Source organism: Protopterus annectens, chromosome 6.part0 (assembly GCF_019279795.1).
Source record: "Protopterus annectens isolate FY-2018-M chromosome 6.part0, PAN1.0, whole genome shotgun sequence".
Taxonomy (NCBI): Eukaryota; Metazoa; Chordata; order Ceratodontiformes; family Protopteridae; genus Protopterus; species Protopterus annectens.
Window position 1 is genome coordinate 41390872 of NC_056737.1, and position 288358 is coordinate 41679229.

The 288358-nt window shown below is 38.0% G+C and overlaps 1 long non-coding RNA gene across 1 annotated transcript; it reads right to left on the reverse strand.

Annotated features, from left to right (window-relative positions):
* Window positions 1-61149: 61149 nt before the first annotated feature.
* On the reverse strand, window positions 61150-215233 carry LOC122804148. Its single transcript, XR_006365190.1, has 3 exons — window positions 214441-215233; window positions 76051-76709; window positions 61150-62350 (listed from the first exon to the last, which is right to left on the reverse strand). It is a non-coding gene; the product is annotated as an uncharacterized LOC122804148 (long non-coding RNA).
* Between the last annotated feature and the right edge of the window lie 73125 nt (window positions 215234-288358).

Genomic DNA, 288358 nt, shown 5'->3' on the forward strand with positions numbered 1-288358 from the left:
GTAAAATGAGCTAAGGCTGTACTGTTGTTCCTATGGTGGAAGTAAGCAGGCAGCATTTTCTGAGCTGCTCTGGAGTGAATGAGTTAAAGTTGCTAAATAGAGGATCCACCTTCATTTCATCACAAAAGGCTAAGATTACTGACACACTACTTGATTTATGGTTGTTTCAACGGAAATTAAATCTTAAATCGTATAGTGACAAGGATGATGAGGATATATCCACACTTAGTACACTTGAAACACATAGATTCATTCCTAAAAAAGGAAGTGTCTTTAATCCAATTTTGAACAACACCCTATCCACTTTCCAGAGTGTCTTTGATCATGAAGTTAGATGTCTTTTACAGCAACCTAATGTATTTAAATGGTACAACCTTTCCCAGACAGAACAACTTGCCCTTACAGAGCTTAGTCAGGACAGAACTTTATGTATTATGAAAGCTGACAAAGGCACCGGACGAGTTTTAATGGAAACAGAGGACTATATCAACATTATAGAAAACAGGATAGTTGATAATCATTTTTAGAAAACTGTGTCTCTAAAAGAAGTTAACAAGCATTTTGCAGTTATTGACAGGATGCTAAAAACACTTGAGTTTATCTGCAAGTAAATAACCTGCGCCTTGGCAAGTTATTTGGCATTCCAAAAATCCACAAAGTCCCAGTGAATCCACTATTCAGATTAATTATTCAAATAAATGTACCAAGACAGAGAACATTTCATAATACCTAGACAGTGTTTATAATCCCATTCAATAAATATGATCACCTATTCTCAGATGTAGCTAAGGAATAGCTTATGGTTATCCTTAGCTAGGGATGCTAATTTTGATTCCTAGTTTGCTTTAGAGGACTTTACCGGATGTCTTATTTGCTTGCTCAAGCTGAGAAGGGTGTGCTTCCAATTCTGTGACTATTCCTTCATGTTTTTAGGCAGCAGTTTCTTCCTTTTATTCTATAACCTGTTTATGGCAAATGTCCACCATGCAGTCTGTTGTTTTCTAGAGAATGTTGCTTTGGTCCTATCAACCTAGGCAATGCAATTGCATTGGTGTTTATACAGAGCATTGGTGTATATCCCATTATAGGTGTGTGTGAGGGGTTGATGTAATCGGTACTTCGAATGAGACTGTTTTATGATCAGACTTCTCCAGGGAAGACCCACTCTTGCGGTGGTAAACTGATCTCCCATGTTATTGAGTACCAGATTGAGAATGTTTGGATCCCTTGTGAGGGGTTCCAAGGCACTGGAGTTAATGAAGTCCAAGAACCTTTGGGCGAGCGTGTTAGTGCACATACAGTTTACCCACTCTATGGATGGGTAGTTAAAGTCACCCATAACCAAAGTGTTTGCTTGCAATTTGAGTTACTCAAGTAGACCCAAGTAGGCAGTATGGATATCATGGTTCATTTGTTTTGAGATTGTTCAAAAAAAATCAAGATTTGCTGAATATTGATCTATAATTATAGACAAAATTAAGATAATTGTAGACATCAAAAATTGGCTGTTGATTTGTACTATAAATCAGTTTTCCAAATCCAGACCATATTTACACATTTAATAGTCTGATATTTAGGAGTGAAATGTCCTGATATATTGGTTAAGATGTGAGGGCCAGCTCTCATGATAAAACAATAGCAGAGGTTCACAAATCATATAGGATGTTTCTGGTGAGATAAATCAGGGCAGATTGGTAAGGAGGGAAAGATACTAACCAAGAGTCCTGGAGGGCTGGGGGTCTTCACCGTTACTATCCAATTCATTAGGCACTTACAACATTTTGCAATGAAGATTGTTTACAACTTAGTTATTCATGTAACATAATTTTTTTTTATTTTACAAGAAATGATTGCCTATAAGCAGATATCCACATTAGCTGGTATAATAATATTATATTGCCTGTGTAATATCTTTACAGGAAAGCTGTACTGAATTTCACATTGAGAGAATTTTATGAACATTTGTACACATATAATGATATTGTTTGCTTATGTTATTTATTCATCATCCTCAATTTTATTTGGCGTTGTAAAAGAATAAGAAAAAATTAAATTACAAGAAACAGCAGTGGAAGAAAATCTCATTATTCCAAGGATCAGCTTATGACTTTGTTGGCAACATTTGAGACCCATGTACCAATTGGAATACCAATACCAATTGTTTGAACATAGAAAAGAAGATTGCCAATTATCAAAAGATGTAATCTAATAATATGTAACAAATTATGACTTATATGACTTGGCTGCAAAAAGTACGTAATGTCTGAATGCATTTGTGAATGCCCATGGCTGGTTAAGATGGTTCGTATGTTTTGGTAAATAACTTTGCTAGGGAGTATATAATTGTGCCAACTGATACCTCATTTTGAAGACAGTTCCAGTACATACAACATGATACAAGAAACGTGTATGTAGGCTGTTCACATATACAGATATCACAGTTTGTTTAGGACTTCGGTTACGGAAATTATGATTTTTTTTACTATTTTGGCAAATAACTTTGCCAGGGAGCATGTAATTGTGCCAATGGATACCTCATTTTGAAGACAGTGTTAGCCCTTACAACATGATAAAATAACTGTGTCTTGTATGCTGTACACATACACAAATATCAAAGTCTGTTTAGGACTATGGTTATGAAAATTATAATTTTTTTTCATATTTTGGTAAATAACTTGCAAGGGAGGATGCAATTGTGGCAAGGGATACCTCATTTTGCAGTCAGTGTTAGTCCTTAAAACATGATAAAATAACTGATTCTGTATGCTGTACACATACACAGATGTCAAATTTTGTTTAGGACTATGGTTATGAAAATTATAATTGTTTTCATATTTTGGTAAATAACTTTGCAAGGCAGCATGTCAGTGTGCTAAGTAATACCTAATTTTGAAGACTGGATTAATAGTTACAGCATGGTAAAATACCTGTGCCTGTATGCTGTACGCATGTACACATATCAAAGTTTGTTTAGGACTTACTTTATGTAAATTATGATTTTTACAAATTTTGTTAGATAACTTTGGAAGGGAGGGTGCAATTGTGCCAAGGGATACCTCATTTTGCAGTCAGTGTTAGTCCTTACAACATGATCAAATAATTGTGTCTGTATGCTGTACGCATACACAGATATCAAAGTTTGTTTAGGACTATGGTTATGAAAATTATAATTTTTTTTCATATTTTGGTAAATAATTTTGCAAGGGAGCATGTCAATGTCCTACGTAATACCTCATTTTGAAGACTGTATTAATAGTTACATCATGGTAAAAGAACTGTGTCTGTTTGGTGTACACATGTACAGATATCAAAGTTTGTTTAGCGTTAACTTTATGTAAATTATGATTTTTACAAATTTTGGTATATAACTTTGCAAGGGAGTATATAATTGTGCCAAGGGATACCTCATTTTGCAGTCAGTGTTAGTCCTTACAACATAATAAAATAACTGTGTCTGTAAGCTGTGCACATACACAGATATCAAAGTTTGTTTAGGACTATGGTTATGAAAATTATGAATTGTTTTCATATTTTGGTAAATATCTTTGCAAGGGAGTATGTCAATGTTCCAAGTAGTACCTCATTTTGAAGATAGTATTACTCCTTACAACATGGTAAAAGAACTGTGTCTGCATGCTATACACATGCAGAGATATCACAGTTTGTTTAGCCTTGTAGGATTATGAAAATTATACATTTGCAATATTTCTCATTATTATGCCCATATCTATGCAAGGCAGCATGGTGGCAACACAAATGAGGCATCATTTTGAAGCTGACATTGAGCCACACAACTTGTACACTGATATGTAGTCTCTGTCTGTTACAGGTGATGAAATATGATACTTTGTTTATTTATCAATTATGAGAAATATGATATTAATCATATTTCTGTGAATATCTCTGTAACAGAGCATCACACATTAATGGTTAAGGTATCATTTTCAAGCTAACAGACATACAAATAAATTAATTACAAATTGTATGGATCTACATGGTACATTCAACAAGATATTGTGATTTGTTGTAAACAAATATGCACAATATGCACCTTTTCTTTCTGTGGTCCCGCCTACCTATTTCCTGCAACTCTCTTGTGTACTCTCGTCCTGCCTGTCATCCCCTGAGAGTTTATTTCTACCCCTTCCTGTAACTAAGTCTCCCCTTTTACTGCCTTACACTGCGTAGGCTTCTGGCTGCTGTCCGCTCTATCCTGGCGTACTAGATCTAGTAGGCTTTACATGCTTGAGTCACTGCTCGCAGTTCTTGAGGATTTTGTTGCCCTGTATACTGTAATTATTGACTGCAGTTTGCCGTTTTATCGTGGAATATATGCACTAAGCTTTATCAACACCACGCTATAGTGCTGGTTCTGTGTTTTATTCATGATTTGCTTTCCTAACGAAAGACTGTGTATTGAAGTGTATATATTTGACTGCTGAAAGGCTTGTTTCATATTTCATAGTTTTGAACCATTTGCTTACTGTATATTATACTGATTAGTATAACTATGTTATTACCTTCTTGCCTAAACACTTGCTAGTCGCTTACTGCAGGCTTCAACTAGCTTGTATTTTCTCTCTGTTCACAGTGTATGTTAATGGAGTTTTTAATGTATTTTTAAGTGCAGTTTTCTTTTAGGATACACTAACTGGCTATGTCGCTGTAGAGAACTGAGTAGCTACTCATAGTGTAACAGTCGTATTTCTTCTTCTGTTGCCTGGCGCTTTTACTTTGACTTGTTACTATATACTATATATATTACTATATACTTGTTGCTATATATATATAGCTTGTTTACTTTGACTCTTTACTATATACAGTATTTTACTGTAGCTTACTTTATTTCCTACACCACGCCACCCTCGCAGAGCCTAGCCACATGCTCAGCTGGCGTTCTTCACTCCCGATACCCATTCACCATCGCAAAGCCCTGTAACTACAGGAGTTGCATTTAGATACCTTGTTAACCACTTTACAAGTGGTTTTTCGAGCTGGAACTACCCTGAAATCTTTTCGCTCCTTAAGACCTCTATTATGTGGTAACTCTGCTTATCACTTAATTTGTGCTAAAAACACTACAGCAGTATAAACGGGGATTTAAGCTCTAGCAACAGCTTATCTCTTGGAGGGTTTTAAATACCCTCTTATCGTCTAGCTTACTTAAACCTCTAATTGTATGTTAATTACCACTCACCAGTTACTTGCGCTAATCCACTGTAGTAGTAGAAACAGGGAATTAAGCGACTTTAACAGCTTAACTCTTGATGGTTTTAAATTGCACCTGCAGATGCTAGATGTTAAAGGCTTTTAAGCGGTAGCTATTTATTTGCTGCTGATGCCCCTGTAAATCCCTTATTTTATCCTCTATGATCTATGCTAGTTTATTTTACAATATATTTTGTAATTATTTGCACTATCTACTACACTAATTTTTTATTTCTTTTCCTATTACTGACTTACTGAAACCTCAGAGTTTATTTTAATGATGAAAGATAACTGAGAAGCTGGTTTACAAATCTCATACAATTTACTCTCCAGCATATTGTTATTTTACATGTACTGACATCACTGTATTAATGCAATGAGCTAATGCTTATCAATAGGCTACCTTACTTCAACTATTAAATAGAGTATAAGTATTAGATTGGTAATTATTTTGTTCCTTCAACTGCTTTTTTGTTGGAACTTTTTTTCTCTCATGCTAATACCTGTGTTAACTCTGTTCTTTTTTTTCCTTCTTTTTATCTGCCTGCCTGTCCCCAAAGTTACCAGCTGAACTATACTGTTTCCAGTCTTCTTGTAAATCCTCCTGGTGCCGGAAGAACCTGCCAACCCTCTTGTGATTGATTGAAACTGCCTGTCCTATACTGTACCCTCTACCAAGGAAAGAAAGTAGGTTCTGGGCATAGATTTGTTTGCAAATTAGGCTCCTGTTCTGGTATTCCTATAAGGGTCTTATAGTTTGCCTGTGCATGAGTCTCTAGCAGCCAGTACCTGCCCTTCTTAGCCCCCCCTCTCCCACCCTTCGTATGCTCAACTCTCCTACTTTTTAATTATTTTCTCTTCTCCCTCACACCCCTCTTGGTCTTATTCTATATTTCTCTGTTTCTCTCTCTTTTTATCTGCGCTATCTTACAGGTAGCTCCCTCCCGTCTGTTTCTGTTGTTTTCTATGCTGTTCCCTTTTGGCTCCAACTAGCCCTTTCATCTGTTACAATAGTACTCTGTCTTCCCTATTCCTTTTAACCTCTATCCTAGCCTCACTCTCTGTCTGTCCCCTATCTCTCTGATTTGCTCTATTCCTTGTAAACTGCCTACTTTCCTTGTTAACTTAGACCTGCTCCTCCTCTAGTTTGACTGTATGTTCACATACTGATTTTAACCTGTCTGTGCTTTATCTTCTCCCTGGAACACTGGTCTCTACTTTACCTTCTTTTTCTCACTATGTACCTCTCTCACCTTACTTACCTGCATTTTTGATTGTCTCCTTTCCCATCTCTCCTTCAGCTGTTTCTTCCTGCTTCATTCACCCTGCGGGCTCACTCCGCTCCTCTCCCTACCCCCAATTCCCACCCACCCCCAGGGGTCCTACTCTTATACCTCTCTGAACACACCCCCTACTTCTTTCTTCCAATATCTTACCCTGCTTTATCCTGCTCCTCTGTTAACCACACCCCTTACCACCACCTCCCCTCATACCTCTTTCCTTCCAAAATCCCTCCCTTATATCTGACCTCACAGCTCTATACTTGTCGTCTACTTCATTTTTATTTTTTATTTTTCTCTTACACTACCCTTTTACACCCTCTTACTACCTCTTACTGACCCTCTTTCACTCCTCCCTCTCCTATTAGGTTTTATATCATTTCTCCTATCTTAGCCACTTCTAGTACCTTCCTTAACTCCTACTATAATACTCTCTAATTATGCCTCCCAACTTCCTTACTATGCCCACACTTACAGTTCCACTCCTTACCATCCTGTTCTCTGCATACCTTCTTACCTTCTTTGAAAGCCCTCTTTCTGCCCACTCCATCTACCCCAACAAACACACCTCAACTCTTATAAATACTTCTCCCATTTTACACTCCAACATTACCTTTAACCCCAACTATCTCTTACCTAAATACCACAGACTCTCCCACCTTAAGTATGTCTATCCTACCAATAAGAAACTACAAATCTTTCTAAAGAACTATTTAATAACCAAACCTAATCTTCTTACATTACAAGATGGAGACATCCACCCTAATCCTGGGCCAGCTTATCCCTCTCCCAAAACTAATAGACCTAAAAAAAAATGACTCCCTCCTTATAGGACACCTAAACATTCATAGTATAAATAACAAAATAGCTCAATTACATGCCCTCCTAGATATTCATTCATTTGATATTCTCTTCCTCTCAGAGACCTGGCTCAAACCAGAAACAAAAGACACTGAGATCACACCCCAAGGATATAGCATAATAAGACTTGACTGACCAAAACGTAAAGGTGGTGGAGTAGCAATTATTTTTAAGAATCAGCTTAATATCTCTACTCTTCCAGCTTATCCTACCCCAGATTGCAAAGTAGAAGCCATCATAACAAAACTCCAAATAAACACCAAGAAATCCCTTTACATTATCTGCATCTACTTACCACCAGGAAACAATATACCCATACTAGAACCCTTTCTCAGCTGGGTATCTACTACTTACCCCAAGAAACTATAATTCTAGGTGACATCAATGTTGACTGGAACACTATCAATGCAGATAATCCTTCCTCTCATATGAACCTATATGGTTTCACCCAGACTATTACTTCAACCACTAGAATCAACAAGCCTAGCAATAAAGAGAGTATTTTAGACTGGATACTCATAAACAAAGTCAAACAAGCCTACAAAGCAGGAACCCTGCCTGATGATATAAGTGATCATGCTTTGACCTTTATCACTAGAGAAAGAACTGATTTCCCAAACCTCCCTAACATTCAAAAAATACACTCTACTAAACATTTTAATATAGACCTATTTCAAAATGAACTCAGCAAATGCAACTGGAGCCCCTTAAAATCTCTTCCCCTTGAAAATGCAGTATCATACTTTAATACCACTTTTTTATCCATTCTCAACAAACATGCTCCTGAACGCACCATCAGAATGAAACCCAATATTGCCCATGGCTCTCTAAAGAAACTAAAAAGCTAATTCTCTCCAGAAATAAAGTCTGGGCCAAATGGAGAAGCCACAGAAATTCCCTTGACCTTCCTCATTTCCGCCAACTTAGAAACTCGACTAAAAAAGCAATAATTACTGACAAAAAAACCTTCTACTGCAAACTTCAACAAACTCATCATAACAATCCCAAACAGTTTTGGTCATCTATTAATAGACTCCTTTCCCCAGGAACATCCAAAACTCCCACCCCTCTTAATGCCAACCCAGACACTCCCCACGTCACTGCAAATGCTTTCAACTCTTTTTTTACTGACACTATTCTATCACTAGCTAGACAACTTAGCACTAATAACTCCTGCCCACCTATAAACCAAAGACACCCTTCAAATAACTTTAAAATACAACCTATTCCTACATCTTTCATCTCTAGACTTATTCACAAACTGAAGCCTTGTACCCCTTCTGCTGACAAGCTCCCTTCACTTTTTCTCCAAAAAGCTGCCAAAGAAATTGCATATCCAGTATCTATACTTATAAACAGGACAATCCAAGAGGGAACCATCCCAGACATCTGGAAAATATCCCATATTATCCCTTTACATAAAGGTGGAAATTCCATTGAGTACTCAAACTATAAACCAATTGCCCTCCTTTCTCCTTTAGCAAAAATAATGGAAAAATGTATTCACCAACAACTTTTACAGCATCTCTCTCAAAACAACATAATAGCAAACTGTCAACACAGTTTTAGACCACATCACAGTACTACCACTGCTCTCCTATCGTTTGTAGATACTATCAATAGGAACCGCAACGACAACCTTCTCTCTTCTGCTCTCTTCATTGACCTCTCTAAAGCTTTTGATATGGTCAACCACTCCATTTTAATTAACACTCTTACATCCCTCTCCTTTGATAATCTTGCCATTAACTGGTTTACATCCTACCTTAGCAATAGACAACAAGCAGTTCGTTGGGAAAACCAAATTTCCTCACTCACACCCGTTTCCATCACTGTACCTCAGGGCTCCATTCTAGGACCTCTACTCTTCTCCCTGTTCATCAATGATCTTCACTTAGCAATCCCTCAAGCAACCTGCATTCAATATGCAGATGACTCCACCCTTATCTGCTCTGCTTCATCTCCTAATGAACTTTCATCTATTACTCAAAATGTCTTCAGCACAGTAGAAACTTGGTTCACCAGACGCAACCTCCTCCTCAATGCCAAAAAAACTAAACTACTCCTTTTCTCTCCTAGCACTAGGTCCACTCTCTTGGACTTCACCATCTCCTCAAATAATGCCACTCTCATTACTCCTGATCCAACAACAAAATTATTAGGAATAACAATTGATAACAACCTCTCCTTTGATCAGCATATCAACAACACCATTAAAACAGTCAATAGAAAAATAGGAAGCCTATATAGAATTAAACCTTTCCTAACATCATCATCCAGAGCCAAGATTGCCCACTCCCATATTTTGTCAACTCTTCTTTACGCCTCACCAATTTTTACTAACCTTAGGAAAGCCAACCTTAACAAACTGGCTACTTGCTACAACAACATTGCCCATTTTGCCACTAGTAACCCTTTTAGAACTCATCACTGTATTAACCTGAAACGTCTAGGCTGGCTTGAACTACAAAACCTTCTGTTAATCCCTCAACTCGCTATTTCCCATAAAATTTTATACCAACCCAACAAAACCCCTATACTTTCTAAACTTTTAATCCCTTATAACAACCTAAACTCCCTTCGCTCTTCCAGTAAACTTATGGCTACTATAACAAAGACTAATAATTCTGCCGGTGACTCTCTATTCAATAATACTGTAGGAAGGAACTGGAATCTGCTTCCTAGCGATATAACACTTACCACATCTCTGCCTCTCTTTAAACATAAAATTAAAGATTACTTCCAAAGCCACTGGCTCTGTTCCTGTTCAAAACCTGACTAATCTTTTACCTCCTCTGCACTTTCCTACTACTCTGCACTTTCCTACTACTTTACTTTCCCTCTCTCTTTACTGAATCTGCTTCAGTCTACCTCCTTTTACAGTTTTTTGTTTCTTCTTTCCTCTATGCTAATCTCTCTCAACTTTCCCTTCTCTTTTCTTAAACTGCTTCCCTTCCTCCTCTCCTACTATAGTGCTTCTATTTCTCCTTTTGTTACTAAGATTAGTTCTATATAATATTATAAGTCAATTTTGCTCTCTGTTTTGTGCCTTGTTCTTGATGTTATTACAGCTAATTAATGTTATTCTTAGAAATGTGATTCTCTTCATGTATATATCTGTTATTGGGTACTATATTTTTTATTATTTGTCTTTTCATCTATGATGATTTGTCCATTTTCTTATTTATTGTAACTTTTTTGGTTAAAATTTGTGTGGAGCTTTTCTCCCCGGGCCTCTACTGAAAATGGAAATGTATCCAGCTAGACTAGCCCGGTCAACAAATGTAAAATAAAAATAAACAATATTAGCATTCCTTGGCAAATATTTAATAATGGCTTAGATATGCACAATCAACATTTATACTGTTGGAAAGGTCAGTGTCTGCTGAACAACTTTCACGTTTACATTTTTAGTCTAGCTCTTATGGTTAAAGAGTTATAAACATTTGTTTTCTGTATGGTATTACAAATGGATTTTCTGAAAATGAGCTAAGGCTGCACTGTTGCTCCCATGGTGGAAGTAAGCAGGCAGCATTTTCTGAGCTTCTCTGGAGTGAATGAGTTAAAGTTGCTAAATAGAGGATACACCTTCATTCCATCACAAAGGGCTAAGATTACTGACACGCTACTTGATTTATAGTTGTTTCTACGGAAATTAAATCTTAAATTGTTGCATAGTGACAAGGATGATGAGGATATATCCACACTTAGCACACTTGAAACAGATAGATTCATTCCTAAAAAAGGAAGTGTCTTTAATCCAATTTTGAACAACACCCTATCCACTTTCCAGAGTGTCTGTGAGCATGAAGTTAGATGTCTTTTACAGCAACCTAATGTATTTAAATGGTACAACCTTTCCCAGACAGAACAACTTGCCCTTACAGAGCTTAGTCAGGACAGAACTTTATGTATTATGAAAGCTGACAAAAGCACCAGACTAGTTTTAATGGAAACAGAGGACTATATCAACATTATAGAAAACATGATAGTTGATCATCATTTTTAGAAAACTGTATCTCTAAAAGAAGTTAACAAGCATTTTGCAGTTATTGACAGGATGCTAAAAACACTTCAGTTTGTATATCTGCAAGTAAATAACCTGTGCCTTGGCAAGTTATTTGGCATTCCAAAAATCCACAAAGTCCCAGTGAATTCACCATTCAGATTAATTATTTCAAATAAATGTACCAAGACAGAGAACATTTCAGAATACCTAGAAAGATCCCTTGGTACAGGCCAACAGATTTTACATTAAGGATTCTTGGGACTTTCTTAATGTGTTACATCATTCACAACTGGATTTGTCTAAATGTATTCTTGTGACTCTTGACATTGTAGCATTTTTCTTTATTACAAGTACAGAACAGTGACACTAAGGGCATGTTTACTTGCAACAAATGTATAGTATGTCAGTACATTTATACTGGCTCTGAGTTCAGGTTTCAGTAGGGGTACCCTCACCATCTTGTGTCCAGAGTGCAGGAGGAAGTTATTTATAAATGGGAGAGCTGTGTATATGTTCCATTATTGTCCAGTAACATCATTGTGTCTATGTCTGATACAAGTATGGTCTCTGATCACAACCAGTATTTTATTGCAAATGTCAGCGAATCTGGAGATGGTAATGAACAATGGGAAATGGTTAGTAACAGTCCGCTGAATGTCAACAATTCCAAGAGTGTGGTTTGTCCTTTTGTAACCACCTATAGTAGTAACAGCTATATCATTTCTGACATACTAAATAAAAATTGTAACATCATTAAAAATTATGTTGATATGGTGGACTTATTGGGGCAATGACCTAATATTGTATATAGAAGGGGTCCTGATATAAAAAACTTTTTGGAAAGAGAGAAACAGCTCGGTGAAAGTGGTAAAATGACCCCATGTGGTATGTGTAATCAGTGTTGTCATGTATTTTCTGGTTCACAAATTAAAGTAGCTAACAAGACATAAGGGGAAGGTACAGCTGGTACACACAGGCTGTGGTTTACATTACATTTTGCTTACAGTGTTCTGCTTTCTACGTGGGTAAAACCCAGCGCAAACTAGCTCAAAGAATTTATGAGCATTTTTATGAGGTTTCAACCAAGATAGAATCCAATGCACTATTTAGACATCTTAAGATATTTTCAGATCATGTTTTTAAATTTGTAGTGGTGAATCAGGTTAAAAGGGATTCTAGGGGAGTCCCTGGAAAGTATTTTTAGAACCAAAGGAAACCTGGTTGCAAGTGTTTTTAAATGCAAGCTTTCCCCCAGTTTAAATGGTGTAATTTACATTTACAGTTTACTAAAGTTAAAGGTTTATCACAGGTAATATTCCTGTCAGTTTAGGTAAAGGTTGTAACAGCAGAGAGATATATATGCATGTATATACATATATATTTTTTTCCAGAATAAAAATGGTTAAAATGCTTAGGGCATTATTCTAGTGTTTCATTGGTCTAAAGGTTTTGAATTTGCTGATGTCATGTATAAACTGAGTGTGTTTTTTAAAATACTTTTGTCTGAGGAAGTTTGGAGATTGTTCTAAACAAACGCGCTTACAATAAATGGTTTTATCTTGATTCAGCTTGTTTGACTGAGCTGGATTTTCCAGTACTGGTTTATTCCATTTTGTTTTCTTCTGCTGTGCTGCCTTTTTACTGAGGTTCCTGGTTTGTTGGTGTTTGTTTTATACAGGAACTAAAACAGACCTTTGCTAATTTCACGCCAGGCAAAAATCAGGGCTTTAGTGGCCTCATACCCAGTTTCAATAAAGGCTTAAAAGATAATCTGGCACCTATTTTATTCCAAGTATTTCGGGAAACAGTGTAGCAGGGTTGTCATGTTTCCTATATCAGGCAAATCCCTCAAACTATAGACCAGTATCATTGTTGTAATTAGGCTTACAAATATATGTAAACATTTAAGGTAATCATATAGAGAAGATATTTCCTTTATTAATATCCATTAATCATCAGGGGTTTATTAAAGGTTAACTTGACAGACTTGATTAAAGTTCCACTGAATGTACAAAATGAGTTGCATGTAAAGAATTGTCTGCTGCTGTCTATCAGCTTTGGCCGCAGTGGTGCAACAGTTAGCATGATCGCCTCACAGCAAGAGGTTCTCCAGTTTGATTCTCAGCTGGAGAGCCTTCTGTGCAGAGTCTGCATGTCCTCCGTGTGGTCGAGTGAGTTTTAAAGGCATGCATGTAGGTGCATGTGTGTGTGTGCCTTTTGTGAAGGTTGGGCGCCGAGCTGGAAATCTGACAGTATAAACTCCACTGCCAATCAATCTGTGGACTGGTGATCCAGTGTGGTGACCCCTAACTGGGAAAAGCAGAAAGATGTTGCTTTTGTCTATCAGCTTTCAAAAAGTGTTTGACAACATGGACTGAGAATTTTTCCAGAGATGTTCTGGAAGCACTGGGACTTCCAAATAATTGTATAAGGAAAGTGCAATTGCCATATGCAAATCCTTCAACTTGGTTTGTGTTACTAATCTGTTTTTACAAAATCTTGTAATATTACCACTGGCATCAGATAAGGATGCCCATTATCACTTTCCCATTTATTTTGATAGCATTTTCTCTTGATAATATTTTGTTGAAACATTTCATATAAGAGGAAATTCATGTAGTATTAGTATCAATTCTGCTACGTACATGATTTGTGGATGATTTTATCATCAGGCTTAATAAGCAAGCAGCTTCAATAGGTTGTATGAAAATGGGAGTTCCTGCATTTTTTTATGCTGCTCTGGCCTCTGGATGAATACTTCCACTGTAAGGATATTCTTATGCAGCCTTTTTAATGGAACCAAATCTACCCTTTCAATAGGTCTCATAATGTACTTATTTAGGGATTAACTTAGCTGTGCAACACAAAAACATCATGTATATCAGCTTTAAACCATTACTGGAAGACATTAAAAAATACAGTTATGAAGCCAAAGACCACAGCAAATGAATTCAACAATGGTAGAAACCACTGCAATTCACGGTTAAGCACTTTCGTCCAAACATAAACTTCTTCAGAACTATGAAAACTCCTCTAAACACTGAAATTAAGAGCTGAGAGAAGTAAAACACAGCCACAAGAACTGTCAATCAACAGACAGGCTGAACAAAGATCGGGAAATTCTTAAAGGTACACACACCAAAAACAAATCTAGAATGTCAAAATACTACAGAAAGCTATTAGACTTGTAAAATTTTACTCAAGCTATGTTGGCTTTTCTTTTAAGTTCACAAGCAATGGAAATATAGTCATTCAATCCATGTGCATTTACTACATCTAAAGCCAGCTGCCAATACATCTCATGGTATAGAAGTCTGTTTTCCCAATCTCCAACAAACGCATCTACTTCCAGCTGTTCAAGCTCCCAAAAAAGTGAACTTCTTGAAATTGGAGCATGTACAAGCATACCTAGTCAACACACTCTTCATATCCCTTTTGGATATACTATAATAGTGTTGGTATATCCTTTTGCTGAGTGCATTTTTAGTCTAATCAGTATAGGAGGCAGGGTAGAGTCTACATTTTGCCAAGTAGACTATCCTGTCTGATCGAAAATTGAGCTTATCACAGATGTAAATACCCCTAATTTTTTCCATTATATCAACTTAATAGCGGGTTTCAATATAAGTGCACTGATGGCAATATCCACATTTTGTCATAGTCCATGAGTTACTTTGTCCGGAAACAATCGGTTTCTCCAATAGCTGTTTTATGTTAGGCTTGTTCTTAAAGGTGAATGAAGGGAAATCAGGAAGATTTTGTTAAAGTCCGTCATCACAATGTAAGATGGCCAGTTTCGCTGCACCACTTTTTGGATGTTTTTAGAGTCCAATCTTCTTCTTCTTCTTCTTTCGGCTTTTCCCAGTTAGGGGTTGCCACAGCGGATCACCTCTCCGCTCATGATTGGCAGTGGAGTTTTATGGTGTTGAGTTATGTCTTTAGAGTCCAATGAGTAATTTAAAATCATATTGATGTGGCCGAGTATATCTTTACTTTTGTTTGTCTTGTCTTTTGACTTAATATTATCAAGGCCATACCTAATAATAGGTGCATATCTATTGTCTCTGTCTGCCCACACATCCTTCTGAAGATTATCAAGAAGAGTTTCAGGATACCCACTTTCCAAAAGCATATATTTGAGGTTGTCAAACTCTGTTAAACAGTTATTGTCATCAGATGTCAGCTGAGAAATTCTGATAAGTTGGCTTTTCACAATCCCCTTCTTTTGATGGAAAGGGCGACAGCTGGTGTACGACAAAAAAAGAATTACACAAAGTGGGCTTCCTGTAAATCTGTGTGCCCTTACCATTATATTGGTCTTTCCTAATTTCGATGTCCAAGTAGTGGATCTTAACTGGGTCAAAAAAGTGGCACTAGACTGCAATTCATCCATAAAAGCATCCAGTTGTGTCTCTGTACATGACCAAAGGATCAGTAAATTATCCAAATAGCGAAAATATCCTACACATTTTTTGAATAAAGGGAGACTGAACAAAGTCGTAAGTTCCCATCTCAGCAAGACGATGTTTGCAAAGGTGGGGGCACATGCAGCCCCCCCCCATAGCTACAACTTTCAGCTGTTTGTAAAATTCCCCATCAAAAGTCAAAAAGTTGTTGTTTAATAACAACGTCCATGAAATCACAAACCAGTGTGGTGTCTGAAAGTGTAAGAGAATTGTATTGTGTCACCATTTCACCAAACTATAGCACACCTTCTTCATGGGGAATCACAGTATATAACCTTTGGATGTCACAAATCACAAGAAGGCATTCACTCCACATTTCAGTTTTCTGATGTTTATCTAAAAGATCCCAGGAATCATGGACAATGTGTGGAAAACCGTGAACAAGATGTTTCAACTTGTATTCAATGAACTTAGTCACTGGCTCCGTGACAGTTTCCTTGAGTTGGGTGAGGCTGCAAGAAATGGGTGCTTAAAAAAAGTAACGGTAAGTGTTATTAAAGATGCTAGGTGATATATATGGGATGTTATTAATGGAAAAATCTGGGGAAGGAAGAGTGATAAGGTATGAGAAAGAGTGTGTGAATATGGTGAGCATGGAAACAAGCATATGTGTTATAAGTATGTAGCAGGTTTTATAGTATACGATTTAGGAGGGGAAATAGGTGGAGAGATAGGTAGGAACAGGGAAATGGACTGTTGTAGATTTAATAGGTGCAGGGAAAGGGGTGACTAAAGTGATTGGGGTTTGCTGGAGGAGGAGGTGGTATACTGGTGGATGGTTTGAGGCAATACAGGGCAGTAGAAGTGGTGTTAAGAGGGGAAGGAAAGTTGATGGGATGAAAGAGTGATGTAAGTCAGAAAGAGGTGGTGCTAAAGAATTGATAAGAATATAAATACAGTAGGATATGAAAGCTGAAAGTGAGTAAGGAAAGAGTCTCTTGTTACCAAGGAGTGGGTGGGTGAAAGTTTTAGTGGGTAGGAAAATAGGTAGTGAGACTTTGGTTAAGGATGGATTGAGCTTTTGACATGGGAGGAAAAAACTTGATGGGTGGTAGAAGTAGGAGGAGGTGAGGCAAAGTCCTCATAGGCTGAGTGAGTGGAGGAGGATCAGAGAAGAAAGGTGGGACTGAGGAAAGTTACTAAAACAGGAGATAATGAATACTTGAGTGCCACATATTGGTTTAGATGGCGTAGAGTGTGTTTTTAGGTTGCAAGTGAGACGATTGGGTTAGGTAAAAGAAAAAGTTTTAGATGAGACTGCATTGGGTGTGTCTAAATGTAGTGAAGGCTGGGCTGTGTGGGGATTAGGGGTAGGAGAATGAAGTGAACCCAAGCATAGTAGAATCCACCTCTTCAAAACTTTGTGCTACACAAACAGTCAGTGGTTTAAGGGGAAGGAAGGGAAAAAGCTGGGCAGAACCATAGGTAAATAGTCGACAGAGTGAGAAAAGGACTGCAGTGTTAGAGTAGGTAAGAGAAAACAAAAACAAATTGTAAGACTGTGTCAGATTTACAATTCAGTTATAAGAGAAGAAAGTGCAGGAGATGGAAATGTGAAGATGGTGGTAGAATTCTAGTCATTGTAAAGGGACAGGAGGAAACAAAGGAAGGAGTGAAAATTAAATGGAGTTTATGCTGAAAGAATGGGAATGCCACCTCTGGCCATGTTTGCAACAGCATTGCTAAGGATACAACTACGTGGAGCTGCCAGACATGCTTGCTAGACATTGTACTCTACCCATGAGACAGACAAAACATCTGAAAGGCAAACTTTACTTCTCAACCTCTTAGAGCAAGAAATCTGAACAGAGCCATTAATTATGAGGGGGCAAAGGCTCAAAATAGGCACCATGTTTTAAATATTGTTCTTACAAACCTACAAAGTTGATAGAGTAACATGTTTTGCATTATCATGACTTTTCTGAAGGGTATGAAGTCTGAAACTCAAATATATGTTATTTTCTGACATCGATATTTAATAATTTGCCATTGATTTGCCAGAAAAACATAATTTGATGAAAAACAGACCAAATAAATGAGGCACAAAGCTGGACATTCTGTGAAAATCTGTACAGTTGAGAGGAGGCTTTCATGTGGCAACTTGTGTCAGAAGTGGATCAGTTTCAGATGTCATTGGTGGTAGGAGAACACTGAACTCTTTAACGGCACTGGTGTTAAATTCTGTGTAGCCTTTTTTTAAGCCCTTAGCAGTTGCTGACAAAGATGTGGTAAGTTGTCTCACAAAACAAGATCAGCTTCAGGAGCTGTTAGTGGTAGGAGAGCACTGGGCTCCTTAACAACACTGGGGTTAAATTCCGTGTAGTCCTTTTGGGTCAGAGTATACCCTAAGAAGGTGATGGACAACAGCAGATGAGCTTCAGGGGTGTTTGTGCTAGGAGGGAACACTGGACTCAATGCACTGGTGTTAAATTCCATGTAACTCTCTTGCATGCAGGAGACACAGATGTGGCAAATTGTCTTGCAGCAGTGGATCACCTTCATGGGCTGTTAGTGGTAAAAGAACACTGGACTCCTTTAGTGCATTGGCATTAAATTCTGTATAGCCCTTTTGTGAAAGAGCTATTGGACACATCTGGAGATGTTAGAGAAGCAAGGTATCCAAGAAAACGAATTATCACTTTGTGGGTTAAATCTGATTTACCGGCATACCTTTTTGTCTTTATTAACTATTCTAAGCCAAATCTATTACAGCTAGCTGACAATCTGATGAAATTTAAGCACCATCTCCCCTGGGTGACCCCATCACACACACTGCTACATTTGTGGATAGCTTCCATGCTCATTTAAAAGCATGCATTGAAGCATTCTGTGCTCACCTAATACCATGCACTGAGGCTTCAGTCTCCTTCAGACAAAAATGCAATGCCAAGTTCAGGAATAATCTGCTATGGTGGACCCTAGTATAAACAAACTATACAATGCGGAGAAGAAATTATTGTAAGAATAAATTTAATATCCCCTTCTATATAAATGACATCAAAAAGATAATTAAAGAACTAAGCTGTGATGAATCAAATCCAGTAAAGGTAAATATAGATTAAAAGTTAAGGACAACAACAAAACCTTTTACAGCTGTGTGAGAAACTTTAGAAAGAATAACCTACAATGTACTGAGCTAATACACAACACCATATACTCAATCCCAGAAGACATAGCCAACGTGTCTGCAGATAAATTTAGATTAAACTTTACACCCTTATCTTACCCTAACTTCTCCACATGTTAACATGCCACACCCCCATCTCCAATCACTTTGGAGTAGGTCCATAGGTTTTCTTCCAAGGCCAAAACACTAGCTCCACGGGTTCAGAGACTGAGCCAGACTGCCTTCCTGTCAGCACTGAACACAACATTATAGACCCATTACTGAGCTAATTTAATATCAGTCTGGATTCATGCCAGACGTATGGAGAACTGCTGGTGCAATCCCACTTCACAAGTGGGGAACCACCACTGATCCCGGTGCTTATAAGTCTCGCCAACTTTATCTGTAAAGCAATAGAGGACATCATTATGGAACCTATTAATGATAGCAGTCTACAGTCCCTTGATCTAAACCAATTTGGATCTGTTCAAGGTAGATCCTTTCTCTTAAACTCGGTGAAATTTGAAAAAAATCACTGATACATCAGATACAGGGAAACCTGTTCACATTGCTTACTTTGACTTGGACAAGGTATTTGATACAATTTCATATTCTGGTATGATAAGCTAATCAAACAAAATTTAAACCTTATCTTAAACTGCTATCCAGTCTACTGACAACCCAGTCTATTAGCCGAGGGGGTCTACTGTCATCAAAAGGAGTAGCTATCAGTTGTGTCCTTCAGGGATCTGTCCTGGGGTCACTTCTCTTTTAGATTTACTTCTCTGATGTCAAGGCCAAAATCACTGGACTATAGCCGACTATGTTTGCAAATGACTGCAAACTCCCAGCTGCCATAAACTCTCCAGATGACATCCAGATTCTCCAAAAGGGAATAACACATGCAAACAATTAATGCCTGGACTATGACCTTAAGCTAAATTCTAAGAAATGTAGTATTGTGCACTTTTGCAAACATGAGCATGCATGCACCTACTATATAGATAACACCCCATTGAACATTGACATAAGTTTTAGGGACCTGGGCTCTTTCATTAACAATAAACTATCCTTTGATCACCATGTATTCACTGTGGTTAAGAAGACTTTTTATCATCCCCTCTACTCTACCTTCGTCAGACCAATAAGAGATTATAATGACCCTTTTGGTATGTGCTTGTCTAAATATTATGACTTAACTCAAAAAATACAGTACTTCCTTACCAAAATATTCAAGGGCATGTCTTCCTTGTGCTTAACAGACTATGGTAAACTGTGTTTCTCTTCTTTTACAGATGGGACCTCTGCCTTACTTACAAAGTCTCAAAGGATCCAGTCCTATGTGATCTCCAACAGATCTGCAAAACAGACAACATGCTAAACCTATGCTCAATATCTCTCAAAGAAACTCTTTTTATGGAATAGACTTTGCTTAGAGGGAAAACAAAGTAACTCCCTTGCTCTCTTAAACTGCAACCTGGATGAATAGATGGGAAACGGTAAATCCACACCTGGTCTGGCCCCTCAAACCCTCATTTTAAGGGAATGAAATGATAACGTAGTTATTTATGTTGTCCTGATGAATTGTGATCTTGAGGCTAGGCAACAAATGATCAACCTAACCAACAGCATACTATGAATCTATGAATCTCTGAATATCCATTCACCATCTTCACCTGCCTCTGGCCTGTAAAGCTTCACCACAGATGATTTGTAATTTTTTTTGTTTACTTTTGTAGTACTTTTGTAGAGCACTTCGCTAATCTGTCTTGAAAATCCACTTGCTATACTGCAGAAAACGCAGTAGTAAGATGAGCACCTCAATGCTGACAGTTCATATATCAAGCTATTACTAAGATTGTACTGCAGAAACAATTCTGGTTAAATATTTCAGAACTGCACAAGTAATACAGTGTGTTAATAGCCCTGCAGTGTGCAGTAGGATTTGTACCTGCCAAGTTCATACACTTGTAGGCCACAAAACAGTCTGTGTATGATGTAGGTCCTAAAACAGTTTGCACATGAACAGTCTGCACATGATATAGGCCACAAAAAAGTCTGTGCATGATGTAGGCCGCAATAATCTGCGTATGTGTGGAGCATTTCCATGACTCTTACACACCTGCAGGGTTTTGCACTCTGGTCTGTGGCCTATAGGGGCATGATGGCGTATTAGTGCAATGATTTGTGGCATGATGGGATATACAGTAAAAGTGCTGGCAGAGGTGTTCCCATTGCATATAGTACTGAGTCTCGGCCCCATTCCATGCATGTCTACTGAGGTTCCTCTTATGTGCATTGACAGTGGCTTATGTCATGCTGCCATTAATGCCTGTCAGTAAGCATCATGCGACTTTTGTGATGTGCATTGCCAAGAATCTACTACCATTTCCTTCCAGGTATCAATGTGGTAAATAGCTATGGCTTTTGGAAGGGGTGAATTTGGAATGGAACCCACTTGGTACAGAAAAGAGCAAAAATTTTTCTCCATCTACTACATCTGCCCCACTGGAAGTGACTGCTGGGGGACTTGTATGAGGGCCTCCAGTACAAGGAGGATGATTGGCACTGTCTTCTCTGATCACTGAGTGATCACTCGCTCTGCTGAGCAGCATCAGCATTCATACAGTGAGTTTGAGAGGGACCACCCTGATCTTCTCCATCAGTAGGAAGAAGAGTTTAGGGAGAGAGAATTTGAGTTCTACAGAAGCCATGATTACCTGATAAGTGATACATAAGTAGGCCTTACTGTATACCTATATGCAGTTACTGATTTCATGGGTAGACAATTTTTTATTTATTAGTTCAAGTTTTGCTTGAAAAAAGGGAAGGTAAATTTAAGAACAGACTTAAGCTGTGGGAAAATGAATGCAGATTGGATTGTGGGTTACGTTAATGGGTATAAATGTAACTGTAAATATTAAATGTGGCTGTGAGTTTAAAAATAAGTTAAAAATGTAAGGTTTATGTTGGCTGGGTGCTTGTTTACTGTGAGTTTAAAAATAAGTTAAAAATGTAAGGTTTATGTTGGCTGGGTGCTTGTTTACTTGTTCAGTTATATAGTTAAATTATTTTCAACATCTGTGGAGATACAGTAGAACTGGCTGATCTGCTAGTGAATAAAGGCATGCCTCTTCAAGTGTTGGAATATGCATATGGGATTGTTGCCATACATGTATATCTTTATCTCATCATCTTAGCTACCCTTGTTTGCAGTGCTGCTAATTAATTTCACCACTGGATACTGTTTTGTATTGTTTTGTGTGTCATAAAAGTTGGAATTGCAAAGTGTAACTGTTCCTCCTACTGCCAGTGACTGGATATCTTTAAACAAGCTGATCCTTTGTGTGGCACTATAATTCTGGGTGCTGGTTTCTGCTTTGCAATTAACATCATTCAGTGTATTGCACTAGTCAGCCTGGCAAGCACTGCTGGACTGCCCACTCCACCACCCTTGTGTCACTTGTGTCTGACTTAACTTGGGCATGCAAATGTCAGTCTGTCATGTAATGATGCACTTAGGTTAACAAAGGTTAGGGTGCAGTATTATGACAGGGGTTACATGTTCCATATATATTCATGTTGATATTCTGTGGTAGGTTATACATGGTCTATTACTAACTTATGCAATGCATCCCAGCACTTGCAACATGGTGTATGCTTCCTGCTCATAAGTTCCTCAGGGCTGTGCAGTTCAGTTGTTCAGTGAGGTTGTTTTTGCCTGGTTTCAATGTCCATTGCACTCACACTGGTTGAAATGCATGCACTGTGCCACTGTTATATACATCAGTGACTGGGCATCTCCCATCATATTCTGTCCAGTGGTGTATGTAGTTTAGTAATATGTGTGCTATTGCTTAGTTGATTGCATTTTATCCCCTACCATGGCCTACACTGCAGACTGCTGTAGCACAGCTTACTGATCATTACTTTTGCTTTTTTTATCTTGCTTTTTACTTAATTTTGTTATTTGTCCTTTCTTATCTGGTTTCTCTCTATTTATTCATATTTTTTACAGTGTCAGCCATGGAGCTGTTTGTGGTACAGCAGTGACACCATGTCTTACAACTGCCTAGCCATCTCCTGCTGGGTCCCAGTAGTGTCCAGGATAGCCTTGCTCCAGGTTAATGAAAGTCATCCTGCAGGGGCAACCAGGAGGTTTTGCTGGTATCTTCTTTAGCTGTTTCGTCAGTAGTGATTTAGTCTTCCCATTGGAGATCATCAGTGGGAGTCCTACTGGGTCACACAGCTGGAGGTGGAAAGACTGGTGAGTGCTGTGGTAGACTGGCATCTGGACACCAAGATTAGCACTCTGGAACAAATCCTTGTGCAACTGGTAGAGTCACACAGCTGTATGGCCCTGACCACTTAGCCACCAGTCATATTAAAACATTTAGAACCATTCCAATTAATGGACACTAAGCAGTTCTCTAGGTATTGTTTATATTGCAAATTACTCTAATTGCACATGTTTTTATGTAGGAATGCCAGCAAGGAAATACAGTAAAAGGATTAAAGAGCATGTTTATGCAATAAAAACTTAAAGTACAAATAATACTCTAAGTAAACTCATTCCAGTTAGTCCTTCATGTAATAATATTTTATTTTGGTGTATTAGTTCAAGTTTTGCCTTAAAGAAAGGGAAGCTTAATTTAAGAACAAACTTAAGATATAGGAAATTGAATGTCAGATTGGATTGTGGCTTACGTTAATGGATATAAATGAAACTATAAATATTAAATGTGGCTGTGAGTTATTTTAAAGTTAAATATGTAGGGTTTATGTTGACTGGGTGTTTATTTACTTGTTCAATTATATAAAAAATTAAATTTTAAATACCATACATTCTTTTAATGATTTCGGAATGTTTCTGACTACTTCTTGTGAATTTTATGCATTGATTACAAAGTGTTTTTAATGTAATTCATGATTTCATGGTCTATATTACAAGATCGAATGCTTAGGTGATCGAACACCTAAACATCAAACTTGTAATATCGAAAACAAAAAACAACGAACGGCTGATTTAATGCAGGGATAGATTTCCCTTGGCCATTCACCAGATTTTGCAATTTTGTCTACTGTAGAGTGATCTTGGAGTTAGTATATTTAGTGGGGGGGTGGGGGTGGGGGGGGCGAAGCCCCACACTTAGTTTGGGTGTAATTTTTTTTTCCAGTGACTGACAGATGTGTTTTCCTGCTCCGTTCAACATTTTTGGGTTCAATATTACAGGTTCGATGTTTAGGTGTTCGATCACCTAAGCATTCGATCTTGTAATATAGACACATGATTTCATCACATGAATATATTGTGGTTTGCTTGTTTTTAAATATATGGACTTGTAATATAATGTAATATAATGATTTATTCTGAAAATGTCCAGCTATAGTGTGGATGAAAGTGCTAAATAAATAATTTCCTCTATATTTGTTCTGTGGATCGTTTTTTGAATTTTATCTTTTAATACATCTACCATTCTTATTTAATCTCCTACACAAATTTTCTGATCTGTTGATAACCACAAGCATTCCCAGAGGTAGTTGTCTCTAAATGCTCTATATACCTGGATAAGATCAACTCTGAAATAATTATATGAGACACTATGCAGGTTCAGATAGTTTAATTTTTTATAACTTAAACTCTCACATCCATGGATAACCATTGTATATGTCTGCTGCATATTTCCAATGTACTAATGCTAGCCTTCAAATGAGGTTTCCATACTGTTATTTATCTAATTAGAGTGTAATGCAACTTATAAACAATTTATTTCAGATTTCCTTGACTTTGCAAATCATTTTATACAGATTAAAACTATAATACTTTTAAAAGAAAAATATCTAAATTATTAATCACAAAATTTACTATGAAGAAATCATACAAATACACAGACTAATATTAAATGAAGTACACTGAGCTAAACTTGTACAAAGGAAAGTATTTTGTAGAGAGTTATTCTAACTCACCTTACTAGTCGTGCAAGTCACACTAAGATTCTACACGTATCTTTGCGTTGTATGTGGTAGCTTATAATCATAACTGCTCTAGCTAGGTCCCTTGGGAGCTCTAAAATGTACCTGCCTGCAATCTATCCATTTCTACCAACAAACAATAAAAATCAAATGTTAAAACTAAAATGGAAATCAAATAAAGCTTCTTCTGCCAAACAGTTATGCAGTAAAGCACAGAACAAAACAAAACAGGATGATTTGAGATAAGGTTTGGAGAGCCTTGCTTACAGTATGTACTAAGTTATAGCTAGGTGGACCCCTTGGGAGGACTAGAATGTGCTTGTCTACTCTCTATCAATTTCTACCAAGAAACAGTAAAAATCAGGAGGTATAAAAATAAAATGTAAATCAGATAAAGCTTCTGCTGCTGAACACTTGTACAGGAATCCACAGATTTAACACAGGGCAGCTTGAGATAACATTTGGTCTGCTTTGCCTGCAAACTGTACCAAGCTAGACCCTAGCTAGGTATAAGCTAGACCCATTGGGAGTGCGCCTGCTCACAATCTAGCCTTTTCTGCAGCCAAACACTAAAAACTGATACTTTCTTCAACTGAACAAGTTGTCAAGGACTTGGCTAAAAAAAAAATGAGTATTTCTATTCTGAGAAACAGTTAAAACTCAGCAAAATGGCTCCCTCCACTGGCACATGATCAGAAATTAAGCAATTGCGGATACAATGTCTTCTCAATATGGTAAAGAAGAACTCAGCCTCTAGGTCTGATGACATAAATTGATATTTTATTACTACAGTTAGAATAGTGCAACTCCCTGCTGGACAGCCCTTTTCAAATGACCACTACAGAAGGGATATGTACCACCAGTATAGAAGTATGCTCATGTTGTACTCTTTTATAAAAATGGTGGAATGGATAAGGTGAAAGTTTGCAGGCCAATCAGTCTTTTTTAGCATCTTATGTGAAATAGTCAAGAGAAAACATAAGAAATTTCTTGAACATCAAAATAATCGACATATGTCAATATGGGTTCATGAAACCAAAATTTTGCGCAACCAACCTAACTGAACTTTATTCACTCTCCCAATGGGTCTAGCTTATACCTAGCTAGGGTCTAGCTTGGTACAGATTGCAGCTTTATCTGCTCACAATCTAGCCTTTTCTGCAGCTAAACACTAAAAACTGATACTTTCTTCAACTGAACAAGTTGTCAAGGACTTGGCTAAAAAGAAAATGAGTATTTCTAAAAAAAAAAAAAAAAAAAAAAAAAAAAAAAAAAAAAAAAAAATCCAAGTAACTTGCTATGGTATTTTAGTACTACATCACTAATGATTTTAATATTACTTGGATTAACAACCACAATAAAAAAAAAAAAAAAAAATACCATATATATATTTTTTGGTTTAACAAGTATGTATTATACATTGAACTTCATAACATCTAACTTTGTACTGAAAGCAGCTAATGCCTTCCTTTTACTTAGGTGTTTTACTTGTCTTCTTTTTACATTTGTATTACCTGTACTAAAATTACTGCATTCTTGCTTATTGCCTTTGTAAAAAGTGTTTATTCTTCATTCTTTAAGTTTATTATCTTGTTTGTATCCTTGGAGCTTTTCTCCTCGGGCCTCCACTGAAAATGGACATGAATCCAACTGGACTAGCCCGGTCAACAAATGTAAAATAAATAAATAAATAAATAAATAAGTCATTAAAGCGGCTGATATGGGTCTCCCACTTGCTATGGTATTTTAGTACTACATCACTAATGATTTTAATATTACTTGGATTAACAACCATTTGTGGAATAGTAAATCGGCATTAAGAGTAGAAGGAATTCTCTCTGGAGTATAAAATCAGTAGGGGCTACCAATGGGGTCAGTGCTGGGGCCTTTCTTATTAATCTTTATGTCAATGTTCCCAAATTGAATGCTTATGCTGGGTGTTTAAGTTTACAGATGACTCTAAAATAGAAAAGGCAGTAGCAAATGTGCAGAATCATACAGCCCTCCTATCTTAGACTGACAAAAAGTTGGTATGGGCTAATCAAACCAATGTGGAATTCAGTGTCAATAAGTTTAAACTACTACATGTGTGAAAAGTGGCATAAACTACCCTTATTCTGTAGGAGATGAGTCAATTTCTGATTGTGTTTCTTTGACTGACCTGTGTGTCAATTTACACTATAATCAGGAAGTGATTATACAAGCTAGAAAGGATACCAGAAATGCTTCTGATGCCTGCATTTAGCAGCCTTGTAAGATCAACACTGGAATATGAAGGAGCATTTTTTTCATTCAATGTTAATTTAGGAACACTTGCAATAGTACAAAGGTGGTATGCATTCACACACACATGATCTGTGAAGTATTTACTATATAGTTCATAAAATCAAACAAGGAACAAGAAATCATCATCACCAACCTCTTCTTCCCATTTTTACATGGGGTCAGGGTATTGCGTCAACTGTCGCCATCTTTCTCGATTCAATGCCACTCGCATTCCTTCTTCAGCAGTCATGCCTGGCTGCAAATCTTCTGTCACACAATCCATCCATCTCTTGGCTGGATGCCCTCATTTCCTCTTGCATTCTTTGTGTCTCTCCCATATATTCTTTACCAGATTGTCTTCTGCTTTCCTGGACATGCAAATCACTGCAATCTGTTTTTTTTTACCTTCTCTTTAATTGGTGTCTGGCCTTCTGCTGTGATTTCTTCATTTCTTTGTCTGTCCTACAGTGTGCCTACTACCACCTAACTGAGCAATAACAGGTCCACCTAATGAATGTGAGTAGTGAAAAGATAAGAGATAAAAGAGGGATGAAGATACTGAGACAGGAAATGCAACATGACTATGGAAGAAGTAGAAGTGAGTTAAGTTGTTGTTTGTCTTTTCGGCTTTTCCCGGTTAGGGGTCGCCACAGTGGAACTCCGGTCGGCTAATGATTGGCAGTTGATTTTTATGGTGCCGAGTTGCCAGCCCGACGCCCAACCTTCAGCGAAGGCACGCCCATTCACGCATGTCTTTCAGAGGCCACTCGACCGCGGGGAGGACATGCACTCTATACACAAGAATGAAACCAGGGCTTAATAACAACAGTTAGACCATTTAAAACAGCAAAAATGCAGTGCAACTATGTACTGGAATCACTAATATAGACTTAAATACCTTAGCTAAAGCAGATACAGACTGTTAAAAAGAATTTAAAATCAGATCAAGAAATGAAAACACTTACCTGTTTTTTCTGTCTTGTCAAACTATTATTATCATTTGCTCACTGTAATATTTTTGTCAGGAACCCCTGTGGACACTCCAGGTGTTGCATATGCCTAGGCATGTTTATACCAAAGTGGGCGCTGTACTTAGTGCTGATTAGTCTGATGAGGGCTGAGTGCAGCTGAACAATGACATTCTTCAACAGATGCAATACTCTTGGTTATAAGTTGCACAACATAGAATGATTTCCTTGCTACTGTAGACAGATGATGGTGAAAGGCCAGAGTACTGTCTACATTCATTTCCAAATCCCTGACCGACGGGTCTATTCTTAGAGTTGTATTACCAATGTGGTATTTTCCAGGGGTAGCTCTCTTCCCAAAGGATACCATTATGTATTTCTAGGCACCGAGTTTTAGACTGTGGCTCTAGAACCAGTTATTGATCTGTGTCAGGACTTCTTGGAGCATATCTGCATCTGTTGGGGATTCTTATGCCGGAGCCTAGTTTACAATCATCTGCAAGCTTGGTCAACAAGAGGTTCTTGATGTTGGTCTTAACTTCAGAGAAGTAGATGATCACCAAGCCTTGAAGAACTCACTAGTGACTGGCCTTTTTGTACCGTTAGTCTCCTTTATCCTAACATTTTGCGTCTTATCTTTGAGCCAGCTGGCTATCCAGTGGGTGATACTAGGGTTTATACCCAATTTAATGCGTTTTTCCTACAATGGAAGGATAGGATATTGTGCTGAATGCTTTGGCCATGTCAAGGTAGACTGTATGCACCATTCTGCCCTCATCCACTGCTTTGGTGGCCTTCCTAAAGAAGTCCACCAGTCTGAGTAAGCATGACCTGCCACTGATGAAACCAAATTGGGCTGAATCCCATGTCTGAAGGTTTCCTATGCCATTATCATTTCAATGATAATTCTTCCCATGGCTTTGCATATGAGACTAGTCAGGCTTATGGGTCTATAGTTATCCAGGTCTGTAGATGGTCTGCCTTTGTGCAGAGGGATGACAGTTGCAGTTCTCCATTTGCTTGAAACAGAGAGCTTGTCCAGAAACAGTAGGTAAATAGTGATGTTAGTGGTCCTGACAGGTCATGTTTCTTGCTATTAAAGATGCATCCAGAATATTGTCGGGGCCAATTGGTTCAATATTCTTGGTCTTAGACAGCATTTTGAAGACCTGTTCCCTATTAATAGTTCGGGAAAGTTATGGTTGAGGGTATTTCCTGAGAGGTGTTGGGGGGAGAGGGGAACTTCTGTGGAACATTTTACTGGGATTGGAATAGAACAGAAGAAAGATAGACTGAAAGATTAGTTCTACCACAGTGGTTGGGAAGCAAACTGAAAAAAGTTTACACTGTTTTTGATGGTGTAACACCTTTTCTATCCCATTCCAGAAGCAAGGCTGTTATCACTACAGCAGGTAAGTATCCTGAAATCACCACTGTGTGTTTGTGTGTGTGCGTATATGTGTATGTGTTTGTATGTGTGCCCATGTATGCATGTGTATATGTTAGTGTGTGCACGCAAGCATGTCCATGTGTGTGTGTGTGTGTGTGTGTGTGTGTGTGTGTGTGTGTGTGTGTGTGTGTGTGTGTGTGTGTGTGTATGTGTCCTTTTCTGTGTGTCTGCAAGCACACATACATGTTTGTAGGTGCCATGCTAACACCGTGAAAGTTACCTGTATGTGCACTGTGTTCAATTCAGAGACAGGAAGATGAGTTACTACATGATGTTCCTCCATGCAGCTTTATTATCTTACTAATAAAAAGTGTAGGATTCTGCCAAAAGGCAACAAACACTGCAAAACTTGTAAAAAAAATAAAAAAATATCACAAACCAGTAAATGAGTCACTGTTTAATATAAATCCATAAAATCAAACGACTGAGTGATTTCACCTTGGCATACAATAGGCTTCTTCAGAGTCAATTGAAAAAGGAAAAAACAGTCTTTTTATATCCAATACTAAAGTTTAAAACAACCAATCAGATCACTTATTACGTAAAAGAAAAAAATGATTAATTAAAACTGTGCCTTAAAGAAATATACATATTTTAACACTGCAGACTCAATAGGACTTGTGTAAAACATACCAATAACTTTGCCAGTAAACTCCCAAGCATACCCATCTCATTACACAGTAAAAACATTTTTTACAAAATGTCATACATTTATTTCTAAAGGAACTTGTTTTTAAACCATCTATATATTCATGCTCTTTGTTTTAGAACTGGGACTACAGAAATGTGGTCATTAAGACCTGGGGGAGAACTACAATTTAATCGACGTTGCCATTTCATTTCCTGAGATTCAACCTCAACCCTGTCATCACCATCTCTCTCATTTGAGAATACCTTATCTATAACAAAAAAGATGAATTTCTTAGAATTAACACTTCATAGTGTGAAGAAACAACACATTGTGAATATCTTTATTTTTAATAACCCTAAGGTGTTCTCCTATTCTATCTCTGAGCGCACGGATAGTTTTCCCAACTTAGAAACCTGGACAGGAGGTGCATCTAGCCAGGTAAAGTATCATAGTTGAATTACAATTAGCTTTCCATGGACATTTGATGGAGTATCCATAGCTGTTCACTGATACATAGGGCCCAGCATTAATAAATTTGCAAGCACCACACTTTGACACGACTGACCTATATACTTTCCTGTTGTAATTGGCTTGGTTAAAATGTCCTTTTAAGATATTTTTCATGTTCTTTCCTCTACTATAAACAATATGAGGTCCTATCCCTAGTTTGCGCTTTGTTTCTTGCTCCAAACATGTTTCCCAACATCTCTGAAGGATAGATACAAATTTGGGTGTCTGATCATTGTAGCATAATATTATTGCATTAGTTTCCTGTGTTTTGTTAGTAGCATTTGTAGTATCTGAAAGTCCACCCATCATTCTTAAGATAGGAATAAAGAAAGTGTCCCTCTTCTTTAAAATCTCACGTTTCATATTGAGCAACAACCTAAGCAGCTAGCCCCTCTCTTTAAACATATCTATCAGGGTACACAACTCACCCTTAAAAGTTGTGCCATCACTTATTGAACGCGACAACCTCACCATTTGCCCCTTGACTATACTTTTCATTTGATGCCTGGGATAACAACTGTCAAAATGGAGCAAAGTATTCAAGTATGTCTTCTTTCTATGTATGTTACTATTCAGCAAGTTGTTCTCATCTTTTGAAAGGTGTATATCCAAAATATCAATCTCATGAGCCTTCCACTGACAGTTAAATACAAGGAAAGAGGCAGTGGTGTTAAGATATTCAACAAATTCTAGAGCTTCACTTTCTTCACCTTGCCAAAGAATTAGAATGTCGTCCAAAAATCTGTTATATAATTTAATTTTCCTCATAAATGATGACCCAAAAATATACTTATTCTCCCACTCCAAGAGCACCAGGTTGGCAAAAACAGGAGCACACTTGAAACCATTGCCACACCTGCAATCTGATGAAATAGTTCTCCTTCAAACATTAAGTAGTTGTTTTTGAGAACTAATTTCATACGTTCTAGTAGAAAATTCACTTTCTCTCTGTCAATCATTTTGCTCTTTAATAAGCTTTCTTGAAACATTTCCAAGCCTTTGGAGTGAGGAATAACAGAAAATAAATTAACTACATCAGTAATTAGAAAGGACTAGTCACCTTCTTCTCTGAGCATTTTCAATCTATTCAGGCAATGCCATGAATCTTTAAGGATATGTTTGGCTTCCTTAACCACAAAACTAGAACCTCTGTCAACCCAAGCTGCCACGGGTTCAGTCTTTGAACCCCTGGCTGCTACTATACGTCTAAAGGGAGGGTTGATTGGATCCTTGTGTATCTTAGGAATGCTGACTATTTGAGGTATTACTGGTTTCTCAACAGTTAAATATTTAAATTCTGTTTGTGTGATGACCCTCCTGAAATAATGCATCTGATAGAAAAAAATCTGTCCTCATATACACCCTGTTGATTTCACTCCTAGAAACACCCTGTTGATTTCACTCCTAGAAACCCTATTATAGGTGGAGGCGTCATTTAGTATAGTAAACATCTTAGATGTGTAGTCTATCTGGTTCAAAATCAGAACCCCCCCCCCCAATCGGGTTTCATAATCCTATTTTTCTTGTTGTTAGCCAATTCAAACAAAGCCTTTCTTTCTTCAAAGTATAAATTCCCACCACTATGATTTTTTTCTAAAGTGACATTTTAAATTCTCTTTCGCACATTTTTTCAAAGCATGTTATGTCAGGATTGTTAGGGGGCAGAAACAAACTTTTACGTTGAAGGCTATAAACGTTAGAAATAGACCTGGTCTTGTTTTCAAAAAATATTCTTAGATTCAACTGTCTAGTGTACATTTTTAGACTTATTAAAATGTCAGCAATATCAGCATTAAAATCTGTAACAAAAGAAACTTATTTTCTTAACAAATCAAAGTGAACCTTTTGTATCTCTGCATTACTAAAGTTGTAAATAGTAACTCCATGGTTTTGAATAATCTCAACAGCTGTAAGATCACTAAATTCACAAACAGAATTATCACCAAATGAACTAAAACTGAAGTAAAAATTCATCATATCACTGTCTTCTAACCAATCAGGTAAATTCAATATGTTTGTAACATTTGCAACCTTTACAACATTTACAACCTTTAATTGTGTCTCTTTCTACTCCCTCCCCACTGTCTGTTGTTGTATCCATTGTTTTGCTGAGCCCTTGAACCCCTGTTGTTTTGGTTCCTTAAATGCTCGAATCTCTTCACTTGAACATCCTATTCTAAAAAAATATTAATTGTCATTATAATTAATGTCCTTCACGGTCTCCTCGTAACCTGAAGCCTCATGCAAATTATTGAGGTTGCTCGTAAAAAAATACCGTTTTTCTGTCATTAATCCCAATAGGGTATGCTTGGTTATTTTTATATTCAACAGTGTCTCTGTTGAGTTTATGTTCCTTAGTTGCTACATTGTTTTAAACAAACTGGTCTAAATTATGCAAAACTTTTTGATAGCTCTGGTTGTATTGCATAAACAAAAGGTCATTCACTATACTTTGATTTAACAAAGTTATTTCATTCTGTTAAGTACTTAACTTACTTTGGTTGTTTTTTAGAATGATTTTCATTATGTCAAAGCCTGCTTTGTCAAACAGGGCTATTAGTTCACAGTATTCTGTTGAACCACTCTCGATCCCAAGAGGTAATTTCCAAAGTCTCAAACCCTTTGGTACCTGTTTAAGAGCAAAAGATTTTGACAGAAAAACATTGTCAAACTGGAGTGACCTGTATTTCTTAAATAATTTTTCGACGTTGACAATTAGTTTTTTTTAACAAAGGCATGTTTTTTCTCTCATCACATTCAATTGAAAAATCTACTTCCAGTACTGAAAGTCATGTAGTAATGTCACATCCTTTCCGCTGATTGTGATTGGTTGTCATGGTAACATTGCTACTCTCCTCTAGAAGTGGGGTGTGTAAAGTGAAAAGTTCCACCTGCGAATTCGTAATCGTATAATTTCTTCCATTCCTGGCTTTCTCTTGAAGTAAAACTGTCGAGAGTTTCCACAAAGACAAAATTAATTCCTCAATAAGTGTTTCCATAAGGAAAAACAGAACTCAATATGGTCCGAGGCAGGATAAAAACCAAACAAAAAGTGTAGGATTCTGCCAAAATGCAACAAACACTGCAAAACTTGTAAAAAAATAAACATATCACAAACCACGAACTAGTAAACTAGTCGCTGTTTAATATAAATTCATAAAATCAAACGACTGAGCGCATTTGCCTTGACATACAATAGGCTTCTTCAGAGTCATTTGAAAAAGAAAAAAGCAGTCTTTTTATATCCAATACTAAAGTTTAAAACAACTAATCAAATCGCTTATTATGTAAAAGAAAAAAAATAATTAATTAAAACTGTGCCTTAAAGAAATATACATCTTTTAACACTGTAGACTCAATAGGACTTGTGTAAAACAAACCAATAACTTTGCCAGTAAACACCCAAGCATACCCATCTCATTATACAGTAAAACATTTTTTTTAAAAACTGTCATAGATTTATTTCTAGAGGAACTTGTTGTTAAACCATCTATATATTCATTGCTCTTTGTTTTAGAACAGGGACTACAGAAATGCAGTCATTAAGACCCGGAGGAGAACTAGAATTTAATCCAAGTTGCCATCTCATTTCCCGAGCTTCAACCTCAACCCTGTCATCACCACCTCTCTCATTTGGGAATACCCTATCTATAGCAAAAAAGATGAATTTCTTAAAATTAACATACTTCATAATGTGAAGAAACAACGCATTGTGAATATCTTTAATTTTAATAGCCCTAAAGTGTTCTCCTATTCTATCTCTGAGCCTACGGATAGTTTTCCCAATGTAGAAGCCTGGACAGGAGGTGCATGTAGCCAGGTAAACTATCATAGTTGAATTACAATTACATTTCCCTGGACATTTGAGGGAGTATCCATAGCTGTTCACTGATAAATAGGGACCAGCATTAATAAATTTGCAAGCACCACACTTTGACATGACTGACTTATATATCTTCCTGTTGTAATTGGCTTGGTTAAAATGTTCTTCTAAGATATTTTTCATGTTCTTTACTCTACTATAAACAATACGAGGTCCTATCCCTAGTTTACTCTTTGTTTCTTGCTCCAAACATGTTTCCCAACATCTCTGAAGGATAGATACAAATTTGGGTGTCTGATCATTGTAGCATAATATTATGGCATCAGTTTCCTGTGTTTTGTTAGTAGCATTTGTAGTATTTGAAAGTCCACCCATCATTCTTAAGATAGGAATAAAAAAAGTGTCCCACTTCTTTAAAATCTCACGTTTCATATTGAGCAACAACCTAAGCAGGTAGCCCCTCTGTTTAAACATACCTATCAGGGTATACAACTCACCCTTAAAAGTTGTGTTATCACTTATTAAATGCGACAACCTTACCATTTTCCCCTTGACTATACTTTTCATTTGATACCTGGGATGACAAAAGTCAAAATGGAGCAAAGTATTAAAGTATGTCTTCTTTCTACGTATGTTACTATTCAACAAGTTGTTCTCATCTTTTGAAAGGTGTATATCCAAAAAAATCAGTCTCATGAGCCTTACACTGACAGGTAAATACAAAGAAAGAGGTAGTGGATTTAAGATATTCAACAAACTGTAGAGCTTCACTTTCTTCACCTTGCCAAAGAATTAGAATTTCATCCAAAAATCTATTAAATAATTTAATTTTCCTCATAAATGATGACCCAAAAATATACTTATTCTCCCACTCCAAGAGCACCAGGTTGGTAAAAACAGGGGCACACTTGGCCCCCATTGCCACACCTGCAATCTGATGAAATAGTTCTCCTTCAAACGTAAAGTAGTTCATAGGTAGGTACTAGGCTATCAGCCCAAGGGCCTACGTAAGCCTAGCCAACAAGGTTCCCTGTCTTACGCCACCCAAGAAAGTTATTTTCCTGTGCCACTGTCGAGCAGAGACACAGAAGTGATCACCGAGGTGTATTTCCTATTTTCCATCCACTCATCAAGATTTTTCTTGAAGAGTGCTAATGAAGAACTTTGCTTGACATAGATGGTTAGCCTGTTCCAGAGTATGGTAAGTCTCTGGGACAGGAATCTATCCCTCCAGCATGTCCTGTTTATTGTGGTGACATGGTTTAGGTCCCTAGAGCATGTAGCTTGGAGGGATTGGGATTTCTTTAGGTGTAGCATGTCCAACAGCTCTGGGTTTGACATAGCTTTATATGTTAGGCAGAGATCACCTCGGAGTAGGCGATATGCTACGGAGTAAAGCTGGAGTTTTTTTGAGATGGTCAGTCTAGGGTATTTGTTTGAGGCCAGTAATCCTCTTTGTGAGGTACTTCTGTGGCCTTTCCAAGTGCTGCAGATGTCTTGTGAGGTACATTCCAAAAGGGGCGTTGTACTCTATAATGGGTCTAATGAGTGTTGAGTAGAGGGGAACAATGACCTCTTTTTTTCCTGGATGAGAACCCTTTTATAATGAGGTGTGCCACGTAGAAGGACTTCCTGACTACTGTGGCAATGTGACTATCAAAGGAGAGACTACTGTCCTCCTGGGTCCCAAGGTCTCTTATCACACGTTTGGTGTTAAGTAGATTGCTGCCTATGTGGTAGTTCATGAGTACAGAGTTTTTACCAAAGGGGGATGACACTGCACTTTTTGGCATTGAGCTAGAGGCCATGGTTCTGACACCAGGCATCTGTCTCAACGAGGCCCTTCTGTAGAATGTCCACATCATTTGGGGACTTGACTATGGCTCCTAGTTTGCAGTCATCTGTGAACTTTATTAGCCAGAGGCCTTCTGTGTTAACCTGTACTTCAGAGAAGTAGATACCAAACAGGAGAGGTCCCGGGACAGAACCCTGGGGTACTCCATGTGTTGGTTGCTAAAGCTTGACAATGTTTTTCTGTCAATATCTCTTGTTCTTAAACAGGTACCAAAGGGTTTGAAACTTTGGAAATTACCTCTTGGGACCGAGAGTGGTTCAACAGCATACCATGAACTAATAGCCCTGTTTGACAAAGCGGAGTTTGAGATGATGGAATTCATTCAAAAACAACTAAAGTAAGTTAAGTTGGAATTTACCTGATGGGTTGGAAGACAATGATATGATGAATTTTGACTTTGATTTTAGTTCATTTGGTTATAATTCTGTTTGTGAATTTAATGATCTTCCAGCTGTTGAGGTTATTCAAAACCATGGATTTGCTATTTACAACTTTAGTAATGTAGAGATACAAAAGGTTCACTTTGATTTGATAAGAAAAAGATTTTCCTTTGTTCCAGATTTTAACGCTGATATTACTGATATTTTAATAAGTCTAAAACTGTACACTAGACAGTTGAATCTAAAAATATTTTTTGAAAACAAGACCAGGTCTATTTCTCTTTATAGCCTTCAATGTAAAAGTTTGTTTCTGCCCCCTAACAATCCTGACATAACATGCTTTGAAAAAATGTGCGAAAGAGAATTTAAAAATGTCACTTTAGAAAAAAATCATAGTGGTGGGAATTTATCCTTTGAATAAAGAAAGGCTTTGTTTGAATTAGCTAACAACAAAAAAAATAGGATTATGAAACCCGATGGGGGGGGGGGGGGAGTTCTGATTATGAACCAGATAGACTACACATCTAAGATGTTTACTATACTAAATGACTCCTCCACCTATAACAGGGTTTCTAGGAGTGAAATCAACAGGACATATATGAGGATAGATTTTTTTTCTATCAGATGCATTATTTCAGGGTGTCATCACACAAACAGAAGTTAAATATTTGACTGGTGAGAAACCATTAATATCTCAAATATTTGACATTCTTAAGATACACAAAGATCTAGTCAACCCTCCCTTTAGATCTATAGTAGCAGCCAGGGGTTCAAAGACTGAACCGCTGACAGCTTGGGTTGACAGAGGTTCTAGTTTTGTGGTTAAGGAAGCTGAACATATCCTGTTTTTTTTCTTTTTCAAATGACTCTGAAGAAGCCTATTCTATGTCAAGGTGAAAGCGCTCAGTAGTTTGAGTTTTTGAATTTATATTAAACAGTGACTCATTTACTGGTTCATGGTTTGTGCTATTTTTTAGAAGTTTTGCAGCTTTATTATGTTATTGAATCACACTGTATTTCTGTCGCATGTTAGCCATATAATGTTGGCCGTGATACTTTTTACAAATCCCAGCCAATGTATTTTTTGCTTCATTTAGCTTGTAGTTTCAGTTGAATGCTGGTGGTAAAAGATATGGGTCTGTGCATATAGCAGGAACAATTTTCTCTATAAAAAGAAATGTTAAATTACATTTTATACTTCAATATCACTACAAGCTCTTACAGTTTGGGGAATCGAACCCACCATTCACAAGTAATTTTTGCTTCATTTAGCTTGTAGTTTCAGTTGAATGCTGGTGGTAAAAGATATGGGTTTGTGCATATAGCAGGAACAATTTTCTCTATAAAAAGAAATGTTAAATTACATTTTAAACTTCAATATCAGTACAAGCTCTTACAGTGTGGGGAATCGACCCCACCATTCACTAGTAATAGCAGTCAATAACTTTGATTTCACAGATCAGAGAAACAATAATTGGAGTAATTTGCTATGCAAGAGTGAAGCTACTATACTGCACTATTTTGGCATGATTATCTGTTTTATCTGGTAATTCTGCTATTTTTTTTCTTCATGGTATTGTAAGCGTGAGTTGCTATATTTTTCTTCATGATATTGTAAGCGCGAGTTGCTATGTTTGGGCTGAGGAAGCTGGAAAAGCAGCTAACTGGTTGCTTAGATTCTTGTTTTGGTAGAGAGCCTTACCTAATGAAAGGGAGGTGGATTTTGCCTCTTATTAAACATTTTGAATTTGGTTGTGTGGCCTTTTAATTCATTTGATATGTATCATAAGATTGGTAGATTTGTATAATACCTCTCAGTGCTGAAGATGGAACTCTAAGATGGATGTTGCCCGATTACACAATGCACGTTTGAGGAGCTGCTTCCAGTTATCTTGAAATGATGATTGAGAATGATTACTAACTTTCCGTGAATAACCTTCCCAGACATAGAATCATATGGTATAACAGTGAATTTTAAGGTTATTATTTATTGAACTGATAATTTGTATATAGCTTAATAAAAGTAATTTAGGTTATATGTAATATTGAATTTGTTAGCCAACAAATCATTAAATGTTATAAATAATAGAAGGCTGGCTAACAAATCATTAAATCTTATAAATAATAAAAGTTAGTTTTAAATAATTATATTTCTGCATACCTCTCAACTGTCCAAATTCTTACAGAATGTCCAGATTTTTTACTCATATTTTTGGTCTATTCATCATAAAATATGAAGTTTTCTTGGCAATGTATTGAGGATTGAAATTCATAAATAATGGCAAATATTTGAGTTTCAGACTGCATACCAGACTGCATACCTTTCAGAAAATGCATGCTAATACAAAACTTGTTATTCTAAAAACGTTCCAAGTTTATAAGAGCAATATTTAAAAGCTGTACCTTTGTCTTCCCCTTTATTTTAAGCTTTATCAAGATTTCTTGTATTTTTGAGGTTGAAATGTATGCATTTTCTTATTTCTAACTGAATGACTTGGAATTGTATTCACACTATCTGTAAAAATAAATCTTTAAAGTTGTTATGTATAAGTACCCAGTTTTGAAGCAGTGTGATATTTTATGCACTACTTATAGACTTGCACCTGACTACAATTTCAAATTCTAACTGAAAGTTCTTGGAGCAAATTAAATATCCTAATGTTTTAGAAATGGTAAATGTATAATATTTCTACTTCTTCACTTACACTTTCCCTATATATTTCTGTACTCCTTCCTCTATACTTACTTCTGTCGGTATATTTTTCTCTGATATAACGTTCCTTTTCTCTGTCTTGTTCAAATGATTCCATGCAACATATCTTAGATCACACTGCAAACATTATTATTCTTTGTTAACATTCACAAGTATGTCAACAGCATGTCTCTTTTTAACTTTATCTATAGTCTTGTTGTAAAAAATGTCATTTTATTGTTCTTGCATATTAATGAATTTGTCTGCACCACACATATTGCAATTATTTATAACCTTTACATGTTTTTCTTTGATGTGTGTTATTGGTTATCTTTTTCAAGGACTTTTACATTTTCTTTTCCTAGTCCCCCTCTGAAAATAGGCTTTACCCAGTAAGTTTAACCCTGTTAACAAAATATACATAACATTAAACAGTTAAGAACAGCGAGGAATAATTGTCATGGTCCCAGAGTATATTTTGCGTAGTATTCAGCACTCCATCACATTATTTAGGGAGAGGTGCCATTCTTGTAGCACCCTAGAGTCCCCTGCCATGTGGCAACTGTTCCTTCCTAATATCTAATGCATTACACTGGATTAGTTAGTGCCTATCTAACAGATGTGTGGTGATGTGCTCATGGCCATCAGCATTACAGAGCTGCTGGATCTTCTTGAATTCAATGTCATAAGAGTGTACCCCTGCAATACAAGCCTGAGGCTGTACACCAGGCTGCTACTAGGAATCCGAAGTTATACTGATGAACCTAATCATACATTTTTAAAAGAAATCCCATGGGAATGTTTGAAGAAAGGAGGGTGTCCAGCAAAGAACAGGAGATTTAGTTTAGAAGGAAGACATCAAGTTACCCCTGAAAATATGTAGTCCTGCCTATTGGTTCTTACTTGATTAACAAATAAATATACAAATAAAGAAAATAAATATAAAAAGTATCAATGTAAGGTGGGCTTCATTAACATTTTTTTCATATTAAAATCTCTGTAATGATGATTTGAATTATAAAAGTAGTATAGCATCACAGAATTGTGCTGTGCCTTACACACTAGATTTACAACTTTGTAGCACTGGGGTCAGATTATGGCATACATTCAGGCCATGTTGTACCAGTGTCTCCATCAACCCTCCCTTGCTCACTAGTTTGCGTTTCATACTAACCTGCACCAAGACACAAAGACCTATAGAAACCTTAACATTTATACTAGGTAATATTGTAAAGCCTTAACTTTATTATGTACACTTAATCCATGTAATTAGTTCATTTCACTGCTCCTTGAGCCCAGGTCGTGGCTGTAAAGGGTCAACAGACCATCTCACTTACCTGGTGAACAAATAATAAATAAAATAAGTAAATGAACCCAGTAGTATGCAATGTTACTGCATAATGCAGCATATTCAATAATCATAGCTGAATTTCTGAGTTATACTTAATATATACTGCTGCTTCAGCTATATATTATGTCAGGGGCCTTTCATTATGTCTCACATGGTGGGGTATGTATTTGTAAATGTTAATGCTGCACTAAATGCTAGAAATGCGTAATATATTGCAGGCCTCTAAAGTGCATTAAGAGACATTTTATGAAACACAAACTCAACAGATAAGAAAAGTCTCCCAAATACTCGACATCAGGTACAACTAGCGCTGGTCTCCTCCTTGCAGTAAACTCCAAGTTCAGTGTAAATCATGTTTCAGTTTTCAAAATGATAGAAATCTTGATGGCTATGTTCTTGAAGCAAATGCAAACAGCACATTATATTGGCATGCCATTGTATCATCATGGCATTATTATACAGGTTTCCGATGGACAATTACGACAGGTACAATTGCCAGAAGTAAATTCCTGGATAATGATTTGATGAAATCTCATATATGGAACCAGTAGAATCATTTTCATACTTTTGGGTGTAGATTGGTCTGTTATAATAACAGGCTGTGTAACAAACTAAATTACCCTTAACCTGTTTTGCTGTTAACTATTAATGAATCTACATCAGCCAAGGCTAATTGTCAGTCAAGAAATCAATTGAATTCTGAGTCAATCATTTTTATTTATAATGTGCTGCATCACAAAGCATTGTAGTTAGAACAAAAAGAAAAATAAACACAATAATAAATGCACACATTACAGTGATAGCAAATGCAATAAAATAACAACATGCCTGACCATCGCATAAATATATATGTAATCTAAACACAGCATTATAGCAGACTAAGGGAATTGCACATAATATACTTAAGAAAGAGATGCATTAAGGTAACTTTGCTTTATCACTCAAATTTAGAACATTTTTATTGCAAATCAGTTGCCAACGTTCATATGTATTACATAGCAGCCAAACAGAATTACACTAAATAATCTCACCCTATATGACTATTTTATTTAGAAGCACTATTTGTATTCTCCTGGGAAATGGTCTTTTCTTTTTTACATTTCCCTACCTCCTGTTGACCTTTGTCAAGTCAGCCTCATACTAAAATGCCCATTATTGTGTCTATTCATCTCCTACCTTAACTGATTTAAGCTGGTGGGTGTTGGGTGTTCCAGCTACAATCACAGTGCAGTAGGGGTGTGTGTGTTTTTAATGCCATCCCCTAGTTTGCTCCATTACCTGTGCAGAAGTCACATGAGAGAAGGAAGGTCCTGTTGTACATCTAACAGCACCTTCCCCTGTAGGTAGACAGCCAGCCGTTGGTCCTTGTGACCCACCATCCCCACCCCTTCAGCTTACAGGCCGCCAATTGAAAACAGGAGACCATCATCATCATCATCATCACAGATTTTGTTTTCCTTCTGCTCAGTGTAGTACTCTGTAATCACAGTTTGAAGGTATTTTTAGCCATGTACATTGCTTCATGTAGAATACAGTTTCATTAGTGTATGTCATCTTTCACACTCTTACTATATTACTGTTAATTGTTTTGACTTGTGCGAACGCCTTCTCCTAAAATCACCCAGCACGGATGTTCATTATGACTTCAGACTATGGGTTTCTTCTGTAGATTTCCATCTAATCATAAGCAGTGAAGTGTATTACACTCAGTAAGGTCAGTCCCACTGCATTGTCAAAATGTGATTTATTAGAAGTGTGCAGTTACATCACTTCTAGCACTGCTACATCAAATACAGAGTGCAACTCTTTGACTTCTTTGATGATGTGGTCTTTGTATGATACTGTACATTTTTCATTTAAGCCACATAGAGGCCATTTTGCACTATAGTTAATACAAGATATTACTTGTTCATTGTGTTCCAGGTTTAAAGTGTGTTTTTGTACTCCATATATTTTAAAAAGGGTTAGTACTAAATATTTGATTTTTAGCTAAAGACACAAAAGCAAGCCTTGCCTGCTTCTTCCCTCTGTCATCAGTGACACTAAATGTACATCTTTTAGCATCACATACTTAATATAAAGTATATTTTGATTGGCTGTGTCATGCATATCTCTACAGTTCTATGTATGTTTATGTATGCCACTGCTGTGTGCATTACATTCAGACATCACCCACAACAGGGAAATGTTATCATGTAATTAGCAAGGAAAATGACTTTCAAATTCCTATCTGATGTCAAAATGTGGGTTGATATTTTTTTTTTTTTGCATTGACTTTTTCACCTCCCTAGCTGTATTCCATTGTACTTCAACAATCTACACAAGAGGGCAGAGAGGAGATGGGGCATCCAAGTACAGTGCCATCCTCCTTGACCTTATCAATTACTTTTGCCCCACCAAATATAGCATTCCGTGATGTCATTGTGGTTCATTTCCGTGATGTCATTGTGGTTCATGTACATATGCCCACTGTCCAGTGCAGACAGGACCATCTGTCTATGCTTCACATTCACTTTGCCTGAGCTTAGCCCATTGGTATTAACCAAGAGAGGTAGCTGAAAAGAAACAACATTCCACAACCACTCACCTGAAGGAAGGACAGCTACCAAGAACCACTTGATTCCTACACACATAACTGCCACAGTCCCAAAAGTTTTTTTTTTTGATTTCTGGGTACTTTAATGATAACTTTATTGGAACATGCAAACCTCAGTTAGCAAAACACCTATCAGCCAATAATCTAACGGAGATGGTAATTAGACATATTAATTACAAATATCCACAAGCAAGTCCTGTGGCACCCAGTTCACTACTCAAACATGGGCTTCTAGTGTCACAGGTGAGAGGTCTCCTTTTGCACTAGCAGGCCAGCCATAGGTCAGTCGTTGCTTTCTCATATATCTGTCATAACAACTCTCTCAGTCTAGCTCATTGGATGATTATCCATAATGTACACCCACATGACTAGATGGGTATATTGCCTATTAATAGCTTTCATTTCCAGACATGACAGTAGCATACAAATGACCTAAAATTAAGATCTTTATTGTCTCTATGTCATTGCCACCCTGCAAATTTTGTTTTTTGAGCATTTGTCTAAATTTAATTAGAATGGCGTCAAAGAACTTTATGTTTTAATATTTACAAGTAGTGCATTTTAGGACTCAACAATCCTCATACAATATCAGGTTATTGTTCTATGTGTGAAACATGTGGTCCTTTGAAGTCCAATCACACCTTGGGAGAATTTGATGTTTGAATTTATTATTCTAGATACCAGCTTAAACCAAGTACAATGTAGAAGGAAATCATCTTGAAATATTTACAAAAGAGAATTAAATTCCACCTTAATCTCTTATACTGTATAGTTTCAGTTTTACCATCCTTTCTTTTAAATTAAATCACATAAGCCACATATTTGTTTTGCGAAAAATATTTGTGTTTTCAAGTAATCTTTTTCCTCATAGAAAGACCGCAATGGAACACCATCTTCTAACTCCTTTCTTATCAAAAAATTGTATAAAGACAATAATACATCCCTTGTTTCTTAAATCAAAACATTTAAAGGTAGATCCCACCAATTTACAGATATTATCAGTATGCTCTTCAGATGATAAACTCTGACCCAGCATTATACCTAGGTCTTTACAAAAAGAAACATGTTCAGCAAACTTGTAATCTGATTGACTCTTTGTACTGCCAAACCTTAAATATTTGCCATTACTGAAACAAGGCATTAAATTATTTCAGGAAGGCCATTCTGAGGCATTGTCCAATGAGTTTTGTGACCTTAGGATATCGGTATATGTTATTCTAATTTTCCTAATCATTATGCCACTTTCATACTATGTAATACATATAGATGTAATTTAAGAACCCAAGTATATAAAATTAACAAACCTAGTCACAAGAGTTTTCCCGGTTAGACCCAGATAATCTTAACTGTCCTTGAATAATTTTCCTTGGTGTAGATTTATGCCTCTAGTATAGATGTTTATAGAGCCACTGGTTTTACAAAGAAATAGGAGTTCAAATAAGATTGTGTCTAACTGCTCAAAAAGTGAGATACAGGTGAAATTTCCAACAAGGCTGCACACTAATCAACAGGAGAATTACAGCACTACCAGTATGAAAATTGAAGCAGTGGAAAAAAGCCAGTAAAAGGTAAAATTCAAGCCAGTAAAGAAGACATTTTTCGAAAGTGGGCCCATTTCCAAAAGATTTGCAATCAATGTTAAGTAGCCACTTACACTGAGAGCAAGTCTTTTGGAATCAGGGCAGACTTACATTGATAGGAACTTTTTTTGAATCTGGCCCAGTGAGAAAAAATCAACCAGAAAAGGAAGAATGTGGAGTTGTGTTAGATATATATAAAAAATGGTTCCATGGATAGACTGGAAAGCTATGATGAAGTGGGTATCCTTGATGGGTTTCATTAATTATTTTAATGGGTGATGAAGATTCTCCATTAATGCAAAGATTTGCTAAGGTCATATTATAAGGATGAGAAATCATTTCAATGTATGATGTAGGGAATTGTAATTCATCCAAAAGTTAAGGGATGAATGGAATGTGAACTCTGTAAAATGCTTTATTTACATCTAAGTCGGACAGAGCTTCCTTACTGCAAAAATTGTCATGGCAGTAGAACAGAATTTCAAGTAAAATATTATTATCCTGCATGTGACCTTTATAAATCCTGATGGATGTGGAAATACTTTAGAGCTATGATCATGAAATGTGTTAGTGAGAATATCAGACCAATAATTGAGTAAAATGCACATGTTGGCATGTACTTGACCAGGCACTTGCACAGCTGGAGTGGTCCCAGTGGTTCCTTACAAAACAAATCCAGGCTATAAACATGTTTATGCGGTAGACTAAAACCTCTATCCCTTTACTCTGTCTCATACCAACTATTAAAGGGTTATCTATGCCTGACTTACAAGGTTCATAGGTAGATACTAGGCTATCTGCCCTAGGGCATTTATAAGCCTAGCCAGAGTGTGATTGGCTTTCGCCTCCCTTTTAGATTAGTTAACTTGTGCCTCTGTATAGTAGGTCACAGAAGATAGCCCTTTAAGGTTAGTTTACTGTGCCACTGTCTAGCAGGGACACAGAAGAGATCCCAGGGGTAAACCTACGATCTCCCATCCCCTCGGCAAGATTTCTCTTGAAGAGGGTCAGTGAGGGGCTCTGCCTAACATGAACCGGGATTCTGTTCCAGAGTGAGGGGAGCCTCTGGGATATGAATCTGTCCCTCCAGCATGTCCTATTTATTGCTGTGCTGAGGTTCAAGTCCCCAGAGCATGTAGCTCTAAGGGATTTGGATTTCCTGAGGTGGAGCATGTCCATTAATTCTGGGTTAGACATGGCTTTGTACGTCAGGCATAGATCGCCTCTGAGTAGACAGTAAGCAACTGAGTAGAGCTGGAGTTTCTTTAGTCAAACTGCATAGGGCATCTGTTTGAGGCCCGTAATCCTCTTGGTGAGGTACTTTTGGGGTCTCTCCAGTTGCTGCAGGTTTCGGGTAAGGTACATCCCAAATGGGGCATTGTACTTGATTATGGGCTTGATGAGTGATGAGTAGAGGAGCACGATGACCTCTCTTGATCTAGATGTGAACCCTTTCGTGATAAGGTGGGCTATATAGAAGGTCTTTCTAACCACTTTGGCAATGTGACTGTCAAAGGAGAGATTACTATCTTCTTGGGTCCCCAAATCCCTAATTACTTCTTCCGTACTTAATGGATTACCACCTATGTGGTAATTTGTGGGCACTTTGTTTTTCCCAAAGGGGATGACTATGCACTTTTTGGCATTTAGCTTGAGGCTGTGGCTCTGGCACCAGGTATCCGTCTCTGTGAGACCCTTTTGGAGGATGCTTCTGTCAGCCAGAAAGTCGATTATGGCTCCCAGTTTGCAGTCATCTGCGAACTTGGTCAGCCATAGCCCTCCCGTGTTAGCCTGTACCTCAGAGAAGTATATACCGAACAAGAGGGGTCCCAGGACTGAGCCTTGTGGGATGCCGCTTGTAACTGGTTTAGAGTCTGACATGGCACCTGCAATTCTGACCATGTGGGTTCTATCCCTGAGCCAGTTTGCAACCCATCTTGTGACATAGGGGTTGATATTTAAGCTGGTAAGCTTATTTATGATGCCTAAGTGGGGTATTGTGTCGAAGGCTTTTGCAAGGTCCAGGTAGGCTGTGTGGACTACCTTCCCCTCATCTATGGCCTTGGTAACTATTTCAAAGAAGTCAACTAGGTTTAAGAGGCAGGCTCTGCCCTTAACAAAGCCGAATTGGGTAGGGTCCAGTGTCTGGAGGTTCCCAATGTCTTTGTTTATGAGTTCCATGATGATACGCTCCATAGCTTTGCAGACCAGACTAGTCAGGCTTATAGGGCGATAGTTCCTAGGGCTCATTGTGGCACCACCTTTTTGGAGCGGGACCACTGTTGCTGTACACCATTCTTTGGGTACGTATCCTGTAGTAAGGCTGAGTTTGAACAGTGACTTTATGTGAGGGTTCAGTTCTTCTTGGAGCTCATGTAAGACGCAGCCCGGGACACCGTCCGGTCCCATTGATGCTGTGTTTTTTGCTTTGGAGTGGGCAGCTTTCACCTGTGCATGTGTGATGTCTGGGAGGCTACATTCTGTTGGGACAGACATTTGCTCTTTTGGCAGGGACGGGGGGGGGGGGGGGGGTTTGCACTGAATATGTCTGCCAGGATGTTGGCAATGTCTGTGGGTTCAGTGTATTTTTTTGCCATTTTGCACTAACTCAGAGCATGTCTGGGAATTGCCACCCAGATTCCTGACATAACTAAAGAAGGCCTTGTGATTATCTTTAGCATCTTGGGCAATTCTTCTTTCGAAGCTGGCCTTTGATGATTTTATGAGGGATCGTAGTTTCTTGCTAGTACTGATCAGGGATGCCTTCCCTTTTTGGGATTTTGCTCTATCACGTAGTAGCTTCCTCCTTTTGTTGTATAGCTTATTTATGGCTGGGGTCCACCAGACAGGCTTCCTGCTTTTGGAGGAGTGAGCCTTGGTTTATTTGGGATAGCACGATCCATGCATTCCTGTAGGTGCTCATAGAATGCATTTGTAAAGGATTCTGTGGTTCGGGCAGTATTTTCCACTGGCCTGGGGGCTTTGAAGGATTCTACCTCGGTTTTGAGAAGTGTGAAGTTTGCTTTTGAGAAATTTTTCACAGTGGTTTCCTTGGCTGGGGTGGGGACGGGATATGGATGTCCAGTGAGATTAGTTTATGGTCTGATCTTACCAATGAGGGGTTTACCTCTGGTGTGGAACATAGAGTCCCCATGTTGGTGATGACCAGGTCCAATATGTTGTCCCCTCTTGTGGGAGTGGTGATCAGTTGTTCCATAGCGTTTGAGTTTATAAATTCTAGGAACCATTGGGCAAGGGTGTTGGGGCTTGAGTAGTTTACCCAATCAATGTTTGGATAGTTGAAGTCACCTAATATTATGGTGTTTGGAGAGACCTTCATATTCTCCAGTGTTCTCAGGAAAGGTGGTTTTGCCCACTGTTAGTTGCACATGGATGATCTCCAATGCTTTGTGCAGTGCCACTAACCTGGAGGTGTGGGTATCCTTGATGAATATGGATACTCCCCCTCCTTTTGTGTTTCGGTCCGAGTTTTGGGGCCAAAAAGCATGGTATGAGTTATAACCTGGTAGTGCTGGGGTGCTCTCGGGAGCCTTGAACCAGGTTTCTGTTACTGCACAGATATCAATATTCTCCATACTGTGGAAAGCCTCGAGTGTGTGCATCTTGAGGTTTAGACTTCTGGCGTTGAGTAGCATTACCTTTAGTTTTTTACTCCTTGTGTTGTCTATGGAGGTGGGTTTGTCTTTTGAGCCTTGCCTAAAAAAGGCACAATGGGGTGGCAAGAGCCTTAGCCAGTATTCGAAAGCCCAGGGGTGACAGGTGCAAGCCATCCCTAGTGAAGCAACGTGGCTTGTCGAGCATGTCATCCCAGGCTGACAGACACTGGATCCCCTTAGAATGACACCAATACTTTAGCCAATTGTTAAAATTGATCATTTTGTCTTTATACTGTGGCATCATTCTTGGTGAGGGCAAGATGCTACTCAAGGTCAGGGTCATACCGGCCTGGGCTACATGATCAGAGAGCTCCTCTATGTCTCATTTCATGTAGTCCAGGGAGGTACGTCTCAGGTCATTCACACCAGCATGGACAATGATGGAGTCATATTTGTACTTGCTTTGGAGTGACCTGAGTGCTTGTGTTATGTGGCAGATCCTGGCACCCGACAGGCAGCTTACAGTGACCTTCTTCTTGTTCAATCTGGTGAGTGGGATGTCAGTGTGTCTGACAATGGAGTCACCTATTACAAGTGTATTTGGTGTGTTGATTAGCCTTAAGGGCTGTGACTGTGTGGCACACTGACTTTGTGAAATATGTGATACGTGGGTATTGTTGTGGGGTAGCAGTTGCTTGGATGTCTGCTTTGAAGGTCTCTGCTGCTTTGGCAGGTTTTTATTTAGAGCCTCCAAGTATGTTTTTGGCTTGCTGATGCGATAGGTCTATGTGAGACTGGATTTGTGGTGTGAGTGGTTACCTTCTCCTGACTGACTGTGCCAGTCTTAGGTCGAGAGAGCTCAGCCTCCAGTTTGGCTGTATAGTTGCATCTCTCACATATATTTGAGCTTGTTGGGAGGAGGAGAGGGTGGTCTGTGTACATAAGGCAATTGGAACATTGCCTCAAGATTCCCAGATTCACTAGCTGGACTGGAGAGTAAACCTGAAACTGAGTTTTGGACATGCCAGAATAGTATAAGGAACTGCTTTTTGACTGATCAGAAAGGACCAATAGGGAACCTAGTACTTATAAAGAGTATAAGAGGGTGTAATGCTTTAGTTTGTTAGTATTTACTTATAAGATATGAGCAAGTGCAGGACTTTAGAAGGAAAATAGAGTGCTTACTTTGAGAGTTAGAACAGTTCTAAGAGAAAAAGTGAAGAGCAGATTTTGTGGATCCGGGAATAGTTTAAACCCGTTTAAGCGGCGCTGCCCGATGCTGCGTGGTGCGCAAATTCATGCAAAACCATGCAAATGTGGGTTTTAAAGCAGGGAAACTGAAAGAGATAGGAATTGACCCAAAACGGCCAATAAGCTAGAAGTTTCTGGGCTGAGACCACTCCTCCAAGGACAGATAGGCTGCTCAAAGCTCCCCACTCTCACTGGTGACCAAAGAAGCTTCCTCCTATCCAAGTAAGGATATGGGCAACACAGGAACCTATACCACAATCCGGAATTCAGCAAAGCCTGAAATCTGGACTAATCTAGTTCAGTAAGGTAGGAAAAAGAATATATATATTTTTTTTGTAGAGAATGACAGAAAAGCACACAGAAAACACTGTAAATGCTATAAACAGGCTAGCACACTTGAGTGTGTAGCATACAACAGTTAAACAATACAAAAACGACTTTTTAGAAAGTGCAACTGTAAAAAGCAGGTAAGGTAATACAATTATAAATTTTTCAAACACAGATCAGTTAGAAACTCGCTTTTTAGGCTGGAAAATGCAGTCGGAGCAAAAAGCAGAGAAAAAAAAATACTTAAATCTGTTGAAAGTCTCTCTTAGGTCTCTCTGTTGCCTGTATCACTCTGCAGGACACCACGAGGAGCTCTGCGGAGTTGTATACTGGCGAAAAACCATGCAAATGCAGGTTTTAAAGCAGGGAAACTGAAAGAGATAGGAATTGACCCAAAACGGCCAATAAGCTACTAGTTTCTGAGCTGAGACCACTCTTCCAGGGACAGATAGGCTGCTCAAAGCTCCCCACTCTCATTGGTGAACAGAGAAGCTTCCTCCTATCCAAGTAAGGATATGGGCAACACAGGAACCTATACCACAGTCCGGAATTCAGCAAAGCCTGAAATCTGGACAAGCACTCACATATCCATCCCTAATAGAAATGTTACACATTAACAAGATGAACTGCACAGGGGTCATCTGATCCTAGGGATCTAAACCTAGTCTGTGACATGAACAAAATACGCTGGACACTATGAAGGTGCTTCAAAGATTACACTGTCTCTGGAATTGGCTTCCTATGCACGTAAAGCAGAATCTTTCCCTGACCCTCTTCAAACACAGTTTGGATCAATGGATGGGGAATTGTAAATTCACTTCTGGGGTGGCTATTATGTTCCTTATGAACAGGTGCAATCTGTAAAATACTAAAAGGCATAGGCACAAACCTAAGCCATCCTCTAGCTCTTAGGGATCAAAAATCGGGTAAAAATTGGTTAATAATGACTATGCTTGTAAGCGCCCCTAAGCCATTAGCCTAGTAATCTCCTATGAACCTATTAATATTTTATTGAAAATATTAATTAGTGCTATGGGTCTGCACTATTGAACAGTTTGGTGTTTTAACTTGGCTTTACTATAAATATCACTCAAGGTTGATTCAAATATTACTCATACAACCCATATTTCTTAAAATAATTACAAAGATTTAAGGAATGGAACCTGACTTTTTTTTAACTCTTATATAAGTACAGATTGCCTCCATCAAGCTAGGTGCTTTAACTAGTATTGAACATAATGATATTCAATAGTTATATCCTTATCCAGAAACTCCCAGGCTGAATATAATAACACTGGACTATTACAGTTTGAAAAATGGCCAAAAGTATTTCCATCAAATATATCTGAATTTCCACTAGAATATATAATTTATGTAATTTCAGAGCTCCCTAACATTTATTCCATGTCTGTAAGAACATGATTATTTCTATGGATGTTTTGAAACATATTTCTTGTTTCACTCATTTTTAAGATGTTGCCAAGAATTCTGGAAGGAATCTTGTCCATTTTAGTTAATACCTTGTTTTCAGAATATGTATATTGGGTCAAACAAATGACAGTAGTTTGACTTCCATTTCATTTACCTTGCATTTTTTCTCTTAATTGAGATTTCTGAATGCTGTCATATTCGAGAGCTTCATCTGCTAACTGATTCTGGCAGCCATACTAATGGGCATCCCCACACCTTGTCGAGTGCAGACTGGATGAAGGTTTTTCTGATCTAGTTCTACTTGTGGATATTGACTTCATCTGTCATTATCAATCACATGAAATTGCAGCTGTTGCAGTTTGTGTATTTTCTGACACTGATTCCTTTTGTTTAGTACTTCATCTTTGTATTTGTGCAACAGTTGTGGCAGTATATGTACATTTGTGAGGTGCTTATTTTACAAATGTTTGTATGACTAAGTTCCTGAAAGGAATTCTGTAAGCAGAGCCCTTGATGAATTGAATGCTTGGGAATTATGGGCGAGTCATGCTAATAACAGCTCCCTTATCAACACTTTTAATGCAGCCACTATAATACTACAATGAATATTAGAATCGGATGAGCTGCTCTCTTGTGGGGGTTGTTCCACTGACTTATCATGCTGTTCTCAGACAGTAAGTTTGTACTATTTTGCCACTTACTGCCAATGTTTGATCTGTATACTAGTTTGAATACATGGCACAGCAGTCAGAAAAAAAACTGTTGCATCTGTTCTTGTATCAAGTAAGAAGTGCCTAAAAAGTTCAGAAATAAAAAAAGTAATTAATACATGACAAAGACTCATACTTCAAAAAACAAAATGTAAAATCTAGATTTGTATGGAATTTTCACTGATATCTTTTGGGTTTCTAAATATATTATTATAATGATTAGTTTCTACAACAGATCAGTAATGAGACCTAGCATTTCTTTTATATAATGGTCATTGAGCACCATATTCCAACCCACAGCAAGTATTAATGGATGATATATATTTTTATATGTTTTTTTTTGGTAAAGGGAAATGTTCTGTTTATTGAGCTGCATTTCTTTTCATCAGATTCACTACATTTATGTATGAAACAGTTTGATACAGTGCACGCCATTTTTGCTAAGCAGAATAAGAAAAGGATACTGCAAGTATGCAGTTTGCTGATGTTGAGACACAGTGAGGTAAGGGTATTGGCCCCTTTTCCCAGTGTTGTGTGATCTCAAAGTTTGTATACTTAAAAGTTTCAGGGATGTGGGGACTGCAGGGTGGGGCAGAAACATTGTTTTTAGCGATTTGCGTAGTTTGATAGATTAGTTGTGTGTTGATGTTTCCCTGTTTTTATTAAGATACATTGAATTATCAATGCAATATAGCATGATAATTATAGTCCCTTTTTAAATTAGTATATAAAAGTTACTTTCATATGGCTAGGTGCCTAGATAAAGGCTATTATTACAGGTTTGATCAGTTATTGTGACAAACATTCAACACATATATCTTCCGTAAGTATAATTACTGACTAGGCTTGTAATAGTCTGTAGATTGATAGCCTAGTATTTCCCTATGAAGCTATAATCATTTTACACAGCTTCATATAAGTGATTTCTTATTACTATTACCATACCTTATTTTTACTGTCCCTAGAAACACAGATGTACTCAGCATCCCATTTTAAATAGCTGTCTCCAGCTGACAGGTGTACAGTTGCCACACATCCCAGTCAGACCAAGGCATGCCCCCAGGGCTTGGTACTGGGCCTGCTCCTTTTTGGCATCTATTTCTCTGAAATGGAAGCAAATGCTGAAGGTTTATGGTTGACTAAGTTTGCAGGTGATTGCAAGCTGGGGGTTATCATCAACTCCACTGCAAACACTAGCATTCTTCAAGAAGGCCTATCTTTGATTAACAAACGGTGACAAAGCCATGACCTTAAACTGAATGCTAAGAAATGCAAAATTATACCCTTTAGGAAATCAACCATGCCGGCTAATTACCATTCTGATAATACATCCCAAAGATGAACCAATGGTCAGGAATCTGGGTACGCATGTAGACAGCAGCCTTACCTTCAAACACGATGTGGCCACAGTGGTGAGGAAATCCTTTTATGTTGCACAACTTATAAGTAAGAGCATGGCATCTAGGTCCAAAGAGGTCATTATCCCACTGTACTGTGCCCTTATCAGACCTATCATAGAGCACAATGCTGCCTATGTTATGTACCTGACCAGGCATATGCAGCAACTAGAGCAACCTCAAAGGTTACTTACAAAAAGAATACAAGGCATAACAAAGCTGCCTTATACAGAGTGCCTTAAAACCCTTTCCCTCTACTCATCCTTAGATTACTGAGGGTTTCTCTATGCATGACCACACTTATGAATCTCCTAAATATTAATAGTCAAAGAGTACCAGAAATACAAGGTCTAAGGACCTGAATTTTGTCTGTGATTTAAACAGAACATGCTGGAGAGACAGATATGTGTCATAGACACTGCCCATCCTATGGAATAGCCTTCCCATCCATGTTAAGGTGAGTTTGTTTAAGCACAACCTAGACAAGTAGATGGGGAATAAGAAACTTACACCGGGCCTGGCACCCATTTCCCTTATGGAAAGATGTAACTTAAAATTGCCTGGCCCTCAATGTCCTATTTGAATGCAAGATTTCATTATTCTTTTGGGAAAACTTGGCTAGGGTTATAAAGGCCCCCTATGTTGTTAGCGTAGTAACAGTCTATGAATGTATTATATACATTTTAACATACAAAATAACAATTCCGAATGTCTAAGTACTCCAAGGACCTTACTATCTGGTCCACTTGTGACATAATAAAGAAGTTACCTTGTTAGTTACATACTACAATGTAGTAGCAGAAATCTCCTTAAGGGTTAATAAAACAGGCAACTTGCTTAGCTTCATAGGAAAGTACTAGGCTAGCTGTCATTGTGGCTCATTTTAAGACTAGCTCATTTCCCTGAGCTGTGAGAATCTAGCCCTGTTTTCTGCATCTGTGAGAGAAACATCTTAACCATCATGCCAGCCCTAACCCTTTAATGAGTGTTTGATGTTTTAGAAGGTAATAATGAAAGCAGTCTTGGTGCACAATTTGAAACATTTCAACAAATAAAGAGCCTGAATTTGTATAAAGGAATACAAGGCCGAGTTGTGATTAAAGATTGATTTAATCTTATTATATCAAGTTACTCAAAAGTCCATCAAAGCTGAAACAAGATAAAGTGTCCTTGTAAACAGCATGCAAATCATGACCTACTGAACTGCTTCGGTTATTTTGTGTTAAAATAGTGTAAGTTTCCATAAATGAATTAACATTTGTTGAACATCTTGGCTTGTAGAAACTTGAAAAGGAGGTTTCCTTGCTTTTGTTTATTGTTGCTGGAAGCACATAACAGGCATCCTTGGGAAGCTATAGTAAATAAAGACCCCTTCTTGTAGTTGCTCATTCTAAATTAGACTTCATAACCAAGAAGAGAGAGGAAAACCAGTACTGGAGTATTTATCAGAAAAACATGGTTCATTAGAAATGTTTTGACATTCACTCTGACTGCTGAGTTACTGTACCCATTTCTTCTTTGTTACAGTAGTCTGTGAACTCTACCCTTAGTCTGCATAACAAAATTAGCCTCACAGCAACTGAATTTAATTTTTTTCAATTTTTAAACCCCAAAATAAGCTAATTTAAATATCACCCAACAGAAAAGAAGAAGTAATATAAGGGTAATATATTATATACATAAAACTGGAATGGGATCTGTCCAACTCCATAAGAATGTTGGGAATGCAGACATTATGCACCAGTACACATTTCTCAGTTAACAGATGTATCTCGTGACAGCAATCCAGCATGAGTTGGATTGTAACTCTAAGTTCAGTCGACCTGCAGTACAAAACAGCTGTTTTAAAAGATAGGTTAAAGCTGTAGTGTGATGTCTTTACTTCATAAAACAATAGACCTCTGAGGCCAGAGTTCACTCTGCTTTTATGAAAACAGTACCTCTTATATGTCTTGAGGTTAGATGTTGCAAATTTAGTACTCGGGTGTAACCTGTGTAACCCAATAAAGAGATTAGCCTTTTAATAAATATAAAACAAAATATTTCAAGACAAAAATAACACTTTACCACTGTCCATCACTCTTTCTCTGCATTCCAACACAAGTGTGCATGACAGGTTACATTCTATTGATTGCTGTACCAACAAAAATTTTAACTTAGCTGGTGTGATGAAACCTGATAGGAAACAGCATTTCTTCGATAGCAAGCAAACCAGAATGTTAGCTATCTGTAGCATTTTACACAGGCCTCACCAAGTTAAGCTTGGTTACCAAAGAAATGTCCAGTGATATAACACAACACAAGTTTAAGAATACAATTAATCTGTCAGGGAAATGGACAGCGCAACACAGAAGGTTATACTCAGTGTCCGTGACCAAACAGCTTTAATATAGTTTTGAGAGGAGGCTTGTGGAAAATTCCTTCTTTCTTTCCGACTTAAAAATAACAGTATGGAGTACCTTGTGGATTTTAAATATTGTTTTTGAATTGCCTTTCGATGTCTGCTTGTAAGTACACACTAATTATTAAGTCATTATGGTTTCATTGAATAGTTATCTTTGCTCTTACTGCTTTAATGATGTGTACTACTTTGGCATGACACAAACTCTTATATATATATATATATATATATATATATATATATATATATATATGCACACACATATATATATATATATATATATATATATATATATATATATATATATATATATGTCTTATAGGTCTGAATGATTTACCATTCAGAGATAGAGTTCTTGGTGGTTTGTGTTCCATTTAAATTTTGTAATTTAAAGAAATGTGAGGAGAAAGACTTGTCACTTACAAAACAAGAACAAAAAAGAGTTCTTTAATGGTATGGTTTATATTCTCCGTGCATCTCCTTAATAACACATATTTTCCATACTGAATGTGCATCAAGATCAATAATATTTTAATGTAGAACATTTATTTTTGAAAGGCACCAAGTAGATTTGTGATTCATGAATTCATCTTCAAACCTGGAGATTTTTTTTTACTTTCTTTTGGCATGTCAGAAAGGCTGATTTATTTTTAGTTGCAGTAGTTTCATTATGATAGTCTACAAATCCTTATTTTTAGCAGCTCAGGTGAAAAGATCAGTAACTTAATGTTAAGTGGTTGTACTTGGTCTGTGTTGCTGATTTTATTTAGTTATTTGCTGTAATTATCCCATTTAAAGTGCTTCTAAAGTAGCAGACTGGAAGTGTTGAAAATCCTGATAGGATGTATTTGTCATCTGAGGAATATAGGGAAAATATTGCAAGTTCTTCATTTTTGTAACATGTAGCAAATTCTTAATATGAGCTGTGTGACAATCTGCTTATTGATGTGGCAGTTACTTACTTTTAGCTAAGGAATTATATATAGTTTTAAGTAACCAATTAAAGTTAATTTTAAAATGTCATAGACTCCTATTCAGGGAGGTGAGAACATTTCCTTAACATACACAGGCTTTTGAACCTAGCACAAGTAAATGTCTGACTGAGTGGCAGGGAGCAGTGTAAGGAAATGTCTTCTTACATCACTACCATCTTTGAACACCTGCATAAATGATTTTTTAAAACCAGCTCTTACTCAGTGAATAATGCATTCATCTGTTTAAAGGTTTTGAAGCTTTAAAATGTCACTGTCTTGATGAGTTAAACAACAAAGCCATTGAATGCTGTATGTCAACCTGGAGTACCTTCTTAGTAGATGAGAATAGATTTTCAGATAAAAAGAAAAGTACTCGACCAGGATTAATATGCAGGTTGGTGTAAATTCTCCATATCTTATATCAGTAAATCTCTGACAAAAAAAATCAAATCTTATCCATTAGCAGATAGTAAAAGAAATAGCCTGCACTCTGAAGCTTTAGATGTTCCACCATGACAATAGCTCTGGACAGGAATTGCAGTCCATTTAAGACTCAGGTGCTGATCCCACCTGGTCATTTTACTGCATCTGTCTCTTTTTAATGTTTTCTTAAAATTTCTTTTCACACCTTTTGTAATTTTATAATCAACGTGAACTAAATTATCTTGCAATTGCTATTTGTTAGTGGTGTAAAAGGTATTTCAACAAGTTTCTCAAAGACAGTTCCCTCTTTAGTTGTCATGGAATGAATTTCATGTTCTACCATAGAGCTTGTTGAGCTCCCAACACTCCAGGCATCCTTTTCAGACATAAACGATGACTTTCTGTTATCAGTAATGTTGACAGATGGGTCTCTTTCATGTCTGCTTCAGTAACTACTGCTCAGTTTTCTTTTCTTTACACAGTCCTGTACTCCTAACCTTAAAAGGCATCTCTTTTATAATACATTCTTAATTTCTCCATTAGGGAACTTTTGTTTTTAATACAATAATTCTTCTTTGAAAGTCACTATTTTATTGTTAAAAAAATTCCACTTTTCTCCATGTGTTGTCTTACAAAAAAAAAAAAAAGAGACCAGTTAATGGTTAAGGTATTCACCTCCCATGCCCAGGGTACAAGGTTTGATCCTGGCCTTCGGGCAGTGCCTGTTTGGAGTTTGCACATTCTCCCTGTGTCTCTGTGGAGTTCATTCCACCTCTGAAACATATGCTGAGTGTTTCATCTCAAACTCACCCAAGAATGGAGCTGTGGGCAGCAGCACAGACTCTAGATAGTGCCCAATAGGGGGATTTATACCTCTCAACTGTACATATTTTTGCAGAATGTCCAGAGTTTTGCCTCATATTTTTGGTGTGTTCCTCCTAAAATCTGTACTTTTTTGGCAAATAGCTGAGAATTGAAGTCATTAAATAATGACAAACATTTGAGTTTAAGACTCCACATCCTTCATAAAATTCATGCTAATGCAAAACATATTATTCTATCAACTTTCTATGTTTGTAAGAGCAATATTTAAAATCTGTCCTCATTTGTCCCCCCATCATTTTAGGCTTTGTCCAGATTTTTTGCTCTAAGAGGTTGAGAGGTATAGGCCAAACTCTTTGGGCATTTACCGTAGTAAGCAGTATTCTCAAGAAGAATACAGATCACAGACTGTGCACCATGGCAGGGTTAGCCACTCAATGGTTTAAAAATATAGCTCTAGGTGATTTGGCTGTACTAACTATTATTGTCAAATGGTTATGAGTATTTGACAGTGATAAGTGATTTGAGGACCCGGCCTACTCTAACTTACTCCAGGGACCCATGCTAATGGTGAGAGGGCTGAGAGTATGACTCTGTTGGACAGTGTCTGCCCTCCATAAAGTCCATCAGCCTTGGGTCAATAAACTACTAGCTGGCCGGTGTCTAATTGACCAGCTTGGGTTACCTGGGATAGCTCTGTTGAGCGAAAGCTGGACATAAAACCAATCAACCTGCCAAACATCAACTAAAATTTCTATATTCAATGTAGTTTCACTGACAATATGCATCTTGGAAGTGGATGATACAATGGTAAGGAGGAGGCTGCACATCCTATGTATCCAGGAGACAAGATAGAAGGGCAATGCAGCAAAGCCACGTGGCTTGGGCTTCAGAGTCTACTACTCAGGAGGAGGACAGTATAGATATGGTGTGGATACTGGGGTGAGGGAGAGGCTTCAGAAAACAGTGAGGGATGTCATCAGAATTGACAGATTCATAACAATCCAACTCCAGTCTAATGATAGGGCACTATTCATAATCTCAGCCTATGCTCCACAGCAGAGTCATAATAGTGAGAAATAGAGTGCATTCAGACAGCAGTTGCAGGACCTACTAGATAAAGCAAGACAACATGAATTGGTGTTGATAATGGGTGACCTGAATGCACATATTGGGACAATAAGAACATGATATCACATCTGCCTGCATCCACATGGGTGAAGCAATAAAAATAAAAGGGGAGAAGCCATTCTAGACTTCCATCTGGAAAATGGCTTGACAGTAGCCAACCCATGATTTAGAAAGAGAGAGAGAGTCACAAGATCACATACAAGAGAGGCCAACATGCAACTCAGGTAAACTTCCTCCAAGTAAGGAAAGAGCAAAGAGATATAATCAGTGATTGCAAAGTCATCCCCAGTGAAACAGTCAACCCACAGCATAAATCACTTGTTGCGCAATCAACTCCAATCAATGGCCAGATAAGGCTTTAAGGTCAACAGAGACTAGGCTAAAGACATTGAAATTGACTGGAGATAAAGCATAACAGTTTAAGGAACTGAGGCTCTAGCATCTCAAGAAGAGGAGGAAATAGGTGGAGTTAAAGAAAAATGGCAGCACCTCAAAACAGCATGTCTGAGGACTATAGATCAGATATATTATGTGGCCATGCCAGCTATGGAAATAAGAAACATAAGAAAGGAGGTGTGCAGGAAAAAGTGGGAACAGACAGATCGTGCTAGGAAGGAATATTGGTTGGCTAACAAAGAGGCTAATGGAGGAGTTGCAATAGCAAAGAACAAGGCATCAGAGGCACTCTGCCAGCTTCTAGAAAGTGACTAGTAGATGGCACAAAAAACAATATCATTTTGCAAGGCAAAGAAAGAAAGATAAAGAAGAAAATCGTATACCTTTTATAAGGGATCCTAGCAACAACCGGCTCACCACCCCACAGGACATCAAAGGTAGGTGGAAGGAGTACTTCCAGCAACTTCTGAATGAACAAAACTACACAGAAGTTAAGTTAAGTTTGAATTATGAATAGCACATTATCTTTGTTTCTATGCTTTACTCAGTGTTTTATACAGCTTAATTGATGTAACAGGTGATGATATTGTAACAATCTTGATTGGTTGTTTTTTATTACTGAGTATATTTAAATGGAGTGTTTTAGATAGTAACTGTTTTGAAGTCTGAGGAAGCGTTTGAGAGAACGTGAAAGCGCTTACTGTTACTGCAGTTAATAAAAGAGTTTTTATCGGCAGTGGTGAGCCTCATCTGTTTTGTTTCTTAAAACCACACAGAAGTTGTATTGCAGCAGACACAGCCTATGATGAGATAAGAGGGAAAGACCACCATAGAATAAGTAAGTCAGGGAAAACAGCAGGCTCAGATGAGGTCACAGCAGATATGAGAAAGATGGATGAGATAGGGGAGAAATGGCTGTTAAGGATACTCGTAATGGTATGGAGAGAAAGGTGTATCCTAGATGGCTGTAAAATAAGCATACTAGTACCAGTGTTCATGATCAAAGGGGATATTCACAACTGTGGGCAGTACAAAGGTATCAAACCTGTCACATTACATGAAAGTCCTACAGAAGGTGATTGATAAATGAATATGCAGAGTAGTAGAAAGTAAGGTGGGAGATGAGCAGCTCAGATTCAGGCCAGGATGCAGCACAACTGACACAATGTTTGCAGTGAGGCAGATACTTGAGAAGAAGCTAGAAATGAGGACTGGACATTCCTAGACTTGAAGAAAGCCTATGACAAGGTCTCAGGAAAGCTGATTTGGGCATTCCTGTGGTGCTTTGAAGTCACAGAAACATTGATAGAATTAGTGCAAGCTGTGTACATGGACTCAATGACTGAAGTATGAATGGTGTTTGATCTCACAGTAGGGTTGCCAATGGGAGTGGGTGTGCATCAGCATTCAGCTCTGAGCCCACTGCTGTTCATACTGGTGATGGACTACATTAAAAAACATGGTGGAGGGGACAGCCCAACAAAGTTGCTGTATGCAGACAGTGTGGCATTAGAGGCAGACCCTGAGTATGAACTTCAGCAAAGGATGCACACTGCGGGACAGACTAAGAAATGAGGACATAAGAGCAGATGCCATAGTAGCTCCAATTGGAGAAAAGATCAAAGAGAACAGATTACAGTAGTTCAGGCACATGTTCTGAAAAGTAAAGGCACTCTGGTGAAGAAGATTTGGAACAGACAGGAAGGTTAAGAAGGAACGAGGGCATCCATCAAAGAGGTGGATGGACTGAGTGAGAGAAGACCTGCGACAGTCAACCATGAGTGCTGAAGAAGGTAGGAGAGTGGCATTGAATAGAGAGAAATGGCGATATTTGTCATGCCACCCCAACCTCATGTAGAAAATAGGAAAAAGGGGTGGGGTTGAAGATGATGATGATACACAACAAAATCAATTTCCCTCTTTCAGGAAACAAGATGGTCCCTTGCTATACTGTCATCCTTTGTCCAAATTCAAATGGCACTTGGTAAACTCCCTTCAGCATAAGATATTTTTACTTGCATAAGACATCATCATCACAGCTGATGAAATACTATAAAATATCATAGTCATAATCCTCAGACCTAGGGCTTAAATGCATTACATTCACAATGTAATCTACTGTGGTTGATAAGTTATTGTTGGGATGAAAGCATATATTTCCTTTAAAGAAAAAAAATAATTTTCTTTGCTGGAGCTCTTATCAGTTTTGTATATATTATGCATATTTATGTCACTATCCAGAAGAATATTAGCATTCGGTTTTAATTCAGGCACACTTGCTTTTGTCAAGGTAACATTACAAAATATAAAGCATATGCAGACATGATGTCACCATTATTTCTCTGTCCATCCAAGGAAGGAAGTGAATGCAAAAGAGGCAAGCTCATTGAAATTTGTTTGTAGGATGATTACCAAGTGACGAGAATTGTTTGTGAAGCTTAAATGAAGTTGTAGACATCACAAGTGCTATAACAAAGAAAAGATAAGAGACTAATTAGAGTTATGTGCTTATTTTTATTTTATTTTCAATTTCTGTGTTTTACTAGACTATGCATTCATGTAGCTCTTCAGTTTTTTGTTAGTTAATAGCCTAACATGCATAATTCCCAATAAGTACCTCTCTTTCTTAGTTCTAGCTATTATTAGTGTCTTGGTTTCTCATCTACACAACTATTGGTGCAAAAATTTAAACAACTCTTAAAATGAAAGACGTCATGCCACTCAAAGGAAAGAACAAGCCAAACAGAATGGAAAAGTGTTTGTTACTGCTGAGTATTGATTTCAATGGGCAATCAAATCTAGCAAAGAAACATGAGGCAACACTAATCATTTACTCAGCTTATGAGCTTTCTAAATATAAAGAGTATATGTATGTATATGTGTATGTATGTGTGTGTGTATATATATATATATATATATATATATATATATATATATATATATGTGTGTGTGTGTGTGTGTGTGTGTGTGTGTGTGTGTGTGTATACTGTTTGACACTGTATATGGCAAGTAGTATAAATTATGCTCAGATTCAGTGGGTAGGACTCAGGCTTTCTATATTACATATAGTATTGCTTATTGTATCAATAAGGATATTCACAGGAAAATAAGAATAAAAAACTAAACTTCTGCAACTCCTTTTGAGGGGAAAACTGTTCCCTGTCAGAAAACATTTTTACAATACAGTTTGTATGATATTCAGTTATTCTAATGTCTCTGTCTCTTTCCAACCCTCCATTCATATTACAACAGCCAACAACTGGCATTGAGAAATGAATGTTTTTCAAGGATTCTATTATCTAGTTCAGGTAAATTATGAAACAGAAGGTTAATTTTACATTACAAAATAGTCACGGTACCTGAAGGACTAGCACATTGCCTGGAAAGCAAGCAAACAAACAAAAATAAATGTAAGTAAAATCAAATGGTCTATAAAAAAAATTATCAGTGGGCTTCCATGTTTTAGATGCTGCTTTAATGAATTATGTTAGCTTTAAACTGATGGGATAAGTTCCTCTCTACATTTTGTAAGAAAGAAAAAGATCAGCCTAGAATCACATAAATATGTATTTGACGAACAATATACATGGCATCTAAATCAAAACCGTGAAGCAACTGGATGTGATGATGAAAAATAAGTCAGTAAAAGATGAGGAAAATTTGGTAAATTTATACAAAACATGTATATGTCCATTTACAATAACAACCTCATTTGCATTTATGCAATTGATCAACTGAAAAAATATAACCAGTGAGATGGAAATTTGTTAAAGGAATTCCGTGTGTATTCAATCACAGAATAACTCCTGGCAACAGATATAAAACAGAAACTCAAATTAAACTTCCAATTGACTAAAGAAAAATATAAGGCCTTTTGATTTAGTCCTTTTGTCCTTTTTACTACAAACTGACTTTTTCAGAATAAATAATACACCCAAAAATGTGCATTTATATATACATAAAAAAGCATGTGTAATGAGGATGAAAGCGCAAAAAATCAAAGTCTTTTTGTATTTATTATTTGCCCATTGGTTGTTTTTAGTTTAATTCAAGGAAATATGTGTTCATTTAAAAATATTCATATTACAATGCTTTTACTTTAGAAGTAAATTAGTTTTAGCCTAGAAAGCACTTAAAGATGAGTTAATATACACATCGCTAAATTAACACATAAATATAAGAATATTAATTTTAGCACATCATTTAGTAAAACTAAACTTGATATATTGTGTTTCATATATGTGGAACAAAGTCTTATACCATATACATACTTCCGAGAACCTGGTAATTAAAAAAAAAAAAAAATCTGGGTAGAGGAGTCTACTTCAGGAGACTGACAAACCAAAAGACTAAATCCCTAAAGACCGTAAATTCAATATACTAAATGATGGAATTTACCCCTTCTCCACTGTTGTGCAATCTTGGAATTGGTATATATAGTTAGCAGGTGGCATGGGGGGCAACCCCAATATGAAGAGTGCAGGGGTGTGGGGGAGCAGCCCTCACAGGAAGGGTACAAGGGGGCTTGTCCCCTGCATTAAAAATGTGTTCAGTGTTTTGAATTTCTAGTCTTTTGGGATTCAGTCTTTTGGTTTGTCAGTCTTCTGAAGTAGACCCGAGTAGGCAAAAGGGCATCTGACTGCAGTTTAAGGGAAGAAAATGTTCTTAGGTGGTCTTCTACCCTGAATACTGGATTAGCAGACACTTATGATCATTTAATAGATATTTTGTAGAAAAAAATGTTCACACAGTATTGGGAAAATCAAATAAAAAAGTTGGCCCACTATGTACACATTTTATGGAGGCATTTCACTGTTAAATATATAAGATATCAGGGTTTTTTTTTTTGACAACATTGAATATGGTTCTGAACATCTGGACATCCAAAACTTTAAACAACCAGTATCTTCAATCAAAATAACTTCTAGTCTAGGAAGTCAGCATAGCTGATAATTATTTCCTGAAAGAGATCTGGGGCTTGTTCAATGAATTTCTTCTCAACCAGGAGCTGTAACTGAAGTTGCCAAACAATGAACCTTACTTAAGCTGCTATAAATTTTTCATGTGTTAGCAGATGTAATTATACAATAAAGAGAATATATAGGGGGGGAAGCAAATAAATAAATAAAGAATAAAGTTGATAACTATTTACTATTTAACCAAGTAATAGCCAGCAAAACACTCCTTATGTTTTTCACTGAACCTTGCTGTATAACTGACACTAACAGTTAAATGACTACTGTTTCTTAAAATAGCTGTAAAGTTATAGATGCAAATGCTCAGTGCCAGAGTTTAACCATACTAATTTTAATTAGTTACATTCTGAAGATTTTTTGATTGCAAGTATCAGTGACAACATTATAGTTAGAAGAGTTTAAGTACTGTGTTTGCTACTGAAAGATTTGGTTCAGCTATCATGTATATATATATATATATATATATATATATATATATATATATATATATATATATATATACTTGATCAATTTTCTTTAACTATTTTGTGTAGAACTGTTTTAATCTAATCAGAAAAATATTTTATGGTTCATTCAAACATTATTTCATAGTTAGACATGATAACAGATAATACAAAAAGTTTTAAATTAATTTTAAATTTGAAATGCTAGGCAAAACAGGCTACAATGGAGGTACTTGTGACAAAGGAAGATACTGCCAGCACAGCTATCAGGAATTTTGTAAATCATTAAATGTCATTTGCGAATATCAACATGATCTATATAAGATACTTGTGTTACAAATGTATTCGAACTGTATGTCATATAAGATGGTTTGTACAGGTGTGTGCTGAAGAGATATTTTGTTGAGTGCTTGTGCTTAAAATGTAACTACAGCATGCCCTACTGGAATAGAACAGAAATGTATATGCATTATTGTAACTGTTTAAATGTATATATTTTAATAGTGGAAACTGGAATACAGAAGGTTAACTTCAGTCCAGCAAAACTTCAGAAAAATAGCTGAAATTAAATTACTTTATGGCAGCAAGGAAACACAATGTCTGTGCTGAGGAGTTTTCTGTATTGTCTTTAAGGTGAAATAATTACTAGTTTTGAAATGTGTAGGAAGGTAATTGTTTTATGACATCAAGGATCTGCCCAAGATCTGAAGAAAAGCCCTTGTCTATATGTTGTACAGGTAGATGCTAAACGCTTCCAGCTGCCATCAATGGTTGTTTTGGGCCTGGGGACTAGAAGTCAGATGACAAGAAATGTCATTCTGCAAGCTAGCCCAGGAATAATATTTGAGATTTTAATTTGAGAGGTCTCTGAGAGAGAGAGAGAGAGACAGCATTCCGTATTTTGTCTTGGACCTGACAACAACAGGAACCATTCACCACACATTTGCCTTGCTCTGATTAAGTAAGTTTTTAGGGAACATTATAATTCTCTTAGATATTGTCAGGAATATAGCAAAGATTAGTGTAGGTATTTTTCTTTATTTATTTGAGACTATCCTGCAATGTTGTTTTAAATATTTCCTGTGATTTTGAACTCTGATGTCACTGTAAATATATACTATCTTCTTGTTCTTTTATTATTTATTATTAAATATATTTAGACCTTTCATTGAGGCTGATCTTTGTAGAGATATTTAAGTTCTGAGTGTACTTACGTGTTTATTTACTTAACTTACTTTATTACACTGTGGGCCAATCCTAATAGCCTTGTTCTTGGTCAAGCTACCATTTGTATTAATAATAACATTACACAGTAAGATTGGACACCCTTTGTTAAGAGTCTTAAAGTAGCTGATAAGGGGCTGGCTGGTGGCAGTGATAACTACCTTATAGTCTGGACAAAAGGGGGAATAGCTAGTAGACATGTGCCAGTCTTTCCCAGGTGTGTGTGTGTGTGTGTGTGTGTGTGTGTGTGTGTGTGTGTGTGTGTGTGTGTGTACATGTGTGTGTGTAAATCAAACCACAAATAGTATGTGTGTCAGCTACTTGGGCAGGGATACACAGCACTGGTTGGATAGAGAGGGTGCTGGAGGTCTTGGCTTGGCCTCTCAGCTGAGATTTCAACTCTATATCTGTGCCAGTGGGGAGTTTTACTGGGGATCTGGAGAAAAAGGGAAAAAACAGCCCCAGACTGACTATGGTCTCTGTGTGCCCTCAAGGGAAATTGCACTTGATGCAGAGAGCTGCATTTGGAAATAATGTGTGTGTACCGTGTAATCCTCCTAGTGTATGTCCCCCACTGTTGCCAATGCTGAGGACTAAGCGTCCTTGATTACTGGCCCAGTGATGGGCTTCACAGTGTTAAAGATCTGTGATGAAAAAAAAGTATAGGATAATTCTTTTTATTGTTTTATGACCACTGTGATATAGTAAAAAAATCACCCAACCAACTGCTGACTCCCAACCGGATTCTCTGCCCATTCCCAAAACATTGTGATCAGCTGCAGTCATCATAAATAAGAAAAGGACCCTGAGGCTTCCTTGACTGGTCTTCCAGCTTCCAGTGCACTGAACCTGCAATTGGCATGAATTAAAACTAACTGTAGCTTACTGTCAGTTGATCACCAGCCCCTCCTGGTTAGTTGGTCCATTTCTTTCCCATCACTGGGGTGCAGATGGGAGGGGCTATCCTTTAGAGAGTCAGACAGTCATCAGGGGTGGTTCAAGCTTTTTCTGTTTTTTAAAGCAAGCACCCAGCAAAGTGCTGTAGAAGCTATTTCTGTTTTTTAGAGCAAGTACCCAGAAAAGTGCTGTAGAGACAGCATTGACATGGAGGATGTTCCACTCACTTCTGCTGTAAGTTTTCCCTTCATGCAGCCCTGCTGAATCCCCCAGAATCACTTGGCAGTGGTTTCTTTGGTCTTCACTGAAGAAATGGTACCATTTTGTGTGGTCTGTGTTTGTGTGTGTGTGTGTGTGTGTGTGTGTGTGTGTGTGTGTGTGTGTGTGTGTGTGTGTGTGTGTGTGTGTGTGTGTGTGTGTGTGTGTGTGTGTGTGTGTGTGTGTGTGTGTGTGTGTGTGTGTGTGTGTGTGTGTGTGTGTGTGTGTGTGTGTGTGCATGCCCACTCTGCCTTCTTTGCCCCATCAGGGGAGGTTAGCACACCATGCCCATTCATTCCTGCCCCTCCCTATCTGGCTCTTCCAGTACTGGGGCTGTTAATCCAACTATCATCCCCTGGGTTACAGTTAGGGCACCATCCCTCTACACCATGGATGTAGGCCATCAGCAGTTACTTCTTTAAAGAATGCTACCACCTTCCAACAATCTGGACTTTTTCCTTCACAAATCCATATTAGCCTTGGTGGTGTTACAAAGGGTACCATGTCTCTTTCTGTAACAGCTCCATAATCACTGTTTCCACTACATTTCTAAACTGTGTGATAAACTGATGGATCAGTAGTTATTTGGATCTGAAAAAGCATCCACCTTGTGAACAAGAGCCATTAATGCTTGCTATTAGACTGTTCCCATCTTTCTGTATTTTGTTGGAAGTGTTGGATGGAAGTGGTCTGACAAGGTTATATTGGATGTTATATGGTAAAGTCCCAGGAATATAACTTATATTGTAAGGGAAGTTTGTAAGGGAAACATATGCAATATTAGTGAGTCCCACAGAGCTGCTATCACTAATCTTATTAACACCATTTCTGTGTCATATTCTGTGTTAAATGGTATGCTGTGCCCATATTCTAGTTTAATTTCCATCTTTTCATTTCCTGCTATAACAGTGTTGCTTATTCTTTCAGAGAGTATATTGAATATTTTTAAGGTTGGAAATTAATTCATCTTCATTTACCAATATGTCAGATTGCCAGTTTTGCACTTTATTTTCTGATACATGATACAATTACATTGCCTTTCACTTTGGCGACTAGATTTGTTTCATAGTTTATTCCTGACATTATGATAAATGCTGTTTAAATATTTTTTGGGTTGGTGACCTAGTTTCAGCATTTATTGAATATTTTCCTTATAAGTGAACTACTCAGTGTAAGACCTGTCTATAAAGCAGGCTTACACCAGAGTAAGCCACTTACAGTGAGACCAAGTCACTTAGAATTTGGTTCATAATATGGGTCCAGATTTGATTCCTGGTGAGTGTATCTATATTTTAAGGAATTCATTATTATTCCCTTTACCCAGGTTACCTAATTTTTTTATTTTAAGCAGGTAAAGTCCTTGAGGACTGGAGACTTCCTCTGTATCTTCAGTTTTCAATGGTGGTACTTCACAGCTAGGTCAGAAATATGGACCTACAAGAGTGACATCTTTAAATAACAACCTCACCCTTCTGTCAGAAACACATAAATATACTCACAATTTAGACTTGAGTCAAAATAGCTTTTTAAACAAAAGATCCAGTTACAGCTCTCCCCTGTATGATCCCTGCTGATCACAAGCTTATCTCAGCTAAACTGAAAAAAAAGTAACTACTGTACTTAGTACCCTATTCATGGTAGCTTTTAACTACCCTGCTATCAGCAACTGTATGCAACTGGTAATAAATATGCCAAAAGATTCCTAGATTTTATCAGTGATGTTTCCCTCATACAAGTAGTTTGCCTCCCTACTAGAAGAATACATTTCTTGATTTTGTCCTCACTAGCATACCTTTTGTTATTCTTCTCTTCATGTCACTACCTCCCAGGTAAAGCCAAATCCGCAAACTGTCATTTTCTCCCTTAACACCCATGCACAAACTGTATGAACGCAATGTTACAAATGCTATGAATGGCCACACTACAGATGCTATGAACACCAGTACCACAAGCACTATGAACACCAGTGCCACAATGCAATGAACACTCATGCCAAAAATGATATGAACACCCATACAATAAATGCTACAAATTACCTTGCCACAAGCACTTTGAACCTCCATGGTACAAGTGCTTGGAACACCCATGCCACAAACACTATAACATCCATTCAGTAAATGCATTCCGCAAATGTTATGAATGCCCATGCCACAAATGTAATGAACCTCCAAGCCACAAAAGCTGTGGATGCCTATACAATAAACACCATGAACAATAATGCTATAAATGCTATGAACATCCATACCATAAACACTAGGAACATAACTGTAATTTTGGACTACTGTACAGCCAGTTACATAAAATCTACTGAGAATATCAACAGACATAAATTGGAAGATTCCCTAATGACCTCAAACTCAGTGTCACAGCAAACTTCTCTGAATTCTACTCTTGCAAATTGTATCAAGGCATCTGTCTCTCTGCATCATAAGTACAATGGGAAAATTATCATATATCCTTGGGCTCACATTAGCAAACTCTATAACAAAAGGAACAAATAAATACTTGGTATGTATAATACAGCCCCTCTCCACCAGTACAAAAAGGATGTATATCTGGATAGGAAGCACCTTAAGCAGATTTAAAAAGTGCAAGGCCAGTTATGACCTTAAAGTTGCCACCACTATAGATAGTTTATATTATATATTTGGAATCTCAGAAGACGTAATCATCTGTACTGCACCAAGGAAATCAAACGGTACTACTTACTCAGAGTCTCAAGCCATGACTAACATCCTTGCTACAATTCAGCTATAATTTTACTTCCTCCCATTCATCCTTCTCCTACTGCTCTCCCCAATTACCCACACCAGATACTGTCTAAAACCCAGAATAACAGCTTTGTGGTTCTAGGTAACATTCTTAACTTCCTCCTAGTCAGTATAAAGCATAGCTGAGACTAACTTGTTTCACATTTATTGCATAGCTGAGACTGACCTGTTAAAAGTGGTGAGGATTGACAGGGAAGTAGTTAAGCAGCCATAAAGGGTACTTTAGATTTTGTACCTTTAACCCCTACCTTTTGTTCCTGCTCAGTGACAATGGGTAGGTAGAACATGCAGTGCACATCAGTGCTTCACGTTTCCTCACTTCTGCAAATGGTTATCACCACCAGGATGCTCTGCCACTCAGAGAAGGCAGTGTATGCTGGTTTTCCCAGTCTTCACAAGGAAAATTCAGCCAAAGAACATGTGATCCTGGGGACACACACTCACTTTTTCTCCCCTTCCTGTGTCATCGAGCACCCAAGCTGCTACTCAGACTGGGTTAGGACAACTTTGGTGTGGGCACTAAGAACTGTTGAAGGAGGACTGATACATCGCCTTTTATACTGAGCTACTAACTGCATGGATTTACAGGCATTTACACTGATAGAGTGATTCCATTAGTGGCAGCTATGTACTGAGTTGTCTTTATATTTGAAGTACCAATCTTACAAATTCCTCCTGAAAAGAGGAAGGTTTCTGCCACTGGATTTATTCTTGCTTCTCAAAATAAATTTATGCTCATATGCAGTGCATGAATACCATGAAACTAAAATTGTGGCTATGCTTTTATATCTATTATCATCAAATATGTGCATGTGGTCATGATATATTTTAAGACATTTGCTGGAAAACATTCTGTGTTGCTAGATGACAGTTGCCTAAGTACTTCGCTGTTTTTCATTTGTGTCAAATCATTTTATTTGTCCTTGCCAAAGAAAATCCAATAAATACCAAAATCAGATCTTTTGTGTGTTCTCTTGAAACTGAAGTCAGCACTAAAAACAATATTTAGGCTACACCATGGCATAGAGGGATAAAGCTCTAACTACAGCCCAGGTGACCCATGTTTGATTAGCAGCTTGGGTGTCTGAAATATTTTCTGTCATTTTAAATACTGTAGCAAAAAACATGAATTTTACTAGTGTGGAGAGACATGCATATATTTGTGACTATCTTGTCGCCTTGCTTCTTTTGTTATTTGTTCTGGTAGTGTGCTGTTTGTTCTTTCTGAAAATTAAACATATATATATATATATATATATATATATATATATATATATATATATATATATATATATATACATGCACACACACACATGAATGCAGTATAAAAATATTGACATTTGCAAGTATGGTCAAAATAAGGACATACTGAAATTGTTTATAAAACATTTAGTTTAAAATAAAAGGGCAACTAGCAGTTCTCTTTAGATTGACAAATATAAAAAAAAAATCAATGTTATTTATTTCACTGTCATTGTCTGAATATCAAACTATTTTGGAAATACAACCCTTTAAGTACAGGGAGCAAAAAGAGGCAAAATAGTCAGGAGTCAGAGAACAGCCTTTTTTAAAAGGTCATTAATAAAGGTGCCAAAATTAGGGTGCAAATTTATTACATCAAATAGAAATCAAGACAGCATTAAGTTGTGTGGGATACTATTCAGCATATACAAAGATATAAATATAGGTTCATAGGTAGGTACTAGGCTATCTGCTCAAGGGCATTTATAAGCCTAGCCAGAGTGTGCCGGCTTTCGCCGCCCCATTGATTAATTAACTGATCCTCTGTCAAGCAGAGCCAATGAAGTGATCCCAGGGGTGTATTTTCTGTTACCCACCCACTCGTCAAGGTATCTCTTGAAGAGTGTTAGTGAGGGGCTCTGCCTGATGTAATTTGGAATTTTGTTTCAAAGCATGGAGAGTCTCTGTGACAGGAATCTAGCCATCCAGCATGTTCTATTTATTGTTGTGGCGAGGTTTAGCTCACTAGAGTGCGTGGCTCGCAGTGACTTGGATTTCTTTAGGTGGAGCATGTCCATCAATTCTGAATTGGACATGGCTTTGTAAGTCAGGCAGAGATCACCTCTGAGTAAGCGATATGCCACTGAGTACAGCTGAAGTTTTTTCAGTCGGGCTGCGTAGGACACATATTTGAGACCAGTAATCCTCTTGGTGAGGTACTTTTGTGGTCTTTCCAGCTGTTGGAAGTGTCTTGTGAGGTACATCCCAAATAGGGCATTGTACTCTATGATGGGTCTAATGAGTGATGAGTAGAGAGGCACTATAACCTCTTTATTTCTAGATGTGAACCCTTTAGTAATTAGATGGAACACATAGAAGGATTTCCTAACTACTTTGGCAATATGATTGTCAAAGAAGAGATTACTATCTACCTGGGTCCCCAGATCTCTTTATTACTTCTTCTGTATTAAGGGGGCTGCCATCTATGTGGTAATTTGTGGGTGTTTTGTTTTTCCCAAATGGGATAACTATGAATTTTTTGGCATTTAGCTTGAGGCCATGACTTTGACACCAGGTGTCCATCTCAGTAAGGCCCTTTTGGAGGATGTCCGTGTCAGCCAGAGAGTCAATTATGGTTCCCAGTTTGCAGTCATTGACGAACTTGGTTAGCCATAGTCCTCCTGTGTTTGCCTGTACTTCTGAGAAGTATATGCCGAACAGTAGGGGTCCCAGGACTGAGCCTTGCAGAACATCACTTGTGGCTGGTTTAGAGTCGGACCTGGAGCCTGGTATTCTTACCGTGTGAGTTCTGTCTGTAAGCCAGTTGGCAACCCATCTCGTGATGTAGGGGTTTACGTTCAGGCTGGTGAGTTTTTCTGTAATACCCGAGTGGGGAATGGTGTCGAAAGCCTTGGCGAGGTCAAGGTAGGCTGTGCGAACCACCTTTCCCTCATCTAAGGCCTTGGTGACTGTCTCAAAGAAGTCAACCAGGTTTAGTAGGCATGATCTGCCCTTAACAAAGATGAACTGGGTTGGGTCAAGTGTTTAGAGGTTCCCAATGTCTTTGTTAATGAGTTCCATGATGATGTGCTCCATAGCCTTGCAGACCAGGCAAGTCAGGCTTATTAGTTAGGCAGATAGTTACCAGGGTCAGTTGTGGCCCCTCCTTTGTGGAGAGGAATAACCGTTGCTGTGTGCCATTCTATGGGCATGTAGCCTGTAAAGAGGCTGAGGTTGAGCAGTGTGTTTAGGTGGGGGGTTAGTTCATTCTGTAGTTTGTGCAAGACGCAGACTGGGACACCATCTGGTCCCATTGATGCTGTGTTTTTGGCTTTTGAAAGGGCTGTTTTCACCTGTGCGTCTGTGATTTTTGGGACACTACACTTTTCCGGTATTGTTGTGGGCCCTTTTGGAGGTGAGAGGGGGGTGAAGTTTGCACTGAATCTATCTGCCAGGATGTTGGCAATATCAGTAGGTTCAGTATATTTTGTGCTATTTTGCACTAGTTCAGTGCATATCTGCGAGTTGCCACTTAGATACTTAACATAGCTAAAGAAGGCTTTGTGGTTATCTTTTGAATCCATGGCTATTTTTCTTTTGAAGTTAGCCTTGGATGATTTCATGAGGGACCTCAGTTTCTTACTGATACTGATCAGGTATGTCTTTCCTTCTTGGGATTTGCTTTTTTTCTGAACTAGTTTCATCCTTCTATTGTATAGCTTGTTTATTGCAGGGGTCCACCAAACTGGTTTCCTTCTCTTAGAGGAGTGAGTCTTGGTTTTGCTAGGGATGGCATGATCCATGCATCCTTGTAGGTGCTCATAGAGTGCATTTAAGTAAGGTGAAGTTTGCTTTAGAAAAGGTTTTTACTGTGGTTTCCTTAGTTGGGGGTGGTGGTGGGGTATGGACATCCAGAGTGATTAGTTTATGGTCTGATCTAACCAGTGACGGGTTGACCTCCGGTGTGGAACACCTGTCACCCATGTTGGTGATGACCAGGCCCGATATGTTTTCAGCTCTGGTAGGAGAGTTTACCAGCTGATCCAGGGTGTTTGAGTTGATGAATTCCAAGAAGCACTGGGCCTGGGAATTTGTACTCGAGTAGTTTTCCCAGTGAATGGTAGGGTAATTGAAATCGCCCAGTATCAGGGTGTTTGGTAGGATCTTCATGTTTTCCGTTGTCTCCAGAAAGGTGGAGTGGTGGTCCTGGGTAATGGAGGATGATCTGTAGCAGGCCACAATTTGCATTGCAAATTTGCCCGATGTTAGTTGCACATGGATGATCTCAGAGGTATCATGTTGCACCACTAACCTGGAGGTGTCGGTATCCTTGATGGATATGGATACACCCCCTCATTTTGTGTTTCGGTCCATGTTCTGTGGCCAAAACATGTGGTATGAGTTGTAGCCCGGTAGTGCTGGGGTGCTCTCTGGAGCCTTGAACCAGGTTGCAGTTACTGCACAGATGTCGACATTCTCCATACTGAGGAGTGCTTCGAGCGCGTGCATTTTGAGATTTAAACTCCTGGCATTGAGTAGCATAACCCTCAGTTTTTTGTTAATTGTGCTGTTTACGGAGGTGGGTTTGACTTTTGAGCCTTGCCTAAAAAAGGCACTATGGGGGCAGCAAGAGCCTTGGCCAGTATTCAAAAGCCTAGGGGTGACAGGTGCAAGCCGTCTCTTGCGAAGAAACGCGGCTTGTCGAGCATGTCGTCCCAGGCTGACAGACACTGGATCTCCTTTGAATGACACCAGAACCTTAGGCAATTGTTGAAATTGATCATTTTTCTTTATACTGAGGTATCATTCTTGGTGAGGGCTGGATGCTACTCAGGGTCAGAGTCGTACCACCCTGGGCTACATGATCAGAGAGCTATTCCATGTCTCTTTTCATGTAGTCCAGGGAGGTATGTCTCAGGTCATTCACACCAACATGAACAATGTCAGAGTCATATTTGTACTTGTTCTGGCGTGTCCTGAGTGCTTGTGTTATGTGGCAGATTCTCGCTCCCAACAGGCAGCTAACAGTAACCTTCTGCTTGTCTAGCCTAGTGAGTGGGACATCAGTGTGCCTGACTATAGAGTCACCTATTACTAGTGTGTTAGGTATGTTATTTCGCCTTAAGGGCTGTGATTGTGCGGCACACTGATTTTGTGTTTTATGTTTTGTCTGGTTTGTGATGGGAAGTGCAGGTTGTTTGGGTGTCTGCCTTGGAGGTCTCTGATGCTTTTGCAGGTTTTTATTTAGACCCTCCGAGTATGATTTTGTGTATTTATGTGTATTTTTTGCCAGTGCTGTTTTAGTAGGTCTGTGTGCAGCTGGAGTTGTGGTGCAAGTGTTAACCTTCTCCTCTTGACTGTCTGTTCCAGTCTTGGGTGGAGACAACTTAGCTTCCAGTTTGGCTGTATAATTGCATCTCTCACATATGTTAGTGTTTTGTGGTAGGAGGAGAAGGTTGTCTGTGTATTTCACAGTTTTCTTTGTTTCGGCAGTTCACAGGTGGCACTGAGCAAGTGCAGAGGAAAGTAATCACTTACAAAGCAGCTAAGGACCCACCGATGCAAGGCAGCAACAAACTATATATTTTTTTACCTTGAATTCCATTCAGTTATCATCTGTGACAATTTCTTCTTACCATAAGTCTTGGCTTTCTGTTTTTGTGTTTCAGTTTCCACTGTTTATTTCTTCTCCCATTGTTTAGTTTCCATATCATCTCCTCTTTGTGAATGATTTCCAGTTTCAGCTCTCCCTGACGTTTGGACTGCACTATCACCTCCACTTGGTTTCTGATTTCTACTACCACTACATGATGTTTCATTGCCAGCACCATTTCTACCTGTTGCTTATTTTCCAGTATCACCTCCCACTGGTGTTTGGTTTCCAATGACACTTCCAGCTGGTGTTTAGTTTCTAGAACAACCTCTGCTTGGCATTTGTTTGCCAGCAGCATATCCACTTGCTGTTTTGTGTCCAATATCATCTCCAGAAAGTGTTTACTTTCTTGTTTTTCTTGCATTGTGTGAAATATTTTTGTGTCAGATATGCTCGGCTAATTGAATACTCTTGCCCTTAGTGCACTCTGCTTTGTTTAGCAAAGAGAAACATCATTATCACCTCCTTTTCCATTTATTTTATTATTTCTTCTAAACACCGACCTCCATTTCACTGGCATGAAAGGAAGGAACTCCCACCGTAGTCAAAAGGAAGGCTGTCCTTTGTATACCTTCCAACAGTGACTGCAGTAATGGTTCAGAAGCAATTATTTGCAGAATGAAGATGTTCCCAGCAGCAATACTTTGAAGGGAAAAAGAAGACAAAGGCAGACAGTTAACTTCTGTATATCACAGCCCTGAGTAATTGTAGAATGACATTTCCTACAGTTTTCATAAAAAAACAATCACATTGCTTTTACTATTGGAATCTTAAAGGCTGTGCATACTGTAAAACCAGATGAGTCACCTGAACAAATGAACTGTAACACACAGCACTAACTTAAATTATAGCTAATTTACTTGCAGAAAGATCCAGCTCAGAAAGAGTTGGCCATTTAGAGGGCTTCCCAACAAAGCACATTGATTAATAAAATGTTCCAAGTGTACATTGTTTTACTAAACAGAGATATTACATGTAGTACACTTGGACAATAAACAAAAGTGCTGTAATTATTCATTTAATAAGCTTTGTTGAACTTTCTTACAAATGGAAATAAGGAAGGAAAACAATATGGGAAAAGGGAAAAGATAAATCCATAATTAAATACAATTTTAATAAAACAAGCATACATTTGACAGTAATGTGCTTTCTACATGTAGACAAATGTAACTGGCTTTGGCTGGATACAACTAGGTACCCACAGATGTTCAAAAGTTTGCTTAATAAAGATGAACTTAAATCTTACAGGGTCATCGGGGGGGATGTCAAATTCCTAATACACACACTCACGCACACACACACACACACACACACACACACACACACACACACACACACACACACACACACACACACACACACACACAAGGAACTGCTGAATGAAAGAAATGAAAGATTAGATATGATATAGCACTCAAGCAGCATATTGTACAGGTATCACTGTCAATGGATCAACAAGACTATCTGCATGGATAGGTGGGGAATTTTCCCTTTAGAACCTTATCTTTCCAGCATGGTGATTAAGGTCAAATTGCAACCACACACAGTTACAGAGGAAAGGCTCTGCTTACGTACTGTCCAAATCATACAAGTGAAAGGATGATAATAGCTCTCATTTGGGACTCAAACCCAAAACCTCCACTATACCATAGAGGTGCCACTCCCACTAGGTCAAGAGTCTCTAGACAGATCGCTGTTCAGTTTTCCATTCACAGCCTTAGCTTTTCAGCTAGAACCCACCTAGAATGATGACTATGTCAAGTAACACATACACACACACACACACACACACACACACACACACACACACACACACACACACACACAAAGCCCTGGCAATTTTTGAATTGTAGAAGTGAAAGGATATTATACCATGACCCCCCCATTATTATTCCAAAACATGCATGCTGATTGGCCAGCGTGCCCGTTGTAAATCGAGTTATACTAATGGAAAAAGGTCCGGTCGCACGGACTTTTTTCCATTAGTATAACTCTCTTTTTAAAACACTGTCTCGCTATGTTAAATGGGTTTAACATAGTGAGACAGCTTTAAAATAAGCAACGGAAATCTCTGTTGCTTATTTTAAAGCTGTCTCACTATGCTAAACCCATTTAACATAGCGAGACAGGTTTTAAAAAAAAGCAATGGAGAAAGCAAGATCTCCTTTGCTTTTTTTTTAGTGTTTCGCTATGTTAAATGAGTTTAACATAGCGAGACAGTTTTAAAATAAGCAACGGACATCTCCGTTGCTTATTTTAAAGCTGTCTCGCTATGTGAAACCCATTTAACATAAAAAGCAACGGAGATCTTGCTTTCTCCGTTGCTTTTGCCCACAGGTCTGATGTACTGCGCAGGTGCGCAGTACATCAGAACTGCCGCGGATGCCAGACATCTGCAGAAGGGCAGCAAACAGGCATTATACTATGCCATTATTTAAGAAAAGTAATAGTTTCTTTTCTTAAATAATGTCATGGTATAATAGCAATAACCCACTTCTGGGTGTGGGTAATGCTGTATTTACCCACGGTTGGCTTTGTTTGGTCCCTTGGGCTTCGCCCTCGGGACCAAACCACGCCAACCGTGGGTAAATCCAGCATTACCCACACCCAGGCGTGGGTTATTGCTATAATATTATCTCTCATCTGGAACTCTTAACGAGAAAAAATGTGCTTTTAGACATTTTAGAAAGGAAGTAATTTGCTAGTCAGTTGTGTTTTTAGTAATAAAGGAACCATGAAAGGTTATAAGAGGTAATGTTCAATAACTCAGTGTCAGTCCTTAAATGTGAGAGTGTTTGTCAGTTTCCACTTTGTGGCACTCTATGGCAATGGCCTGACTCTGTCATCACTCTGTCTGTGAAATGAGCAGATCAGGAGCTGAGTTCTCTCTTCATGTTACAACAGTGATGGAATTTTGTACTTTAGCTAATAGTTATGCCTCTAGAGAAATATGACAATAATTTTGGGGCATAAAGACTCTCTCGAATTCCGCTAGAAAATATACACCTGGAAGTTTGTTTTTTTTGTATTACTTGTTCTTTGGTTTTGTGCGTTATGTTTTACAGCCACTGTGTCTGTCAGCAGATATCTGAATTCTCTTACCTGAGGCATTTTTGGTGATTAGAAATATGGCTTTTAATAGCACCTCCTGTTCTAAACTTCAGCAACTGCCTTGTTCTGCACCTTTTTGGGTCAAAGAGATGAAGAGTGTGGGGGGGGGGGTAGCTGCTTCTTCCCAGGAAAAGTGTTAATCCAGCCCTTCAAAGTAAAACTGTTCAGATTATAGGTTACAGTTACAATACCACAGTGATTTGTACAAATTATTTTTATTTTTACAAGAAACATCTTTATTCAATTATGTGTGACACAGTCTTACATTTATATAAATGAAAATAAATCATAGCAGCACAATCTCAGGTGCAAACATTATACCTTACAACTAGTGCCAACACACCTGTAGTTGCAAACATTATACATCACTTTAATATATCCATTCATTATCAGTCAGGCATTGCATAGCTCATTCATATTCTACCTTCTTTTAAACATCGTTCCTCCTGTGCCTGTAGTGGTCCCACATTTTGCATTTTTGTCCTGTGTACTTTACTCCTACCCTTTTTTAAAGATCCCATTTCCAGTTGTTTTATCTCTGTTACTATCTTTTTACATCTAGTAAAGTTGGTTTAGACTTTGGTTCCCATTTTCTAGTTATTGTTTTTTTGGCAGCCATCATAATTAGACTCAGCAAGGCCTTACTATGTCTAGGCAATTCCAACTCTGTATCATAGCTCAAAAAATCATTTCCCTAATGACTCCAACTTGCTTACCCAGCATCTCTGACAGAACAGTCTGCAGGGAATCATTAAAGCCAGCCAACTCATTACACTCCCAGAAAATATGTTCACAGTTACCTCTTTCTTTCCCATCTCATCTCCAACATTTGCTGTCTACCTGAGGAAAGATTCTTTGCAGCCTGCTTGGGGTATAAAATATCTATTTAAACACTTCCAGCAAAGATCCTAAATCTTCTAGATGTTGCTGCATTTTTGGGAGACATACATATACCCCCCATTGTTTCTTTGTGAATTGCTTATCCAGTCTCTCTTCCCAATTCTTTCTAACCTCTTCTGATTGATTCTTATAGTTATCATGCAATATTTTATGTGCTCTACTAATTATTCCTTTCTTACAAGTCACTTCTGTTCCAGATTCTACTAAGAACTCTACCAGTGCTGGTCTTTCATTCTTTCGTTTAGCCCCCCCCCCACCCCTATTTTTTTTTCTCTTTGCCTGTACTTTGATATCAGTCCTTGATATGGAAGGCAATCGCTCAGCTGCAGTCCAAATAAGTTCTTAGCATCTTCCTATTCTCTTTCCCTGTCTAGTTACTTGCTCCCAATACCTTGGATCCTTTGCCAGTTTTCTCTAATAAACTCCCCCCTCCCCCTCTTGCCTATGGCTTGTATCCCTAATTGCAGTCACCCCTATTGGCAGAATCTCCTTTCTCCATTCCTGTATTGGCTTAGTTATTAGAATATCTTTTGGTACTTTATGAATATAATATTCTGTATGATTATTGTTGTTCTCCTTAAAGGTTTGCATCCAAAATCCCAGTCTCTGCTGCTACTTGAACTTCCCCAATGTTTCTTCAATATCTCTTTTCATTCAGAGTTATAGTTTTTTTGCTTGTGCTATATATAGGAGCTTTAACTGTGTTGTTCTGAAATCCCCCTTCTCATCAGGTCAATCCATCCTATTCTATTGGAAAGTAGAGAGACAGGGAGTTTATATTAGGTATTTGTTTTATTATTTTTATTGCTTACACTTAGTACTACTAGGCTGGTGGCCTCTTTTCAGGGGGACCCAAGGTAGTATTTATACTGACTAGGGGAAATTTGGCCAGGGCAGTGGAGAAATTCCCATACTCTTTTTGTCATGAGCAGATGTATATGGTATTAGAAAGTTTCCTACAAAAATGAAAATAAATTGTTGGCAATGTTTTTCAATGTTTTTGGGGAGTTGAGGCTGAATCCCAAAAAAGCGTATTTAAATACTAAAGAGAATGAATGGATTAATGTAATTAATCCAATAGTTTAATGGTTAGAATACATTTATTTCTGGTATTATAAAGTAGAGAAGAAACCAAGTAGTAGAAAAGTAAGTTATTATATATGGAATTGGAAGACATATGGAAAGAAGTGTGAGGAAGAAAAAGGAAAATGGAATGTGATCATTTGTAGGGCAGGGAAACTGAAGGAAAAAAAAAACGTGGAAAATAAACATAAGTGAAATATAAGGTAAAAGTAAAGGATTCTACATGAAAATAATGGTGGAGAGTTATTTACTGTATCTTTGGATGGCATGGGGAAAAAAGAGTCAGTTAAATAATGACCGAAAATATGTAAAGGCTTTTATGAGTGCAGGGACGTCTTGTGGAGAACAACCTCTAAAGGGTAATATGAAATGCAAAATGCAAGAAAGATTGTGTAATTTTTGTAAAGTGCTGGAAATATTTTGACATTATTTTGGTCATTATTTAAAGAGAGTTGGGTACTTTTCCATTAAACCCCTGCCACGTGTCTTGCCTTATTCCTAAGAGGCATGATTATTTTGTTGTTTCAACTGACCTGTTCCTTCTTCTAGCTGCTTTTTTAACTTTCACTTGATCGGATTGTAACAGTTTTTGCTCTTGATATTATTGCTGGAGTCAATGATGACTTCATGACATGAATGCCATGTCAGCGATTGCAGTACATGTGTGTATTTGTGTGGGACGCGGCATGCAGTCATGACAGACAGCTTCGGAGAGCATCAGGTATTAATAACCACGACACTCCCTATTTTGGAGCTGTACTTACATAACATTCAGTGCTCTCCATTAATTACCCACCATTCTGTATGAATGGTGCTGGTCATGCATTTGGGAGCCTACTAACCTGTCATCCATCCGCATTCTTCACATCAGTGCACTCTATGGCTAAAACAGCTATTGAAACATCTGCAGCAGTTTGGGGAGGGGTACGGACAAGAAACCCATACAAAACCTGTACATTGCATTCATTGGCAAGGTCCTGTTCACATTTACAACTCGTGGCACCGATCTTTGTACTGTATGACACAGTGGTGTGATACCACACCACAGCAAATGATCTAGTAATAACAGAGTAATCACTGTAGAATACATTCCATCCTTCCTATTCATCGGTACTGTTTCTGGTAATTTGTAGTAGCAACTACAACTTTTGGAGGTCCTTCTGAAAGTCTGCCCATCTCAGAGTATCATGGACCTTTGAGTCTTCCATGTCTTTGATGAATACGGCAAGATGCATGGTAGGGGTTTAACGGAAAAGTACCGAGAGTTGTTTTTAAGATATGGTATTGTTTGCGAATCATATAGAGGGTAGGAAAGATGAAACTCATAGACAGGATGATGCTTATTTATGATAAAATGGTGTTTGTGGAAAAGAAGGTTTGATGGACTGTTATACAGTAAGCTGATGAAGAAGTGATGATTGAAATAAAAAAGAAGGTTGTTGCAAAAAGGATGAGGAGGGTAAGTAGATTGGAGGGATTTTAAAATAATAAGTATGGATTTATTTAAAAGAAACTGTATGACTATAATGTATATCCAAAAGACAGCACACAGAGGAGTGCAGCACCCCCAATCTATCTATCTATCTATCTATCTATCTATCTATCTATCTATCTATCTATCTATCCTTTGTTGACTGGATTAGTCCCACTAGGCTAGTAGCCTATTTTTAGGGGGTAACCTAACCTGAGGTATTATTTATTCTACTAGGGGACATTTGACCAAGGCATCAGGGAACTTCCTCTACTCTAAGGAGCTGCTAGAGGATACCAGAGGGATCCTATAGCAGGAGTGAAGAGGCCTAAGGAAACAGCAGAATAAAGGAGGAGGAGAGAAAAGCTATGGATAGTTTGGAGGTGGAAAGTGAGAATCTGGGGAAAACTTTGTTCTATATGGAGATCAGAGTAAAAAGAAAATAAATTCCTGTGTGGTGGATGTTACAAATGAGCAGGGTTTAGCTGTCTCCATGGTGAAGGAAGGAGGGCAGTCTCTTGAAGTGGTGCAGATAGCAGAGCTGGCATCAGGAGGGCTTACAGATGATGTTGTTGCTTGTAGATGAAGAACAATTCATCGGGATGATCCACGGCACACTTCTGCTGTTTCATGGAATGAGAGGGCAGATTACCATCCTCAGCAGTTCCAAAAAATTATATGGAAAATGAGCCAGGTGGCAGCAGAGAATGCAAAAGTTAAAACTTATGCAGTAGAAACAGAAGGTAAAAGAGAAAAGCGGTAACAAACTGAGGAGGAGTCTGGTTTTGTGGCAGCAGATATTGCAGTAACTAAAACATACGTAGCAGTGACAGCAGGAAAAAACTGACAGCAACAACAAGTTGTAAATAAAACTGTTTTGAGAAAGAAGAAAAGATCAACTGTAAGAATAAGAACAAAAAATGACACTGTGATACACAAATATTACATATGAGATACTTTGTTCTGGGTTTCAAAGCTCAAGAAATTCAGTCTTTTATACAAATTCGGAGAGACACTTTTTGTGGCTTAAGATTTCAAATTGATGGACCAATGATAAAATTTCAACAGTGGAACAAAAAGGACATTTCTCAGTGGAACAGGTATTTCTTTCTGGTAGCAACTTAAATGTTAAAAAATGTTACTTCACAGTTTAGAACTGATTTACTGGAAGAACATGATGTTAAAAAATGCATGCAGTGTCAATGTAAAACTGTTTATAATATTATGAAAGTTAGATATAAAAAAAAAACTTATGGAATATAGGGTAGAGGCTGGAAGCTGTTACAAAATGTGAAAAAAAAAACATGGAGAACATTTGCCAAGTGTTATTTTTGTGGCTGGTCATAGAGGGACATTAACATATGCTGGCCAACTGAAATCATATTTCTTTTGTGGGGGCTTATCTAATTTAATTAATGATTATGACAGGGCTATGTAAAAAGGAACACTTTTGGATAGAGTGTCAATAGCAAACAGTAAATAATGAAAAAGAAGAGGAAAGGGAAAAAAAACTTATATGAGGTGGGACAACAAGAGGGTGATCTAGATAAAGAAGAAACCGTAAAAGAAGAAGAAAAAATATGGAGGGGTAAGAGGAGAGAAAGTGCATGCAGAAAGAGAGGTCAGGAAAACGGATTGATACTAATAATGTTTTTCTGAAGTTATAGCCTGTGAAAAATATGATTCTGAGGATCAAAGATTATTTGTACATAAACCCAGGAAAAATAGTAAATTGTTGAAAGAGTAAAAATAAGAAAACGAAAATTTAACAATATTTCTACTAACCTTAAAAAGAAGGAAAAGCAACAATTTTTGAATACTTTCAGTAAATGTGAACAGCATTATTAACACTATAAGAAGGATAGGGATACTGGAATGATGTGCTAAATATGATGTGCATTATATTTTGTTAGAGAATGTAAGTGAAGAAAGACTGCAAACAGAAAAAATCTGGGGTGGAAATCTAATATGGAACTTAGGAAGTGAATGCTGTTCTGGAGTGGCTGTGTTGTGTAAAAACAGTGAACATACTACATGTAACACTGGTAAGGATGGGAAGGTTAACTGTTATGGATGTAAGGCAGAGAGAACATGTTTACATAATTATAGCATTGCATGCATATATAACCAGCAAGACAAGAAATAATTTCTTTCATCAAATATGAGGCCATGTGGTTAGTAACATGAAAATTATAATTGTAGGGGATTTTAATTGTGATTTGAGGGGAAATTTTAAGATTAAGAGAAAGATGTTAAAAATGCAGGAAGTGATAAAATATGGTAAATTAGCTGGGTGGACCAAAAGTCAATAAACTTATATCTGAACTTGATTATTTTGTATTATCACCTTGGGGTGTCAGATGGTGATACAGTTGCAATGAATTTTTCATACCATTTAGCAATATAGATGGTGGTGATAGAAGAAAAGGAGTATATTAAAATAAGAAAGTTAATAAATGAGAAATTATGGGATGAAATTGGAGAGTGGGAAATACTGCAGATATGGAAGGATTATATAAACATGAATGACATCTGTAATAGTGGATTAAATTTAATATATATATATATATATATATATATATATATACATATTTTTTTTTTTCAATGGCAGGATGATGTGATAAAGAAAGAGCAGTATGGAAAATGTATAGGAATGTACTAGATCACTTAGGGAATAATACAAAAGAGTATTCTGATATGGAAACAGGAATACATAAAAGAAATTGAGAAAAAATTAAGGCATTACTGTTTAGGCAGACATATTATTGTCATGGGAGAAGGGAGGACGTATCTGCATATTTGGGTAAAATAGTAAAGGAGGATATTAGTATAATGAGGGAAATGAAAAATGTAAAAGGAGAGGTAAAAAGAACACAAGAGAAAACTTATCAGTATTGTAGTACAGAATATGGAAAATAAGAGAATGGAAAGTAAAACAAAAATCCATAACGAGTTAAGTTTGAAAAAGACATTACTATCACTAACCTGGATGAAGTACTTAGGAAAGTGAACGTTTATTCAGTATCAGGTACAGATGATATCGGGTATGGAATGTACAAGAAATAAATGGATTGGCAAAAATAGTAGTTTGTAAATGTACTGAATGAATGGTTGAAGGATTTGTTTATGAAGCGTTATCTAGTGGGATTTTAAAACTTATATGGAAGAAAGATGAGAGGAAAGAAATGAAAAATTGGAGATCTATCATACTAAATAACACAGATTATATATTTTTGACAACAATACAGAGAAGAATGAAAAGTATGATGAAGGATATTATGGAAATAAGTATATATGGCATAAAAGGAAAGGAATTTCAAAAACTCTTATCAGTAGTAAGGGAAATGTTGGCTGATATTATAAATAAAAGGGAGAATGTGAAACTTAAGGTAGGTGATATTAATAAGGCATTTAACACATTAGGACATGATGCTTTGTGAGATATTATGGAGAAGCATGGAATAGGTAATAGAATTAGGACAGTGTGTATTTTAGCATATCAAAATAATACAGTGTGCGTGTAAGTGAATGGGTGGCTACGTAAAAAGATATGCATGAAGTGTGGTATGAGACAAGGACGTCCCATGAGTCGAATAGTGTTTGCATTGGTAATGAAAGTGATAGTGAGTGAAGTAGCTAATAAAATTAAAGATGCTAGATATGTGACATTAAAAGAGGTGATGATTCCAGTAGTTTTGACATACGCAGATTATTTATTTATTTATTTATTTTACATTTGTTGACCGGGATAGTCCGACGGGATGCATGTCCATTTTCAGCGGAGGCCCGGGGAGAAAAACTCCAAGGGTAAGCAGATACAGCATTACATAATATCAGCATTACATATTACAAACAGACTATTTACAGAAATTACATAAGTAAGCAAGTTAAACAAGTTCCACAGGTTACAGTTAATCCTGAGCACAAGTCAGGATTAAATTAAATTACACAGTAAACTGGTTAACAGATTTTTACACATTCTAGAGAGAGTTAGCCAGGCTTGATACATTGACATAGCCAGTTAAGTGACAAATGTTGTTTGAGTCTAGTTTTAAATTGACCTAAAGTGGAAAGTAAGGTAATATCAGCTGGAAGAGAGTTCCAGGATCTACTTACAGAGTTTGCAAAGAGAGAATCACTGGCTGTGTTATTAATTTTGCTAGTCTGAATTAGTAGTTTTTTAGAGGATTGAAGTGGTCTAGGATTGTTATAGGGGGTGATAATATTTTTAAGTGCAGGAGTATTGTCCGGATTATAGAGGATTTTATAGGCCATAATCAGTTGGTTATACTGGATTAGGCTGGGTAGTTCAAGCCACCCAAGCTGATTTAGATTGATGCAATGATGTGTCCTAAAAGGCAGCCCAGTGGCAAACCTGGCAATGTGGTTGTAGCAAGTTGAGAGTTTGTTAAGGAGAGTCTTGTTTAAATTTTGATAATGTATGTATGTGGAACATATTTATTTATTTTTCATATATGGTTTTCATTTTTCAATTTTGATTGTAAAAAGCTATTTTGATATGTGAGTTTAAGCCCTTAGAAAAGGTTTTCACTATTGGTTTTTACCATTAGGCTTTTGATAATGTATGTATGTGGATTGTACCTTTAATTTTTATGGTTGTTTAGCAGCTGAACTTAAGTAATTGGATGCCTTGTTAATTCTTAATTAATAACTGTTATGCTGAAGATTATTTAAATGTTCTTAATTGATTTAACATTTTGTATCTGAAGAAGGTGAAGCATTGGTTTTACCGAAAGCGCTTATAGTAAATTGTTTTTCTACTTATATTTGCTCCATTTGTTTTTATTGGTTTCTTATACGCTTTTCAAAGTTCTAAATTTGAGAGTAGAGGGGATGCATACAGAAGGGTTGAAAGAAGGTGAGAGCGAGCTATGGCAATTTTAGCTGGAGGGGTTAGGAAGGCTTTTATTCTGTAAAGTGACCCTAGTTTTTTATTGCTGGTTTTGATAGTTTGGTTAACGTGTAGGTCAAATTTTATATTATTGTCTGTGATGACACCTAATAGTTTTGTAGAGGGGTCAGGGGAGATTATTGTGCCATCATTTGATTTTATGGTAAAGGTGAAAGCGGTAGACCTACGTGTTGGTGAAAATAACAGCATTTTCGTTTTTTTAGGATTTAGGATCAGATGATGTTCAGAAAGCCAGTTTTCTATTGTATTAAAGGTGGTCTGGGTAGCTGACCATAACTCTACTGGACTAGTGGCTGAGCAAATCAGAGTAGAGTCATCAGCATATTGGATACAGCTGACTTTTGGGATGACAGTATAAAGGTCGTTAATGAAGACGGAGAACAGCAAGGGGCCTAGTATAGAGCCTTGTGGTACTCCAAGGGTGTTAGGTAGAAGGTTAGAGAGTTTGTTCTGCCAGAGGACAGCCTTCTGTCGAACATTCAGGTAGGATTGAAACCGTTGAAGGGCTCCAGTATCTAGACAGAATGTTTGCAGGGTGTGGATTAAAAGTTGGTGATCACCCATATCGAATGCCTTGGCAAGATCCAAGAAGAGGGCTGAGGATATATAATTATTGTTGCGATTATGGTTTATGGTGTTGGTAAAGGCTAGGAGGGCTGAAGTAGTGCTGTGATGAGGACGGAAGCCATGCTGAGTGTCTGCCATAAGGTGATTCTGGATTAGGTGGTGCATGAGTTGTCTATGAATACATTTTTCCATAATCTTTGCAAGTGGAGAGAGTATAGCTATTGGCCTATAATTGGAGAATTCAGTAGAGCTGCCTCTTTTGTGAAGTGGAATTACATAGGATATTTTCCAGATGGGTGTAGTTGTTAAGAACAAAATATGGATGAGGGAAGTGTTGGCTTGTTTGAATGGATGTTTAAAGGAAATTGGAATAACCATGAATAAAGATAAAAGTGATGGTTTAAGTGGTGTGGTAAACACTGGCAGTGTGTATTTTTCATTGAATGAAGTGTCTTTACTAGGGATAAAATTTGGGAAAATTATGAGTTATGATAAAAGAAATGAAAGAAATAGGTCTTTTGTGAAGCAAGTCTAGATTAGCATTTTGGGAAAAGGTTTATGTGTTGAATTCTATATTAATGGGAAAATAGCATATATATCAAATATTTATATGATCCCAGAAAAATATGAAAAGAAAATTTTGGGCAGTTGGTGTTTTTTTTCATATGAGGTTTAAGATTAAACCCAGTGAAAACAGTTAAAGGGAGATTGGGGTTCTGTTCCTTTAAACATGGGTAAAGGAAGAGAATAAGAAATTAATAGTGAAAATGTTTAAATATAAGTACAAAAAGTTCTGAGAGATGATGAAAATAAGAAAGATAAACATGGAAATGAAAAAAAATTATCAAAACAAAATACTAACATGAAAAATAAAAATTGATGGTGTAGAGAAAGATAGAATGATACTCTATAATAATGTGATGAAACAATATTATTATGAAAACTCATGGGAAAATTTACCAAAAGAAGTGATTAAAACCATTAAAATAAGAAAAAAGTTGTGTACCAAGACAGAGTGTCAGGATTTCTTATGGAGACTGGTAATAAACTAGTTACCAGTAAAGGGCCATATGCCCTATAAAAAGAAAATTGAAAGAGTGTGTTTATTTTGTGGGGAAGAAGAGACAATAGAGCATTTTTTTTTAAATGTAAAAGAGTAGTGAATCTCTACAAAATGTGTGAAGATCATTAATGACATAAAAATATAGATATGAATTTGATTATATATGGATATTATAAGAAAAAGAAGAAAGAATATTGTGAGAAGGGTAAATAAGAATTTATTTTATGTAATATAGATTATTTGGAATAAAAGACTGACTGAAATGTTATTTAATGGTAAATGGATTTTGGCACATATATATGGAGAAAAATTAGATTATGATTATGGAAGAAGGGGGGTCAATTATGGAAGAATAACGAGACTAGAAATGTGTATGTACATTTTGTAAATATATAAATATTGTTTTTATATTGTGGTAAATGAAAGAATGAAAGGCCTATCATACAAGGAAAAAATGTTACTTAATGTTTACAAGTTAATTTCTTCAATTAAATATCAATCTTCCACACTATATTCAAATTACTGGAATGGGAAAACAAAAACATCACCACAAAACAAAAACTACAAGCAATAGAGCATACTATTAAGCTTACTCCTTTCAAAAACTTAATTTATACCCGATTTATGATTAAGAACAATGCATACCTTACCCCAATGACACTTAATAAATGTAATCCAAATTTTTTGCGATATTGTCCATACTGTCCATCAAGAATTGCAGATTATATTACACATGTTCTGGAACTGTAAACATACTTAAAATTGTGGTGTGCACTAAAAATGATGTTAGAAAAAATGGGATACAAAAAATCAACACTCTCATGGGAGTTTGTGATTCTTCACATAATTCCACAAAACCTAACCAAACTAAATAAACATGTACTGATCACTGTATTTGCATTAATTAAGCTATATATTACTCAAAACTGGCTTGACTGAACCAAGTTATCATGGAGCAACTTTAAAACTATGGCTGTAAAATATATATCCTCCCCTAAGTTAATAACAAAAAAATGAAAACAAATGTTCCTACTACCATAAGTACTGGAATCGTCTTCTAAACAATATACTAAGGGATTAAGTAAAAAAAAAAGTGTTTAAATGCAAAGAATAGTATTATAAATCATTTCGCCAAACCCGTAATCCCCAAAAATATAAATAAACAGAAAGTAAACCAAGACCTAAATAGTGTTAAATTATCTCTTCCTTTCCGCCCTTAAACACTGAGTGAATATACCCATGGAGATGCTATGATGTAAATAGTTATGGTATTACTACATAAAACCTTTACTTAAATGTGTACAAACAAATTCCTATCTCTAAGAAGTCAATTACCATACAATTGTAATCAGCATGTATGACATTATATGCAAATACTATACTGTATGTACACTGATACATTTTAGAGGGAATCCAATAAAGGCTACATGGATGAATTTTCCCTGTAGGCATAGTGGCATGGAGCTTACATGGAAGTAAGCATCCATGCGATCCAGTAAACAGAGCTGAGGGGTGTGCATGATCATGCCAACACAGAAGTGTCCATGGCATGCAAATCACCTCATAAGTAGGTGAACTGCATGCAAATGTGTACATGAAATGAAAAAGTGAAAAGCGCACCGCTGAGCAGGGGGGTGTGCCCAGTGCTGTTAAGCTTTGTTTAGCCTTGGGGGTGCATGTTTAAGCTGGTTTGAGCTATGCTGAGCATGCCTGTTCATGGGAGTGTGTCTATTGACTGCTGAGCATTTTTTATACCTGCAGCGCAGGTTTGCATGCCATGCCACAGTGCTTGGCAAGGAAGGCTGTCAAAAAAAAAGAAGAAATTGGCTGAGAAATCCAATCATATACAAATTACTGATGACCCCTGTTCCACCTAAACTGGGCCATTCCAACCCCTCAGTGATGTACTTGGCAGGTGGAATGCATCATAGTTAGCCAATCACAAAGGCTGCATCTGCAGCAGAGCACTCTACAGTATGCATACACCCTGCAGTCTGATTTTCCCCCATACTCTGCACCACTGGAGTGCAGACTTGGGAATTTTAACTGAGAGAATGTTAGGGGCTGCTGCAACTCTCCTCCATCTGTATGTGCTGGATGCTGAGGTCAGTGCTGATGCTGCTGCTGACAATAGGCCCAGACTGAGAAGGAGAAGAGTGTTCAGGCCCAGGATAACCTTCCAGGAACTACATGAGCTGGAGATTGTAGAGTGCTACAGGGTGGGCAGGGACATACTACAAGAACTCACCAAGCTCTGCCGCCCTCATCTCAGACCCAGAGCCAGAAGAGGGGAACCCATCCCAGTGGAAACAAAGGTATGTATAGCTCTTATGATACTAGCTACAGGTACTTTTCAAAGACCAACATTCAACATACCAATTATGTTACCACTAAACCAGTTGATGAACATTCATTTCCTTCAGACATTTGATTTAAAGGCACATACATTAAGTCCATATTATGCTGATTTTCAGTAAAAAATAATAAACATGCTTAAATAAATTACCATTTTAAACCATTTTCAATCATTTTAAATACTTTTTAAGTACTACTATAGTACAGAATTGATTAATTCCATATGTTGCTAAATTTGAAGTGAAATGTGCTTAAATAAATATAAATAAAATATATAAATATAAATAAAATAATAAAATGTATTAGTCTGTTTGAAGGAAATTAATGTTCATCAACTGGTTTAGTGGTAACATAATTGTTCAATTATCTAATGAAATTATGTTGACTGAATTATTTGAAAGTTGAGCAGTATATATAGGGACATACTTGTAATGAGAAAATGTTCCAAAAGAAGGCAAGAAGCCGAGGTAGCAGAACATGTATTATTATTAAAGAAGTTTTGTCCTGTCAGTGGTGTTCCAGCCTTTGTTCCTGTTCATTTACATAGACATAATCTGTCTGAGAAAAATTGCTATTACTCTCATGGGCAGGCTTTGGCAAAGAAAAGATACTACCTATCCTAAAGACGTTAATATCTCTAAAACATTTATGCTTTTTTATCAATTCCAATTTGCTTTCATAAGCAGAAAGTCTCGCAAGCATAGAATCATACAAATTAGCATGGTCTCTATAGGTCAGAAGACCAGTAATCTCACATTCCATTTTCAGAATTTCATGTTGCAATTCGTTCTCAATATTGCATCAAGACCATATACTCTTTACTCAATTTTAGGTTCAACTCCTGCCACATCCTCACCGGGTCAGGATATATATTTCTGTACCTTGGCATCTTGCAAATATCCAACCTTCGTGGCACCACACCAATCTCAAGATAGGCTGAACCTTTGCCATTACAGCCTCTTACAGCTCTGGACCTTCTTTTCTAAATATGCGACTCTGGATGCAAAGGTATCCACAAGTGAATTAATGGCCCCAGAGTTGTTTACAAATTAATTCTTCAGGTTAAAGAGCAATGGTTTTGAGCGAAGAACAAGGAACTCATGTACAAATCAGCTTGCCGACTGCAATCCAATATTATTACTACTATTGTTCATATTACTACCAATGGAAACAGGCTGTGTCATAGTTAAAACCACCACAGCTCCTAACGGCCAATCCAAAACTGGAAATAATCAGCAAATACAGAAACTGCTTGGCACTGCAGTAAACCAAGTTCGAGTACACATCCTAACACACCATACACTTTAGTTGAGTAAGAATTCCAGTTGTCTGATGAATGAGTACATGCTGACACACCCTGCACTTTGGCTAAGTGAGATTCCTGGTTTGATGAGGAATGACCATATCCTAACACACCCCGCATCTTTAGATAAGTGAGATATTCAGTCCTCTTATGAATGACCATGTCCTAACACAGCCTGTTTAGGTTAGTGAGATTCTCAGCTCTCTGATGAATGACCATGTCCTAACACACCCTGCTCTTTTGTTAAGTGAAATTCTTGGACCACTGATGAGTGATAATTTCCTAACATACCCTGCACTTTAGGTAAGTGAGATTCCCAATTTTCTGATGAATGACCATCTCATAACATACACTGCACTCTAGACAAGTGAGATTTTTGGACTTCAGATGAATGACCATTTGTTAACACACCCTGCACCTTGGGTAAGTAAAATTTCCAGTTCACTAATGAATGGCCATGTCCTACCACACCCTACACTTTATGTAAATGAGATTCTCAGTTCTCTGACACGTGGCCATATCATAACACACCCTAAAATTTGGGGAATTGAGATTGCCGGTCCTGGGATGAATGACCATGCCGTAACACACAATGCACTTTAGATAGATGAAATTCCCAGTTGTCTGATGAATGACCATGTCCTAACACAGCTTGCAGTCTAGGTAAGTGAGATTCTCGGTGGTCTAATGAATGGCCATGTCCTAACATACCTTGCACCTTGGATAAGTGAGATTTCCAGTTCTCTGATGATTGTCCATGTCCTAAAACATCCTGCACTTTAGGTAAAAGAGATTCCCAATTTTCTGATGAATGGTGATGACTTAACACACCCGGACTTTAGGTAAGTGAGAATCCCAGTTCTTTTAGGAATGATCATATCCTAACACACCCTGAACTTTATGTAAGTGCGATTCCTGATCTTCTGAAGAATGACCATATCCTAAAACACCCTGCACTTTGGGTAAGTGAAATTCCTAGCTCATTGATGAATGACCTTGTCCTAACACACCCTGAACTTTGAGAGAGCGAGATTCCCAGTCTTTTGATGAATGACCATCTCTTAATATACCCTGCTCTTTAGCAAGTAAGATTATGAAATCTTGGATAAATTAACATATTATAACACATGCTGCACTTTAGATAAGTAAGATTCTCAGTTATGTAATAAATGACCATGTCGTTAAATACCCTGTGCTTAGGGTAAGTGAGATTCCCTGTGTTCTGATGAATGCCCATGTCCCAACACACCCTGTACTTTAGGTAACTGAGATTCCAAGTTCTATGATGAATGAGTATTTCCTAACAGACCCCGCACTTTGTGTAAGTGAGATTTCTGATTCCCTGATAAACAACCATGTTCTAACACACCCTGCACTTTACATAAGTGAGATTCCCAGTTTTCTCATGAACACCCATGTCCTAACATACACTGCACAAGTGGGATTCCTAGTGTTCTGATGAATGACCATGTCTTAAAACACCCTGTATTTTAGGTAAGTGAGATTCCAAGCCTTCTGATGAATGACTTGTCTAACACACCCTGGACTTTATATAAGTGAGAGTCCCTGTCTCCTCATGAATGATTATGTCCTAACATATGCTGCTGTTTAGGTAAGTGGCATTCCTAGTTTTCTGATGAATGATCATATCCTAAAACACAGTGTACTTTAGGTAAATAAGTTTCCCAGTACTGGGATGAATGACCATATCTTTTTTTTCTTATATGTTTTTACTGATTTTACAAAATGAATGTAATTTAATAACTTTGCAATGTTTGTGTCTTTCAGCTTTTCCCGGTTAGGGGTTGCCACAGCGAAACCCCCGTCTGCTAATGATTGGCAGTAGATTTTTATGTACTGGCTTGCCGGGCCTAACGCACAACCTTCAACGAAAATGCCCATTCACGCATGTCACCACACAGAAGACGCTCTAACTGAGAATCGAACGGGCAACGTCTAACTGTGAGGCGACAACGCTACTGCAGCACCATCACCACAGTTTGCAATATAAAACATAATTTACACAGGTTAAAAGCTATATACAGTCAACAACTATACAATCTAAAACTAGTTACAAAGGTATCTATGTTTAAAAGATGTTAGACATTTTTACATTTAAAACTTCATTCCATTAGGTATTACAGTCATCTCTTTCCATTATTTTGTTCACTTTCTTCCATGAGTTGTAATAAGATGTGGTTCTTTCTGTTCTCATTCTAATGGTTCTCATTCCCATTAGTGATACATTCAGTATGATGTTTCTGTATTGTTTACATGTGGGTGAAGTCTCAATTTTCCTGTTTGTGGTAATGGTTTTGTGTGCTATAGCCAGTAGTGTCCATAACAGTGAAAATGTTGTTCTAGAAACACCCTGGGGTATGGGAGCATTAAACAAAATCAAAGATTTAGACAAATCAAAATTATCATTAAAAACTATTTGCAAGAAAAAAATATTTTTCCCAAAATGGTTTAAGTAAATGACAGTCATAAAACATATGCCTCCAATCTGCTCTCAAGTTCCTTTTACATCTCCAACATCCTATATTTTTGTTTAAACATTATTTCCATTCTATGGTGGTGTTATGAAGGACCTATGAATATATTTCCATGTGAACAATTTCCATTGCAATGAAAGAGATATTTCTCTTGTGGAGAGAAGTATTAACTTCTTCTTATTGTCATTTGATTATTTATTGTTTTATAGTAGTCCTAACGATTCTCTGTATGATATAATTTTGTTTTCTTATTTTATAGACGTTTGATAAGCAACCTTTTCTATGAACAGCTTGTGTTGTTGAAAAGACCAGGTATTCTGTAAATTTAGGTATGTTTTGTCTGATTGTTAATTGCATTGTCTCCATTCTGTTTAAAATGTACTGTCTTATATCCTGTATGCTTAGCCATAAATCATTACCTAAATCAAAATTGTTTCTTATTTGTTCCACTGTTAAAACTTTTCCAGAGTCTAGTAACTGATGCCAATAAATCAGTTCCTGCTTTGTAAGAGTCTTGATTATATCTATATCAAAAGGTTTTATGTTATTTTGCATGCATGCAATAGGATATAGCAAGAACGACAAAGCTTTTATGTTAGGATTGCTATTCATAATGGTTTTATATCCTTTTAATATGTTTTCATAAACATAGAACTTATGTGCTTCTGTTTGTATTCTGTAAAGTGTTCTCTCATCATACAAAGAAGATTGATACATGTATGTGTTTCTATCTGTCAGAATAAGAATTATTTGCCCATAATGATTAGATGACAATGCATGTATTTATATATCTGAAAGACTGATTCCTCCTGCTTCCCAGCCATTTAAGTGATGATTCAGAGCTATTCTGGGTTTATTGGGATACCATAAAAGGTTTAGCATTATTTTATTAAATTGTTTTATGTAAAATTTAGGAGGAGTTATAGAAAAAAGTTTGTATGAAATATAATATTTTTTTGAAAAACAATCATTTTAATTATATAAGGCCTATCCTCCATTATAAAACTATTTATTGCATTTTTGAATGAGTGTTTTAATGCAATATAAAATATTAGAGTAGTTTATTGTTATTGTCTTATCTAGTTCAACTGTTAATATAACCCCTAAGTATTTTATTTTTATTGTCAACAGCTATACAATTAAAAAAAATCCTTCTCTGTGTCTTTCTTATTAGAATTTATAAGTAATATCTGTGGCTTATTTTCATTAAATTTAAGGTCCAAGAGTTTCTGAAAGTGTTCAATTAAATTTAATAGAGTTTTTAGAGAGGTATCATCCTTTAAGGTTAGCAAAATATCATCTGCAAACAACTGAACCTTCATTTCCAGACTACTGTCAGTTTGTATACCCTTAATATTCTTATCCATTTGAATATAATTTGCAAAAGGTTCTATTACCAAGGCAAATAATAATAATGGTGACAAGGGGCATCCCTCTTTTGTACCTTTAGTAATTTCTAAAGATTTAGAAAAACATGATCCAATCTTTATATGTGCTAAGGATTTTTCATAAAGTGATTTACTTAATATAGTGTGAATTTTTGAGAAAATCCATATTCTTCTAGAACTTACCATAGATAATCCCAGTGGACAGAATCAAAGGCATTGTTTATGTCTAAGCTGACTATATTCATGTTGTTTTTTTTATGATTAATGTAATCAATTAGATATATAATTCTTTTAATGTTATCATATGTATTTCAGTGTTTTATAAAGCCATATTGATCTTCAGCTGTTAATAATGGAAGCAATTGTTTGATCCTAGTCTCATGTATTGCCATAAACAGATATAGGTCTGCAAGATGAACATTCCTTTGCATTTTTATCTGGTTTCAAAATAGGTGATGATATTGTATATTTCCAAGAAGGAGGAATATTTTTGCTTTCCTTTACTAATATAAACACTTTTAATAATAATGCCAGTGCTTCTTTGGTTAATAATTTGAACATTTCTGGGATCATATTATCTATGCCAGGTGCTTTGCTTGGATTTAAATTTTTAATTTGGGATTTAAGTTCAGTCATGGTTATTTGTCTATTAACTTTTATATGATCATCTGTTAGTTTGGTTTTGATATGTTTTCTAAAGAAAGACTTTAACATGTTTTGAGGTTCTAGTATTTCCTTTTGGGGATTAATTTTATGAAAGTATAATTTAAATGCTTATAGTATCCCTTCTAAGTCTGATACTTTCTGGTATCTGGAATGTATGTTTCCTTTATTTGATTAGCTTTTATATCTTTTTAGTTCTATTTGCTATACTTTTCAGTTTTCTGGAGTTTATTGAATATGAAAATAGTTTGATCTTCTCTAAATTTATCATTGTCCTATGATGTAGGGTCTCTAAATATTTTTTTATTCATGACATCGGATTCACTTATTAAATTCATCTTTCCCTTCTGAATGTCAAGCTTTTTAATATATGAAATTTTGCTTGAAGTTTCAGAAAGTCTTTGTCCCATTGCCTTTCCTTATTTTTAAACTAAGTTAATGCTTAACCATATAAATATGACTTCAAAGAGTCCCAAAATATATATCCCTGACACATCTTCAGAAAGATTTATGTCTAAAAATGTTTGTAGCTCTTCAACGCAAAATTCCTTAAAATCCTTTATGTTTGTTATGTATGAAGGAATTCTAGTTACAGGTATTCTTTGTTTAGTTAGATCTCGTGATATGTACACTATCTATTCTTGAATGTGTGTCATGTCAATGAGAGTAATATGTAAAGAATAATTTATTAGGATCAGCATATTCATTAATGTTTATGATATTAAAAGTTTCAATAAAATCAGATAGCACCTTAGAAATTGCTGTTTTCTTTCTTGTGTTTCTAGCATCTTTGTCCTTATCATTCATTATACAATTAAAGTCTCCTGCTATGATTATTTCCCCTTTAAATGGTGTACAATGTCTTCTAAATGCTGCTTGGCTGCTTTGACACCTAATCGAGGTATACAATAAATGTTTACTAGAGTATATATCTTTCCATTTATGGATATTGTTACTAAACACAACATCCCTGTTTTGTCATAATATGTATTTAAAAGTTATTAATATTACGATATTAAAAGTTTCAGTAAAATCAGATAGCACCTTAGAAATTGCTGTTTTCTTTCTTGTGTTTCTAGCATCTTTGTCCTCATCATTCATTATACAATTAAAGTCTCCTGCTATGATTATTTCCCCTTTAAATGGTGTACAACGTCTTCTAAATGCTGCTTGGCTACTTTGACACCTAATCGAGGTATACAATAAATGTTTAATAGAGTATATATCTTTCCATTTATGGATATTGTTACTAAACACAACATCCCTGTTTTGTCATAATATATATTTAAAAGTTTTGGCATTAAGACTGTTTTTTTTCCATAAGACTTTTACTCATCTCTTCTTTTGTTTAAAGTGTGACCTTACTAAAGCTGTATAGTTATTGTGTTAATTTTATTTATGTCTTCTTGTATAAGATGTGTTTCTTACAAAAAAATAATCTGTGTATTAAATATTTTCAAATATTTTAAGAGACTTCCCCTGTTATAATTATAATTCAGACCATTTACATTACTGGAGATATATTTCATAGTTATATTATTACCACTCAAACTGCTAGTCGTGTATATATTTTAACTAATAAGCACATAGGTTCATAGGTAGGTACTAGGCTATCGACCCAAGGGCCTAAGTAAGCCTAGCCAACAAGGTTCCCTGGCTTACGCCACCAAAGAAAGTTATTTTCCTCTGCCACTGTCGAGCAGAGACACAGAAGTGATCCCTGGGGTGTATTTCCCATTTCCCATCCACTCATCAAGATTTTTTCTTGAAGAGTGCTAATGAAGAACTTTGCTTGACATAGATGGGTAGCCTGTTCCAGAGTATGGGAAGTCTTTGGGACAGGAATCTATCCCTCCAGCATGTCCTGTTTATTTTGGTGACAAGGTTTAGGTCCCTAGAGCATGTAGCTTGGAGGGATTGGGATTTCTTTAGGTGTAGCATGTCCAACAGCTCTGGGTTTGACATAGCTTTATATGTTAGGCAGAGATCACCTCGGAGTAGGCGATATGCTGCAGAGTAAAGCTGGAGTTTTTTAAGGCGGTCAGTGTAGGGCATTTGTTTGAGGCCAGTAATCCTCTTTGTGAGGTACTTCTGTGGCCTTTCCAGCTGCTGCAGATGTCTTGTGAGGTACATTCCAAAAGGGGCATTGTACTCTATAATGGGTCTAATGAGTGTCGAGTAGAGGGGAACAATGACCTCTTTTTTCCTGGATGAGAACCCTTTTATGATGAGGTGTGCCACGTAGAAGGACTTCCTGACTACTGTGGCGATGTGACTATCAAAGGAGAGACTACTGTCCACCTGGTCCCAAGGTCTCTTATCACACATTCGGTGTTAAGTAGATTGCTGCCTATGTGGTAGTTCATGGGTACAGAGTTTTTACCAAAGGGGATGACACTGCACATTTTGGCATTGAGCTTGAGGCCATGGCTCTGACACCAGGCATCTGTCTCAACGAGGCCCTTCTGTAGGATGTCCACATCATTTGGGGGCTTGACTATGGCTCCTAGTTTGCAGTCATCTGCGAATTCCATTAGCCAGAGGCCTTCTGTTTTAGCCTGTACTTCAGAGAAGTAGATACCAAACAGGAGAGGTCCCAGGATGGAACCCTGTGGTACTCCACTTGTCACTGCTTTGAGGTCAGATTTGGAGTCTGCGACTTTTACAGTGTGGGTTCTGTCAGTGAGCCAGTTGGCAACCCATCTTGTGACGTAGGGATTTATACCTAGTTTAGTGAGTTTAACTATAATTCCAGAATGGGGGATGGTGTCGAAAGACTTGGCGAGGTCAAGATAGGCTGTGTGAACCACCTTACCCTCATCTACGGCTTTGGTGACTGCCTCAAAGAAGTTGATCAGGTTCAGGAGGCATGATCTGCCTTTCACAAACCCAAACTGGATAGGATCCAGAGTTTGGAGGTTACCAATTGCTTTGTTTATGAGTTCCATGATGATACATTCCATGACCTTGCAGACCAGGCTCATCAGGCTAATAGGTCAATAGTTCCCGGGATCAGTGGTGGCTCCCTCTTTGTGAAGTGGGATAACTGATGCTGTGCGCCATTCAGTGGGTACAAAGCCTGATGCGAGGCTATTATTGAACATGGTGCTTAAGTGGGGAACCATTTTCTTCTGAAGTTCATGTAAAACACAGCCTGGGATGTTGTCCAGTCCCATGGATGCTGTGTTTGTGGCTTTAGAGAGTGCAGCTTAGATAGACTTACATAGATATAACTTAAGAGAATGACTTATTTTCATTTGATGTAGCAAAGTAGTTACAACTCATAGACACCCAATAAAAAAGGAATTAAACAATAAAATGCTAAAGACTGAGAAAAAAAAACTAACTAACCCTCCTATGGGGAAACAAACCTCAGCTCTGAATAGACTACCCATTCAAGCATACCCTCTAATACCCACTCCAAGAATCATTTCTCAACCTAATTATCTATACATTTTGTCTAACAGAAAGAAGCTTGCAATGTCTTATATTCTATTCATATAAGACATTTTTCATAAAATTTAGTTTTAAATCCAAGAGAAACCTTTAACATAATCATCTTACTATATTAAGTATATTAATCTGATATTAAAATAAGGCCAGTTACAATGACTTTTTGTGTTTGCCTATAATATACAACAGATGTCCATTAGTCAAATTCCTTTTGATAAGAATGGATTAGTATTTGTCATTCAGATTAATGTAATTAATCAGCAAAACAGTTCAGATTTATAAAAATGCATAACAAGGTTCCATCACTCTAGTTAAACCCAGTGAAGCTGCTATTATTATATTTTGTAGTAGCACAGTCTGCTTCATATTAAGCTCTTTATTTTATATGATCTAATTACAACAATTTCCTGTCTATTTTCATTAAAATCAAATATACTGTGTCACTTTTATAAGTTTACAAAATTACTTGTTAATAAATCTCTCATTGTTTTTACTCTTATTCAAATTGTACAGGTTGCATGTCATTAGGTAAATATCCCTTTAAGAAGCTGAGAAATTCAAACAGCTCATTGCTAACCTTTAACCCGAGAGCTTACATTACACCTCAGCCTTTTAGTTTCATTTTCAAGCACTTGCACAGGGATTTTCAGCTTCTAAACATGCTAATAATGGGAAAAAAAACATCTTGGGAACAAGAAAACAAGCCTTTCAGCTTGCGACCTCGGCTGGAAGCCAAGAAACAGTAAGTAAGCAAGTTGAGTACTTCTAAACATGCCCCATGCTCAATGGGTGCTTAAGAGCTTTCCCTCCTTCTAAATGACTGTTTGTAAAGCCCAAACATGTCTCTGTAGTTAAAATCATGTTTATATTTACCTGAAACAAGTTTTATTTTAACTGTAATAAGCCTTATTCATTCCATATAAAAAAGAAAGAAGTGCCTTTTTAAGATGTAAATAACTCTATGTCTACACTACACAGAAAAAAATGCAGTACGGTGCATTACTTACAAGTTTTCATTTTCTTTAAATTTCTTTTTTCCTTTCTTTTTTGAAAGTAACTTGTCTGAGACTATGACACTAATACACTCTAATAAAAGGTATAAGCAGATAAAGCATTGTTTTGTTTCAAGTATTACACTATTATTTAGTATGCTTTCAGAGATATTAGTTTTATGCAGATTTGTTCAAGCTTTACCAAACTGTTAACCTAGAAAGTTTATAACCAAGAATAAAATATTTTACCTTTTTTTCTTTTGGGATTGTATTCTTTTAGTTATACATTTTAGGGAACTTCATAGATTTAGGTTATAAGGAAAGCTCAGTAGGAACCCAGAATAAGTACAAGCACAATAATATTCCAAAAATGGATATCCAGAAGGCTGAAGTTGAGTAAAAACAGTTTTAATAACAGTAATAAATGTACACAAAACAAACTGGTGAGCACTTTCGCGGCTTACCTGCTTCTTCAGACCATTATAAAACACTTAAAACCTTATATACAGATAACCAGTATACAAGTAAGAGATGTCAAGTTACATGGTGCAATTAATGATGCAATCCTCTCCTCTTCAGAGCAGGTTTTAAAGACACAGCATTATTCAGACCTGGGTATACAGTAGCCCTCAGGTCAAGAATCCATCATAACTCAATGTATTCTGTTTCATTAGCTATATCACCTCCTCTTATATTTATATACCAACTTTATGCAGAACCAAAAACTTAAATCAATGGGTTTCATCAGTTTCCATCACATGTTTGGCTAATGCATTACTTACTTTCCTACTGCGTATATCATTATGCTCAAGTACTCTTTCTTTCAGCATTTGATTGGTTTTCCCAATGTAGAACCCCTCACATACAATGCACTGTGCCCAATAAACTATGTTTATATCTGCGCAGTCAGCATAGGAACTAAATTCAATCTTTCTCATAGTTCTAGGATGTGTAACAGAAGTAACCATCCACACATGCCTACAGGCACTACATGATCTACATGCATATGTACCTCTCCTTTTAGAATGTACCCTGCCTAGATAGTTCTGTCTATAGCATATATGCTGCTTCAGGGTTTTATTGTTTTTAAAAGAGAATCGTGGATTGGGTCCAACCACATTACCTGCACTTGGGTCCGTCATAAGTATTGGCCAGTTCTTTTTCCCCACATCACAAATGACGTTAATGTTGCTTGAATATGTTAGAGTTACCCTACTTGCATTACCTTCAAGTAAATGTTTCTCCTTAGCTCGTTGGTCCAGGGGCGGTCACCATTTTTTTTGTCTACATTTATTACTGTTATTCAAACTGTTTTTAAAGTTCAGCCTTCTGGACATCCGTTTTTTGGAGCTTCGTAGATTTGTCATCTGAATAAAGTATGGTTACCTTTAGATAATCTGTGTGTGGTATAAAAGGAAAAATATGTAAAACTATTATTTAAAAGTTACTTATCATTTAGTCTCTTCTTTTTGTCTTCTTTTTTTCCATTCATTCCTCTCTGCTTGGCATTTTAGGGTAAAACCAGTCCAATCTGTTTCTTCTGTTTGATTTAAAATTTTGTTAGATGTTAAAAAAGACACAGCTGCATCCAAGATGTCAAAAGTCTTTGCTTCATCTGAGTAAAAGATTTTAAGTCTCACAGGAAACAGTAAATGAACCTTAAATTGTTTCTTCTTCAACTCTTTTATCAAAGGTAAACATTCCTTTCTTTTAGAGTTTACCTCCAATAAGTAATCATTGTCAAATCTTATTATATTATCTTAGTATTTGACAGAAGAGTTTAACCATCTAGTTTTTAGCACCAGTTCCTTGTCCTGAGAAGATATACATTTTAGTATTATTGATTTGGGACTTTTATTTGCTTTGCTGGAAGATGAAGGGACTGCCAGTGACCTATGGGCTCTTTCAATTCCATAAGAAAAAAACTCAGGTAAATTTAGAACATTTGGAAGCCAGAATGTGATGAAATGTACCATATTGTCTCCTTCAGTCTTTTCCTGTAGTCCATAAATACACAAGTTATTTCTCCTTGACCTATTTTCTAGGTCATTTCATTTGTTTGTTAGAAAAGTATTTTATTTTAAGAGAGACTCACGTTGAGGTTCTTGTTCCATGAGTCTGGCTTCCATGTCATTTAATATTTCTTCTATGTCAGCAATGAGTCTTATGTTGTATTATTAAATTTTGTAACTGCTCCATTTGTTTTGTGCATTTTTATTTAAAAGAGTCAAGTTTTTTGCCCATTTTGTCAAACTTCAAAGAGAAATCCTGCATAGTAGATAATAGTTGGTAGTTTCTTCTTCATTGTCTGGTCCTGTGAAGTGTTCTTTTGATAACTCATTCTGTGAAGAAATCTGAGCCCTTTCCACTTGAATTGTGACAGAAAAAAATCATAGAATTTAAAGAAAATAATCCAATGTAGACTTCCAAAGACTATAGTAGAAGTTGCTGGTTACGTTTAAGAAGTTTAGGAGTCTTGGTTTTTAAAATTTTCTGTCAGAAATATAACTTTGATAAGAGAGCTGAGAAAAAGTGCTGTCAACCTGTCAGAATCCTGGCCATGGCCCCAAATGACCATGTCTTAACATACCCTGCACATTAGGTGAGTGAGATTCCTGGTCCTCTGATAATGACCATGTCTTAACACACCCTGACTTTTGATAAGCGAGAATCCCAGTTCTCTGAGGAATGACCATGTCCTAACACACCCTGCACTTTAGGTAAATGAGATTCTAAGTCGTCTGATGAATGACCATGTCCTAACACACCCTGCACTTTAGGTAAATGAGATTCTAAGTCGTCTGATGAATGACCATGTCCTAACACAGCCAGCACTTTGGTTAATTGAGATTGTTGGACATCTGATGAATGAGCAGGTCCTAACACACCCTGCACATTAGATAAGGGAAATTCACAGTTTTCTGATGAATGACTATCTCCTAACATACCCTACACTTAGATAAGTGAGATTTCTGGTTCTCAGATTAAATGATCATGTCTTAACACATCCTGCATCTTGGCTAAGTGAGATTTCCAGTTCACTGATGAATGACTATGTTCTACCACACTCTATTGTTTATGTAAGTGAGAATCCCAGTTCTCTAACAAATTCCCACATCATAATACAGCCTGAACTTTGGGGAAGTGATATTCCTAGTCTTCTAATGCATGACCATGTCCTAACATGCCCTGCATTTTAGGTAAGTGAGATTCCCAGTTATCTGAAGAAAGAGCATGTCTTAACACTCCTTGTCTTTGGGTAAGTGAAAATCCAAGTTATCTGATGAATTACCACATATTAATACACCCATAGCTTAAGGTAAGTAAGATTTTGGATGTTCTGATGAATGACCATGTCCCAACACACCCTGCACATTAGGATAGTGAGATTCCCAGTTCTCTGACAAATTACCATGTCCTAATACACCCTGCACTTTGGGTAAGTGAGATTCCCTGTGTTTTGATGAATGACCAGGTCTTAACAAACCCTGCACTTTAGGTATGTGAGATTCTCAGTCTTCTAAAGAATGGACATGTGCTAACACATCCTGCACATTAGGTAAGTGAGATTCCTAACCTTCTGATGAGTGACTTTTTCTAACACACCCTAGACTTTACATAAATGAGATTCCCAGTTTCCTCATGAATAACCATTTCCTAACACAAGCTGCAGTTTAGGTAAGTGGAATGACCAGTTTTATGATGAATGACCATATTCTAAAACACACTGCACTTTAGGTAAATAAGATTCCCAGTCCTCTGATGCACTTTAGGTAAGTGAGATTCCTGGTCCTCTGATAAATGACCATGGTCTCATACACCCTGACTTTTGGTAAGTGGGAATCTCACTTCTTTGAGGAATGAGTGAGATTCCGAGTCTTCTGATGAACGACCATGTCTTAACACATTAGGTAACTAGATTACCAGTTCTCTGAATTAACATGTCATAACATACCCCGCACTTTATGTAAGTGAGATTCCGAGTCTTTGATGAATGATAATATCCAAAACAGCCTGTAGCTTAGGTAAATGAGATTCCTGATCCTCAGATGAAGGACTATGTCTTAACACACACTGCACTTCAATAAGGTAAGTGAGATTCCTGGTCCTCTGATGAATGATCACATACGAACACACCCTTCACTTTAGGTAAGTGAGATTCCCAGTCTTCTGATGAATGACCATGTCTTAACACACCCTAACTTTGGGTAAGTGAGAATCCCAGTTCTCTGATGAATTATTGTTTCCTAACATACCCTGAACTTTAGGTAAATGAGATTCCTGATCTTCTGATGAATAACCATGTCATAACACACCCTGGACTTTCGGTAAGTGAGATTTCCAATCTTCTCATGAATGACCATGTCTTAACACACCATGTACTTTAGGTAAAAGAAATTCTGGATCCTTACATTAATGACCTCATCTTAACTCAATCACTCCAATGGAGCTCAGGAAGTTTGCACTGTAACTTCCAGTGGGCAGAGCCTAAGCTTTTTGACAAAATCAAATTATATCCTCATATTTCAAACAAATGTTCTTATCTTCTGAACCACAGGGACTATGAAAGAAGTATAAATTGAAAATGCTTCAGCATAAACTATTTCTGTAGTATTCTTTAGGTTCCAAGTCTTAAATCAAATTTTATAAATCAGAGTAAGCACAGTAACTAGTACATTTGTAATATTTTGTAAACAACTTACAATATCTCAGCAACCACTTAAGTTACACACAATGTTAGCCACGTTTTATTAATCTAGCTGAAAGCTTTCATATGAGGCTAAGGAGTTCTATGTTACTTGTTTGTTGAAATATTTAGACAAATGTGAAAACTATATCTATATAAATTAATTTCATAAAAACAACAATTAATATGTATTTATTTGCACTAGACAGAGGTCAAATCTTAATGCAGTTGAGTTTGCTATTGTGTAAGTTTTAAGATGAAATCTTTTAAAACCCTGTACACAGCATGGTTTTGGAATTATTGATGCAAATGTGACCAAGCAATATTTAATGCCTAGAGGCATCAGTAGGAATTAACTGTAGATGCATCTGGAGGCATCGCTCAGATGGAACGAGTTAACACAACCTGCACTTCAGGTAAGTGAGATTCCCTGTCCTCTGATGAATGACAATGTCTTAACACAACCTGTACTTTGGCTAAGTGAGATTCCCAGAGCTCTGATTAGTAACAATGTTGTAATACATCCCACACTTTGTGTAAGTGTGATTCTCACCTCTCTGAGGAAAGACCATGTTGTAACATGGCTCTACTTTATATTGTCGAAAAACCACTTATGCAAAATTCACAATGTTGAGACCATTTTGCCGAAAAGGCATGTTATCAAACACCCAGAACATTGCAATTTCATTCCAGGAAATGAACCACTGGGCCACCATGGTGAACTTTGCCCTCTTCTCCACTCTATAGTGCGATCTCATAGTTTGTATATTTAGTTGGGGGGGGTGTGGGTGGGTTTGATTTGCTTTGGTTTGATTTTTCTGTGTTGGTGGACAAGTGGTTTATTTCTCAGAGTGAAATTGCAACGTTATGGGTGTTTGATAACATGCTGTTTTGGCAAAGTGGTCTCGACATTGTGAAGTGGTTTTTCAACAATATAAAGTAAAGTCTGTAACACACACTGCACTTTAGGTAAGTGAGTTTCCCAGTCCTGTGATAAATGACCATGTCTTAAAACTCCCTGCACTTTAGGTAAGTTAGATTCCTGGTTCATTGATGAATGAGCATGTCCTAACAGACCATGCACTTTAAATAGGTGAGATTTCCAGTCTTCTGATGAATGAATATGTTGAACATACCCTGCAATTTAGAGCAGTGAGATTCCCAGTAATCTGCAAGAATTTTGTCAGTGTTTAATAGCCTGCGGTCACTATATCTGACCCTGATATTGCAGGAGCTCTGCCACAGGGCCCTACACCTACAAGTTTACTAAGAATTTTGTCAATGTTTAATGTAAACATATTTATCATGAAGAACCTTGCTCTGTATTAATTTTAATCAGTCAAATGCATGTCTGCTCTGTGATTAAAAGTCTGTGTAAAATAGTCTGTGCACTCTAAGGAACTCTTACTAAGTTGGCCACTGTCCTCTTTTGCTTGACCAGTAGACTGTACTGCATATGCCAGTTATTTATTCTCAGGAAATGACAGACCACCTGTTTTACTTGCATCTGTTAATTGCTTTGTTTTGGCTATAAACTGATTCTCAGTCATAAATTGACCTGAGGGTGGGAAGCCCACTCCACTCAGCCTCTCTATACTTGGCTTAGCTTTGCTCCCCTACTCTACCCTTACTTTCCACCCATCCCTTGTTACACTAATGTTATACTTCCTGCATACACATTTCACTTGTGACTCTTGTTCCAAAACCCTCTCTAATAATGTACTATTTCTATATATACATTTCTATTTCTTGTTTCCTACTTCCCTATCTCTAATTTTTAGCCCCATTCCCAACTATCTTTCTCCCTCCCATACTGCTTTGCACTATATCCATTTATAATCACAGCCCTTTATAATAGTACCCATGTATTCCACATTGTATCTTTTTATTTTTCAAAATAAACCCTCATTTCTTCTTATTTTGATTACATCATTATACTCTAGCCTTTAATACCCCTCTATTCCTTACATGCCAGAGAAGATACCAGGATAACCTAATCTCTTCTTTTGTAGAAAATACTTCTCTTCTTACCTGTCCTCTTCTAGCCTTCAGACTCCACCATCATTGAATCTCCTACTGCCCTGCAACTTCTTGTTTCCTTCTTCATTGCTACTTCCACCACCACCTGACATCTATAAAATATAGATTCCTGTACTTAATTATGCAGCTTATCCTCTATTCTTCTCCTCCTATTGTGCCATCTTTCATCCTACCATGACTCGATAATATATCGCAACATCTCTCCAACTCTGTCCCAACCTCCTATCCATATTTCCTCTTTACAATCTTCATATATTGCACTAAACCTATTTAATATTGCTCCTCATCTTTATTCCAACTATAGGCTGATTATTCATCTCAAACTAAAACAAAATTAAGTGCAAGAATCCTGTCCAAAAAACAAGTGTACATAATTCCCCAATATACTAAAATCCTTCTTGGAGAAGATATACGCCTTAATCCTGGCCCCACCTATTACAATAAACACAAAGATAGTTTTCTCCCACACACTTCTGTAACCCAGCAACAACCAATCCCCAAACCCTGGTGATCTAATTTTTGCTGCAATAAATGTTAGAAGTATAAGAAATAAAACTGCAGAACTACATGTCTGGATTATCAACATAAGCCTGATGTTCTAGCTGTAACAGAAATGTAGCTTAAACCCACTATAAACAACTCTGACATTATACCTCCTGGCTATAATATCATCATCCGTAATAACCATATAAAGAGGAAAGGTGGTGATATAACTTTAATATTTCCCAATACCTACCACATTTCCCCTTACAGCAATCCAACACCAAAATTCAGTTCAGCAGAGCTTTTTATTGCTTTCCTCAAAATAAATAATTATAAACAAATATGTATTACTGTCCTTTATATCCCTCTTGGCAACAATAGAGCTATACTGGAAGATATGCTACATTGGGTATCCATAACATTTCCACAAGAAAAAAAAAATACTAGCTGATGTGAATGTCAGTTGGTTGGACATAAAGTCTAACTACCCTACTTCTAGCATGAACTTATATGGTTTCACACAACAAATCAATAGCCCCACACATTATAGCAACACATCAAATTCTCTATTAGATTGGATCCTAGTATCAGATCCTAGCAAATACCCCATCACAGGTACAATGTCAGACTCTCTCAGTGATCATCTCCCAGTCTATATGACTAGACATCTCACACATCTAGTTAACAGCATGTTTATAAAACAACACTTAACCTTTCCAAGTTTAACCCAGAAATTTTCATTACTACACTATCATCTATTAACTGGAACTTCCTAAAAATCCTCCTCTTAAATTATGCTGTAATTGAATTCAGTACAACTTTTCTAAATAACCTAAATAGCCTTGCACCTCCTAGAAGGAAGAGGATGAACACAAATAATGCAGTTTTGCTATCCAAAAAGAGTAGAATGCTAATGCAGGATAGAGAAAAAGCATGGAAAGAATAGCAAAAATATAAAATACCTCAGTATATTGAAAACTTCAGAATGTGGCACAATTGTACTAAAAAGCTAATAAATGAAGATAAAAACAATACTATAATAATTTCTGGAATAATACTAAACACTTGCCTAAAATAATTTGGACATCCATTAAAGAAATCTTACATCCCAGACAAAAATTCAACCCAAACCCTTCTCCCGATAACTCACAATTCAAAACTGCAATACAGTTTAACTCTTATTTTATAGAGAGTATAGCATCCCTAACTAAGGATTCCTTAACATCTAATCCCAACCCTGCCCAACAGCCACATATCACCACATCCACTTTCACCTTCAAACCTGTGCCCTCATACTATATAAAACTACTCTTAAACAAACTTAAACTATACTCTTCTTCAGCTAATGACCTCCCAAGCAAGTACCTAAAAATAGTAGCCAGTAATATTGCTTATCCTGTCTCAATCATAATAAATATGTCAGTCCATAATCCCACATTCCCTCTCTCTGGAAAAAGTTGCACATTATCCCTCTGCACAAAGGAGGAAATTCAACAGACATTAATAACTTTAGACCTATAGCAATCTTATCTTCTCACGCCAAAATACTTGAAAAATGTACTTAAACACAACTGCTAGACTATCTCTTGCAGGAAGAACTTTTAACCCCCTTGCACAACATGGCTTCTATCCATCCCATAGTATAAGCAATGCCTGTCTAACTATATAGATGCTGTCAATAAAACTGGAGGTAATGGCAAACCACTCTCTTATTTATTTATAAACTGGTCTAAACGCTTTGACACAGTTTGTCACAGGAAACTTTTACTTCAAATTTTCTCACTAAGTCTCTCTCAGCCCACTCTTCTGTGGTTCAAAAGCTACCTGTCCAATAGGTATCAGTCAGATAAAATTGTATGCCATGCTCTATATTTACCTCCCAGTCACCACCGGTGTTCCACAAGGCTCTATCCCTGGTCCCCTCCTCTTCACCAACACCCTCTATACTTCTAAACAACAGGCCACAATACGCAGATGATTCAACTCACATTTGCACATCTGACAACATGGTACACCTCCAAACAATTACTCAGGAAGCTTTAACAGCCACTGAAGCATGGCTTCGTAACTCACAACTCAAGTGCAGCCTAAAAAAGACCAGACTACTACTTTTTTTCTCCACATCTCTATCACATGAAAAAACAAATTTTAAGTCCTCACTCTTGATAATACTTGAAGTCACTTCTCATAGCAAACTGTTAGGGGGTGAAAGTGGATGATAATCTTATATTCAACCTACATATTCAAAATTGCATAAGAAAACTCATCAAAAACCAGGGATGCTTTACAGAGCCAAAAACATTCTCACTGATGCAACTAAAACTAGACTTGCCACTTCATATTTCCTCCCCACTCTTCTTTATGATGCTCCCATTTTTACTTCCCTCCAGGCTTCATAAAATTAAAACGTGAACAATGCTATGACAAAGTTGCTAAATTTGCAGAACTCATGACTGTACAGCACTGAAAAGTGTAAAATGGTTAGAGCTTCCACATCAACTAACATATGCACAATGTCATGCCACCTATAAAAGTATCCAGCATTCATCTTCCTGTCCAGCACTAAAAAAAATTCTACACACCTATGTTCCCAGTCAGTCATTGTGATCAGTGACCAAAAACTCCTATCTACAAACCTAGCAAGTCTGCTGGGCAATGCTAAGGCCTGGAATGCCTTACCTGTATCCATCAGGTCTTTACATTCCCTTCCATAACTTCTCTAAATGACTTTCTTGCTAAAATCTGTCTGTGTTTTTGCTTGGATCCAGGATAAATTACATCCCTAAATGTGAACAAGTATCTTTTCATTCCTTATACTTCTTTACTCTCTTTTCTTCACTTACTTTCTTACTGCTACCTAATTTTCTTTCCTGACTCTCTAAATATACTATTAGCCTGTTTTTCCCTCTTTTCATATTGCAATTCCTATTTGTATTTGACAAACTTACCTTTGATTTATCTACAAACTGTCTACAGTTTCTATAAATATTAAATGATTGTCATATACCTTGTACAGATTTTTAACCAATTTTTTATATTATGTCTAATTTGTTATAATTATTTAAACTGCAGTTGTTTTCATTTTAATTTTGAAGATTGTTAAATTATTGTTCTTAAAATGTTTTGCAATACTTTGGAGCTTTTCTTTCTCGGCCTCCTCTGAAAATGGGCTTCTACCCAGTCAGACTTTCCTGTTATTCAAATGTAAATAAATAAATAAAATAATAAATTTGATGAATGTCCATGTCACAACACCCCCTGCACCTTGTGAGATTCCCAGTTCTCTGATGAATTACCATGTCCTAACAATCCCTGCACTTTGGGTAAATTAGATTCTCAGTCCTCCAAATGAATGACCATGTCCTAAGACATCCTGCACTAGGTAAGTGCACTTTGGTTAAGCATAATTCCCAGTCCTCTGATGAATGACCATGTCCTAAGACACCCTGAACTCTGGGAAATTGAAATTTCTCTGAAGAATGACTGTGTCTTAACACACCCTACATCTTGGGAAAGTGAGATTCCCAGTTCTCTGATGGATGACCATGTCCTAACACTCCCTGCACTTTTGGTAAGTGAGATTCCTGGTCGTCTAATAAATGGCCATGTCCTAAGATACCCTACTTTTTATGTAAGTGAAATTCCTAGTTCTTCAATGAAAGACCGTTTCCTAACACATCCTGCACTTTAGGTAAGTGAAATTCCCAGTAGTCTGATGAATGACCATGTCCTGACAAACCCTGCATTTTAAGTAAATGAGATTCCCAGTCTTCTGATGAATGACTGTCTCTTCACACACCCTGCACTTCAGATAAGTGAGTGAGACTTCTGGTCCTCAGATGAAATGACAATGTTTTAACACACCCTGCACCTTCTGTAAGTGAGATTTCCAGTTCACTGATGAATGACCATTTCCTACCACACCCTTCACTTTACATAAGTGAGATTTCCAATTCTCAGAGAAATGCCCATATCTAGACAGAGTCTGAACTTTGGGGTATTGAGATTTCCAGTCATCCAATGAATTACCATGTCTTAACACACACAGAACTTTAGATAAGTATGATTCCCAGTCTTCTGATGAATGACCATATCCTAACAAACCCTACACCATAGGTAAGTGAGATTCCTAGTTCTGTGATGAATGACTATGTCCTGACACACACTGCACTTTAGATAACAGGGATTCCCAGTCTTCTGATGAAGGACCATGTCATAACACACCCTGAACTTTAGCTAACTGGAATTCACAGTCCTCTTATGAATGACTGTGTCCTAAGTCTTGCACTTTAGGTAAGTGCCATTCTCAGACTTGGATGAATGACCCTGCCCTATCATACCCTGCACTTTGGGTGTGTGTGTGATTCCCGGTTCTCTGATGAATGATCATATCCTAACATACCCTCCTCTTTAAGTAAGAGAGATTCCCAGTTCTCTAAAGAATGACCATTTTGTAACATACGTTGCAACTTTGGTAAGAGAGATTCACAATTATTTGAGTAATAACCATATCCTAACACATCCTGCACCTTAGGTAAGTCAGATTCCTGGTCTTCAGATGAATGACCATGTCCTAAGACACCCTGAACTTTAGGTAAGTGAGATTCCTAGTTTTCTGATGAATTGCCATGTCAAACACAGCCTACGGTTTAGGAAAGTAAGATGCCCAGTTGTCTGATGAATGACCATGTCCTAATACACCCTGCACTTTGAGTAAGTGAGATTACCAGTCATATGCTAAATGACCATGTCCAAACATACTGCACTAAAGATAATTCAGATTCACAGTTCTCTGACAAATGACTATGTCCTAATACACCCTGCAGTTCAGATACCCAGTGATCTTATGCATGACCATGTCCTAGCAAACCCTGTCACATTGGGTGAGTGAGATTCCCAGATCTCTGATGAATGACCGTGTCTTAGCATACTGTGCAATTTAGGTGTGTGAGATCCCGAGTTCTCTAATGAATGACCATGTCATACACACCCTGTACTTTAGCTAAGTGAGATTCTATGTCTTCTGATAAATTACCATATTCTATGATGGCCTGAAGTTTAGAAAAGAGAAATTGCCATGTTCTGAAGTATAACCATGTCCCAATACACTGTGCACTGTAAGTAAGTAAAATTCTATCTCCACTGAAGAATGATTGTGAGTTCTGTAAAATCCTACCATAACAGTAGATGTCCTTCTCTTCAGTGTTGCAGTATCCAAAACAGAAGGGATCTCCTGCCCAGGGCAGCCCAACACTTACCCAGTATACAAAAGCCTAATGATCTTGTATGTGCTGTATGTCACATTTATGCTCCCCATACAGAACATAGGACATAAAAGAGATGCATGGATGCAACTACCCAGAACTGAATTGTCCCAGAAGAGAACAATCGCCATAAGACAAAGGAGTCCATGTACATCCAGAAGGAAAAAAATGCAGAAGAAAAGGGGGAACCCACAGCAAGAAGGGAATCTAAAACAAAAACCAGAACAAACAAGAGGGGGTTGGATAGAGGGAATGAATACTGCAAAAGTGAAGAGAAGGATATCTACTGCTATGGTAAGATTTTACACAACTGTACTACAATATCACTATTACAGTATTCTACATGGAAGGGTGAGTAAAAAAGCTTAAGAAAAAATAATGGGAGGTGGAAGGCTGAGGAGAGCCCTCAGCAAACTTGCATAAAATGATTTAGGAAAAACCTGCTATGACCCTAGAAACTGTATCCAACTTATGATGCTTAGTAAAGGCATGGACAAAGACCAAGTAGCAACTTCAAGATTGGAATTCATGTCCAACCCCTTGAGGAAGACACCAGAAGAGGCAACAACCCAGTGAAATGAGCTCTAACATATGTAGACAGAGACTTGCCATGAAAAGAATAACAACAGGAAATGGTCTTGGATATCCAAGAGGAGATGGTTTGCTTAGAAACAACCAAACCCAAAGACCTGGGATGAAAGGAAACAAAAAACTGATCAGACTTATGAATGGCCTTAGTTTTATCCAAATAGTACTCGAGCTGCCTGTGCAAATCCAAGGTATGCAGGACCCTCTCATTAGCAGACTGAGGAGAAGGGAAAAAGGAAGGGAGTTGTACTGACTAATTCAAGGACAGCTCATTTAGCACCTTGGACATAAAAGAAGGATTAGTACGAAGGGACACCCTGTCCCTGTGAAAAAACAAAAAAGGAGGAATGGCCGTAAGGGCCTGGAGCTCAGAAACTCTCCAAGGAGAAGTAAGACCCAGCAACAAAACAGTCTTTCAGGTACAATGTTTCAAAGATATAGAATCTGCAGGCTCTGAGTCAATTTTTTTCAAAACAAAATTAAGGTCACAAGGAGGAGAAATAGGTTATCTCAGAGGCTTAATATGCAGAATGCCTTTAAGAAATTGTTTGATCTCAAAACGAGAAGTCAAAGGAGGCTTCAAGAGCAGACAAGAAAAATGGCTGACAAATGGGCCTTCACAGAAGAATAAGCCAAGCCAGACTGGAGCAACTTACAAAAATAAGAGAGACTCAGAGGGACCCCCACTGAAAAAGGGACCTTGTTACAAGCATAGCAACAGACCAAAAACGTTTCCATTTAGACATTTTAGAATTATTGGTTGAGGGTTTCCTTGCCTCCTGCAATACCCTGAGCACATCCCCAGAAAAGAGGTGTCTGAAAGGGATCAAAATCCTATCACCCACAGTGTCACTTGCAGAGTGGATAAGTGGGGATTGGTGAGAGACTCCTTGCCCTGTGTGAGATAATCCAACTGGTGAGGTAACTTGTGATGATTGTCCCAGGCCAGATGCATTAAGAGGGAGAACAAGTGTTGTCCATGTCAAAAGGGAGTTACTAGCAAGATTTTTGGGGAGTCCAGCTGAATCTCTGCAGGACTCTTGGAAAAAGAGGAAGAGGAGGGAAAGCATAAAGAAACATCCCTTTCCAAAGAAAGGAAAGGGTGCACTTCTTCCACGATACATGGCATGGTACTCTGGTACTCTAGAACAGAAACCAGGAAGTAGCCTTCTCAGAGGGGACATTAAAAAAATCAATCTGAGGAATACCCCACCAATGGACAATGTCCAGAAACACATCTCTCTGAAGCATTCTTTCAAGACACTGTGTCTTGGACCTCCTCAGACAGTCTACTACTAGACTGTGCTCTGAAGGAATGCATACTGCCTGAAGAGTTAACTGATAACTGAGAGCCACCTCCCAAGCCTGAAGAGCTATCTTGTAGAGCAGGTAAGATTTTGTGCCTCTCTGCTTGTTGACATACCACATCACCGTAGTGCTGTCTGTGTACACCTTCAAGGGGCCTGGAGAGAACATGGGGTGAAAAGCCTGAAGGTCCAGAATCAGAACTCTCATCTCTTTGATGTTGATATGGTCTGACTTCTGATGGGGAGGTCAAAGACCCTGAACTTTCAGCTGACCAAGAGAAGCCCCCCCCCCCCGGTCTAAGGCATCAGTGAACAACTCTTCAGAATGAACTGGAGGCTGAGAGACACAACCTGGGTTGACAGCAGACTGCTGAGTCTACCACTCAAAGTCCTTCTTGAGACAGGGAAGAAGAGGTACACTGAAATCCAGAAGGTGACAATGTTGTAGCCAAACTGACTTGAGGTACCATTAAATATTCTGCATATGCAGTCTGGCAAGAGGAAGCATTGCAATAGAAGAGGCCATGAATCCCAGAGCCCAAAGAAACTCCCTGGCTGGCATTGCAGTCAGAGGAAGAAGAGACTCAAAGTAGGCTTTCAAGAATGATACCTTTGGAGGTGGAAGAGAGGCCAACAATGGCACTATCTGATTCTTGCATCCCAGATACACATGATCCTGAGAGGGAATCAAGACTAACTTTTGGAAGTTAATAGTAAACCCTAGATTTTGAAGAAGACAGAGATAGTGAACTGCAGACCCTGTAACAATTGACTGGGAGAAGGCACCTGAAGCAAGAGTTTGTCTAGATAAGGAAAACATTGGAATGCCTTGGAGTCTGCAGAAGGCAATCATAAGAGCTAGGCATTTTGTGAATACCCTTGGGGCAGTAGAGCGGCCAAAGGGCAAAGCAGAGAATTGAAAATCAGAGTAAGACACAGAGAAACCTAAAAACTTCCTGAAAAGAGGGTGAATAGGGATATGAAGGTGAGCATCCTTCAGATCCAAGGACACCAGAAAAGCCTGGGGTAATATAAAAGGAAACAGAGTTTGATGAGCAGGCATCCAAAAAGAAGGGACCACGAGAAAGGTGTTGAGCTGAGAGAGATCCAAAATAGGTCTCCAAGTGCCCTCCTTTTGAGGAGCCAGGAATATCCTGGAATAAAAGACCCTTCCCACTTGGGAAGGGGGGGCAGATTCAATGGTTCCTTGGTTCACCAGGGACCCTAGAGCCTGTGGGAAATGAGGAAGTTGCTCAGACAAGGTTGATGAATCCCTGAAAATGGAGGGAAAGATTTCCATACCATGAAGTAACCCTGATGGATGATAGAAAGAACCCAAGAGTCTGAAGTGATGAGACACCAATTTGGAAAACAAAGGGAGAGCCAAAGGGACAAAGGAACTTGGTCTAAAAGAAGGGGGAGTGAATTGTCAAAGAGAAGCAGGCTTTTCAAATTAAAGAGGCTTCTGGGCAACAGAAGTCTGAGAAGCCTTAGCAGAGGGGGTCTGCCTTCCATCCTTCCTGCCCTTACAGGACTGGCGAGGTTGCCTGAGAAATAAAGCAGACCTAGAAGGATAATTCCTCTGGAACTTAAGGGTAGGAGAGACAAAAAATATGTTTAAGGTCCTGCAAGGCTTTGTCTTTCTCTTGAAAAGACTTAAACATGTCAGTAGCAGCAGTCACAAAAAGATGTTTATTATCCAAAGAAGCATCCAACAACTTGACCTTAATGTCCTCAGGTAGTGACTGGAGATGAAGTCAAGAATAATGCCTCATGATGTACCCAAAAGCCACACTCCTAGAAGAGGTATCAGTAGAATCATATCTACAGTTAATAGAGTGGCAAGCCATTTGAGAAGCAGAACCTTAAAAAGATAAGGCAGAAGATTTGCCTTCAGAATCAGGAAGATCAGAGATAACATGGCAAGGCTGAGCAGTCAAGGTCAGAGCATATCTGGTCATTTGGATCTGGTAATTATTAGCCCTAAAGGCCAAAGTAGAAGCAGTGTAAACTTTCTTACCAATCCTTTCCATTATCCTATCTTTATCAGAAGGCAAACGTTTGGAAGGGGGCAAAAGTTTAGAAGGTTCGCCAGAAGAAAGTTACACCACCGCAGGATCAGCAGAAGGTAATTTAAATAAGAATTGACAATCCTCAGGAACCTTATATATAGAACCTATCAGGTTTCTTAGAAGCAGGAGGCTGAGAATCAGGAGACTTGTAAGCAGCAATGAAAGTATCTAAGAAGGTTGCCAACACAGGAGGAACTGCCGATGGTTTAGGAGTATCTACCCGAAGCAACTCATAATATCTTCTCTGAATATCAGACACTTGAGAATTCTTTAAGTGGAATTCTTCTATCATCCTAGCAATTGTGTCCACAAAGCACAACCCTTCAAAAGGAGACTCAGAGTGAATAGATTCCTCTACATTAGAACCATAAGCCAAAGGTGAAGGCATCATTGAAGAATAGGACAAAGACCCCTCACCAGACACTGAATCCTCATCAGAGGAATCTGGTTTTCTAAGCCATTTAGAAGGAGGTAGAGGTCCAAGAAGGAGCAGGCACCAGACCTTGAGGAGGCTTTAGGGCCAATAAGGCAGAAAATAAGCCCTGATAAACTCTTTCCATTCCCTTTGAGGATCCTTAAGATGGACTGAAACATGCTTCAGTTTTTGTCTTTTTTTAGAATGAACATCAGCCCTAACAAATACCAAAGTTTCTGACCCTTGGCAAGGTTCAATACGAGAACCTAGAACTTTCCCTTGACCAATATCTGCAGAATCCCTGTAGGACCCTCTGAGATAATCAACCACAGTTTCCCCTTGACATCTGGAGCAGACACCTGCAAAGCCTCAGAGGATGTGCAAAAAGAATGATCCATGCCATCCTCCGATAGCACAGAGAAATCTGATGTGATGCAGAATGACCTACACAGCTATTACCTGCTTCTAGGGTGTTGTCCAGTGGAGGCTGGACAGATAATGAATCCGGCAGAGACTTCTTGATTTTCTTTTTAACTCAAGGGAGTATCTTGGGGTTAAAGGATTCTGCCATGGTAGGAATAGGTAACTGTTTAAGCTGCTGGTTTTCAAGATAAATGACCAGGGAAGACAAAGAGCTTTTTAGTGTCTTAAGCACAAATTCCTTACAGATACAAGAGGTATGGTTGTGGGAAGTACCCAAACAAAAAAGACACTATTCATGATGATCCTTATGTGTAATCTGCTTCCCACACTGAAATTTTCCCTTCTTGAATGAAAAGAACTGTAGGTAGCAAAATAAAATACAAGAGCAAAAAAAGTGAAGAAAAAAAACAAGCCCAATGGGGCATTTATCTGGTGGCTAAGTATTCAGTACAGCAACAAGTCATTCTGACCATCTAGCAAAAGTAGTGTTCGAACTGGCAGCAAAGAAGTTCTAGATAGTTGCATTTGTGCTTCCCTTTTATGCCCTAGGTTGTGTGCAAGAAGAATAAATGTGACGTATGGCACATACAAGATCATTAAGCTTTTGTGTACTGGCCGAGCATCAGGCTGCCCTGGGTAGGAGATCCCTTGTTTTCGATACTGCAACAGTGCTACAGAATTATATTTATCCGAACATATACGAACATACCCTGCACTATAGGTAAGTGAGATTTCCTGTCCTCTGATGAATTACCATTTCCTAACATACCTTGCACTTTAGGTAAGTGATATTCATGGTCATGTGATGAATGATCATATCCTAGAAACCCAGCACTATGGGTAAGTGAGATTCCCAGTCTTCTAATAAATGACCATGTCCTAACACTCCCTGCACTTTACGTAAGTGACATTCCCAGTTCTCCAATGAATGATAATGTCCTAACAAACCCTGCACTTTAAGTAAATGAGATTCCCGGTCCTCTGATGAATGTCTATGTCCTAACACCCCCTACACTTTGGGTAAGTGAGACACCCATTTCTCTGATGAATGACCATGTCCTAACACACCCTGCCCTTCAGATTCACAGTTTTCTGATAAGTAACCATGTTGAAATGCATCCAGTACATACAGTATGTGAGATTCCCAGTCTTCTCATGAATGACCACATCCTAACATACTTTACACTTTAGGTATGTAAGATTCCAGGTTCTCTGATAGACCATGTCCTGACACACACTGCACTTTAGAGTGTAACACATCCTGCATTTTGGGAAACTGAATATAAGGTGAAGGACCAGGTGAGAAGGCAAGAAATGTGGAAAAAACATAAATATAGTTGCAAGTATAGAAAACGTCTGGAAGAGCCTCACGTTGATCAAGAATGAACGCAGGAATGGTTAAAGAGAGGTGAATTTACATCAAGAAATGAAAGGTTAATATTGGCAGCCCAAGATAGTGTGCTACGTACACGCTAGTTTACTAAGTCCATTGAACATGTGGGAGAAACAGACATATGTGGGTTTTGTGGAACCGAATTGGAAACAGTCACACACCTTATTGCTGGTTGCGACTCTCTAATGGGAGAGGGACTGTATACTGAAAGGCATAATAATGTGGCAAAATTGTTTCACTGGAGATTGTGCAAACATTATTGTATCGAAGTGGCTGAAAAACACTGGAAACATGAGCCACAGAGAATCATTGAAAATGATGAAGTTTACATCACATGGGATCACCCAATACCAACAGTCCAAAAGACAGATGCTAGAAAACTGGATATAGTGGTCCAAGAAAAGAAGGCACAAGTAGCATTGTTCATTGAAATCGCCACACCTTGTGACTACAGTGTCTTGCATACAGAGAGACACAAAGTCATAAAATACCTCGATCTGCTGGCAGAAATGAGAGCCATGTGGAAGAAAGATACCCAGACAGTTCCAATAGTAGTAGGAGCAACTGGTCTTATAAAAAATAATTTACAATCGTATTTAGATATGTTACCAATTCATGTAACACTGTACGAATTGCAGAAGGAGTCATTACTGGACACATTGCGGGTCCTGCGAAGAGCACTTTTGGCTATCATCAAAGAGTGAAACAATACTAATTTCATGAACTTTAATTGTACTTTGACTTAGGAATGGGGTCCATTCCCGTCATGGTATTAGAAACCCAAAAGACTTGGAGAAATTAAAAACGGCACTTTAGTTAAGTGAGATTCACAGTTCTCTGATGAATGACCATGTCCTAACACATGCTGTACTTTATATAATTGTGATTCCAAGTTCTCTGATAAATTGCCATGTCCTAACACTCTCTGCACTTTCACTAAGTGAGACTCCTAGTCTTTTGATGAATGACTATGTCCTAACGCCTCTTACACTTTGGGCAAGTGAGGCTCCTTGTTCTCTGATGAATGAGCATGTAATATATCCTGCATTTTGGATAAGTGAGATTCCCAGTCCTCTGATTAATGACCATGTACAAACACACCCTCAACCTTGATGAAGGGAAATGAACAGTTCTGTGATGAAGAACCATGTCTTAACTCACCTCAGACTTTGAGTAAGTGAGATCAACAGTCAGCTGATTAATGATTATGTCCTAACATAACCTACAATTTATGTAATCAAGATTCCAAGTTCTCTGATAAATGACAATGTCCTAACACACCCTGCACTTTAGGAAAGTGAGATTTGCAGTCATCTGATGAATAACCATCTCCTAACACCCCTTACACTTTTGGGTAAGTGAGTTTCCTAGATATCTGATGAATGTGCATGTCCAAACACATCCTACACTTTAGGTAAATCAGATTCCCAGTCATATGATAAATGACCATGTTCTAACACACCTTAGGTAAGTGAGATTACCTGTCCTCCAATGAATGACCATATTCTAACACACCCTACTCTTTGGGTAAGACAGATTCCCTGTTTTCTGATGAATCATCATGTCCTAACAGAAATTTTGGTAAGTCAGATTCCCAGTCTTCTCATGAATGACCATGTCCTAACATATGCGTTTTAGGTTAAGTAAGATTCCCAGTTCTCTGATAGGCCATGTCCAAACACATCCTGCACTTTATATAGGTGAGACTCACAGTTCTCTGATGAATGACTATGTCTGAATGGGAGCCGTTTATAATCTTGAAATACAGAAATGTCGAATTTCAGTATCTTGAGACTATAAACCTGAATTTTAAAATAGCGAAAGTTCATAATAGCAAATTCAAATATCTCAGATTTGCGGTTATGGCCTTACCCTATGTAATGTCTGGGATTGTGTGTTTATGGTGCGCGGTGCCGTGTGTGGATCTAGGTGTTTTGTCAGGTAAGTGAGTGTTTTGTAAGGGATTTGAATGGCGGTTAGTGTCTGTTTGAGTGTGCTGATATGTTTGATGTGTGTGTGAGGGACTGGAGAATGTGTGTGTGTGAGTTTGCTTTTGTTTCCTGTTTGTGCTTTCTCGGCATTAGTATATATAAGTAGGGGGGATGTGGGGGGCACAGCCCCCCACATGATAAGTGCAGGGGGGCTTGCCCCCCTGCTTATGTGTGTATGAGTTGTGTATGTGTATAGTTTTTGTTTGTTTATGTTGTGATGTGGGTGTTGTGGTGTATGTATGGTGTAGTGTATGTGGTTTGTTCAGTGTTTTGAATTTCGTGGTTTTGGGCTTGGGGTTTTGTAGTTTCGGTTTTTGTGGATTCGGTTTCATAGTTTTGAGATATTTGAGATTATGAAGTGAATCCGTCTGAACACACCCTGTACTTTAGGCAAGTGTAATTCCCAGTCCTCAGATCAGTGGCCATGTCTCAACACATCCTGCACTGTGGGAAATTGATATTCCCAGTTCTCTGATGAATGACCATTTCCTAACACTCTTTGCTCTGTAGGAATGTGAGATTTCCAATTGTCTGATGAATGGCTATTTCATAATACACCCTGCACTTTAGAAACATACGATTCAGAGTTCCTTGATTAGGTAAGTGAGATTCCTTGACTCTGAAAAATAACCATGACCTAACACAGCCTGAACTTTAGGAAAGTAAAATTTCTGGTCCTTTGATGAATGACCATGTCCTAACATACTCTGCATTTTGGGTATGTGAAATTTCCAGTTATGTGATGAATGAGCTTGTCCTAACGCACCCTGCCCTTTAGCTATGTGAGATTCCCAGTTTTTTTATGAATGACCATATTATTACACACCTAGCACTAGATAGGGTATGTGAGATTCACAGCCTTCTGATGAATGACCATGTCTTAACAAACCGTGCACTTTAGGTAAGTGAGATTCCTGGTCCTCCCATTGAATGACCATACTGTAACACACCATTTATTTTAGGTAAGTGAGACTCCCAGTCATCTGATGAATGACCATGTCCCTACACACCCTGCACTTTCGGTAAGTGAGATTCATGGTCCTCCCATGAATGACCATATTGTAACACACCATGCATTTTAGGTAAGTCAGACTCCCAGTCATCTGATGAATGACCATGTCCCTACACACCCTGCACTTTGGGTAAGTGAGATTCCCAGTTTTGTGAATAATGAGCATGCTCTTAAATACCCTTCATTTTAGGTAAGTGATATTCCCATTTCTTTGATAAATGCCCATGTCCTAACACACCCTCAACTTTGGGTAAATGATATTCCAGGTCTCTGATTAATGTGCATGTCCTAACACACCCTGTACTTTAGGTAAGTGGGATTCCCAATGCTCTGATGAATGACCATGTCCTAACACACCCTGTACTTTAGGTAAGTGGGATTCCCAATGCTCTGATGAATGACCATGTCCTAACACACCCCGTACTTTAGGTAAGTGGGATTCCCAATGCTCTGATGAATGCCCATGTCCTAACATCAGCTACACATTGGGTGAATGAGACGTTCAGTTCTCTGGTGAATGATAATGTCCTAACAAACCATGCACTTTAAGAGAGATTCGCAGTCCTCTCAGGAGTGACAATGTCCTAACATCCCCCTACACTTTGGGTAAGTGAGATTAACAGTCATTGGATTAATAACCATTTCCTAACTTACCCTGCACTTTAGATAAGCAATATTCACAGTTCTCTAATAAATGGCCATGTTGTAACACATCCTTCCCTTAAGGTAAGTGATATTACCAATCTTCTAATGAATGACCATGTCCTAACACACCCTGCACTTTGGGTAAGTGAGATCCCCAGTTCTCTGATGAATGGCCATGTCCTAATACACCCTGAACTTTAGGAAAGTGAGATTTCTGGTCCTGTGATGAATGACCATATCCTAACATACCCTGCATTTTGGGCATGTAAGATTCCTAGTTCTGTGATGAATGAGCTTGTCCTAACGCACCCTGCCCTTTAGCTATTCGAGATTCCCAGTTCTTTGATGAATCACCATATTGTAACACATCCAACAGTTTGGGTAAGTGAAATTCCTAGTCTTCTGATGAATGACTAGGCCCTAATACCACCTACACATTGGGTAAATGACACATTCAATTCTCTGAGGAATAATCATGTCCTAAAATCCCGTACACTTTGAGTAATTGAGATGCCCATCTGTCTGATGAATGACCATGTCCTAACACACCCTGCACTTTAGGTCATTGTGATTCCCAGTTTTCTGATGAATAACCATGTCCTAACACACCTGACACTTTCAGTATGTGAATTCCCAGTTGTCTCATTAATCACCATGTGCAAATATACCTTGCACTTTATGTAAGTAGGATTCCCATACTGTGATAAATGACCATGTCCTAACGCACCCTGCACTTTATATAACTGATATTCTGAGTTCAATGACGGATAATAATGTCCTAAGACACACTGTACTTTAGTTAAGTGAGATTCCTGGTCCTGCCATAAATGACCATATTGTAACACACCATAAGGTAAGTGAGACTCCCAGTCGTCTGATGAATGACCATGTCCCTACACATCCTGTACTTTGGGTAAGTGAGATTCCCAGTTTTGTGAATAATAAGTATGCTCTTAAACACCCCTCACTTTACATACGTGAGATTTCCAGTTCTTTGATAAATGCATGTCCTAATACACCCTGCACTTTGGGTAAATGAGATTCCAGTTCTCTGATGAATGACCATGTCCTAACACCACCACCTACATATTGGGTAAATAAGGCATTTAGTTCTCTTATCAATGATGATGTCCTAACAAACCCTGCACTTTAAGAAAGTGAGATTCATGGTCCTCTGAGGAATGATCATGTCTTAACATCCCCTTCACTTTAGGTAAGTGAGATTAACATTAATCTGATTAATAAACATTTCCTAACATATCCTGCACTTTAGATAAATTATATTCATAGTTCTGTGATAAATGACCATGTTATAACACATCCCCCCTTAAGCTAAGTCAGATTACCAGTTCTCTGATGAATGACCATGTGCTAACACACACTGCACTTGAGGTATGTGAGATCCCCAATCTTCTGATGAATGACCATGTCCTAACATCCCATGCACCTTAGGTTAAGTGAGATTCTCTGTTCTCTGATCAATGATAATGACCTAACACACACTGAACTTTAGGTAAGTGAGACTCAAAGTTCTCTGATGAATGATCATATCCTAAGACACCCTGTATTTTAGGTAAGCGAGTTTCACAGTCCTCTGATAAATGACCATGTCAAAACTCACCCTGTACTTTAGAAAGTGAGTTTTACAGTCCCCTGATGAATGACCATATCCTAACACACCCTGCATTATAGCCAAGTGAGATTCCTTTTCCTCTGATAGGTGACCAAGTCTGAACCCAATCTGCACTTTGGGGAAGAGAGATTGCTAATTCTGTAATGAATGACCATGCTGCATTTTAGGAAAGGGAGATCCACAGTTCTCTGGTGAATGACCATGTCTGAATTCTGTGCACTTCAGTAAGCAAGATTTCCAGTTCTCTAATGAATAATGATGTCCTATGACACCTTGCACTCTAAGTAAGTGAGATTTTGGGTCTTCTGATGAATGACCATGACCTAAGAGACCCCAGACATTAGGTAAGTGAGACCTCTGGTCCTCTGATGAACGAGCATGTCCTAACTTAAGGTAAGTGAGATTACCAGTTGTCTGATGAATGACCATGTCCAAACACACACTCTGCTCTTTAGATAAGTGAAATTCCCAGTCTGATGAATGACCATGTCCTAATACAGCCTACACTTTAGGTAAGTAAGATTCCCAGTCCTCTGATGAATGACCATGTGTTAACACACCCTGCATTTTAGGTAAATGACATTCCCTGTTCTCTGATCAGTGATCATGTCCTAACACCCTTTGCACTTTAGAAATGTGAAATTCCCAGTCCTCTGATAAATGACCTTGTCCTAACACACCTTGAACTTTAGTTAAGTAAGATTCTGGTGTTCTGATGAATGACCATGCAATAGCACACCCTGCACTGTATGCAAGTGATATTTCCAGTTTTCTGATGAATGACCATGTCCTGTGACAGCCTGAACTATAGATAAGTGACATTCCCAGTCTGCTGTTGAATGTCCGTGTGCTAACACACCTTGCATTTTAGCTAGGAGAGATTCCCAGTCTTCTCAGGATTGACCATTTCCTAACACACCTTGCACTTTAGGTAAGTGTGATTCCCAGTTCTCTAATGAATGACCATGTCCTAGCACCCCCTACACTATAGGTAAGTGAGATTCCCAGTCCTCTGATGAATGACCATGTCCTAACACACACTCCACCTTAGATAAGTGACATTCCCAGTTCTCTGATCAACGATCATGACCCAACATGCACTGCACTTTATGTAACTGGGATTTTCAGTTCTGTGATGAATGACCATGTCCCAAACGCACCTTGCACTTTAGTTAAGTGAAATTCCTGATTATCTGATGAATGTACATGTCGCAGCACACCCTGCACTATAGCTAAGTGAGATTCCTGGTCCTTTGATGGTTGACCAAGTCTGAACCCGCACTGCACTTTGGGGAAGAGAGATTGCCAGTTCTGTGATGAATGACTATATTCAAACAGATCCTGCACTTTACAAAAGGGAGATTCCCAGTTGTCTGATGAATGACCATGTCCAAACACCATGCACTTTAGTTAAGCAAGATTCCAGGTTCTGTGATGAAAGACCACGTCCTATTTCACCCTGCACTCTAGATAAGTGATATTTTTGGTCTTCTGATGAATGACCATGACCTAACAGACCCCAGGCATTAGGTAAACGAGACCTCCATTCCTCTGATGAGTGACCATGCCCTAACACTCCCTGCACTTTGGGTAAGTGAGATTCCCAGTTCTCTGACAAATAACCCTGACCTAATATAGCCAGCATTTTGGGTAAATGATATTGCCAGTTCTGTAATAAATGACCATGTCTTAACACATCCTGAACTTTAATTAAGGAAGATTCTGGTGTTCTGATGAATGACCATGCAATAGCACACTCTGCACTGTAGGTAAGTGATATTCCCAGTTCTCTGATGAATCACAATGTCCTAACACATCCTGCACTGTAGGTAAGTAAGATTCCCATTCTTCTGAATGATCATGTCCTAACAGACCCTCCACTTTAGGTAAGTGAGGTTCCCAGTCTTCTGATGAATAACCATGTCCTGAAACCCCTGCTTTTCAGGTAAGTGAAATTCCCATGTCTCTGATGAATGGGCATGTCCTAACACACGCTGCTCTTTAGGTAAGTGAGATTCCCAGTTCTTTGATGAATGGTCTTGTCCTTACACACACTGCCCTTTAGATAAGTCAGATTTGCGTTCCTCTGATGAATGACCATGTCCTAGCACACCTTGCACTTTACATAAGTTAGATTCCCAGATGTTCTTCTGTATTACTGTTGCAGTATTTTACATAGAAGTCATTTCCTGCCCAGGGCAGCCCAATGCTCAGCCAGTATGCCAAAGCCTAAAAGATCTTGTATGCACCACACATAATGTTTATGCTCCCCACACAGGATGTAGGACATAAAATGGATGTACGGATGCAACTACTCAGAACTTCTTTGCCACCAGTTCAAATGCTGTTTTTCCAGTTGGTCTGAATGCCTTGTTGCTGTACTAAATATTTAGCAACACCAGATAACTGCCCCATTGGACTGTCTTTTTTGTTTCTTGCTCTTATATTTTATTTCACTACCTAAAGTTCTTATCATGCAAGAAGGGAAAATGTCAATGTGGGAGGCAGATTACCCATAAGGATCTTCACAAACAGTGTACTTTTTGTGGTGCATACAAGATCCCTCTGCTGTGACCCCATTGGAGTTTGGCATGGATCCATCTTTTTGCATGTCCTCTGAGGCTTTGCAGGCTTCTGCTCTAGATGTTGATGGAGAAACGAGGTTGATTATTTTGGTGGGCCCTCAAGGGATCCCACAGATACTGGTCTAAGAGAAAGTTTTAGGTTCTCTTATCAAATATCGCCAAGGGTTGGAACCTCTGATACTTGTTAGTGCTGATGTTCCTTCTAAGAAAAGATGAAAACTGAAGCATGTTTTGGTCAGTCCTAAGGATCTTCAAAGGGAATGGAAAGAGTTTACTCGGGGCTTCTTTTCTGCCTTAATGTCCCTAAAGCCATCTCAAGGGGTTTCCGTACCTGCTTCCTTTTGCTCCTCTACCCCTTCTAAAGGGATTAGGGAACCAAATTCCACAGATGAGGTTCACTGTCTGGTGAGGGGTCTTTGTCCTATTCTTCACAGATGCCTTCACCTTTGGCTTATGGTTCTGATGAAGTGCATTCTGTTAGCCCCGAGTCTCCTTTCAAGGAATTATCCTTTGGGGACACAATTGCTAGGATGATGGAATTCTTTAAGTGGGATTCTTCTCAAGCATCTGATATTCAGAGAAGACATTATGAGTTGCTATATTATGAGTTGCTTTAGGTGGATACTCCTAAATCATCAGTAGTTCCTCCTGTATGGGTTGCTTTGTTAGATACTTTCATTGGTAGTTCCATGCCTCCTGATTCTCAGACTCCTGCTCCTAAGAAACCTTATAGGTTCTATACGATTCCTGAGGATTGTCAATTTTTATTTAAATGCCCTTCTGTTGATCCTGCTGTGGTTTCACTCTGTTTGGACTTTTGTCTCTTCCAAACTTATGACTTCTGATAAAGATACTAGGGCAATGGAAAGGATTGGTAAGAAAGTTTACAATGCTTCTACTTTGGCCTTTACCAGGCCCACATGACCAGGTATGCACTGGCCTTGATTGCTCAGGCTTGTCAGTTTATCTCTGACCTCCCTGAGACTGAAGACAAATCCTCTGCCTTATTTTTTTAGGTTATGCTTCTCAAGTGGCTTGCCACTCTTTTAAAGTGTAGCTATGATGTTGCCGACACCTCTTCTAGCACTGTAGCTTTTGGGTCAGTCATGAAGCATTATTCTTGGCTTCATCTCCAGTCTTTACCTGAGGACATTAAGGCCAAGTTGTTGGATGCTCCTTTGGATAATAAACATCTTTTTTGTGACTACTGCTGCTGCTGACATGTTCAAGTCTCTTCAAGAGAAAGGCAAAGCCTTGCAGGACTTTCAACATATTTTTGTCTCTCGCATTCCCTAAGTTCCAGAGGAATTATCCTTCTAGGTCTGCTTTTGTTAGCAGGCAACCCCACCAGGTCTCTAAGAGCAGGAAGGGTGGTAGGTGGGCCCCCACTGCTAAGCATTCTCAGATTTCTGTGGTCCAGAAGTCTCCTTTATCTGATAAGCCTGCTTCTCTTTGACAGTTTGCTCTCCCTTCTTTTAGACCAGGTTCCTTTGCCCCTTCGACTGTCCCTTTGTCTTCCAAATTGGCATCTCATCACTTCAGACTCTTGGGACCTTTCTATTATCTGTCATGGTTACTTCATGGTATGGAAATCTGAACCTCCGCCAGAGCAACTTACTCATTTCCCAGAGATTCTAGGGTCCCTGCTGAACCAGGGAAGCATTCAACCTGTCCTCCCTTCCCAAGTAAGAAGGGGGTTTTATTCCTGGATGTTCCTGGTTCCTTGAAATGAGGGCACTTAGAGACCTATTTTGGATCTCTCCCGGCTCAACACCTTTCTTGGGGTCCCTTGTTTTTGGATGTTTACTCTTCAAACTCTGTTTCCTCTTTTATTACCCCAGGCTTTCCGGTGTCCTTGGATCTGAAAGATAGTTACCTTCTTATCCATATTCACCCTCTTTTCAGGAAGTTTTTAGGTTTCTCTGTGTCTTCCTCTCATTGTCAGTTCTCTGCTTTGCCCTTTGGCCTCTCTACTGCCCCAAGAGTATTTGCAAAATGCCTAGCTCCTGTGATTGCCTTATGCAGGCTCCAAGGCATTCAGAATTTTCCTTATCTAGACAACCTCTTGCTTCAGGTGCCTTCTCCCAGTTGATTGTTACAGGATCTGCAGTTCACCAACTCTCCCTTCTTCAAAGTCTAGGGTTTACTATTAACTTCCAAAAGTTAGTCCTGACTCCCTGTCAGGATCATGTATATCTTGGATGCAAGATTCAGATGGTGCCAATGTTGGCCTCTCTTCAACTTACAAAGGTATCATTCCTGACAGCCTTCTTTCAGTCTCTTCTTCCTCTGATTGCCATGCCAGTCAGGGAGTTTCTTCTGGCTCTGGAATTCATGGCTTCTTCTATTCCAATGCTTCCTCTTGTTAGACTGCATATGCAGAAGCTTTAATGGTACAGCAAGTTAGTTTGGCTACAACATTATCACCCTCTGGATTTCAGTGTACCTCTCCTTCCCTGTCTCAAGAAGGAATTTGAGTGGTAGATTCAACAGTTCACTCTCATCCCAGGCTGTTCCTTTCAGCCTCCAATCCCATCTCAAGAGCTGTTCACCAATGCCTCAGACATGTGGTGGGGGGGGGGGCTTTTCTTGGTCATCTAAACGTTCAGAGTCTTTGGCCTTTACATCAGAAGTGAGGCCATATCAACATCAAAGAGATGAGAGCTCTGGCCCGTCAGGCTTTTCATCCCATGTTCTCTCCAGGCCTCTTGAAAAGGTCTTGTATGCACCACACATAACACAAACAACACTACAGTGATGGGGTATGTCAACAAGCAAGGAGGCACAAAATCTTATCTCCTCTGCAGGATGCGTCTTTAGGCTTGGGACATGGCTCTCCATTATCAGTAACTCTTCAGGGAGTTTACATTCCTTCAGAGCACAATCTAGTGCCAGACACTCTGAGCAGGTCCAAAACAGAGGCTCACAAATGGATGCTTCACAGAGGACTGTTTCTGCACATTGTCCATTGGTGGGGTATTCCTCAGGTAAAACGTTTTGCCTCCCCTCTGGACAGGCAGCTTCCTCTCTTCTGTTCCAGAGTGCCATGCCGTCTGGCATGGAAGATGGACACCCTTCCCTTTCTGTGGAAGGGGATGTTTCTTTATGCTTACCCTTGTCTTCTTCTACTTCCATAAGTCCTGCAGAAGATTCAGCTGGACTCCCCAATAATCTTACTAGTGACTCCCTTCTGGCAGAGAAAGCACTGGTTCCTCCTATTAATGCATCTGGCCAGGGGCAATCATCACAAGTTACCTCACCAGTGGAATGTCCTCACACAGGACATGGGGGTCTTTCATCCATCCTCACTTGTCCACTCTACAACTGACACTGTGGGTGATAGGTTTTTGATCCCTTTCAGGCACCTCTTTTCTGATGACCTGCTTAGAGTTTTACAGGAGGCAAGGAAACCTTCAACCCTAAAATCTTATATGTCCAAATGGAAAAGATTTTCATTCCGGTGCCATGCGTATACCCAGGACCCCTTTTCAGTGGGTGGGTCACTCTGGTCCTCTCTTGTGAGTTGCTCCAGTCTAGCTTGGTCTGTTCTTCTGTGAAGGCCCATTTGTCAGCCATTTCTGCTTGTCTGCCCTTGAATCCTCCTCTGACTTCTCATTTTGAGGTCAAACATTTTCTTAAGGGCTTCCTGCATATTAGGCCTTCAGGAATACCTATTCCTACTCCTTGAGACCTTAATTTTGTTTTGGAAAAATTGACTCAGGCTCCTTTTGAGCCTGCAGATTCTACTTCTTTGCAACATTGTACCTGGAAGATTGTTTTGTTGCTGGCTCAGAGGGTTTCACAGCTGCAGGACCTTATGGCCATTCCTCCTTTTTTGTTTTTTCACATGGAGAGGGTGTCCCTTCATACTAAGGTAAGGTAGTAAATGAATAGTCCTTGAATCAATTGGTACAACTCCCCTTTCTTTTTTCCTTCTCCTCAGTCTGCTAGTGAGAAGGTCCTGCATACCTTGAATTTACACAGACATCTCAGGTACTATTTGGATAAAACTAGGACTATTCGTAAGTTTGCTCAACTTCTTGTTTCCTTTTATCCCAGGTCTTTAGGTTTGGCTGTTTCTAAGCAAACCATCTCCTCCTGGATATCAAAGGCCATTTCCTTTTGTTATTCTTTTCATGGCAGATCTCTGTCTACTTCTGTTAGAGCTCATTCCACTAGGGCTGTTACCTTTTCTGGTGCCATCCTCAAGGGGTTGGACAACAATTCCACCCATGAAGCTGCTACTTGGTAATCTGTCCATAGTTTTACTAAACATCACAAGTTGAATATGGATTCTAAGGCCAGAAAAGGTTTTGCTGAAACTGTTTTATGTGTGTTTGTTGACGGCTCTTCTCAGCCTTTCACCTCCCATTCTGTTTCTTGAGCTTTTTTACTCTCCCTTCTATGTAGAATACTGCAACAGTGATACAGAAGGACAGTACAATTGTGTAATATCTTAACATAACAGTAGATGTCTTCATTGTTGCAGGATTTGCTTCCTCCAATCCCCTCTTGTTTGTTCTGCATTTTTTCCTTCTGGATGTGCATGGAGACTGTTCTCTTCTGGGGCAATGCAGTTCTGAGTAGTTGCGGCCATGCATCTCTTTTATGCCCTACATTCTGTGTATGGAGCATAAATGTGACGTATGGTGCATACAAGATCTTTTAGGCTTTTGCATACTGGCTGAGCATCTGTCTGCCATGTGCAGGAGATCCCTTCTATGTAGAATACTGCAACAGTAAGGAGAAGGACATCTACTTTTATTGTAAGATTTTACACAACTGTACTTTCTCTGATAAATGACCATGTACTTATGCACCCTGCTCTTCAGTTAAGTGAGATTCCTGGTCCTCTGATGAATGACAATTTCCTAACACACCCCGAAGGTTAGGTAAATGAGTTTCTTGTCCTTTAATGAATGACCATGTCCTAAGAGACCCTGCACTTTAGATATGTGAGATTCTTGGTCTTCTGATGAGTGACCATGTCATTTAGATATGCAGCAGCAGAAAGGCTTCAGTATTTTATCCATCAGTCTCTGAAAGGTGGCTGAGTTCCCATATATGCCAAATGGTAATACTGTGTGTTGAAATAGACCGTTGTGAGTTACAAAGGCTGTTTTTTCTTTGGCACAGAGGCTAAATGGTATTTGGTGGCATCCCGTCATTAATTCCAGGGTTACTAAATATTTAGCCTTTACTAGGTTCGATATCAGCTCCTCTCTTCTGGGCATGGGAAAGCTATTAAACGTTGCTATATTGTTTGTTTTCTTAAAGTCATTAGAGGATCTTGTACTTCCATCGGGTGTAGGAAGCAGCACAAAGGGGCTTCTACATTCACTCAGCAATTCTCCTGTCATGCATAGTTTGAGCAGGTTTACAATCAAAAAGCAGAAAGTGGTTGAATGGCAGGCACCTCCTCAAACATGGTAGGAGCGACAGTCAGAATGTCGACGTACAGCTGTACATCAGTTCATAAGATCATTAACAAGGCAGGGACACGAAGCATGGTTGGCAATGGCAGCTTTTGATATTATTAGGAAAAAACAAAACCAATGGACTAGCCGCAAACTCGAAACTTAAAAGAAATATATACCACAGCTCAGTGCGTGAATGACACAATAGAGGCTATAAAAAATTAGCGCTTTCTTTCACTTTATTAAAAACGTGAACTTCTTCAGAAAAAAGACAATGTGCCCTCCCAAACACATGTCTTATAAATCTTTTGAACAGGATATGATGTCATGAAATTCACAATTCTTTTTTTATATACAAAATGAAAGTAAAATAAGAATAAAAATGTATATTACATTTCAAATGTATAAAAAACATTTTAACATTAAATGAATTGACCTACTTTATATTGAATATTACTTATATGTACAACTGTGTCAAATTGTATCTATATATAAATATAAATCAATATGGCCCTACCTGTAAACATCATCTCATACTAACATAGACTACGTATAATGGTGAGTAATGAATGTGTTCATTAGCAAATCTAATGAATTAATCTATACACAACCAATGTGTGTTAAATAAAACAATCTACTTATACAGAAAAAATGTATACATATATGTGTACAACTGTCACCACACGAACTAGCATTATATAAGTAACTTTTGTTAAAGATGAGTGACCTAATAACATCTGTCTATCGACATAATTAATACTAGTGAAAACTTCCCAACTAGTTGATTTCTAAACTAATGTATGTCTATACACATAAAAAATCAATACTTATATATCAAAAAACATTTGATATTAATGACCTCATTGAGGCCTGGAAATTGATCTGCCCCCAACAACAATTGCCAAAGTGCTTCCTTTTGTTCTAATTTGTTGTTAACATCTCCCATGAATGTACCTTTTTCTATGTAGTCTAAAACAAAAAATTCAAACTTTTTGAATTCTCTACAACCTAAAGTTTTCACTAGTATTAATTATGTCGATAGACAGATGTTATTAGGTCACTCATCTTTAACAAAAGTTACTTATATAATGCTAGTTCGTGTGGTGACAGTTGTACACATATATGTATACATTTTTTCTGTATAAGTAGATTGTTTTATTTAACACACATTGGTTGTGTATAGATTAATTCATTAGATTTGCTAATGAACACATTCATTACTCACCATTATACGTAGTCTATGTTAGTATGAGATGATGTTTACAGGTAGGGCCATATTGATTTATATTTATATATAGATACAATTTGACACAGTTGTACATATAAGTAATATTCAATATAAAGTAGGTCAATTCATTTAATGTTAAAATGTTTTTTATACATTTGAAATGTAATATACATTTTTATTCTTATTTTACTTTCATTTTGTATATAAAAAAAGAATTGAGAATTTCATGACATCATATCCTGTTCAGAAGATTTATAAGACATGTGTTTGGGAGGGCACATTGTCTTTTTTCTGAAGAAGTTCACGTTTTTAATAAAGTGAAAGAAAGCGCTAATTTTTTATAGCCTCTATTGTGTCATTCACGCACTGAGCTGTGGTATATATTTCTTTTAAGTTTCGAGTTTGCGGCTAGTCCGTTGGTTTTGTTTTTTCCTTGGATTTACAGCACTCTGCGTGGTAATGTCTACTGAGGCGTCCTCCCTGGATAATTTATTAGATCTAACTATACACTCCACACCGGGAGTCGATCGAGCTGAAGAGCAGATTTGTACTACGGATGTGGACTTGGCATTAGTACATACCATCACGAAGATAGTATATGATTGTCTACAAAAAGGTTCTAAGCGAGACGTCAATGAAGGGGTTAAACTAAGTGATCCGAACAGCGTCTTATGTCATACAGAAGCGCCAGTTACTAAAAATGTTACGGCGAATGTAATTCAAACAGAAGACAATGGTGATACGAGTACTCCATCCAGTAATAACGTATGGGGCTACATTTGTAAAGAAATGCAGAATCCGTTTAAGGATATAAACGGTGATTCAACGAACCGGACTCTGAGTGAGTATCTTGACAATACTAACGATTTAAAGTAATGTAAAAAGTTAATTTTTGACTTAGAAAAGCTGGTTTTCAAGTATATTACACTCGAACTAGAAATTCAATATCTAACAGAGTGCATCCAGCGTGGCATTGTTCCACAGGGTCTACGGACCGCTAAGTTTCCAAACTGTGTGGAACCTGGTGACATTTTGTCCAAAATTATCATTAAGGTGTATAACGATGCAGGCTTAGCTATGATGGGCATATTGGTCAAGCATTATGAGACTGATATTATTAAAGTCAAAACGGGAATCAAGGAGTTGGATGATTCCATCAAAAATAATACTTGTTTCCAAGAACTGTTTACACTATACAGTAGTATAGAGGCTAAGGCCAATAAACATCGGTCCACCATAGTCTTGAGAAAACAGCACAAACTGATGAGGGACATCAAGACCTATAGGTCTAATGAAGCTTACATAACCACTGTAGATGCACCTAAAATCAGTGGGGTCTCTACGAATAGTGCCTCTAGTGTGGTGGAGAATTCCAATAGACCATTACAACGAATCGGACAGTCTAAAGGTGAATCAACAAATGACAATTCTAATGTATTGGTATCTGATGTTTCAAAAGAAAATACATCAGAACCACTAGTTACATCTAAAGACAATAATTTAAACACTGGGGATGTAAATGTGGGGGTCGCAACTACGAGTTACGCTGAAGTTGCAAGCCAACAACCTAGTCAATCTAAGGTCCCTTTTCACTATCAAAGGGCACAAGAGAAAAGGACTACAAGGTGGTACAACACCACACAACAAAAAGGAAAAATGAAGGGCAAAAACAAAAGAAGATGGTGATTCCCTTCACCAATGAGACTGATTACACATTAAATGTGATAAATTTGAGTAATGTGTTGTTGACAGCAGATGCATATAGTGTACTTAACAAAGGTTTCACTTTTATTCCTTCTAACAGGGTCGAAACAAGCAGATTGTTGGTAGATTTCAGACTTTATTTACGTAAATTAAACTTAAAGTATATTCTCAAAGATATCACTGACTATAACATTTCTAGGAATAAACTACCAACGAGGCCTAGTACATTCAACCCCCCCCTAACTAATACACTGCAAGTTTTTCTAAATTCATGTGAAAAAGAATTTAAGGATATTCCAACATGCAGTGAATATAATAATCTGACTGATACTGAAAGTAATGTTTTGAGGGAGTTATCAGAAAATTCTGAAGTCAGAATAATGAAGGCAGACAAGGGGGGAAAGATTATAGTTATGAATACAATAGACTACAATAAAGGAATATTAGACATGTTAAAAGATACTACAAACTACTGTAAAGTGACTGCAGAATGTGTAAAAATCAGTTTCAGAAAAATAGATGTTCTCTTGTTTGATATGTTCTGCCAGGGTGAAATTGAAAAGGTTGACTATGATTTTCTTTTGGTAGAGTACCCCACAATGGCACACTTTTTTGGTATACCAAAATTACAATATGGTTTGGAGGATCTCACATTTAGGCCAATAGTTTCAGCTAAAAATTCAAAAACGGAAAACATTTCTATTTGGCTTGATAGTATACTAAACCCTGTGGCACAAAAAGCTGAATATTATCTCAGAGACTCTTGGCAACTTCAGGAAATTTTGGGAAAAATTACAACATTAGAAAAAGAGGTCAATTTTGCGACATTAGATGTCAGGAGCCTATATACCTCTATAGATCAGGTAGAAGGTATAGAGTATATGAGAGAACATCTTGTAAGTAATACAGATATGAGTGGTCACAGGGTAAATACACTATGTACCCTCATGGAAATAATACTGGATAACAATTTTTTCAAATTTAATAATGTACTTTACAAGCAAACATCTGGAGTAGCGATGGGGGCCAGGGTGGCCCCGGCATTCGCAAACATAGTGATGTCTAATTGGGAACAGAAGTTTTTGAAATCCCACCCCAGTTTCAACAAGGTTTTGATGTACTATAGGTACATTGATGATTTGTTCTTCCTGTGGAAAGGCGAACAATGGGAGTTTAGTGAAATGATCACTGACTTGAACAACACCACGGCCTTCCTATTTTTCAAAATGGGAGAATTTGGGAGAGACATACATTTTTTGGATTTGGACCTTCACATAAATGATCCAAATGGTAATATTTCAAGTAAGATCTATAGGAAATCTTGTTTTACCAACCAATACCTTCACAAAGATAGCCTACATCCCCAGCACATGAAAAAGAGTGTGGTGAAGGGACAGATGATAAGGCTTAGTAGACTAACTACAGAGGATTCAGTCTACCGAGAAGAGTTACTGAATTTGAGACAAATGTTTGTAGTGAGGGGCTATAACCTAAATTGGATCAAAAAGTTAGAAAAAGAAGTTAACAAACTAAGGGAAGGAGTAGCAAAACCCATTTTGTTAGCTACAGATATATTTGTCGAAAGACCGAAAATAATCCAACAGGAAAACAAGAATACAAATAGATTAGAAGAAAACCAAAGTATGTTTTATACAGCATTTCCACTACCTATAGTGAATGAACTAAAAGAAATTAAAAACATTATAGAAAGAAACTGGAGGATAATTTTAGGCAACAAAGACCTAGTCAGCTGTTTAGGAATGAGACCACAATTTACTTATAAAACAGTCAACAACATCAAGAAAGTTTTAGAAAAAAATGATTCATCTTTAGTGGTTAAGACTAGAGATTTAATCAAAAAGGGTACCTTCGCTTGTACAAATTGTAGACAATGCAGATTTTTAAGTAATACTTCTTTTGTTACTATCAAGCACATAAAAAGAACTTTTTGGGCACGGAAATATTTCAACTGCCATAGCGATCATGTAGTCTATTTGGCTTCCTGTGTCACCTGTGATTGTTACTATGTAGGCAAAACTGTTAGATTTTTGAAGCGGAGAGTATATGAGCACACTCTGGCTATAAAGAACAAAGACAAAAATAATGCTCTTGCAAGACATGCTTTAGGTTGTAGAGAATTCAAAAAGTTTGAATTTTTTGTTTTAGACTACATAGAAAAAGGTACATTCATGGGAGATGTTAACAACAAATTAGAACAAAAGGAAGCACTTTGGCAATTGTTGTTGGGGGCAGATCAATTTCCAGGCCTCAATGAGGTCATTAATATCAAATGTTTTTTGATATATAAGTATTGATTTTTTATGTGTATAGACATACATTAGTTTAGAAATCAACTAGTTGGGAAGTTTTCACTAGTATTAATTATGTCGATAGACAGATGTTATTAGGTCACTCATCTTTAACAAAAGTTACTTATATAATGCTAGTTCGTGTGGTGACAGTTGTACACATATATGTATACATTTTTTCTGTATAAGTAGATTGTTTTATTTAACACACATTGGTTGTGTATAGATTAATTCATTAGATTTGCTAATGAACACATTCATTACTCACCATTATACGTAGTCTATGTTAGTATGAGATGATGTTTACAGGTAGGGCCATATTGATTTATATTTATATATAGATACAATTTGACACAGTTGTACATATAAGTAATATTCAATATAAAGTAGGTCAATTCATTTAATGTTAAAATGTTTTTTATACATTTGAAATGTAATATACATTTTTATTCTTATTTTACTTTCATTTTGTATATAAAAAAAGAATTGAGAATTTCATGACATCATATCCTGTTCAAAAGATTTATAAGACATGTGTTTGGGAGGGCACATTGTCTTTTTTCTGAAGAAGTTCACGTTTTTAATAAAGTGAAAGAAAGCGCTAATTTTTTATAGCCTCTATTGTGTCATTCACGCACTGAGCTGTGGTATATATTTCTTTTAAGCTTTTGATATTATTATCGACAAAAAGTTGTCGATGTTGTTGCGTCGACCATTGGACCTATTTAATATGCATGAGTCGAGGATATGCATCAATAATATCACTGTTCGCGCTTGTGAATGTCGCATTTATGATAATAATCCATTTGAGCATTTTTTCAAACAAGGTCTGCTACAAATTTTTTCTTTAACTGTGTCAGTCTATAAGGATTTAGTTTAACCTTCATTCTGATGTTGTCTGTGTATTATGTTCTGTTAGTTTAGCACTGCTAGGCATTCCTGCTATCAGTTCATTATTTAGCAACAAAATGTCCTGCTGTACTTCTGACAAAGATTATTCTAGCCGTACATCAGGTACAGACCTGTTAGTAATTTTTCTCCTCTAAGAGCTTCAGGTCACAGGCTCACTAAACAATTTGTTTCCATGGATTAATCACATTGGCGGTCTAACATTATAGTTTATAACAACAATAAACAGGAACACCAATAGTGGAAAAGTGGCTACGAGCAGATGCAAAGCCAGTATATAAAATAATAAAACACAATTCCTGCTCGCAGTCAAACCAGGCTGTAAGTCAACATAAAGTAAACTATTTCACGTCTCTTCAGACCTTCCAAACTCAAAGTTCCAAACCACGTCTCTTCAGACCTTTAAATCTTTTTAGAAGGATATAAGGCCACATCCAATGAAATAAATATATCCAAACTCAATTCTGAGCACGAATAAAAGCTTTCTTTATTGATATCCACAGTTTGTAAGCGCTTTCGCTATACAGCTTTATCAAATCTATAGTGACCAGTGTTAAAGAAGTGTTTATATAGTATTATTCTAAGTAGGATAAATAAGACAATAAATCAAACAATGATTAAGGCTTCTCTTAAAGATATATATGCACTCTAAAGCAAAAGACTGTAAGTTAAAAGCATATGTCCAATATCAAATTAGACTTTCTTACATTCAAATTAATTTAAATTCATTTAAAATATTAAAATACATTCATAAAATCTGAATAAACTTAAAATATTAATATAGAAGTGTAAAAACAACATAAGCATTAACAAAAATTCTCTATTATTTGTTTAAACAACTATTTCATCTCAACCTATATTTTTTATTTTTAAGTGCAGGTTTCAGAGGAATCCTGTCATTTAGGCCTGGGGGTATATGAGCTTGTAATTTGATAATCCATTTAGTTTCTGCCTTCTCAGTGTAATTCTCAATGTCACCTCCTCTAGTCTTAGGTGTATTAACATGTAAAGCAGAAAACATAAAAGTGTGTCTGATGACATTCTGTAATATATGTTTAGATAAAGCATTAACCTCAGACTTAATGCGGATCTGATAGAGATGTTCCCTTATCCTTTCTTTCAATTTTCTATCAGTCTTACCTACGTAGAAAGAAGTACAGAATGTACAAATAGCTATGTAAACCACATGTCTTGTGTCACAGTTGGCATTAACTTTAAAGGAGAACACTTGTTCAGTTTTTGGGTGCACAAACATATTAATGTTGGTGATATGACAACAAAAATTACATTTATAACATGGTTTAGTACCATCAAAAGTTAGTGTCCCTGTGTCTTGTTTCATGTTTGTGAAACATACTAATCTATGGAAAATGTTCTTATTCTTAAATATATAATGTGGTTGTTCTCCTACATATTTCTTAATTTCTGGATCTAATGTAAGAATGTCCCAATGTTTGCTAATAATATCTTTGATGGATTGAACATCCTGAGTATAAAACAGAGTAAGTCTCTGTTGATGTTCTGTGGTTAGAATTGGTGCATCATCAACACTAGTTTTATAAATTTGCATCCCTGCTTCTTATACTGAATGGGTGTATCAGTCTGCTTTCTTGTTAAGTAAATAGTCCTGCCACACTGTGACTATGGGTTCTACCTTCTTCCAAAATGGGTAGTTGGGTCAGATGGTTAAGGCTGTGAGCTCTAGTTCCTGTCATACAGGGTTTCATTCCCTCAGCCCTCATTTGCCTACTGTGTGAACTTGAGCAAGTCACTTAATCCTTGAAATAGGACTCTTTATATTATGCTTTAAAGGCACTTAAAAAGTATAGAACAAAATTTTGTAGCATGAAAGACATGGGATAGGGACAACACTAACACAGAGATAATGTAACATGCCCTAAAGGAATTTAAAAAGATTCAGTCTCTGTACACTTGCAAGTCACATGGAGAATATTAGCCCACTGTGCCTCCCCTTGACACCGGGGATACTTTAAATAAATTCCCTAAGTCTTCAAAAAAATGTAAAGTAGAAGGAGGAGAAAAAGTTTCAATCTCTGCATCCTTGACACAGAAAACAGCAGCATTAACCCACTACACTGGCAGTTTTTTGTTTTTTTTTACAGGATAATTAGTAAGGAACTTTTGGCATTATTCAATGACTGCAGCAGTTCATGAGTTATGAGGAATGGGACACCTATAGGAGGGAACGGCAGAATCATCCTGTACAATCAGGTACACAGTTAGGAGCGATGAGTCTATGCATCTGTGTAGGGGGAAGCTTCAGGACAAAGCTCTGAGGAACACTACACCATTAACAATTTTAAAGTGTCATTTGGGCCCTCAAGTTAATAAGGCAACAAGTCTAGCACTTTATGAACACCACAAAAAGAAAACTCTAATGTCTGGGATTACTGACTGCCTGTAATAATCTGTGATTTATGAGGGTATAAAAATATGAGACATCAGGGATGCTCTGTCAATTCAGAGACAGGTAAGAGGTATGTCTGTATGCGTATGTTTGAAGTGGTGCATGTGTTTGTGGAAGAGTTAGTGGGAGTGGGGGTCCTGTACCAATGCTATGCATGGGCCACCAGTGCTGACTACCACATGAAGGGGTTATTTGCATTCGTGGTAGTTAAGGGCCATTTAGACATACAAATTAGCTGATAATGAGGTTTTTCCTCATAATGGCTAACATGTTTCTGACTCACAATTTCCTGCGTTGTATAACCAGTCTCTTTTGGCTGCAGCTCTTACTGCCGGGGTGAAGTTCCTTCTAAATCCCAAGGAAAATTTGTAATCCTTTCTGCAAACTATATAACATTCAGAAATGTACTATTCACAATTCATGGTAATTCATAGTAGGTATCTTACTTAAACAAAACAAGCTTCGCACTTTGAAAATTTTTCTGCAGCATGTAAAGCAAGTCATACTAACTCAGCAAATGTCAGGCATATTTTGGGATTATACTACTATTGAGCCAATACTGAATTCTATAAATCAAACATTAACTCAGATGGATGTTGTCCCAATGTCATGATTAATAAAATTGACATCTAAAATGGCAGCCAACATACTATTCTTTAAACATTTGTATACAAGTATCATATATTCTCTGAAAATCCTGTAACCAAGGAAATATAAAGATAAATATTCCAATCTATCCTTATCGGATAAATTCTTGCAGCAATCTATTTGTCTGGTAAATGTTTTCTGAATATGTTCCAATAATTTTAACTGAGAAATGTTTAGTACACAGAAAGATCCCCCATACTCAGTAACTGGTCTGATACAAGTAAGGTATATTTTTAATAACGTCCGTCTATCTCAGCTTGAAAACAACAAAGAATATTCCTCATAATCCTATAATATTTTCTAAAAATATTAGTTACATTAGCTTCAAACTTCAAATTAGTATCTACCATAATACCCACATATTTTGTTACTTAGGAGGAAGCACAAATGTGATTGTCTAAACCATAAGGATAATCTTGATTCAAAATGTAAGATGTGTGTTTACTAGTGTTGAAACACATACCTTTAGTTAGAGACTACTCATATAAACTTTCAAGATATGTTATTAATTGGTACCAGTTGTTGATATTGGTTAAAGTCCAACCAATTTTAATATCATCAGCAAACTTGCTCATCCATGTAAATTCAGGTCACGGGCATTCAGACATCACCTAACCAAATAATAATAGTTCCAGCACAGAGTTCTGAGGGACGGTCATGAACATGGATCTATATTCTGAGTATGAGTTTTTAATTTTCACTCTGCAAGTTCTGCCCAGTAGCCATTTTGATACCCTTCTAGCCAGACTCATCGACTTTCAGTAGAGACTTTATAATTGTATCCTTTAGGACAGAGTCGAAAGCTTTATCTAAATCCAGCAATACTTGTCTAAAGAAGAGATAATATGCACATGAAAACTGAATAAATTAGAAATGCATCCGTGTTGGTATATGTCAGAACCAATATTTGTTTATATGATAGATATAATAATGCACTTTCAAAACACTTCCTCAATATGCATGTTTTTTTACCAAGAAACATCTTTATTAATTTATCATGTATGACATAGGCAATCATAGATTTATATAAATGAAAAAAAACATATTGACATCACTTTAGTTGCAAACATTGTATATCACAAACCATGTTGACATAATTGTAGTTGCAAACATTATGCATCACTTATAATCTATCCAGTCATTGTTAGTCAGACATTACATAGCTCGTTCAAATCCTGCCTTCTTTTAAACCTCATTCATCCTCTGCATGTATTGTTCCCACAATTCCCATTCTTTCCTATGTAATTTGTTCCTACCCTTTTCTAAAGATCCCAGTTCCAGTTGCTTTATATTTGTTACTATATTCACTACTTTTAGTAAAGTTGGTTCAGACTTTGAGTTCCATTTTCTAGTAATTGCTTTTTTAGCAGCCAGCATAGTTAGGCAATTCCAATTTTGTATTATAGCTCAAAAAATCATTCCCTTAGTTACACCAATTTGCTCACCCAGTGTCTCTGACAGAGCAACCTGCAGGGAATCTTTAAAGTCTGCCAACTCATCACACTCCCAGAAAATATGTTCCCCATCACACCTCCATTTGCTATTTACCTGAGGAAAAATTCTTTAGAGTCTACACGGGGTATAAAAATACCTACATAAACACTTCCAAGCAAAGATCTTAAATCTTCTAGACTTTGCTGCATATTTGGGAGCATACATATATCCCCCATTGTTTCTTTGTGAATTGCTTATACAACCTCTCTTCTCAACCCTTTCTAACCTCCTCTGATTGATTCTTGTAGTTATCATGCAATATTTTGTATGATCTACTAGTTGTTCCTTTTTTAACAGCAGCTTCTGTTCTAGAGTCTACTGAAGACTCTACTGGTGCTGGTCTTTCACTTAGGATCATCCTGTTTCTTTCTGTTTGCGTATACTCTGATCTCAGTCCTCGATAGGGAAAGCAATCTGTATTCTGTAGTACAAATAAATTCTTGGCCTCTTCCCATTTTGTTACCTTTCCCTCACTAATTCTTTGCTCCCAATACCTTGCTTCTTTTACCAGTTTTCTCCAATAAATTCCAGCCCCCTCTTGCCAATTGTCTGTATCCCTAATTGTAATCATCCCTATCAGTGGAATCTCCTTTCTCCATTCCTGTGTTGGCTTAGTTCTTAGAATACTTTCTGCTACTTTATGAATATAATATTCTGCATAGTTATTGTTATTCTCCAAATGATCTGCATCCAAGATCCCAGTTTCTCCTTGTTTCTTGAGCTTTCCCCATTTCTTCATCATCCTTTTCCACTTTGAATTATAGGTTTCTGCTTGTGCTATGTATAGGGGCCTTAACTGTGTAGCTCTAAAATACCCCTTTAAATCAGGTAATCCCAAACTGCCTTGGAAGAATCAAATTATCTGACTTGACTCTTGCTATCTTCCCCTCTCAGATAAAAACCTTCAGCTCTTTAATTGCTATCCACAACTTCTCCTATAGTTGATAAAAATATGCGTGATCTGTGTATAAAACGAAAAGGACTAAAAACATTTTAACTGGTTGTATCTTGCTAGCCATATGCATATAACAGAGCTTCTCATTTCTCAGTTTTTTGTTTTATCTTTTGTTTAGTCTCTACCCACATATCCTTAGTGGCTACACCAGAATCCTTTTTATTCCATTCTCCTAAGTGTTGCTCTTATGAGCATTAAGAAGATGTTGAGGCTTGGGTGTTCCTTTAAGTAGTTTATTGTATAGAAATACATCAGGATGAATGGCAGGAATATTAAACTTAAATGAATAACTAACTGACTGACTACATGCTTGCATGCTCACGCTCTGGCTGCTCACTCAAAATGGCACTCTTGCTTGCACGTGCTCAGTACTTGTATGCATGTGCTGACTCACTGGAAAGCTTTTTAAAGGTATATCAGACATACTGATCTACATCCTCCCTCTTTACTGAGCTGTCTGATATAAACAATGACATTTCAATAGGCATGCAATTATACAGACACTAATAAAGAAAAACAACAGTCATGTCCAGGTTTCCTTGTATCTGGAAGCAGGTTTCAAGATGCGACCTTATCTCATGACATAATAGTTAGGATTGGGTTTAGCAACAGAGACAATCACTGGAGAATGTTCTGCTTGAGGAGTCTCGGGAATTTTCTCCGGAATGGGGATTGCTGACAGAATGTCCTCTGGAATGCGAACATTGGGAAAGTCACTCTGAGAAATAGAGTCTTTGTCAGATGCAAGATGCTGTAACACTGGTTCGGGCACTGGTAACAAATGCTTCCGATTTTGTATGAATCCCATTCCTTGTGATTCCACACTGTACAATCTCAGCTCTTGACACAAACTTTTCGCAAATCCAATGCAATCAAAACCTTTTGATGTCTGCATCCTCACTATCTTCCCTTTTTGTACAGAATGGAGGGATTTGCTGTTTTTATCGTAGTAAGACTTTTGGGACAAATACTTCTTCAACAGTTGGGCTTCCACGGCTTTGTTGTTTTTAGCACATAGAACCAATACATTACTGCTGATTGGTAATGTGGTTCTGGTTTGTCTTGACATAAGTCTCTGGCAGGTGAACTAAGATATTTATCACGTGGAATGTTTCTGAGATTTAATAAGTTTAGAAAAACATTGGTATTGTCACATCTGGATTTCTCTAACAGCTGTTTTGCACTTTGAACTGCATGTCCAGCCAAGCCATTTGACTGAGGGCATTGAGGACTCCTCATAATATGAAGAAAGCCCAACTCTTCTGCAAATCTCTTGAACTGCTGACTTGTAAACTGTGCACCATTGCCAGAAATAACTCTCTGTGGGCTACCATGGGCAGAAGAATGTTGCTTCACCTTAGTAATGACAGTACTGGAAGTTAGGTTAGGAAGTAAGTCAATCTCAAACCAATTTGAATAAGAGTCTACTAACACCAAATAATGCTGACCATTTCACTCAAAGATATCTGTGGCTAGTGTTGACCAAGGTAGTTCAAGAATCTGGCTTAACTGAAGTGGTTATTTTTGTTGATGCAACTTTGTACTATTACATACTGAACAAGATGAAAGTTCTTTCTCAATTTCTCTTGACATAGAAGGCTAAAATATTACACCTCTCGCCCTTCTTTTGGTAGAATCAGTTCCTGGGTGGCTACAATGCAATATCTTAATATATTCTTGTTGCAAGGATTTTGGAACAATCACTTTAGGACCTTTCATGATGGTGCCATTGTCTGACAAAATCTCACCTCTGTATAGAAAATAAGGTTGCACTTCTACGGGTAAACAAGATTGCTTTGAAGACCATCCTCAACAGATAAAGAGGTTCAGCTTCTGGAGAATTGGATCTGAACTTATCAAGATGTATGGAAGACAAATTACTCACTTCCATGACCTCAAAATCAAGTTGCTCATTGTTATGCCATTTTGTGAATTTTCTGGGTGATCTGAAAAAAAAGTGTCAGCAAGATAAAGAAGTCTGCCTTTTGTGCAAACAGGATTGAAATTGTACTTTTGTGATTTGAGCATCATGATTGCAATCTAGCTGGAGCTGTATGGATAAGCGTTCTCAAAATAATAACAAGAGGTTGGTGGTCAGTTTCAATCTGGATAGGTCGACCATAAATATAATCATGAAACTTCAAACATGCAAACACAATTGCCAAAAGGTCTTTCTCAATCTGGGCATACTGCATCTCAGTCTGGGTAAGAGTTCTCGAAGCATAGGCTACTGGTCTACCCTCTTGAAGAATGACTGCACCTAGACCAAACTTAGAAGCATCACAGGAAAGAGTAAATGGTTTGTAAACATCATAGTAGCTGAGAGATGGTGGATTAGCAATTTTCTGCTTTAGGAAATCAAATACTCTTTGGTGATGTTCTGACCATGACCAAATTACATCTTTGTGTGTCAGCTCTCTCAGCAGTGCTGAAAGTTGGCTTAAATCTGGAATAAACTTGCCTAGATAGTTGACCGTGCCAAGAAAACATTGTAGGGCTTGAACATTGTCTGGAGATGGTATCTCAAGAATTGCTGTTTGATTGGAAGGATCTGGTCGTAAACCTGACTAGTAAACAAGTGACCAACATAAGTAATTTCTTGTAGCCTGAACTTGCAATTCTGAGGATTCAGGGTAGGGATTCACTTCATGTGCTCTTTCCAGAACTTTCTTGAGGTTTCTGTCATGTATCCAATACAAAAAAGAAAGCTAGCAAGTTAGGCTGGGTGCACGGCAAGTGAGTTAGGTAGATCAACGAAGAGAAAAGAGCCAGCACCCTGAAGGATTCTCATGAAACAATAATTTTATTCCACTGAAACTAGACCGGTTTCAGCAAACAAGGCTTTCATCAGTAGTATGTTACGCCATATTGGTTAAAGCAAATCTTATATACTCTCCAATTTGAAAAGAATCACATCACTTCCTGTGCAAACAAAAGCATTTAAAGCAATATGTCATGTCATATAAAAAGACAGGTTAATATAATAATAGTACATGGATTTAACATCACATATCAAATATAACCAAAACAATATCATACATATGAATACATATGTATATATATTTCGCAAAAAAATAAATATATATTGCAAAAAAATATTTGATACATGATATACTGTTGTCACCAAAACTGAATTGTAATTTGTCATTAGGTCCCGGTGGAAAAAGACCACCTAGTTTGATAATCCTGTGCAAACAAGAGTATTTAAAGCAATATGTCATGTCGTATAAAAAGACAGGTTAATATAATAATGGAGGATGGAATTTACATCACATATCAAATACAACCAAAACAATATCATACATCTGAAAACAGATGTATATATATTTAGCAAAAAAATATATAAATATATATATATTGCAAAAAATATATATTTGACACATGATATACTATTGTGACAAAAACTGAATTATAATTTGTCATTTAGTCCCGTGGAAAAGACCACCTAGTTTGATAATCCATCTTTTTTCTTTAGCATTAAGAATTTGATGCCAACCTGTTTTAAAACTGCGATTGCCCTGAATGCAATCAATAATAACAAAAGAAAATTTGGCTGTCTGATGCTTAATTGTATGTCTATACAGTGCACTAGTCAATCTCTTGTTTCTAATGTCCCCCAGGTGTTCCGAAATCCTAATGCGAAATTGTCTAGATGTTTGGCCAATATAAAATGCCTGGCAAGTGCATGTTGCTAGATATATTAACCAGTCTGAGCTACAATTTCCAAAGAACTGAATGTCATATACTTGCCCATTATTTTTACTGATGAAACTATTTGTTTTAAAAATGCAACCACAAAAACTGCAATGTCCACATGGGTATATACCTGTCAGTTTGTCACCTGTAAGTGTTCTTTGTGTAAATTGTGTATGCGTGTTCCTAATTCTCTTATAATGAGAAAATAATGAACCAAGTGTTTGGCCTTTTCTATAAGAAAAAGGACAACGTTCTCCCAAATATTCAGACAACAGGGGATGAGACTGAAGTATTTGCCAATGATTATTGACAGTGTTAACCAAATGCCTACTGTTCCTACCATAGGTAGTGACAAATCTACATATATCAGTGTCCTGATTCTTGGAACGAATATTGTATTGAAGGAGAGATTCCCTGGATTTGGTATGACTGAAATTAATAGCTGCATCAATAACCTGTGGAGCATAACCCCTAGATACAAATCGGTTGGTTAAGTCCACTCTTTCTTTCTTCAGGTCTTCTTTGGATGAACATATTCTTTTAATACGCACAAATTGAGATTTAGGTATATTTTTGATGATATGTTTAGGATGATGACTGGCCGAATGCAGAAGAGTATTATACTGTGGGAATTTCCTATAAATAGACGTTTTCAATGTATTATCCGACTGTCTTGTCAGGTGAACGTCCAAAAAGTTAATTTCATTGAGATTGTGTTCCACAGTGAATTCAATGCCCCAAATGTTATTATTTAGATGTTCCTTAAATTCCTGAAGATATTCCTGACCTCCTTTCCATACTAGCCAGCAGTCGTCCAGGTATCTCCTCCATATATCCATCTCAGGTAAATATATGTTGTGCATGGGGTCATAGATGATTTGTTCCTCAATATATCCCATAAAAAGGTCAGCATATATGGGTGCAAAAGATGCACCCATAGCTGTACCTTGTAGTTGCCAATAACAATCTTGCTGGAAGAAAAAAATATTATTGGTAAGTATATGTTCCACCATGCATAACAATAATGTATTCATCCCCGGAGGATACATGTTAGATTTATTTAACCAAAAATCCAAGGCCTGAAGCCCCGCCCAGTGTGGAATACTGGTGTATAGGGATGATACATCAAGTGTACACATTAACCAGGTTGGTTCAAGTTCAGTTTCAGAAACAATCTGCAGGAATTCCGTCGTATCTTGGATTCTGGCTCGGACATATGTTAACAGTGGTTTCAATTTATCTGTCAGAAAGACCGAAATAGGTTCCGTTAGTGACCCAATACCAGAGAAAATAGGTCTACCTGGAGGCTGGAACCTGGACTTATGAATTTTGGGAAGTAAATATAGCTGTTGTTTAGCAGGATCCTTGACTATTAGATTTGTTTTCGTTTTTTCAGAAATAATACCGGATTCCACTGCTTCCTGCAAAAATTCATTAATCTCAGACTGAAAATTCGGTGTAGGATCAATAGCCATCTTCATATAATGATGATGATTATTTAGTTGTCGTAGTCCTTCATTGACATAGGAATCATGATCCATAACAACCACCGCGCCCCCTTTGTCTGCAGGAATAATCACAATATCCGTATTGTTCCTGAGTTGTTTAAGAGCCATTTGTTCATTATGGGATAAATTATGTTTCATAGAGTAATCAGAGCCATACTGGAAGTGTATATCCTTGATTACTGCTTGTTGGAATACTGCGACATGTTTGTCCATAGAAGGATTGAATTTAGATTTATGGAATCTAAAATCAGATGATCTTTGAGTGTCAGGCAAAACATCATGTTGTTTAAAGAATAATTTAAGATTGATCTTCCTACAGAATTCAATAGTGTCACTAACCATGGAACTTTCATCAATAAAGAAACCGGGGACAAAGCCGAGGCCTTTATTAAGCAAAGAATGTTCATCCACAGTTAAAACATTCGATTTCACCACTGCCTCCTACTAGAATATCATCTACTATAATAGCAAATGGATAGCCAAAAACAAATTTGCCCCATTGCATGCTGAAAGATTTCACTGGCAGAATTTATTCCAAATGACATTCTCAGAAATCTGCATCTTTCCAAAGGTGTACTAAATGTGGTTAACAATGAAGATTTTAAGTCAAGCAAAATTTTCCAAAATGAACTTTTTGCATCTAAGACAGAAAAACAGTAGCGTTTGGCATGAGGGCAGCAACCTCTTCGACTGTGCATATTGGATGATGTCTTTTTAATGCTTTGTTCAGATGTCTTGGATCAATACATATTCTGATATCATCTGAGCTTTTCTTATGAGCTACTACTATGGAGGATGCCCACTGAGTAGGTTCTTCTACAGGACATATTACTCCTAGTTGCACCATTTTGTCTAGGATGGCTTTGACTCTGCTCTGCATAGCTCATGGAACTTTCCATTCTGGTCTGACAACTGGGCTGACCGCTTGATTTAACTTCATAGAGTACACAACTGGTAGTTTTGCCTAGTTTGTCTGCAAAAATATCACCATACTCAGAAAAAAACAGCTTGGGCGAAATTTGAGCTGTTGTCATGCAGGCTTACACTGTGAACTTCTTTATTAAGTGAAAGCAGTCCCATTTTCAAACTGTCTCTGAGGCCTAATAATGACTGCACATGTCTCTTGACTACAAAAAAGTGTAAGTCATAGCTGTTCCCAACTGAGTAACATGAAAGCACTGCTGAGCCTTTGATTTGAATCTCTTCACCACAATAAGCAACAAGCTTCACACATTTTGTCAAATCAAGTTGTTCTGCAGCCTTTACTCTAGCAAATGTTTCTGCTGACATAACATTGCAATTTGAGCCAGTATCTACTTTAAGCTCTACAGGACTCCCAGTAATCCAAAGAGTACAAAAGATCTCATTCTTTGCCCACAAATCTACTGCATTGACTGTTTCACCAAACACAGACACACCATCAACACAAAAATTAGGGTCACAGCTTTCTAATCGATCAACTCGCTTCTTGGAATGCCCTCTTTTAATAAAAGAATGTGCCTTATTTGATTTACAAAACCTTGTGAAATGATTCATCTTATTGCAAGAATGACACTGCTGCCAAAAGCTAAGCACTTTTCTCTTTTGGAGTCATGATTACCATCACAATTACATCAGTTGACTATGAAGTTAGGTGGGGGTCACATGTTTTGACTTTGCTGACTCACCCTTATGCTTCATGCAGCATGTTCTGGAATTTGCTGGAAAGACTCAGGGGTTACCCAGGGACTGTTACAGGACCTGCAGTAGCTGCAATGTGCTTGGGCCTGTTTCTTTTAACCACGTGCTGCATACCATCAACATGAGCTTTGTCACTGTGCCTTCTGCAGCTATTCTCATTTGTAACCATACTTGTGTGCTTTTCTGAAAGCTCGTATATCTGACAAATCTCAATGGCGTTCTTTAACAACAAATTAATGTCTCAAAGCAAAATCTTCCTCATTGTGTCATTATTGATGCCACACAGAAGCCTGTCCTTTATCAACACATCTCTCAAATCACCAAATCTGCATGTTTTAGCTTTGTTTCTCAAGTCAGTTATATATGCTGCAAAAGTTTCACCAGGCTATTGATCCCTTGTGTAAAATAAGTGCCTTTCCATTGTGACATTCATTTGGGGGTTACACGTTTCTCTAAATTTATGTTTTAAGCACTCTGGGTCTTCCCTTGTTTCAGCTGGTACCACAATATGGCAGTCTTCCCCCTCCCCTGCAAACGCAACAGGTGCATACACAAATGAATGCTCTCTTTCAGTGGCCTCTGAACCAGCTAAATTAAACAGAATAAATGCCTTTGTATGTGCATCTTTGTCAGAAAAAGCAGCCTGTATGAAAATATTATATTCCTGCTCAACCACCGTCCAATTATCTGCAATATTATCAAACAAGCGGTGCAGGTCTGCAAAATCCTTCTGCCATGCCTACAGATTATAGTAAAACACAATGCAAAATGACCCTTGTAATTATGCATGAACATGCACACACACACACACACACACACACACACACACACACACACACACATGAAGTACTTGTAATAACATTCAAATGCACAATAAACTTTTTGAAATACTGTACTCTGTGAAATATACTTTGAAACAACTGTACTTTCCAAAATATTCTTTGAAATAACTTTACTTTGTGAAATAACTGCACTGTAATGCTGCACACACTTGCAAACACTTTGCACACTTCAGATATTTTGAATAGCTTTAGTTAATACAAAAAAGTAGCACATAGCAAAAAAATATGGTTGTGTTCCTTTTTTGATACATTTTATACAATTCAGATATTGTTTCAAACATTTTCATAATTATTTTGAATATTTTTATTAATATGTTACAGTATCAGACATTTCATTTAAGAAGAAATTTGTTTTGAGCATTATAAGTGCTTCATTTTATATTTATAGTGAAAGAAATCATTTAAGTGCATTTTAGTACCTTTTGTTTCTGACCTGTTTTGTGAGTTGTTTGAGCAGTAGGGATGATCCACTCCTGTATATTCCTCCAACTCTAACCAGTTGACTCATGGCTATAACTCTGGATCCCATTCTGGCACCATGTCGCTCTTCTTATGTTCATTAAGACGATGTTGAGGCTTGGGTGTTCATTTAAGTAGTTTATTGTATACAGATACATCAGGATGAATGGCAGGAACATTAAACTTAAATGAACTATCTAACTGACTGACTACATACTTGCATGCTCATACTCTGGCTGTTCACTCAAAATGGCATGCTTGCTTGCACATGCTCAGTACTTATATGCATGTGCTGACTCATTGGAAATCTTCTTAAAGGTATATCACACATCACACATTCTGATCTGCACTAAGTACTTCATTTTATCATGTTCCCATAAATATGGATATTGCTGAACCATTTCATGTGTGGGTGCACAGTTTACAGCTTTTGCTTTTGTTTTAGCTTCATTAATTTTGTACCGTGAAAAGATACGAAACTGCCTCAAAATGTTCCACAACACTGAAATGTCCTTTTCTGGTTTTATTAGGTATAAAATAATACCATCTGCAAATAGAGTCAGCTTTCTTGACTACCATATCAATTATATCCTTGAATTTCTGAGTCTCTTATTTTCTTTGTGAATGGTTCTAAATATAGTGCAAATAACAAAGGGGAACAAGGACACCCCTACCTGGTTCCTCTGCTCAATCAGAAATTATCAGAGAGGAACCCACCCACTTCAATTTTTGCCTCTGATCTCTCACATACCCCTTAATCAACCTTATAATTTTACTCAGGGAATGCAAATGCTTCCATTGACCTGCTCATAAACCCCCAGCTTACTCTGTCAAATGCTTTCTCTGCATCAAGACCCACCAAAAACAGTTGTATTTTCTTTCAATCAGCTTCCCTCTGGATCATCAATGTTCTGTTAATGTTGTCAAATGTTTGCCTCCCTTCCACAAAACCACGCTGATGTATGTCTATCAATTTTGGCATCACCTTTGCCATTCTTTTAGCCATTGTAGACATAAACACTTTATAATTATGGTTTGGGACTGAAATGGGCCTGTATGAAGCTGGATCTGATGGGTCTTCACCCTCTTTAGGTATTACAGCCACCACTGCTTTCTTCCAGGAATAGGACCTCCTCTTAAAATACCATTAAACAAAACCTTCCAAATCTTTATCAGTTTTTTCCCTCCTACCTTCCAGACTTTCACAGGAATACCATCTATTCCTGTAGGCTTTTCTGTTGATTGGTTATATATCACCATTTTTGTTTGGTCTCCTTCTGTCCTAACTAGGGTCTATATTACACCACTGAACGCTTAAAAAAGCAAACAATGATTAATAAACCCCATGTACGCAAAAGCTTACAGTATCAAAACCTCAGAACACCGATTTTTTTTCCAAGGGAAAAAAAATCACTGTTCCAAAAAAAATTAAAAAATTAAAAAAAAAACTTTAAAACATTACATAAAGTAGGAGGCTTCACCCCCCCTAACCCCCCCTACTTAAATATACCAACTCTGAGATCGCACAACAGTGCAGAAAATGGCAAAGTAAAGGAAGCGGCCAAGCAAATTCTTTCCCAGGGAAAAAAATTTGCTTAAAAGCCACTTCGCTATTTTGCCTTTTTGTTCTTTTATGTTCAATCAAGATGGAAGCCATGGTGGTGCAGCGGTAGCATTGTTGCCTCAAAGCAAGAGGTTCTCCTGTTCGATTCTCAGCTGGAGTGCCTTCTGTGTGGAGTCTGCATGTCCTCCCCGTGGTCGAGTGGCGTTCAAAAGACATGCGTGAATGGGCGTGCCTTCGTTGAAGGTTGGGCGTTGGGCTGGCAGCTCGGCACCATAAAAATCGACTGCCAATCATTAGCAGACCGGAGTTCCGCTGTGGCGACCCCTAACCAGGAAAAGTTGAAAAGACAGAATGCATCTGCGATCACTTAATAGGAACCTCTAATGATTAGTAATTGAGCCTCATCTATTGCTAACCTTGGAATATTTAATTCTTCCATAAACATTTCCATTTGTACCTTTCCTTGATCACCATATTTTTCTGCTTTATACAGACAGTCATAAAATTTCCAAAATGTTTTTAGTACCTCTAAAGGATCTCTTGTTATCTTCCTTGTTATAGGCTCCCTAATCTTGGTGACAACCCTTTCTACTTTCTGTTACCCAAGTTGTTGTGCTCTGCCATTATTATAAAAAAACAGTTCCTTAACAGCAATTTCTTTAAACTCATGTATTTTATCGAGGTAATCTTTTATTTTCTGCTTAGCACTCTGGAATTGCTACTCTTCCCATTTTGTGAGATTGCCCTTATTCTGCAATACTTGAACATTTGTCAGTCCCTCTAAATAATTTGTGTTGATACTTAACTGCATCTTTCTTTCATTTCCACCCTATTTTTAAACTCCACATTCCCTAGCTATATTTTCAGAAGAAATTTCTGTCTTCTGTAATAACTCCAGAATATTTCCACTACCCATTCCTTAAATTCATGTCTTTTCAAGAGATAGGTGGGAAAGCACCAGTCTCTCACTTTTATTTCATTACCCTGCATTTTTATTTTAGTTATTACTGCCAGATGACCTGAAATAGTTACTAGAAACCTATCAAAACTTTCAGTTAAATGCACACTTTCCTGTGAAATGTAAGTTCTGTCTAGCCTAGCCCATTTTTTGCATCTTGGGGAACAATATGTAAATTCACTCCAAACTCTTAATATTTCATGGCAAATATTTTCATAAATTTCTTCAAGAATCTACCCTCCTTTGTTATATTTTCACTTCTGGCCCCTCAGACACATCTTCCCTGCTGCAAATCAAATTCCAGTCCCCACCTATAAGTAATATTCCTTGCTGAAAGCTTATTATTTCTCCCAGAATTTCCTTAAGCTCCATTATAGCAGTTTTAGGTGGGATATAAATACATGCCAGTGTAATCCTCTTCCCTTGTCAGCAGCCCATATACTACACACATATGGTACTATGTATCTACCATTTTATTATCTTTTTTTATCCTCTGCTATTACTATTGGAGCTCCTCTTGCAAGTAATATAAGTACTCCTCTTTTCCTTTGTCCCAGTTAGTCTGCTGAATAACTGTCCTGAAAACCTTTTTTTAATCAAATTCACATGTTCAGTTCTTTCCAAATGTGTCTCCTGTAGCATAACTATTTGCACTCTACATTTTTTAACATAGTTCACTGTTCTTTCATTTTTATATATATATATGTGAGACCATTAACATTTAAAGATAATATTGAAAGGCTCATTATGTTAAAAAGTTATTTTTCCATCTTTATGTGCAACAGGCTTTTGTTAAGTGTCTAGTTCCAGCTTTTGTGTTACATAAATACACTAATGTTTGGCAGGCTGACCTTTTTATACAGGTGTTTCTTGTCATATCCATTTCAGCCTGTCACATCTTACAAAACTTTTTGTTTTATTGAAAGACCTCCAACAAAAAACAAATACACCCCCAATATACCCCAAAAATCTATTATGCCAAATATGCATGTTAAGCTAATCAGTCTATAGTTCTCTATCAAAAGGCCTGGTTTACATTTCAAGATAGGAACCAGAACTTCTTTTTCCAGAATTTTCGAATGAATGCCCTCCTAAGGGATTTCTAAAATAGGTGCGCCAAACAAGGCATCATCTTTTCAACAATCTCCATTAAAAAGTAACCATTGAGACACCATCAGGTCCCACGGTATAGTTAGATTTTATTTTTCATAGAGCAAGTTTTACAAAATCTTTGTTAATATTAGGGAAATTCCATCAACTAATATAGGAAGGAAATTTCCCAGATTCCCATAAATAGAAAGGGTAAGTAAACCATCTGTAAACAAGTCCACTAACTTGTTAGGGTCTGTGATTATTTTTGAATCACCTTTTAGTGCAATACCAAAAAGTTCATCAAGGCTATAATGTCTCAGATGTTTAAATAAACCTTTATTGTTTTTCTTTAGATTATTTGCTAATATCAGTTCATAGTTAGATCGTACCTTATTTATAACCTTTCAATATTTTTCCTAAATGCATTATAGTTGTTCTTATTTAGGGCTGAAGGAGAGTTTTTGCAACGTCTCCAATAAACTTATTTTTTTCTTCTTAACTTAGATAACTTTGAATTCCATTTTTCAGGAAAGACTGGTTACAGTACATATACACTGAATTTTGTTGTTTGATAACTGCTGCAGTAGTTTTGTGATACTTTTAAAAGAGTTTTGGTGATATTCTTCTCTGCCATACAGGCAAGAAGACCCTGTGGGGTTCAGTTCCCTTCAGACTAGAAAGTGGTGTGCATACACACATTACCACAAGATAAATGGGCTTATTCAACTGATTACTCTCTTAACACAGTGCAGTCCCTGTAACACTATTATAACTTCCAGCACACCCAGTCAGTCACAGTAAATTACAAGATACTCTATTCCACATGTGTGATGGCATTGATGAGATTGCTTAATCTGGATATTGATTAGGGACATTTTTAGCAACTGATTTTTAGTGCATAATTTATGGCCAGGCCTTCAGTGTTACATCATCCTTGCAGTCAGCTGTGGATGTATTTTAATGTGTGTGATAATGGAACAGAAACTGCAATCATCTGAATGATATATACAGTCTGCACCCGGGAGAGAATAGCTAGGAATGTCTGGGCCATGTACTTGTCACCCTCATCCAAAGAATAGTTTATGGTCACAATGTATGATCTCAGGCATACAGAAGAAGACTATGCATGTAGGACAACTTCAGAGCATGTGCAATGATATATAACAAATTAGTTGTAATTGTAGCCTTGTCCATAAACCTAGTCCCACCCATGCAAATGAGACACACCCATTCCATTGCTATGTACATTCTCACCATTGAACTCTAGGGTTATTCCTCAGGTATTTCTTCAAGTGTTTTATCTGATATTCCATCAAAACCAATAGCCTTTTTTATCTTAAGATGTACCGATATGAACTGGGAAGGCTTTGTAAATAAATACAGCATAAAGATATATTAAACCTTGCATATTACTTAAAAAAAATCAGAAACAAATCCTTAAACTTTGTAAAATGCTGGGAAACATTCTCATGGAATGGTTGGCCCTATCTAATGGAGCTGGTGATTTGGGTGGTAATTTATTATGAATTGACCTCATATTGAATGTTTACTTGAATTCTCCCTCACAGTGGCACACAGTCTCTCTCATCAGAATAATTTATGTCCTGACCATCTCATCTAAGGAGAGATATTTAAGGATGGATGTTTTTGCATTGTATATACCTTTAAATAAAATTTTCTTATTGTGTTTTTTTCTCAATAGCTAATCACTTCTTAAATGTATTTCTTTTCTTGGTTACCACAGATTTGATAGATTTTGTTAATTTGTTTAGTTTTGCCATGTGAGCCACATTTCCCCTTGGAACCTTAAACAAACAGGAGTAGCATCTGCTGTTAGCCACGTTTCTTTGCTGTCATCAAAACAAACAATTTCTTTCTCTGATTCCTAGTAAGCCTTTAATTTTTGTAAAACTTAGTCTTGTGACTCTGTTTCTCTCTCCACAACCAAACGTCTCCTTTGTGAAATGTTTAACTGCCTCTGTAATAGTGGCCACATTCAGTATAAATCTAGCACTGTCCTTTAGCCTGAGTAATAGACATTTTCTGGGTAGCAGACTTGCTCAGAGGTAAGCTCTTTGCCACACGGCCCTAGGGTCTGGGGTTCAGTTCTAACTATCTGTCACAGTTTGTATGCAGTTTGCTTCTTCTACTCATGTCTACATTGGTTTTCTCTGGCTCTTCCTGTGTCCTATCACAAACATACTGGTTTATTGACTACTGACTCTCTACATATATATTGTGTGCCTGTATATGGTGATTAAACAATGAGAGATCAACTCACAAATGATTGATCCTGCACATTGAACAATCAAAACATCAAAACAAACAGATCTTAAAAGGAAAACAACCAATTTCTCTTTGTAATCAATTTAACCCTACCACTAACTTCTGACATAATTTGACTGACTAGTGTGGATGTTATGGGAAGGATTTTCCAAGGTAAATTGTAGGGTTGGGCTTAGGGGTCAAAGCCTATACCTTACTTTAGTAAAAACCCTTCCTGTAAGACTATTAGTATAAAAGACATCTGAGACACACAAAATATACACACCAATACACAAACACTACACTACATCTAGCGATTATCTTAGTCCTTACTCTAACCCTAACCCACAAACATTTGCACATACATAAAGCATCTGTTTTGTCCATCATATAAACCTCTTTGACCTTTGCATTACCACATAAAATGATTGACATTTCTGCTATGATATCATCCACGATGTCTGCCCAGAATCTGTACTTCAATAACAAAGTGACAGTTTGCAGACTTTATCTGCCCATAGTTCATCTAAAATTATGTCAAAGCCTCAGATTTGAAGACCATATACTCACTTTCAAAATTTGTTTGAGACCAGAACTCTGAATATTGAAATCACAGTTTCTGTTTGTCATGATATCCCTTACATCTACTAACTTTAAAGATCACTATACCTTGAAGGAGGAGAAATACTCAGAGATATAATTCTGGAAACATTTCATTCTATGCTCTTATGTGTTTTTAGGCTATATCCATTAGGTATTGTGCTCTTCATATATTATGGCCATTCAACACTGTGATCTTGAGATTGTTTTTAGACATGACTGCATCAGGTAATGTGATGGTAAACCTAGATTGACAACAATCAATTTCTTAAACCTCTCAATGATAGATGAAAAGGTGTAGCACTGCCTGTCTCAGAATTAGTGGAGGACAACCAAATAATGGTGTGAACTGTTAGTTTTTATTCCAAGTGTCACCCTATGACACACAACCTTCCAGAAGAACCCTCCTTAGTAAACATTTTGGGTCCTAAAAATTGTCTTAAATTGAATGCTAAAAAGTATAACACAATCCTTATTGGTAGACATCCCTTCCCCTCATCATACTATATAGACATCATATCACTACAAAATGAAAATGTAGTCAGGGACCTAGGTACGTGTGTTGATAGCTCTCTCTCGTTTGACTATCATGTGACAACAACTATCAGGAAATCCTTCTATCTAACTCAGCTATTTGCCATAGGAATATCATGAAGGTAAAGAGGTAATTACTCTGTCATACTAAACACGTATCAGGCCAATTATGGAATACAATATCCCATTTGAAATGCATCTCACTAAACATTTCAAATAAACCAAAGCTCCTAACCAAAAAGATCACATGCCTAAAGTCCCTGAGTTACCAAAACAGGATTGCTGCTCTATCCCTTTATCCAGTGTCTTATAAACTTTGGAGGGCAGATCTGTGTCTGTCTTACTGCACCACTAGACACCTTCTTGTAATGGACCTCATGTATCTTGAAGTCCGATATCTTCACTGACACTCCACTAGAGCCAGAGACCTAAATCTTTGCAAACAGGTAAATAAAGCATGGTGGTGGATGGGGCAGGTTTTATAACACAATGCCTTATAAACCTCAGGAATAATAATCTGCATGTTAAGCAGTGTGACTCTCTACCTGTCTGTAATGAGTTACTGTGAAACATACACTGGAGACAGCTATTCCAGAAGTAGAACAATCTTTCAATAGAACTAGGTTTGTATATGAAGTAAACCAATGACAAAGAGAATACTGGCTCCATCCATTAAGGAGTAGAGGGGGAGATAGGGGGGGTGGAGAGCTCTTTAAATAGTGTACATAGCATACTTTTCTGACTTTGGTGGATATAAGCTGGTTAAAGCTTAAATTGTTTTCTATGAATATCCCTAGATCTTTAATGATGGTGCAATTACTTATGGACCACTTGAAATCATAATTTATGCCATTTTTGCCAGACCTCATGATGCAAGATTTAGTGACATTAATGGAAGTGTATGTTATGCCCCATGTATGTAGTTTTTGTAAACCATCTTGTTGAACTTGTACATCTTTTATTGGAGTAAATGTGCTGCTCATTTTCTGGTTATCAGAATATTTTGTTATCCAGAGCCTATTTCACACTACCTTAAATTTGAGATGATTATCCTGAAAAGAAATAGCATCAGCAATGAGCCCTATATGTAGCACCACTGGAAACCCTCATAAAGATAGACACATGCCCCTCTAATTCTGAGTTGCTGCATCCTATTGTTTAACCGTCATTTTCCCATCAGACTACACATGGATAGATATTAAATGCATTTAATTTGCCAATTATTCCCTTATGAGAAATCATATTAAATACCTTAACAACATCAGTATAGCCATCATGCACCTTCAGTGCTTTGTGAAGGGCTGCTATGTTCTCTTCAGTGATTGCCACAAGATTCATTAACTCTGATAAAATCCATACTATCCCATACCTACGAAAAGCAGGTCATATTTCATTTTGAATAAGTTCCATTAGAGCTCTATATATGATTTCACAAAGGGTAGCAGTCAGGCTGATGACTGTAAAATTGCTTTGGTCTGATGCACCCCCCACCCCCTTTCTGAACATGTACCACTACAGTCTGTTTCCACGGATCTGGGATAAATCACAAACTAACATCTTGTTTAGATTGACTGACAGTGTGTAGTTAGGATTTCCTTGATTCTATATAGGAAATAACCAGGTATGTTGCTTGGTTCCATAGAACCTAGCTATCCATTGTTGATTAGATTAGTTTCAATATTCAGAGAAGACCAGAGATGGTATTTATACTACTAGGGGAAATTTGGATAAAACACCAGAGAACTTCCTCTTCTCTGTATAATGATTGTTACTTGGTGTGTATGGGGATGATTTTTGTAGACATATTTCCTGCTTCCTTTCTGGGTGCAAAGGTGGCTTACAGAAGCAGGGAAACAATAGTCAAACAATGGAAGCTTTAGACAGTGAATACAGAATCAACAATGCAGTTGTTGGTTCATCAAAGAGGCCTGTGTAGTGCAGGTGTGCAAGGACAGTGAAGATGGTGGTGTCACTGAAAAGGAAAGGGCAGTCAAGTCTTTTCAAGGGCAAGAGACGGAGGTTCAAAGAAAGGCAGTCATGATTTGGGAGATCTTTTTCAAAACTTCTTTAATGAAGAGGTTTCAACAAAAGATTGTGTTGTTACAACCCTCCAGTCAGGAGGGTTGCGGGATGAATTACTTATGGATTTGGTTGAACTGAGTGAACTGAAAGTGGTAAAGATATATCATGGGGTGAATTAATGGACAAAATTCAGAATGAAGAGTACCAACAAAAAGAAGTAGTAGTGGTGAAAGGAAGATTGTACGCAGAGATGGTCAAGGTCGGGTCCGAAAAAAGAAAGAAGATGGAATTACATGTGTAAAGAAAATTAAACTAATTACAGTATGAACTGAAAAGAGGGAAAATTCTGTATTGGACAGATATAAGGTATGGGACAAAGTAATTATTCCACTGGGAGTGAAAGCAAGCAAGGTAAGAACTGTTATAGATACAAGTAAAGAGACATTATGTGATCGACACAATTGTTGTGTCGAGCACCTGTTTCTACCAGTGTACTTTTGCTGTTTGGTTGCTTCTGTCTGATTTCTGGTTCTTTCATTGTTTTGTTGTTAAACATTTTGTGATATTATTTTTGAGACTGGTGAAGTATTGGAAAAATGTTTGGAGGACTAGGTTAAAAAGAAAAAAATGTATGCCATAGAATCTATATGTATTTAAAGTTTTTCATAGAGAGACAAAGAAAAAGATTAACATACAATTCAGAACTGAAGTAAATAAAGTCACTTTAAAAGGACATTTATTAAAATTATGTAAGAATGTGTTGGACATGTCAAAAGTGTATGATAATAGAGGTTTAAGGACGGGGTGTGGGAATGCAATTATGTTTTGAAAATGGTAAATTAAAGCATTTTGCATTTACCAAAGTGTTATAAATGTTGAAGATGATAGAGGTATGGTAAAATATTGGGGTCAGCCTAAAACATGGTTTTATGTGGAAAAAAATTATCATTTAATTCGTAATTGTGTTAAAAGGAGATGTTTTATATGTGGAAAAATAGGACATGATGCAAGGAATTGTGAGTTGAGATGTTATAAATGTAATAAAATTGACTTTTTTTGGGGGGGAGTGAAGAAAATGGAAAAGAGACAGAGGTAGGTACTGTAGAAATATCAATTGAGCAAGCTCCAAAGAGTGAAGTGGGGCAAAGAGAGATAGAAATAATGGAGACAAAAATAGAAACTACAAATAGAGATCAAGGTATGCAACAAGTCAGTAAGCAGGCTAAACTTAATATAGAAAAAATTGAAGAAGAAGAATCTGGGTTAAGCGATAATGATGCTGTGAAATGGAGTATAGTTAAGCAAAAAATAAATTCTATTGGTAAAAGAGTATAGGAGAGGAAAAGGAAAATCATTTAAGGATGCAAAAAAAAAGATAAGAAAAAAAGAAAGGGAAAGGTTGAATAATTAAAAGGTAGTGTTATTTGTAAAGTCCTAGCACTTAATGTGAATAGTTTTAAGAAGTTGGACAGAAGAATTGGGATTTTGCAGTGTTGTAAGAAGCAATATACTGATATCATTATCTCAGAAGAGATTAGATTCCTGTCTCAAATAGAAATATATCAAACAGAAGTGTGGTGGGAAAAAATGTTATCTGGAATTTTGGGAGGGAAACCTGTTCTGGGATACTTATATAAAGACATGATTAAATTGTTAGATGTTACGCTTGGCATAACAGGTAGAATTACAATTATTGACATAAGATGGATAGACCATTTTATTAGAATTATTGCAATATATGCATATGTAATAAAAAAGGAAAGAGAAAAATGTTTAGAAATATTATTCAATATGTAGCAGTTAAGATGGAGAATATTGTAGTGGGCATTTTAATTACAATTTAAGACAACAGAATAAGAAGGCATATGATGTTAAACTGGTATGGAATAGAATAAAATATGCACAGGTAAGAATTTGGTGTTTATAAACATGAACTTATAGAAGAGGAGAGAAAAGAACAGAGACAGATTATTTTCTATTGTCAGAAAGTTTACTAACAGTAAAACAAGGGGTGCTAATGACGTGATTTTCAGACCATAGGGTAATTTGGATTTCAATAAAAGGAACTGCTGAGTGTATAAAAATAGGGAAAGGTTTAAAAAGGGTGAATGAGGTGAAATGGGATGATATAGGGAAAGAAGATATTATGAAATTATGGCAGGATCATGTAAAGATGAGATCATTTTATAAAGATTGCTCTGAGTGGTGGTTAAGTTTTAAACAGAAATATAAAAAGAGTTATATAATATGGAAAAAGAGAAAATCTATAAGGAACATTTGAAGTATAAGAAGTTAAGTGATGAGACTATTGACTGTTTAGAAAAAAATGAAGATTTATTTATTAAGGAACAGGTTTTTACGAGTTGAATAAGAAAGACTAAAACATTTGTTATATAAACAAAGATATTTTTGCAAGGAAAAAAATAAGAAATTGCCATACTTAAGTAAAATAATTAAACAGAATAATAGTGTTATGAGAGAAAGGAAATTTTCTGATAAGGACAATAATTATTTGGAATAAGAAATAATAATAGATGAATAAGATAAGGTGCTGAAAATAATAGATTTAGACTTGGCGGCAGAACCAGATGGAAAATAATATAGGATATATAATAAGATGTCTATAGAGCAAAAAAATGGTTTGTGAAGGTGTTAAATGAATGGTTATAGTTTTTTTTATATAAAGAGTTATGTGGAGGTGTTGTTAGATTTATATGGAACAAAGGAGAGAAGAGAAAATTACGGAAGTGGAGACCAGTAATATTAAATTACACAGATTATAAACTTTATGAAACTTTTACAAAAAAGGGTGGAAAAGACTGTGAGTAAAGTTGTAAATGAATTTGTATTTTGTACAAAATGATAAAGGGCTCAATATTTGTTATTAATAATTAGGGAACTAGTAGAGGATATAGTGAACAGAAATGTTCAGGTGAAAATAATGGTGGAGAATTTAAGTAAAGCTTTTGATTCAATTCATCATTCAGTATTATGGGATATATTTGAAGCATATAATGTAAACAAAAAAATGTAAAATGTTTGTATTACAGCATATAGGTATAATATAGTGAAGGCAATGGTAAATGGATGGTTAAGTGATATTTACATTTAGAGAGGGGTATCAGACAAGGCTATCCACTGAGTGGTACAGTATTTCTGTTAGTAATGAATGTGATATCTGCATACATGAATGGTGAGATGGAAGAAATGAGTTATATCTCTAATGAAGGGATAAAAATGCCTGTTTTGTTAACTTATGCAGATGATATTATTATCATTACAAAAGATAGGTTAGGTATGAGAATAGTGATAAAGTTGTTACAGAAGATTATTCAGGTAATAGGATTGTCATTAAATTTATTTTATTATTTATTTATTTTATTTCAGTTTGATTACCGGGGAAGTCCACTGGGCCAAGAAGTGCCCATTTTCAGTGGAGGCCCGGGGAGAAAAGCTCCAAGAACAGTATAATGCAATATAGGTTACACAATGCAAATAAAGGTTACAAAGTAAAAATACATACAATATAGTTTGTAAAAACAAGTAGGGTTAATACCTTTGAGAGTTGCAGAGAACTTGATGGCAGATTTTTTTTTAATCAATATTTATATGCTTACAGTCACTTAAAGTCTGTTAGTTGTAGGTGTTTTGAGAAATTAGAATAAGTATGAGAGTATAGTGGAGTAGGAGTAGGGGTGCTTAGTTAAGAGTCCCTATGGAATTTAAGTGGGGTGAAAGCAGGAGCATTTCCATTTGGAGGATAGGTGAAGAAAAAGTTGAGTTTTGAAGGATTCAGTGTTGGGTATAGTCCTAAGTGAAGTAGGCAGAGAGTTCCATTTTTTACCTAGTGAGAAGGAGAGTAAAAGCTGGCCAGCAGGTCATTTTGGTTTACTAATGGAGATTAGGTTTTGGTTTTTGGATCTCAGTGATCTGTTAGGGATGTATGGAGGAAGGATGTCCTTTAAGGCTGGGCATTTATTAGGGGAGAATATTAGTTTGTGAGCGGTGGTTAGTTGTAGATAGTCTAGGTGATTAGGGAGTTCTAGCCAGTTCAGAGAATGAAGGCTGTGGCAGTGGTGAGTTGATGTTTTGGATTTGGTGGCAAATTTAGAGATCTTATTATAGCAAGCTTCAAGCTTAGAGGTGTTGGTAGCAGACAAGTTGGTTAGGAGAGGGGCTCCGTATAGAAGGGAAGGTAGGAGGAAGGATGTTTCCAGGGTATGCCTAGTGGAATTTGAAAGGAAGTGGTTGTTCCTATATAGCATACCTAGCTTTTGGTGGGTTTTCTTAATGTTATGTTGTATGTGAAGATCAAATTTGAGGTGTTCGTCTATGGTGATGCCAAGGAGTTTTGCAGAGGGGACCACTTCAATGGCAGTGTTAGTTTGGCTAAGAACATTGAAAGTGTTTTTGTCCAGAGAGGAAACTTTGGAGGGGAGAAAAATTAGTATTTTGGATTTATTGGAGTTAAGAGAAAGGTGGTTTTGGTGCATCCAGTTCTCTGTGGTGGTAAAGGCTAATTGGGTTTTGGTCTGGAGTTCAGGAAGATTTGGGGCAGAGCAGACCAAGGTAGAGTCATCTGCGTATTGAATGACTGTGGTGTCAGGGATAAAGGTGTGAAGGTTGTTTATGAAGATGTTGAAAAGCATGGGTCCAAGGATGGATCCCTGAGGAACGCCAGTAGATGTTGGCAAAAGGGATGAGAATGAGTTCTTCCATTTGACTGCTTGAGATCTATCAGATAGGTAACTGGAGAACCAGGAAAGAGTGTTTGGGGAGAGTTTGAGATTAGCCAGATGATGAAGAAGGTGTGTGTGGGAGATGGTGTCAAAAGCTTTTGAAAGGTCTAGCAGTACTGTGGATACAATGAGTCCAGAGTCTCGAGCTTGATTGATAGTTTCTAAGAAGGATAGTAATGCAGTTATGGTACTGTGGTCGGGACGGAAGCCATGCTGGGTGGGTGTTAGGAGGTGATTTTGAATGAGATAGGGTAAGAATTGGTGGTGGACACATTTTTCTAGAATTTTAGATATTGGAGAGAGCAGGGCGATAGGGCGGAAGTTAGAAATAGAGGTGTGTTTGCCTCCTTTGTGAAGAGGTAGGATGTAGGCTGAACGCCAAAGTTTGGGTACGTATGACTCAGTTAAGGATCTATTAATCAGAATATTAATTGGAAGGGTGATACCTTCAGCTGCATGTTTGAGGAAGGAAGGGGGAATGTTGTCAGGGGCGTTAGAACCTGGCTTTAGCTTGGAGAGAAGCTTTTTTATAAAAGATGTGGATACCGGTTTGAGATGGAAATTGGGGGGATTATTGTTTGGGTTGTTGGGTGGAGAGGAAAGGGAGTTAGGTGGGTTGTTATTAGGAAATGTTGTGGTAAGTTTGGCTATGGATTCAATGAAGAAGGTATTGAAGTGGGAGCTAAGTTCTTTGTCGGACAGATTAGGGTTGGGGCAGGGGTTGTTTTAAGATCCAGGATGAAGAAGGGTATTGACTGATTTCCAAAATTGTTTAGGGTTTTTATTGTTATTGGACTGAAGTTTAATATAGTAGTTTTTTTGTCTTTGATAATGAGTTTCTTTACTTGGTTGCGGAGTTGGGTGTATAGAAGTAAGGAAGAGGATAGTTTATTTTTCTGGTAGAGCTTCCAGGACTTATCTCTATGACGCATGATTTGTTTAGTTTCTTTGGTCAACCATGGTGCAGAGTTAGTTTTGATTTGCTTATTTCTTAGAGGGGCTAGGGAGTTGAGAGTATTTAGGAAGATGGAATTGAAATGTTCAACAGCATTGTCAAGTGGGAGGATATTTAGAGGTTGCCAGTTGATTTGTTTGAAGATGTTAGAGAAAATTAAGGGGTTAAAGTTACTGAGGTTACGAGTTTGAATGTAGAGGTGTTGGTGTTGGGTGGAGCTGTTTGATCGATGGATGAAGGCAGGGAGATGGTCACTGAAAGTGTCAGGGATAGTGCCACTGAGAGTGATTTTGTTTGGATGGGAGACTAGAATCCAGTCTAAGATGGACCCTGGGGGGTGGTTTTTTTAGGGCGAGTAGTTGATGAGATTACTTGGGTGAAGTTTAGAAGGTTAATGGAAAGTGAGGGTGATGGTGAGTTGATTTTATTCCAGTCGATATTGACATCACCTAGAATATATGTTTCATATTTTATTTGAGTTGAGGACCAGTACAGGATATCTTCAAGGGTGGAGATATTGTTGCCTGGGGAGATATATAAGGATATGAAACAGATATTCTTGTGTTTATTTAATCGGAGAAGGCTAGCTGTGATTTCGGAGTTTGTGAAATTAGGGGTAGGAATTTGAAGGGGTATTAGAGAGAGATGATTAGAGTAAATTATGGCAGAGCCACCACCTTTTTTGTTTAAACGGTCACTTCTGAGAATGTGGTAACCAGGAGGTAATATTTCAGTGGTATGGGGTTTTAGCCAGGTTTCAGAGATGGCTAGGATGTCGGGTTTATTGTGATTAATCCAGGCTTGCAGATGGTGACATTTATTGTTAAGGCTCTGGGCATTGATAGTGAAGATTTTCAGAGTGTTAAGGGGGAAGTGGGAGGGGGACAGGAAGGGTGGGGAGTGTTATTTGTTGTAGGTAAGGAGGAGGATGAAGGGATGGAGTAGTTTGCACTGGGACAGGGGCCAGGGTTAGGATGAATGTCTCCAGATAAGGCTAGGACATTGCAGGTGATCAGTTTTGGACTGTAAGGTTTGTATAGTAGGTATTTGTTAGGGTTTAGCAGAGGTTTCAGAGAGAGAGTTTTAGTTGAGGTAGAGAATAGTTTGGGATGAAAAAGGTGTAACAGGTTAGGTGGAATAAGGGAGGAGCATATGGAGTGAAAGTGAGAGAGTTTGAGAGGTAGTAGTTGGAGGTTAGGGGTAGTTTGAGTAGGACATAGGAGAGGAGGAGCTTTATGGGAGTATGAAGTAGCATGATGAAGACTTATTAGTAAGATGAGAAGGGAGCAGGAGAGTTGAATAGTTGAGGGGAGTTGGTAGGGCATGTTAGGATAAGGTAGGGTAATATACAGACAGGAGAAGAATAATGATGTATGCTAGTTGAGAAGGGAAAGGTCAGAAGTGAATGGAGGGAGTTAGATATTGAAGAATAGGATAAAGGAAAACAAAGTGTGCAGGGGTAGGAAGAGATTAAGGGGGAGGATTATCAGTGGGAGTGGAAAATGAGGTGGGGTTTTTCTTGATTAGAGAAAAAGGGGAGGAGTAAGTGGGAGAGGACTGTGATTGGGTAGTAGGTTGGGTAGGTGGAGCTTGTTAGGTATATGTGTAGATGTGCTAGGGGTGGGTGGGAATTGGGGGCAGGGTAGGGGAGCGGAGTGAGCCCGAAGGGCGAACGGAGCGGGTTTGGACAAGAGAGTAGACTGCCGAGGAAGACAATCAGTAAAGTGTGAGATGCAGCAGGTAAGTCTGAGAGTGGGAGAGTGTATAAGAAAGTTAAGAGACGAGTAAGGAGAGAGTCTGGATATTAGAGGAGTAGAGGGTGATTAAGGATACTGTAGGACAAAGGAGAAATGGTGAAAGATTAAGTCTATAGAAAAGTGGGAACAGAGTTAAGGAGGTACGGTCAACAATAGGATAGGAAATTAATATGCAGTGGCTTGTGATGGGATGCCACCTAGTGGCCAGTCACTTTATTGCAGCAGGTAGGCACCTAGAGGGGGAGGCAGGATAAGGGAGAAAGGTGGGGTTGAGCCAGATAGTGATAGAGAGTATATAAGCTGGAAGAAGGACAATTATACAAAATGATAGATGTTCAGTAGGGGGGGACTGGCTGCTGGCTAACCTAACTGGGAAGCTTGCCTAACCTAGCAGAGTCTTACAAATTCATATTATTGCTATTTGCTCTTAGCTGTAACAATACATACTTTCATTGTCTTTTAGAGAGAAAAGGTCTCTCAGGGAGCTGGTAGGTTAATTCTTTAGTTTGAAATAATGTTCTGAGGCGTCCAGCAGGGTTAATTCAGGTGTTTGGTGCAGGGACAACAGGAACAGAAGGCTGGTAATATACAGGAAGAGAGAAAAAGGTGGTGAGGCAGACAGTACTCAAAACTATAGACCAGGTAAAGACATTTCACAGACACGGTTGCATGTGTTGTAGTAGTAAAAAATACTCTGCTAGTATAACAAATCTCTAAAGATTACAATATAATCCAGATGCTATTGAGAATTTAAAACTACTCATAACACATTCAGATAGTTGGGATAAAAAGAAGAAGCTGCATTTGCTAGATTAGATGAGATAATCCATTAACAAAACAAAACAAGACAAAAATTACTTAATGTATCAGTACTTCTGAGAACTCTAACACCTATATATTAATCAGTCAGCTAGCTAGGAAATAGGAGCTGCATTTAAAAAATAATAATATACTTTCAATCAACGTTTATTAGGGTATTGAGCATTATATTGGGTGTTTAGGTAAACCTCAGCGCTAAAGAATGGTAGAACCAAGATATGTTGTCTGGTTCACAACAGTGGAGCCAGTGATTTCATATCAACGTGCACAGCGCTATAAGGGAACAGCGTAATGCTGTAAAAACGGTAAGTGTAAGGGTAATTTTAGCTCAACACGTTGTAGAAGGGTTTTATCAACTCTACATATGGGCTCAGCTTATACTGCACTGTGTACTTTAGTGTAGTGATAAGATAAGTAAATCAATGTCGCACATAGGAATTCTGTATGAATATATATCTATAAAAGCTTTATAGTGGTAATACAGGGTTACTACAAGGCTAGTGAAACATTAGGGATAGCAGTAGCAGTATAATTAGCTCCGCTCATGATCGCTGAATCTGTGCATTACCACAGCACTTGAGCCGCTAAAAATAGCCCCACGAGCACCACGCTTACAATGTTTGAGTGAAAGTGGAGCCGTTAAGGCTTATTTCTTAGTTTAACTACACTCTTCAGAAAAATAAATTCACAGTTTGTGTCTGAGCAGAGTTTTAAGGATTAAATCAGCTATTAAGAGGTTAACTACAATTCTAGACAAGATAAATTTAATATTTGGTTTGTACAACATTGAAAAGGCTTTAACGAGCCATATTACATGGAGTACATATGCACTGTACTAGGATTGAGTAATGGTTCAGAGGAACGATAATTTTTACTCTTTAGATAATGCAATAGGCTGTGCACAGTAGTAGGGCTATAAACTACAGCAGTAGAATCCCTAGAGTCAGTCGCTCATGCTCAACGGAATGTGGATAGAGCGTTTGCAGCAAAATAGTAACACACCAAACAGTTTAAAAGGACAGATGCATAAACTCTTACTAACATACAATGAACCTTTAGATACGATCACTCTATTTCGGTAAAGCAATTGCAGCAAACTAGGTCACAGACAAATAGTAACACACCAAACAGTTCAACATGAATAGGAGCATAAAATCTTTGTAACGTACAATTGAACCTCTAGATACAATCACACAGACAAAAGCCAAGGTTTAGGAGTTGATGAGATGAGTGAGGGAATTCAATTTAATATGACAAAAATTAAAGTTCTTGGAATTCAGTTTGGAAAGCAAGAAATCATAGACGCAATATGGAAAGAAAAAGTAGAGGAAATATCTTTTAGGCTTTTGTTTAAAAAGTATATTTAATTAATTCCATATTGTTATCCAGAATGGTTTGTTTAGCAGCTGTTTTCAGTGTTCCTTTGATGATGGAGAAAGAAATATACAATATAATTTTTCTTTTATTTGGGGGTCTATGTTGAATCTGGTTAAATGTGTGAGCAAAGAAAACAGGGGCTTAGGGTTAGTAAACCCAATAATTTATGCTGCATCATTAATGATGTCCTTCTATATCACCGTTGCCATATTCCTGAAAGAAGGGATGTCCCATTCCGGGCAGCCCATTGCTTGGCCAGTATTGAAAAGCTTGAAAAGGATCTTGTTTGTGCTGTAAATTCCATTTATGCTCCTCGCACAGAGCATAGAGCATAAAAGGGATGTATAGGCGCAACAACCCAGAACTTCCTTTGCCACCATTTTGAACACTATTCTTGCCAGCTGTTTTGAAGATTTTGTTACTGTCCTGCCTCTTAGAACACCAGATAAATGTCTTGTTGGTGTTACTTGTTTTTTTTTTATGCCCAAGGTGGTAAATGAACTGTCCTTAAATCAGTCGATACAACTCCCTGATTTTTTCCCTTTTCCTTGGTCTGCTATGGAGAGGGTCCTGCATACCTTGGATTTGCACAGACAGCTCAGGTACTATTTGGATAAAACTAGGACTGTTCCTAAGTCCAATCAGCTTTCTTTTCTTTCATCACAGATCGTTGGGTTTAGCTGTTTCTAAGCAAACCATCTTTTCCTGGATATCTAAGGCAATTTCTTTTTGTTATTCTTTTCATCGTAAGTCTCTGTCTGCTTCTGTTATAGCTCATTATACTAGGCTGTTGCCTCTTCTGGTACCTTCTTCAAGGGGTTGGACACAAATTCCATCCTTGAAGCATTATAAGTTGGATATAGTTTCTAGGGCCAGAGAAGGTTTTGCTAAAACCATTTTATGTGGGTTTGTTGAGGTCTGTTCTTAGCCTTCCACCTCCCATTCTGTTTTTTGAGCTTTCTTCCTCTCCCTTCTTTCAAGAATACTGCAACAATTATATAGAATGACATAGTGCAGTTGTGTAAAATCTTACCATAACAATAGATATCCTTCTCTTCACTGTTGCCATATTCACTCCCTCCCTCCAACCCCCCTCTTCTTTATTCTTTCCTTTTTTCTTCTGGATGTGCATGGACTCCTTTGTCCTATGAGGATTGTTCTCTCCTGGGGCAATTCAGTTCTAGGTAGTTGTGTCTGCACATCCCTCTTATGCCCTATGTTCTCTGTGAGGAGCATAAATGGGATGTATGGTGCAAACAAGATCCTTTTCAAGCTTTTCAATACTAGCCAAGCAACGGGCTGCCCGGGACAGGACATCTCTTCTTTCAAGAATACTGCAAAAGTGAAGAGAAGTACATCTACTGTTTTTGTAAGATTTTACACAGCTGTACTTTATGTAGTAATGAAATGTTTAAAGGATAATGAGTTTTTTTTATTAATACAAATATTAAGTTTGAAGTATAAAACAGAATGGTCAATTTTTAATGCAAAAAAGGAAAGAAATAGAGAATTATCAAGATAAGATTATTATTTGGAAATTAAATGTAAAAGACATGGAAAGAGATGGAAAATGGGAGAAAAGAATAGTATAACAAGACTATGGAAAATTATTATAAGGTATCCATAAAAGGATTTAAATAAAGAAAAAAGAGTGCTATAAATGCAAGAATGCAAAACTGTAAAGTAACAATAGATTGCCAAGATTTTTTGTGGAGGTTGACTATGCAAAAATGCCTGTAAAAGGCAAATATGCCATATAAAAGTAGGAAAGATAGAGGTTTTTGCATTGTGGTGACTTTGAAACTAGTGAACATGCTTTTCTAGGCTATAAAAGAGTTAAAATGTTATGGAAAAAGATTATAAATCGGAATTACGTGGAATAATTTAAGGAAGCAAGTAATTTAAATATGGATATGATTGAATTTGGTGATTACAAGATCAAAAATAAAAAAGAGGTTAAAGAATTAATATAAGAATGGTTTGTGTCATATGGTCAATTTGGAAACAGAGAGTGAAGGAAATTATGTTTAATGAAAAATGGGATCTGGCTGTGATATTAAAAAAATAAGATTTTGGTTGTGGAAGCTGGAGTGGGGGGGGGTTAAAAAGTAAAAACTAAAGTGTAGTATATAGTTGATGAAAGGAATGTAGAGGCAAGATGTGATGTACGCATTGTTCATTGCAAATATTGTATATAATGCAGAATATGTATATAAAATGTAAATTTCATTGCAAATATTATATATAATGCAGAATATGTATATACAATGTAAATAAGTATGATAGTTTTTACTAAAGGACCCTACTCCTCATTGTTGTAAGTGGGAACCATTTTAGAGGAGTACTTCCTGTTTCCATTCCAGGTACTGAGGTGGCCTGGAGAAACAGAAAAGCAGGCAGAGAGAGAAGGAGATGATAGAATAGTGAAAAAATGTTCAAGAAAGCAAATATCAAGACTGGAGAATGGGTGCATGATTCTGTGGAAATGTTTTAAAGAAACCTATTTGATGGAGATGAATCAGCAAATGATGGATATATAATTACAACCCTTCAGTCTAGAAGGTTGTGGGATGATTTGCTTAAAGAAATGGTGGTACACATACCTCTCAACCTGGAAACATCAAAAATCTGGACAAGGCCCATGAAAAATAGGTACAAATCTGTACGCTGATTAAAATCTAATTTGCATACATAATTATGTAACCCCACCCACTCCAATGGAATTGTGGGATACCAACTTTCAAACACAAACTGAAGAACAGACAACCAAAATATGGCACCAGAGTCCCCCTGCAGCCATTTCAATGTCGCATTACCTGGCTATTGTGCCCCATTTACCATAAACACTAATGTGTGCATACTGCTTTACTTCTACAATGATTACTTGGATTTTATTTTTACATTTTACAGCACAACAATGCAGAAACACTAATAGACATCTGGTAAAGAAAGCAATACTGTCTCACAATGAAACTAGGCTTGGCATTAAAACTTCTCTGCCCATGAAACTCACATTCATTGAAACAGCATTGAAACCCACACCACATCCAAAGAAAATGCATCTGGCCAGTGGTGGATAAAAATTACCTTTGGGCTGTTTTCAAATCATTGGCCCCTTGCACACAAAACATACGTACATTTGTTCTTTTCTTTGATACACCTTCCTGACTTTATTAAATTATATTCCTTGTGTATGTGTAATACAACACATTTGTTAGAGCGCATTTTAAATTTATTGTTTGAACATTTTTCCAGTAGGCTGTACTGTAGACAATGAAACAAAATGCATGAACCAATAATGACAAAAGTGCCCAATTCAGAACATTTCCATCATAAAAGTCTACTTACACACCCACACTATAAACAGAATGACAGTAGTGTAAGCCATAGGCATCTTGCAGTGTCTCGCACTTATTTTCAGTTTCATTTTTTGGGGGGGTGGACAAAAGGACAAAAACCAGGGACACATTTTAAACATTGCTTGTATAATTTTGTAAAGTTGCTAGAATAAAATGTTGTGTTACCACCATGCATTTCACTAGCAAGTTTTGAACCCAGGACCCTGTGCAGTACATTCAGAACAACATACCACTATGCCAAATCAGGAAGACTGAAACATAATGGCTATCATTTAGTGAATTCATTTCTCACTTCTCACCATAGCTCTCAACCTCTTAGCACAAAAAACCTTAACAAAGCCAATAATGGGGGAATACAAATTTAGTTCTCACTTCTCACTATAGCTCTCAACATTTAGCACAAAAAACATGTACAAAGCTCACAAATGGTAGTGGCTAGGGACTTACCAGGGACACATTTTAAACATTGCTTGTATAATTTTGTAAAGTTGTTAGAATAAAATATTGTGTTACCACCATGCATTTCAGTAGCAAGTCTTGAATGCAGGACCCTATTCACTACAGTCAGAGCAACATACCACTATGCTAAATCAGCAGCTTCCTGAAAAATAGGTAGATTGAAACTTAATGGCCATCATTTAATTAATTTCTCACTTCTCACCACAGCTCTCAACCTCTTAGCACAAAACACCTGGGCAAAGCTCACAAGTGGTGGTGGCTTGGGACTTTAGGCTCTTTTTACCCTGTACCCAAGGTACAGGGTTTGAGCCTGAGTACCTCTAGCCACCAGGTGTATTAAATGGGGAGCATCATTTTCACACACACACACACACACACACACACACACACACACACACACACACACACACACTACTTAAAGGCTTTATGCTATTAGGATTAAAGCACAAAGCATAATAGCAGGATTCAAATGCAGTTAACGATTAAGTTCTGAAGTAACTGATTTCAGAAAACAAGATGATTCAGAAACCACCAAGAAAGAGTACCAAACGTCTGTAATGGGAATTGTCTCAAAAAGTCTTAAGGTATATTATTACACAGTCCAGAACTGAGAATGGTTTTAAGCTTTGGATTAATAACTGAATTATCCTTTCATGCTCTGAAAATATATCCTAACCTTGCTAATTAGGTTCCACTCCAACACAACACATGGCAGCAACTTGGCAACTGTAGAATATAGAAATACTTAACCACAGTACCCAGATGCATACAAATTATCAAGAAAAAAATACATAGAGCTCAGTAAAGTAAGTAAGTCAAAATGGTTGAGCTTAAGACCAAATGTCATGGTGACAAAATGTGTCACTGTGTAGTCAGTAAATATTATCAACCACAGTAATATACATTTATTTCATACATTCAGGACTCTTTAGTGATCCATATGTAGACAGCATGCTTTCCTATCACATGGGTATATCTGTAAATGAAAACAGTCAGCTACATAAACCTGCAGTGAATGTGCTGTTGGTAAAGGTCACTCCAAAAGCTGTTCTCCATGCTGCCAAATTCACTAACTATACACATTAAACACCCTTGTAGTGCAAAGCACCAAAGCGATAGTACACTGATTCCGAATAAGTAATTAACAATGACTAAGCTAAAGGCGAAGCTCAGTGACAATAAATGTCGTAAAATTGAAGCATCCACTGCTCTTTGTAAGCATTAAAACAAAATGTTACATTTTACTAGCATATATTATCTTTTAAAATCTAACTCAGCAATATGGAATTTCTATTTTCACTTTCTATATTATATCTTGCTATCCATCTATCTATTTATCGATTTATCTGTCTGACGTCTCTGTCTGGACCAAGAATAAAATTGTTATAAAATGAAAATACTATAAATAGCACACACACGCACACACACACACACACACACACACACACACACACACACACACACGCACGCACACACGCACACACACACACACACACACACACACACACACACACACACACACACACACACACACCTATAATTTATTTGTCATGCTTCCCATAAAAAATTCTTTCCTCGGGTGCAGATTCAACAGGTCTTAACATTTCCTTTTCTTTGTTTTTTGATAAACGCTGCGACTATAACTCAAAACATATCAGTATGTAAAAGTAGTTACAGTGCATATGAAATTGAAATCAATTATTAAGTCAGTTTGCTGCTAGTAATTAGTCACATTAATATTTACCATCTCTCTCTCTCTTACACACACACACACACACACACACACACACACACACACACACACACACACACACACACACCTGCAGAGTTACTTACTTGGAGTTACAGAGACATTGCCATTCCCGAGTCTTCATAGTGTTGTAAGTGTAACCGTTTGTTGCCGTTCCCGTTCGCTCTCATTTGAGCAGCCAGGCAGGCCAGCAGGAAATGCCTGAACTCAATTCCGACAGGCTGGTGGTGCTGACGTCATCGCACATGTGATGACGTCAGCTCTTGCAGTGCAGAAATTTAAAAATGAAAGGAAAAAAATCAGAAATGAAGGGGTGTCACTTGGGAATCGTGGCACCCCTTCATTTGAACCCCAAAACCTGGTAAAAACTGAGTAATTCGGCATGGTTAGGAGGTATGGTGGTACAGAGTGAGCCAGAAAATGAAGGAGATTTTTCCTGAGAGGACATTATGATGAAAATACAAAATGAGGCTGCAGAGACAAGATATTTTGTGACATTATATTTGAAACAGTTTTTTCAATGGAAAATTTTCTTGGAGAATATGAAAAAAGCAAGACTGTAACCCATGGAATCTTTATGTGATAAAAGCATTCAAAAGAGAAACAAAAAAGAAGATTCATGCACATTTTGAACAGCAGTAGAAAGAGAGACTTTGAAAGGACATTTGAAAGCTTTATGTAAAGAAGTACTGGACATTGCGAACATTTATGACAAAAGGGGTTTATGAACTCATGGCTGGGATTGTAATACTGTGTTAAAAAAAAGAAAGAAAAAAATATATGTATACCAAGCATGATAAATGTGGAGGAGAATATGGGTGTCATGAAATACTGGGGACAACCCAAAACATGTTTTTTTATGGAAAAGAAGGACATTTGATAAGTAACTGTCACACAAGACAGTTATATTTGTGGGAACATTGGACATGATGCAAACAAATAGGAATTGAAATGTTATACATGTTACAAAATTTGACATTAATGGATGGATTTCAAAAATGAAAATAATAGTAAGGAAAAGAAAAAGAAAGAGAAGAAAATGAATAAAGAGAAGACATTTTAGAAGTAGTAGAAACAAGAAAAATTAGATGAGAAAAAATAATAAAGAGGACTTAGAAAATGGTACTGAAATAAGTGAAGAAGAAGACATAAACTTGGAGGTAGTTAAAGAAAAAAAGAATGTTGTTCATGAAAGGGTGAAAGAACAGGGAAATTTAAAGGGATAAAGAACAAGAACTTTTAAGGGGACATGTACAAAAGAAGAAAAAAGAAAGGAAATGGATGAAAAAGAATATAAATAATGAAAGATTGGGATTTTGTATAATGGTTGAGGTGTTTGACTCACAGACACAAGATACAGTGTTTGATTCTTGCCTTTGGGAAGGTAATTGGTTAGGCTTAGAATGGCCTATTAAGAAAACTAGCCTAGTAATTGGCTATGAACTTCTGAAACCATGCATCTAAGAGAAAATGAATATATTGAAATAAACAAAAGAATAAAACCGATAAACAAGAAAGCATGGAATGAAGAAGGAAAGAGATTAGAAATGCAGATGTGAGGTATTGCCAGCTATGCCAGGAGAAGTAGGGCAGTGGTTGTGTAACATGTGCCAGCACATATAGCTGGAGTTTTGTAAAGAATTATGTATCATTTGTATATCAAACTGATTTGTACAGGTGTGTGTGTTGAAAATGTATTTGCAAAGCTGCTTTGTTTTAAAATGTACCAACAGTGGGTCCTGCTGGATAGAAAATAAAGACACCTGTATTCAGACTGTATTGCAACTGTTGAAATGAATATATTGTAACAGAGGATACTGGAAGAGAAGAGGTGAATCTCAGTCTAGCTGACATTGAAAAATAGTCTGAAATTAAATTACCTGGCTTAGGCCATAAAGATTTTATCTTACATTTCTGATTGCAGCCAGAGTAAAAAATATCTGTGAAAACCAAGATTATGAATCCTACTGAATGGTCCTTAGGGGTGAACTAATTGCTACCCTGGAAGGATGGAAATTCTGAAATGGTTTTATAGCTTCCAGATGCTATAACACATCTTAGCAATGCTCTATATGTGTGTATTATGACACATAGGTACTAGTTTCGGGTTCAGTTTCTAGTAAACAGGGGTAGTGTGGGAACCAGAGTCAGATGACCAGATGTATGTGATGTCATTCTGTAGTTCAGCACTAAAATTATGTTTTAATACTAGATGAGACATATTAATTATGGCATGCTGCTGAGGGAGATCACAGCAATATGGATATTGAATTCATATAAGACCGACTTTACAGGTTGTCCCTTAATTCTGGACTGTCCAAAAAAATTCTGGACAGTTTATTTCATTAAATTGCAATTTTATGTATTTATATATTTATTTTTTACATTTATGTGCTTGTTTGCACAGTGTAGTGCATTGCTTAGCTGTGCTTAGCTTTGCTCACATATACAGCAGACATCCACTAGATATCTAAGAATAGAAACCAGATGTATTCAATTTTAATATTTTTTTTTTATTTTCATGTGCTTGTTTGCATGGTGTGGCACGTTGCTTAGCTATGCTTAGCTTTGCTCATAGATACAGCAGACATCCACTAGACATCTAAAAACAGAAACCAGATGTATTCAGTTGTTCTAGTTCTGGTGTGCTTAGCAATGCACAAACCCACACAGCAAAGCTGTGCTACACTTACAGGCACCTTCACATATATATCTGAACATACACGAGTTCCCTTCACTATTCCAGTGGCTAGATCGGTTGAGTTATGACCTACAGTGTAGTAGGTCCTGGATTCGAGTCCTGGGCAGTAATATTTTTTTTACATATATTGGTGTAAAACTGTGTCAGGTGACTGAAACATCAGCTGAGTTTAAATAAAAAAATTGCTACATTTAGAAAAGGTAAACAATGCTAAGCATTGCTTAAATGTGTCAATGGTCTATTCTAGTTTGCACATTGCTAAGCTCTGCATTTGCGTGATGCTAAGTGATGCGGCACATTTTTGAAAGTTGACGTGTAAGGGTGGGAATGCAGCCTATATAAATCATTCCTTGGAGCCTGACCTTGACTGTGGGTATGGCTGCTGGTACTGAGACAGACTGCATTTTAGGGCACAGAAGTGGGGTGTGCAGGGGTCCAGAGTTTTTATTGGACCCCTGGTACAACACCACAAACCCAGCTGTTGCAGGGTAACTACCAGGGCTCATATTGTAAGTCTGAGACCTGGGATAGTTTGGCCAGGGACCTCACCAGTGCAACTGGTTTCCCCTGCACTGGTGAGCAGTGTTATCACCACTATGATGACCTGTACCATAGGAGAAGGGGAGCCTTGGACACCTGGACCCAAGAGGCAAGAGATGGGCACAACCCACAGATATGTAAGCATGTTTTCCAGTAATTGATTAATATACAAGCTGAATCTGTGCAAAACTGGTATGCATAATGGTTTCCTTCTATTACCACTGCTGCAGGAGAGAGGGCTTGCAATGTGTGGTGTCATGCAAGGCATTTGGCCAGGATGAGGCAAGTGTGTGGCATGTAAGAAAATCTATAAAGTAATAACTTAATGCATAACTTAATAATACAATAAAATAAATGCAGATATTGCAGTCTTAACAGTCACGTATGAAATACCTGGGACATCATACATTGTTACTAATGTGTCAGTGCATATCTGAACTGGTAAAGAAAGTTAAAGTAAGTAAGCATGCAGTACTGTGTAGCCTAGCTTCCAACCATCAGTTAATGTTGTGATATACCCAGATTAAGAGTCATTGTGTGGTCTGCTGAATGTGTGAAATATCCTATACATTGTACTCAATAAATGAATAGGGTGAAAGGGTATGTTCACAGAAGTCCTAGACAGCTATCCATGTATGTAAATGCCAGATTTGAAGGAACAATAATCAATAAAGTGTAAAAGGAGAATGTGCTTTGATATTAAGTTTTTCAAATAAACTGTTCAGTATTCCTGAAGTCACCACTTGTGGGTTCTAATCCGACACCAGCCAACTGAGAAATGTAAGGTGTTCATTAATGTTTCAAAATATGACATACATAAACCCTGTGCAATACCTAGATTAAGGGTCAAAGTTGTATTCTGCTCATGTTGTCTGATATATGTTGTAGGCTGCATTCAATAAATGAATAGCGTAAATGTATAAGGTAACAGAATTCCTACACAGCTATGCATGTGTGTAAATCAAGATTTGACACATAAGTCGAAGTGTAAAAGGAGATGGTGCTTTCATAATTAAGTCTGTCAAATAAACTGTTCAGTATTCCTGTAGTCACTGCTTGTGAGTTCTAATCTGATACCAGCCAACTGAGAAATGTAAAGTGTTCGTTAATATTTCAACATATGACATACATAAATCCTGTGTAATACCCAGATTAAGGGTAAAGGTTGTATTCTGCTCATATTGTTTGATATATGCTATAGGTTGTAGTCAATAAATGATTAGGGTGAATGTGTAAGGTAATGGAATTGCTATGCACATGTGTAAATCAAGATTTGACACTACATGACACAATAAAACTTTTAAAGGAGTTGGTGGTCTGATGATTTATTTTTTAAAATAAAATGTTCAGTCTTCCTGTAGTCGCTGCTTGTGGGTTCTAATCCCACACCAGCCAACTGAGAAATGTCCAGCTGTTTTGTGTATTCAGTGTGCATGAACATACCTCCCGACTGTCATGATTTTTGCAGAATGTAATGACTACTGTCCCATATGTCTGGTCCTTTGATTTGCAGATATATGACATTACTTGAAATGCTAGTAATGTATGAGCACAGTATGTAGAAATGTTCTCTAATCTTTGTGTCTTTGTACCACCATTATGTATGGCTTGGTCCTTAGTGTCCCATGCTAACAGGTTGAGAGCTATGTACATGAAATATCATATATACAATATAAGCAGTCAGTGTTCTCACAACTGAAATCTAACATATCTAGAAGTATGTAATTGTACTCTGTGTAGTTATATTATCTGTGAACTTACTAATGTTTTTTCTCCCACCCCACCCTTCTCTTCTTTTATTTACTAATTATATTTATTATCATTTATTATCATATTATTTGTAATTACCTCTTATGTTGTCCTTATGTATAATTTAATATTATTTTGCTGTTATAAAACTTTCATTTACATTATTTATTGCTGTATTACTCATTATATTATTTTCATTTGTTTCCATTACTCATTATTGTTTTATCTTATGTTATTAATTTCTTCTGTCTGGGTTATGTTTATTTTTCCTTATGTTTATTTTTCATTTATCACAGTGCAACAAGGTAGGCCGGTTCCTGGTGATCCACCTACCTTGGTTCCCCCGGCCGAGGCACCGGGGACCAGCACATCTAAGCCACAGCCTGGTTGCACCCTCTCTGCTGCCCCTGCACTACTTGCTCCATCTGGTAGTTCCACCTCCTGGGAGTGGAAGTGAAAGAGGTGCTTATGTCACCCATGATGAACTGCTAGGCATGGTGCATGGGCTGCTGTGCCAGACTGTTGGTGAATGCTTACACCAGATGGAGAGCATGCTGTCCATCCTTGTGGGCCAGCCTCTCCCCAGGTGCTGGTGTCAACCACTACCTCCACAGCAGCAGTAAAGGTGGAGTACTAACAGTCCCATGGGTGATGACTTGAGTCACACTGCTTCTGTGTCTGATGTCCATGGGACTGGGATTCCACAACACCTTCCCAAACCAAGGTATTCACCCCCCCCCTCTTATGCCACACACCAAACTTGTGCGCTGTCTTGTCTGTCTGCAAAAGCTTCCTCACCTTCCCAACTTACCTCACCCCAGATACCTATGTCCCTTCCCTAACATTCCATGCTGACCTTAAAAAAAAAAAAAGGCACCTTTCCAAAAAAAAATATCATCCCACACATAGCTCTCCATTTCACGTGTCCACTGAACACACTTAATTTGGTCCAATTAGCTTAATAACACACTTATGTTGTCATCAACCCCCCCCCCTCTCTGGAGTGACTATCCAAATTCAGATAAAAAACTGTTAAAGTAAACAGTTGTTGCTGTTGAAGAAATGGATAGCTATGGTTCTTTCCTACACCCTTCCTGCAAATACCTACCTGCCTTTCATTATGTTTATGCCCCTGCTTGTACCCATTTCACCAATGTCCTATCTCCCAATTTTTATTTTCTTTAAAGAATTTTTATGAGAAGCTGCGTGATCCAGCAACAAAAATCACTTGCAGATCACTAAAGCCAATAACTCTGCTGGTGAAGCACTATTCTCTTGCGTCATAGCCAAATTATGGAACTCACTCCCACCCACAATTACCTCCGTGCCATCATGCACCAACTTCAAAACTTTATTAAAAGCGCACCTAAAAACATGCTGGCTATGCCATTGCAACTCCCACTCTAATATCATCCACCCCATCCAACTACTACATTTCTTTCCACTCCACTAACTACCTTGATTATAGCAAGCTCAGATGCTCATAAGCCTAGTACTTATTATACAGCAGGAACTTCTCATTGTTACATTTGTTAATGCCTGTTATGTACTTCACAGATAAAGATTCTAGTTGTCTACTGATGTACTATGTCCTTCATCTGTAAATATGTTGTAAGTAATTTCTATGTTAAATTGTTAATCGCTATGTAATCCAATGTAACTACTGTCTGTTTATTTTACTGTGGAGCTTTTCTCCCCGGGCCTCCACTGAAAATTGACCCACGTCCAGTCGGACACTCCCGGTCAACAAATTTAAATAAATAAATAAATAAATGGACAGCATTGCTAAGCTATGCTAAATGGTGGTATATTGATATATGTATTTGAAAACATAGTAATCACATTCAAAAACTAGACCTGCAACCTATTTTGAACCCAGGACCATTGCACCTAAAGAACAATGCATCAATATACTAAGCCACACAGCTAATTAACACAGGTGTTTTAAGCAAAACAGAATACTTGTCATTTTCCCATCTTTAAGCATGTTTAAGCCATGCTGCACATCGCTCTGCATTGCACAAATCTGGTAAAAGATTAATGGAACAATAGGAGTGCAACAGGGACTCTGGCAGAGAAATACATTGCTATTAAAGCCATACACATAATAATAGATGTAAGTGAGGTATCTAACAGCAGGTAACTGTGCAATTATATCTACAACATTTAACAATATACCTGATACATGAGTAATAGAAAATTAGGAGTTTAACTGTGTATCTAGTAGAGAAATGCATCACTCTGAAACCATACACATAATAACAGATGTAGGTGAGGCATCTAACAGCAGGTAACTGTGCAATTATATCTACAGCATTTAAAAATACACCTGCTATAACAGTGACTCAGTAGCTCAATCTGTTGATTGCTTTGAAAACATTAATTTTTGGTCCACATGGTCCTGGGTTCAAATCCAATGGTGTCTGGCATTTAAAATACATGTATGTGTACATCATCATTATAAATTCTGATATGTATGACTGTCTCATCACCTATTTATCCACCCAAAGCAGTATGGATGGAATGTCTGCTTATCAGTAATGGAAGTCAAAGCCTACAGATAGGACCACAGTTACACTATTCATATTACAACACTGGAAAGTGCACAGAATGTCAGGTCATGAATTAGTATGAGTTCACAGAGGATTTTGAAGTATGTAATTCAGATGAGGCCCAATAATATCAGACTGCAGCACATACTTATTTGCTACTGATATTACAGACAACCACAGCTGCACAACATACACATATGGAGGTTGTTCTAGAAGCAAGGGTTGCCAGCACATGTTCCAGATCACTACCATGACATAGCAAATGACTTGGTAGTTGTCCAAATGGTTAAACATAATTGTAAGTGTACCCCTACCTTGTTCTAGGACACACCAACCATATTGCCTTTTACTCTGCTAATGCTACCTTTGCCTAACATACTTACCTTAAACACATACTCAACCTCTAGTGGGATGGAATCCCTCAATCAGTCTCTGGCTGTATACCAAGGCTGCCACAGGTCCCACCAGTACTCCACAATCTGCAGCCTCTCTGACTATGCTTATTGCCTGCAGCAGCAGTAACAGCATCAGCTTCAGCCTGTACCGCATACATCTGTATGTAAAAAGTAGCTGCTAAAACATTCTCTCTGTGCTGATGTAGTATCTTTACCCCAGTAATTTCCACCCCAAAATATGAGAAAGGGGATGGAATCTACATTGAGGTCTTATATCTTGTTGAATAGTTGCATGGGATTTACTGATTATACTGCAAATCAGCTGTGTATGCTACATTTAGCATTCCTGAACCACGGATTAGGTCAGAAGCAATCACCTGCTAATCAGAATAATCTTAAAAAGGCAAATTCCTAGCTAGGGGAACCATTGTGTATGAGAGTTAGTTTCTATGGTTAACTCATTGTCATACTGCTTATATATCTGTATCTTTCAATAGAAGAGTATTGTACTCCATCAGGTATGTAACCATTGTGTTTCCAATATGATGCATGTTTGAATATAGTTACGTGGAATGGGGATTACATCAGTAAGCATTTCTTAGAACTGTACTGATGGCATGCCATTGATCTCCAGCTGTGTTACACCTACAGAGGATGTAGAGTACAGCAAGGGTATAATGCTAACTGTTAACTAGGTACACAGTTTATACATATGTTATATGGGGGGCTGCTATGGGGCACACCATAATGGACTCCTGTGTTGGGTGTGTGATTATATGTGAGTATCTGTCATGGCCCAAACAGGAGTAGGTCGCTATTGCTACTATCCTAGTTGGATCCACACCCTTTGAATATTTGGCATACTGTTATATATGAGATGTGTAATCAAGCGGGGAATACTGATAGCCTTCATTTATTGCCTTATCTCTACATACTGTACTCCCACTTATGTGATCCTGACATGTTCTCATTTATTTGTATTTCAGGAGATATCATGCATACCAGATGCTGGCCAATTTTTACACTGAGGCAGAAAATGATCTCATTATTGAACCCTTGAGACAGCACTACCAAGTCCTGCTGTCCAGAGGAGGGGAAAATAGGCAAGAGTGACAAGCCATGTGGGATGAACTGGTGCATAACATAAATGCTGTGGGTCACCAGAATCACACATATGAGCAGGTGCGACACCGTGCCACAGATATGATCCACATGATCCACTTGGCATGCAGACAGGTAGCAGATGTGGCCAGGGATCGTCAGGTCACTGGTGCTGGGCCTGCAGCAGAACAATCTCTATCAGCCACAGAAGAATTCCTGGTGAACCTTGCAACTCAGGAGAGCTCCCAGGCATCCATCACCCAATATGTCATGGATGTAGGTACCACCATTTCCACTCAAGAGGAGCATCCAGCTATGCTTAGTTGGATCAATATAGGAATACCATAGCATTTAGCATGTCAAGGTTTACATAGGTTTATGTGGGTGTCAGGTGTTTTATGGGGTGGGGAAAAGGAGGTTAGCTGCAGTTTTAAGCTCATGTACAGATTGTGATCCACATGTTGCTAATGTCAATGTCTAACATGTGGTGCTGTTTACATTACCTCTCCCTCAAATTTTTTTCAGGATAGTCAGGAACAGGAAGAGGCCATGTTCCTGCTGCTGGTAAGCACAAACCAGTTTTGTCAGAGATGTAGATTTAGTTCAAGGTATTCGCTAAAGTGTCATCCCAAGCCTGCTGGATTGATGTACTGTCTGCATGATTTTCAAATGTACAGATATTTTCTGACTGTACACAGTTTAGGGTCATACCTATGCCTTCTACATGTGACCACATTGATTTATTTGACAGTATTGTCAGGATATTACAGATTGCCATAGTTGTAAACTGTGCACATTTCTGCAGAATGTCAACAGTGTACATAAGTTATGTTTTCCTCAAGAGATTCTAGTTTAAAGACCTTTTATTTTCAAATAATTACAGATTTGAGATGTCCTCTTGTCCTACTATATAAGACTGTGGTTTATACAAGTCTGTAATAGTGACAACAGTATATACAGCTTAACATATATGGCACCATAGTACTGCAGAGCATAGTAGTGCAGGTATTAATGTGATGCTTTTCCATTTGTATCACAGGTGACCTAGGAGGTTGGTCTTTGTCCCCTTTACAACCTGATGCCATTGTCTCTTGAGACTCTGATGATGATGATGGTTATCAAAGTGAGGCACAGCTGGGGATTGCAGGGGCTGAATTTGTCACAGAGGTGTACATCCCTCATCCACCCTCATTATCAATGTACACAGCCAGTATGCCTATGCATACCCAGTCCCCTGTGACCACAGATATTGGACAGTTGGAGGGTGAGGACATTGAACAGGGAAGTGTGGCTACTGTGGCTGCAGTGACTGTTAACACTGGCCATAGACAAACAGTTGGCAGGGTTTCACACAGGCAGATGGATAGGGGTGCTTGTAGGAGGCCTGCTGTCACTCTACCTGTTGCAGGTGGCTCATCCTGTATCACTCGGTGTGTATGTTTAGGGCCATCATGGAGGCACAGGCATATTCAGAAAGGAACTCCTGATGAATGCTCAGGGTTATGGATGCAGCAAAGTCTGACATCTGTGACTGCCTCCACTGCATTGCTGATACCCTGGAATAGTTGACTGATGCTGTGGAAAGATGTTCATCTGAGATAGATCACATACTATCTGTCTTGGAATGCACATTGTCTGTGATGGAATGTCTGGTTAGAGTTGTGTGTTGGCCTCATGGACATAGGTCAGAAACTACATGTGCTGAGAGTCCACATGACCGTGCACAATCACGGTCCTGTAATGGCAGTACATACAGTGCCCAGAGGGGAGTGTACTGTCCACACCAAGATGTGGCAAGCCATGGGCTTGTGGTCCTGGGGATTCCTGTGGAGGACACATTCCCAGCAGACAGCAGTTACCGTCCAGTAGTAGCCCAGCATCTGAACTTGGGCACGGAGGTGTCAGTGCAACTCCTGGCAGAGCCAGTTCTCATGTTCGAGGCTGTTGATGATGAACTGTCAACTCTACCATGCACGACCCAAAGCTGTTCAGCATACAGACACATAGGGCTAGCACTCAGCTTGGCTATGTTCATGCAGACATTCACAAACCACTGTCACATTCAGGTCACCTACAGACACACACCACATTTACATGGTCCATCTTGCCTGCTTCCCTTCCTGACTCACACACACACTTGCTAACCTATTGGGTCAGCCTAGGCCTCCTGCACCCCCATACAACACCCTGTGCAAGTGATGATAACTGTGCCACATCCCTGTCATCCTTCTCACTGATGCAGGGAAATAAAGCTGTGTGTCTGAGACACAGGTTGACTAGCTACATTAACATGCATTTGTTTCATCCATTGTTGCTTTTCACATGCTACTTGCACTGGCCAGTTACAGACATTGTACATTGCAATTTATAATGAGTATACCATAATAATTTCTATACATGATGTTGGATGCTGTTGTAATAGCTGTGTAGTCACACAATGAAAGGTGTCTCATGGAAATGTTTACGTTTCACTTTTAGAACTGTGTATGACACATCTATGCGTAGACATCTACAATAAACCCATCAACATCAGAGCACAGGACTGAATGTCAGCACAGAAGAAAAATGTCTTCAGAAATAGTATAGGTGCATGGGTCCATAGGTTCATATGTGTATAATAGGTTAACAAAAACAAGGGCTTCTTTCAGCCTAGCCAGGCATCTCTAACTCTGACAAGGTCTGATACCCTTGACAAGTGTAAGCAAGGTTTTGGGAGCTGAGACATGAGAGATAAACCAACTACAGTTTCCCTGTGTCCATTAGAGATGTTGGTCCTAAACCAGGAATGCTTGTCCTGTTCCCCATCCAATTGTCTAACTTGCACTTGATTTCCATTAGGTTGGAACTCTGCTTCACATGGATGGGGAGCCTGTTGCATGTATGGTGTAGTCTCTGGGTTACATGCCTAATAACCACAATGAAGGAGAAAAAGGTGCAAGTGCAGCTTAGAAAACAGTTATCTACACCTCAATGGAACTCCAGAAGGCAGGAAACAGTTGATGGGCTTAACACAGTTTTAATGCAGTAAGAAAGCACAACTGTATGTCTGTGTCAGCCCATCCTGGATAACTTTTGTGTCAATGTGGGATTCAATGACAGCTTCTATTTTCAAATCATCTGTAAATTTAGTCAGCCAGGGACCACTGACAGTGGGCATGACTGCAGATAAGTAAATGCCTAAAAGGAGCAGTTGGAGGAATGATATGTGAAGGAGTTCACTGGTGACTGGCCTCATTGTAGAGGCGGACTCCCCAATGTTAATGTCCTGGATCCTGTCTGTCAGACACTTGGCTATCCACTGTCTGACATACTAGTTTGCAGCTAACCTCTACAGTTTGTCAACAATGTCTGATGACTTTATGGTGTCAAATGCCTTGTCAGGCCATAGTAGGTGGAGTGAATCATTTTCCTCTCATCCATTGCTTTGTTTACCACTCAGTGAGGTCCATCAGGTAGGCTAGGCATGATCTGCCCTTGACAAAACCAAACTGGGTTTGGCCCAGTGTTTGTAGATGTACGACATCTTTAATGTCCATTTCTATGATAATTCTTTTCATGGCTTTAAATATCAGACTAGTGAGACTTCTGGGGACAGTGCTTATCACTGCATGCTGGTTGTCCTGTGTGCAACTCAGTATTGGAGTTAATTCCATCATGGTTTCCAAGAAAATTGTCACCCAAGGTGTCTGAGTCTGTACAGAGTACTGCCAAATACTGGAGGGGAAACTAATACATACACCCTGTAAAGATAAGGACGGAGTATTTACACAGTTATTCTGCAGTTAGACACTAATCAAGCAGTGCTTACTTAAAACAATTACCTTGTACTCCAACCTCCAACCTCTTACCCAAAAAACCTTTACCACTGTTGAACAGTGGTTCTCTGACCATTGTCTACTCCTTAACCCCAAGAAAACCAAATTACTACTGTTCTCACCTACCCGTAAATCTACTTCCCTAAACTTTTCTATTACTTCCACTGATTACACTCATATTACTCCTGATTCTTCTACAAAACTACTAGGTATTACTAATGACAATAATCTTAACTTTGATTGCCACATCAACAACACAATAAAAGTAGTTAACAAAAAGATTGGATCCCTTTACAGAATCAAATCCTTCCTTACAGCTGAAGCCCGGACCACCTTAGCCCAATCTCACCTCCTCTCTACCCTTCTATATGCTTCCCCTATTTACACTAATCTCTCTAAAAGTAACCTTAAGAAACTTGCTTCATCTTACCATAATATTGCTCGATTTGCCACAGGATCTCAGTTTAGAACACACCACTGCCTGAACTTAAAACAACTACACTGGCTTAAACTTCCTAACAAGCTCATTTATCAACAGCTCTTAATAGCTCACAACATTCTATATCAACCATCCAAAACACCAATACTCTCTAACCTCCTTACTCCCTACAACAACCTGAAACAACTATGTTCTTCAGATAAACTACTAGTTAATAGTACCAGACCCAATAATGCTGCAGGAGATTGCCTTTTTTCCAACTCAGTTGGCAAAATGTGGAACAAACTTCCACCCAATATCTCATCTTTGTCCACTCTTCCACTCTTTAAAAAACAACTGAGAATCCATCTTAATAAACACTGGCTTTGCTCTTGTACCAACCCTGATTAACCTTTCTTCTTCCTTTCCTCTACTACAATACTTCCTTTTCTCTTTACTACATCCTGACTGATCCCTACTGACATAACATCCTTGTGGATATAACTTATCTCATATATACTATATAAAAAAAAAAAAAAAAAAATATTTTTGACATCGATATTAGTATAACTATGTATTATTCACACTACGTTTTGATATTATCAAAGTTGCGTATTGCAATTATTTAATAACTTTTTTAGGAACACTATCTTGTTATGTATATTTCCTCTGAGATGTATATTACCTATACTAAAGTCTTTTTATCTTTTATGCTCAATTTTTGTTTTGTTTTGCTTTGTTATTTTTTGTATTCCCTAAACTTGTTATAACCATTGGAGCTTTTCTCCCCGGGCCTCCACTAAAAATGGACATATATCCAGCTGGACTAGCCCAGTCAACAAATGTAAAATAAAAATAAAATAAAAAATAAATAAATTGTGATGAATGCTGAAAAGAGGGGAGTCACCTGAATTGCTGCTGCCTGGCTAATACTACTGTTTGTCTCACCATGGCCTCACTCTGCTGGGATACAAAAAGCTCTTCTTCTTTTCCTCTCACCAGAAGCAAAATGTTAGCACCAAGCTCAAGATAAGAAGCAGGCCCTAGCCTGTTTGTTGATCCACACACTTGTCCCACATGATACAAGGATCTGTAGGCTTGTCATAGCCTTTTCCAGGTTGGTGTCTTGACTAGCAATCCGACCAATCATTTGACTTTTGCATATATTATGCCTTGGGTTTCAAGGCTCATAGGATTTGACTAGGGTACTGACCTCATGGTGATTGGGAGTACAGCTGCTGCATTACAATCTAATGTTCAATATCAGGTGACATAAATGTCCAAGGTTGCTCTAGCAAGCTCCAAAGCAGCAGAGATCCATGTCAGGTGACAGTTTCACAGCAATTCATGCAGCCTCCCCTTCAACAGAATAATCGTGGACATCTGTGTGACATATATGTGAGGCCTACTGCAGAGGACTGGCCACCTTTGACCAATGTGTTTGTCCTTCCCACATATCTTTGGTATGTCATACTATACATTTATGTTATCATTTCACACAACATCCATTTGCTGTCTGGTTGCTTGACAGGCATTGTAGACTTACAAGGCCAAAATAATGACTGCAAAGTTGGACAAGTTTTCTGTGCATGCACAGACATGCACATCATCACTGCAAAGAGTGCCTACAGTGTGTTTGAGGCTGTGAACCCCAAGGGTGTAGCAGCATGACCCTTACTTTGCTGGAGTTGTACATTATTACAGTTGTAGGTATGTTATTGCAACCCTGCCTAATAACAGGATTATGGTCCATGCAAATGCCCCATGCCTGGTAAAGCAGCATACTCAATCTACCATGTTATGCCACACTGTCAGGTACTGTTTACCTTAGCAGGTGATAACATGTCACATTTAAGCACTGCCTAACCATAACCTGTTGTGATGTATACACAAACAATAATCTATTGCTTCCCAACCCTCTACTCCTACACCACACAAACTCAATGTGTGAGAGATCATACAACTATATTACAAACCTTGAATCCATGCTCTCACACACCAGTCAGTAAATATGACAATCGGTGGGTTGCCAACATGCACATCTCACCTTCTACTCCACCCAAATCCACATCACACATACCTACATGTGCAGAGTTCCTTACCAGAAACATACGTAAGCACCAGATACTTCAGAAACACAAGCACGCTACCCATAACCATACCCCTGCAGAACACAGTAGAAATGATAGCTCACACACCACTCTCTCACCAGTCAAACACTTAAGGCAAAACACAAAATTAAACATATTAGTCATAGGTGATTACATCATAAGACACACTGATGTCCCTGTCACCAGGTTACATAAGGGAAAGGTAACAGTCAGCTGTATGTGAGATGCCAGGATACGGCATATCACACATTCACTGAAGTCTGTCAACAATGGTTACTGTTATGACTACGTCATAGTTCCTGTTGGTGTGTACGACTTGAGACATACCTCTCTAGACTGTATGCAGAGACATGATTGAGCTCACGGACTGTGCGTCTCAGGCACGTATGCCCTTGGCCTTCAGCTGCGTTTTACCTTTACCTAGGATGATGCCTCAATGCAAACAGAAAATGATTGACTTCAATAATTGCCTTAGCATGTGGTGTCATTGTAAGGGATCCAGTATCTGTCAGCCTAGGATGACATGTTCGACAGACCTTGATACTTTGCCAGAGATAGTGTTTATCTGTCACCCCGGAGATTTTGGCTACTGGCCAAGGATGTTGCCACCCCCATAGTGCACTTTTTAGGTGGTGTCTCAAGGACAAAATTTCCAATGAGAAAACCCCATCTACAGACAACATCAAGGTTATACTGCTAAATGTTAGGAGTGTCAACATGAAACTCTACTCACTAGAAGCTGTCCCCACCTTGGAAGATGCAGACATTTTGTGCAGTCACAGACACCTGGTTCAAGGCTGTGGAGAGCACCATGGCCATACCAGGTTACACCTCCTTCTACACATTCAGACCTCAAACTTGAGGTGTGCAAAGTAATGGAGGCAGTGTACACATATTCATTAAGGATACATACACATCCAGATTGGTTATGATTCCCTGGAGACACTTCATGTGCTATTGACTGCTTGTAGGGCACCTAATTAAATCATTGCCAGCTACAGGAGCACCTCCATGAATCAGGACATCTGCTTTGCTTATTTGGATCTACTTGAGTCTATCAAGATACATCCAAACAACATGGTTTTGGGTGACTTTACCCACCGACTGGGTAGAGTACACCTGCTCAAACTCAGTTGCCCAAAGGTTACTTGATTTTATTAACTACAATGCCCTGGACCAGCAGGTTGACATCCCCACAAGGCGAACCAAAGTACTGGATCAGGTGCTTACCAATATGGGGGGAACCACTGTAGCACCCCCACTGTGAGGTCCTCTCTGTTGAGATATGACTATAAATGGGTCTCATTCAAAGCAAGTATCACACCTTACACACACACCCCTTGCAGCACATAAACTAACAAACTTCACAAAAGCAGATTATAACCTCCTATGGGATAGTATAAATAGCTTCACTATACCTCCCCCCCTCAGATGGAACTGGCAACTATGCTGAGCTCTACACCAATGCTTTTCTATACCTGCATTGACTCAGCTGTACCTCACAGGAGCAAAACAAGCTCCTCAAGGCAGAGCAAACCTGCCTGGTGGCCAACTGCTATTGCTTTACAATAAGAGGTAAACATTGCTGTCTAAGAGTAGAAGGGAGGGAGCACCCCTAAACTGGAAACACTCCCCTCTCAGCTTAAACAAGCAAATAAGTATTGTTGTGAAGCCCTGCAAAACAAAGTATAGGACCAAATTAGCATCCTCCATAAAGGACAACCACAAGGCATTCTGCAGTTACATGCGTAAGCTAAAAGGAAAAGCCCAGATTGTTGCCGAACTGGTAATTAATGATACCACTTATACTGAGCCTGTAGACATAGCTAACTTGTTGCCTGACAGGTTCTGTAAAAACTTTACTCCCCTGTCTCCACCACACGTACCCCATGACATCCCTATGACCTGTCCCATACATTGTACCTCTAAAGAGCAAGTCATAAATGGTGCCTCTCTAAGAACAAAAATACAGCATCAATGGGACCTGATAACATCCCAGGTTGTGTCCTACTTGGAATCCAACATGGATTAATAACACATTGGGAACTCTTTGCAATCATATTATAACCACCAGCTGCATCCCAGCTGACTAGAAAATGGCCACCAGTGTTCTCTTGCAAAGAGGTAGTGTGTCCACTGACCCCCGGGAACTACAGATCTATTAGCCTGACTAGCATATCTGCAAGGCCATGGGGCAAATTATCATGGACCTTATCAACAAAGATATAGGTAGTCTACAAACAGCTGATCCTACATAGTTTGGATTTGTCAAAGGGAGATCATGCCTGTTAAACCTGGTGGACATCTGTGAGGTGATCACCAAGGACCTGGATGAGGGGGAATCTGTGCATGTAACCACCTGGATTTAGCCAAGCCATTTGACACTATCCCCCACTCAGACATCAGTGACAAACCCACCCAACTAGGCAATAACCCTTATATCATTAGAGGGGTCACTAACTGGCTCACTGATGGGACTCGTATAGTCAAAATAGGGGAATCCACCTCCAATAGCAGAGCTGTAACCAGTGGTATTTCACAGGGTTCAGTCCCGGGTCCTCTACTGTTTGGAATCCATTTTGCCAAAGTAACAGCACAAAGCAAATGTCTGTAGCTGACAAGGTTTGCTGATGTCTGCATAGTGGGAGCAGTCATAGAATCTCCAAATTATGTCAACATCCTACAAGAGGGTCTTACATGAACAAATGATTGTTGCCAAAGTCATGGCCTTAAACTCTATGCAAATATATGTACTATCATTCCTTTCAGTAACAGCAATGTTCCTGCTAAGTACCACATCAATGTCAACACCTGAAGTACGTACTCAAGGGTGAGAAACCTGGGCACACAGGTTTACAGCTACCTTACCTTAGATCACCATGTCTCCACAGTGATAAGAAGGGCATTCTATCTTGCTCATGTCATAAGTGAGGTCATTGTCTCAAGAAAAAGAAGCAGTTATAACCTCCATGTACTTTTCCTTCATCAGGCCAATAACTTAGTGCAATGGCCCTTTTTGTTATGTCCTTTCCAAACACCAGTGGCAATTGGAGAGACCACAAAGGTTCCTCACAAGGGAAATTCAAGTCTTCAGCATCTGACCTATAGGGATCATTGAAATCACTGTAACTTTAGCATGTGTCATGCAGACTACTCAGAGGTAATATCTGCCTTGCATATGAGGCAATCTGTGACCCTGCTTTATTGGAAAAGCTGCATAAGCACAAGTCAAATGGTAGGCTCATAGGTTAGTACTAGGCTAACTGCCTTTGTGGGTCAATTTAAGCCTAGCCATTTACCCCATCTGAGACTCAAACCCTGGACCTTGTGTTTATAAGGTAAGCACCTTTAACCATTATGCCAACCTCCCACCCCAATATTCAGCCCCTGCCAAGTTTCAAACCCAGAACCCTGTCAACTAAAGCACAGTGCATTAGCCCACTAGGCCACTTCACTTACATGGATTACTCTCTGTAAAGACCTTTACCTGGTATGTAACATTAATAAATCCTGGTGGAGGCAGAGATTTGTCTGCCAGAGTTTAACAAACCTTGGGAACAGGCTTCCATTTTATGCCAAACAGAGCAACTCATTGGACCTCTTCAGATGCAGTCTGTATGACTAGATGGGTGGCCGTAGCTTCACCACAGGGATTCTGTTTGTGTCCCTCTTGGATAAGAGCAATAGGTGCTGATCATGTAAATAAGGTTAAGAACTTGGCTAGGATTGTGAGAGCCCTAGGGCCATTAGCCTAGTACATTCCAATGATCCTATGATCCCATAGGCTGATGTAAAATGTTCTGACTAACATCCACAGACACCAACTTGGCTACAGTGAGAATAGCACCACTACCAATTTATGTTTACAAAACACTGCACAGCACACACACACACACACACACACATACACACACGAACACACACACACACACACACACACACACACACACACACACACACACACACACACAAATGTTGGCTGGAGTGAGACTAGAACCACTATCTATCTAGTCTTACACACTACAGATCACAGTACTTAATGTATGCTCCACGTCTCAAGACTGACATTAACATGGCTTTAGGTAGTCTTATGGTAGATGACATCAGCATGCCTTGGCAGGACAGGGGTTTGGAGGCCTGCATCACCTGCTACACCCAAAACAGTGCAAAACCCTGCCTCTTTGGAAGTCACATTTGTTTTGTAGGGAGATGCACATACACACACAAACACACCAAGTGGGCTGGAGTGAGATTAGAATCCCTACCTAGTCTTATAATCTACAGATCACAGTACTTAATGCACCAACCATGACTTAAGTCTGATATTAACATGGCTTTGGGTAGTCATATGGTAGATGATACCAGCAGGCCTTGTGGAGGACAGGAGTTTGGAGGTCTGCATCAACTGCAAGGACCAAAAAGTTCAGAACCATTGCAGTTTGGAAGTCAATGTGGGATTCACACTTGTGTAGGTTGATGCACATAGAAACACAAACACACCAAGTGGGCTGGAGTGAGATTAGATCCCCTACCTATCTAGTCTTACAAACTACCAATCACAGTATTTAATGCACACCCCATGGCTCAAGTCTGCTTTATAAATGACTGCAGATGAACTAATCATAGAGGACATAAACAAGCCCTGTGGTGAATAGCGTGTGAGGCCTGCAGAGTGACATTGCTTCTTATTGCCATCTGCATCTAGTAGCCTAGCAATCAGATAACTGTTTTTTATGGACTTACCTTGCAAATGCAGCAGTTGACACAACTGTAGTTCAGGGCTGACTATGTCTGATGCAAGCAGTACACAGCCAATACATAGATAGGTACAAGATGTGTGAGTTGCCATATATATGTGAGTAGGAGTAAGTTGTCAGTCCCTAGGTCATCAGTGAATGTGCTATGCATTGTCTCTTAGCCAAAGCCAGGGCATACTGAGCTCACCTATGTCTGCCTACAGGCCAGGGACATCAGCAGGGGGTTCCTTCTCAAAGTCCTCTTGTGACTGTGGATGTGGTGACCTAGGTACTGATGTGGGGCTGTGTATCTCTTCCCTTTGCTAATCTTGCTGCAGCTGTTTCTGCAAGATCAGATTATGTAACATAGCACATACTGTCAATATCTGTGTTACATGTGGCTGGAATATATGGACTCCAGGGGGTGGGATTTGACATAATGGTTAAGGCGTTTACCTTACAGACACAAGGTGCAGGGTTTGATTCTCACATGGGGTAATTTGCTAGGCTTTAAATGGCCCACAAGGGTAGTTAGCCTAATAGTAATCCATGAATTATATACTGTTATATTACAGGGCTCCAGGAGATATATCAAGGTACTGGAACCATGACTTCAGAAGCTCAATCACACACTCTGTGATGTTTCTAGTTTGTGCATGTGCCTTATTATGGCATTTCTCCATGGGTGTGTGTGCATTTCTGATGGGTGTCATCATCCATGGTTCCAGGGCATATCCAGCATCCCCAGATTGAACCCTGCTTACCAGGTGGTGCCTTGATGTGTACATGAATGCAATCTATGGAACCCAGTACTTCAGAGTAGTGTGCTACAGGGCATAAGTGTTGCATATTGCTGGCCCTCACCTCAGGGGAAAGGGGAAACAATATCTGCTCACTGGCATGTGGAAGCATAGCATCCAGGAATTGGTGGAGTATCCTGAATGCAGATGCCTGTGACACCCCCATCATGTTCCCAATTGGTCTTTGAAAAGTACTTGTAGCTAGTATCCTAAGGGCTACACATACCTTTGTTTCCACTGAGATGGGTTCCCCTCTGTTAGCTCTGGCTCTGAGTTGAGGGTGGCAGAGCTCTGTGAGTTCTTGTAATAAGTCCCTGTCCACCCTGTAGCACTCTACAATCTTCAGCTCATATAGCTCCTGGTAGGTTACCGTGGGCCTGAACACTCTTCTCTTTCTCAGCCTAGGCCAATTGTCAGCAGCACCAGTAGCATAGCTGCAGCAGCCCCTAGCATTATCTCAGTTAAAATTCCCAAGTCTCTGCTCCAATGATTCAAGAGCATTGAGGGAAAATCAGAATGTGGGATGTATGTATACTTTATGCAGTTGTGGTGTAGGTCCACCATGTGGGATTGGCTAATTATGATGCAATTCACCTGCCTAGGATGTAACTGACATGATTTAAAGGCCCTATTTTATTGCATGATGTGATTCAGCATAGGTTATATAAAAGTCATAATTATTCATTGAATATATCTGGTTTTAATTGATTGCTGACTACATCATCACTGTGACTTAGGTGGTCTGTACATGCAAACGCATTAAGCTATGCATCATGACACACAGCATATCTTATACAAAAGTCATAACTGGTCATTGAATATATCTGGTTTTAACTGATTGCTGCCTATATCATCACTGTGACTTGGGTGGTCTGTTTGCTCGAACACACTTACAGTGCAAACACGCATGCTGGGCACTAAAATATACTAAAAATAAAAGGACACACTCCCTGATGTCATCCACATCCAATGGGAATATCAACATCTTGGGAGTCTACATGAAGAGGATATGCAGACATGGTTGCTCCTTTTAGCAAGTCAAGAAATCCACTTCATTTGCATACATATCCATGCTGACAGCCTGGAAACTACATGGTTCATAGCAATGCGAGCTAGGTAACAGCATGAATTCACCATTGTATGGGCCTGATGCAAGGTCCTACAGTGCATTTGTGAAAACTACATTATAAATGTTATTTTACTTTTTTTTTCTTGGTTAAGTGTGTTGGCACTATGCAGTGCATGGTGCAAATATGTGGAAATTACTAAAAATAATTATTATTAATTTTACATATTCCCACGGTCTTTCAGACATCCACAATGTACATTTTACATATATATGTATGTGATCTAACATTTTCAGGGGAGTTATGTCCATATTGGTGGACTATTACAACCCCTTCTGTCCATGTAGACTGCTGTACACAGAAAAATTCCACATACTCTATGGACACTGACACGGAGTCTACACGGATGCTTTTTGGCTTGTTGGATTACTTCACCTGGCTAATTTGCATAAGATTCACCTGCTTATGCGGAGATTTGCATTGCACTGAAGTTTCCCTGTTTGTGTGTGCTTGTGCGCTGCTAAGTGATGTTTAGTGAATCTAAAAATGTTTGTGCTTGTGTACACTCCATTCCGTGATGCGTACATGAAAAAAACAATCATGTAAGCTTTATGAATTTCCCCTATAAATTATCATTCAGACAAAAAGGCTTATTTGATAAATTCAGTACTGATGGGAAAAATAGTATACTTAGAATGCATATTTATGTTGACAACAATATTTGAAAATAAATTATTGCAGATAATCTTTTCATTTATATGGGGCTCTAGATTAAACTCAGTAAAAAGAGGGGTTTTCTATGTAAATAAAGAAGGAGGGGGTTTAGTGTTAATTAAGCCAGTGGTATACACTGCTTCATTAAATTTGTACAAAGTGCTAAAAGTGATAAATAATAAACATGAGAGATTAGTATAAATATAAATATGATAAATTGGGTCTATATTAGTTTGCCAAATTTTATTTTGGCGAACACCTATTCATTGACCCCTATTCAGCAAAAATTGCTTCAGTGATTAGCTGAATTTACCAAGGGCAAGGAAATACTTGCCTACAACACAACAGACCAATACCTAAGTGAATCTAACCCACCCAAGTGGGGAGCTTTGCCCACCCCCCCAACTATATATACCAACTCCAAGATCACACTACAGTGGAGAAAAGGGCAAAGTTCTGTAGTTGGCCAAGTATGTCTTTGCCCTTGGTAAATTCAGTGATGTGATTTTCGCTGAATAGGGGTTCGCTAAAATAAAATTTTGACAAACTAATATAGACCCGATACATTTTGGGGTATGGTAAAAAAGTGAAAAAAAGTATATAAATGAAGAAATAAAATGTTACCAAGAAAAAAATATTTTGTGGAAAATAAAAGTTGATGATATAGAAAAAGAAAAGTATGGCATAAGACTGTAATGACAAATCATTACTATGTAAAATTATGGGAAAATGTAGCAAATAAAATAAAGCTACAAAAATAAGCAAATTGTGTAATCAGAAAGTACAATGTCAAGATTTTTTGTGTAGAGTGGTAATACATAAATTGCCAGTAAAAGGAAATATGTCATATAAAAAAGTGATATAATACGTTTACACTGTCAAGAAGAAACAACTATGGAACACGTTTTTGAAAATGTAAAAGTGTAAAAAGGTTATGGGGGAAACTATGTAAAGAAGATTTTTTGAAGATGTAAAAGACGTGGATAAAATAAAAAAGGATATGATTAAATATGGATATTATAAGAATAAAAAGTAAAGAATATGTTAAAATAATAGATATAAAGTTATTTTATGTTATATAGGTTATATGGAATGAAAGAATAAATGAAATTATGTTTAATAGTAAATGGATTTTAGCAACAATAGTAAATAAAATCAGATGGCTATGGAAAATGGGGGGAGGTCTAATAGGGGCATGAATGTAAAGGGAATTATGAATGTGTATAAACAGATTTGGATATTTATATATTTGTACACATGTAAATATTTGTAAATATTTTGCAGATAAGAGTTATTTTGTATAAAAACAAAGGACCCCTTGTATTTTTGTTAGTGTTTTGGGCTGTTTCACATCCACCTGAGCTACCACCAAGTCAAGCAGATGGGACCTTGGTTTAACATCTCTTCCAAAGGATGACACACTCAGAAGTGCAACACCCCTGTTGTACTCCACTGCACTGTCAGCAATCCAAGCACTTGGGGGTGGGAATTGGACCCACACCCTTCTGGTTTTCCAGCACTAAAGGCAAGTATGCTGCCTATTGCATGACAAACACTGCTAATGTCATTTATTTTATTTGTTTAGTGGTGGAAGTTACTTATATAAAGGAAGTATCTCCTTGTCTATATAATACCTGCATCATTATTTATTGTGAGATATGCATGCACAAAATACTGTTGTATATATTAATTATGTTCTGCATCTGAGGGAGCATTTCATTATTTATTATTAGCATTCTATAGTTTACAGTTTTCCTTCAGATTTTAGATGGGATTAAAGAATACCTTATTATTCCTCGAATCTTTGAAATCAAGCCGAATTTGTACTTGGAAGACTGGTCTAATAAGTAAATAGTTTCTTATACTTTTTTAATCTAGACTTGTTTTATGACTAGCATACTTTTCTCTGAAAGCTAAATAGTACCTCTTTTTTAATTATGTGTTTTACATCAAGTCAGAATCAAAGAGATTACACCCAAGCACATGGCAACTGTCCATGTAGTAATTCTCAAATTCTTTTGTTTAATATTTTAATACCTTTATTGAATTTAAGACACAGGCAATCATACAATTATATAAAATAAAACAAACCATGTTAATAAGTCCACAATTACAGACATTATACTTCTCATATATTCTTTTATACAATAATCATCAATCTAACATTACATAAATTTATCAATTCCTGCTTTCCCTTAAACCTTACACCTCCTCCAAAACATTAATCTGCATGTATTGTTCCCACAATATCCATTTTTTCTATGTAATGAGCTCTTACCCTTTTTTAAATATTCCCACTTCCAATTATTTTATCTGTGTTACAATCTTCACTACTTCAAATAGAGTTGGTTTAGACTTAGATTTTTATCTTCTAGTAACTGTTTTCTGGAAGCCACCAGAACTAAAGTTAACAAGGCCTTACTATGTCTAAGCAATTCAGATCCTGTATCCCAGTTCAAAAAGTAATATCCTTAGTTACACCCATTTGCTCTCCCAATATTTCTGACAGAGTACTGTGTGGGGAATTCTTAAAAGTCAGTCAGCTTATTACACTCCCAAAACATATATTCCCAGTTACTTTTTTAATCTCCATCACACCTCCAACATTTGGTATCTACTTGAGGATAAATACTTTGGAGTCTCCTTAGGGTATAAACATAGCTAAGCAAACACTCCAGTAAAAAAATCCTAAATCTTCTAGACTTTGTTAAATATGTCCTCCCATTGTTTCCTTGCAAATTGCTTATTCAGTCTCTCTTTCTAATCTTCTCTACCCTCCTCTGACTGATTCTGGTTATAGTGCAATATTTTAAATGCCATACTAATTGTCCCCTTTTTAACAGCATCTTCTGTTCTAGATTCACCTAAAAACTCTACCAGAGCAGGTCTTTTACTTAGGATCCCCTAGCTCTTTGGTTCCTTTACCAGTTTTCTCCACTAAATTCTAGTCCTCTCTTGCTATTTCCTTTACCCATAATTACAGTCATCCCTATTGACAGAATCTCCTTTCTCCTTCTCATGTTGGGCATAGTTCTTAGAATACTTTCTGCTGCTGTATGAATATCAAAGCCAAACACCTAAAAAGCAATCAATGTTTTTTAAAAAAAACAATATTTATGAATAAAACTTTATGAATATAATGTTCTGTATGGCTGCTGTTTCTCTCCTTAAGGATCTGCATGAAAAATCCCACTCTCTTCTTATTTCTTGAATTCCCACCCAGTTCATGATCATCCCTTTCCATTTTGAATAATAGCACTCTGCTTGTGTTATGTATACAAGCATTAAATGTGTACCTCTAAAATATCCCTTCAAATCAAGTAATTCTAAACCACCTTTCAAATTATTTTGTTTAACACTGAGAATGCTACTGCTCCTAATTTGTTGTGATAAGGAATTCCATCTTTCTATAACCCTTTCTGAAGAATGCTTCTCTGGCAGCTCATTGAGATACAGTAATTTGAGAAATTGTTGACAAAATCTAATTAAAAATTCAGTTCCTTCAAAACTTTCCCAAAACAATATAATAAGCATTTTACTGGAGGCAAACCTCTCTGCACTCCCATGTGGTAATTCAGTCTCCACACTCCCCTTTACTAACTCCATGGTCACACAAAATAAAACAATAATGTAAACAAAAGGGTTCTTTCAAATTATATATCCAAGTCCAGGAAACTACCGTTCAATATACATTAAGTAACCTGACCCTGACAAAACGTGTTCTAACAAAACTTGAGATGAGGTAATAATCATTATATCAAGCTTTATGAAGATTTACTACATCACCCTGAGACCTTCTATAACCAAGTGAACTAGGCCCACATATTTAAGATGGCTGATGTAAGAAAACTCAGACTCCACTGTTTTTGTTGCTTCTATCTGCAAATAGTATTAAATCTGTAATATGTTTTCGTTTATAGCAACATAACAATAATTAATCATATTTTAACCTCATTCTTATTAAAATGGGAAAAAGACAGATGATAGATTCTGGGCAACATGGTGTTGTAAAATGTGGTACTCATTTTTCGTAGTTCTCGATGTCTGAGCTAAAAGATATAATACTATTTACAATAATGCTTAGCTTAGAATATTGAACTTTCTGATCTCTTCAGTTTACGCTTTATTAATATTTTAAGAAGAAACTTATGAAAACTTGACAGTTGGTTTTATTTACTTTAATGCAAAAGTTGTTGTCAAGACCCTACTGCATACAATTGTTTAAATTGTTCTGTATATCCTCCCTATTTATCACCTCCAGAAATCTTAACAAGCATTATGTCATCAGCATTAATTTCAAAGAAAACATGATTAATGAGCAGGTCCACTGTATATAAACAAATAAATACCAAGAATGGAGCCCTGCAGAGCACCCCCATTTTAGATCATGCCATTTACTTATTATGTTCTTTACCTCAGGGCATCATTTCCTATGCAGCAACCAGTTGGCTATCTAAATAGGTGTTACAAAAAATACATTTGTCCTTCAATTTAAATAGCAGTCTGATAATATTTGTGTCAAATGTGCTAGCTAAGGCTAAGTAAATGATGTCTGGAAACTGTTATTTAGCATTGATATAGAGTTAGTTCATAACTGTGATAGTGGACCATGTGGTACTAAAGGAATGTTATTGAATACGTAAGACTTCAAGTGCGTATCTGATAAATTTCGAGTATACATTTGTATTGAACAAAACTGCTTCAACGTTTTTAGTTTCTATTTTATTAAAACTGAGAGTATGGAAGAAGAGAGTTTAGTGTGTTGTTGGATATTTAGTGTTTTTTGTTACACATTTGGTGTATATGGACTATGTTAGGACATGTATTAAGTCACAGAGTGGAGCCTGCAACCACTTGTATGAAGCAAGTTTTTAAGTGTGATTTTAGTAAGGAATTTAAGTGGGTGCAAGAAGTTACAGAGGTAATTTGAGGATAGGAGGGAGTTCCAGAGTTTGGCTATAGTGCAGGAGAATAATGCTTGGGTTAGGTTTTGCTTAAGCTTAAGTTTGTTGCTCTGATATCCAAGATATTGGCACCCCTAGCTAGATTTTGTACAGTTTGTGCTAAGCTCTTTTGATTACTATAACTGATTCATTTCTGGATACGTTTTTGATGGTGTATAGTATACCCCCATCAGTGTTTAGGTAGGAAGCTCCCCATAGTGACTACATTCTTACAGTTTGTTATATTCTAAAGTTCATTCAGAAAATCTTCATATTGTTTGGGGAAGCAGACAATTTATGTTGTTTCCTGTAATATTCCATTCAATACTACTGTTATTTTTGTTTAATTATTCTTTGTTGACTGGATAGGTAGGCTGGCTATTGGGCCTTTTTCAGCCACAACTTGGATGTAGAAGTTCAAACAAAAGATTCAAATACAGTATTTCAGTGATTACACATGCATACAAAATTTAGTTATACAACTTTTGAATAATCTAAAATCTTTCATTCTCCAGCAATCTAAAACCATTTACAAAACCAGATTCATGTAATTGCATAATACCTGTACAGAAAAGTTTCTGCAGGAGAGAAACTAGAGTTAGGAAATGAAAGAGAAGTATGAGCTGAGAAGTGAAGAAAGAGTAGAAAGTCATGAAAGAAGCAGGTAAAGAGGAAGTGGTAGTGATTAATGGAGTGGGTGCAGTCATGGATGGGAGTAGATGTTAGTGTACTACTAAAGAAATATGGATTTTAAGTTAAATTTTGCATATTTACAGTAAATGGAAATCCTTCTGTTATGTGATTAGAATCTGTAGGAGTCAATGCAGGAGCAAGATGGAGGAGCATATCTGACAGGTATAGATCCTTTGTCTATAAAGCAGGTACGTTTGTGTGCCTCTTTTAGGTGTACTGTTTGTTCTATCCTGAGCTGTGAGTACTCAGTTGCCAGAGTTGTGCTGGAAAATAATTCCAATTAGTGAGGGCATTTTATGAAACAACATTTCACCACTGGAAAGGCCAAAAGGAAGAAAGACTTAGGGTATTGCTGTCCCAGCTTCTCTGAAATTAGCAGGAGGATTTTATTTGGGTAAACCAAATAAGGATGGATGTGAAATCCTTTTGAAGGACCAGCTGGACTGAAGGTGATAGAAGGTCTAGCTCTGTACAAGGTAATGTTGTGTAATCAAATTTTAGTCCATAGTTCTTTGTCTGGCTTTAAAGTTTGTGTTCTTTTACAAACATTGAGATACCTTCATTTAGCATTAAAGATCTAAAATGAAATTACAATTAAATTATAGTATAAACAACCAACATGATTCCAGTTATTTGTTATTGCACAGTATGGCAACACAGAGCAGGATAAGTGAGATGAAAAAAACAAATTTACTTACCTAGCAGTCTGCTCTGGCAACTTTCTCAAGAAAACATTGAATTCATGTTCTTTGTTATTTTAAATAATGATCAAAATACATCAATTAGTAAAATAAATAAATAAAAACATTTCAAAAAGCTTCCATCTACTCTTTCAATTCATAAGCAATTAAGCTCCTATAAGTATCATTTTAAGATATACAATGTTTGCTTCTGTCTTGTCCTCACCTAAAAGTTTTAAAACTCAAAGAATAAATAACTCTTTAACAAACAAGAAAAACATAAAAATGATATTAGCATACAATCTCAAAAAAAAAAAAAAAAAAAACATGTCTATACAGACAGCTTCTGGACTGGCACTTCTTCATTTTATTGGCTAGATAATTAACTTTTATTATTGCAGTCTACTCCTACTTTAAGCCAGTGGTCACACTGACAAATGTTAGTTCATGGATTATGTGGAATAACCTGTCAGACAGAGAGAGAGAGAGAGAGAGAGAGAGAGAGAGAGAGAGAAATCACATATTGTCATTATAGTTTTAAATTCACAAAAGGTGAGTGCTTAGCCTGTATGGGTCAGCCTGTTCTGTGGGCTGCTCATTAGTCCCTAATCATTACAAATAAAATGTGTTGGCTGTTGTTTGTAGTGGAACCTAAATAATGGCACAGTCCTTGATACTTAGTGAAGTCACTAGCCCTCTACACCCATGCACAAGTCTTCCTGCAGCATGATCCCATGCTCCCATGCACGTGTTCCTGCAGCATGATCCCATGCTCCCATGCATGTGTTCCTGCAGCGTGATCCCATGCTCCCATGCACATGTTCCTGCAATTCAATCCCATGCACATGTGTTCCTGCAGCTTGATCCATGCACATGTTCCTGCAGCATGATCTCATTCACGTGTTCCTGCATAATTCCATGCTCCCATGCACGAATGTTCCTGCAGCATGATCCCATGCACACATGTTCCTGCAGCATAATCCCACGCTCCCATGCACATGTGTTCCTGCAGCATGATCCCATACTCCCATGCACAAGTGCTCTTTCAGCACGATCCCATTCCCAGCATACTTCACCCTCACTTTTGAACTAATCATTTGGCTATCTGATAGGTTTCTACCAGCCCAGTAGTTTGCTAGATTCAGTTCTTCACACCATAAATATGTAACCAAGCTGTTTCTGTTGCACAATTAAATGATGCTATACTAGGTGTAAATCTGCACCCATTGTTTACTGCATCCACTCTACACAGAGCAGATTGTTCCAGTTTTCTAAGGGTAACATGGATTTGAAGACCACTTAATCATAGTGCCATCGCAGAATTAGTTATTGATGTTTGTAAGGTTTCAGGTACATTGTGAAAGTTAGGTCATCTTCCACACTCTTTTGGCACCAATATTAATCCTCCCTTCTCACTAAATTAATAAAGAAATTTAAGAAAGTTTTTTGATCACATGCTTTACCACACTATGAACACAGATGCCATGGTATAAGTAGGATTCACAGCTTTATGGATAAGGAAATCAGAACTGCAGCTCTTCTGAAGCAAATGGAATGCAAACCAGGAATTTCTCTTAGTTTTGGAAACAGTGTACCAATTTGTGGCAGCTTCAGCTGTAAACAGTGTAACCATTTCTGGCAGCCTCAGATGGAAACAGTGTAATCATTCATAGCAGTCTAAGGTGGAATAGTGTAAACATTCATGACAGCGTCATCTGGAAACAGTGTAAGTATTCATTGCCATCTCAACTAGAAACAGGGTAACTAGTCAACAGTCTCAGCTGGGAACAGTAAAAACATTCATGGCAGTCTAAGCGGGAAACAGTGTAACCGTTTGTGGCCTTCTCACTGGAAACAGGGGTAATTATTCATGGCATACTCAGCTGGAAATAGTGTAACCATTCGGGGCAATCTCCACTGGAAACAGTGTTGCCATTTGTGGCAGTCTCAGATGGAAACAGGACAGTCTCAGTGGAGTGTAGTTCAGCAGGAAGATTCATAAAAGCTTGCAGAGAAGAACAGTTGCACGTGGACTAACAAAACGATCATGCAGACTACACACCTCTACTACTATTCTTTCAGTTTTTGTGTTATGCTGATGACCTGGTTCAGTGATTCTCTGACAGCAAGGGTGAAATTGAAAATGTTTTAAAGGTAAATCTTTCGGCCCTAGGAGATGGAGCAGAAGTGATGAATGGAAAAGAAGTCAAAGCAAGGGGGATGCAGCTGCAGACATTTCCCCTACATTTAACCACTACATAACTAGGACATAGCTAGCATGGGTTGGCCTGACAGAGGACTGTGCTTGGGACTCCATTGTTTCACTGAGTTAAAAAAATCATTAAGTGAGCTACAGAAATTATTACTATGGGTGCACCAGGCTGGGAGACATGACCTCCTCACAGCAGTAATATATGAAGATGATTCAAGGCCTTGAGATATCTGTTGCCCCCTTCTCCCAATATCCAAGTATCAAAAACATACCATAAATGTTATCTCCAGAAGAGGTCAGTCAAACAACAAACTAGTTTCTTACTTTCTTCAAAGAATGAAGAGCTGCACATAGGAAATTCAAACCCTTTCTTTCTACATAGGTGCCAGATGAACTGGGATCATAATTACAGGAGTATGGATGCCTTGTTCATGCTCAATTTAGCTAGGAATTACAACTGTTGCAATTGATTCTAATTTTGTATTTTAATGTGTGATTGTGTAGAAATGTAATTTTAATACTGATATATCTATCTATCTATCTATATATATATATATATATATATATATATATATATATATATATATATATATATATATATATATATATATATATATATATATATTATATATTTATATATATATATATATATATATATATATATATATATATATTTGTGTAGGAAGTGGATTTATTTATAGCTAATTTGTATCCATAAAGGATATTTATTTTATTTATTTATTTATTGTTGACCAGATAAGCCCACTATAAAGGTAAAAGTGCTAATATTCTGAGCAAACTTGGAAGTACCTTCTAATTAAGTGCATTTCTCACCATCATGCAGTTTAAAAGAGGAGACTAAAAGAATCAAACCCAGAAATAAGGGATAATCTTGTAAGCAGCTAATTTCTGTCTCTTTATGCTAAGGTGTCAGGCCAACATTCTCAGCCATGTGATATACTTTTATAAAACAGCCTTAGTCTTGGAACCCTAAGAGGCAAAGATCTGACTCATATGCATTTGTAGCAAGTGGAGGCATTTATTACAGACACAGCAGCAAGTCTTATTTTCAGTTTCATTGTACCTTTTCCTGAAATATTTGGGTAGTATTGCCTCCTCAAATTTCTCATTCACCACCTACAGACAGTATAGCTAGCTCTGTATCATACTTTGGAGAATTTATACATCTGCCTTGTGACACAGATTATCAGATCCAGTTGCCCCAAAACATGTAGGGAATGTGCTCCCTCATTGTGGCAAGTATCTATTCTTATATCAGTTATTTAATAAAATGGTAACACACCAGTGTTATTTCTTGATTTGCACAAAAATGCTGGCTGGTGCCAGGGGTGTCAATTAGTTGACTCTAGGGGCATTTACAGTTAGGCAACTCTTATGTTACACCTTGATTCACCTTTGTGAGCAGACACATGACTCCAAATGTGGGATCTTATTTATTTATTTATTTGAATTTGTTTATTGGGGTAGGGCACAGTGCACATTTGTCAGACCCATTCTGGGACTGATCCACTGAAGTTAAAGGTGCATGAACAGTAAAAGGGAAATAAATTAACTGTTGCTGACTTTCATTTCTAGTGCAGAAAGTAGAGATTTAGTACCAGATTACAAATGACAACACATAAAAATGAGGTAATGCTATGATATTTGTAATACATACAATGAAGAATCTGCAGAGAAGCAGTGAAAAGGAGAGAGAGTGAAAAAATGTGTGCTTTTCTCCAGCTTTCTTTTCCCTTTTTTTTGTTAAGAGAAAGAATGTGGAAATAGGGGTGTGAAGGTTATATAATATGCTTCTTTAGGGTACATTTGCATGTCATGATTTAGTGAGATGGCATTTAAGGACTTTTCCAGATTTAGAGCAAGTACTAATATTTTTGATGCCTGGGGGGAGGGCTTTCCACAGTTTAGGGACAAACACAGAGAAGCAATGTTCAGTTTGATGCAGATTTGTAAGCACTGAGAAGTGGGTTCCGGTATGTAGCTTGCCAGACATTTCCCTGTGAGCTACAACGCCGAAACCAGAAGGCTGCAGCACTGCTTTGCCCTGGGAGTATATTGGCTGAAAAGCACAATCACTGTAGCAAGCATATCATGGCGATCCCTAAAGACAGCTACCTGGCTGTATTCTAATGGAGACAGCCACATTAGAAGATTTATCGTTGTGATGTACACAAGCATAAGGAATCTGGACAATGTATAAAAAAAATGGGCGGAAAAAGGCCCAAAATAGGGACAAGTTTAATTATTGCACCTATAAATCTAGACTTTTAGACTTTGTCCAGTTTCCTTACGCTTGTGTACATAGCAATGATAACTCTTCTAGTATGGATGTCTTTGTTAGAATACAGTTGAGTAGCTGTCCTTGGGGATCACCACGATGTGCTTGGTTTCTAGTCCGAGCTTAAAGTTGCAGGAATTGTGCTTTTCCACCCATCCTGCTCTAAGGTGAAGTGGTGCTGCAGCCTTCTGGTTTCTGTGTTATAGCACACAGGGAAATTTCTCACTAGCTACACACCAGAACCCCTGAGAAGCACTGCTCAGTTAGGTATAGATTTGCAAGTACAGAAAAGCATTGTTCAGTTACTTGTAGATTTGTAATCTCAGAGAAGCACTGTTCAGTTACTTGTAGATTTGTAAGTACAGAGAAGCACTATTCATTTAGGTGTAGATATGTAAGTACAGAGAAACACCATTCAGTTAGTTATAGATTTGTAAGCACAGAGGAGCAGTGTTCAGTTAGGGAGCAGTGTTCAGTTAGGTGTAGATATGTAAGCACAGAGGAGCAGTGTTCAGTTAGGTGTAGATATGTAAGCACAGAGAAGTACTGTTCATTTAGGTGTAGATTTGTAAGCACAGAGGAGCAGTGTTCAGTTAGTTATAGATTTGTAAGCAGTGAGATGCACTGTTCAGTTAGGTCTAAATATGTAAGCACAGAGGAGCACTGTTCAGTTAGGTGTAGATTTGTAAGCACAGAGGAGCAGTGTTCAGTTAGGTGTATATATGTAAGCACAGAGGAGTACTGTTCAGTTAGGTGTAGATATGTAAGCACAGAGGAACACTGTTCAGTTAGGAGAGAATGGAGTGAGGGAGCATTTGTCAGAACAGATCTTAATCTATTATTGAGAGTCTGCTAAGGGAAGAATTCTATTTTTAATAGTTTGAGGAGGGGAAATCCATGGCATAAATCACAACTTTTGTTGTATAGGAAGCTATTCGGATTTGGAAAGGGCAGAGTACTTAAAAGAAAGATGCTAGCTTCTGACTGGTAGAGTAGATATACCCAGCAACTCAGTCAAAAATCCATCAGAGGGTCCTGTCACAGTACAGTAATCACATATCTGTAATTTTGCTTTGTATGTAATAATTTTGGAGTTGCATTAATGTGGAGGGAAGAAATAAATCTTTGTCAGAAAAAGAGCAGGAACTAGGCAAAGGACCTCTATAAGTAAAACAACAATATTTTTCAGAAGACCGAAGAGGACCAACTATGGCTTAAACTATAACAGCTTTAATAAAACAAAAAAAGGAGAGAAAGCGCTTTCATGACTTCCCAGTCGCTTCTTCAGACTTGAATACAAAAAGAACAGCATCTAGGCATAGATAGAGAGAGAGATGTGCTTGTTGGGTTACACCCATGAGGCTAATAAAAAAATCAACTAATCACTGCTGGCAAATAAAGAGTTCTCTAGGAGTTTGTTATTGTATAGCTTAGTGAGAATATAGACAACCAGACTAATAATTCTGCTAAGTAAGGAAAATTTAACAAATGGCCATAGCGTCCTTTTTCTTGTTATGTGGTGCAATGCAAATAAACAAAATTACACCATTAATGAGGAACTCACATCTGACCAAAGTAACTAAATAACATGAAACCTTTTACATAGCTTTGTAACTGTTGTTGAACTATTATGTCAAAAAAGCTGCATTTGCTTCTAAAACAATTCAGCAGTCTCTCCTAAAGGAAAAGCAAAACAAAGTATATAAAGGACCTCAGATACAACTTGGAAAACCGGTGGCATATTTGTATATCTTTATCAATCCAGCAAACAAAATATATGAATAGTAAATTAAATAACACCATTATAATATATAACAATATATTATCAAGTAGAAACTAGAATTAAAATTGTACACAATTTAGTCACAAATATAAAGAATTTACTTTCAGCATAGAAACACAGTACACATATCAGATATCAGTAACACACCATGTTTTAATAGTTTCCTTATTTTAATTACACTGTTATAAGCAGAAACATGGTGAATGTGCGGTTTATAGTAGGATGTTTTTGCCTTTATATTTCCCCACTTGGACTTGTCCCTCATTCTTAGACATCAGCAGACATGAGTAACTACAAGGATAATGCACACAATATCATTAAGTCAGATTTAGAGGCAATGGTGATTGTTGCTGCAGGAGTGGAAGACATTCTTAAATACTGTCAGTGAAATACACACATGGTCTGCATTTGACATCAGCACATTACTGTCATAACCATGTGTTGCTTTTATTTTAGAATGAACTTCTGAACCTACCTTTATGTTTAATATTGTCTGCGTTGTTAAATTATTGTTTTTATCTTCTGCATGTAGTTTCTATAAATTTTAACTAAATAAAATATGCCTTTGTGAATTTCCTTAGGTAAAGGCTGTGGATCAGCTCACTTGCCGGTGAAAGAATAAATAAGTAAATAAGAAATTAAATAAACAAAATGAACATCTGAGATTTTTAAAAATGTTATACCTCCATGCACTAAGCTCTTTTCCTGCCTTCCATCTGTGAAATAACAGCTTATACTACAAAGGCCCAAACCTTGTTCTCAGGATGGGTACTAGATGCCCCTGGACCATCTTAAACAGAGATCATAGGTGCTCAGAATAAATGTCTTACCTCTTTGCATCTAGACAGGGATTAGAACTGTCGTAACTTACTGAATAATGTGTAAATGCACCACTGGAACTGTTTATTTCTGTGCAGGTAACTGCAGCAATGACATTTGCCTCTTAACAGTTTGCCTGTCTGTAAGCCTATGCAAAAACATTTTCTCAGGCTTGAAATTACTTTTTACTGTACCCAATGTTGGATTCACTGTAGACTGAATGTCTTACCTAATGCACACTCGCTGAATTTCATTTGTATTTGCCACATGCTTTTCTTAAAATTATTAATTATGCAGGTGCTTATTTGCTCTGTTTTACTTGTATATACTTTTCCCTGAACATCCTGAAACAGCATTGGTTTGCTATGTGGAAAAAAGGTTTATGAAAAGGTGTATTACTTACCAGCTTTGTCATCTGTTTAAAGTTATGCTTTTGTTCTCTACAGTATATGTGGATGTTTTTGTTTACTAGTTTCTCTGTTAAGCTTACTTCACATGGACTGGGATTGACTTTCACTCAATAGCATTCGTAATGATGTCAAAAAAGATGGTCAGTTCTCTGTTTGAGAGCTGGTGAACAGCTCTGATTTTCCAGTTCTAGATAGAATACATTTCTCAGAACAAAACCATTATAGCGTACTTGTCACCATGGTCTCACACTCTTGTTCAGTTTCAGGTGCACAGCATTTTGCTCATTGCACTAGCCCAGTCAATATATAATAATGTTTCCGATTTTATGCTGACACAAACTCACTCTGGTAGTATTTTTGACAGCCTCTGAAGTGTAGGAGCATCTACAGAAAATCATTCCTCAGCTGCTGAATGCACGTTTCTCTCAGAAGTGTCCTGAGTTATGTCATCTCTGTGCCTAGTTTCTAGGCAAAAAGTAATGCTTTTTACTCTTTTCTTTGATGTTTTTATTAAACTAAATCCTCTTATTTGACTGTAGTCAGTCCTGACATTTATAGCAGAGCAGAGGTCATGATCTCAAAGCAGCAAAGCATCCAGTGCTGTGATGTTGATAGAATGAATCCTCAATTTTATATCATAGAAGCTCTCAAGCCAGTCGTGGTGTCTGAACGGTTATCATATTTTCTTCTGTCTATTTTTCAGTGAAATTTTAGCTGTTTTTTTGCTATAAACCTGTACCTGTGCTGATGTTACAGTTATCCAGCACTTGGCAGAAAAGTATGTGCTTCGGGGCTTTAAAAGTCTCTTTTCTCTAGAGTGACTTGGGTGTGGTTTTTAGCAGAAGAACAACTCCTCCATGGTGTCTGACAAGTGCTGATTAGCAGAAATAGTTAACATGACTTGTACAAAGAGCCTGCTTATCTTAGCATGATAAGGGCAATATAGGTGCATTCAGTTCTGTACACTTCTTACAGACTGGACCTAGACATGCGCTGTTTGTTAATATTTTGGGAAAAAGTATTTCAAATGTATTAAACAGAAGATTATGTTAAATGTTTATGGATGAAATTTCCATTTTATATTTTACAGAAAGGTATGTAAACCGCTGTTGCTCAGTATTGAAGCCAGTCTCCATGGACATGTGCCACTCTATTTCATGAAACGACCAAGCAAGTCACAACATCTTTCAGTATTTAGATTGGCTGATGTCTTTTCTGTGTCTACAAAACAATGTTAATTAGTTTATCTCACTGCAAATCAGTAATGAAATAGTATTGCTTCATTCATAAATAACTGTGTTTAGTTGGGGATTGCTTCTATGACTTGAAGAAATGACAGTCACACATTTCTTTGAACTGATACTTTTGCTGGGGGCAGACAGTATTTTTGGTCTAAAGCTATCCAGTCTGATTTAATGAAATCATTTCTCATAGTACATTATCAGGGATGATAGTAGATGATATCTGAAATTTGACTTGAATATACAAATTTGAATACAAAACTCTCCAAGAACTAGGGATGCATTACAGAACCAAAAACTTTCTCACCAACACAACTAAAACTACACTTGCCACTACTTACCTTTTCCCCTCACTACTTCATGTTGCTCCCATCCTTACTAACCTCTAGGAATCTCAAAAAGCCAAATCTGAACAATGCTATAATAAACTGGCTAAATTTGTAGCTAATACCCCTTTCAGAACCCACCACTGTATATCACTAAAACGCCTAAATTGGTTAGAACTACCCCATCAACTAATATATATACAGATCTTGCCACCTATAAAATAAACTAGCATCTACCTGTTTGTCCAGCACTAAATACTATTCTATACAACTATGTTCCCAACTGGTCATTATGATCCAAGGACCAAAATTTCCTCTCTATCCACAAAGCTACCAAATCTGCCGTGCATGGTCTGTACACATATGATGTTGCTAAGGCCTGGAACTTCCTACTTGGATCCATCAGGTCAAAACTCTCCCTCAAGTCCTTTAAAACCATTCTGAAAGATTTTCTAGAGAAAATCTGTCTCTATTCTTGATCAACCCCCAAGGATAAACTATATCCTTAAATATGAACAAATACCTATTCATGCCTTACACCTCATTACTCCCCCTTCTTCAATCAGTTCCTTAGTTCAATTAATTTCTCTCCCCTGATTCTCTATTTAAATTTGCCATAACCCTGTTTTTTTCTCTCAATTCATATTGCAATTCCTGTTTCTTTATACTGACTCACCTTTAATTTCTCTAAATTGGTTACAAGTTCTCTAAATATTAGATCATTGTCATATAAGTTGTATGTATTCTTAAACAATGTTTTCACGTTATGTCTAATTTGTATAATAAATGCTTTTGCATTAATTTTGAAGACTGTAAAGTTACTGTTCTTAATATGTTTTTGTAATACATCAGATCATTTCTGTCTGGGCCTCCGCTGAAAATGGGCTCCTACCCAGTTGAGCTTTCCAAGTAATCAAATGTCAATAAATAAATAAATAAATAAATACATACATACATGCATACATACATTTATATTATCTTACTGTGTCTTGTACAGCTTAAGTAAGACACCACTGTAACAAACTCCCAGAAATGTGATACATTCTGATATAACTATCTTCTAAATAAAACACACACAGACTTGTTATATGCAGATTGTTTGTCAGTAAGAAACAGAAAGTTTCTGCTGTGAACAACAACTGCACAGACAGAGAGAGCTAATTTAATGCACAGATACAAAAACAACTCCACTATTTCCAGAACTGTGTGAGAACACTAAGTGATAAAGCTTGGACAGAGTATAGCACTTCCATTCATAGCCGAGAATGCAGTAAGTGCAGCAACTATTTATTTAACATTTGTTTACTGGGAAAGTCTGATTTGAAATGAGCCAATTTTTGGCAGTGGCCCAGGAAGAAACTCTCCAGATGCATGTCTTTGTGACGTGGGAGGAAACTGGAGCACCCAGAGGAAACCCACACGATAGCAGGAAAGACATGCAGACTCTGTACAGATGGCACCCCATCCAAGAATCGAACCAGAGACCCTCTTGCTATGAGACAACAATGCAAACTGCTGCACTACTGTGCCATCATATTAAGCAACTGGATGTTAACTCAGTCTCTTCAGAACACCGTTCAGGTTACATTACTATCCATGTCACTGAAGACCTTCATTTATTCGTAATTATTTCTTTGTGCCATTGTGTCATAATTCAGGAAACATTAATATGCTGATCAAATTATGTAGGTCTTTTGTGGCATCATGGCATAGCTGGAAATGTAATCACAATGTGATTGTGAACAGCCTGCATTCAAGTCCCATGTTCTGTGACTAAAGGCACCAAATGGACATGGGTATTTGCTAGTGATAAGTGAGTTAAGGACCTGGCCTACTCTGAACTACACCAAGGACCCATACTAATGGTGGGATGGGTGTATGTGCTCCTACTTGCCACAGTGCACCCACCATAAAGCACAGCAACCCAGGATTAATAAACTACTGGTTGTCTGGTCTCATGTTACCCAGCTTGGGTTACCTGGGATAGCTCTGTTGAACAAAAGATGGACATAAAACCAACCTGCCAAACATGAACTAAGAATTGCTACACTCAGTGTAGATTGACTGACGGGATGTATCTTGGAAGTAGATGACATGATGGTACTGTGGAGGCTGGATATCCTATTTATCCAAAAGAAAAGATGGAAGGGCAGTGCAGCAAAGCCATATGGCTTAGGATCTTGAGTCTACTACACAGGAGGAGGAGGAGGACAGGTTAGAAATGGTGTGGGAATTGTGGTGAGGGACAGGTTTTAGAAGACAGTGAGGGGATATCATTAGAATTAGTTGTGACACCCGTGCCCTGGCCCAGTAATCAAGGAGCCTCAATCATCACCATAACACCAGAGAGGGTGTCTCATATCAGAGGAAAGGATAACAAATACACACAGTAAAGTGCAATTTCTCTTAAGAGCACACATAGATCACAGTCAGTCTGGGGCTGGTCGCTCCCTTGCTCTCCAGGTCCCCATTAAGACTCCCCACTGGCATAGCTATAGGGTCCAGATCTCAGCCAGCTGGGCAAGCTAAAATCTCCAGCACCCTCTCTGTCCAACCAGTGCTTCGTATCCCTGCCCAAGTAGCTGATACACATTTTGAGATAAGAGGTTATACAACCACACAGACACTTCTGGGGAAGGCTGGCACAGGTTCTCCAGCTATGCCCCTTTTACCTAGACTATATGGTAGTAATTACTGCCACCACCCAGCTAATACTTATCAGCTACACAAAGGCCCTTAAAAGGGTGTCCAGTTATTACTGTGCAATATTAATATCCAATTGGTAGTATAGCCCAGGGCTAAAGCTATTAGAGTGGCCTTGTACAGTTTTACCAAAGGCATGCAAGTACTCTTAAGAGCTTAAATTATCTCTACACAAACCCAGCCACAGTTAAAAGGTTTTAAAATATTTAATAATAAATAATTGAAACCACAAGACAATACTTTATACTACACAGTGCTAGTCAAAAGAGTTCAGAGATCACACAGAAATACTTAAAATAAATCAGTAGTACAGTTCTGACATCACAGAAAAGCACTTAGTCTAATCTTTATAGTCCTAGCTAATCTGAAAGAAAACACAAGTCTAAGATAACTTACATAAGACAACAGGCAGAGTGCTGATGAGTTGGATATCAAGACAAAAATGCTTACAGTCTCTCTCTCTCTGAGGAATAGTTTTTAAAATCACTAATAAGCATTTCTGCTGGGCCCTCACAGATTACATCATTTATGACACTTAGCCTGGGGTTCCCAGGCCAACAGGCTACATTATTTAGCAAGCTAACACCTGCTCAGGAAGCTACAACAATAAAAGACATTTCACATGTACACTGTAGTAATTATTCCTTAAGTTAAAACAATAGAAAGAATGTGCTAGCCCAGACCAAATGGCACCGAGCTCTGGAGATCAAAGGACATACAAGACATAATTTTAATTTCAAAGAACACATGTGAAATGCTTGACTTGGTTTTCTTTACAGCAGAGAGCAATGTTGCCACATTGTTGAAGTTCAACATTTAACAGCCTATTCTTTCATTTAAGAAAACCAGCCTATGATTCACATTCATATTTACAAATGACAGAATTATGTATAAAATTCTATCTGGCTAGGCTGGCAGCCTTCACCCATCTCTACCAGTCTTTACATTAGTGACAGACTCAATCAATCAAACTCCAGCTTAATGATAGGGCAATATTTATAATTTCAGCCTATGCCCCACAGAAGCGTTGTGATAGTGAGGAAAAGAGTGCATTCAGACAGAAGTTGCAGCACCTACTAGGTAAAGTGGGACAACAAGAATTGGTGTTGATAATAGGTGACTTGAAAGGGCATATTGGGACAGACAGAACAGGATATGAGAAAAGCCTGGGTCCACATGAGTGGGATAACAGGAATAAAGAAAGAGAGGCCATTCTAGACTTCTATCTGGCAACTAGCTTGATAGTAGCCAACACATGGTTCAGAAAGGGAGATAATTACAAGATCACATATAAGAGTGGCCAACATGCAACTCGGGTATAGTAAGGAAAGGACACTGAGGTACAAAGAGTGACTGCAAATACATCCCCAGTGAAACAGTCAGCCCACAGCATAAACCACTCATTGCCACAATCAGCTGCAAGCAGTGGTCAGAGAAGGCTCTAAGTTCAACAGAGACCAGGCTGAAGACCTGGAAGTTGACAGGATAAAAAAACATAAAAGTTCAAGGAATTACTCAGGGCTCTAGCACCTCAAGAAAAAAGAGGAAATAGGTGTAGTTGAAGAAGACGAAGAATGGCAGCACCTCAAAGCAGCATATCTGAGGACTACAGAACAGATATGTGAATGAGCCAGGTATGGAAATAAAGTACATAAGGAAAGCTGGTGGTGGAATGCAGAAGTCCAGAAAGTCATAAAAAGATAGAAAAAGTGCAGGAAAATCGGGAGATAGAAAAGCATGACTAGGTAGTAAGAAATACTGGTTGACTAACAAAGAGGCTAAGAAATAAGTTGCAATAGCAAAGAACAAGGCATCAGAGGCACTCTACCAGCTTCTTAAAAGTGATTCAGTAGATGGCACAAAGAAAGTATAGGTTGCAAGGCAATGACAGAAAGATAAAGAGGATAGTCAGACAAAGGATGCCAGCAAGAACCTACTCACTAGTCTGCAGGACATCAAAGACAGATGGAGGGAGTATTTCCAGCAACTTCTGAATGAAGAAAACCCCACAGAAGCTGTATTGCTCCAGACACAACCTACAATGAAAGAAGAGGAGGAGACCAACATAGAAGTAAGAACAGCACTAAGGAAAATGAAGTCAGGAAAGGTACAGGCTCAGATGAGGACACAGCAGATACTGTATAATAAAGATGTTGGGTAAGATGGGGCAAAATGGCTCCTAAGGATATGTATAGCAGTGTGGAGAGAAAGGTATATCCCAGATGACTAGGGAATAAGCATACTAGTGCCAGTGTTCAAAAATAAAGGTAACATTCACAACTGTGGGCAGTACAGAGATATCAAACTCCTGTTACATTGCATGAAAGTTCTGGAGAGGGTGACTGATAAATGAACACACAGACTAGTAGAAACTAAGATGGGAGATGAACAGTTCAGATTCAGATCAGGATGCAGCACAACTGATGCAATGTTTGCAGTAAGACAGATAGTTGAGAAGGAGCTAGAGATGAGGAAAGAGCCCACTGTGCATTCCTAGACTTCAAGAAAGCATATGACAAAGTGCAAAGAAAGCTGATCTGGTCAGTCCTGTGGTGGTTTGAAGTGCCATAATCATTGGTAGAATTAATGCAAGCTATGTACAAGGACTCAAAGAGTCAAGTATGAACAGTGTTTGGTCTCACAGAGGGGTTTCCAGTGGGAGTTGGTGTGCATCAGGGTTCAGCTCAGAGCCCATTGCTTTTCCTACTGGTGATGGACTACAGTAGCAAACAGGTCAGAGGAGACAGATCAACAGAGTGGGTGTATGCAGATGATGTGGCATTACAGGCAGACTCTGAACAAGAATGTCAGCAAAGGATAGGGAAATGGAATGCATAACTGAAGGCACGTGGAATGAAACTGAGTACAGATAAGACAGTGGTAATGGCAGCAAATGGGGGAAATCAGAAGAAGCTGAGAACTGAAATAGAAGGGAAGATAGTGTAACTGGTTAACAGCTTCAAGTTTCTAGGGTGGATGGTTGAGGAGAAGGGAAGTCTGAATGAATATGCCAAAGCTAGAATCAGAGGGGCTACAGCCAACTGACATAGAGTGTCAGGTGTAGCATATAACAGATGAATGCTAAAGAAACTGAAAAGTAAGGTGTACAAAACTGTGGTGTGAACAGCATTACTGTATGGTATAGAGACCTGGGCAGTAAAAGCAGAGCAGTTGAGGAAACTAGAGGCGATGGAGATGAGGTGTTTGAGATGGGTGGTAGGATACACACTGTACTGTAGGGCAAATGAAGAAATGAAGATGTAAGAGCAGAGGCCAAAGTATCTCCAAACGGAGAAAAAGTCAAAGATAACAGATTGCGGTGGTTTGAGCACATCTGGAGAAAAGCAGAAGACAATCTGGTGAAGAAGATTTGGTATAGACAGGAAGAAGGCAAGATGTAATGAGGGCATCCAGCAAATAGGTGGGTAGATTGTGTGAGAGAAGAGCTGTGATAATCAGGCATGAGTGTTGAAGAAGGCAGGATGGCTGAATATAATAGAGAGAGTCGGAGATAGTTGAAATGACATCCCAACCTCATACAGAAAATGGCAAAAAGGGAGATGGTGATGATGATGACTGGCAGAACACAAATTAACTACTTAAAATCCAGAAACAACATCTTAACTTACTGAAATTGCCAGCTCAGGGTCCTTTCATGCTGCATAGCCTGACTGTTGTATAAAAGCCTTGGTGTAGTTACTAGGAAGGTGGAACGCAGAACTCTGAAGACACAACCTAAGAGAATAGATGACCATGAAATATCACTCAAAAGTAGGATCAACACATAATTAAGATAAAGCTTATGAGCTGTTTAAATTATGTGGGGGTAACAAAGGCAAAAGACCACTGTCTGAAGAAACAATGTGTAGCAAACAAGTGTTACATAGTGCTAGAATCATGGTGAGTATGTAGTTTGTGGTGGGGAAGGGGAGCCCAGCAACAAACTTTTTGTCAGAAAGGCAAAGACATTAAAGTCTTGTCTGAAGAAGGAAAATTTTGATACAGGGTAATACAGGCTGTTGTGGATGGTGGATGTTTGGGAGCAGATCGGCTTATGCATCCTGTTTGATGAGATGTTAAAGCAACAGAGATTAGGAGGGAGATCTGGAACCCTTGGAAAAAGATACCATATTTACAATGTAGAATGCTGCAGTAGTAAAAAACTCTCATTATATAGCTGTGGAAAAGAAAGTTGATGGAGAGAGCTCTACCTTTGAAGTGAAATTACAAGAAACAAAACAAATAAGCAAATTAGTCTTTGTAGACCACTAATCTGTTATGGCAGTATTTTGTTTACTGGCATATGACTAGTATTAGCCTGTTTCTGTGGGGAAAGTAGGGCACTGTAATACTGACACAGTCCTTAACATCATCAGAATGAAAGCATATGGTACAACCCAGTTCAAGTATATGGGACTCACTTATAGCATAAACATAGTCTGTGTGGACTGGGAATGATAATGACAGGTCAAGCATCATTAATTAATGATTAATGATGGGAAAGCTATCTTTGTTGAAATTATCATTATTGAAAACATTGTTTATTATCAAAGGGGGAAAAGTTGAGGTTTTCTTAGATGTGCCAAACATATAACTAGATTTGCTTGGCTTTACTGTAAGATTGTTATTATTTCTCCAGTTATGAGGTGAGAGGTGGAAGGGGCGGTTCCTTCTATATTTTGCAGAAGTTGAGCTGTTGTGAAGAGTAGATCATTTGCATACATGATTTGGTCCATTTCTGGAAGGTCATACATGAGGTCATTTCTGAACAAGGAGAAAAGGAGGGGTCCAAGAACAGAACTTTGAGGTACCCCCATTATCAAGGGTTCCAGAACTGGATAGGGGGCTACTGTAGTAGACTTGGAAATTACTGTCCCCAAAGTCACTTTTTTAACCATTGTACAGTGTTTGTACCCAAACTAAGCCTAGCTTCTTTAGGAGTATGTGATGACTGAGAGTTTGAAGGTCGTAGTCATTTCTATGAATATGCCACCTGTAAGCATCTATGGTGCCATAGATCATATTGGTAACTGAGTATAGTGCAGTCATTGTATTGAATGCATTATGAAAACCATGCTGTTAGTCACATAGCAGACTATATATGTTTATATAAGTGAAGATTTCTTTGTGGAGTTTTTCAAATATTTTGGCAAGTGGGATGAGATTAGATATAGGTCTATAATCCTTAGAAGTCTTGGTGATAAAGGAAAATATGAGAGCTTGGTTATAGATTGTAGATGAGTTAAGAACTTGGCAATCAGTTCAGCTATCATTTTAGGAATGCGGGCTGCAAGGTTATGCATTTGGCTTCTGAGTGAAGATCTAATTTGGAAAGAGATTTTTTTTTTCTTTGATAAATATTTCTTTAAAGTAGAAAGTGAGACTATTGCCATCAAGGGGGCAACGTGACTGATCACACTGTAGACCTTGTCAAATAAAATTTGCCATTTCATTATAAATTCCACTCTGAATGAGCACTGCTAATTCACTTTAGCCAAAGCAAAATGTCTCCATAGACAAGATACAGACAATCTCCTAACTGATCTCCAAGTTTTCAAACCAGTCCATCACAGAGAGCGAGTCACCTCTCACAGTGAAACTATTTGCAGCTAGACCATCCCACAGCCTCTGGCCAATCTGCTGATGGGTTCTCACTACATTGTGCAGATCATAGATATTCTGTTCTTGACTCAAAATTGTGACAATCTTTCCCTTATGACCTCACTTACCACACAAGCTAACCCAAGTTCAAGTCAGAATTCAAACAACTCCTGATTGGTCAACAGAAATGCAAATGCCAGGCAGCTGGGGGCATTATTTAAATATTATTTTTTCCCTATGAGTTAACACTTTTTTTCTTTCTGATTATCTTCTACTCTGTACTGGTTCAGTAAAGTCTATGCCTTACTACCTATTTTCATACTTGTCAGGTCACAAGCACTGTTTTGCCTTCAAGCATATGTTGTTTATTTATTTATTTATTTACATTTGTTTACAGGGATCGTCTGGCAGGGCAAAAAATCAATTTTTGGGAGAGGCCTGGGAAGAAAAGCTTCAAATATGAAAACATCACGAAGCATAAGATACATTCTTGACAGAAATGATGCATACATTGAACTTAAATAGTCAATTTAACAGATCCAGTAAAATAAACAGAAAGGTAGTACTTTAGTTCCATGTGGTTTCATTTAGTTAGTGATAGCAGAGACAGTCAAGGTGGGGAGATGGAGACGGAACAGCTGGAGGTGAGGAGGTGACAGCAGAGGGAGGCAGGAAGTGATGAAGATATGGGAGAGAGCATAATTTCAAAAGGCAGAGAAGGGATAGAGAAAAGGAAAGGAGGGGAAGGAAAAGTTAACTAGGGTAAAGCAGAGATTGGATATATTAACTAGGGATAGAGCTAGAGCAGGACCAGTTGTCTATCCTGTTTTTGAGCTGATTTTTAAAAGGTTTCATTTTGCTATGATGTCTTGTGGAGAGTGGAAGGTATTTTCAGAGTCTGAGATATGACAGAAGAGTAGTGAATCACCTACTAAGTTGTTGGATCTGGTTACTTGGAGTAGGTGCTTGTCGTCTGAGTGAAGGTATCTACTGGGTGTATACTATTGGATAAGATAGGCTAGGCTTGGTCATTTTTCTGGGTAGCAAATAAGGGTATGAGTGATAGCAAGTTGAGAGAAGGCAAGATGGTGCGAGATCTCTGTCCAGTGGAATAGTTTTAGGGCTGAGCAGTGATGAGACCTGTGTTGCAGGTTTGCAGCAAATGTTGCTACTTTATGGTAGCACTGCTCAAGTAAGTGAGATAGGGAGGATTGCAGGTTGATGAGGATTTCAGCTCCTAGAGAATATTTTGAAGTAAGGAGGTAGAAGAAATAGGTTTTCTTACATTATCAGTTAGGCAGGACTTGATTCTATAGGGTGCACCAAAGATTTTGATGTATTTTTTGACTACTTCTTTTGTGTAAATGTCAAATTTCATATCTTCATCAATAGTTACTCCTAGTAGCTTGAAATGTGGGACTTTTTCTATTTTAGTGTTATTAAGAGAAATTATAGTGAATTGGTCTTTTTTGATACTATAGGATTTAGGTGTAAACAGCTTTAGTTTTGTAGTTTTGTTTTCTGGTGGATTTAATAGGAGTTGAGAGTTTGGAGATCCATGTTTCAACTGTTTGTAAGGATTCATAGGATATTTGTTGCAGTTTTCAAGGGTCTTTGCAGAGCAGATTAGTGAGGAGTCGTTTGTGTACTGTATGGTGGAAGCATTGTTGGCTGCTTTATATAGGTCACTGTTGAAGATGCTAAATAAGAGGGGGGCCTAGAATAGGTCCTTGGAGAATGGCAACAGTTACAGGAAGATATGATGAAACTTCATTTTGCCATTTGACAAGCCTGTTACCTGTTTGAGAGGTAGTTGTTGAACCATACAAGGGAGTCTAGGCTAAAATTTGTTAGTTTTTAATTAGTAGGTTACTAGAAATTCTTGTGTTAATGGATGTGGAGAAATTGAGGATTACAGAGATAGTACTGTGTTGTGGTTGAAAGGCATGCTGGGTTGGGAAGAGAAGTTTATTATTAAGTATGGTGTTAAGGAGTTGATGACGAATGCATTTTTCAAGGATCTTAGACAGAAGAGATAGGATAGCAATGAGATGATAGTTTATGAAGTCAGTAGACTTACTACCTTTAAGTAGTAGCAAGATATAGGATACCTTCCAGAGCATGGGGACATAGCTTTCTGCAGCAGAACTTCATGTATTGGACAGGGATGTTGTCAAGGGTCAGTGCTGTTGGTTTTACTCATAGGAAAAGTTTTTTGAATGAAGAGGTTGGAACGGGGTTGACAGAGATTTTAGAGGGAGAGCAGTTATTTCTTTCTTTAAGTGGTGGGTTTAGGGGTTTGACTTTAAGGAGGGATGCTACCCACTGGATAAAGTATGGATTGAACTGGCTATCTATAGTAGCAGAGAAGTTATTAGTTGTTGCAGTAGGATGGGTAGTATTTGTAGATCAGAGTATGTGATGTACATTTAAGAAGCATTCCAGTCAGTGGGCATGTGCAATTAAGTACTGAGCATGTGCAAGCAAGAGTGCCATTTTGAGTGAGCAGTCTGAGTGAAAGCATGTGTGTGTGTAGCCAGTCAATTACTTAGTTTGTTTAAGTTTAATGTTCCTGCCATCCATCCTGATGTTTGTGTGTAATAAACCACTTAAACAAACACCCAAGCCTTATCGCTTGATTCAGATACACAAGACGAGTGACATGGTGTCAGAATGGGATCCAGAGTCAAAACCATGAGGCATGCAGTTAGAAATGGAGGAATATACACAAGTGGATCATCCCTACTGTTCAAAGTACTAAAATGCTCTTAAATGATTTTTTCGAACGAATAAAATGAAGCACTCAGGACACTCAAAACAAATTTCTAATTAATTGTAATGTAATGTCCAAAACTGCGACATATTGAGAAAAATATTCAAAATAATTACGAAAACATTTGCAACAATATCAGAATCACATAAAATGTCTAAAGAAGAGAAAACTACCATATTTTTTGCTATGTACTATTTATTCGCATCAACTAAAGCTATTCAAAGTATCCAAAGTGTGCAGTGTTGGCAAGTGTGTGCAGTATTACAGTGCAGTTATTTTGCAAAGTACAGTCACAGTTATTTCAGAGAATACTTTGCAACATGCAGTCTTTCAAAGAGATTATTCTGTGTTTGAATATTATTACAAGAATTTGGTGTGTGTGCATGTTTGTACATAATTACAAGGGCCAAGACTGCATTTTTTTTAAACTATAATTTGTTGACCTAGCAGAAGGATTTTGCAGACTAAGCTGCTTGTGTTTGATAACAATATTGCAGAAAATTGGAGAGTGTTTTAGCAGGAGTACAATATTTTTATACAGGATGCTTTTTCTGACAAAGACGCACATACAAAGGCATTTATTCTAAAGAGAATGTTCATTTGTGTATGCACCTGCTGTATTTGCAGGGGTGGAGGAAGACCACCATATTGTGGTACTGGCTGAAATGTGGGAAGACCCTGAGTGCTTAAAATGCAGGAAGACCCTGAGTGCTTAAAATGCAAATTTAGAGAAATGTGTAACCCCAAAAACAAATACTGCAATGGAAATTCACTTATTTTACACTAGAGATCAAAAGCCTGGTGAAAATTTTGCAGTATATATATCCCACTTGAGAAATAAGGCTAAAACATGCAGATTTGTTGATCTGAGAGATGATTTGATAAAAGACAGGCTTGTATGTGGTATTAATAATGATACGGTGAGAAAGATTTTGCTTCAAGACAGTGATTTAATGTTAAACAAGGCCATTGAAATTTGTCAGATATACAAGCTTACAAAAAGGCACACAAATATGCTTACAAATGAGAAAAGCATGCATGTGGTTTCTTCTAATGCTACTGTATACAGGCGTAAGGGTATGAGAGCCACAGCCTGAGCTTCAGCAAAACCCAGACCAGTTTCAGTAAGACCTAGAGTACATGCAGTAAAGCACAGGGGAGACTCAGCAAAACCTGTAGCTAGCCTCATAGTCAACTGTCATAATTGTGGTGTTAGCCATGAACCCAAACAAGAAAAGTGCTTAGTTGGTCAGTAGTGCCATTCTTGTAAAAAGTGGAATAATTTCAAAAGGTTTTGTAAATCAAATAAGGCACATTCTTTTATTAAAAAAGAGGCAAATTGATCAATTAAAAAGCTGCAACCCTAATTTTTATGTTGATGGTGCGTTTGTGCTTGGTGAAGCAGTCAATGCAATAGATTTATGGGCAAAGAAAGAAATCTTTTGTGCTGTTCAGATTAATGGGAGACCTGTAGAGTTCAAAGTAGATACTGGTTCAAAGTGCAATGTTATGTCAGCAGAAATGTTTACTAGAGTAAGAACTGCAAAACAACTTGATTTGGCAAAGTGTGCAAAGTTTGTTGCTTACGGTGGTGAAGAGATTCAGACTGAAGGCTTAGTAGTGCTTTCATGTTACTCTGCTGGGAACAGCTATGATTTGCAATTTTATGTAGTCAAGAGACACATGCAGTCATTATTAGGCCTCAGAGACAGTTTGATAATGGGGCTGCTTTCATTTAACAAAGAAGTCTACCATGTAAGCTTGAATGAGAGCAGCTCAAATTTCACCCAAACTACTTTTTCTGAGTATGCTGATATTTTTGAAGACAAACTAGGCAAACTCCCAATTGTGTACTCCATGAAGTTAGACCCAGAGGTGAGCCCAGTTATCAGACCAGCAAGGAATGTTCCAGTAGCTATGCAGAACAGAGTCAAAGCCAAGCTAGACAGAATGGTGCAGCTAGGAGTAATTTGTCCAGTAGAAGAACCAACTAAATGGATATCCTCCATGGTAGTAGCGCATAAGAAAAGCTCAGATGATATTAGAATATTTATTGATCCAAAAGACTTGAACAAAGCATTAAAAAGACTTCATCATCCTATGGGAACAGTTGAGGAAGTTGCTATCCTCATGCCAAATGCCATTGTTTTTTTCTGTCTTAGATGCAAAAAGTTTATTTTGGCAGATTTTGCTTGATCAAAAATCTTCATTGCTAACCATATTCAGTACACCAATCAGAAGGTACAGATTTCTGAGAATGCCATTTGGAATAAATTCTGCCAGTGAAGTCTTTCATCGTGCGATGGAACACATTTTTTCTGGCTATCCATGTGCTATTATAGTAGATGATATTCTAGTAGGAGGCCATGGTGAAGTTGAACATGACATAAACCTCAAGAAATTTCTGGAAAGTGCTTGTAAAATGAATTTTAAGCTGAATCCTCAGAAATGTAAATTCAGGCTAAGAGAAGTTACTTATGTGGGTCATTTGTTTACCAGTTAAGGCTTACAACCAGATCCTTCCAAGCAAACAGCAATTCCTGAAATGCCAGCACCAGACAATGTCCAAGCCTTACAACATTTTCTTGTTATGGTCAACTATCTGGGCAAGTTCATTCCTGATTTGAGTCAACTTTCAGCACTGGTCAGAGAACTGACATGCAAAGATATAACCTGGTCTGATTCAGAACAACACCAAAGTGTATTTGATGTCCTGAAACAGAAAATTGCCAGTCCACTCACTTTAAAATGCTATGATGTTCACAAACTAGCAACTTTTTCCTGTGATGCTTCTAAGTTTGGTCTAGGTGCAGTCATTCTTCAAGAGGGTAGAACAGTAGCCTGTGCATTGAGAACTCTTACCCGAACCATGATGCAGTATGCCCAGATAGAGAAAAAACTCTTGGCAATTGTGTTTGCATGTTTGAAGTTTCATTTCATTATAGGACTGCGCAGTGGTGCAGCGTTAGCATTGTAGCCTCACAGCAAGAGGTTCTCTGGTTCAATTTCCGGCTAGGGTGCCTTCTGTGCAGAGTCTGCATGTCCTCCCTGCATTCGTGTGGGTTTCCTCCGGGTGCTCTGGTTTATTCCCACATTACAAAGACATGCATCTAGAGCCTTTCTCCCCGGGCCTCTGCTGAAAATTGGCTTTGTTCCAAGTCGGACTTTCCCGGTTAACTGTTAAATAAATAGCTGACCTATCCAAATAGAAACGGACCACCAACCTCTAGTCACTATTTTGAGAAAGCCTATGCACACAGCTCCTGTGAGATTGCAATGCACGATGCTCAAATTGCAAAAGTACAATTTCAATCTAGTTTACATGAAAGGCAAACTTCTTTATCTTGCTGATACCTTATCTTGATCACCCAGGAAAACCACAGAACAGCATGACAATGAGCAAACTGATTTTGAAGTCATGGAAGCGAGAAATTTTTCTTCCACAAGTCATGATGAGCTTAGAACTCACACAGCTTCAGATCCAATTCTCCAGAAGCTCAACCTCTATCAATCGAGGATGGCCTTCAAAACAATCTTGTTTACCAGTAGAAGAGCAGCAGTATTTTCCTTACAGAGATGAGATTTTGTCAGACAATCGTATCAAAATGAAGGGTCCTAAAGTGATTGTTCCAAAATCCTTACAGCATGAGTACATTCAAATCTTGCATCATGGCCACCCAGGAGCTAATTCTACCAAAAGAAGGGTGAGAGGACTAGTATTTTGGCCTTCTATGTCAAGAGATATCGAGAAAGTACTTTTGTCTTGTTCTGTATGTAATAGTACAAAGCTGCATCAATAAAAAGAGCCACTTCAGTTAAGCCATTTTCCTATACTACGTAGGTCAACAGTAGCCCCAGATATCTTTTAGTGGAATGGTCAATATTACTATTACTTGGTATTAGTAGACTCTTTTTCAAATTGTTTTGAGATTGACCTCCTTCCTAACCTAACATGTCCATGGTAGTCCACACAGTTATTTCTACACTGGTGCACAGTTTACAAGTCAGCTGTTCAAGAAATTTGCTGAAATGTGGGACTTTGTTCATATTATGAGTAGTCCTGAATACCTGCAGTCAAACAGCTTGGCTGAACATGCAGTTCAAAGTGAAAAACAGCTGTTAGAGAGATCCAAACATGACAATACTGATATTTTCCTAAACTTGCTTAATCTCAGAAACATTCCTCGTGATAATCATCTTGGTTCACCTGCCCAGAGACTTATGTCAAGACAAACCAGAGCCACATTACCAATCAGTAGCAATTTATTGGTTCCATGTGCTAAGAAAAACAAAGCAGTAAAAGCCCAACTCATGAAAAAGCATTTGTCTCAGAAGTCCTACTATGATAAGACCAGTAAACCTCTCAATCCATTGAAATATGGGGAGATAGTGAGGATGCATACAACAAAAGGTTTTGATTGGATTGGATTTGCGAAAAGTTTGTGTCAAGAGCCAAGATCGCACATTGTGGCATCACAAGGAATGGAATTTAGGTGGAATCAGAAGCATTTATTACTGGTATCTGTGACTGTGTTACAGCATCTTGCCTGTAATAAAGACTATAATTCTCAGAGGACTTGTTCAATGTTCCTGTTCCAGTGGACATTCTGTCAGCAATGCCTGTTCTGGAGAATATCTCTGAGATTCCTAAAGCAGAACATTCTCCAGTGACTGTTGCTGTTGCTAAACCCAGTCCTAACTATTACATTACAAGATCAGGTTGCATTTCCAGACCTAGTTTCAGATACATGGCAACCTGGACATGACTGTCGTCTTGTTTATTATTGTCTGTATAATTTGCATCATCTTCTTTCGGCTGTTCCCATTAGGGGTCACCACAGCGGATCACCTGTTTCCATTTCTTCCTGTCCTCTGCATCTTGCTCTGTCACACCAACCACCTGCATGTCCTCTCTCACCACATCCATAAACCTTATCTTAGGCCTTGCTCTTTTCCTGTTACCTGGTAACTTCATCCTTAGCATCTTTTTCCCAATATACTCAGCATCCCTCCTCAGCACATGTCCAAACCAATGTAATCTTGCCTCTCTGGCTTTGTCTCCAAACCTTCCAACCTGGGCTGACCCTCTAATATACTTATTCCTAATCCTGTCCACCTTCGTCACACCCATTGCAAATCTTAACATCTTTAACTCTGCCACATCCAGCTCAAACTCCTGCCTTTTTGTCAATGCCACTGTCTCCAACCCATATAACATAGCTGGTCTCACTACCCTCTTGTAGACCTTCCCTTTCACTCTTACAGGTACTCGTCTGTCACAAATCACTCCTGACACTCTTCTCCACCCACTCCATCCTGCCTGTACTCTCTTCTTCACCTCTCTTCCAGACTCACCGTTACTCTGAACTATTGACCCCAAGTATTTAAACTCATCCACCTTCGCCACCTCTACTCCCTGCATCCTCATAATTCCTCTATCCTCCCTCTCATTCACACACATATATTCTGTCTTAGTCCTGCTGACCTTCATTCCTCTTCTCTCTAGAGCATATCTCCATCTCTCCAGGGTGTCCTCCACCTGTTCTCTGCTCTCACTACAGATCACAATGTCATCTGCAAACATCATAATCCATGGGGACTCCTGTCTGATCTCGTCTGTCAACCTGTCCATCATCATTGCAAATAAGAAAGGGCTCAGAGCTGATCCTTGATGTAACCCCACCTCCACCTTAAACGCATCCGTCACTCCCACCGCAGACCTCACCACTGTCACACTACCCTCGTACATACCCTGTACCACTCTTACATACTTCTCTGACACTCCTGACTTCCTCATACAGTACCACAACTCCTCTCTAGGCACCCTGTCATATGCTTTCTCTAAGTCTACAAAAACACAATGCAACTCCTTCTGACATTCTCTGTACTTCTCTATCAACACTCTCAGAGCAAACATCGCATCTGTAGTACTCTTTCCCGGCATGAAACCATACTGCTGTTCACTAATCATCACGTCCCTTCTTAACCTAGCTTCCACTACTCTTTCCCATAACTTCATGCTGTGACTGATCAATTTAATCCCTCTGTAGTTACTACAGCTCTGCACATCACCCTTATTCTTAAAAATCGGTACCAAAACACTTTTTCTCCATTCCTCAGGCATCCTCTCACTTTCTAAGATTTCATTAAACAATCTGGTTAAAAACTCCACTGCCATTTCACTTAAGCACCTCCATGCTTCCACAAGTATGTCATCTGGGCCAACAGCCTTTCCATTCTAAATTCTCTTCATAGATATCCTTACTTCCTCCTTGATAATCCATTGTACTTCATGATTCACTATCCCTACATCATCCAACCTTCTCTCCCTCTCATTCTCTTCATTCATCAACCCCTCAAAGTACTCTTTCCATCTCCTCAACACACTCTCCTCGCTTGTGAGTATGTTTCCCTCATTATCCCTTATCACCTTTACCTGCTGCACATCTTTCCTAGCTCGGTCCCTCTGTCTTGCCAATCGGTGCAGGTCCTTTTCTCCCTCCTTAGTGTCCAACCTTTCATACAACTCTTCATATGCCTTATTCTTAGCCTTTGCCACCTCTCTCTTTGCCATGCACCTCATCTCCTTATACTCCTGTCTACTTTCTTCATCTCTCTGACAATCCCACTTCTTCTTTGCCAACCTCTTTGCCTCTATACTCTTCTGTACCACCATGTTTCCTTATCATCCTTCCTCTGTCCCGATGTGATACCAAGCACCTTTCTAGCCGTCTCCCTTACTAGCTCTGCTGTAGTTACCCAGCTATTTGGTAACTCTTCACTGCCACCCAGTGCCTGTCTTAATTCATCCCTGAAATCCATCTCACAATTACCCTTTTTCAATTTCCAACATTTGATCTTTGGTGCTGCCCTCACACTCCTCCTCCTTTTTTTGATCACCACCGTCATCCTACAAACCACCATCCTATGCTGCCTAACTACACTTTCTCCGGTCACCACTTTACAGTCTCCATTTTCCTTCAAACTGGCCCTCCTACATAAGATATAATCCACCTGTGTGCATCTTCCTCCACTCTTGCATGTCACCCTATGCTCCTCCCGCTTGTTAAAATACGTATTCACCACAGCCATGTCCATCCTTTTAGCAAAATCCACTACCATCTGACCTTCTGCATTCCTTTGTTTAACACCATACCTACCCATCACTTCCTCATCCCCTCTGTTCCCTTCACCAACATGCCCATTGAAATCTGCTCCAATCACCACTCTCTCACCCTTAGGTACAGTCATCACCACTTCATCCAATTCACTCCAAAATTTTTCTTTCTCATGCATTGCACACCCAATTTGTGGAGCATATGCACTAACAACATTAATCATTACACCATCAATTTCCAGCTTCATAAACATCACTCTATCCGACACTCTTTTCACCTCCAAAACACTCTTCACATACTGTTCCTTCAGAATAACTCCTATGCCATTTCTCCACCCATCCACACCGTGATAAAACAATTTGAACCCACCTCCGATACACCTAGCCTTACTCCCCTTCCATCTGGTTTCTTGCACACACAACATATCCACCTTCCTTCTGTCCATCATATCAGCTAGCTCTCTCCCTATACCAGACATACTGCCAACATTCAAAGTTCCGTCACTCACTACCACATTCCTAACCTTTCTCCTCTCTTCCTGTCTGTATAATTTGCATACCTATTCAAATGCCATTGTCAATGTGAGACAGCTCAGTAAAGAGGGAGGATGTAGATCAGAATGTGTGTGATGTACCTTTAAGAAGCATTCCAGTCAGTGGGCACATGCATGTAAGTAATGCGCATGTGCAAGCAAGAGTGCCATTTTGAGTGAGCAGCCAGAGTGAAAGCATGCATGTGTGTAGTAGCCAGTCAGTTACTTTGGTTAAGGTTAATATTCCTGCCATCCATCCTGATGTGTTTGTGTGTGTAATAAAGTACTTAAACAAACACCCAATCCTCATCTTCTTATTGAGATACACAAGACAAGCAACAGTATTGCCAGGGTGGATAAATAATTGCTGCTGACCAGACTATTTTTGGATTTGTTAGACTGGAGTGTTGTAGGCTAGTACAGAACTGATTTTATCAGACTTAATTAAGTTTTTGGTTTGATTTCTTAATTGCCTGTAATTTTAGAGGTTGGTTTCAGTATTTTTTTCCAGTGCAGCCAGGTATTATCTCTTTCTTTCATGAGCATTTTTATTTTTCTATTAAGCCAGAGAGCTATGTTGAATTTGACCCTTTTGATATCTGATTAAGATGAGAGACAAAAAATATAAGAAATGGAAGAGAGGGTGAACTGCAACTTTGAAAACTGAAATAAACAAGTTGTACAAACAGATTAAGCATAGTGTGAGACAAGATCAAGAAAATTTGAAGAAAATTTATATAAAGATATTGACCATAATAGGAAACCTTTTTATAGATACATAAGATGTGGAAGGAGTAAAGACACACAAATTGATAAACTGTGCAGATTCTAAACTTTATTCTGAGACATAACAGATTATAGATGTATTTACAAAATCTTATGCCAAACAGTTATGCTCCACAAAAGGGGTAATAAGTTGTCCTAGTGACATCCAGGTAAACCCAGATACTGGAATGAAATTAGATTATATTGAAAAAGAACTGCGCAAACTGGATCCAAACAAACACAGGGAGGAGATGGAATTAGTAACAATGACTCGAGAACACTTAGAGACATGTACTTATTAAACCTGTCTTCAAGGAAAAGGGGAGTAGGACAAACTCAGAGTCATATAGACCCTTAAGTCTACTTTCATGTTGTGGAAAAATAATGGAGAAGTTAATACTGGATAAGTTATTGTCAGAACTGGATAGGTTGGGACTTGATACCATATATCAACATGCATATGTTGAAAACAGATCTATTACCACCTGTAACATGATGTTCTATAACAATATAAATAACAGCTATGAATGAAAAATTGTGCTGTGATGTAACTTATATAGATGTAACTTCAGCATCTGACAGGGTCATACACAAAACACTGATCAATAAATTAGTACAAATAAGTATCAATGTACTCTTGATAAGATGGATAGCTGCATGGCTTATAAATAGGACATGGCAAGTATCATACAGCAGCTAGACAGGTGAAATCATTGGTTACATTTAGGGTGTCCCACAGGGCTCTGTCCTAGGCCCTTACTTGTTTAGATTGCATTTTTCAGACCTAACTTTTTCATCTGAGGTGTTCTACTGTCTATATGCTGATGACCTAAAATTGGGTAAACTGATTACATGTGTTACAGATAAGGCATGTCTGCAAAATAACTTGACTAAATTGACCATTTGGGCACAGGAGAATGATATTCTGATAAATACATAAAAAACTAAGCATATGAGAGTTGGGAGAAATAAATTGAAAGGTGAATATTTAATACAGCACACAGCAATTGAAACTGTAGACTCATTTACGGACCTCGGTATATGGGCAGATTCAGCTATGAGTTTTTCTAATCATATCAGCCAGTTGATTAATGATAGTTATTGAACTATAGGTTGTATAAAAAGATTTATAAAGTCTATGAAATCAAAAATTATGAAGTCATTGCTTGTTAGTTACATTAGACCCAAACTTGAGTATGGAATAACAAACCCTATAAGAAAACAAGCATGAATAAACTGGAAAGAGTACAGCGGAGATATACCAAGGGCATCCATGGATGTGAAATTTTAAGTTATTATAAAAGACTAAAATATCTGAAGTTGTACAGTGTCTCTTATAGATATCTAAGAGGAGATCTTATTCAAGTATATTAGGCATTTAGAGACAACTACCTCTGGGAATGTTTGGGGTTATCAAAAAGTACTACAGAATCATCAGACAACCTATGTAGAAGATTCTATAGGAATGAGAAGTGTACTAATTGGTTTTCTGACACAGTATTTGATGCATGGAACAGACTATCAAATTACATTAAAGCAAGTATTGGCTTAGATATTTTTAAGAACAGCCTGGACACTTATTGTGGGAACAAGTGTCATGGTATATTGGCAAGCTAAATGGGCTTTTAATGCCCGTGCTTGAAATATTTGTATGTATGTATGTATGTATGTATGTCTGTATGTATGTATGCATGATACTGTGTGGAAGGGGAAATCTTGTAAGCTTTGAGCAGCTATGATCCTTTATATGGGGGGGCGGGGATCTGTACTCAGTAACACAATCTGAAGATATTTGAAAAGAAATACAGAAAAAGCCACCTAAATAAAAATTTTACAATGCAAAAAGTAGGAACATAAAACATGAATTTAAAAAAGAGAATTAGTAAGGTAGAAAATAAACAAGTAGGAGCTGCAGTTAGAGAATATTTGCAAACTTAAGGATTTATTGTGGAGTCAGCATGAAGGAACAATGGGTCTCTAGAAGAAGGAGCATGTGGAGTGTGAGGCATCACTAGAGGATTTACCACATGGTGATTCTCTGGAGCCTTCTGCAAGAAACTGGTACAAAAGTCGAGTTGAAGTTGCACAGCAAGGGAAGGAGCAGGAAACACTAGCAACTCTAAAGCAGGCAAAGTTGTGGAGTAATGGGCAACTAGTTCCCTGTATGAATAGGATATGCAAAAGAAAGATCTTCCGGAACTTTCTGTAGAATACTTGCAGGAAAGAGAAAGCAAAGAAGATCCTGTCAGTCCAAAGAAACAAGATGTAAAAGAAGACCTGCTTTATTTAACAAAGATGGATGGACATATTAAGATACAAGAAACAAATTACAAAAAGTAAATAAGACCCAGAATGCCAGACAATTGGTAAAACTGCTGAACACAAGAATCTGGACTTGTAAGAGAAATCCATCTCATATAACAGAAATAAACAGGATACTTAAATGTGCACAGAGGTATTTTTTCTCTCACTCCACAGACCAATGTTTCAGTAATCAGTAAGTGGGAAATGCTTTAGCAAACTAACCCCTGCTAACTAGAATTATTACCCATCAGTCTAAGGAATGAAACAAATTACAGTAAATTAAAAACCTACTAGACCTGCTCATGCAAGTATGCAGCTGCATCTGTTTCTCTGATAAAGGCTATTAATACAAGGTGTGTGTACCAAGGAAAACAACATTTTGTGTTAATAACTATTAACACAAAGTGTTGTTTTCCTTATGTGACAACCCTCCACTGGACAAGTAATCAAGGACCCTCAGTCCTCACCACTGGCACCAGTGGGGGATGTACACTGGGAGGATGACAAGTATACACACAGTATTTCCAGATGCAGCTCTCTGCATCAAGTGCAACTTCCCTTAAGAGCACACAGAGACCACAGTCAGTCCGGGGCTAGTTTCTTACTCTTCCTCCAGATCCTCAATAAGACTCCCCACTGGCACAGCTATAGAGTTGAGATCTCAGCTGAGTGACCAAGGCAAGACCTACCAACACCCTCTCTGTCCACCCAGTGCTTTGTGTCTCAGCCTAAGTAGCTGACACGCACACTCTTTGAGGTTTGATTTACACACACACACACACACACACACACACACACACACACACACACACACACACACACACACACACACACACATTCACACCTGGAAGAAGCTGGCACAGATTTACTAGCTATGCCCCCTTCTGCCCAGACTATAAGGTACTGCCACCAGTCAGCTCCTTATCAGCTACTTTAAGGCCCTTAACAGAGGGTGTCCAATCTTACTGTGTAATATTAATATTAATATAAATGGTAGTTTGACCAAGAGCAAGGCTTTTAGGAGTGGCTCACACAGTGTCACCAAATAAATATGCAAGTACGCTCAAAACTTATATATCTCTACACAGATCAGCCACAATTAAAGGTTTAAATATATTTAATAATAAATAATAAAATAACAAGACAATACTCAGTATATATTCACAGTGACATCAGAGTTCAAAACTGCAGGAAATATTTAAAACAACAATGCAGAACAGTCTCAAATAAATAAAGAAAAATATCTAAACTAAACTTTACTATATTCCTGACTGCATCTAAGAGAATTACTATACCCTAGTTAACTTAATTAGAGCAAGGCAGATGTGTGGTGAATGGTTTGTGTCAGGTCCAAGACAGAATACAGAATGCCTTGTCTCTCTAAGAGAGTTCTCAAGTTAATATCTCAGATATTACTGCTGGGATAGTTTGCAGAATGACATACTTTCTTGCAGAATGACATACTTTCTTGTCATCTGACTCTATTCCAGGTGAAACCCCCATTGCTGGAAGCTGAACGTATTTAGCATCTGCTTGTGAAAATATATAGACCTCAGATCTTTGGCAGATGCTTGAAGTCATAAAACAATTACACTCCCCCACATTTCAAGACTAGTAATTATTTCACCCTAAAGACAATACAGAAAGCTTCTCAGCACAAACTCTGCATCTCTAGCTCATTGAAAACTGAAAGATACCATTTTTATTGCATAGCCATGAAGTAATTTAATTTCAGCTATTTTTCTGAAGTTAACCTCCTGTAATCCAGTTTCCACTGTTAAAATATATAAACAGTTACAACAGAGCATGAATATAACACATAACGCAAGCACTCAGGTCTCTCAACAGCAGGTACAAATATGACTCAGTCATTGTCCACGCTGGTGTAAACGACCTGAGACGTACCTCCTTGGACTACATGAAAAGAGACATTGAGGAGCTCTCTGATTATGTAGCCCAGGCAGGTATGACCCTGACCTTGAGCAGTATCCTACCTTCACCAAGAATGATGCCACAATACAGAGATAAGATGATCAGCTTTAACAATTGGCTTAAACACTGGTGTCATTCAAAGGGGATCCAGTATCTGTCTGCCTGGGATGACATGCTGGACAAGCCACGCTGCGCAAGGGACGGCTTGCACCTGTCACCCGGGATTCGGATATTGGCAAAGGCTCTTGCCACCCCATAGTGCCTTTTTAGGCAAGGCTCAAATTCTAAACCTACCACCCTAGAACACAAAAAGGAAAAAACTAAGGGTAATGCTGCTCAATGCCAGAAGTCTAAATCTCAAAATGCACGCACTCGAGGCCCTTCTCAGTATGGAGAACATAGATGTCTGTGCTGTGACAGAAACCTGGTTCAAGGCTCCTGAGAGCACCCCAGCGCTATCAGGTTTTACCTCATATCATGCGTTCCAGCCCCAAAATCCGGACAATACCAAGAAAGGAGGAGGGGTATCCATATTCATCAAGGACACCCACACCTCAAGACTGGTGGCAACGCATGATGCATCGGAGACCATCCAGGTGCAATTAACCATAGGCAAGACTGCTCTGCAAATTGTAGCATGTTACAGGCCACCCTCACAAACTCAGGAACCTCACATGGCCTTCCTGAAAACACTAGAGGGGATAAATGTATCACCAAACACCATCATACTAGGTGACTTCAATTACCCTAATATAGACTGGGAACACTACTCAAGCCCAAACACCCTAGCCCAAAAGTTCCTGGAATTCATAAACTCAAATGCCATGGAACAACTAGTCACCATCCCCACAAGAGGAGATAACATACTTGATCTCATCATCACGAACATGGGAGCACAATGTTCAACACCGAAGTATACCCCTCACTGGTGAGATCAGATCACAAACTAATCTCGCTGGAGGTCCTCATCCCACCCCACCTGAAATAAAAAGACCACAGTAAAGAACTTCTCAAAAGCCGACTTCACACTTCTAAAGACTAGTGTGGTCTCCTTTAAGGCCCCGAACCGGTGGAAAACAGTACTCAAGCTGCTGAATCACTTACAAATGCCTTCTACCAGCACCTGCAGGACTGCATGGATAAGGCAATCCCAAGCAAAACAAAGACTCTTTGTACCAAAGGCAAGCGTCCAGTCTGGTGGACCCCAGCCATAAACAAACTCTACAACAAAAGGAGGAAGCTACTACAAGATAGAGCAAAATCCTTAAAAGGTAAGACACCCTTGATCACTATAAGTAAAAACTAAGAGCTCTCATAAAATCATCCAAAACAAATTTCGAGAGAAAAATAGCTAAAGACTCAAAAGACAATCATAAGGCCTTCTTTAGCTATGTTAGAAACCTAGGAGGAAACTCCCAGATATGCTCAGAACTAGTTCAAAATGATGTGAAGATTACTGATCCTACAGACATTGCCAACATACTGGCTGACAGGTTCAGTGCAAACTTCTCCCCTCCCCAAAAGGAGAGATATCTATACCAAACGATTGCAGCCCCCCCAAACATCTCCAGCGCCCAAGTGAGAACTGTTCTCTCCAAAGCAAAAAACACAGCATCCATGGGACCTGATGGTGTCCCTGGCTGTGTGCTCCACGAACTCAATGAGGAATTAAACCCACAGCTAGGACAGCTGTTTAATCAAAGTCTTACCTCTGGATACGCACCCAGGAGTGGCGCACTGCAACTGTGGTCCCACTTCACAAAGGCGGTGCCTCCACCGACCCTGGAAATTACCGGCCCATTAGCTTGACAAGCCTTATCTGCAAAGCCATGGAGAGGATCATAATGGACCTCATAAATAAAGACATAGGGAATTTGCAGACTTTGGATCCAACCCAGTTTGGCTTTGTCAAAGGCAGATCATGCCTTTTAAACTTGGTTGACTTTTTCAAACAGTCACCAAAGCCATTGATGAGGGAAAGGCAGTCCATACAGCCTACCTCGATCTGGCTAAGGCCTTCGATACAATACCCCACTCGGGTATCATTGAAAAACTCATCAGCTTAAATGTTAACCCATACATCACAAGATGGGTTGCAAACTGGCTGAGTGACAGAACCCACAGGGTCAGAGTTGCTGGCGCCATGTCAGACTCAAAGCCTGTCACAAGTGGTGTCCCACAGGGCTCAGTCCTGGGTCCACTCTTGTTTGGCATCTACTTTTCCAAGTACAAGCAAACACAGGAGGGTTATGGCTGACAAAGTTTGCAGATGACTGCAAACTGGGCCATAGTAGAAAACACATCTGACACAGATATCCTTCAGAAGGGTCTCACAGAAACGGATAACTGGTGCCAGAGCCACGGCCTAAAGCTAAATGCCAAAAATGCATAGTCATACCCTTCGGGAAAAACAAGGTTACCCCTAGCTACCAAATAGGTGGCAATCCACTGAGCACAGAAGAAGTTATCAGGGACCTGGGGACCCAGGTTGATAGTAGTCTGTCATTCGACACCCATGTAGCTAAAGTAGTTAGGAAGACCTTCTACATTGCCCACCTTATCATGAAGGGATTCTCATCTAGATCAAGGGAGGTCATAGTCTCCCTTTACTCATCACTCATCAGACCAATGATTGAGTACAATGCCCCATTCGGAATGTATCTGACCCGACACTTGCAGCAGCTGGAGAGGCCACAAAAGTTCCTCACCAAAAGGATAAAGGGTCTCAAATCTGTCCTATGCTGCCCGACTGAAAGAACTCCAGCTCTATTCAGTCGCTTACCGCTTGCTCAGAGGTGACCTTTGCCTAACATACAAGGCCACGTCAAACCCAGATTTGATGAATATGCTTCACCTCAAAAAATCTAGATCCATCAGAGCCACAAGGGCGGCAGACTTAAACCTCGACACGGCTATTAATAGGACGTGCTGGAGGGATAGATTCATCACCCAAAGACTCCCTATGCTGTGGAACAAAATCCCGGTACATGTGAGGCAGAGCACCTCGCTGGCCTTGTTCAAGAGAAATCTTGACCAATGGATGGGAGATCGCAGATATACCCCAGGGATTACCTCAGTGTCACTGCTCCACAGAGGCACAGCAAAATAATGGGTATAGTTCCCCATACTAAAGGGGTGGCGTAAGCCACAAAACGATGGGCTAGGCTTGTAAATGCCCTCGGGCAGATAGCCTAGTATGAACCTATGAACCTATGAAACTATGAACATTTCTGTTCTATTCCAGTAGGGCACACTGTGGTTACATTTCAAACAACACTTTGAAAAAACCTTTTCAACACACACTTCTGTACCAGCAGTTTGTTATACACATGACATACAGTTCTAATACATTTGTAACACAAGCATCTTATATAAATCATGTTGATATTCACAAATGACGTATAGTTATTTCCAAAATTCCAGATAGCTGTGCTGGCAGTATCTCCCTTTGTCGCACCTTAGTACACTACCTTTGTCTGCAATAGAGCTGCATTTACTTCTCTGATAAAGGATGTTAACACAAGGAGTTGTTTTCCTTGGTACATCACGTTTGTCTGTAATTCAGCTGCAGCTGTTTCTCTGATAAAGGCTATTAACACAATGTTTTGTTTTCCCCGGTACTCCACCTTTGTCTGTATCAGTTAAAAATATTAGATGAAGCACAACACCTTGTTGTTACTATGTATCAATACATAAATATAGATAGTTTTCTTTAGTATGGAAAATGCTTACTGTTTATCAACTGTTACATATATGCAGGAATCAAATGTTGTATGAAAATATGTATTACTTTGAGCAGAGAATTAGTGGAGAATAGTTATTTGTTAAGTGGCTTTTTATTAAGTTTGAAATGTCTCACTGTGCTTCAATCGTAATCTTATAATGTTCCCATTGCATTCCTAATGAATGTGTATGCCTGTTCATTTGTACGGATTGTTATCATTATATTGTTGCTGTGTCCTTGCAGTGGCAGAAAAAGGTCCTTGGACCAGTCTACCTTACTTGATTATCACATAAGTAAACTACAGTTTGGAGACTAGAACTCACATCTTATTGCTTCTTTTAAAACAGAAGTTCTTACTTTCAGTTCTGTTTTAATGGCGACATTTAAATATAGGTAAACGCCCATATTTAAACATACATATTACACATACAATAAAATGCTTGACACCTAGACAGGCATAGTCTAGTGCCGATTCATAGTTCCCATGTTGCACTGCAGTGCAACAAGCTCAAAAGTGCATACAAAATATATGCAAATCACTACATATTGACATGCAGATAAAACAGTATAGCAAAATGACATCTTAATGAAAATAAAATGTAGACAATGTGAATATTGTTGTAATTCAAAGACATCTACAGAAGAAATTGTTTATTGAATGTAATAATTTTCTACAAGGTGAATATTGTAATCAGAGATATCAAGAGAAGAAATTGTTTATCAAATGTAATTCTTTTAAAAATTTCACACCGTATTTAAGTAAATGCTGTCTCTTTTTGTCTTTGCCTTTGTCACATCTCCGTTGCAACAATCATTTGGTCACTTATATATCAACTTGTTATACACCTAAGGCCACCATAATGTACATACTGAAAGTGTTTAGTGTCTGATGAGTAACTTGTCATCCTATTTTTATTTGTATTTTCTACTGCATTTGTTTACTTTGTGACCTGCTGTCACACTTTCATCTAGTTTAGTATCTTCTGTCATGTATATACTCAAACTTCTGTCTTCTTTAGTGCTTTACATGCTGCTTGTATTTGTATAAAAATGAATTTCTCTGTATGCACTTGTATGTATCATGCAGCATATATTATTATAATATTACATTTGTATGTATCATATTAAAATTCATTTCTCTGTATGTATGTTTGCACGTATTAAAACAAATGTACTGTTTTTGTTTGCATTGCCCTTTGGCCTGGTATATGACTGAAAAGAGTCTACAAGCCAGTTCATTTGCCATTTAAGAAGCTCAGATACATAAATGAAAACTGCAGCTGTCTGCACCTGCCTATGAATGGGTAAAGCATGCTGTTTTTTTTTTTTTTTTTTTGGCAAGTAGCAAAAATGTTAAGACTTATAGCAGCTATCAGAAGGCAGATTTCTGGAATCCTTAGTGCTGGTGGTTCCTGTCAGTATGTGTGTGGTGCCACTGTAAATGGTACTTTCAGATGATTGCCCTACCACAATTTTACCAACTGAAAGGTAATTAACTACTTCCGTGCTGATGAAGGCAATCTATGGATCTTGGTTTTCATGTATTGCTTACATAGAGAAAACATATGAATGTGGGCTCTTCTCATGCTTATGGAGACCAAGATATTTACAGCTCTTTACAGACTGGTGGCAGAGACCTTACAGACACTAGCTGGCAACATGTTAGGTTTCACAAAGGGCTCCACCTCCACCGTGTAGAATACTTGTACATGTAGAGGATCATATATGGTTTCCTTGTACAACACAGAAGAGAGCCTAACTCTTACACTCACAGGTTCATAGGTACTTATTAGGCTTTGTGAGGATCTTTTGAAGCCTAGCCATGCATTTTCAAGAAGTTTCCAGCCCTGGCTTTCCAAGATGGCTGCACACTGATCAGCAGCTTAATTTCAGCTCTCTCAGTGTGAAAAAGACAGTGAAAGATAAGTGATGGTAATTCTGCCTGTTTTAGTAATTTCATTAACTGGCTAGTAAGAACACCAGCTGGATTCCAGCAAAAAAGAAACATAGGGAAACTAAAAGAAAATCAGCTACAAAGATGAAGACAAAACACTGACTGGGAAGAATCCTGTAGCTGTTCAACAAAAAGCAGTTCAGAATCCAGCTTTGCTACAGGAGATGGCTTCCAGTAATTTAGAGGAAAAAAGTCAAGTGTCCTCAGAGCTGATTAAAATAAATGAAACTTTGAAGGAGTATATCAACTCAAACAACAAAAGAGTGGAAAAAAATGGAAGAAGCTTTAAACAGCTATCCAGAAGAATTGATAAAATTGCAAAAATCAGAGATCAAAATGAAGAGAAGGCTGACTGAGTATGAAACTGCTCAAGAAGAGATGTTTCAAAAAATAATAGAGTTATAGGACAGAGGATGCATTTTCTGTTGTACCAGAGAAACTGGAAGGAACGGACTGTATTAATTTTATGAAAGCACAAATAAATAACTGGACTGGTATTCCACAGCAGGATTTGTTAATTTAAAATGCACACCTTATGTATGCTGCAAACCTGGTCATAAGAATGTAGCCAAGATCTTTATAGGAGAGGGTTGACATAATCGTTAATGTCTTAACCTCACAGATACAAAGTACAGGGTTTGAGTTTGTCCTCTGAGTATTGGCAAGGCTTGTAATAGTCTGTAGACTGTTAGCCAAGTTTTTACCATTGATTAGTAAAGATGCAATCATACTAGCAGAAAGAGTTGATACTGAAAAAATTGTGGTAGAAGGGCAAAGTATTAAAAACTGTAAAGTGTTTGTGGAAAATTATTAATGTCCTTGCATTCACTGCTGCAGTATTCTTAACATATGAGATTCCGTGTTGGGGAAGCCTGATGTTCAGCCAGTCTGCCAAAGACTCCTTTTGCTTTAAAGGTATGCCGAATATCACCAAAATATTCCTTGTGTAGCATAGGGCATAAAGGTGACATTCAGGTCTACCATAGTCAGAACGTCTTTGCTGCCAGTCCGAATGTATGTTTCCACCATTGGTCTGTTTATCTGCATATGTTTTCTACCAATTGAATGCATTTTCATTTTCCATTGACTACATATACTTGTTTGTTGACTTCTTTGCAGTTGCAGATAAGTGCCCCATTGGGGTTTTTGTTTTTTCTTGCCTTGTTTTGTGTTCCTTGGGGTTAATATCATCCAGGAAGGGTAGTGCCAGTGTGGGAGACAGATTCCCCATAAAGACCACCACAATAAGTGCCTTTTTTTCGTCTAGGAGCTACTCAGAACCATATGTCTTGCTCAATTTGTCAGGCGTTCATCCCAAAAACCCTTTGCAGTAGACATTCTTTCCTTTCCTTGTATCTTGAGAACCAGTGTCTTAAACTTCTCGCTAAAGATACAATGGAAGAAATCTCTCACCCTGAAGGTCAGCCATTAGGAAAGAAGAAGGTGAAAAAGGTATGACCGGAATCTTCCACTGTCCAGCGTCTACCAGGTGTTTCTTCCAAGGTCTTCACAAACCCAAATGCTCACCTAGCTGTGTTGTTGGATTTCTCTTTTGTGACTGTCTTGGAGGCTGGTGAGGAAACAGCTGACAGCATGTCCAAAAAGGCTTTACAGACATCTGTCGCAGACATTCAGGGTGAACCATGATTGATTTTTTTCTAAGGGGCCTAGGGGAGTTCCTCCATTTTTAGTTAGGGAAGAAGTTCCTACTATGGTTCTCGACTGTCATGCTGGGTCTGAGCCTTCTCAGTTTTTTGTAGGGGACGTTCCCTTAAAAAACAAACAAAAACTTAAACATGTTTCTTCTGCTCCTAGGGATCCACAAAGTGACTGGCAGGCCTTTACTCGGGGGCTATTTACTGCTCTAATGTCCTTAAAGCCTCCATGAGGGGTTTCGGTTCCTGCTCCTCCTTGGTCCTTTACTCCCCTTAAAAGGCCTAGAGAACAGGATTCTTCTGAGTATGAGTCAGATTCTGATGACAAATTCCTGACTTATTCTACTCGAATTTCTTCTCCTTTGGACTATGGGTCAGAGAAGGAGGAATCTATTAGTCCTGATGTTCCTTTTGAGGAAATTTCCTTTGGGGACACACTCTCTTGGACGATGGATTTTTTTTTAAGTGGGATTGTGCTCAGGTCTCTGATATCCATAAGAGGTACTATGAGTTGCTGCATTTGAAATCTCCTAAGCCTGTGGCTATTCCTCCAGTTTTGGCTGCTTTGCTGGATGTTTTTTCCAATGTCTCTCATGCTCCTGATTCTCTGCCCCCTGCTCTCAAAAAACCTGACAGGTTTTATAGGGTGCCCAAGGATTGTTATTTTTTATCGAAATGTCCTACTGCTGACCCCTTTGTAGGGTCTGTTCTCAGTTGCTTCCTTCACCCAAATTATTGCCTTCTGACAAGGACAGCAGAGCTTTGGAAATGCTAGGTAAGAAGGTTTACACTTCTGCTACCCTAGCTTTTAGATGTATTAATTATCAGACCCATATATCTAGGTATGTGTTGGCTCTTCGTTCTCAAGCCTGTCAACTTATATCTAATTTTCCAGACTCTGAGAATAAAACTTCTGTTCTTTCCTAGCTAGGGACTTCCTCTCAAGTTGTTCATCATTCTATTAAATGTAGCTATAATGCGGCAGATGCCTCTTCTGTTTTAGGTTCAATGATGAAGAGGTAGTCTTGGCTTAGGCTTCAAATTGTACTTGATGATATTAAGGCTAGTTGATGGATGCTTCTGTGGATTCTAAGGTCTTGTTTGGGGAAGCTGCTGCTGGTTTCTTTAAGTCCCTTCAGGACAAGGGTAAGGCCTTACAGGAGCTTAAATGTGTTTTTTTCTCCTGTGCCTAAATTTCAGAGAAACTACCCTGCTAAGCCTGCCTTTGTTCATAGGCAATCCCACCCTTCTACTAAAGCTAAGAAGAGTTGAAAACAGGCTCCCCCTGCTAAGATTCCTCAGTTTTCAAGGACTCTGAAGCCTTCCTTTCCAGACAAACCAAGTGCTGTATGACTATCTGTCCCATCCCAGCCACATTCCTCTTTCTCTTTACCTTTCTATTTTTCTTCTTGTTTGGCTTCAAATCACTCAGGATTCTTGGGGTCTGTCAATCGTTCGTCAGGGGTACTTTGTGGTGTGGAAATCCCATCCTCCTTTTATGGGCATTCCTCAGCCTCCTTGGGAACTGCTTCCCTTTTACCCAGAGGTTCTTCAAAATCTTTTGTCTCAGGGTACTATTCAAGAGGTGCCTACGTCCCAAAGGGGAAAGGGTTCTACTGCAGACTGTTCATAGTGCCCTGGAAAGAGGGCACCTGGAGACCTATTCTAGACCTGTCTCATCTAAACACTTTTCTAAAAGTATCTTCCTTTTGGATGTTATCCCTTCAGATTCTGTTTCCTGTCTTGCTTCATCAGGCCTAGATGGTGTCTCTGGATCTCAAGGATGCTTATCTCCATATTCTGATCCATCCTCTTTTCAGGAAGTTTTTGCATTCCTCTGTTGCTTCCTGGCATTTTCAGTTCTCTGCTTTGCCCTTTGGCCTTTCTACTGCCCCAAGGGTGTTCACCAAATGCCTCACTCCTGTGATTACTTTTTGCAGGCTTCAAGAGATCCAAATATTTCTTTACTTGGATGACCTGTTGATTCAGGTGTCCTCTCCAGAGACCGTTTTGCAAAATCTTCATTTTGCTGTTTCCCTTCTTCAGAGTCTGGGATTCACTATACATTTCAAAAAGTCTTTTCTGACTCTTTCAAAGGATCATGTTTTTCTGGGTTTCAGGATTCAGACAGTGCCAATGCTGGCTTTTCTGCCCCCTCCAAAGGCCTTAAATCTCATTTCTTTCTTTCACACTCTTCTTACTCTGGCTTCCATTACCACCAGGGAGTTTCTGAGAGCTCTGGGTTTCATCGCATCCACCACTCTGATGCTCCCTCTCAGCAAACTTCACATGAGAACGTTTCAGTGGCTTCTGAAGTTGGTGTGGCTTCAACATGCACATCATCACCCTCTTCCCTCTCAGGAATTGTTCACAGACTCTTCAGGAATGGAATGGAGGGGCAACATTTGGCTCCCTAAATGTTCAGGGGGTGTGGTTGCCTCATCAGCAGAGAGTACATCAATGTCAAAGAGATGAGAGCTCTTCTTCTGGGTCTTCAGGCCTTTCATCCTCTTTTCTCTCCAGGGCCTCTCAATGTGTTCACAGACAATACCATAGTGATGTGGCATATCAACAAACAGGGAGGAATGAGATCTTATATTCTTTGCTGGCTGGCACTTCTGGTATAGGCAGAAACCACCAAACAAAGCACTGCTATATTCACCCCCCCACACACACACACACACACTTCTTCCCCCTAGTCTTTTGCCTTCGTGGATGTACAGATTACCTCTTGGGTTCCTCGAACTGGTGTTCCTACTGGGGCAATCACTTCTGACTGTGGTAAGCCTGAACATCACCTTTATGCTCTGCGCTATGCAAGGAGCATTTGGGTGTTGTTCAGCATACCTTAAAGCAACAGTAGTCTTTGGTAGACTGGCTGGACATTGAGCTTCCATGGCAGAGAATCCCATATGTTAAGAAAACTGCAGCAGTGAAGGCAAGGGCCTCTACCATTATGGAAAGATTTCACAGAACTGTACTTTCACAGCACACAGGCAGAAGAGAAGCAAATTCGTCCCAGCAATCAGAGAATTTTGAAGGGCAGGTATGAGATTCAAGCTGCTGTATTCAGCTGTCTTCAGAATATTTCTTCCTGGAGGATCAGAGTCATTTTTGATGCCGAGCAGGCTAAGGGGGAAATACAAAAGTTTGTCCAACAAGGGGTGAGCCATCAAACAGAAGGGGACTCTGCTTTTCATTCTTTTGATGCTAAGGCTCATAGAGAGAGTTTGATAGTGAAACCTTCTCCAATGTACCAAAGGAAAATGCTTGAGAGGCAGGAAAAAAACACAGGAGTTGACTAGAAGAATTGGGAGTAACTTGGACTTTACCTGGAGTTCATAAGTTCATAGGTTCATACGTTCATAGGAGGGTACTAGGCTATTGGCCCTAGGGCCTATATAAGCCTAGCCAAAAATGTACCCTGGCTTTCACCACCCAAGAAAATTATTTTCCTGTGCCCCTGTCGAGCAGAGCCACAGAAGTGATCCCCGGGGTGAATTCCTATCTCCCATCCAATCATCAAGATTTTTCTTGAAGAGTGCTAATGAGGAGCTCTGTTTGACATAGATAAGTAGTCTGTTCCAGTGTAAGGGAAGTCTCTGGGACAGGAATCTATCCCTCCAGCATGTTCTGTTTATTGTGGTGACAAGGTCTAGGTCCCTAGAGCGTGTAGCTCGGAGGGATTGGGATTTCTTTAAGTGGAGCATGTCCAACAACTCTGGGTTTGACATAGCTTTGTATGTTAGGCAGAGATCGCCTCTGAGTAGGCGATATGAGACGGAGTAAAGCTGGAGTTTTTTGAGACGGTCTGCGTAGAGCATCTGTTTGAGGCCAGTAATCCTCTTTGTGAGGTATTTCTGTGGCCTTTCCAGTTGTTGTAGATGTCTTGTGAGGTACATAGCAAAAGGAGCATTGTACTCTATAATGGGTCTAATGAGTGATGAGTAGAGGGGAACAATGACTTCTTTTTTTTCTGGATGAGAAACCTTTTGTGATGAGGTGAGCCACGTAGAAGGATTTCCTGACCATTGTGGCGATGTGATTATCAAAGGAGAGACTACTGTCCACCTGTGTCCCAAGGTCTCTTATCACATTTTTGGCATTGAGTAGACTACCAGCTATGTGGTACTTCATGGGTACAGAGTTTTTACCAAAGGGGATGACAATACACTTTTTGGCATTGAGCTTCAGGCCATGGCTTTGACAACAGGCATCTGTCTCAGTGAGGCCCTTTTGTAGTATGTCCACATCGTTAGGAGTTTCGATTATGGCTCCTAGTTTGCAGTCATCTGCAAACTTTGTTAGCCAAAGACCTTCTGTGTTAGCCTGTACTTCAGAGAAGTAGATACCAAACAGGAGAGGACCTAGGACTGAACCGTGTGGTACTCCACTGGTCACTGGTCTGAAGTCGGATTTGGAGTCTGCTACTTTCACAGTGTGGAATCTGGGGTTGGGAGATGGAGAGGAACAGGAAGAAGACCAGCAGCATTGAAATTACTAAATAAACGTGAGACATCAATCATATTTATGAAATATGGCTTTACAAGAAAAAGTGGCAGAGAAAGATTTTATTGTTGTTGACTTTGTTTAACTTGTTGGGGGACTGACAGGCATATACCCCACTTCACATCACTCCCTCTATGACAAAAGAAATCCACAACACCTGACTACAGGTGTAGATCAGAGTGTGTGATATACCTTTAAGAAACATTCCAGTCAGTGGGCATGTGTATATAAGTACTGGGCACTTACAAGCAAGAGTGCCATTTCAAGTGAGCAGTTAGAGTGATATAATGCATGTATGTAGCAGTCAGTTAGTTAGATAGTTTGTTTAAGTTTAATGTTCCTGCCATCCATCCTGATGTGTTTGTATGTAATAAACTACTTAAACGAACACCTACACCTCTTTGTCTTATTAGTATGTACAAGACGAGCAACAACAGGAACTAGAATCACTCTATTAAACTCAATTCCATTTTCCTAGGTGATCTAAACTATCCAACATTAGACTGGGAAACCTCCAGCACCATTAGTGCACAAGCACAGAGATTCCTGGACTTTGCCAATACAATTGCTCTGAAACAACTAGTCAGAGTACTCACTGGGGGGGTAACATCTTGGATCTTCTCCTTACTAATAAGGGAGCATCTTGCACCATCCCTTGCATATCTTCCTCACTTGCTAGACCTGACCATAAAGCAGTCTCCTTCAAAATAAAACTAAAACTACAGATCCCTTCCACCCAAGGTGCCTTTAACAAGTGATACATTGTCAAGCTTCAAATCCCCACTGAACCCAATTAACTCTACTGAATAGCAGAAGTGTACACCACCACACTATACCATTGTATAAACATCTGCATAGATGTAGCTTTTCCCTGTAGGAACAAGTGCAGAGCAAACCCCAGAAACAAATCCACATGATGGAACCATAATATCAACAAGCTTTACAATGAAAGGAAAAGAATTTTGAACAAAAGTAAGAAGAGTAATTCTGAGAATGTTAGAGCCCTTGTCACTGAAAGGAACAAACAACTCAGGAACTTAATAAAATTCATCAAGGCCAAGTTTGAGGCTAAAATAGTTACCTAAGTCAAAGCATTTTTACTTATGCTTGTAATCTCAAAAGAACAAGTCAGCAATGTGCTGAGTTGCTTATAAATGATGTTACGTACACTGAGGCTGAAGATAGAGATAATCTACTAGATGATAAATTTAGTTCTAGTATTACCCCTCTCTCACATCCATCTGTCCCTCAAGATATACCTGAAACTGGTTCACCTCCAACTATCACACAATACCAAGTCCCAAAAATGCTATCAAAAGCTAAAAATACTGCATCAGTGGGTCCTGATAATTATCACTGGATGCATCTTAAATAGTATGAAGCATGATTTAGTCACACCCCTAACACTGTTCAACCTCAGACTCCATACAGGTTTTACACCAAGCAAATGGAGAACAATAATAGTTATTCTCCTGCATAAGGAGGACCTTCCACAGACCTAGGCAATTTTAGACTCAGAAGTCTGATCAGCCTAATATACAAGGCCATGAAAAGACTTATCATGGAATAAATCAATTAGAACATAGGGAACTTCAAACACTAGGCCTGTCTCAGTTTGGATTTGTCAAGGGTAGGTTATGCTTTCTGAACCTGGTGGAATTTTTGAAAAGGGCACCAAAGCAAGAGGAATTAAGGCAGCTATGAAGAGGATGAAGAATGTAAAGGCTGTTGGTCCAGATGACATACCTGTGGAAGCATGGGGGTGTTTAGGAGAAATGGCAGTAGAGTTTTTAAGCAGATTGTTTAATAAAATCTTGGAAAGTGAAAGGGTGCCTGAGGAGTGGAGGAGTGTATTGGTACCAATTTTTAACATTAAGGGTGATGTGCAGAGTTGTAGTAACTACAGAGGGATGAAACTGATCAGACACAGCATGAAGTTATTGGAAAAAGTAGTGGAAGCTAGGTTAACTAGGGAGGTGATGATTAGTGAGCAGCAGTACAGTTTCATGCTGGGAAAGAGCACTACAGATGCAATGTTTGCTTTGAGGGTGTTGATGGAAAAGTGTAGAGAAGGTCAGAAGGAGTTGCATTGTGTCTTTGTGGACTTGATCTGTAGTGAGAGTAGGGAACAGGTTGAGGGGACTCTAGAGAGGAGAGTAATGAAGGCAAGCAGGCCTAAGAATGAGAGGGAGGACAGAGGAATGGTAAGGATACAAGGAGTAGAGTTGGTGAAGGTGGAGGAGTTTAAATACTTCAGATTAACAGTTCACAGTAATGGTGAGTGTAGAAGAGAGGTGAAGAAGAGAGTGCAGGCAGAGTGGAGTGGGTGGGGAAGAATGTCAGGAGTGATTTGTGACAGACAGGTACCAGTAAGAGTAAAAGGGAAGGTCTACAAAATGGTAGTGGTTGAAGACAGTGGCACTGATGAAAAGACAGGAGACAGAGTGAGAGTTGGCAGAGTTAAAGATGTAACGAGGATGGACAGGATTAAAAATGAGTATATTAGAGGGTCAGATTGGAGGGTTTGGAGACAAAGCCAAAGAGGTGAGATTGCATTGGCTTGGAAATGCACTGAGGAGGGATGCTGGGCATATTGGGAGAAGGATGCTAAGGATGGAGCTGCCAGGTAAAAGGAAAAGAGGAAGGCCTAAGATAAAGTATATAGATGTGGTGAGAGAGGACATGCAGGTTGTTGGTATGACAGAACAAGATGCAGAGGACAGGAAGAACAGATTATCCACTCTGATGACCCCAAAAAGGAGCAGCTGAAAGAAAAAGAAGAAGACAAAAGCAATGGATGAAGGCAGAATGGTTCACACCTCATACCTTGATCTGGTCAAAGTTTTTTTACACATTTACCCACTCAGATATAGTAGAAAAACTAAATAAATTGTGAATAAACCCCTGTTTCACTTGCTGAATTGTCAAATGGCTCACAGATAGGACGCAGATAATTAAAATAGGGTAAGTTACCACCACAAAGAGACCAGTCAGCAGTGGAGCCCCCCAAGGTTCTGGGCTGAGACCTCTCCTGTTTGGCGTCTACTTTTCTGAAGTAAAAAGCTATACCAAAGGGCTCTGGCTGAATAAGTTTGCAGATAACTGCAAGCTAGGAGCAGTCATTAAATCTCCAAATGACTTTGCCATCCTGCAGTAAGGTTTGTCTCAAATAAATAAAGGGTGTCAAAATTATGGTCTGAAATTTAATGCCAAAATATGCATTATTGTATTCTTTGGGAAGTCATCTACTCAGGGAACTACCACATTGACAACATGCCCCTAGGAGTTGACTTAGTTGTTTGGATTTGGAAACTTATGTGGACAGTGACCTGACTTTTGACTAACATGTGTCTGTTGTTGTAAGAAAGTCCTTCTATACTGTACAGCTTATAAACAAAGGGATTGTGTCTAAATCTGGGGATGCTATTGTCCCCCTTTATGCAGTCCTCATTAGACCAGTCATTTGCTCCCTTTGACATATATATGTCGAGAAACATGTAACAACAAGAACACTCACAGAGATACTTTACTAAAAGGATACAAGGCATAACCAACATGTCCTACTTGGACTGACTCAAAGTCCTGTAATTATACTCGGTATCCCCCAGTCTGCTAAGAGGTGAGCTGTGTCTGGCATGCAAGGCATCCTTCAACCCACATCAGCAAGTCAAATGGCTTCAGAAATACTCAATCTAGGGATCGAAACCTCTTCTGCAACATCAACAGAACAGTTTGGAGGGAAAGGTATATTTTGAAAAGGATACCTGTGCTGTGGAACAGACTCACCATCCACATAAAACAAAGTTCATCTCTGTCCATTGTCAAGCACAACTTAGAACTATGGATGGAAAACAGAAAATTTAATCCAGGACTGACCCTATATCACTAACGGACAGATGCAGCTCCTATATTCTTTATCCCATGCAAGGATCCCCTCAAATTATCTATGGTATGATCCTAGTTATTCTCATTAGAGGTAGTAATTGCATGTTATCCTAAACTTACTACAAATATGTGGCTTCAATTCTATTGTGAAGTTATATGTAATTGTAATTAGTACTTGTGATTACTGTTTTTCTTTTTTTACTTAATTACTTTTATCATATTTTATCATATATGTATCCTTTACAGCTTTTCTCCTTGAGTCTCTGCTGAAAAAGGGCATCTGCCTAGTCGGGCTAACCCAGTCAACAAATGTCAAATAAATAAATAAACTATTGAACATGAAATGGATAAGGCCAGTCACTTCCAAATGGAATAGGTTATTTCTAGCACAAAAAGGGAAATTGGCTAGGCTTAAAATGTCTTTCAAAGGCAGCTAGTCTAGTACTTACCTATTAATCTATTAATGTTTGGAAGGACATGAAGAGGGAAAAATAGAAGAAAAAAGGAACAAATAACTATAAGTAAAACAATTTTTGTTCTTATATTTGTATAAAACATTTTATGATATAAATTGCATGTTGTTTAGTAAAGCATTTTCAGTGTGATTGTTGTATATGATAAAAATATTAAAGTAAACAGGTGCTTTTTTTCTTTTTTAGCTTTAAGAAATGTAGACTGGACAAAAATGTATTTTTTGTAAAACTTATTTTAAATGTAAAAAGAGAAGACAGGCTGGACAAAAGCATGTTTAAGTCAATAGTTTGTTACAGAAACAAGCTGACTAAAGGTGAAGGCAATATATTTAGAGGTCTGGACATTGTTTACTGAAAGAAACACAGAATTAAAAGGTACAAGGGCAAGCAGCTAAAAAATAGTAAAAAATAAAGTTCGACATTATTGGAAGTGAATAAGAGGCAGCAGCTTTTTTGGTACCAAATATGTTAATGCATTTATTAGGATATTTATTAGTTTAGTTGTATTTAAAGATAGCTATTGCACTTTTTCATAAGTCTAAAAGTTAATGTTCTCTGAAAGCATACATGTTGTTTTTCACATCTAGAAGGAGAAGAAAGATAAGACAAGAGCAGACAGCAATTGGTGTAAGTCAGATCACAGGCTGTAACATGTATCTCAGCGTGGATAACCTTAAATTTAGGTTAATTAATGCAGTGGGTGCAGCTATTGATTTGGGGCAATTGCTCCTATCAGCAGGTTTAATCTTCATTATTTGAATTTGTACATAGTTTTGGGTGTTTGTTAATAGGTTATGGGAGTGTGCTGGAGTGTATTTGTTTTTTTGTTTGAGAGTTAGTCTTACAAAATGTGACATAGGTTCAAATGGAGATGACAAGAAACAAATGTATAAAGGATCAACCTGTCAAACTTTACTGGGTGCATGTAACATGAAAGCTGTAAAAAGACATTTAAAAAAGCTGATACATATGTGTGTATATATATATATATATATATATATATATATATATATATATATATATATATGATTTACTATTAAATGTACGAAGTGCCTGTGCTCGACTGGCATGGGGTTGAAAGGCACTTTTCAAATGGGCAGAATGCAGAAGCAAACTGCATCAACTACACTACAGTGAATGGGTAGTGTATTTCGAGTATCGGAGTTTGGCATTGTGAACGGAGATAGGGGTCCAGTGAAGAACAGGGAATTAACCTGTTTCTTCACTGTGGTATGATCTCAGAGTTGGTATATTTAATTTGAAGGGGGTGTGGGGGGTACAGGGGTGTGTGCCCCCCCCTGCAGAATAGTACAATTAACGTACTGTTGACTGTAGAATGTAATGGTATGTTAAGTGCATAGCATGGGTGACTGATGTCACCTCCTGCTATGTCAAATACATCGAACTACAGATGTCAGTGTATTCATTTTCACCATGGCTGCTGTTTTGATATTCTGAATTCAGCATTTTGGGTCAACCATTGTGACCAGTCAATGAATACAGTTTTGGAATTTCAATAGTAAACCTATATATATATATATATATATATATACATATATATATATGTGTGTGTGTGTGTGTGCATATTTAACAGGTGGGAGTAATATCTTCTTATCATAATGGCTACACCAAACATAATATTTTGGAATGTGAATGGCCTCACAAGTATAGACAAAAAGGTAAGCGTATATAATTATATTATGAAATGCAGAGTGCAAGCAGTAGTGGTACAGGAGACACATTTGGAAAGAAGTGAGCATGTGAATTTGATTAAGAAGGGATTTCAGGATTGATATTCAGCAGAATATCAGGGACAAAGGAAAAGTAGTACTTATACTAAAAGCTAGAGGAGCTCCAATGGTGATAGAAGAAGGGAGAAAAGATAGTAATGGTAGATTTGTGGTAATAAAGGGCTACTGGCAAGGGATGAGGATTATGCTGTCTGTTATGTATTTATAGTCCACCTAAAATTGCTGTTATGGAACTTAAGAAATTTTTGGGAGAAATAATCAGTTTTCAGCAAGGAATATTACTTATAGGTATGGACTGGAACTTGATTTGCAACAGTGAAGATGCATCTGGAGAACCTAGAAGGGAAATATAACACAAGAGGGTATATTTCTGACCAGTTGGCACCTCCCATGCACAAGGTACAAGGTTTGATCCTGACCTTCGGTCAATGCCTGTTTGGAGTTTGCATGTTCTCCCTGTGTCTCTGTGGGGTTTCTCCCACTCCAAAAAACAAACTCACCAAAGAATGGAGCTTTGGGCAGCAGCACAGATTCCACATGGTACCCTGTATGGGAAGAGTAACTGCTTTGGGCATCTACTGTGATACATAGCATCTTTAAGATGGGAGAACACAGATCACAGTCTGTGGGCCATGGCAGGGCCAGACACTTGACAGTGTAAAATATGGCTTTAGGTGATTCAGTCATGCTGACTAATGTTGCCAAATGGGCATGGGTATTTACTAAGGATAAGTAGCTTGAGGACCTGGTGTACTCTGACCTACGTCAGGGACCCATACTAATGGTGGGAGGGGCATATTTGCCCTTATTGCCTAGTGTCTGCCAGCCATGAGGCCCGCTAGCCCTGGGTTAATAACTTACTGGCCAGCCAGTGTCCAGTTGCCCAGTTTGGGTTATGTGGGATAGCTCAGTTGCATGAAAGGTGGATTTAAAAACAAACAACTTGCCAAACATATACTAAGAAATGTTATAATCAATGTAGGTTCACTGACAGGACAAAGCTTGGAAGTGGATGCCATGATGGTATGGAGTAGGCTGGACACCCTATGTATCCAAGAGATAAGATGGAAGGGCAGTGCAGCAAAGTCACTTGGCTTGGGATTCAGAGTCTACTACTCAGGATGAGGACAGGCTAGAAATGGTGTGGGTATTGTGGTGAGGGAAAGGCTTCAGAAGACAGTGAGGGATGTCATCAAAGTTAGCGACATACTCATATCAGTCAGATTCCAGCCTAATAATAGAGCAGTATTCATAATCTCAGCCTATGCTCCACAGTAGGTTGTGTTACTGAAAAAAAGAGTGGAGTGCATTCAGACAGCAGTTGCAGGGCCTACTAGATGAAGCAGGACAACATGAATTGGTGTTGATAATGGGTGACTTGAATGCACGTATCTGGAAAGACAGCGCAGGATATGAGGAATGCCTGGGTACACATGGGTGGGTCGACAGGAATAAAGAAGGAGAGGCCATTCTAGACTTTTGTCTGGCAAATGGTTTGATAGTAGCCATCACATGGTTCAGAAAGAGAGAAACATAAAACAGTGGCCAGCATGCAATTCAGGTAGACTAGTAAGGAAAGGGTACTGGGGTAGAATCAGCAATTGCAAAGTCAACTTCAGTGAAATAGTCGGCCCACAGTATAAACTACTGGTTGCCAAAATCAGTTGCAAGCAGTGATCAGAGAAGACTCTAAGGTCAATAGAGATTATGCTGAAGACCTGGAAGTTGACTGGAGAGAAAGCACAACAGTTCAAAGAATTACTCAGGGCTCTAGCACCTTAAGAAGAAAAATAAATAGGTGGAGTTGAAGAAGAATGGCAGCACCTCAAAATAGCATATGTGATAACTATAGAACAGATATGTGTCCGTGCTAGGTATGTAAATAGGGTACATAAAGAAAGCTGGTGGTGGAATGCAGACGTTTAGGAAGTCATCAAAAGAAAGAAGGAGCACAGGAAAATGTGAACGATGGAAAAGATGGACCAGGCTAGGAAGGAATACTGGATATCTAACAAAAAGGCTAAGAAAGGAGTTGCAATAGCAAAGAACAAGGCAGCAGAGGCACTTTATCAGCTTCTTAAAAGTGATTCAGTAGATGGCACAAAGAAACTATATCAGCTTGCAAGACAAAGACAGAAAGATAAAGAAGATAGTAGACACCATTCATAAGGGATGCCACCAACAACCTACTCACCAGTCCACAGGACATGAAGGGCAGATAGGTTCATAGGTTCATAGGTAGGTACTAGGCTATCTGCCCGAAGGCATTTATAAGCCTAGCCAGAATGTGTTGGCTTTCACCACCCCCTTAGATTAGTTCCCTGTGCATCTGTCCAGCAGAGCCATTGAAGTGATCCCTGGGGTAAACTTTCTGTTTCCCATCCACTCGCCAAGGTTTTTCTTGAAGAGGGTTAGCGAGGAGCTCTGCCTAATGTAGATTGGAATCTTGTTCCAGAGCATGGGAAGTCTCTGGGACAGGAATCTATCCCTCCAGCACGTCCTATTTATTGTTGCAGTGAGGTTTATATCCCTGGAGCTCGAGGGAATATGGTTTTCTTTAGGTGGAGCATGTCCATCAATTCTGGGTTGGACATGGCCTTGTATGTCAGGCAGAGATCACCTCTGTGTAGGCGGTATGCAACCAAGTACAGCTGGAGTTTCTTCAGTCGAGCTGCATAGGGCATCTGCTTGAGGCCAGTGATCCTCTTGGTGAGGTACTTCTGTGGTCTTTCCAGTTGTTGCAGGTGTCTTGTAAGGTACATCCCAAATGGGACATTGTACTTTATGATGGGTCTGATGAGTGATGCATAGAGGGGCCCAATGACCTCTTTCAATCTGGATGCAAACCCTTTTGTGATTAGATGGGCCACATAGAAGGATTTTCTAACCACTTTGGCAATGTGATTATCAAAGGAGAGGTTACTATCTACTTGGGTCCCCAGATCCCTTATTATGTCTTCCATATTTAGGGGGCTACCACCTATGTGGTATTTTGTGGGTACTTTGTTTTTTCCCAAAGGGGATGACTATGCACTTTTTGGCATTTAGCTTGAGGCCATGGTTTTTAACCCAGGTATCTGTCTCAGTGAGACTCTTTTAGAGGATGTCCGTGTCAGCCGGAGAGTCAATTATAGCCCCTAGTTTGCAGTCGTCTGCTAACTTGGTCAGCCATAGTACTCCTGTGCTTGCCTGTACCTCTGAGAAGTATATGCCAAACAGGAGGGGTCCTAGGACTGAGCCCTGGGGAATGCCACTTGTAACCGGTTTAGAGTCAGACCTAGCTCCCAAGAACTCTTGCCATGTGGGTTCTGTCCGTGATCCATTTGGCAGCCCATCTCGTGATGTAGGGGTTTATGTTTAGGCTGGTAAGCTTGTTTATAATACCTATGTGGGGAATGGTGTCGAAGGCCTTTGTGAGGTCTAGGTAGGCTGTATGGACCACCTTTCCCATGTTTATAGCCTTGGTAACTGTCTAAAAGAAGTCCACCAGGTTTAGGAGGCATGATCTGCACTTAACAAAGCAAAACTGGGTAGGATCCAGTATTTGGAGGTTCCCAATGTCTCTGTTAATGAGATCCATGATGATGATGCGCTCCATAGCTTTGCAGACCAAGCTAGTCAGGCTTATAGGGTGATAGTTCCTGGGGTCCATTGTGGTTCCACCTTTGTGGAGCAGAATAACCGTTGCTGTGTGCCACTCTGTGGGCACGTAGCCTGTGGAGAGGCTGAGTTTAAACAGTGTGTTTAGGTGAGGGGTTAGTTCATCTTTGAGCTTGTGTAGGACGCAGCCTGGGACACTGTCCAGTCCCATTGATGCTGTGTTTTTGGCTTTGGAGAGGGCTGTTCTAACCTGAGTGTCTGTGATTTCAGGGGCACTACATTCTTCTGGTATAGTTATGAGCCCTTTTGGGGTGAGGGGGGGTGACGTTTGCACTGAACCTGTCTGCCAGGATGTTGGCTGTTTCGGTCGGTTCAGTGTATTTTGTGCCATTCTACACTAACTCCGAGCAGATCTGAGAATTGCCACTTAGATTCTTGACATAGCTAAAGAATGCCTTGTGGTTATCTTTGGAGTCCATGACAATTTTTCTTTCGAAGTTAGCCTTGGATGATTTTATGAGGGGAACATAGTTTCTTGCTGATACTGATCAGGGATGTCTTCCCTTCTTGGGATTTTACTCTTTTCTGTACTAGTTTCCTCCTTCTATTGTATAGCTTTTTTATGGCAGGGGTCCACCAGACTGGTTTCCTTTTCTTGGAGGAGTGAGTCTTGGTTTTGTTTGGGATAGCATGATCCATGCATTATTGTAGGTGCCCATAGAGTACATTAGTAAAGGATTTTGCAGCTTGGACAGCGTTATCCTTTAGCATGGGGGCTTTGAAACTTTCCACCTTGGTCTTAAGTAATGTGAAGTTTGCTTTTGAAAAGATTTTCACGGTGGTTTCTTTGACCTGGGGTGGTGGCGGAATGTGGATATCCAGAATGATTAGTTTATGGTCAGATCTAACCAGCGAGGGGTTGACCTCCGGTGTGGAACACTGGTTGCCCATGTTGGTGATGACCAGATCCAATATGTTGACACCTCTGCTGGGGGTGTTGACCAGTTGATCCAGGGCGTTTGAGTTTATAAAGTCTAGTAAATGTTGGGCAAGGGAGTTTGTACTTGAGTAGTTCTCCCAGTTAATGTTTGGGTAATTAAAATCACCCAATATCAGGGAGTTTGGTAGGACCTTTATGTTTCCCACTGTTTCCAGGAATGCGGAGTGGGGGTCCTCAGGCATGGTGGATGCTCTGTAGCAAGTTATAATTTGAATAGCAGTTTTGCCCATTGTTAGTTGCACGTGGATGATCTCTGAAGCATCGTGCTGTGCCACTAACCTGGAGGTTGAGGTTTAGACTTTTGGCATTGAGTAGCATTACCCTCAGTTTGTTGTTACTTGCGCTATTTACAGCAGTGGGTTTGTCTTTTGAGCCTTGCCTAAAAAAGGCACTATTGGGGTGGCAAGAGCCTTGGCCAGTATTCAAAGGGTGACAGATGCAAGCCATCTCTAGCGAAGCAGCGTGGTTTGTCGAGCATGTCATCCTAGGCTGACAGACACTGGATCCCCTTTGAATGACACCAGAAGCTTAGCCACTTGTTGAAATTGACAATTTTTTCTGTATACCGTGGTATCATTCTTGGTGAGGGCAGGATGCTACTCATTGTCAGGGTCATACCGGCCTGGGTTACATGATCAGAGAGCTCCTCCATGTCTCTTTTCATGTAGTCCAGGGAAGTATGGTTCAGGTCATTCACACCAACATGGACAATGACAGAGTCATATTTGTACTTGTTCTGGATTGACGTGAGTGCTTGTGTTATGTGGCGGATCCTGGCACCCGACAGGCAGCTAACAGTAACCTTCTCCTTGTTCAGCCTAGTGAGTGGGACGTCAGTGTGCCTGACTATAGAGTCACCTATTACTAGTGTGTTGGGTATGTTATTTTGCCTTAAGGGCTGTGATTGCATGGCACACTGGTTTTGTAAAGTATGTTTTTCATGATTTGTGTTGGGGGGTGGAGGTTGCATTGGAGGTCTTTGTTGCTTTTGCAGATTTTTATTTAGAGCCTCTGAGTATGTTTTTGTGTATTTATGTGTGTTTTTTGCTGGTGCTGGTTTCATAGGTCTGTGTGAGACTGGTGGTGTGATGCAAGTAATTCCCTTCTCCTCTTGACTGCCTGGTCCAGTCTTGAGTTGAGAGAGCTTAGCCTCCAGTTTGGCTGTATAATTGCATCTTTCGCATGTATTAGTGTTTGGTGGAAGGAGGAGAGGGTTTTCTGTGTACATGAGGCAATTGTAACATTGCCTCAAAATGCCCAGATTCACCAGTTGGACCGGAAAGTACATCTGAAACTGCCCTTTGGACATGCCTGGATAGGTACAGTGAACTGTTTTACTGATTGGCTGGTAAGGTCGAATAGAGAGCCTTGTCCTTCTCTACAGTATAGGGGGGTCTAGTGCTAAGGTTTATTATTGCTTGCTATGAGTTTTCAGCAAGTGTCAGGATGAGAAATGAATGGTTTGAGTGCTTAAGTTGAAAGTTTGTCTAGTTCCAAGGGAAAAATTGAAGAGTTGACTTTGTAGAGCCAGGAATAGTAATACCCTAGCTAACAGTCACTGCCAGGCATGCAAAACCGTGCAAAATGCGGGTTTTATAGCAGGGAAATGAAAGAGATAGAAATTAGCCCAAAATGGCCAATAAACTACTAATTTCTGGGCTGAAACCACTCCTCCAGGGACAGATAGGCTGCTCAAAGCTCCCTCTCTCACAGTGAACAGAGAAACTTCTTTCTATCCAAGTAAGGTATGGGCAAACACAGACACTTGTAACACAGCCCTGAATTCAGCACTAACCTGAAAAATGGACTATACTAGCTTAGAAAGGTGGGAAAACAAGTATATATATTTTTTGAATGGAAGGAGTACTTCCAGAAGCTTCTGAATGAAGAAAACCGCACAGAAGCTGTACTGTCCCAGACTAAGCCTACAGTGAGAGAAGCAGAGGACCCCACCATAGAAGAAGTAAGAAGAGCACTATGGGAAATGAAGTCAGGGAAAGCAGCAGGCTCAGATGAGGTGGGAGAAGATATGATAAAGATCCTTGATGAGCTAGGAGAGAAATGGCTCCAACGGGTACTCATAGCAGTGAAAAGAGGAAGGCATATCCAAGATGGACTGGAAAATAAGCATACTACTGCCAGTGTTCAAGAACAAAGGAGCCATTAACAACTGTGGGCAGTACAGAGGTATCAAACTCCAGTCATATTGCATGAATGATCTAGAGAGGGTGACTGATAAACACATATGCAGACTAGTAGGAAGTAAAATGGGAGATGAGCAGTTCAGATTCAGATCAGGATTCACCACAAATGATCCAATGTTTACAGTGGGACAGATAGCTGAGAATAAGTTAGAGATGAGGAAAGTGTCCAACTTGGCATTCCTAGACTTGGAGAAGTATGACAAGGTCCCAAGAAAGCTGATTTGGGTAGTCCTGTGGTGGTTTGAAGTACCAGAAGCATTTGCAGAATTAGTGCAAGCTATGTACAAGGACCCAATGATTCAATTAAGAACAGTTTGGTCACATAGAGGGGTTCCCAGTGAGAGTGGGTGTGCATCACGTTTCAGCTCTGAGCCCACTGCTGCTCATGCTGGTGATGGATTACATTAGCAAACAAGTCGGAGGGGACAGATCCACAAAGTTGCTGTATACAAAAAATGTGGCATTACAGGCAGACTTTCAGCAAGAACTTCTTCAAAAGTATAGGGGAATGGAATACAAAGCTGAAGGCACATAGAATGAAACTGAGTACAGATAAGACAGTGGTAATGGCAGCAAATGAGGACATTAGAAGAAGCTGAGAATTGAGATAGAAAGGAAGATAGTGGAACAGGTTAACAGCTTCAGATATCTGTGAGGGATGGTTGAGGAGAAGAGAAAACTGAATCAAGAGGTCAAATCTAGAATTAGAGGGGGTACAGCTGCATGTCATAGAGTGTCAGGTGTAATGTATGACAGGAAAATTCCAAAGAAGCTGAAAAAATAAGCTATACAAAACAGTGGTGTGACCAGTGTACAGAAACCTAGGCAGTAAAGGCAGACCAGTTCAGGAAGTTAGAGGTGATGGAGATGAAGTGCCTGAGATAAGTGGTAGGATGCATACTTTGTGACAGATGAAGAAATGAGGACATAAGAGCAGAAGCTAAAGTAGCTCCAACCGCAGAAAAGATCAAAGTGAACAGATTATGGTGGTTCAGACATATATGCAGAAAAGCAGAAGACAATCTGTTGAAGAAGATTTGGGACAGACAGGAAGAATGCAAGAGAAAATGAGGGCATCCAACAAAGAGGTGGACGGATTGTGTTGAGAGAAGGTCTGCAAAGGTCAGGCTTGAGTGTCGAAGAAGGCAGGAGAGTGGCACTGAATTGAAAGAAATGGCAACAGTTGACACAACACCCCAACCACATGTAGAAAATAGGAAAAAAGGGGATGATGATTATAATGGTAGAGTTCTGAAAAATGTATGAAAATATTTAGTATGGAAAAAGTAAATTCAGTAGTAGGAACTCAAATAGAAATTGCATATTATTCCCCAAAGTACAATAACTGGGCTAGACTAGATGGAAATTATATTTCACAGGAAATCCTACATTTAATTGAAAGTTTCAACACACATCTAATAAATTTGCCAGATCATGCACCAATAACAACTAAGATAAAAGTGCAGGGTAATGAAGTAAAAATGAGATGTTGGTGCTTCCCTACCTACTTGTTGAAAAGACAGAAATTTAAGGAGTAGGTAGTGGAAATTATTTGAGCATCACTGGGGAAGATATAAATTCCTTCAGAAGTTATAGCTAGTGAGTGGGATAAAGTGAAAGTGGAGTTTAAAAATAGGGTAGAAATAAAACGATATGATTAAGAAGTAAAAAGAATTAGGGGGCTAACAAATGTTAAAGTATTAAAGAATAAGGGGAGTCTCACAGAACAAGAAGAGGCACAACTGCAGAGTGCTAAAGAGAAAGTAAGGGAGTACCTTAATAATACGCATGAGTTTAGAAAGACTGCTGTTAATAAACTGTTTTTGATAATAACTTGCATAGCACAAAAACTTTTAGCACAACAATTAAGGCAACAGAAAGTATAAAGGGTTGTTGCCAAACATAGGGAGCTTAAAACAAAAATATTTTGGAAATGTTATAAAAAATGTATAAAGCAGAGGAATGTGAAAATCAAGAAAAAGTACAAATGGAAATATTTATGTAATACTTAAATATGCCAAGGTTAGTGGTAGATGAGGCACAATAATTAACAGTTAAGATAGGACAAGATGAGATATAAACAGTAACGTAATCAAGGTGCAGGAAAGTCTCCAGGAATAGATGGTAGTCCTGTGTCATTTTGGAAGCTAGGAAGGAAGAAAGTGATAAAGATCTGGAAGGTTTTGTTTAACCTGTCAAAAGAAGGGGAAGCACCAACATCCTGGAAGAAAGTCGTGGTGGCTATAATACCTAAAGACGGTAAAGACCCATCAAACCCAGCTTCATACAGACCCATTTCAATTTTAAACCATGATTATAAATTGTTTACATATATAATAGCTAAAAGAATGGCAAAGATATTGCCAGAATTGATAGATATGGATCAATGTTCATAGATTAGTACTAGGCTAACTGCAACTATCCAGTTACTTCTTTTGAGAATCATACTCTGTATCTAGTGTCTGTGTGGTAAACATTTTAACCATTATGCAAATCCCATTCCCAAACATTATTTGACTAGCTACACATTCAAGTTGCCTGCTGCCAGATTAGAACCCTTAAATATCTAGTTACAGAAGCTGGAGAACACAGTACTTAACATTCAAGTTTTTTTCAGGCAATAAAATTAATGAAGAGAAAACAAAGGTTTTAGCTGTAAATTATGTACCCACACACGAACTGGTTCAGCAATACCCATATTTATGGGGACACACTAAAATGAAGTATTTAGGAATATAAGTTAAAAAGAATTCTGTTAGGGCAGCTAAGGATATATGTGAAGAGACTTACAAAATGATAATACAAAAACTGAGAACTGGTAGCTCGTGTTTATAAATATGAATAGCAAGATACAAGCAGTGAAACTGTTTTAGTCTCTTCAGTTTTATATTCAGGTCAGGCTTATTTTATCAACCAGAGGAGAAGATGTGGACAGTAATTAATAAAGAGTTGAAGGATTTTATCTGGGAGAGGAAGAGTGCAAGGGTGATCAACTGGGATAAGTTGATCCTTCCAGCAGAACAAGATGGTTTAGAAATATTTGATTTGAAGAGATATTTTAGAGCTACACAGTTAAGGCCCATATCTATCTATCTATCTATCTATCTATCTATCTATCTATCTATCTATCTATCTATCTATCAAACACAAGTAGAAAGCTACAATTCAAAGTGGAAAGGGATGATGATAAAGAAATGAGAGAGTGAGATTTTGGATAAAGATCCTTAACGGGAATAACAACAGCCATACAAAATATTACCAGAAGCATATTGGTGTCAAACAGGAATGGAAATCAAACCAGAAGTAGAAAACAATCAGGCAGCAACTGAATGTGCCAAAAAAACAAAAGAAGGAATATAAGGTGAAAGACCAAGAAGGCAAGAAATGTGGAAAATGCATAAATATAGTTGCAAGTATAGAAAACTTCTGGAAGAACCTCATGTTGATCAGGAACGAATGCAGGAATGGTTAAGGAGAGGCAAATTCAAACCAAGAGATGAAATGTTAATATTGGCGGCACAAGATAGTGGGCTACGTACATGTTGGTTTACAAAGTCCATTGAACATGTGGGAGAAACAGACAAATGTAGGTGTTGTAAAACAGAACTGGAAACAGTTGCACACCTCATTGCTGGTTGCGACATACTAATGGCAGAAGGACTATATACTGAAAGGCATAATAATGTGGCTAGACTGTTGCACTGGGGTTTGTGCAAACATTATGGTATTGAAGTGGCTGAAAAACACTGGAAACATGAGCCACAAAGCATCATAGAAAATGATGAAGTTTATATCACATGAGATCATCCATTAGATATATGCTAGAAAACCTGATAAAGTGGTCCATGAAAAGAAGAAAAAAGTAGCATTGATCATTGAAATCGCCACACCCAGTGACTACAGTGTCCTGCGTACAGAGAGACACAAAGTCATAAAATATCAGGATTTGCAAGAAAAAATGGGAGCAATGTGGAAGAAAGATATCCAGATAGTTCCAATAGTAGTAGGAGCAATGGGTCTTATAACAAAAAAAAGTCTACAATCATACTTAGATATGCTACCACTACATGTAACTTCGTACGAATTGCAGAAGGAGACATTACTGGGCATATTGCAGGTGCTAGGAAGAACACTTTTGGCTGACATCAAAGAGTGAAACAATACTAATTTCATGAACTTTAATCATACTTTAACTTAGGAATTGGGTCTATTCCCGTCATGGTATTAAAAACCTAAAATATTTGGAGAAATTAAAAAGGGAGAGACAACATTATGGAATATTTGATGTAGAAGGTCTTACACAGGTTACATCACAGCATGATAGAATGAGTCCCCAAAGTAAGGAGAAACAGGAAGATCAGGAGACATCTGAAGAAGAAATATGGATATAGGAAAGAAAAAGAGATTTAATATGGTATAATATTTATGCAAAGGAGAAAGAAAAACTAATCAATACAAAAAGAGCAGCTCCAAAGATATTTGAAGAAAAATACAGGCAAAGGAATCTGGGCATGGAAAACTTTACAATATAAAAAATAAGAAGACAAAGAAGAAAAGTAGAAAAGGTTAATAATGGAGAAGTTAAAGTAATAGAAACTGTGGTTATGGAGTACTTGTGAAGTGAAGGATCAATGTAGAAAATCTAACTCAGAAAGCACCACAGCAGGATAGAGCAATAGATATCCAAATTAAGGAGAAACAAGTGGAATGGGAAGCAACTGGTCAGTTGTCATATGAAGATATTTTGGAGCCTTCCACAGAAAACCAGTATAAACATTCATTTGAAGCTGGACAGCAAGGGAAGAAACAGAAAACTATGGCAACTCTGACGCAGTCAATGATGAGGAGTGATAGGCTAGTGAGTTCCCATATGACAGAGCTACGGATGACACAGGATGAAATTGAAGAGAATGTGCCACAGGAAGATGGTACAGAATGTTCTATAGAATGTCTGCAGAAAATGGAGAACAAAAAATATGCCCTCAGTTTAGAAGAAAAATGAGCTAAGATAAGAGTTGCTTGATTTAATAGAGATAGACATATTAAGATCAATGAAAGAAATAGACTGCAGAACGTTAATAAAACCCCAAATGTTAGAAGTTTGATAAAACAATTGAATACAGTAATTAGGAATGTCCATATAGACCAATGCAACAGAAGTAAACAGAATATATTACCATGCAGCTAAATTAATAACAGATAAAATTCTACCACAAGAACACAGGATAGTAGGAGAAAGAAGGGAGAAATTGAATACCATCATGGAAGCATTGAATAGAGAAAACTATCAAGCAATTAAGACAAGAAGTGTCACTGTTAGAAGAGCATAGAAGAGGGAACAGATCAATAAAAATACTCAGAAAGACAGACGTGATAAAAGCAATGTGCAGTATTATAATAGATCAGGATTTATCATGCACTATCTCAAATAATAAACTAAAAATATCAGCACGGGCAGAAAAACTTAAAAGATACACAGATACACATAAAGGAAAAGTAGAAAATAAGCAATTTATTGATGACCCAAAAAAAGTTTTATAGAGAACTGGGAAACAAAGTAAAAGGAATTGAAAGACCACCCAAAACAGAAGAAAGATACATTTTGGAGAAGTATTTATGAAGATCCTTTGGAACATAACAATGATGCTAAATGGATAGAAGAATAAAAGAAAGAACAAAGAGTTAAAGGTACAGATTATGAAATGGGATGAAGTAAAAGCCAGAGAGATTGAAACAAAGTTAAGAAAAGCTCCTAATTGGAAAACACCAGGCCCAGATGCAGTACCTAACTTTTGGTTAAAAGTGTTAACATCTTTGCACAAAGATTTAGCCAGTAAGAGTAAGAACTATTTATATGCACACCCCGAACAGACACCAACCTGGCTAACAGGAAAAGCAATGCTCCTTCTTAAAAGTGAACCTGCAAGCTAATTATAGACCAACAACTTGCTTTTCAACGACTTATAAACTATAAACTGGAACTGATGCCAACAGAGTTTATAGTCATTTATTAGAAAACTCAATTATTACAATAGAACAAAAGGGCAATAAAATAAAATCAAATGGAACAAAAGATCATTTGTTGTTAAAGTCATAGTGGAGAACTGTAAAAAGGGGAAGAATCTAAGTATGGCATGGATTGATTATAAAAAGCATTCAACAGTATCCCACACTCATGGATAAAAGAGTGCTTAAAATGTATAAGATACACCATACACTGATCGATTACATTATACTGACCATGAAACAGTGGCGGATCACTTTGCAGTTAAGCCATGATAAAAGACAAATTATTATTCCAGGAATAAAAATCCAAAGAGGGATATTCCAAGGTGACACTCTGTCACTGTTGCTCTTTTGCTTTGCCCTTAACCCATTATGTTGTCTGCTTAACAGATTATGTCATGGGTATAATTTGGCTCCCAGAAAGGAACAAGGTGAAAAGACTTCTCATTTTCTCTTTTTCGATGATTTAAAACTGTATAGCTCATCAGATGAGGAACTGAAAGCACAACTGTAAGTAGTCAAAACTTTTTCAGATGATATAAGAATGTCATTTGCTCTTGATAAATGTGTAAAAGCAACCTTTAAAGCAGGAAAGCTGCAGCACAAAGAAAACATCAGTTTAGGACAAGAATGTGATATAAAAGAACTTCAGCAAGAGGGAGTGTATAAATATTTGGGAACTGATGAAGGATTAACAGAAAACATGAACACATGAATAAAACTTAGTAAGGAATATTTTAGAAGGCTTAAATTAATCCTGAAAACAGCGTTGACATCTAGGAACAAAATTAAAGCTATAAACCAATTTACTATTCCTGTCCTAACTTACAGTTTTGGAGTGACTGACTGGTCCCAAAAGGTGTTGGATATATTAGACAGGAAAACAAGAAGGATGCTTCATGCTCATAAAAAGATTTATAAAAATCAGTGCATACCAAGACAATATATTCCCCGTTCTGAAGGAGGTATGGGCCTACTTGAAATTGATTACATGTATAGATCTGCAATCGTGGGACTGCATACATATCTGTTGACCTCACAAGACCCAAATATAGTGAATGTTTTAAAACATGAAGAGAATAAATCTAAGATGACTTCCCTTCTTAGTCTAGCAGAAGCATATCGGCATTAAGAGGGAATGGAAATCAAAACAGAAGTAGATAAAAATCAGGTAGCAAGTGAATGTGTCAAAAACAAATGAAAGAATATAAGGTGAAGGATCAGATGAGAAGGCAAGAAATTTGGAAAATGCTTAAGTATAGTTGCAAGTACAGAAAACTCCTGGAAGAACCCAGTGGCGGCTGGTGACTTCAAATTAAATGAGGGCTGCAGGAGACAGCTGAATAGGTGGGGCCAATGGGATGGGGTGTGACCAACTAGAAAGGGGTGGAGCTATTCTCAAAACCACAACAACTGGAACTTTAATTAAATACGCTGCCCTGGGTGCCAAACAGTCATTATGAGAGTCCAATCAAGACAAAATAAAGTGTAGAAGAAAAAAATATTTCAATGCATTGGCTACATGACAACTTACTTAATATCCAGATGGAACCAGGTTGTGAGGCATGAAAAAATAAATTACTTTTTAAATACATTACTGAAATGCCAGTCAAAATCAAGTATAAAAAAACAAGCAGCACTCAACTCAAACCACTACTCCTTGCACTGCAGTTCTAATTATAATCTATATTCAGCTTTATAGAATTACCAAGTAACATGCTGAAAGTAGCAATCTCTGTGATACCCCCACTTGTAAAAATGTTTCTTATCCAAAAAAGACCTGCTGCCTGACACAACTATCTACTTGTTTCATGGGGAAGACATGATCAAAGTAAAAAATTAACAGCAAACAAGAAACAAGCTCAAGATAAATTGCTTAAAGGATTCCAGCACAAGTTATGGACCACACATGATAGATTGGCATTCTGTTTAGTTTACGGGTAAAGCCTGCAAAGATGACTGTAGGTCTCCAACAAAAGATGACTGCAAGTCTCCATAAATGTAATGAGCTTCTGAAAATACTGTAATCCTGTCCTTTTATTACAAATACTGTCATATGCATTTCAATACCCAAGGCTTATACATTATCTAGTTATGTAAATATTCTCTGCATGGCAACAACAAAAAGGCTTTCAATGCTGGTAATTCTTTAACAATATGCTTATTAAAGCTTACTTGCATCTTACAATCTCCGACAAGCTTACCTGATGGTCATTACTACTTAAACAGAGCAACAGGGCACTATGACAGCATGCATTTTCTGAATAATAAGAAGCATAAATCAACAGTATAAAAATATGACAGAAAACCAGAACATTCTGCAAAATCAAGGACAGATGAAAAGCCGCGGTCCTACTTGTGGTCTACATTGGATGGGGGAATACTCTGCACACTTACTCTGCATAACTGCTCCTTGCCTTCCTTGGACACACCCAGAGCCGCTACAATGGGGAGTGGGGTGCAACAAGTATGTCACAATTTGAAATGTCTCTGGCTGACAGTGATGGCTCTGACACTCATACCTCTCAACTTCAGAGCAAGAAATCTAGACAAAGCCATACATAGAACTAGAAGTGGGACACAGGCCCAAAAATAAGGACAATTTTTAAATATTGCTCTTATTAACTTAGATAATAAAACAGTAGTAGGTCTTGCATTAGTACGAATTTTCTGAAGGGTATGAAATCTGAAACTCAAATGTCTGCCATTATTTTCTAACTTCAATCTTTAATGACTTGCCACTAATTTGCCAGAAAAACACAATTTTATGAAAAAACAGACCAAAAATGTGATGCAAAAATATAAAGTTGCCACACAATACAGCTGGGAACCTGTCAAAAAAGGGACACCTTTTTAATATTAAAACTGTTAACTTGAGCAGCTAACAAAATAAGAGCATCTACATGCATTTCTGAAATAAAAGTAATCTATAACTCTGATCATTACAGTTATATATAATTGTAAACCCTCCACGTTTTCTTCCAAAATTGCCATTTTGAGTAGGGATTATTAGGGGAGAGCAAGATTTTGAGCCAAAATTGGGGACAATTGAGAGGTTTGGATATTCCTAATTCTACAAAGCGATTTGCATGTACCTCTCAACCTCTTAATGCAGGAAATCTGGACAAATCCAAATATATTGGGGGAACATATAAACACTACTAAAAATTGCTCTTGTATAAACTTAAGACAGTTGATAGAATAACAGGTCTTGCATTAGCATGCATTTTTCTGAAGGTTATGACGTCTGAAACTCAATGTCTGTCATTTAGTGACTTCATTCCTAAATGATTTGCTAGAAAACCACACATTTTATGAGGAACAAACCAAAAATAAGAAGCAAATATCTATTCATTCTGCAGAAATATGGACAACTGAGAGGTATAGTTCAACCGGGGCTGTCTGAGTTTGCTACCCCCCCCTCACAAAATTATGGTTGAATGGAGCCTCCCCCCTGCAACCATTCTAATGTCCCATTCCTTGGTTATTTTGCCCCATTTACCATAAACACTGTAATGTGCATACTGCTTTACTTCTGCAATGATTTAGATTTCATTTGAAAGTTTTATTTTGCATTTTACAGCACAAACCCTAATAGATATCTGTTAAACAAAGCAATGCAGTCTCACAGTGAAAACAGACTTAGCATTAAAACTTCTCTGCCCTTGAAACTCACATGCATTGAAACAACATTAAAACCCACATTCAAAGAAAATACATTTTGCCAGTGGCAGATAAAGATTAACTTTGGGCTGTTTTCAAAATCATAGGCCCCTTGAATATGAAACATACACATGCTCTTTGATACACCTTCCTGACTGTATTACATTATATTCCTTGTACAATACAGTACAGTTGTTAGAGGGCATTTTTAATTTATTGTTTTGAACATTTTTCCAGTAAACAATGAAACAAAATGCATGCACCAATGACAAAACTGCCCAATTCAGAACATTTTCATCATAAAAAGTCTACTCAACCTTCTATAGTCCACCAGTATCAGTAAATATGCACAATCTCTGAAGTAGTAAAATCCACATTAAATAAATCTGTAACTAATAAAGAGGTTGCTGCTAGCAAACAACTTTATGTCATTGTTTCATCTACAAATAAAGTGCCTGTTGCCCTTGAAGAATAAATTGCCTATGTTGCATGCATTAAAAAAATGATAAGCTAGTAATACCACAATAGGGGATGGATGGCAAACTGATAACAGGTTCATAGTTACAAGGTATCTTTGCCAAAAAGAACTGCAGCATCGACCCCCTTTACAACACAGTACAGTATCAGCAATGCATCTACCTACTAAGGGGAGTAGAACCCACAGCCTTCTGCATCAAAAGCAAGTACACTACCTGTTGTGCTATTAACAATGCAAGCAGACTTAGCATAAGCAGCACTAAACTTTTGTTCCCCTGCAGCTCTCAGCTCCTTGTAAAATCTACTCGACACTCAGCTGTATCTCTGAACTTTGTAGCACAAGAAATCTGGAAAAAGCCAACATTTATTGGGGGGGGGGACAAAAGGCCAAAAACCAGGGACACATTTTAAACATTGCTTGTATAATGTTGGAAAGTTGCTAGAATAAAATGCTGTGTTACCACCATACATTTCACTGCCACGCCTTGAACCCAGGGGACCCTGTGCAAAACAGTCAGAAACATACCACTATGCCAAATCAGCTGAAACAGAGGAAGACAAACTTAAATGGCTACCATTTAGTGAATTCAGTTCTCACCATAGCTGTCAACCTCTTAGCAAAAAACACCTGAAAAAAGCCAATAATGTGGGAATACAGCTGCCAAAGATATTCAGTGAATTCAGTTCTCACCATAGCTTTCAAACTCTCAGCAAAAAACATGTGGACAAAGCCAGTAATGGGGGGAATACAGCCCCCAAACATATAGTGAATTCAGTTCTCACCATAGTTCTCAACCTTAGCACAAAATACCTGGACGAGGCCAGTAATGGAGGAATACAGTCCCAAAAATATGAGCAAATTTCAAATATCCATGTTATAAACTTAGACAATTGCTAGAATAAAAGGTTTTGTTTTACCATGTACTTTCTGAAGAATATGAAGTCTGAAATTCAAATGCCTGTTATTTTTAAACGTTTGTTAACCAGGAAACTAGTCTGACTTGGAACAAAGCAAAGCCAATTTTCAGCAGAGCAAAGAGAAACACTCCAGACACATCTTTGTAAGGGATGGGAGGACATGCAGACTCCACACAGAAGGCACCCCAGCCAAGAATCAAACCAGAGAACCTGTAGCTGTCAGGCAACAATGCTAACAGTGCACCACTGCACTACAAACCTTTGCAAGGAAAAATGAAGATACAGAAACCACAGATTTTATGAGGAACAGAACAAATATGAGGCAAAAATCTGCAATTTTTTACAAATAGTGGTGGGTAGGGAATTCAGGTCCTTGCCACCTGCATCCAAGGTACAGGGTTCAAGCCTGATTATCTCTACCCACCACTATGTGTTAACAGGGGCATTACACACACACACACGAATTCATGGCCATAGCAGAACTTTAGAAGTGCGAAATTCAAAACCTCCAGTATCCGAGATTTTGAATTTCGCGCTTCTAAACATTTGCTATTATGGGATTTCGACTTTTTGGGCACGAGATATTGAAATTCGAGATTTCAGTATTTCGAGCTTCTGAAGTGAACCCATATATATATATATATATATATATATATATATATATATATATATATATATATATATATATATATATATATATATATAAACCTACAGATAGATTAATACTGTTCATTAGCAGCAATATATGTGACTGAGGTCAGTCAACAAATTTTTTCTAGTCAAAAGTGAAATAGTGATAGACACTCAGAATAGACACATTCTATTGGTATAATATTCTTGCAGAAGTAGCTAAAACTAGCCCTAGTTATAGTTTCAAACTACCACAGATAAACAAGTTCAATATTAACTGTCCAGATAATTATAAATGTAACATCATTAATGTAATTACCTTCAAATTCATTTAACAAGAAATATGCAGTTTTTTCCCTTTTCTTTGTTTCACAATGAACAAACAAAGCATGTATAAGTACTCAAATATAAAAAACAAACCCCCTTTGTATTTTATGAAAGTGTTTTGTTCAGTGTTTAAAATCTTGAGATGGAAAAAAACAAACAAGCAGTATCTATTCATGCAAAACATTTCATGCAGGGTAATAAATAGTTATAGAACTAAATGGACTTTTTTTTCTTTATGAAATAAGTTAATGACTGGCTGCTCTTGACTGTAAGTGAGAAGTAAATCCCCCAAAAAATATTCTGTCACTTTCTTCCATTATTTGTTATCTGTTCTATTACAAAGTTCCCGAATCTGGTGCCAAATTCCCCTATATTACATTCCAAGTTTCCACTTTCAATCAGAACTTGGTCAGAGATAGTCATGTACACCAGGTAGAGGTCTACACAAGCCATTCATTAATAAACAGAATATAATGAAATTCTTTAAGCCAGCTTTGAATATTACAAGTTGTTCAGTGCTATACTTTCATCTATTAATGATCTACACATTTTCAAATTATTTAATGATGAATCAAATTATTGAATTAGAAAGTCCTACACTGATCTATCTGAAGTGACTTGGCATGTTGATTAAAATCAGAATATACATTTTTTTGGTAAATATATACTGATGAATGTATTAAATAGTTATTTACTCTGTCACTACATCCTTATTTAAGGTGTCACTTTTTAGAATATTGTTATTTATTTTGCAATCTTAATGTATGCCCCTTTTCATAGTTTTGTCTTTACTACCATTAACTCTAACCTGTGGAACATGTTTATTATTGTTTACTTATGTACTTTGTTTGTGTCTTTCGGCTTTTCCCGATTAGGGGTCACCACAGCGGAACTCCGGTCCGCTAATGATTGACGCACAACCTTCAACGAAGGAACGCCCATTCATGCATGTCGACACACAGAAGACGCTCTAACTGAGAATCGAACGGGCAACGTCTAACTGTGAGGCGACAATGCTACTGCAGCACCACCACCGCACTCTTTGTCAAAATTATAACTGTAACATGTTTTTAATGTTTCTGTTTACCTTGGAGCTTTTCTCCCCGGGCTTCCACTGAAAATGGACATGCATCCACTCTGACTATCCCTGTCAACAAATGTAAAATAAAATAAATAAATCAAATAAAATCAGTGGAGACTATTTTGTTTTTCCAAATATGCATTTTTGTCAACCATTTGGAAGAGCTTTGATATATTTTATTAGAAAGATTATGTCTCTCAGTTTTCATTTATGAGCATACTTAAATATCTGTAGCATATTACCTACTTTATTTTAGAAAAGTAGTCAAAATAAAGCTTTGAAATAGACCCTGTGAAACACTGCTTATAACCTTTTAGCCCACTTGTGGTCTAACATTTAAACAGGGTTTATTCATTTGTCCGTTAATATTCAATTCCTTTATTATATCAAATATTTATATTTATAAAATTGTGATTTTGCATTTGTACATTTAATCTGATTAAATTATCTGCTAGATTTGATTTCATTCATTTCTTTTAAAGTTATTTTATGAATGTATTTTTAAATAGACATGTTTCATTTCTCTTTAAGAAGTTAAAAAAAAGCTTAAATGTCTCATGTTTAACCTTTAACCCTGCTGCTTACAATATTGCAGAGCCATTTAGTTTCATTTTGGGCCACTCAAACACTTGTGAAGGGACTTCCATGTTTTTTATAGATTATCTTTGCAAAATTTAAATCTGAAGGTGAAAAAAGTGCATGAGTTTATGACCTTGGCGAGAAGCTTAGAAACAAATAAGCAAAAAATATAAACAGTTTTAAAAGCATATCAAGCTCTTTTAATTGTTGGTGACTTTCTTCACTTCTAAATGGAAGTTTGTGCATTCTTGAGATTCTCTGTTGTGATAACCAGTGTCTACAGCCATTAAAATTACATCCAACGGCTGTTATATTAAAAATCTTCTCTCTTTTTTAAAACCTTTACATTCAAAATAAATGTTTTTTTCCTTCCTTTTCATAGCTTAGATAGACCACAGTAGCTAATCATAAGATATGCTGTGAAACACCTACACAGATACACTAATAGCACAGACTCTCCACTTTTTCTTATAGCTTATGAAAATGCAGTGCAATGTGATATACAGTCATGTTCTCACCATTTTTAATTGGCTTCTTTTACTGTCTTAAAGCAGTATATGAGCACTGTGTCAGAACAAGGCATGTATAAATATAATTAAATGATGCATTGATTTGCTCTTATTCATTTTGTGTTACTGCTACTTGGTTATCTTTAATACGTTTTTGTATTTATGTGTATAGCATTTTCTCATGCATTCTTAGAGTATCAATTTAGTGACAATAACAGAGTAAAAATACTAATAATAAGTCATTACCTTTTTTCCTTTTAGGATTGTATTCTTTTGACAAAAAAGCTACAATATTTGTTGTTATTATATAGCAGCTTTAGAAATTTGCATATACCCCCCATATTATGCCAATAGTTTTTACTAAAGATATATATCAATGCATTTCTAACGGATATACCTTCTTATAATAGTGAATTCATTAAAATTATGAGGGGGCTATGCCCCCCCACACCCCCCTTATTTAATATTCTCACTCCAGGGTTGCACTGCAGTGGAGCAGGGGCTATATTCCATTTTCGACCAAATGAACTTCGACCAAGTGAGCTTTTAGTCAAGTGAGCTTTCAGTGAAGTGCAATGCCTGGTATCATTTTCAACTAAGTGTAATTCGACCAAATGTATGGAATCCATATATATATATATATATATACATATATATATGTGTGTGTGTGTGTGTGTGTGTGTTTTAGCCTCTTCTTCTTTTTATCTAGTGTTTTCCATTCATTTTTCTCTGCTTGATACTTTAGGGAAAGCCCACTCCATTCCATTTCTTCTGTTTGGTCTAAGATTTTGTTAGATGTTAAGTAAGATATAGCTGTGTCTTGTGTATCAAATATTTTAGCACCTTGGGAAAAGAAGATTTTAAGTCTTGCAGGGAATAACAAGTGAACTTTGTATTGTTTTTTCTTCAGTTCTCATATCAAGGATATATATTCTTTTCTTTTAGAAATCACTGTTGATGAGTAGTCATTGTCAAATCTTATGATATTGTCTTTAAATTTAACTGGTGAATTTGACCATGAAGTTTTTAATATTAACTCTTTATCCTAGGAAGAACAAACTTTGCTATCATTGATCTTGGTTTTCCATTTACTTTGCTAGAAGATGAAGGAACTGCCACTGACCTATGGGCTCTTTCAATTCCATAAGCAAAAGACTCAGGTAAATTTAAAATACTTGGAAGCCAGGAAGTAAGAAAATTTACCATATTGTCCCATTCAGCCTTTTCTGGTAATCCATATATGCGCAGGCTATTCCTACTGGACCTATTTTCTAGGTTATCAATTTTGTTTAGTAGGGAAGTATTTTGTTTGGAGAGGACAATAAACTGAAGTTCTTGTTCAGTGATTCTGATTTCCATGTCATTTAATGACTCTTCCATACCAGCAATCTGAGTTTAGTTTTGCATTATTATTTCCTGTAACTATTCCATTTGTTTTGTAAATTTCTCCTTAAAACAGTCCAGTTTATTGTCCATCTTATCAAGTTTTAGAGATAAATCCTGCATGGTAGATAATAAAGATTGTAGCCCCTTCTTCATGTGAAGATCACGTGAACTGCTTTTTAATCACACTGAGAAAAAGTTAGAGCTCTTTCTGAAGAAATTTTGACAGAAACTTTGTTGAATTAAAATAAAATAATCCAGTGTAGACTTTCAAGTAGTAAAGTAGATGTGAATCTATCAATTTAGCAAGCCTACAAATCTCGTTTTTAAAATTTTCAATCATAAATATATCTTAGATAGCAGAGCTAAGAAAAAGTGCTGTCAACTTACCAGCATCTTGGCCATGCCCCCCCCCCCTTTCCATGCATTCTGAGATCTCTTCAATTCTGTCTGTGTGCATGTTGCTGATGCAGATAGCGCATTTTAATGCTTTTTACATCAGAATGCCACAATAGCTCCTAACATTTTCTTTCAAAACTGTGTGACCCCAGTATAAGTCATGTAGGATGGCTACATAAAATGTTCATATATTTCATATGTTTAGTACACAGAGTTTAAGCCTAGGAGTTGCCATGTAATACTGACCCCTTAAAAAAGATATCAAACACTTTATCTACCATCCACATGTCCAACCTCTCCTTCAATGAATTGATGTTCCCCAATAACAGTATGTGTCTGATATTTTGTTGCAGATCCCAGGGATTTATTTGAGTAATAAAATCATTACATATGTGTTGTGATTAAAGCAAAAGTTGTTATCCTTATATTTGTACGTTTTTGGGTTAGATACTTAATAAAGTTTAGATACAGATAGTAAGACCTCATTTTTATATACATTAATTGCTTTGCCCCAAAATATCTTTCATGTAAAGAAAATAAATCTATTTTTTTTTACAATTCTATATCTGGTCTAATTTTCTGAAATGTTTATGAGGATATGCCACACCATTTTGGATACCAAAACCAGACATAAATAGTAGGGGTTAAAGATGCACTTTTCTTGAAACATGGCCAGTTGTGACTTCCAAGATGGCTCAACAATAATCAACAGGTCAATTAGAGCTCTTCCAGTATGAAAACAGAAGCTTTGGAAGGAAGCCAGTGAAACCCATTTATCTGGATAAAATTCATTTAGTGGTTAGGTTAGTCACTACACTGCCTGGATGTCAGCAAAGAAGACATATGGATGAAGTAAGAAAAAATCAACTAGAAAAGCAAAAGGAAATTTCTTGTTGGGAAGCAAAAAGCAGATTAGGTTTCCGCTGCAATACAAAAGGTTAAGCTAATACAACTGCAGAAGTCAATGGTTGAAATGAAGGAACAACTGGCTAAGTATTGGGCTTCTCAGGAGCAAAAGTTTCAAAAAACAACTGAGCTCTTGAGATTTTCTCCTGTACCAAAGAAACTGGACAAAATATATTTAATTGATTTTATGAAAGTGCAAATAAGCCACTGGACTGGTATTCTGCAGCAGGATTTGTTAATAAAAAGGATACATTGTATCCATGTTCTAAATTTGGCCATGAGTAAGAAACAAAGACTATAGTAATAAAGATGCAGGCATATAGCCCCTGACAAAAATGTGGAAGAAGAGAAAAGTATTATCAATTAGGGATACAAGAGTGTTTATGGAAAATGATTATAGAGTGTACACCAGACAGAAGAAAAGTGACTTTATACCTGCAATAAAAGGGTGTCAAAGAGGCAGAGGTGAGACCCACATTGATATATCCAGTTGTCTTCAGATTGTTATTATAGCAATAACCCACGCCTGGGTGTGGGTAATGCTAAATTTACCCACGGTTGGTGTGGTTTGGTCGGGGGGGAGACGCCCGGGACCAAACAAAGACAACCGTGGGTAAATTTGGCATTACCCACACCCAGAAGTGGGTTATTGCTGTTATACCATGACATTATTTAAGAAAATAAATTATTACTTTTCTTAAATAATGGCATAGTATAATGCCTGTTTGCTGCCCTTCCGCAGATGTCTGGCATTCGTGGCAGTTCTGATGTACTGCGCGCCTGCGCAGTACATCAGAGCTGTGGGCAAAAGCAATGGAGAAAGCAAGATCTCCGTTGCTTTTTTTTTAGTGTTTCGCTATGTTAAATGAGTTTAACATAGCGAAACAGTTTTAAAATAAGCAACGGAGATGTCCGTTGCTTATTTTAAAACTGTCTCGCTATGTTAAACTCATTTAACATAGCGAAACACTAAAAAAAAGCAACGGAGATCTTGCTTTCTCCGTTGCTTTTTTTTAAAACACTGTCTCACTATGTTAAATGGGTTTAACATAGCGAGACAGCTTTAAAATAAGCAACAGAGATCTCCGTTGCTTATTTTAAAGCTGTCTCGCTATGTTAAACCCATTTAACATAGCGAGGCAGTATGTTAAAAAACTGAGTTATACTAATGGAAAAAAGTCCGGGCGACCGGACCTTTTTCCATTAGTATAACTCGATTTACAATGGGCACGCTGGCCAATCAGCGTGCACATTTTTGGGGGGGTCATGGTATAATATTATTATTATTATTTAGAAGGAGCAAAGATATGCTTGGTTGCAGAACAGGTGAAGGAGGAGGAAATAAAGTTTTTTCAGCAAGTTGAACAGGATTTTGTTTCTCATCCCTCTGACACTGGCACAATCCATAGACAGAACTTGCTAGTAAAACCTTTCATAGTGTTCCAAAGGAAAAGGATTGAGTGACACAAAATAGCACAAGAGCTGATGTGAAAAAGGTGTACATTGGATTTGAACTAAAGATCACTGCTGGGTGATCAAGAAAACGAAAAAGAGGAACAGCCAGCATCTGACTGTAGGAAATAAACAGACAAAATTTAAAAGGCTATTTCTTTATACAGCTTGGACATAAAATTGTGCTTCTGCAAAAAGTGAAGAGAAAAAAGTTAAAAAGGACTAGAAGTTTGTAGACCATTTTAAACTGGTTGTGGACTACAAAGCAGAATTTTTCACTTTGTCATTAATGTTTTGAATGATAATGAAGGAAGTGAGAAAGAAACTATAAGTACAAGAGTTTCAATTTTATTAGTAATATGTGTACAAACTGTAAACAAAAAAAAAGTTTTCTTTTCTTAGTACTATGTTTGTAAAAAATTATGGGAGACAACTGCATATCACATTATAGAGAGTATTATGATCTGCTGTCTGATTGTAACCTACTTATTAAGTATTTAAGACATGGATGTTATAAATCACAGCAGTGCACAATCTATTGATTTAATGACAACCAAGACAGTTTTTCTATACTGCTATAATTCAGTTAATTGAAAGTGTGCAGGTTATTTTTCACAACTGGGAAAGGAAGCTGAGAAGAGACAAGAAAGGATGGTGTGGGTGTGGAATGGAACACGGGCTGTAACAGATGTGGTCAACATGAAAAATGGTCAGTTGTAAAGGAGTTATACATACATTTTGAATATTACCTCTTCTCATTAAACCTGGGCAGCAAATGTTTAGCAAGTGCATCACTTTCTGCAGAGGCCAAAGCTGCTGTTTTAAATGTTAAAAGTTATATAAAAATTATTGAGTAAGTAATTGCATATGGTACTGTCTAAATACATGGCAAAATATAAAATCTACACTGAATACTACTGCTTAAACACTAGGTTCATAGATAAGTATTAGAGTAGCAGCACTTCTGGGCCATTTTAAACTTAACTAATTTCAAACTTGCAATGAACATTTTACAGTTTTAATTGTTTCACCCTGGCAGGCAGCAGTAGACTGCCTATCTATTTGTTTTGCCAGCTGAAGTGTAGAGGGAGCAGCAAATAAAGGATATTATGCAGTTCCGGCAGCTAATTGCATTTTCAAAGCAGGTATTTCTGTTATCAAAGTTGCTATTTTCATGCTTTTATACACATTGTGAATTCTGTGTGACTCTACCTATATACACAACAAACTACTAAATGCAGGCTGAATATGGTGCTTCATTTTAGTGATTGCAGTGACAATGCACTGGACATTTTATTATTTGAAATGTTTTCCTGGATAGTTGTTGAACTGCTTATTAGGTTTCCATACCAGCTTTGCAATCTGAACTGCATATAAAATCGGCAGGTCCAGTGAGCAGCGTCATATTTGAAGGGGCTAGTTGTTTTAACATTTTACAGAAACTCAGCCAAGTAATTCAGTGGGGGTTTGCCTGTATGCAAAACAAAATACTAAATTCACACCAAATACTGTGCTTTGCTTTGTTTTTAAAAATATCTTTATTGAAATTTTCAATCAAAAATATTGCAAACAGAAACTGTGTAAAGATTTAATTGAGAAATGGCACAAACTGTATAAAAAGACATAAGAAAGGAGTTGATACAATGGCTATTAAGTGTCTGTTAGCACAAAGGACTAAAGCTCTGACATTAAGAAGCTGCTTCCTGTTCCAGTGATACAGGGTTTGAGTCTTTCTACTTTCATTTGCCTACTGCATGACCTTGAGCAAGTCACTTAACTAGACAGTACTCTGGGGCAATTGGGACTGTGGGCTAGGCCCCTTAATAGCCTATTGGACACTAGCGACTACCTATAACAGGACCAGAAGATAATGTTAATAAAATTACCAATGTTTGTTTCTAATTAGAAAATTATTTCTTGAACCTAACAGTAATTTTAAAAGTCTACTAGTATTTTAACAGCTTTTAAGAATGATCAAGTAATATTTCCTTAGAGGCAGATGATATGGGATAATAAAAACATTTCACTTGTCCTTGGATTTGGCACTCTACCCACATTAACTGAGGCCAGTCCAATTTAGTATAACTGCAGGATTTATTTATTTACAAGTTTAGTATTATGATGATTCCATGATGGAATAGCTGGGGGTTGGCATAACAGTTAAGGTGTTAACCCTGTAGAAACAAAATGCAGGGTTTGATTCTCATACAGGAAAACTGGCTAGGCGTAATATGGCTAACAAGGGCAGTTAACCTAACATTAAGATATGAACCTATATGGAATACATGGAAATATGAAGTAGAGCCACTTCAGAAAAGATACATGCTGTGCAGAAACAAGTGGTCCCAGGAGAAATAGAAGCAAATCATCCTGCACAACTTATCCATGTGTGCTACCCTATCCATGCCAATAACCCCAACTCTACACATTAGGATACTAGACACCCTTTGAAAACAGTATCCCTGAATAAGACATAGTAATACACAACCACATGTAGAAAGCTACTCTGGTGCCAGCTGCTGCCTCCTGATCTCCTATATCCCTCAGCTGTAAGGTGAGTCACAACAAATGTCCTCTACCTATTCTTCTCAGGACCTGAGGAACAAAATTTCTCATTTAAAATGTAGCAATACACACAGAGGATGGGACTTACTGGAAAAAAAATAAAGAAAAAATACAGCTAAATGCTATGTAAGCAGCTGCTACAGTCCACACATGGAACACTAAAGTGCTTCAATTCTGAAGTCCAAGGATGCAACTTTCTTAAAAACAGGGGGGGGGGTCTTCTTTCATTTTAACTGCAGTAGCAAGCAGTTGCTATATTTTGTGCCACATGTAGAGTGTTAAAGCTCCACAGTTCTGACCAAACATGCAATATTAGTATTCATTTATGAATGCCCATAGGGCACATGCACTGAAGACATATCGGCATTTGCTGCTAGCACCCCTCCACTTTACAACCAGAGCAGCTGCCCCCTGCTCCTCACTACACTAATAACCAAGTATACCCACGCATCTAACCTATTCACCAGCAAGTTCTCTAACCTGCAAACACTCATTCTCAGCTACACATACACGCACACACACACACACACACACACACACACACACACACACACACACACACACACACACACACACACACACACACACACACACACACACACACACACACACACACTGACAAAGCTTACACCACAAATTAACATTTTAGACTTAAAATACAATCCCGCTTACCTAACATTCAGCATTGCATACTTCAACTTTTCAGTCACTTAACAAAACATCCATTTGGTCAATTCCGACAATGGAAAATCCTTCAACCAACAGAACAGACCAAATAGGCAGAATCTACGTATATATTTGCAGAATGTTCAGCCAAATGTACAGAACTCATACATTAATATAAATTTCCAGTGTGTATATTAAAATAGTAAATTCCTCGATGGTAAAATAATCTATAAGAACATTTAAGTCACTCTTATCAAGGAGAATCACTCCTGTTGCTGAAAAGCTCAGTAGCAGGAGAAATGTGTGTGCTGTGCCTTTTAATAGTAAACATTAGATGTGAACTTAAGATATATCCTTGGCTACCAGAGTATGTGACAAAAGCTAATATTTTACATAACAAACACTTCCTGCTTTAGAGAGCTTTTAATAAGCACCATGCTATACTATTTATGGGGCTGTATCTTCAGTAGCGTCTACAAATGTGCCAGCAGTTTGAAATGTATGTTATCTTTTCTAAAGTATCACATTAAGTAGCTTTACCTTCATCTCACAATGCAGCTTTGTAAGGAGTATTATGGTATGTGATAAGATCCCAAAAGAGTTAGTGCTGGTTTATTTGACTCCTTAGTCAAGTAGTTCTTATTTATATGTGACAGGTGGGGCATGTCTCCTGCAGTCCAAGATAGACTCTATTCCCTCATATAGATATCATCCCCTCATCCCTTGAGCTATTCAGTAAATGCTACAATTTTCTTCCAGTATCTTGATTCCATGTAGAGTGGAACCAGTTTATTCCACTGAGGGATGATTCATCTTAGAGAGGATGTCATCTGTTGTAACATATGACAAAAAGTGCAGGCATAATTTAATCACAGGATCATATGTTCATAGGAGGTAACTAGGCTAATGGCTGTACAGCCTTTTAAAGCCTAGCTTAAATTATCAATTTGTATTTCTCTCTGTAGACCTGTAGCTCTTCTACATCTTGATTAAGAATTAACTTATTCACACCTTCATATCACTTATTGGTCAGATGCTTCCTTCCAGGAGTGAGAAGTATCCCATCCCTGTTAAATGCTGCTCTACTGATTTATCTGTGAAGTATGGGCTGTGTTACTGCCAGATTTTTATTGTCAGAGGGTGGGACTCCTGGAGGAACACAGCCTTTCTCTCCTCCTGGACTCTTCCATTAGTTTTTCATGTGGAAGTGACTAAATTAGTACTTACTGATCCTTCCTTTGTTGTCTTTAAGTGCCAGTTATTTGAGTATCCAGCTGTAAATAAGTATATGAGGCTAACAAAGTAATCTAAGAGTGTTACAATTTTATTTGATATATTTGCCAACACTAAAAATGCTCTCAGAAACACTTAAATACAGTCCTGAGTTGCTACACATATATACCTTTGACCAAACCTCATGTCTATTAACAGTGTCCCTTGCTACACATTACAGAGTTGCTATACTACCTGATATATCCTTATTGAACTAGACTCATGAAAGGAATTGTGAAATGCCTTCATTTTGATTTCAAAATGTTAACAACTAGCCTGAGCTGTTTGGAAAGAATACTAAATTAGCCATAATATAGCTAAGCTGAAACCAAAGGTTATAATGGCTTTCTACATTAGTTAAATAGATGTACAGACCTAAAAGGGATGATAAAAGTACCATGCCTATGGCATAGAGATTTTAGCCCTGATTACTCCCCATATGCATGAGGTTCATTTAGGAGCCAAGTGCTGGATTGTGCTTTTAAGAAATCTTAGTGGTGATTGATGTTAGCCATCCCAGGACAGCAAGCTGGCAGAGTCCTTCCAAAGGGAGAATGCCTCAATGTTTATCTCCTGCAACAGGAATTATGAAGAGCGCAGCACTTCAAAAGGAGTACACAACACCTCAGCCAACTGTGGGTGTGTAGAAACGTGCCCACAATGCCTTGCAAAAGCAGGCACTTCATTTCACTTCAATCTCCAACCGAAAAGGAGGTGTTAATTACATCAGAATAAACCTCCTAACCCTCATACTGGTTGATGGTTATGATCTTTAGTTCTCATCTAACTGTAATAAAGTCATAGGAATGACTGGACCACTAGTGGAGGGAGGGTTAAGGGTAATGGGGGTCAAAGATGTATATGAAAAGGATGAAGGTGAACAATTAGTTTTATAAAACTAAAAGGGTTGACATAAAAACAATTACATTTTTGCAGTTGCTGGTGACTTTAAAACAATGTGGCTTCAGCAGGCAACTGAATTGGTGGGACTAACTGGAAAGGGGCTATATTATAACAGGATAATGATT